Source organism: Cyanistes caeruleus, chromosome 2, assembly GCF_971803275.1.
Source record: "Cyanistes caeruleus chromosome 2, bCyaCae1.hap1.1, whole genome shotgun sequence".
Lineage (NCBI taxonomy): Eukaryota > Metazoa > Chordata > Aves > Passeriformes > Paridae > Cyanistes > Cyanistes caeruleus.
The window spans coordinates 46,171,838-46,403,529 of NC_141702.1; the positions used below are offsets into that span (position 1 = coordinate 46,171,838).

Consider the following 231,692-nt stretch of genomic DNA (forward strand, 5'->3'; position numbering starts at 1 on the left):
ACTGAATACACGCTTCTCTTAAATGGCTGCAACAATTTGTGCAAAAGTCTGCTAAAGGAAAATCTGAGTTTTAATTTTTTTCTCCATGAGCACCACAAAGCATGTGCTGCATCAACACATCATGCTGGCACCACCTCCATGGAAAGCTAATTAAATAATTTGGATACTGTACGAGGAGTACTTCTGGGCTAATTTTCTTTCCAGGCTTGCAATCACATGTACTTTTTTATAAAGCTGTGTTTGGGTCCTTTTATGACAAATATTAGAGCTGAGGAGGATCTTTGTACTACTGCTCTAAAGAATAAGGGCCGCAGAATTTTAAGCCAATAGCGTTCACTGTTACCTCAGTAAGGTTAAGGCTGGTAAAAACCAAAAAATCCTCACCCAAGTCATGCTTATGTGGTCTGTAATTTTAGCAGACGTGATGTTGTTGAGCCATCCTGGTGGCCAGCACCCTGTGGCTCTCCATCTTTGATTATTTTATTGTTCCATACTGCATACTGCAAGTTGTAGGAGTCAATGTTCTTTCTCTTAACAATTGCTGGCTTTACAAATGCCAATTGTCCTTTGACATGCTCTGTTTTAAATAAGGCCTGAAGAGCAGTAGTGAAGCTAAAGGCCTGCCATAAAAAATACTGCAGTGTTCCATGGCACTGACAGCACACACGTAGTGATGCATTCAGCTTTCCTTTTGGGGACTATTGCTGCAACACGCTGGAGGTGTGAGGGACCAAGCTGTAAGGAAAGGGAACTCCAGAGATTTCAGATCTGATAGTCCTCTAATTGAAGACAAGTCTCTTTATGCAAGACTAAGGAAAACCTGCCTTAACCAACCCGTTTCTCTGTTGTCCCCAGCAATAATAAAAGTGGACACGGTATATAAGATTGCCTTACAAAAGGCAAATATATTTAATAGTGTATATACAAATTAATGGTTCAATAATGCTATACAAAGCAGGAATATCTTTAAGGAAACCCTGAGCAAAAAGGAGGATGTAATTTTTATATTATACTTACTGCAACATTATTTCTGGTATTTGTTTGCTATAATAACTAATAAAAGGAATATGTTAAAACCAGATGTTAAAATAAAAGTGGGCATTCTTTCCATTTGTAGCTTATTTGAAAATCTAGAGAAGAGAGTTCTGTTCCATCAGCTTTGGAAATAGATGTTTAACATGGTAGAGAACAAGCTGAGCCTGAGTAACCCAAGACAACCAACTTCTTTAGCAGAAAGAGTGTCTTCTGTCATCAAAAAGAGCCATCTGGAAGAGTGCTGGCTCCCTGCCAGGAACAACCCTTTAACAACCACTCGTCATGTGCTTTAAGTTATAATGTTCATAGCGGCACAACCTGGAGTGTTGGTAAAGGTCCTATTGGAGGAGCAACGTATTCCTCCTCACGCAGTAACCGCAAAAGAATGTTCTTCTTATTCTTTGGCCAGTTATAAATGTGAGTGTTCTGCAGCCAGGTAGGCACGTGTTCCTGAGAAAAAACAAACAAAACAAAAGCTAAATCCCATAAATCCTTCTGAATCCCTACAAGAACCTTTCAGATTCTGTCAGACCCTGCCAAGGAAGATTTCATTTTGTTCTAGGCACTTCCTGTAAAAAGAAGAAATGTTAATTTGGCTTCAGAATTGTATTTGGGTTCCTAAATAAATGAACTTTGTGTGATCTCACAGCTTGCCTGTCTCTCTTTCTCTTCTGCCATCACATTGGCTAATTTCACCATGTTTCAAAGGAAGTCTGATGTCAATGACAGGCATTGAAAAGCTTGTGAAAACAGAGAAAGAAGAGGAGAAGAAGAGAAGGGGAGAAGAGGAGAAGAGAAAAAAGAGAGAAGAGAAGAGAAGAGAAGAGAAGAGAAGAGAAGAGAAGAGAAGAGAAGAGAAGAGAAGAGAAGAGAAGAGAAGAGAAGAGAAGAGAAGAGAAGAGAAGAGAAGAGAAGAGAAGAGAAGAGAAGAGAAGAGAAGAGAAGAGAAGAGAAGAGAAGAGAAGAGAAGAGAAGAGAAGAGAAGAGAAGAGGAATTCAGTGCCCCTAGCGGGGAAATCTTCAGTGCCACCTTAGTAGCTACTAGAGGATCCATACAATATGTTCAACATTGGGATGAGGATCGGTAGGGAAAGACTGGGACCCCACAGGAACATTTCACATGCTGGTAGCCCTCTCCCCTCCCCTTGCACCTTTCTTCGCCAAGCATTCTGTGCTCTGACCAACTGAGCAGAAGGCTGAGGCTGATGCTGAGCTTGAGGAAAGACTATGGCATCTCCAGATTAGCAGGGTCAAACCTCCACCAATCCCCACATCCTGGAAAAGGTGCAGTCCTTCACAGGGGTTGGCTAATGTCCAGTAACATAATGAAGCCGGGACCACCATGGCACTGGAGAGTGACAGCTGGCTGATGGAGACAAGTCTGCTCAGACCTCATGTTCCCATGTTCCCACAGCCTTGGGAGACTTCCATATGGACAGCTTGGATGTGTAGGGGTGAAGGGCTATTATAATACCACTAATTAACAGAGGGACAGATCCTTGATCAAAACCAGTTTATGGTTACCATGAGACAGAGATTTGTTTTGGAATTGGAGACACCAGAACGTAGCCAAAATGAGCAGGTTAAGCAACATGAGGAGCCAGGACATCCAGCACTTGGTCTCTGGACCTCTTATTTAGCAGTGTTTTCCCAGGATAGCCCCTGTTAGACAGTTCCTGTCAAGCTAGTGGAACTAGCTCCAAGAGGACAGAGCAAAAAGCTACTGGCATGCACATCGCTGGCACCTTGCCAGGGGATGCCCTGGCATGGGCTGCACATGTCCTGCTGCCAGCAAACAGCCTAGCTGCATTCCAAACCTTTCATTCCCATGATCATACTTCTCAAATTGGCTGTATTTTCCTTGGCCTGTACAGCTGGAGGAACAAGGCAGCATCATTTTCCCTGCTCAGGGAGCAGTTTGTGTTAATTGATGCAACCACTCTGTTAGAGCTAGAGGATTTATGTATAGGAAGAAGGAGGTAAGTCACACAGGCACCTACAGACCCATTACTATAAACTCACCTATGCTTCTGAACAAGCAGCTTTGTGACTGGCAGAGGTATCTATCAAGCCTGACCTTTCTCCAGTGGCTGAGAAAGGATAGTCTGTGGTCAGTGGTCTCTCTAGAGTGGAGGGTTGTTCTTCCAGATGGACACCTCACTGCACAAGGGTAAGATCCCAGAGCATTCCCTTTGGCAGGAGCAAAAATAAGGCTTCTTGCCACCACCTGCTAGTCTTTTTATTTTGGCATAGGAATGGATTTTAATCTTCATGAATTTCTCTCCTTTGACAAAACTCTTTGGAATTGGCCAAGAGACTCAAATGTTTGAGGGAGAAAGAAAGATGACTATGTTTGCATGCACATGCATACCATTGTTACATGGAACTTGCTTCTTTACTAAATCTTGTTAAAAGCTACAGAAGGAAATGCAATTAAATACAGCGGGGGTTTTACCAAATGAGCTCTTTCTCTGCCTTTGATAAGAAACTACATTTTTTGGACAAAGGAAATACAGTAGGTATAGTCAGTCTCGACTTCAGAAATGCATTTAATAGAAGTCCACATGGGTAAATCATTAGTTAAGATGGAAATTAGTGTGAGAAATGTGTAGTAGGGAAGAAATCAGGAAGTAGGGATATAATGAGAGAGGCACTATACATCCACAAGCTCTGTGCCTTGCTTCCAAAACTGCTCGTGCAGCTTTGTTTAATACCCTCCATAATGAAATCAGTGAAAAAGCACCTGCACATGAATCAGCTGTGGCAATAGTTTTAATTTGAAGGAGGTGTGTAGACGTAAAGGATAGCTGTAACTCCTGTTTCTGTCCAGAGTGAGAAAGGGACTTTTCCTTGCCATGCAACAGCATCTGTCATTGCAGGTGGGAGTAATGGGAAAATGGTTACTGTCCTTTACATTTTTAAAATTTGTCTGTCTGTGAGCTGAGAGGAAACTCTCTCTATGCCATAGGGAGAGTATCAAATAACTCCGCAGTTCAAACTGGCAGCAAGAGGGCAAGTGTATTACTGCAGAGGACAGGACTGTTCAGGGCTGTGACAGCAGAGCATGGTTTGGCATCTCCTGCCTTCCCTGGCACCAGCCCTGTTCATCTCATCCCTTGGCTGCTTCCAGAGGGAGCCTCTAGCATGGGGCAATCTTGGCTTAATGCTTTGGTCATCAGGTGGCCAGGTGAGGAGGACACATTTCTGTGGATTGTTGCCATGCAAACCTTGAACCAGCAAGACCCATGTTTCCTTCAGTAGTGTGTGACTGGAAGCTGGAAATGCCAATTCCACCTTAACTGTGTTTTGTGCATTCCTTGCCTCATTATTCAGTTTCCTAATGAATGCTCCTTGGATCACACAGATCTCTTCCTGTTGGAGGTTGACTAATTTTCACATACCAGCAGTGCTTCATGATGTGCTGTGTATGAGATTAATTCATCTAATAGCCCCATCCCTAGATGAAACCTCCAAATCTTCATTTTCTGCTCTTTTCCACTGCCAGCTATGCTAATACTTGAACATATAAAGGGCAGTATAAAAAAGACAAAATTGAAGTAATTTGCCTGCCAACATCATCCAATTGTACATATACTTGGCAGTTTTTCAGGTACCTCACTTCCTCTGACTGCCTCCAGACTTCACTACTGCAACCTGTTCAGGCTCTGGTGCTCTCCTTCCACCCATGATGTCCTCAGTTACATTTTCTTTAAGTAGCTAGGTGAAGGTAGGTGATGTACCAAAGGATTATGTGGAGAAAGAGACTAAAGCTTAACAGCTTTAAGGTAGAAAATGCTGATCTGCATAATTTAATGAGAAAGGCACCTCTTGAAAAACTGAAGGGTTATGTGGGACTACAGAGGATAGGCAGGAAGGATGTCTGGAGCCTGATACTTTAATAGAGGCAGCTGGATAAACCAACCCTGGAAATTCACATATTGTTCTGTCTCAGAGCCCCAAGGCAGCTATAGTGCCTCATGGGACACCTCTGCAACTCTTAAGGTGCCAAGTGGCTCTAGACTGTGTGGTCTGTTCACATGGTGGGCACTCAAGTAGCCCAAAGGTTAGGAGCCCTTTCCCCCCACCAAAGACTGACTACTTCCCTGCCTTTGGCCTGCCCAATTCCCACCATTGCTGTCTTCCAGGTACGTAGTCAAGGTAAGTAGCAGACTGGGATCATCCAGGAAGGGGTCTGAATGACATGAAATACCAGAAGTACTGTTCAACCCACAGGACCTCACATATTTTACAAACCCAGGGACATGTTTTCAAATTTCTTTTATCTTTTCATCTATCTTAAATTGGTACTTAAATAAAGAACTTCATTACACTAAAATACACAAGTGCGATGAGACTGCACAGCTCTATAACCATTGATAACGTTTAAATTTTGACTCATGTTCCAAATTTGGGAACCCAAAGAAATATAAAGAATTTTTCCACACTTTTCTAAAATGCAGCTGTACCTAGGGGCAACATGATAGCTACCCAACAGTGAATATAAATACAACACAGGAGATTGAGGAAGCTATAACTGAAGCCTTTTATTATTTTTGTTTTGGTAAAAATCCAAGAGATTCTCTCAGTGAGGTAGAAGAGATGGGAATCTTTTGCATTACTTATTTCTTATTCTCAAATGTATCTTCAAAACAAGTAAGGAGAGCAGATGAACTGGCAAGTCCTAAAAAATCTTTGTTTGCCTTTGATGGGCCCGTCAAAGTTCAAGCAACAGCCTAGTACTTTTATTTATTATCTTTTTATATTATACTCTTTATATTCTCAACACACCCTCTTCCAGACCCTCTCTTCACATCAGTCATAAATCCTGCCCATGTCACTCATCAGCATTGCATTTGGACAAAATTATAAAGGGGTTAATATAAAAAGCATGCTTCCTGGATAGATTGCCTCTCTCCATTTAAATTCTTTCACTGCTCAAGGCAATTTGAGTTTTAGTGATGAATGTACATTCATCATGAGAAATACATTTATACACTGATTTATATTGTGGATGAAATGTTTTTTATTTGCATGTACATAAACCTATAAACTTTGGAATACATAAACCTATAAGCTTTGGAATATTACTTGTGGGCTATTAAGAACCAAGAAATTGAGTGTCTGGGTTTTAAGATTCCATCTGCTGCACTGTGATCAAAATAATGCGCACTTAATCATGTGGCAAGTACATAAGCATGCAGGCATGTTACCTTTTTGGCATTCGGAAAAAGCACAGGGATGAATCTGAAGTTCATACTTCCTTGCTGTATAAACTCAATCTGCATCTAGAATAGAACAAAATGCCAGTTTAATTGTAATGACTTGACAATTTTTCTCTGCGTGCATCTTAACCCTATGTATAAAAGTATTCCTTGCTTACTTAAACTGCTCTTCTGTTTAAATGATTTGATCTACTGCTGGTGGGATCAGTGTTGTTTGGTTTGGCCACTTCAGCTAATTCTTCATTGCTACAGAAAGGATACAGGAAAGATCCATCACCATTTCTTGAACATTTAGTTTCATGGTGTGAAATAATTGTGGGTTTAGCTGCAGATGCAATCCCATGAAATCCATCTCGAACTGGTGAAGCCTGACTTGACCAACACCCCTGTCTGGCCTACAAACTGGTGAAAGATTTCAGCCAGAGGCCAGGTCTGTGTCTGAGCTAGGGCCCAGCCTGCTCCCCATGGCCCTAGACACAGGCATCCCAGGGGTGGTACAGACAGCAGAGTACTGCTGAGAGCTCATCTGCTGGCGACAGCTTCTGAGAAACCTGACTGCAGATTCAAACTGGGGGATCAGATAGGTTACAGTGTGAGAAAGGCTCCAAACTGCAAGACTGCAAACCAAGGGAGAATGGATCAGCTTCATGGCTCTGTGGGCTCTTCTGGGATAAATGTCCATCCTGTGACAGGCTGTGGAGATGGGTGTCTGGTCCTCTGGCAATATGCACTCCCCAGGAGCCCCACATTGCATCTCTGGCCCTTGCTCTGCAATTCCATCCTTCAGTCAGCTTTACTGCTGCCTAAGAAAAGACCCCAGGATGGCTGAAGCAACAGGGGCTGGTTTAGAGGGAGGAAGGTCAGGCACTGTTAGGTAAGATTGTGCTTAGGGCTATACAAGGGCTCAAGAAGGTGAAGGAGGGGAAAAACATTGAACAATAAAGAATATGAAGAAATAAGAGGAGCATGTTTAATAGGATTTGTCTTCCTTGAACCTCTTAGCAGATGTTAATGAGTATACGGAGCTGATGAGAGGAAGGATTAATGAATTCCAAAGAGGGGTGTTTAACTATGGGGATTAGGGAAAACAAAGCAAAGAACCTGCCATTTGGAGACAGATTTGTCTTTTGAGAAGAAGAGACAGTCTTTGTAAAAACAGCAAAAGCATGTCCTTGCTTACCATCCTGTGGATGTATTTAGTATGTAAGCCGTGTTCATCCCTGTCCAGCTGGGATTCAGCCCCTTCCACATCCTGTTTGTATTTTGGACTGATTGCTATGATTATCATCACTGTCTTCTGTTAGGGAGAAAAGCACTTTTATGAAATTGAGAAACGCAGCATGTTTGGTAGAGGCAGATCGGAAATCTGCCAGTTTGTGTTTTAAGTGATCTTTGTGTTCCTGGCAAACACAAGAGGATCTCATTCATTCTGGCAGGAAATACAGGAGAACTCACACACTCGTTCTGCTCGTTATTTCTCAACATCTCAATATAGAAAATCTAAATGTCAAGAGATGTATTAGCAGCTACCAGTTGACACTTGGAATCCCTGTCATAAAAAGCTACTTTTTATCAGTGTAGAGTGTCTATGTGCATACACAGAAAACTTTTGTCTTCAAATTCAGACCCAAATGTTTTCCAACAGCTTATGTAGAAGTGCATCTATTTAGTCATCTATGACTTTTTACACAAAAAGCTACTAAAGACAGTGGTCTGTGGAAGCTACTTCTAGGGCTCTCAGTGGCAGAAATGACATCTTTTCTTGCTGATCTTAGTGGCAAAGTGTGCAGAGAGGTGGTTGTGGGGTGGAGGGGGGGGCTGTTGTGGATGGCTTGGGCAGGTTTATGGGTACCTGGCAGCTCTGTCATGATGAGCTGCTCCTCCATCTTGCTAGGACAGCTCAGATCCTGCCTCCGACGTGTTTAACGCCAGCCCCACACTGAGCTCTGGTTTCCAGAGAGGGGCCATTCCTTACATCTGGGAGATACCTCTCCTCCTTAATGGCAGGCCAGTTGAAATGCAGCAGATGAAAGCTTCCTACTTGTGTTTACCCGAGGCCTGCGCTTCATCCCCAGCACATCAGGCTGTGTAAGGCTTCCAGGTCTGTGGGTCACAGTCAGCCTGGCATGTAATTAACTCTTCCCTTCTGTGCTGTATCAAGAGAATCTGCCCCAACACAGGGTCAAATATGGTAAGGAGCCATTATCCCTTACACAGGCTCAACATACTCCAGAATTACTTTTGCTTGTGCTTGACGAGTGTAAGCATTTGCAGATGTTGAGGGTGTTGAAGGGACATGCCCAGTTGCACACTTTCTTCTGCTTGTGTCCAAGCAGTCCCTTCCTCCACACACGTAAGGGTTTTGAAGTTAGAAACTGCCTCTACAGTCAGTGAGGGAAACCAAACTTTTCTGGGGTGGGTAGTCAGAGAAAGATCCACAGGTGGAGACAGGAGATTGTTCTCTGCACGTACTGGTTTCTCCTACTGACTGTGCACAAGTCCCAGAGGAGATCTGCCAGCTTGTATTTTAAGTGATAATGATGTTTTTGGCAAAAGCAAAGTCACCCTGTCTTCTGGTTTCATTACCTACATTACACACAGTGAGCCCAAGCCTAATTTGTCCTGCATGTGTAGGGGTGGCTTGGATGGTTGAGCTTCCTTGCTCAGGTGGAAGAGAGTCCACCACTGCTGTCATCCTGTTCCTGAACATGGAGAACTGGCCAGAGTGAGTTAGAGACCCGGTGGCCACTCAGCAGGGTGAGAATCCAAGGAAGCCAGCCCATGATGGCTCCTGTCCAGTGTCAGAATTGCCAGTTTGTGCCCAGCTGTGCTGGTATAGTCCGACCACCTGGCTTGATCCTAAAGATGTGCACTCACTGCTCAGGAGAACTTCAGAGGAAGCTGTTGCTGCAGGGGACAGCACTGGCAGCAAAATAAATCTGTTTTACTGCTTAGATATAGCTGAAGTGATGAGAGCAAATCTATATATCAACCAAGAGAATATCAATTTCCAGTTTAAATGTAGGATGATTTATCCAGAAGAACCCTTCAGTGTTTTAGATATCCGTGTAAAAGCTACAGGTGAGAAGGATGAATATTAGCCATGACCATGCAGCCTGGGATGAAATACAGATACCACTGTAACCAAGCACAGCTAAACCCCACTATTTAAAAAGGGGATGGAGGAATAACTTTTCCAATGGCAGCTTCAGGATGGATGCAACAGACAGGATTAGAATTTGGCAAGAATGCCAGGATTAGCACTTCATTTCTTAAAGAAAGAGCTCTGGGACTATCAGATACAAAGATTTGCCTACACTCTCTCTGAAACACCTCTTGCCATTTTTACAGGGGGAGGGAAGACAACAGTAGGGTCTTGCATTTTCATTCTGTCCCTGCTGCGTATTAGAATAATTCAACCATTTTCCTCAGATCACCTCTGCTATAAACAAGGTTAAATTGCCCTTACATACATCACCTAGGTAGCGCTCCATCCACTTAATGATGTCAATACCTCGTACTGTGTCCTCAAAGATATCAATCTGCAAGAGAATGGAAGTCTGTGGTGAGCATTCCTTCACCTTTCCTCCCCATTTTACGGCACTGATAGAGCACCTACTGCTTCCCTTGTTTATTACAAGCATGCCCAATTCCCTTAGGAAAGAAATGTGTACATGCACTTCTCCCCTTTTCTGTGCAGTCCAGCTGGAGAGGCAGCAGGCAGAGAGGCAGGCACATCCTTGGGATCCCACTCAGCTGGCCCTTTGACTGGCTGTCCTGCCAGCCCCCAACTCCCAGGCATTTTTTACTGGAAACAACAAGGTGCTGCTCACCTTCTCCATCTGTATAGCTGCAAATGCCTGCTATTTTCTGACTGCAAAGTTGTACTGAGTATGAAGCTTTAGCTTCATATTGAACTAAATATTCAGCGTGTGTGGTGGGAAGTCAGCCAGGTCGCTGATAACTGGGTGCAGTCACCCAGACTTCAGTGACAGCAGAGCAGTGGAGGACTTCATAGGACTGAATACCAACACCGCTTGCTTCTCTGCATGCCCAGTAAACTCAGAAGCCATCAGTCAGTGACTGTGACCAATGGAGTAAGTATTAACTTCTCCAAGTCTTTGAGATAAGAGTCATGATCTGCTCTCAAGTCTATCTTTTTCCTTTTCTGAATGCAGAGAGCCCACTTGTTTCCCTGCTTTGGGGACATTTTGCTGTATCTATTATTCTGCAATAGGCTCCAAGAGTTGCCTGTCCAGCAAAGGTGCTGTTAATGAACCTTCTAATCTGTAAAGCTATGGTGCCCAGAAACTTTCTTATGAATTGGTCATAGTACAGAACTGCTGGAGAGAAGTATAATTGCAGTCTCTGTAAAAAAACTTTGATTCATGAAAATAAATAAGCATGTGCAAAGCCCCCCCACTGAGTCTCATTCAGCTTAATGATAGCCACTTGCTTAAATGCTTTCCTGAATTGGAGCCAAAGAGTGAAGGTTGAGGGGTCAGATAGCATATGCTCTTGAAGTAAGAAAATATGAATCAAGATTTTGATGAACACTGAATCCTAGAGCCTCTGTGGGCCTCTAAGATGAAGCAAACTCATGAGAAATTCAGTTAAAATCTGAATGGTTTATGGGATTAGACAGTATGACACAGACCTTTTCAGGCCAATGATTTTTAGAATCCCTTTTAAAAGCATAACAAAGCAAAATCACTTTTAAAGGGATAACAAAGCAAACGAAACCATGAGATGGGCTGTTTCATTAAGCTGTGTGAATTTTAGAATCTAATTTTAGATCTTTTTTAGCAGAAAGCTATTCACATCGAAAGAATCAATGATGCAATAGCATTGGAGGAAAAAAAAAAAGGTAGGATAGGATGAACATTAGATTGACCTTTTGTAACACTGATATTACAGATCAAATATGAGACAATATTAATGGAATAGCTCACAAAACCTCACACTATTGCCCATCTGGTGTCACTAAGTGAAATTTTCCAGGGTCATTATTAAAGCATATTTCAAAGCACATAATTCAGTAAAAAGAGGAATAAACAAAAAGGCAGATCATTTAAATTACAGCATGCAAAACCAGGGCTAGTTCAATCTATTTGTATCTTCCTTGGCCTACAAAACGTGATGATAACCAGAAAAACATTTCAATGGACAGTGTATTGCCACTGCTTTTTTTAAAAAAAGCCTCTTCCCTGGTTGAAAGTCATTTTTTCCAGAAGGAATACTTACAGCAGTTTGAAATCCATTTACAGACAGGAAGTTCACAAATTTCATAACCTCCACTGCCGTATCCACTGAGTAGGTTATAAAGACTTTGCCTGGGAGAGAGAGTCTGTATGAATACGTAACACATTTAAATACACCATTCAGAGGGTGAGACTGTCACAGCCCTCCTTCAAATACACCATTCAGGGGGTGAGACTATCACAGCCCTCCTTCAAATACACCATTCAGGAGGGTGAGACTATCACAGCCCTCCTTCAAATACACCATTCAGGGGGTGAGACTATCACAGCCCTCCTTTTCTACCACGCTGCAGGTTCTGCCCACTTAGGTCTCTTTGGATTGTTTACAAAATGGATGTGGGATGGTGCAGTGGCTCAGTGTTGAGACCAACCCCCTGTACAAAACCCTGCTCTAGATTTGAGCTCCTCCTGCCTTACTAGCAAGCTGCAGAGGGTAAATCCCTCTGCTGCTCCCCCTGCCCTGTGACCAGAGCTGCTTTTTCCCAGCACTTGGGCATACCTGAGCCTGGGCTCTCACCCTCAGCTCGTGTTACCTGCACTAGCTGCAGCCAGCACAGCTTTCCCCAGACCCACTGATACGACACAGAGCTAGAAGGGCCCTTATGCATGTCATTCTGCCTCTCCTTGGAGCAGCATTAGCCCCCTGTGCAGGCAGGATGCATGGCTGGTGACAACAATCCTTGCCCTTGTGGGAGGGGTTTTCATGGATTTGCATCAGGGTAAACCAGCTGGCTGATCTAATCCAGCTGTGCATGTACCACAGATGACCCTGTTTTACCCAGTAATTCCTCCATGTAGGACACGCAAACTGATAAAGCAGGGTCTATCCAAGAGTGGCATCTGGCATCATGCCTCACTCCTACAGGCCAGAGAGATGCAAGATTTGAAAGGTGATATGCAGAACAAAGAACAAAGGAAAAACTGAAACCTCAGGAGAGCTGTGGGGGGTTCTTAGCAATGGTACATCTCATCTACTAGTCAGCTTGGCATTCAGAAAGAAGCTATTTTTCTGAAACCTGACTTTCCCTTAGAGTTGGAGGATGACTCTATCTGTGGTGCTGGTGGCAATAGAAGCATGTCAGGCAGAGCCTGTGCTGCCCTCAGCATGTCTCAGAGTCCTCTCCAGTCTCACCAGTTCAGGGAGAAACTAAGGTCAGGGCTCAATATTTTTGTCTAGTTTGGGACAGGCAGAAACATTTTATCCCTCAGGCTTTGTTTGTTATTAGTCTTTTACTGTAAGCTCCAGCCCCTCCTGCCTCAAAGCGACATCCTGTTTAGCAAGGAGTCATGAAAACATTCTAAACACTATTTACTTTTTGTAAACAAAATAACAAGCAATTAATGACAATTACCCTTTCAGGATTCAAGGGGGTAATTCCATCCCACCAAACACAGACACTCACACCCAACAGATGTGGTGACACTTGGTATTTTCTTTTCTTGTTGTCTTTGTGTCTTAATGTCATTTCCCCCTGCCTTCTCCTCCCCCTTTCACCACTCTGGAGCTCTCTCACCTAAAGCTGTTAGGCTGTGCTGTAAAATCTTGCACAGAGCAAATTTGCTAACCACTTACGCAACTCCTCCGGCAGATTGCTGGTTCTCAGAGTTCCCCTGACTGCAGGGTTACTGAGAGGTCTCGGGACAGCAGCTGGAGATGGAAAATTGTCAGAAGGACAACCACATGCTTCATCCAGGCCACATGCCTTGGGGGGCAGCTGACCATTAGGTAGCTGGTTGTATAGCTGGTTTCTACAAAGAAAAGCAATGGAGGATTTAGAAAATACTTATTTTCGGGCAAAATTCAGAATTTCTTTTCCTTCTAATAACACACTAAGAACCTTATCTGCGTATTAGCTGTGAAAAGTTTTCCCAGAAATGCTTGGCTCAGCACATCTGCTTAGTTATCACAGTGTCTTTGGAACAGATACCTTGGTGACAGGCTACCACAAGAAGCAGTTTATCAGAGAAACAATATTAATCACAGGAAGTAAGTCACATCATAGCTGAGAGCTGTTCAGCTTGCAATTAGCAGAAGCAAAGGCTGTTTCTGAGTGAGAAATAATGTCGTGCATGCTGTTATGCACGTACAGGAGCAGGGTGGCCTTTGGGTAACCTCTTCCCATTATCTAAAGGTAAAAAACGCTTCATGGCACCTCAGATGCTCTCACCATGTCCTGGGGAGCACAAGAGGCTCAGAGAAAGGTGGAAATTGGGAAAATGGGTCTACAAGGGCACTCCAGCTCCAGCCCCAGAGGGCCTCCAGTCTTGGACAAACCCTATGTTTTGCCAAAGGGAACAAAGTTAATTTCTTGACCATCAACGGCAGACCCAAACAAGGGTTTCTAATGTCAGGGACTGGCATTCCAGACCTGCAATAACCTTGCCTAATGTCTACTTCATTGTAGTAAACAGACAGAAAGGGATGATTTTAGGAAGCTTAGCAGTTCTTGTCCTGCTACACTTTGGCTTCAGATTGTAAGTCAATGGGAAGGTGAATCTATAATAGAGATTTTTACATGAGGTGTGCTTGCAGTCTGCTGGGTTGAATCTGTTGGATGAGTTTTATGTTTCTCTGAGAGCTTTTCCCCACACAGCCATGATGTTTAGTCAATCAAGACCACTCTTTTTTTTTTCTTAGCCTTCCTTAAATGAATGATGACAGGCTGGTCGCAGCATGTTTTCTGTTGTCACATTAAGATTTGGTTTATTCATTTCGGTGCAGATGTTTTCTGTTACAAAATACTCTATAGGCAAATATTACCAACACATAACTGCTGTTCCTGGAGTCAGCCTGCAAGCAGCAGCCACGCAGCCGCAGGACAGACCCCGAGTATTCTGGATCTCTTTTAGCAGAAGAAAGTACTAATAAAAGCAACACATGCTTCACCAGTGGCCACAAAAACACTACCCAGTGGCTAATTTACAGATCTTCCTGAAACTCCACCTTACCTAACAAATGTGCCAAAAATCAGGAGTCTGGTTTTAAATTTTACTACTGCAAAGGATACCCACTACCCCCAATATTTTTACATTTTCATATAAACTCTTCAGTGCATTCTCTCTGCTGCAGGTACTCCCTTATCTTGCTGTCACTTTTCTGTTACAGCCCTTAACCTTTCACAGGCCAGAGCAGAATGCTATTTCAGCAGTCTGCCCTCTTTTGTCCTGTCCAACAGTTCCCTCCCAAGACCATGTCACATAAGTGGACATTTTCAGATGCCTGTAAGTTTAATACCTCTGTAAGTATTGTGGCACTTGAATAAAACCAGCCTGATTTCAGATATTCTCAAAACACGAAGCTTCAATTTGTTTTTAGACAGCTGAGTCTGAAGGAACCTCTGCATGAATAGGATTTGCCATCTGCTAATGAGATACTTGTAAAAATATAAGGCCTGGTAAATTAATATTTGAAAATCAGTCAAAAAGCCCTGGATGAAAGGTATCAGATCATTTTGCTATGAAAAATCATAGAAAAGGCTGCAAATTGCAGTGTAGAAATATATCAGCAACTGATGGGATTTTCTCCCTTCTTCTCTGCATCACAGAAGAGGTAAGAAGGAAATCACTGGACGCCAGTGATTGAGTTGTCCCAGGCTGGAACAGTGTAAAGCTGAAGATCCTAGCAAGCCACCAAATTGACCTTTGCCCAGGAGCAGGAGAGCTCTAAGGTTTCAACTGAGATATTTTTCAGCCCCTCATCCCTTTAACCTTCAAGCATTTATCTTCCTTAACTGTGCATTTCAGGGTGTGCTCTAACAACATATCAGGTATCTGCCTTTGAAGTCCTTTAGGAAAGGGTCAGGCCCCCACTGGGCGTAAAACAGCAAATTAAGAATGCAATCCAGCATCTCACATGTACTTCTGCAGCCTGGGCACGCTCACAGTACAAGGATTCAGAATTACTGGTTGAAAGCCCACAAAATCAGATCAGAGGAACTTCCACTTCCCACAACCCCCACCCTGCCAGGCACACTTACGGGAATCGAGGAGGACCAGGGGAGGAGCATGTCCTCTGGGGTGGTCGATCTCCAGTGCCTCTGGGAGCACGAAGGTTTGAGTAATTTGGGATGACTTGCTGGGCCGGGCGGATAACTCTCATGCAAGGTCCAGGAACAGGAGGAAGTGGTTGCGATGGCTCTGCAAAATGTTGGTAAGGAGCTCTGCCATCTGGGAGGGTGAGAAAATAAAGGCAGCAACTATCATTTCAGCCAACACATTTTTGCCTCAGTTTGTGTTTATTCCTTCCCAGGCATGTCTCGGGAAACTGAGCAGTTTGGAGGCATTTGCAGGTATCTCGCTCTGAAAGAAGCCAGATGAAGGAATGTTTTAGAGTCTAAAGCCTGCTACTTCCCATTCACATACGGCACGGTTCAGATCCCTGCTCAGGGCTGGGCATTCAGGGCTGCTTTGTCCCTGCACTTACTGTGCCTCAGTGGTTTTGGTAGGGCTTCTTTTTTTTTTTTTTTTTTTAATTTCTTTTTGGCAATGACTTGTGAAAATGAATCATCCCAAAGTTCTCATGAAAGCAGATGCAAAATCCTGGAACAAATCAGTTTGCAACACTAGGGCTAAACAGACTGTGATTATTGTAAATGAAAAGAGGAAAAATAATCGCTTAGTTTGTTACTTCACCCTGTGTGAATTTTCTGTCAAAGTGACATTTTAAGGACTTGCTGCTGCTCCCATTGCCATCCAAGACGCTGCAGGGGAAGCCCAAAGTGATAATTTTGCTCAAGTAATTCTGAAAACCTGTACTGTTGCTGGCCACACGTAACACTGATTAATAACTATCGTACAGTGGAACTGTTGGCATAAACTGAAAGAGAAAGCAATGTAAGCTGTTTGTTTCCCAACTGGGGAGGAGGAATTTTTTTTCTCTCAGTCTTTCTGCTTGCAGTTTTCATTAGGCAGCAGCTCTGTGCACTTCCAAGCTGCTGTGTGCAGATCAAAGTCCAGCCTGACAAGGCTTATTAGCACTGCATGATTATGGTGTTACGAGCTGTCTCTAAAAGCTGCAGTACTCAAATGCTTTTTTACCCCAAAATTGTTTTTTAAATCATTTTAGCTATTTTTGGGTCATGCTTTCCTTTCCCTAGCAGCCATGAGGAATATATATATATTTTTTTAAAGGTAGGATAAAGAAAGAGAACAAAGCTTTGATGAAATATTCCAATTCTGGGAGCCAACAACTAAGAAAAAAGCCCTCCAACCAACCCCATAATTACACAGATTCCTGATGAAATTGTAAGTCAGCAACATTGCATTTGTTGAGATTGTTTTAGGAGATTTTCCCACACCCCCCCTTAACTATTTGCAACAGGACAGGGTGAAAGGGTCTGAGAGAATCATCTTGCAAGTCAGTATGATTTCCTCCTGGATTCCTCATGACCAGCTCTAGGGAAGGTGGCAGGGATCTGGGACATGCAGTTTGGTTTGGAGGTTTTAAGGCCAATGTTTCACCAGCTTCCTTTGGATCTGTCTGCTGCTACAGCAGATTGGATGCAGCCACAGTTCAAAGCACAGCGTGGCCAGGCGTGTGTGCCCACACACCCCCACATCCCTCAAAAACAGATATCGGAAAAAATGATCCCTGGGCACACGGCATTGTTGTGAACATTTCTTTGACTTCAGAAACAGTTTTGTTGTTGTATCTCAAACAGCAGGTGCCCCGAGCCAGCTTAGAGCCTCTGGGCACAGTTGCTCTTCCCCAGGGGAGGCGTGTTGCAGCACACAAACTGCAGAGCTTTGTTGTGGGCTGCCACTGCCCAACAATTATCTGAGACACAAGGAGCTGTCAGGAGGTGATTTACTCTGTACCAGGCATGTGAGAAACAGGAGTACAGTTGCCAGCTTCTTGGTCCTGACCAAATCTGCTCCAGCCATCTGAGTTTATTTTACTCTTTTTGCCCTCTGGATATGACTGGAATGGTAGTGATTTTTCTGAAGAAAGCCTTTCAGAGCTCCTGCTTTCAAACAAAATGTCCTCATTCAGTAAATGTCCTATTTCTCAGATGTCTGCTTGTGGAGGAGGTAAATGGAGGTAAATAGTGAGGGGTGTTGTGCAACCAGCTTTTTGTCTGCTTAAAGCTGAACTGAAAGGAGGAGGTAGGAAAAGAAAACCAGAGGACATTTTAAGCTGTAAATATTGTTGAAAGTCCATCTGTAGCCCCTTCCCCTTTACAAAGTTCCAAAATCAGAGCTGGAAACTGAGTTTCTGAAACCCTCCTCTTTCATATACCTGATTATAGCACATTGCTGGAATGACAAAACTCCTTAAACAGATGCAATATAAATGCTGTGGAGTCACAAAAATGGTTAAAAAAAAAAAAAAAAAGAAGTTTATCAGAACAGGCCTACAGTTTTTATTACAAAGGCAGCCCAAAACAGGTCAGGGTCTCATGAGCCTAATGTAATATAAATTATATCAAAACAATGATATTGCTGTTGAATGTTCAAAGCTCACTTCATAACAGATAAAAATCTCAGAGGCTGAAAAGGAATACTAATTAATAGCAGGCTGTAAATTGTGCTGTAGTCTCCCAGAGCCAGAACGCCCATATTGAGGGAGTCACATCAGCGCTCAGCGACACAATCACCAGCAGCTGAGAGGGCTCCATTTTAAGTAATGAGCTTTCATTTCAGCTGACAACGGGGAAAAAAAAATGAGGATGATGGATGTCACGCTCTTTTCACATAGAAATAAAACACATGGGTGAGTCTGGCCATAGTGCTGGGAGATACTATTTATGGAGATCAAGGGTAACCTCCCATCCTGATCCTGGCAGGAAATTCTCAACTTTGGGGATCCAAGGGGGAGCAAGGAAATCTATGAAAACAACAGGAATTGAGTCGGTATAGGAGGCTGCCGAATGACTGATGCAAGGAGGAAGGAAATGACTAGAATATGAAATAACAGCAGGGAGAGGCTGTGCATGCTCAGCGTGACCGATAAAGGCTGGTTTCTAGGCAAAATCATTCGCCTGCACTCGATGAGTAACTGTGACCTCTTTAACTTAGAGGTTCAGAGGTTTTGCAGCAGAGTCCAGCCACATAACCCAAAAATCTGAAATTGTAAAATGGACTGCAGCTGGATGTTTAAGGAGCTTAATGATTGCATGCTGTGTTGGGAACACGCCCTTGGTGAACGATGGCTGAGACACACCCAGAGAACCTCCTGTGGGGCGAGAGGTGCTACTCACATGGGCCTTGGGCGGGCTGCTGTGCCGGGCAGCGGTGCCTGAAACAGCCGTGGGCTTGCGAGGGGGTGTTGGGATGTGGCAAGTGCTGGCACAGAGGGCACTGCTGATGCTCAGGTCCCAAAAACTCTCTGGAGATCAGTGGTCCTGGGAGGTCCTGGGGGTTCAGCACAGACACCAGTGGTAAGGGGGGCTCCAGATGCCTAATGCCCATGACGTCTTGTGACTGGGAGTTGTACCCTGTATCTATAGTCCCCAGCTCTGCCAGGAGTCTGTTTCCTGAGGGTTGCTGTGGCTGTGAACTCCCTTGGCTGCTCTCCTCCAGTGAGTTCTCAGGAACATCAGACAAGATCTGCTCTGATTTACTGGAGTTGTGCCTAGTGTCAGCCAAAAGCTGTGATCTTGGCTGCATGCCTGGTTTGTCCATCCCTATAGAATGTGTCTTCGAGGGAAATACTCCTGATATTGATTCACTAGGGGAACAGGAGTGTCCACCTCCATCAGGATCAGTATCCTTTGATGACCACAAGCTGCTGTCAGGCTCCACAGACAGTGCTGAATGACGACATGCTGGTGCTCTGCAAAGGCAAGATGGATTGGCCCGAGGTGTTTGAGCAACACGTGGGCTCTGGGCCTCCTCATCCTCCATATCTTCTCCAGAAGGCTGCAGAGCGTTTTCCAAGACGTGTTCAGGTAACTGGGAAAATGGCATGGATTCATCCACTTCAACTGGTATGCTTCGACCCACAAAAGTACCTGAAAAATTGAGAGAAGTAACACTGGAGGTGGACAGGCACACAGTCAAACGCCTCTCATCCATCACCATTCGGTGACTGTGAGCTGGAATACTGAAGAGAAATATGTATTCTTTAAATTCTTTATACTTTAATGCTTTTTAAAAGGATGTCAGAAAACAGCAAGAAAGGTCTGTCTGACTTTTGGCAAAACAAGAAAATAGAGGGTTAGCTGGAGTGAAGCTAGTAGAGAATTATAGTTTGGACTAACCTGACATAAAGGCCATTTCCAAATTTTTCGTTGAACCAGAAGTGAGTCAGCTGCCTTACTGCAAGGCCAGATTTTTTCAGCAAGCTGGAAAACAAGAGAAAGGACTCTTGTGAACATGGTGCAGTTTCACATGGGCAGTAATCCTAAAATAACTCTATCTCAGATGCTGGAAAAGAAACAGCAGTTAAAGTTTTGGAAATGGTGTTGCGCAAACCAAGTGTTTTTTAAGGGATTTCTGAAACCCACTGTTCCTGCTGACACTGGAGGGGGACAAAAGCAGATGAACCATCTCTCAGAAGTAATTCTAGCACCTGATAGTAGATCAGACTGCTTAATTTTGGAGGTTTGGTTTAGGCACAATCCAGGCAACACAACCATTTGCAATTATTTTACTCCTGACCTTCTAATAACAGCTGATGCATTGGATCTAAACTTCACCACAAACCTAGCTGAGTAGTTTCAACTCAAAATCTTGTTTCTAAGTGCTGCTGCTTATATTGTATCATTTCTTACTGTCTACTATCACACGACTCATTATTTTAAATTGCTGTAAATTAAAAGATAATTTAGAGAGATTAGTTATTGTTTGGATTTTTTTTGCCTCTTTCCTTCAGAACTGACTTGGGCCCAAAATAACATTATCAATTATGAATTCCTTTTGGGGCTGCTATCAGTAAATCTGGTCCAGCCAAGTGACTCCTGATGATGGATGCCTCTGCTTCACCCTGAGTCAGGATGATAACAGCATGATGGGTGAATGCTGAGCAGGCTTCAGGAACTGCAGCCATCTTCATCCTCTTACAGGGTGGAGCTCACCTTCCTCCCAGCAAATTCTCTCTCCAACCATGGACTATAGAAAAATGTGCTTGGTGCTCATCATTTCCCCTGCCATTCACCTTCTATCAGATTGAAGAAGCTAAAATCCCAAGTAGGAGAGGGGACTAAGCACTCAAGCAATGGGAATGACAAAATTTGGCAAAAGAATCTGGTCTGAAAGCCTGGTGGAGAAAGTCAAAATCACAACATGTTAGAAGAGCTTTTAGCAATCCAAGGGCTTCTCCCAACTTCAGTCACAGCATCTTGAACAAAAAAAAAAGTCAAATGAACAAATTTAAATGACCACTCTATAAAAAAATGTTGAATACAATCACAGAGAGACACAAAGGAGTGTCCCAAGCCTTTACCCTGGCTTTCACAGCGATTCTGTAAAAGCAAATGTTGTGCCCCATGTTACAGGGCAAGGTTGAGGCTTTACATTTTTGCTGATCAGATCAAATGACACATACTTCCCCCTGAAAGTACCTCTGGCACAGAAAATTCTGGGTGTAACATTTGCTAGGAAGTAGGATATAAACTGTGCTTTGCTGCTGGGCTGCAATGTAAACATTCCTCCTCTCTGTAACTTAAGCCCCATCTGTGCTGAAGATTTGCCATATATTCATACATACCCTATGTTATATTAAGCACATCCACAGGGAGAGTTATCCTGGGATAATTACAGTGGGATAATTACACTGGTAAATTTTCCCATGTAGGCAAGTCCTCAGAGCAGCTATTAGCTGCACCAGCACAGCACACACGCTGCTGCTCCGACAGCTGCAGCCCCTGCACGAGAGCGCTGGGTCTGGTGCCAAACCAGCTCCTGCCATTCCAGCACCCAGCCTGGAAAGGCTGACAGTCAGCTCCCCACCATCACATCTCTCCCTGCGGTTTGCACCCCTTTTCCTCTACGCCCAGTCACAAACACCAGCCAGCTGAGTCCTGGTTTTCTGACAGGCATAACTGATGTTACGGAAAGAGAAAACCTCGAGCTCTCAGCGCCAGCGCAGGCCTGTGTCAGGATGTGCTGTGCTGTGTGAGGGTGGCGAAGCGCCCTTTGCCTGGGACCTTTGGTCAGATGTCTGTTTAAATGATGACTGCCCTGGGGTGGTGACTCAGCAGGGCAGTTCAGCACAGTCAGACTTACACCAACCAGGCCCTAAAGCTGCTGAGCGGCCCCCTGACAGAGAAGCACCTGTGAAGGAGAGGTTGTCAAACGCCTTGCAAAGCAGCTGTCTTCTGCTCACCTCGACAGCTTTGTAAACCTGACCCTTGGATCAGCTGGCCTTGGAATGCCTGCTCAGACATGCTTCAACTTGTGGATATCTCTGAACATTTGGTTGTAAAAGTGAATGACGCGCACGCTCCGGCAGCACAAATCACATTGCAGACTCTTATTCCCCTCTGAGCATCTCCAGTAAACTGGTTCCTTGCATAAAATTCACCCTGGTGTTCACAAAGCACAACTCAGCTGTGGACTGGGGTACAGCTCCACCTCATGCATTGGCTGAGCATCCCTCCATTCGACATAATCCTTAGCAAACATGCAAACTAGACTTTTCAGAAACAAATTTGCAATGCCTCATACACCAAGACGCTGTTTTGATGGTCTCTGAAATAGCTGGGTAAAAATGCTAGAAAACACTTTGAATTCAGATCCTCTATACTCAATAGCCTTTAGCACCATGACAAGAAGAACAGATTTCTGTGAAGAAACCAAGATCTCAATCCAGAGCTCAATGAAGTAAATGGAAATCTCTCTATTGACCTCCATAGGTTTTGGATTGGGTGTCAGATGGGATTTAAAAGTTACTAAATTCCATTGGAGGCTACAACCTCCAAAGTTGTAGTACTTTTTTTAGTTCCATTGCTAACATCTAGCTATCTATGAAATGAACTTCATGAATCTACTGAAAGAGACAACATGGGCAAGGAAAATTCAGGTTTGCTCTCTTGAAGTTTATTATTTAATGTATTTAGTCAGGGATATTAAGACTTTATTAAAGTACAGCAAATAATCAGCCACCAAACTCTTCAAATGTCTTACTTCAGAATATTAAAAAAAAATGTCTTTCCTATTAGTTTAACCTCTGAATGGATAAATGCTTCTTCATCTCTCAAATCAACTTAATATTTAAAAGACAGCCTTATTTCCTTCCTGTGTAACTTGAGCTTAAAAAATTACTCAGAGTATCTGAGTGAAATAATTTGGTCAGACAGCAGAGACAACCAAATCCACCACTTACGTTTTTACCTGCAAAAAATTCCTGTTGTTTCAGATTGGTTTTTGCTTAGATCCTGCTGCAAGATGTAAGCAAAAGCTGAGCTTTGAGATCCATGCACAGCCCCTGCTCCCACAGAGTCAAGGCAGAAGGCACCAAGGGGATGAGGGCTTTGGCATCAAGAAAGTAAGAAATGTGACTTCATCCTCCTCCTCCTCCCTCAGTAGCCCTGGCTGGAGAGAGGAGCTCTTACAACAGCAGAGCTCTGCCTGTAGTGATGGCCCCAGGGATAAATTAACCCCAGGACATGCTGAACATTCTTTGAGCAACACTGGCAATAGCATGTGGATGGGAATTCCCAAGAGAAATCCCCACATTGCTGAAAATGTAACAGATTATTCAAAAACATCCTCCTCCAGCAGCAGTACTTCAGGGTGTTGTTTCTGCTTAGCTGAAGATTCTTGGCTTTTGGAAAAAGACCCAAAAGAGCCCATTATCCCTGTATTTTATGTTGCCTTTTGCTGCTGAGTTTCATTTTGTTTCCTTTGACTTTTCTAGTTAGATTATACTGCAAATACAGTTAGGCATAGGGCAGAAAATTACCTGCTTGGTCTCCTGTGTTGAAGAACTAGAGGAGAGGAATGCTTCAGCATACTGAAATACCCTCAGAAACCTGTAGCCTGATCCCTGCTCTGGCACAGAGGCTGCTGGAGAGCAGAGATCGTGCCCAACCTCATTTGGAAAGACACTGCACTTCAAGTCAGTTCATGATATTGCCAGAAAACGTCAAGAATTTAATATCCCCCCTGCACCTCTGACTATTCAGGAGATTACTGATAACCAGCTGGAGCCATTGCTTATATTCCTGCTTGTAATAAAGTGAGGAGGCCCTTCCTAGAGGGACAGAGCCTGGACTGCTCCCAAAAATGTCAAGGGAACTCCTTAATCCACTCTTTTGCTTTCCTCTCCTTATACACCCAGCTCTGCAATGTGCATTAATTCAGCAAATAACCTTTGTGGGTGGGTGCTCAGTGATTCAAGCTCCTGACAAGAACCCCTTTCCAGCTTCATTGTGAGGCTTCCCACACCCAGAGAGCTTCTTCCTCTGCTTCTGCCAGGGAGACAGAGGAAGTCACCCAACCTCCTGCTCAGAGCCAGATGCTGCTGGCCATGGTCACTCCTAGAAACCTGCAGGGAGAGCATAAATGAAGGGGAGCAAATTCTTCTGCAGGTCAGTAGAGGTGGGCCTGAGCACCCAAGTTTGAAGCAATAGCCAAAGTCCCCTAAAAATCCTCTCACGGAGGCAAGAGGACAAGGGGAAGGGTGTTGGACTCAGCTCATCTGTACTATTTTCTTGCAGCTGATTGCAAAATCCATCAGGTTTCATCTGTTTTCTAGCACGAAGACTTGTCAGGATGTGCTGTCCCAAAACACACACTAACCATCTATCTGCTTCTGATTAGAAACCTTCTGCCATGAGGAAACAGAGGAGAGAGAGAGACTGCAACACAGGCATGGTTGTGCTCTCTGCTGCTTCTGGAGAGGGGGAAAATACCTTTACTCTTTTGATCAAAGTTTTATTTGTCTACCTTGTTAAAACAGAAAACATCATCAGGATGAGAAAGAAACTTCACCTTCCTTGGTGCACAACACACAAGGACAGGGCTTTTTATTCACCAGTCACAGCATTTCTGAAATGGCATGGGTAGAGATCACAAGCAGAGAGGGTGGGGGGAACAGACAAGAATTTCTTGATTTCCAAATAATTCCTGCATACTTTGGCTGAATCCCTTAAGCTCCCTGGTGCTGCTGATATCCATCTGCAGGATGGGAGTAAGTGGATGCAGAATTTGCAAGCTGCTGTGAGGATGCCCATGGTGAGATCCCAAAGAATGCTGTTGCCATGGGGTCAGATAAGTGTGCAAGAGCACTTGCTCTACGTGCAGCTTTTTCTATGGAAGCACTAGACACAACTTCCCTCAAAAAAACCCAGAGAGAAATCCTTACAGGAGGAGCAAGTGCAAATGTGGGAACTGGTTTGGGTCCACAACTTAAATAAGCACTGCCAAGGAAATCCAAGCTTCAGAGTTTCACACTTCACCATGAGAAATTTTGGCTGCTGTCATCACAGATGCTGACCCTCTCCCTTGGGTACCCTCCACAGCAAAGAGTAAGGCAACGTGTCACATTCTTAGGCCAGACTTTTAGCCCTCTAGGACAAGTAATGTTTGTTTTTATGAGTTCTGGAAAAATTAGAAAAATAATATGAAAATAATGTTCCTCTGGCTATATGGTTGCTCTCATGTACTTTCTGAAGCATTGGCAGGAAAATCTATGTGTGTCAGGAGAATATACTTCAAATCCTGCCTGCATGGCAAACATCACAAACTCTTTTGCAGCACTAATGCTGCTTGACTGAACAGTCCATGGTGCAAAGTCTAGAGCAGACCCGATATTTTTTGCCTTTTTAGTGTGGACATCGATATACATGTTGAAAGAATGCTGGGCATTCTTTCAACATGTATAAGTAGTAAGAAAGTAGATTCATAAGTAGTAAGAAACTAGAAGGGTGACATTTCCTAGCACAATCTAAACAGGCATCTCAGATATATCCCTGCCAGTTTTCTAAATTTTGTGAAATATGAAAATGTCTACAATTATCTTTGGTATCCTTAAAAATGTAACTGTTTTCCAGAGGGTACTTCCCACCCATGTCTGGTGCTGACAAAACTCCCACAAGCACTTAAGAATCCCCAGTCTGGGATATCCCATGACCCCGGGACATCCAAAACTCCTGTCACAAAACTGTGGCTGGCTCAGTGGGATGGGATGGGGGATCACCCTGAGAGCTATCAATTTCCTCAGCCTGCTTTCCTATAGCTTCATGCCTTACATTGAAGACTCTGGTTCCTAAAGAAGCCCTGGTATTTCAGAGGGCTGACGTCTCTCCCATCCCTAGCCACTCTCCCTGCTCTGCAGCAGGAGGGCTGCGAGGTGCGTGGGCGGTGGGAGGCTGAGGGAAGCCTGCGGGACCTGACGTGTCTCCCTCAGCTGGCGTGAGAACTGCCTCGCTCACTTGCAGTCATGAAACGTGCAGAAATGTGTGTATCTTTCAGACATGTACCCTCTGCCAAACTTCAAAAGCCACTGCTGGGGGTGGGGGGCACTGACAGACACGAACACCATAATTGCACATGCCTTGCTTCCTGCCTTAAGGAAAGCAGAAAGAAAACTCAACTCCATTGGAAAATAAGAAAATAAAAAATACAGCATGCTTCCAGACACTGCCAGCACTCTGCAAGGGCAAGGCCGGCTTCAGAGGCTGACAGCAGTGCAGGCAGCAGCACCATCGGGAGCTAGCCTCCCACCCTGGCATCCCTGTGCCTGGCATCACCCACCTTGGGTGCCACAGCAACATCTGGTCATGGTGGGGCACTGGTGTGGCCAGTCCAGGCCTTGAACCCACCCAGAGCTTGCAGGAAATGGGAATTTCTAATCTCGCGGTTGCTGGTGGTGGCTGAGGGCCAGTACGCCCAGATGTGCCCATCTTGGTGCCCAGCCAGTGCTAACCCTACAAAATCTGTATCCTGAAACTGGGTGAAATGGGAGCAGGTTTTATATAGCTGATTCTATCCTAATTGAAAAGAACACTACCACCTTGCTCCCACTTGTTCCCATGCCAAGGCTATAGAGGATGGAGCAAAAAGGGTCTGCGATCCTGTCTGCTTGCTGCTGCCTCTCCCTCACCAGGTCTGTGGACATGTCCTATGCAGCCCCAGGTCAGCGGGGAAAGGGAATGGGAAGGAAAGGGAAGAGGAAAGGGAAGGGAAGGGCAAGGGAGAGGAAGGAGAGGGCCATCTGCCAACACAGCACCTTGAGCCTGCCGAGCCGGGTAGGGCGGGAGCGGGATCAGGCCTGGCCGCCAGGCATTGCCAGGCAACTACGTAAATAGGCAGGACAACATTTCGACACCAGGCGTGTCCGCCCCCAGTGTTTACCCCAAACCCCTCCCGATTTAAAAAATAAAATAATAAAAGAACAAGAACCAACAAACTGCAGCGAAATGGCTGAAACATGTTGTAACCATCTGTGAAAGTCGGGCTCTCATGACACGAGAGAGGGGGGAGAAAGCGAGCGAGACAGCAACTGGAAGTGGGGGAAGGAAGCCCCAGCGAGAGCCCGGCGTGGGCCAGCAGCTGAGGGCAAACAGGGGCCGAGAGAGGCGGCACCTCGGGCACTTCTTACCTTGCGGCCGAGGGAGGTTCGCGCTGGGCTGCCCGAGGAGAGCCAGAGGGCTGCGCGCCTCCTGCGCTCCCCGCCGCGCCCGGGGCTCCTTCCACAGCCGGCCGGGCGGCTTTCCCCTCCTTTTACGACAGCCTCCCTGCCTCTCCCAGGTGAGCGGCAGAACTGGCTCTGCAGCAGGAAGTGGAAGAGGCAGGCAGGGCTCAGCACGGCGGCGGCGGGAGAGCCTCGGTGGGGGAGTGACACTTGGAAGCTCGCAGCTCCCTGCGCGCCGCTCGCCGCCTCTCCTGTGGGGAGCCGGGCGGCCCCTGCCTGAGCGCCGCCGGTGAAGAACGCAGCGGGAAGCCCGCTGTCATTCCTAAACCGTGTGCCTCGTCGGGAAAGTCATCCCTCGCTTTCAGCCCTCGGTCGCCTTACCGTCAATGCCGAATGTTCAATCGGCTGTGATTCAGACTACAGAAGACAATCACATGATGCGTGTAGGAACTATATAAAGAACAACAAAAAAAAGGGATTTTTTCGTCTGGTTCTTTCTTTTAGGTTCGATTTCTAGACACTTCCAAGTTTCTGCACTCTCAAGGAGCAGAAACTCGGTTTTCCTACAAGCTGAAACTTCTGTATTCTCAGCGCTCCTGGGAGCCGAGCAGCTGCGGAGATCCTGGGTGAGCTGCCCCAGGAAAGCCCCTCCGGCCGCTTTCGTCCCAGCCCACACCACCGTCCTGACCCCCCACTCAGCGCATCTCCCTGCCGAGAAGCTCTTCCTGGTCTCCAGCCTCATTTTCTTTCTTTAACCCTAGAAGGAGGTTCACTCAGCTGCAGCCTGGGCTCCTCATCCTCCAAGTGATGAGCACGGGCGGACACCCCGCACTGCCTCAGAGCCTGGCAGCTCTGCCTGCACACACAGGGACAGCTAAACCATCCCCAAAGCTCCTGGCTCCGCCAGTGCCACCGCTGCTCCTGCCTGTGCCCGTCCTGGGACACTGAGGCCGGAGGAAGGGGTCGCATGCCCAGCATTCCAGCCCCCGGGAATGGCTCTCTCGGGATGCCCACCACTCTGCCAGCCCCTCTTTCTGGTCCACAGGCAAAGCGGTGACCCAGGAAATTACCTCCTCTCATCAGGGAATGACCACACACATTTTTTGAGGGAAACCCCAAGCAGCTGGGAGCAGCATGTGCCTCCATCCGAGCACTAAGTATGACTGTATTGATGGCAGTGCAGTGATGCCCTGCAGCCCGGCCCCAGAACTGGCCTTCCTGACTCCCTTCTTCCCTGCTTCCTCCCTCCTGTGCCAAGGCAAGGGTTCCCTTTTAGAGCATCCTAAATTTGTCCTTGACTGCTGCCAGACTTCCTGGACAGTCCCTGCTGGTCCCAGCCAGACCCAGATATGATGAGCACTAGATGCCTGAGGCTGGAGTGGCTGCATTATAACCACAGTCATTTGAGTCAGATGGAGGTTTAATCCCTCTGGCCTGGCCCGCGCTGCACAGCTGTTTTGTACCATGAGCACCCTGACAGCTGGCATTTTCATCAAGGCTGCCTGAACCCCGAGTTGTACCACACTGGGCTAGGGTGGCGGCCTCTCCTGCCAGTTTTCCCACTGGCCTCCAGCTTGGGAGCAGTGACAGCTCCATTGTGTGCAACAGTGGGTGAGGGTGGCGAGGGGCCCACAGCCACACAGGAACCAAAATCAGGACCTTGGTGAACACCGACAGGATGGAAGCAGGGAGGGAGAGTTGCTCTGTGGAGTGTCTGACCTTCCTGGGATGTATGTGAGGGATGTATGTAGTGTTTGCTGTGTGATGACCCGCTCCTCAGGGAATGCAGGCAGCATGGGGACTTGGCAGGCAGAGTGTCCCATAGAAAGTTGCATCAATACTCACATTTGTGCCGTTCCTTTGTAAAAGACTCTGCTATGGAGTCCCTTCACATGGTGGATGGCCTCCCTCACCAACAATGGGTATGGACAGTCCTCTGTTCTCTGCTGGTCAAACCCTGGACACTGGTTTGTAACATCCAGCAAACAACACTGTCCACCTGCCACCTCTGTAGACAGCTGCCAGTTGGCCAGGAGAGGAAGGTTCTGACTGTGAGATCTGTCCCTTGTGCGAGCAATCCCAGGTCCAGAAATGTAGAGACCTAATGGTGTCTGTAGATGTGGCCAAAGAACCAGTCTCTGTCCCCTCTTTAACTTGCCAAGCCCCAGAAAACAGCAGAAATTTGGAGCAGTTTCCTCTCACTTGAGCTTTATGTACCTTATTAACAGCCTGACCAGGAGAGGAAAAATAGCTTGAAAGTCACACTCTGCTGACTCTGTTAACAGCACTGTCTGCAGAGTGGGTTTCAAAGGTCCAGCCCGAGCCTAAGTACCCTCCTACAAAGCTGTAGAAACTGCTGTCAATTAACTCATTTTTGGATTAGGAAACTTGAACAACAGATACCCAAGTTTATTTCAGCATTTCAAAAACCACCCTCATCTCCAAAACTGAAGCCACCATAATTGCCTTCTGAAGGCCTCTTTTATATATTTGAAGTCTTCCTACCCTACTGGCTTCACTCACTGAAAGCCAAATAAAACTGAGCTCTCTAAAGTTAGTGTCTCATTTGTACATTATTTACAAGCAGAATGTGATGAGTCATATTGGGCTTGTCATAAAAAGGACAGATTCAAATGCAGGATGGTTTTCATTGGCAAGGCAAGTGACACAGACCTTTTTTTTCTAAAAAGGTTCCTAATCCTTCAGGAGTCGTAATATTTCTTTTTTCTTTAGGAAGAAAGTGTTGGTATCAAGTGCCCCTTCTCATATTTCCTACCATATCTCTGTATTTGGAGAAATAAATCATGTATGTTTTTGCTTCCAAATGATTAAATGTTCAAATAAAGTGCTGTCTTGTTGCTCCTGTTTTAACATTGGTGCTGTGAATTAACCTGGAGACATTGCAGTGAGCCTTTAACCCTGTCTGCCTCAGCATAACATGCACGATGGTCTCACTCTGGTTCTCTGCATGTGGCTTGTCCCTTGCTGCTTTTGCACTGTGAGGAAAACTGGGGCCTTGCTGTTTACATTGCTAGGCATATGCCTGCAAAAATATTTTCCTCTTACTTTATTTTAAGGCTCCTGCTTTGGCATTTTTCAGTCACACCTGAAGAGACACCTGAAAGGAAAGAAAACCATATCCGGATGTTAGCTTGTGCAGTGCTTGTAATCAAACCCTGCGTAATGACAAAAGCCACTCCTGCCATTTGTTAAGATTTTCCCCACAGCATTATGTATCCTCTTAATTAAGAGCAGAAGCTAAGTAATACCTATTTTACTCCCTCTTGCATCCAATTAGTCACCCATTGATCATTCCCCACTCAATGTTTGACAATTAGCAGAGCCCCCATTCTCCACAGGGTAGGGATGTATAGGCCTTCAGAAGTGACACGTCCAGAATAACGTGACGGGAGGTGCATGGATGAGTAATGGGGCAGGAGGTGGGGGGGAGGGGAGGAAAAGGCCACCCAAGTGGAACAAAAGACATGTAACATATGCAAATGTTCAATATGTGGAATGTGTTTTATACACTGGATGTATATGAGGTCACAGACAAAGCTCAGCTGGCAGCCGCACTGCTTTTGGGAGGCATGGGAATTTGAGGGAACACTTGAGCTCTCGTGATCAAATGTAACTAGTCCTCTCTCTTTAAGACACAAAGCTGTTCCCCATGTGGCTTGTTGCCTTTGTTTTTTTAGGAGGGCAGGGTTTAGCATGTGCTTCTCCATTGTCACTGGGACTATGGGCTGTAGCAACACAGCCCTGGCCAAGCCACCCCAAGACCCGTCAGCAGCTCCACACAGTTGTGCCTGAACTGCTGCCAACAGAGCATGGCAGCTCTGGGTGTCCAGGGAAGCTGCAGGCTCCTTCTTCATTCCCACTTCTCTCCTGGAAGCCTGTCCCAGGAACAGTGATGGGCCAGGCCCTATGTGGTGCCAGGAGGGCTCTGCTGGGACCCCTGCAGCCCTTTCCCAACACCAGGGACCCTTCCTATATGAGTAGCATCTTCTAGCTGGGGAAATCCAGCAGCCTGTGGGATTGACAGGCAGCCCAGAACCTGAAGTGCAGCAGCGAATAAAGCACAGGGAATTCCAGGGCTCACAGACAGGCCTCTGTCATGAGGCTGAGCCCAAAGAGTCACAAAGCAGCCCTGAATTCTTTTTTTCTTTTTCCAGATTTGAATTCATCCATTACAGGGCTCAGGAATTTTGTGTGAAGCTGTGACAATAGGTAGCTGGACAAACTTCACAAGGCTCTGGGTGCAGGAGCTCAGCAACAAATGCTGATGCACAAAAAAGCAAACCAGAGCCCTTGGCAAGCTCTAGCTTGGCTGTAGGGGGAGAAGGATAATCTCATTTCTTTACTCTCTGCCCTTTTAGCTATTCACAGAGCTTAAATGCCGAGTTATTCCCAACAATGAGCCAAACAATCAAACTTCCATCTGGCCTGGTCAGGCAGAACCAACACTTGCCTCGCAGTCACAGGCCACACCAGTCCTGTGATTTTTTTTCCCATCTTGAACATACACTATTTTCCTCGACGCTGTAGCAGAGAAGATATTTACATTTGCAAGCAGAAACCGCAGTTCACGCTCCTCAGCCTGCTCTAATCTCATCACCCAAATCCCTGGGCACAAGGAAGCACAGGCGCTGTGAGCACAGCTGGTGCTGCAAACACAGCTGCTGCTGCAACCTTTGGCTCTGCCTCTCCACCACACCATGCAGCGCCTACCAGCTAATGACCTGCTTTTCCTGGGAGGGCAGTTCTCTCAGCACTCCTGCACGCTTCCGCCGCAGGCTCCAAACTGCAGCCATGCCCTTGGGAGAAACGTTTTCTCTCCCCAACTTTAAAATCAACTGCAGGCTGCTCTTTGCAGTAGCCAGAGACCCACAGCATCTCTGGGCTGTAGCACCAGCTTGCTGCTACCACCTCTGCTGGTTTGGGAATAGGGATTGTAACAGATCATGTAGTGGGAACCAGCAGGGGAAAAAAAATAAAAAAGGAAAACAAGAAAAAAAAAAGAGCAGCTCTTTTGTTGTTAACATCATTTTGTCCTCTAATCTACTCATGTCCCAGTTTTACATTTTTGCTAAGCATTCAGCTACAGGGGAGGAATACAAGGAGATAGATTGATGTTTGTGTAGATGTCTTATGTGTGAGTTGCCTTTTGAGTTACAGATAATTTTACACACGCACACACACATAAGAGTAGGCTCTGTATTAAAAGTCAACAGAAAATATCTCAGACTTAAAGGAAGCCAGCATTTCCTCTCTAACATTCAAAATGAACCTCAGCAGCCTGATTTCAGCTGTCAGAAGTTCTCCTGAGAAATTTAGCAGCACTGAGAGGGAGACACTAGCACTCTACTCATGTGGCAATCCCAGCAAGGGGCCCCTTTTCTGCAGAAAGGACACGGGTTCTGGTTTGGTCTGTGCAGGAAAGTCTGAAAATGAAGTGCCCCTTTCTTCAGTTAAGATGGCAGAAAATGCTGCTCCAGTTGACAGGAGTCCCCTCAGTGATAAAATATCCCTGTGTATGAGTCACAGGAAATTATAATCACTGCTTTCCAAGACTGCAGAACACAATGAGATTTCTGAGCTACAAACAGACTTCAATTATTCTTGAAAGACAGACAGACCCTCAAACTGACACAACTGGAGAAAATAAATATCCTTTTGTCTGCACTGCTGGTGGTAATTTCCCATTAGACAGGAAAAGGCTTCTTTGATGAATGAATATTGTCTACACTTTAGAAGAGGAGCTACTGTATATCTCCTAATAGCTCTTGCATGCCTGGGCTCAGCCTCGCGTGAGGCCCTTAAACCCCTTGGGTACAATATGGTAGCATTCATTAGCGTGCTGCATTTTTTATTGCAGCACTTGAGAAAAGGATGTTGCACGTTAAAATAAATTTGAGGAGCTTTCCACTCACCTTGAAGTTATGTGGCAAGATTGAGATATTTAGCAATCTGCCTTCTTGGGCTGCAGGTAGTCCTTTCCAGTCTAGAGGCTTCAGGAGAAAGACTCACACTGGAGACAAATTTTCCATTTGTGATTATTCTTGTAATTTCAGCAGTTAATCACTCTCCTGTTCCGTGTTTACTTTGTTTTTCTACAGTGGTAATTAAATCAAAACCAGATTGTCACCCAGAGCTACACTGAGCACTGTTCACAAAAGCCAAAGAATATCATGTTAGTGCCTTTGACAAACTTCTGTCTTTTTCAAAGACCACCAAGTCTCACATAATTGTCTCACATAATTTTCTCACAGAAATAGAGTAACCATACTAACCATCCCTTTTGCAGCAGTGTACCATTTCCAGCTGCCACTTTTCCTGAGACTGGTTTTGGATTAAACTTGGCTTAGAGATGCCTGTGTCACCCCACTGAGTCCTTTCTGCTGCTGGTAGGTCTACCAGAACACCTCTTCTGGAACTCAGCCACCACACCATGGATCGGTTGGGAATCAGGTGGGCTGGTGGGGGGAGAATTAGGCCAATTGTTTTTATCTGGGTGGAATGTACTTAGTCTTACATTAAAAAAATATTGGAAGGAAAAGGAGATCCTTAATCTCATAAATTCTACTTTTACAGTCACCACACAGCTACTTGTGGTGTGTACACAGTGCTTAAGAAAAGGCTTTTATTAATTTATAGCAAAAAAACCTAACAACCTTGTTTAAATTTTTTGCTAATGTTTTTATTTGAGAGATTAAAAAACCCAAACAACAAAACTCCCAACATTAAGAAAAAGAAGCAGAAGAGCTACCGATGAGAAATGGTCTGGATTTGCCACTCAACAGTGGCACCAGTCTGCACACAAGCCAGCTGCAGGCAGAGATCCGGCAGAGACCAACATGGTACTCGGAGACCGAATGCAATACAAGAAACAGCAAACCCAAGAATCAGAAATAAAGGCCATAAAACCCCAACAACGCCCCATCTGAGTCTTACTTCCAATCAGAAACACAGGCAAACTAACGTTTTAGGCTCGTCCCGCAGCACAGATGGAAACTGCACTTAAGTTTGTGGCATAGCAAAGGCTGCTAAGGAACTTGGCAGAATGGCCGTGCCTCGCCACCGGGCTCTGGGCTGAGGAGGTGACATTTTGGCTTCGCCAGCCCGCTGAGTTACTATCGAGTCCTCAGTTCCATGGATGATATTTTAAGGCAGGGGGGTAGCTGTGGGAAAAAAAAGAGGGCCATGACTTGCTTTGTAAGTACTAAGAGGAAGCTAGAAGTCCAACAAGGATCATGGCCTCTTCAGTACTCCACAGCTACAGGTACAGCAACATTGAATATATAATGTACATAACATTACTTATAGACTCTACATGTAAAACGTTAACCAATTTATCTTGGAAATCTGGTAACAAGCAACATTGCCATATAAATTCACACTTTGAGAAAGGCTAAGTGTGGAAGCCTCCTTTGCAAGAGGATTTTCAGTCAAATTTTTGTATAGAAAATATTAAAACGATGACAATTTGTTCTGTGAATCTCAATTAATTATTGGGTTAGTTTTCACAAACGAAGAAAGGTTCTCTTTAGAAAATGTGTGAATCTTCAGATTATGAATTCACAATCTAAGTACTAAATAATTAAAATAAAAGTTTCAACTGTCAGGAAGTCTTAGTTGGCTGCAATCTTTTAAAGCGGCAACAGCAATACAAGACATAGAAAAGCTTTTCCTGCAAATTGTACATTTACTTGTAAATGTAAAAGTATTCATGTTAAATGCAACAGAACTAATAAAGAACAAAGTGCTGTAGAAGAGAGAAATGAGAGACTAGCTATGCATTCAGCCTTCTTCCTTACAGTTGAACTCCAGCTATTTAAAAACATATTGACCTTGTAATTTGGAAAATGATGTCCCATAGGTAACTGGTCTGCATACTCCTATGAAATATGATGCCCCAAATGGCATGACACCCCTTCTTGAAAAGTTTTTAATCTCATGTCCACCATTAGCTCCACAGTTTAAACAAAAAAACAACTATCCAAATGTAAAATGCTCTTTTTTTTTAATTACTAAATTAAGAAAGTTAAACAGTTTTAAAATGTAAACTTGTGAATAAACCATAACAAAATGTAATTAAGACTTTAAAATTTGCAACTCAGTATTAAAAACTCAATAGAAATAGAAAGGAATTTTTTTTTGTGTTTTTTGGTTAAACGTAAGTAATTCAAGGCTGGTACAGACAACTGAAAAGATAATACTTTGTTCTGTGCATCCCCCATGAAATGTAAAGAAGTGCATAGTAATTCCACTGGAGAACTTGCAGACACAGAGAAAGTAATTTCATTAGCAGTACAGGACACTTAACACACTTATTTTACAATGGAAAAATGTTACACATAAAACAGAAAAATCCTAGTTGCATGACCAATAGTTTAGCGGGGGGACATGGCTAAAATGCTATTATTTTAAGACCATCTGAATGTGGTTACACTGCTTAATAAATCTTTTTGAAACGTTTCAGTATACATGTTTTGATACAAGAAGTCCTTGCAGTTTCAATTTTCCAGTTCAAACGGTGATGGTGTAGTTTTCTTGCTTTAAATATGTTCGTTTTAATTTCAAGAACAAATCATCACACACTTGTCAAACATTGGAAACATTACTGTAAATACAGCACGTGATTCCTGAAAGAGCAAAGTTACAACCATCTACAGGTACATAATCATAAACAAAAAGTGCAATCCAATTTAAAAAAATCATGCTTGGCAAAAGCCAAAAATTAGATCACTGGCTTTCAGAATCCCACCAGTGTTTTCATGTCTGCAGTAAAATTATCGCTTTCTGGGTACAGCTGCAGCAGGAGTCATTCAATTCCAAATGAGCCTCCTCTGCAACAGCACCCATATACTGTATGTACAGGTATGTATATATATTATATATATTTTATATATAAAAAAGCAAAAACCCAAACACCTGTCCTGATTTTTTTATTTGTTAAAACATAAAAAAAAAAAAAAAAAGTTTTAGACAAAGAGGCCACTTCTGGAAAATAATACTTTTAGTTGAATCAGGAGAAGACTAGTTAAAATCACATAGGTTTTGCATTTTAAAAAAAGGAAAGCACTAGGATCAGTTATTGGCACTGAGTTACTATTTACAATGAACAGAGGTTTTGCAGTTTACATAACATCAATACAATGCAGTTTTGGAGTCTTTGATTAAGAAAAAACAAGTGTTTTTCTCCTTTTCATCCAGGACATTCAGATTGTTAGGACAAGTGGTCATAGGCAAGGGCTGTGGAAGTTCCCAGCTTCAGCCCCTCCTGTGCACTGCAGTGCTGGAAGATGTTGCACTCTGGAGAAGCCGATCACAGAGTTGGAAGGTGGAGAGCAGGTGGGGCAGGGCTGAGAAACACCTGGTAATTCATGACAGTGTCTGGAAACCAGGGATTTACAGGTTGTCGCCAGGCTGGTATTGGGGTTCTGTTGCAGTGAAGTAGTCTTCAAGAAAACCCTGTAAATATTCAAAAGTTGGACGCTCCTCTGGGTCTTTTTTCCAGCAGTGAATCATAAGCTCATGCAAGGAGATGGGACAGTCCTGAGGACATGGCATCCGATAACCTCTTTCTACTTGCTCCAAGACTTCACGGTTATTCATGCCTGTGAAGGGCAGACAAAAAGTAAATTGCAGAAACATTAACCAAGTATAACTGTATCTGCAACACAGGTGGTTTGCTCAATCATACTGATTTCTTTTGTTAAAGACAAGTGAAACAATCACACTGATGTTTCAGCTCCTCACCTACTGCAAGGTAACCTGGATTATTTTCTTTCTCAGTAAAGGGTTTTAGGATGCAGTGATGAACAGAACACTGCTCCCATGGTTACCCTCTTGGCTTACTCACAATGGGCAGGATTTGGTGCTTTCCCTCTCTGACAGAAGGAACCGTGAAACACAATATGTGATGTGCTTAAGGAAAACAAATGCATTGCAAAGAACGGAAAATTCAAAATCCTAGAAATTAAGATGAATTTCTGAAACCCTCACACTGAGTGTGGGCCTTTCTGAAAGCATTCTGTGAGGTCATACTGCAGGGACTTCAAGACAAACTCTGCTACTCTTGGCTACCACGGTTGTCCAGCAGCATTGCCTTCAGTGTCAGGCCAGAAGCTTACTGCTGCTGACCTGCAATCCCTCCATCTGTGCTGGTTAGTACAGTTTCCATCATATTTGACTGTTCCCAAACCGAAACAGAACAAAGCTGCTCACAAGACAAGTCAAACGCCAAGTAAAACATCTCCACTAAAGAACCATAGCCCTTTCTCTCTCTCAAAAGAAAATAGTAAGAAGTTGTATTACCTTCAGAGAATCGTAGAAACATTTAGGTTGGAAAAGACCCTTAAGATCACTGAGTCCAACTGTTAACCTAACACTGCCAAGTCCACCACTGAACCATGTCCCTAAGCACCACATCTACAGACTTCTAAATATTTCCAGGGATGGTGACTCATCTTGCTAGACTCTGAGAGTAAAGCCAGACCCTTTGCTACCTTCTCTTTTCTATGTAACCCCTTGATTCCTCTGCTGATGTGCATTTCACCAAACATTAACTGCAAGTCATCCTCAGCTTTAGTTTAGAGAATTTTTCTCTTTCCCAGTACTCTCTTTTTAACAGTACTAGGGTAAGACTGGCACTGCAGGCATCTAGAGGTGTTTCAGAGGAAGTCTGCACACTTTGTGCTTGTCCTGCCCCAGTCCCCTGCTGAAAAATATCTGCAGAATTCATTCTCCTGCCAAGCAGCTCTGCAGGAGAACCAGCTCCATGACTGAATCTAGAAACCAACACCACGATGTTGCACCTTCTGTTAGCTTACCCTCTTCCTAGCTTCTATGACACTGTCCTTCCCTGGGAATCCTCCACTTTCTTTTTGCAGGGTGTCCTTTGGAAGAGTTTGCTTGTCCCACCTCCAGAACCCAAAACCTCATATTTCTTGTAAACTTATTTGTGAGGAATAATTCAATCACCTTCTTCAACACAGATTAATTTGTCCATTCTACACTTTGACTTGTAGAAATGACTGGCTTTGGTTGAGACAGAGTTAACTCTCTTCCCAGTAGCTGGTACAATGCTGTGTTTTGGATTTAGTTTGAGAATAATGTTGGTAAAAAACTGATGTTTTAGTTGTTGATAAGTAGAGTTTATCCTATGTCAAGGACTTTTTAGTTTCTCATGCTCTGCCAGTGAGGAGGTGCACAAGAAGCTGGGAGAAACTGTACTGTGCATCATTTGTTTTTCTTGGCTTATATGCCTCTCTTTTTCATTTCCAATAAAATTATTATTATATTTTACTTTATTTCAGTTATTAAACTGTTATTATCTCAACCTCTTGGATATCAGCAGGAGGATATTACCCTGTCAAGATAAGAAGAAAAGGTTTTTTTCTGGTTCTCCTCCCCATCCCACCTTTGGGGGGCCTGGGGGTGGGCAGTGGGAGTGAGCAAGCGTCTGTGTCGTATTTAAGTTACTGGCTGGGGTTAAGCCATTACAAGGAATAAAATCCTTACACTACATAGCATTTAGGCTGGTTAGTTTGCTGTAACCTTGGATTTAGTCTTTAGTCTGTATCCTCGTGTCCTGTATGTGTTTAATTATTAAGGATGCTTAGAAAGAAACATCTGCAAAATTCAGCCTTTCCTGACTGTTCCCATCTAGATTCTCATCTCATGTTAGGATTACAAAACCCCTTTTCCTCTTATCTTGCCAGGGTAATTTCCTCCTACTGATATCCATTTGCAGTGTCTGGGCAAGGATCATATTCCTATCCTGTCACTCTAACTACCCTTGGCATGGTCCCCCCACTTATTGTATTTATATTTAGGCTCTCAATTATCCATGTTGTGGTCACAGCATGGTTCTGCTTAGCTTACTGCAGCACTCCCGTTTTCCAACACGAGGGGTACTTGGTTCAGCTTCATATACGGGTTTTACTGCAAAGGAAGGGAAAGGACAAAGGAGAAGCAGAGCTTCTTTTGCTGCCTGTTGTGCATGGAGGAACCTCTCCAGAAAACTCTCATACTCTTACTTAATTAAGGCCTCTCCTTAATGCTCCCTTTTGCAGGGATAATTACAAAAAGAAATGTTAGATTACTGATTTGCAGTACTCCCAAACCTGCAGACCAACCCTTCAGCACTGGTTTCTTGTATGCTGCATCCAACCACCACATTTTTGGTGTTAGATGCTTTTAACTAGGAGCGAACACTTTGAATGGCTCCTAAAGTAGACCATGGTTAGGTCTTCAAAATTATGAAAACAGACTAATAACAAGCCTCTGTAGACATCAGATTATGCCTAGAGTTAAGGTTCTCTTATATTATTGACTCTAAACTGATGTTGTTAGGTTACAGAGGCTCACAACAGACCAGAACACACTGAGTAAATATTTGGGTGCTCCTCACTATCCAGCCAGAACATTTCCAAAGATACTTCACTTTTTCATTAGACTACAAAACAACACTACTGGTCTGTTAGACACCACAAACCCCCAAACTTTCTGGCCTTGCTGTTTTCAGGATACTACAAGAAAAAAAACATGTTGTGTTCTCAGTATTAGTTTTATAAATTTGTGTTTTGAAAAAGAATCTGCACCTTTGTCTTTGAATCAGATGAATTACCTCGTGTTTTGGGGTGAGGACTTCTGCTGTGCTTCACTTCCCTTACACATTAAAGGCTGTGAAAATAACTGTTGCTGGTAACTCATCTATTTGTATATGCATAACCACTAACAAACTGCATTCTTTGCTTTTATTTTGGCAGTACAACCTTAAGTACAACATGGATGGAAGCAACAGCAGCAGAAAAGCTCCTTCCCAACTGATTTGTTGTTCTAAGATATCAAATGTTTGGTATTTTTATCCAGTGCTTTACTCAGTGCTGCAATGCACACTCTGAAACCTGATAATGAACTGTGTGCTGGAAGAAAAACCCCGAGGACACAGAAGGGGGAGGAAAAACATAAACAGCGCTTCACTTCCCTTTGTTTAACAAAAAGGTAGAAAAAAGGACATGAAAGAGACATTGCTCTCTGAAATTGCAGTAATTTTTATGTCCCTGGACAGTGAGTCAAGCCAGGTTTTTTCATCACAGTTTAATCCAGGAATATGCCCTTCTTTTCTTTTCTCCTTTCTCCTTTCCCTTCCCTTGCAGTAAACCCCAGTTACGAAACTAAAGCAAGTAATCCTCATGTTCCTGACCAGAATTCATACATCCAGCAAGGGCTAAAGCACCTAGGATTTGCCAAAGAACTTCTGTTAGTTTTGACATGAACTGCTAATTTAAAAACAAAGTTTCAAGGACTTTTATTTCTAAATCAATTGAATTACTAGTCAGGCTTATAAAAATAGCAGTGCTTCAGGTATACATTTTACCTCTTAAACGGCCTATTTATGTTTACAAACCTGTTCTATAGACTTATCTTATCCTGCAAGTTTTAGTTTCTCTTTTGATAGCAGGAGTCTGTCATATCTGCACTTCTAGCACCACAGAGAGAATATCTGAGCCGTCTGTACAACTCCTCTCTCTCCTAATGAATACCCAGGAGTTTCAACTCTTAATAAATAATAAATTACATTCTGCTTGTAGTATGCTTCCAGACCCCGTAAAAGTTTATCCTAAAATCCTTAAATTGGTAAAATAAAACACTCAGCAATATTCTTTTGTTGGGTACAGCTATTCTACCTGGGCTGGGGTAACACCTGGTATCAGTCTGGCCTGGGGGATGAACACAGTGATAGGTCTGCTGACAAGGACTTCGGGGTGTTGGTGGAGGAGAGGCTGGACATGACCCAGCCATGGGCACTCCCAGCCCAGAGAGCCAAACCTGACCTGGGCTGCATCCAGAGCAGTGTGGGCAGCAGGGGAGGGAGGGGATTCTGCCCCTCTGCTCTGCTGAGACCCCGCCTGCAGGGCTGCATCCAACTCTGGGGGCCAGCACAGGAATGACATGGAACTCTTGGAGCGAGTCCAGAGGAGGGCCGTGAAATGAGAAATAGCTGAGAAAATCAGGATTGTTCAGTCTGGAGAAGAGAAAGTTCTGGGAAAACCTTATTGTGGCCTTTCAGTACTTGAAGGGGGCTTGGTAGCCTGTTGGGATAGGACAAGGGGAAAAGGTTTTAAACTGAGGGAGACTACATTAGGATTAGGTATAAGAAAAAAGGGTTTTTACAATGAGGCTGGTAAAACACTGGAGCAGGTTGCCCAGAGTGTTCATGGATACCCCATCCCTGGGAACATTCAGGTTCAGGCTGGACAGGGTTCTGAGTAACTTGAGATATCCCTGCTTATTGTAGAATTGGACTAGATAACCTTTAAGAGGTCCCTTCCAACCCAGACTATTCTATTGTTATAGAATTATATGAAAAATCAGCTTGTGCTCATGATGTTTTAAGAACTATGATTTGGCCAAGAAGAAAACATCCAGTTCCCAAAAGATGGCTTTTCCATTGGCTTTTTATTCCCTAAGAAGACCAAAAATCAAATAACCTCCCACCGTCCAGCTTTATTAATGAAACCTTCAATAATCTCAGGATGCCACAGGATATGACCACTCTAATGCTCAGTGCAATAAAAATCTACTGTCCATATAAACTGGGGACAGAAATGAAACACTTCTTGGCTTTTCCTAGGAAAGTTGTAGGAATTATAAGTTACAGTGACTTTAAGAGTTACTTTAAGAGTTACTGCGACACAAAAAAGGATGTGGAGTTTCCAACTGTGGCTAAAGAAAACACTGGAAAGTACTTCGGGGTGCTCTTAGGAGCTTGACTAGATGGAGCACAGCAGATGTGCAAACAGCATGGATCTGGACAATGCTGCTCTTCCAGAAGACAGAAAACATTATTGTAACTAGGGACTGTCCCTGCATTCAAACTAATGAGCTATACAGATTACTTTGGGACATGTGAAGTCCAGCGAGGAGACCAATTGTTTCAGGCTACTTTATTATCACTTTCTTCTCTTAGACTGTAGTGGGTTGACCCTGGCTGGATGCCAGGCACCCACCAAAGCCTCCCTCTCTCACTCCACTCCACAGCTGGACTGGGAAGAGAAAATATAATGAAGAGTTCATGAGCTGAGATAAGGATCAGGATAGACCACTCACCAAATAGTGTCATGGGCAAAACAGTCTAGAACTAGAGATATCAATTGAATGTATTACTAACAAAACCAGAGCAGGATAATGAGAAGCAAAACAAGACCTTAAAAACTCCTTATCCACACCCCTCTCTCCTTCCCAGCTCTAGCTCCTCCCCCAGCAGTGTGGGGAGACAGGAATGGGTGTTATCATCACTGGTTGTTCCTCCTGCAGCTCAGGGAGAGGAGTCCTTCCCCTGCTCCAGCATGGGGTCCCTACATGGGAGACAGTTCTCCATGAACTTCTCCAGCATGGGTCCATCCCATGGGCAACAGTCCTCCCCAAACTGCTGCAGTGTGGGTCACTCTTCCATGGTCCTTCAAGGACAGGCTGCTCCAGCCTGGGCTCCTCTCTCCACGGGCCTCCCAAAAAGTCACAGCCTCTTCTCAGGCATCCCCCCACTATGATAGCTTGGCCATACAAACCCAGAACACAGACAGAGAATGATGCTCCTTCCTGACCCACTGCATGCCTTCAGACCAGTGATCAAACTAATACAGTTCACAGAAGGGAACAGCACAGCTGCTCCTAATGGAAGACAGCCTCTGAATGCTGTTCTTACTGAGTGCAATGCAAACCAAGTTATTTCAGTGGAAAAGGAGGAACGAGTTTTAAAACTCCAGAAGTCATGCCACTTCACTTAGAAATCAAGGCCTGAAAACCCCCAACATTTCCTCATCCTCCAAGCTAGACTATCAATATCTGTTTTTTGTTTTGGTTTTTGTTTTTTATAATAAGTGGTTTGGTTTTTTATTTTTAAAATAAATAATAAAATTATTATTTGCCTGGTATAACACAGAACATTGAATAGATGCAACCTTGAGCTACAGCACTTGTGAGTGGAGCTTCCTTGCTTATAAATAAACCCACCTGACATTATCTATCCTATGTGGTGAGTACACATCTTTCTTAACCTCTTATTCACCATGATGATGTTAGACCCACCTACCTATGCTGGCTCACTGTTATGTACTTGGCCCCAGGGTTGGGTACCACATGCTTTCTGGCACTCATGGCCCATCTTCCCCCAGGGATGAGGACACTAAATACAGCTGCCCAAAGGCTGCAGGGCTGCTGCCTGGCAGGTTGCTGCCTGGCCAGAGGCAGCAATGTGAGTAGCATCACGGTAGCTGTCACACTAGAGTTAAAATGAAAATGCTCTTGATGTGACAACTGCAGCAGAAAGCAGAAGGGGCAAGGTCAGAGGTGCTTGTTCAGTGCGACTGAGATTTTTGCCTATCCCCAAGGTAGCATGTTAAAAACCACAAATTCTTCAACTACTGCTAGGGAAGGGCATTTGTCAAAGAGAAAAAAAACCTGACACTGAAAAAGGTTCACTAAGCAGACTATTTCTTAAGCTTGGCTCCTCCTCTGGCCCTGTTTTTCATTTCTCCACTGTAATAGTGGAAATAGAACCTCTGTGTGAAAGACTGTGAAAGTTGCTTATTCTAACCTGTTGCCTTGTGAAAAGGATAAGAAAGCATAAAAAAAGAGCATAAATTAGTTATCATAGTGGCCCATTATGACCACTGACAGAGAACCAGGTTGGTTGAAGCATGAGGACATCTTCCATAAAGTTGGTCTTGTTTGTGGGAGCTATAAGGTTTGGGGCAAGGCTTTATTATAGATATATAGTTCTAACTATATTTTATATAGTTCTATATATAGAACTCGATCTTTATCTCCACCAGCAAAATCTTTACTGCTCATATATCTCACCACTGCACCAGCCTCTTTTCCAAAATGGGGCATCAGGACAGGAACTGCTTGGAATCTGTAGGACAAAGAATGCCAAGTTCTGTTCCACCCAGTCTGTTTCCCTCCTGTAAACTGCCTGCCTTTCCCCTCTGTCCTACTCATTGTGCTTCTCCCTCCTTTTACACAAGCTTAAAACAATGCCTGGTTCCAGGCATGGGAAGGCACGAGGTATGGTGTCCTGCAGGCATGGGTACCACCCCAGGACTGGGATGTGTGCTATAAATCATCTCTCCAGGCACTAAGAGCTTGTCAAGCAAGAGAGCAATCCCTTTGTCTGAGGGCCACTCTCCACTTCCCCCAGCTTGCTACAAGCTGTAAGCAGGAACATCAGGACAACATGCCCACAACTATTTCAGAAACTGGATATCACAGCAGACAGACAGCTCCATGACCCTCTTTGTTTTAAGGCTGACACTTTTCAGTGTCATATCTTGGGTACCAAACTGCTGGCAGTGCCAACAGACCACATTCTTTCACCTATGGGCTGTCTACTTGGGTGAAGAGGGTTGAGTCTTGCCTCTCAGGGCGATAGAAATCCCATTCTTCCTCCTTGTGCAAGCCATGCCATTATGGCGAGAAAAACCCTGTGGGTGCATCTGAACCCTACTCCCTATCTCAGACAGGAAAAGGTATTAATGAAACTTTGTCCTTCACAAGGTCCTTCCTCTTCCCAGCATGAAGCAGGAGATGGATGGTCCTTTCTGCACCAGGGGAAAAGAGAGCTTTCTACGGAGCTCAGGATGCCTTTGTCATCTTGGGAAGTCCAAGCTCTCTTTTCAATCCACTTGCAAAGACAGATCCTTCTGAGAAGGCCCCAGTTCCCCTCTACCACTGTCTCAGCCTATAAAAGCTTTCCCATTTAGGGTCTGGGAAATGAGACTGGACTGAAATCTGTAAAGACTTTGGACATTCAAATGTAAGATCTCATGTAAAATTGGCAGAGGGGAGTGATGGTGACCATGAGAACGGTTAAGACCTCCCAGATGAGCAATAGGGGAGTCCTGGTGGGAAGGAATGGCCCTGGCATAGAGCCTGAGCAGGGTGTAACCAAGGCAGTACATGTCTGCCTTTTTGCTAAGTGATATGTAACACACAAAAAATTGTTTCCAGCTACTTGGTGTCTTCCTAGTGCAGGTGGAGGAGAGTGAGCCGGAAGGACTTTCGGCATGTGAGGGCTTTATGTAGTGAGGGATGAAGGGGTAGGACGGTGCTGAAAGGAGAGAGATCCCACTGCTGTCTTTGATGTGCTCAAGCTGCCACGTAATAAAACTGTCCAGAATTTCAGGACACAGCCCGTGCCTGAGATTACTGTCATGGCTCCTACAAGAAGTTATATATTGCAAGCACTTAAATGCACATCCTGCGGACTCTTTCTCCTTTGGTGAGGGAAAGAAACATTTATGAAGTGCAGACATCCTCTGCAGCCATGGCCAACCCTGTGTTCAGTTACAGACTTGTGAGTAAACATACTTAAATGGTTGTTTTTTGCATGGAATGGTATTTTCACCTTAACTCTGCCCTGGCTGGTGACACCTGGCCTGTACACCCACTCTGCTGCCAGTGACTAGAGAATTCCGGCAGCCCAGTCGGGAACATTGCCCACACTCTGGGAGCAACACTGCATCAACTAAAGCTTATACATCTTTTTTCTGTCTTTGACCTTTGCACAGCATGCCATGTCTGCTTAAACCCTCAATAAACATGCAGAAATCATAGCTTTCTCACACCACTACCAGGAATCCTTATGGCAAGAAGACTTTTGTGCTGACTGGTGACAGAGCTGCTCTGACTAGAGGCCACGCCCCACAAGGGGAAGTGCTGGGCAGAGGGACTCATCCATTCCACAGAAACATGCCATTATATTTTCTGCTACCTCATTCGGTTCTCACAGCCACACCTTTGCTAAGCTGCTCCCTGTTAGTCATGCCAAAGTTCACTGCTGATCATGAGATGCCTTCCAGTCCCCATATTCTCTTCTCAAATATCAGCTACTGGCTGCTAGGCGCTAGCAAACTTGAAATTCCTGGTAGAAGTCTGGAAGATTAGTTTTGCTGAGTTCAGTCTTCTGAAGTGGTGTGAGACACCAGAGGATAAACTGAACTCCACCTTGATGCTTTTCCTGCTCAGTTTGATATATGGATCTGACTGCTTGATCACAGCACAGATTGGAAAATTGAAACTGCTGTAGGGCACTTTCCATTAAATCAGCTGCAGTGTACACAGCCAGACTGTTGAGTATTTAGATAATTTATTTTTTTTTAATAAAAAAACTAAAAATGCAGCTAGGTGATTCTTGAAATGCAGGGCATCCCCTATTGTTAATATCTGTGTTGATGAGAAAAAGAAGGGATTAAATTATTTTCCATGTAATGCATGGCTTTCACCTTGTCCCTTTCCTCTTCACCTGAATGCCTACAATCTTCAGGCACTAAATGCAGATCTGAACCTGAATGCAGATCAAATCACCCCCTCCTACAAATCTTAATCCATTGGGCACTTGGCAGGGTTTCAACAAAGAGCCATGGGGCCTCCAGTTCCCCTGTGTAGAGAATCTGGCCCTGCTGTGACCCTGCCATGAGGTCTGCACATTACAGAACTATATTCTTCCCTTTCAATCCATCTCAAAAGCAAGGATTGAAACATAAGAGTTTATGAAAAAGAGATTTGACAGTACCAGACATTCATACAGTCATCAAACCTTGCAGTGAACCAGACTGACAGAATAAACAGAGTAAGGCCTCTGTGGCAATTGTTGGTATCTTAAAGTAAATGCAATACTGTGGAGAGCTATTTGCCCCAGAACACAGCTTTCATTAGTTGTCTAGAAATTATATTAATTGAATTGAGCACAATGAAAACAGTAGAAATTAATATGTTGAACTGTCCTCTTGTCATTTTTATCATGACCATTACAAAGCAGCTTTGAGCCAGAACTGTTTTCAAGCATACACAAAACTTACACATTATAGCCACTCTCCTTTGAGCTCAGTGAATATAAATAAACATTTCAGCTTAAACACATGGCCCATTCCCACTCCTTTTTCCAGATGAAGCAGGACATTTTTCTTACCTGGGTATGGCACTCTCCCTTTTGTTACCAGCTCTGTCAGTAGGATCCCAAAAGACCAGACATCTGACTTTATTGTGAACCTCCCATACAGAGCCGCTTCTGGTGCAGTCCACTTAATGGGAAATTTTGCACCTGAAGAGAGAATGCATGAATCTTAACCAGAACAGAGACAGAACCAAAGCACCAGATCACAGGTAACTCTTGTGTTCTGCAACAGGTGCAGGTGGAAGGAGCTGCAGACAAGTGTTAACCAACAGCTCCACAGAGTACAGTCAGAGAGGACAGGTGGGCAGAATGCGTAGGGCATCAGGAAAGACTAAGCAGGAAAGGGTTAGTTTGTCACACATCCCAAGAGAAGGAGAGAACATTTTAACTCAATTTTGAAGTTTTATAAAATGAAAAAAAAACCCCAGTTTTAAAAACAACCTCCCAAAGTGTTTAAAATATTTGCAAATCAAACACAGTTAGCACGTATAAGCAGAACTGAGATATACTGGATATGCACTTCCCAGTTTGCCTGCTCAAGCTAAACAAAATGCAAACAAACATGTTGAAAACAGAAATTAAAAGCAAATCCAATATTTCATTAGAAACATGCAAGGACTTTAAAATAATACTGCCATTCGAGTTGCTTGGAGTGCTTGATGTCAAGGCACAACTTTGGCCTATGATTTATAACTTGACAGTGTACTTTAAGCTCCTGGCACTGAAAAGCCTGTAGTGCCTTAAATACGTGCAGTTCTAATGTGCTCATCCATCATCAGAGCTTGCAGGAGCCAGTTGCAGTAAGGATAGTAAGATAACAAGCATTTAAACACTGATTTATTTGCTTTTCCAATCACTGACTGTTTTCTTAGGGAAAACATTTTCAGTACAACTTTAAAGAAAAGGCTTGTGGTAATAATTAACTCATAGTATGTAAGAAAAAATATGCAGACATTTCCCTGGTGTCTTGTATTAACATACAGGCAAAAGAGTTGCATTGCTTACTGCTGATCCCTAGTGACAAACACTCCTGAATTTGGAAACAGACTGACTTTGACTTCACACCACCCTCTCATTAAAGTTCCCATTGCTTTCAGGAGGAGTGTGAAAGTGTAACAATGTGAACAAATCACTCTCAGGCAGTGAGCTTATGGCACTGTTCCGCCATCACATCCAGGGCTCAGTGTCCAGTATCTTCTGCCATGCACCCCAATCTCACATGACTTACAGTAAAAAGTAAACGTGGTAATTCTCATCTCCTTACTTAGTAAAACTTCGATGTGCTGAAGTTTTTTCTGCTCTACATGTAAATGATCCTAAGAGATACTAGTACTCTAGTACAAATACATATTTTCCTAGGGAGTATTGCAGTTGCTCGAGTAAGCCCTGCTAAATGACTTGAAAATGTCCTGCTAAAGGATGAAAAAGATGCAAGAGAAAGTTTCAGATACCTAATGCCTAAAGTCAGGAGCTTAAGTCTAGTTAAGCATCAGCACATCACTGGTTAGATTTGCAAAGGTGCCAGAGGACTTTTGGATGCCTGTTCACTTTTTAAAATCCGTCTCTTGCATATTTTCATTGGTTGATATGTAGGCAGGAACTACAGTTAGGGTGCTTGGCTTGGGTCTCAATCTCCTTCACTTACACTTCTTTGTGTGACCAATCTTAGTTTACAAGACTCAAAATCCGCAGAACTTCATCTTCTCTTTCTGCCTTGGCTGTGATGTGTGAGTCCTTTGCAGCAGAAGCTGCCACCACTTGAGCCTCTGTCCTGGAAGCTGGCCCTGCTTCAGCAGCACCAGCAGCCACGTGGCTCTGGCAACTGGCTGCTCCAGCTGCCAGGAGATCCTGGGGCTGTACAGCTCATGCCAATCCCTGGAAAATCTGCAAGCTGCATGTATCTGGTGGTCAGGTTGCCCAGGCCTGCTGTGAATGTCTTTAGATGGGCCTGTGCGTGCAGCCCTGAACGTGAGGGCCAATGTCCCTCTGCTCTCTCCTGTGTGCAGCCCAGACAGCACACACACACCCCATGTGCCAGCTGAACGAAGGAATAGCTCCAGGCTGGCCAGGAGCCTGAAGCCTTGGCTGTTGGCTGGTGCTGTGTGAGATGGTCATGCAGGGGAGTTTGATTGTTCACATGTTGCACACATTCTGTTCAACCATTTTCTTTTCCTTTAATCAGCTGTGTTTTTCTGAGAAACTTTGACAAATCTGCTCGAATTCCCTTGTGCTTCATACTCGGATCCAAAGGTAGCAACCACCTACAACTCATTTTTGGAGGAAGGAAATCTCTTCAGACTCTTTTGTGGCCAACTCCTCCAGTATTTTTGTCTTCCTCAACCTACTGCCAGTGTGCCACTGGGAGATGAGTATGCGGCGTGTTGTCAAACCACAGGAAAATGAGAAGCAAGGTAAGTCCCTGAGCAGAGGGATCAATTCCAGGACATCCCTTATCCTGAGAGCTAGAGCAGTACAATCCTCACTGGGGTGGGATGAGCACTGCTGGAAAGATGAATGGTCTGTGCTGAGGGTTTTCCTATGACATGACAGCTATTCATTACTTCTCTGTGTTGCCCCTGCTGTGGATGATTCTTTGTCTAAAGCAACTAATATAAAAAATCACGTTCTGCAGTTTGTGCAGTATTTCCTGATAGATGACAGATTTGGAATGGTAGACGGGGAGAAGGAAAATGCAAGGTTGGCAGAGAGCTTGCTAGCAGAGCCCTGCCTCATGGTTTTCTGTCCCTGCAACACATGCTGGAGGCTAGATGATCCAAGCAAGTCTGCAGTCCAGTATGGCAGTGAAGGGAGAGCAGAGACCAGGGAGAACACACCAGGCTGGTCACCGGCAGGTACAACACATGCACTGCCGTAACATGAGGAGCTCACACACAGCTTGTGTGAATGGAGGGGTGTGTGTTTGTCTAACAGGGATCCCTCCAAGGTGTTGCCTCTCATTCAATGCCTGGAACTGGAGACAGTGCACTGCTGTGAAAGCACAAGAATTCCCAAATGTGCTGAGCACTGCCCTGAAGCCTCCTGCTTGCTGCAGCTACATGGAGTGTTAGCACAGGCCGGATGCTGCGTGTGGTTCCTGACGGACACACAGCTCCTGTGCTTACTCTCTTCCCAATACACTGAATAAAAAACCCACCTCCTCTCTCTGCCCAGGCCTCAGAAGCTTATTAAACAAACTGACTTTGTGCTGCAAACAAATTACAGTATCAGTTAAAACGTGTATTACTGACAAACACGTTAATAAATCTGATAAGCCAAATTACCCCAGCTGACAAGGCAGCCCATCTCCTACTCTGAAGGCAGATTTTGCATCAGTGGGGGAGGGACTTCTCTCTTTTTGTTGCTGCAACCTGTTTTATTACAAACCATCCGTAACCCTGTGCATGAACAGCAACAGCACACTGCATCCATCAGGTCAGGATAACCTGTCTTTGCCCCAAAACAAAGGCACTAATCTGCAGCTTTTATCTCAGTCTCCTTTTTTTTTTTTTTTTTTCCAATGTTACAGCCTGGAGAAAGCCTTTTTTGGGTTTCTGCACTGCTTGTAACCACACGTAACCAAAGATGCTAATAAAATTTATGGTTAGAGCAGCCAGCCCCAGAGCCTGTGAGCATTTCTGTGAGGCTCAGCCCTATTCTTGGGACCTCTGCCCAGCCCTGCCCAGGCATTCACACAGGTTATCTCCCAGGAGGGTTTCCTTGGGAAAAAAAATCAATCCATGACCCTGCTTTAATTATTTGCTGGGTATAAACAGGTCATGTGATGAGAAGGAGCAGAGGGGGCTGGGATGATTGAGTGACCTTGAGATACAACTCTCAGCATGGTTTCTTCTGAGGCAAGCGAAAATCCCTCAGAGCTTTGGTTTCTTTTCAGATCTAAATCTTGATGAAGTAGAAACCTCTGAAATTCATGCCCCAGAGCCACTGCCAGATTGATAATGATCCTGTTTCTGGAAATGCTACAAAGCTGCTGCCTCTCGTACCTTAAAACCAAGCCCAGTGGAGGATTCCAAGCTCTAAGACCCAAAAACTCGGGGACCGCTTGGGTTAGCAATCAGGGAATGTGGGACAGCATTGAATTGCTTCTGGGGCTGGAAAGGGAAAGCTGCAAAAGGTAAAAACGAAGTGCTGAAGCAAGCATGAAACAGGAAACGAGTCAGCCCCGGCAGGCGATGATGAGTGCCGTGTGGGAGGGACCGTGCAATTACATTTTTTGTGCTGTGAGAACGAACATGAAATTACAAGCCTGGCAGACATCAGCGATGAGGAGCAGGCTCCACAGGCAGACCCCTCCTCAGGAAGTGGGGGTGAGGGACAGGACTGTGGGTCTGAACACCCCTCTGGCTCTCTGCCTGCAGCCTCCCTTCTCCTCACCCTTCCTCTTGACCTGACCATGCTCCTTCTGGCAGGGCAGCTGGCGCCGCTGCAGGAGTGGATCGGGGATCTCCCTGGGACCCCGCTGGATGAGAACCAGGAGTCCTTTCCCCTGTCTGTTCCTGGGCTGGCTCAGGGAATGGCAGGTAGAGAGCAAGAACAAAGCCCTGGATGCTACAGCCTGCAGTACAGTCAGTCACAAACAAAACTGGCCTCATCAGCTGGTGAACAAGTCCCTACAAAGGGACTGGACAGAACTTGGAAGCAGGGGGCGGGGGAATCCCTACCTATTTCTAGGAAATCAAACTAAGAAGCTTCACTTGATTTTAAGCAGGGCAGGAAGGAGTTACTTCTAAGTGTTAAGGAGGCAAAAATGATCTGAGAGTTTACAAACACATACTAGAGTTCCCAAAATAGCTCTGACTAGTCTGGAAGGCATCAGAAAGATCCTTATTGTTTCATGTATGCTTAGAGTGGCACTACTGCAAGTGATGCTAGTGTGTGCAGTAGAAATGTGGCCTGGAAAATAACTCTACGGTTGTTTTTTTATTAAGAAAAATTAAATTTCGTATCAGCTGCTGCTGCTTAGAATAGCAACAATTCTTACCCAGTGACTCTGTAGAGCACTGGCACTCTCCACAAAATTGCCATGTGCTCGGCCAAAACTCCACATGACTGTGAACCATATCAGTGTAAGGAAAGCAGAACTGCGTGGGAGATCCTTTGCTGGAGGTGGTGGGAAGTTTCTCTTTGTCCTGTAGGACATCAGGGGTTTTAAGTCTTGCCTTACAGGGCTGACACAAGCATCATCACCAATGGAAGGAAGCAAGACCCCACGCCTGACACTACGTGTGTGGGGAAGATGTTGCAACAGCCAAAAGAGGCAACGGGACAGGCTGCAATACAGTCAATACAGTCCCCCAGTGTAGCCTTTGAAATGGGCGTCACTCTAAACAGGCGTGTTTTTCCCCTTTGATTACTCACTTCCTCTAAAAGCAAAAGGAGCCAAATGTTCATTACAAGCCAAGAATTTTTTTTTTTTTTGTATTATTTAATGGCAGCGTATAGCTGCTAGTCACACACTTTAAATCATTAGTGGCATGACCATCTCTTTCCTTCCTGACAATTGCTGAGAAATGGCAGTGCAGACAACGAACTGCTTTTTATTTACCTCTCATAAATCAGGAGCAGTCAGGCCTCCTTTGTTCAAACCCAAAAGAAAATAAACCGGTCAGTAAAACATTACCACCAGGCTAAGTAATACCCACACAGGTTCAGGAATCCTGCACTCTAGCCCACTGGGGCTCAAAGCATCTCCATCTGTTTCCTTTCAAAATATTTAATCAGAGACAAAAGTGACAGTGGGGGAAGGGAGTAGGAGATCAAGCGAAGCTGGAGAAAACCACCTCTTCCCCACGCCAACAATGAGCTCTGTACTAACACACTTAAGCCAAAAGAAGGATGACTGCTGAGGAGAGTGACCAGAGACTTTAATCTTAAGATTTTGCAAGGAAAAACATTTCCTTTCTCCCACAGGAGCTGCCAGTCTGGAGTGCTCCCCATTCCCCTCCCCTCTGCTGGCCAAGCTTTCCTCCTGTGTCAAAATTCCCACTGAAGCAGTAGTCAGCTAGATAAACAGAGCAGTCCCCAGATGCATCCCCTTGGAGGCTGAAGTAATAGGTCATGGGAAACAAGCAGAGGCAACCATTTCCTCCTGATACTGTGGTCTCCAACAAGCATTGCTCAAACTGAAGCTTAACTAAACAAGCCAGAACTGAATTCCAGTTGGAAAAAAAAATGAAAAAAAAAAAAATCCATTGGTGAATTAGAAACCATGTTTCTCCCTCAATAAATTAAAGCTTTTAGACTCACCCTGGCTTAGAAGCCAGGTGAATTACAATGAAATGTAAATCGAGTGTGTGCTACTTGGTCAAAAAAAGCACCCCTTCCTACTTCTTAAAGAAGGGACAAAAAATATTAATGAAAGTAGGAAAACCTTTCTACGTGATGCCTGTGGTTACAGCTCTTTGTGTCTCTCTTTTAAGGAATTCTGAAGGACTTCAGCCTGACTCGGAGGTCAGGGGGAGGTATTGTCTATTGCCTTCAAGTATGGGAAGGATGGGGTGACTTCTCCATACTGGCACTAGGAGATGAAGCCAGGCAAACAGGACTCAGGTCTCCAGCTCATCAGCAGTGCATTTGAAAAGCCAAACTAATTCTCCCTTCCCAGACACCTTTTCCTCAATACAAGTGATTTCTGCCATTAAAAAAAAGAGCAGGAGATACCCACAGCTATGCTCCCTCTCCCTGCCAGGCCTAGTGTCATACTTTTCTCAAATTTTCTCCACCTCAAATCCACTGATTTTTATTTAAAAATCTAAACTTCTCTTCAATATCAGTCAAGCAGGTTTTCACGGCTTTTTTAATATGTGAAGAGGGCAAAACTATTCAGAGAGATTTAAACTGGGAGGCAAACAGGTCATCATAGGATTTCCTAGGGATCAGGAGCCTGAAGAGATTTGGCCATAAGTAGGTCACATACTTGTCTATGAAAACAAATAATTAGTCATGTAAAACTATACATTGGGTGGTTTCCAAAGGGAACAAAAGACATGGCAGCAAACCAGGCAGAAATGGAGGTAATATAGGACACTGTTTCAAAGCCATTTTGCAGACTGGATCTGCCTGCCTTGTTCAGGGAAAACTCTCCTTGTTTTACACAGGGGAACAGCAAGCAGGCAGCTTTCTGTCTACCAGAGCCTCTCCAGACACTCTTATTGCTCTAGAGAGAATGACACAAGCCTATTTTTTTCTAACAAGAAGCAATTCCCACCCTCAGGCTGAAATCAATAGTAGTTAAGGCTCTGCATTAGTATCTGTCACGGGTTCTTCAAGAACCCCACCAAAACAATCAGGCCTTGCTGTCTGACTGTGAAGCAGGCACCTTTTAGGGAGGATGCAGCCTGTGATCCACATCCCTGTGACTGCGTACTGCCGGCAGCAGCTCAAAGGGGTGAGAACAGCTTGAGAGCTGCTGCTGCTCCCTTTGAGCCAGGGCAAGGCATGCTGGAAACTCTCAGGCTCCTTCTGTCAACACTTGGGAAAAAAGTTACAGAAAGAGGTTAGCTGTTTCCTAAGAATCAATGACAGGGTCCATGCTGAAACAGGGACTTTGCTTGAGAGAAGAAACTCACAAGAGGAGGGAGTAAATGCAGGTTATGAAGTGCTTAGCTGGCCCTTGCTTTTTGGTGTTGTACAACAGCGTTTAATGGGATCCTCCTTGGCTTTGGCACTGAAAGGATGGAGTTGTGTTTACCAACACATATTGAGCAAGCCCTACCAAAGTACTGCCAGTAGAAAGAGAACAAAACTGTAGCTCTGCAGCTTGGACCAACATCTGACAACTGAGCATGACTTGTAAAGAATAACTAGAAAAGAGCCTGTGACATGGCTCAGTTTGAACACACATGCTCTTTAGAAAAAGCTACAAAACTCTTTGATACATTTCTATAGTGTATCAGTGGTCGTCTGTGCCCAGCACCCTGTGCAGCACTGCAAAATGGGAGGGAGGGGAGGGAGGGAGAGAGGGAGGGAAGGGAGGGAGGGAGGGAGGGAGGGAGGGAGGGAGGGAGGGAGGGAGGGAGGGAGGGAAGGAGGGAAGGAGGGAAGGAGGGAAGGAGGGAAGGAGGGAAGGAGGGAAGGAGGGAAGGAGGGAAGGAGGGGATATAGTGCTCAGAGAGGCAGCTCTGCACACAGAGGCATTGCACAGCATTGCACAGAGGCACAGTTTGAAATAAAGAAAGTAGGAATAGTACAGGAGTGATCATAGTGGTTAGCAAATACTAGAAGGCACACTACAAAAGAAATACCCTACAAATACTTTTCTGGATTACCACATTCAGGCTCATAACCAATAAGTAAAATACCCTCTTTTGCTACGGCACCATGGAGATCCTGTCTTTGCTGTCATTTCCAGGCGTATTGTCACTCATCACCTTTGTTTCATTTTTGTTTTCAAAGAAAAGACAACGAAATAAGACATTCTCTTTAGGACATGCATTGAGCAGTGAACTTCTGACTAGGAGCTAATATGAGTTCAGGATTTACTGAAAGCAGCCCTGAAGCATAAGAGAGAGCTTTTCCAAACCACATTCCACTCTTTCCCTGTCACAAGAATGACGCTCAGTGCTACACCTCCTGCTGTATTTACCTTGTCTGGCTGTATATTCATTGTCTTCAATCAGTCTTGCCAATCCAAAGTCGGCAATCTTGCATATTAGGCCGTTGCCCACCAGGATGTTTGCAGACCGCAGATCTCTGTGGATGTAATTCATCCGCTCGATGTATGCCATTCCCGCGGCCACCTGTGAGCAGCAGGAAAGACAAACCGTGCATTTAAAACAAACTCAACACATACATGGGCTACAAAGCACGCACACCTCAGTGCTCAATACTCTGAAGACAGACCTGGGCCGCCATGTCCACCAAATTCGGTAACTTCAAAGCTCTTCCTTCTCCATCCTTTAAGAAATCTAGCAAACTCCCTGCAAATTTGACACAATAGAGAGATGTCAGGAAAACAGCTCATCAGAATGGAGGTGCAGCAATATGTGCAATATTAAAGACAGCAATGTTTCAAGTTCAAGGGACAGCTTCAAAAAACCCCATAATATCTCCAAACTCTCCTATTGTACTCGCTTCACTCTTTAAGCTGGCTTGCAGAAGAATGTGCCACTAGTACAATGAGAGTTGCAGGGAAAGGAAACAGGATTGTCTTAAATTTTCCTGACCACTACCAAGAAAGCTGATCTTTCTTAACTTTTCCAGTGCTCCTTAAAACGACATACCTGCTGCTCTCTAAAGGCCTCAGCTAACTGCAAAGCAGCAGCTCAGTTCCAAGCCACACAGGTTATGGAAGAAGTCAGATCCCAGCTCAACCTGCTCCAAAAGAAAGGTCAGGCTGGAGCCTGGTGAGCCCAAGGGGGACAGCATTCGCAGAGGCTATTTTTCCTTAGACATTAGCAGTGTTCCTCTAGGTAACTCAGAATTAAATACAGCATGAACCATTACTTTCAGAATACAAAGAAGAGATGAAATGAAAGCAACTTTAGCAAAAGTTATAAGAACATCGCATTCCCGTGCCAGCGTAAACAAGAAAGTACCCTGTGGCTTTAAAAAAAGAGCCTAGGATGTTATAGCTCCTGTCCTAATCTTGTATCCGAACAGAGAAGTGTAGCAGTCTCCTTTAAATAAGGTCAAGGAATTGGTTTAATAAATAAAGGAAAAAGACAGATGATTAAGCGTTTCTCCCTTGATAAATCGTCAGCCTCAAGCTCAGATCCAAAGATGTAAAATGTTACAGTACAAACCAGTAAAGTAAGCCAAAATAAACCCTGTAGTTCAGAAGGGTTTTGAAAAGTCTTTATTTTTAAAGGGAAAAAGCATATGCTTGTCACTGAGACATATGATTAAAGTGTGAGTTAGTCAGGGCTTGGATGCCTCTGAGGAGGGAGGTGGGCAAGCACCTGCCAGGAAAATAAAAGTCAACTCCAAATAGACTGAAAGAATGCACTTAAAATTTCAGAGTGTATCCTCCAATGTACAATGAAACTTCCCTGAGAGAACTTATGTTTCCTATTTGGTTCATTTGCTTTTCCAAAACAAGCAGATTTTTTGCTCTCCTCTCAGCACCCCTGCTGGAGATCTGATGGAGCAAAAAGTTTTCTTTTTCTCATTTTACTACACTGTTACCAGCTAAGTAGCTTAAGGAAGAGACAAAGGAGAAGGGCAAGGTGAAAGAAAAAGAGGAGGGAAAGAATAACATGTGCAAATCATGTATTAAGATGATATTGGGTTGGACTGAAAGTGAAGTGTCATCTGAGAAGGAGGTGCAGTGAGACAAGATTCAGGATTGGCTAAATGAAGAAAAAAAATCCTAGGCCAACAAGTGAACACTGAAAGAAGATGTCCTACGAGCTCTCTGATGCCAGAAAAAGCTAGGATCTTGGAAAGCAGCATGTAGTATCATCAAATCTAGAAAAGACAAATCACTTGTCAGGGAAGTTTAGATGCCAATGCAGTTGGAATCACTTAGCCTGCACCCATTTCTCTTTTCCCCAGTAAGAACAGATTTTCTTTGTACATCAGGTTTTAGGCCCAGTTCATAGTGGAATTCATCATTCTTCTGAAGCCAGAGGTGACTTTAGTTTCCTGTTCCCTCTCTCCTTCCTTGCATGCACCCCATTGTACCTCCCTCTGTATCCCCAAGGAGCACCAATAAAGAAAAAAATATGATCAAGTGCAGCAGCTCTGGCTTCACCTTTACTCATGTACTCTGTGACAATATAGATAGGCTCTTCAGATACCACAGCATAAAGTTGGACCAATTTGTCATGTTTTAGCTTCTTCATGATTTGGGCTTCCTCTAAGAAGGATTCTGGAGACATGGTGCCAGGCTTCAGGGTCTTGATAGCCACTTTAGTATTTCCATTCCACGTACCTACAAGCACAGACATAGTAAGCTTAAATAACTTCTGCTCCTTTTTCTTCCTGATGCCTAAGGCCTAATGCAAGCAAGGAGAAACATAGCAAGGACATTTAATATAGAGTCTCTTTTAAAAAGAGTTTGGTTTCCCATGTTGCCTTATCATTATATTCCTCCCACACCTCCTTCATAGTCTATTCTTTTTCTGTTACACTGAAAAATAACACTCCCATTGGCACCGGGGCACAACTGGCATTGTCCTACTCAGACAATGTTTCCAGTGATCACCACAGAAACCTTCTCTGAGTAAGAAAGGTGGGACTGCTGAAACTCATCTTTGTGTATTCCCTTGCTAACAAGAAATTGCTACAGACAACAACACAGCTCCAGTCAGATTTGGGCAACAAAACTGGTTAAACCATAACTTCTCATTTGCAACACATTTTGGTTTTGTTCTGAGTCAGATGAAAAAAACCAACATCCTCCTGAGAAACAAATCCTGAATTATTTCATTTTAGAAACACAGGTGTGTTTTCAAACTGAAATGTGTCTTTTTCCCTTCCCTCCTTATCCCCAGGAGCTGCTGATAGAAAATGAAGTGTTCCTGTCCACTTCAGTTTGCTCTTTACTTGTGGTCAGCACTGAAATGGACAAGTTTCATAATTTTTCAGCCATCACCTACCAAACCTTTTAGAACACCCAAAAGCCTGCACAAGAACTTGGAGAGAGCTGGCCAAGGCTGACTCAGGACATCCTGCAAGAGGTGGAGCTTCACTTGAGTATTTGCAAGGGGGAGGAGGAAGACTGGAAAGAAATAAAACCCAGAAGGCCTATTTATGTTAACAGTGGGGTGGTTTTTTGGTTTTGGTTTTGGTTTTTTGTTTTGGTTTTTTTTTGTGTGGGGGAAGGAAAAAGAAGGAAAATTAAAATAGGCAGAAATACCACTTTCTTTCTGCCTTCTGGTTGTCCTTTTCCCAGACTAGTCAGAACCCTGCTCCAGAGTCAGGGCTGACGTAGCTTTGAATTTGATCTGTAGATAGGGAGCTGCTGTGTGATAAGGCAGAACAACACTAAATTACTTCTGGAATTAATCACATTAAAAAGTACTCCCCTGCACTTAAGCATGAGGATAGCAGAAAGCCCACAAAGCACACAAAGGCTGTGTCATGAAAAAAGTGTGTTGTGTAAAATAACCCAGTTTGTCTTTGTTAAAAGTACATGAACAATAACAATAGCTCAGCTGCTGCATGGGAACTGCTTAGGCCAAAATAACTTTATCATGAGCTTTTTCAAACCTGCCAGAGTATAAAACGAGCCATAAAATGGGTCCTTTTTTGTGCAAATGCTCAGGTCTCAGGTCCACCTTGCCTGGCTGAGGATAGCAGAAGAGCAGTGGAGGAGCTGCTGCTCCTGTGCTGCTCCTCACTTTTAAAAGGCAATCCCAAATGTATGGGGGGCCTTGAGGCACATGTTAGTCAAAAGTGTGCAGTGCAGGTTTGGTTTTCATTGTGCCTCGATATCCTTCTGCCAGTTCAGTGCCAGATATCATTGTTCTGTCAGTGGAATAATGCCTTGAGTTACCACCTCTGCTGCCCCAGCACACTTCAGTAGGACTCCTGAAGCCTTCATTTCTCTCAGTCCTTCAAACCAGAATGAAGCAGGACTTTGCTCTAGTGGCACTCCTGTGTAAGCTGGAAGGATGTGGCTTTGCCTCTAATTTCAGGAAGGGTGGACAAAATATTTTCTGATGGGTGACAGGAGTGTGTTTTGTCTGGAGTCACTGAGGCTTCAGACTGCAGTGTGCCATCAGACACGGCCACTTTGCAGGGGTACCACAAATTATATGAACCAGGAATAAAACCAGAGTTTCATGGGCACCAGACTGGCATTAATAAAATAGGACCTCACCTTGTGTGTTAACAGGATTAATTGTGTACTATAGGTTTTAATAAAAAGCCCAGGACTCATACTGTTACCATGAAGTGTTTTCAGCAAGTCTGTTTTAAAGACTTTAATGAATTTCTCCAGTTTAAAAAAAGAAAATCTTTTAACAAAAATGTTAACTTATCCTCTCAGCCCTGATTACAGTTTAAATTCTTAAATTTTCTTGTTCTGTTTTGGTATATTTATCTAATAGAAGATTAGCATAGACTTCCCTCTGAATTCCTCCTATATGTAGTTAGTTACTACTTAATGTGTTTTTTATTCATTTTTACTGTGTTAATCTACTCCAATTTGGTAATGCTCCAGGGCTGTTAACATATTTTTTACTATACATTAAGAAACATAATTTCATAGTTGTAATAATAATTTTTGCTTTTCTGACAGATACTTGGTACTGGTACTTGGCACTTTACTTCTCATATCTCATAGCTGATTTTTTAATTTTTTTTTTTTAATTTGTTCCTTTAACTTGTATAGATTTAAGGTCTATGGCACACAGAGCTTACCACTAAGTTTTGACATCAACTGCAAACTTGTGCATGCATTCAAGATGGAGAACAAGAAGGAGAAACTGCAATTATCTGGAAATGCAAATAGAAATGTAGGCAGCTTTCTTTTCAACACGTCAACTGTAATGGTGTGAGGTTCTATAAGTTTCTATATTTCTAGTCTATAAATTCTGTAAATCTCACAGATTTGCTGCTGTGCTCCTTGCTGTAGTCCTGCAATGGGAAACAGCTGCAAGAGCCCAGAACCCGCTGGTTGTTTTGGCTGTACATATTTTTGTGTCACTGCAATAAAAGGAGTGGTCAAACTGCCACCTCAAATTTTTGTGAAGAAACAACATATAGTGATTCTTTATTTGAATTGGTAATTTTAGAGTCTATACAGAATGGAATTTGGCACAGAAATTGAGCCACATCTCATGAAATGGCCACTGTATTGTGTTTTAATGCCATGGCCATACTAAGATTTATGTAAATTGTAAATTGCTTGTTGTTTTATACTCATTAAAAGAAGGAGGCCAATGATGGGTAAGTTAAGCTGTCCAGTGTGCAGAAAACAATGTCAGTGGATTTGGAAAAGGTCAGTATTTCTGGACTTCAAAGTGGGGATTCAGCTGGGCCTGGCAAGTTTTGCCTCTGTTGTCCCTGGTCTCTATATTGGGTTACAGGGTTCTGCTGCAGACACAAATTTCAGAGACTTGAAGAAGTGGATGCATGAGAAAGCTAGCTCAATATCAGCAGTATCAGCTTGCTGATGTTTGCCATTATTTTTAAATTGGGAGAGTGGATGGAAACATTTTCACGGTCTGATTCTATCAGTGCTACAACACATGGAGGAAAAAAAAAAAGTCTACTTACCAGATTAATTTCTGGTTAGCCATTCTGCCTTACAGGTTTAGCATCATTCCTATTTTAATACCTAGCAATTGTGTAGTCACCCAAGTAAACCCAATGCAATTAATGAATTTTAATGCCCTAACCTGTCATACCACTGTGTGCAAGTGAAAGGAAGCTACCCCATGGATTACTCTATTTATGTTTAACTGTTTCAGGCAATATAAACTAACATTTCATACTACTCTGATCTTTTAGCTTTAAAATCTATACTTGAAATGTTTATTTCTGCCAAGAGGGCCTTAAAAGATCCATCCAAAGGAAAATATATTCTCTGCCTTACCACGCCACACTTCAGCGAAACACCCCTGACCAAGCTTCTGTTCCAGAAATAATGAATCACGTGCAACTTCCCATGCATCTTTAGCCAATCCAACAGTTTGTGGGGTATTATTCGTAGCAATCACAGTTAAGTTAAAACACAAACCATCAGCTTTCTCTATAGGAGAGGAAATTAATAAAAAAAACACACTTATAATCCAAAATTATGCATGCATTGAGAAAGATGGAAGGTGAGGGTCTCTCAGTGCTGCATTAAAGTTCATTTGCAAACACTGCTTTTTGGATGCTGGAGGTAAGGGCTTCTTTTGTTAGCTTGCAAAAACAGGCTTCTTGGTATAGCCAAGAGATTACTATGTGAGCCTTGATTTATTATTAAGACAGTGGTAATTTGTCAAAATCAAGACCTTCCAAGGAAACATGGATTCTCAGTTTTCTTTTGCCATCAATTATAGTAAAAGTTGAAAATGAAAGAATTTCAAAGTCAAAGACTTGATTCCAAAGACATTTTTCCTAACAGTTTGAGCTTTACTAATTTTTTTTTCCTTATGAGTCACAATGTCCTACATTTTCACCTTCCATCTTGCAATCCCCACACAGACAGCTATTTTTAGAGTAATTATTTTGCTCCATACCCATCCATACTTCCCCAAACTGCCCATTTCCCAGTCTCTTGATCAACTGTAGGGATTCTCGTGGAATTTCCCAGACATCTTTGGTTTTGACAGACAGATCAGTAAGCCTTGGCATTCCTTTATGACAGGGGACTACTAAGCGGCAGCAAAGACCTGCAGCTCTCTCTGATGGAGCCAGAAGTGAAGCCAACAGCAAAGGAGAGGAAAGAAAAAAAAGTGTGACATGAAACAAATACAGTAAGCATAAAAACAATGCTACTCACAACAGCTGTTAGTTGCATACCACAAAGCATCCTGGAAGATTAGGAATTGAACATTGAAACATATTCATTTGAGACAGAACAGGAAATATTTTAGTCTCTGCACAGCCCGAAATGGAAGGTGACCACCATTGGTTTTTTTCTGTGGACCCAGGATTTTCCCCCTCCCACAATGCTGCATTAAGATAACATCTTGAGTGACTGGTTTACTGTGGTACAGTATAGCTTTTTAAAAATAGTCTGTCAGTTACAAGCTGAATTGTTTTTGTACTGAGTAAAAGAAACAGGGAGAAGATTAATTACTCTTTTTTTCCTGAAAAATCACAGCCATGAAAATTTGGTGGACTTTTTGTAGCCTGGGAAAAGGCATTCTCTATATTCTGCTCTGTGAAAAGGTGTCTTTGTAGGTGCCATGCAAGTCTGACATTCCTTCTAGAGCAAACCTTGATTAGCATATGCAGCCAGTCCTACATTGTTTGAGGCAGGTTCATGATATTATCTCTTGCAAAGCTTCACAGAAGACTGAACTGTGACAAAAGTCACACAAGATTTTTTGGCAAGAGTGAAAACAATGATACATACAAATATATGAAATACATACACGCACCTATTGATGAGGAGCACACCACGCTGCACAAAGCAGACTACAGTGTAAAGCCTGCACAGAGACTTGTGTCTTAAAGCAGGTGCAGCAGAGCAGAACAAGGTGGGGAAGTGCAATTGCACTTCAGACTCAAACATAATCTGTATTTTTCTGTGCAGTATTTCTTTCTATGCAGGTGAAAGGGTTGTTTCAGCATCGTAAGGTGGGCAAGCGTTGAAGCTCCTTGCAACACCAAGCTCCACCTCGCTAGCACAACTGTGAATTGTGGCTCCCCCAGAATTCAGAGTGCAGAGAAGGCAGAGGGAGCCCTCGTGGTTTCAGTCAGCTGGGGCTGGGATGGAACAAGGGCTCCTGTGTTCACCTGGGCCCTGGAGACTGCAGGGGAAACCTCTGGAATGCTGTGCCATGCCTCCAGAGCTATCCTGCCTGGATCCTACTGATTATGCCTCTGTGCTGCACAGAAATGGCTGTTTCCAGATCTGTCTGTTTCTACACCTGTGCATGTGGAAAATACACCAATAGGAAACTAAAATCTGACATATACCAACTGGTAGATGAGGTTGTAAATTATCTTCCTTATATATGAGTTTTATACCTCATTTAGCTTGAAGTAGAGTCACCAGAAACAACTAGAAATTCTCCCTGGCAGCATACACCCATCAGGAATTGGGTGGAGAAGACAGCCAGATGTCTAGTATGAATAGCATAAGAATACAGCAGACAGAATACAAAGAATACAGAAAAAAATGCCCCACAGAGAAGTTGATTTCCCAAGTAAAAATTATGAAAAGTTTTTGAGCAGCAAGCATTTGGGGTAATCTGTTAATATTATTATGAAAAGCTAAAGTAAAGGGAAAAAAAAAACCCAAAGAGAAAATAATTCAAAATACAAATTTCTGCTTAAAAAATGACCATGCTGAGGAGCATGGCAATCTCCTGTGTAAGAACCAGTTGTCCTATGCAGAGGTTTTTGGGGCTTTGAAGATGCATTTGTTGTGTACCAGTGACAACAGGATTTACTTTGGGGTGGAATAGTGCATGCTACACTTTATTCACAGGAATAATAAAAAACAAAAAGCTTAGTGGGTGGACACAAATAGTGTGCATAAAGAAACACGCATATTGTGTTATTTAATATAATTTAAATGTTAATACTTTGCACATAGAACACAAATCCAGTGGGAAAATATACGTAATGTATCTAATATATGCAAGCCTTTTGGCCATTGTTTTAGGTGACTGACTTCCACAATGCAATTCCTATTTGCTTTATTAGCAATAGTGGGCTGCAAAATGGCACATATTAGCACTCACTTATTCACAGGGAATTCACGCTTGGAGAGGTGCAAGTCAAATTCTGTAATTCTGTTTGCTTAGAACAGGGAGAGCTGACAAAACCTTTAGCACAGTAAAGTGTAAGGTTTTAAAAGCTCTGCTGCTGTATCCTGTGAACGGTGTTCAAAGACATTTATAACTCTAATGGGAAAGGGATAACGGAAGATGCATTACAACAAGCAAGAGTCATAGATCAAATGATTCTTTAGGGCATCTTACACATAGATCACCTCAGTAGCAAACACTTTTGTTTTAAAATACTTCAGAGTGCCATGTATTATCTGAAAAATTACCTGAGTAATGCTGAACCAGCTGCTGAAGAGTTTCAAATTGTGCCCGAGTTGTAATATAATATCCACCATTGTCAAGTTTACGAATCTTATAATGTTTGACATGATCTCCTTTCATATCATCCCAGTCTCGAATAGACAGGGAATAGGCACCTGTTCCAAGCAAAGAAGAAATAAAAAACTGTAATTAGCTTTTAGTCACAAAGATTTCAGCTTTCTGGTCCATTGTTACAAAGTGAAAGAGAAATTGCTTCCAAAAAGACCACTGTATCCTGAAAAAGAACAAATTAATCTAACACAATGAGATAAGTGTCAGAGAAATCCTGGGACACAACATGTCAACATGTATCTTTCACAATGTTCTAGACAGATACTGGGACTTCTGTGTAAATGAAAACTCACATTTTAACATTTACTGCTCCAGGCTGGTAAATCTACTTTTCCTAATCTAAGTGTCAGGTTACACTGCAAATACTGTACTTTATGTAAATGCAAGTGGGTGGTAAATATCAAGATTTTCACAGGAAGTTCTGGAGATAATGACTTTACATGTGGGTAGTGTTGTTACCTGGATGGATCCCAACAAAACAAAAACAACCAAATAAGCACACTTTGTACACCACAGTCTTTGGAAGGTAATACTACACCAAGACTGAGCACCAACACATCTGCAAGAACCCCATGTTTAACTTCCCAAATCCATGTAGGGCTTTGGAGCTTACTAGGGGGATTCAGATGCCCTAGCACAGGGATTAAGTGCCATGTGAGATGCCTCAGGACATGCTGCTTGGCAGTTTTCCCACAGGCTGTCACACTTTTCCAGCCATGTGGATGCCCTGCAGGCACTTGAAGTGGCTCTGGGTGCTCACAGCCAGGTAAAGAACCTCAGTTGATAGGCTGGATTTAGTTTTAGGTGCAGTGGTGGCAGTCTGCAGGTGGGCTGGGGGCTTGGTTTATATGCCCATACATAAGTCTCAGGTGCTATGAGGGTGGCTGAATCCCAGCCCAGTTTCCAAGAGTCTCACGGCACTGTGGTGCAATGCCAGGGCACACGGTGTCTGCAGTTATGGATGCTAGCTTTGGAGCCGGCTGCAGGGAGCTGCAGAGACTGCAGGCCCATAGCCTCTCAGTCCTGCCTGAGAAGCTAGCCTGGGAATTCAAAGGAGGATTTCAAAACAATCCTCAGAGACAGAAAACAACTGCCAGGTGCTGTTTGTCTGTCCTCTTGTTTCCTCTTGCAGGAGAGAGTCGGGGGGGCAAGTGCCCCTGACCAATGATGGTGATGTAGCACTTTGCTAGCCAATAAGAGTTTCCTTTCTGTACTTTTCCACGTATCTGTCTATAAGACAGGCCTGAAGCAATAAACTAGGGAATTCTCCTGTTGTAACTCCCTTGAGAGTCCAGTGTCGTTCTTCCTCGCCGTTCCCAATCGGAACGACATGCAGTAACGGGCAGAGCCTCGGCTTCCTGCTGACTGCAAAAACAGCTCGGCCACCTGCGTGGGGACCTACATGTTCAGGTGTCTTACCCCGGAGGACAGTCCTGTTTTACATCCAGTGACACACGTGTTGGTTCTCTACAGCACCAAAAACAAAGACACTTTTCTACAGCATCTGAACAAAAGCACGGCCCATTTCAAAGGCAGCAAATAAACAAGTCCTCGCCCATGGCTCAGACAAATATTGTGTTTAATCAAGGGAATTTAGGCATTAAAAGGAGAACAGGAAACTGCCAGCTGCAGAGAGCTCAGGAAGGTCCTCCTTCTGGAGCCTCTGCTGCTTTCACTGGTAACTATGTCAGCTAAGGGCAGAAAAGGAAAATCACCAGCAAATAGTTCTGTATGCCATGAAAGGTGGTCCCAGTGTAAGGTGTCTTTCTTGGATATATCCTCAGGAAGAAGCCTCCTTGACCACATTAACCAACAACAGGTTACACTGGTGGCTGGCTCATCCCTGAGATGCAGTGAACAAAATATCTCTACCCTGACTCCAAGGACTTCTCAAATTCCCTATTGTTTGTCCCCTATATAGAAGGAAAAGAGCCAGCACTTAAAACAGATGATTCTGGTTTACTTGAATGGGAGGTACCCTTAAAGAAATGTCAGGGGTTGTTTTATGTCTTTTTTTTCCCATTTTTTAAAATTTTGTTTTACTTTTATGTATTTATTTTGGTGGGGCTGGAGCTAGATGATCTTTAAGGTCCCTTCCAACTCCAGCCTTGCTGGGATTTTTAGGATTCTATGATTTCTAAGTGTAGAAAAAAATACTGTTTGTCTAGGACAGTTTTCTGAAGAGGTTCTCCCCCTGAGTCACTACATTTCTCTCAACTAGGAGTTCAAAGGTTTTTGGTGATTTGCAAGCACATCTTATGCATGCTGTGTGCCACCACTCTGGGCAGTCAGCCTCCTTTCAGAATTTTCCAGGCAGTCTTCTCCACCTCCGCATTTTTGAGTTTTGATCCACTGGCAGCAGCTGTATTTTCTTTAGTCACGCTCCCTGCATATCTGGTCACTATTTTAGATTCTTTAGGAAAATGTAAACAATCTGTGGCTCCAGGTCTGCAATCAGAGCTGTGTGGGTGGCCCTCTGTGGACCCCCACTGACCTCAGATCAAGTTGCAGGACTGGAGCTTTAGTTCAAACCTGGACATAAACAAGATGTATTTCATTATTAATTTATTTAGGCTGTTGGTTATCTATATTATTCATTATTATCTGATGATAAATTTAAATACAAGAGACATAAATAATAACAGTTTGGGATAGAAATACGACATTACAATATATCTTACTAATGATTATTTTTTTTTAAAAAAAGCCAAACAACTAAAACCAGACAGTCTTGAAAGGTGGAGATTGAAACCAGGTGAAGGATTATACAGACAAGAGCTGATGAAGTACCTGGGTAGTCAGGCATGGAAAAAATGAAAAGCCAGCTCCCTGTGATTTATTTTGAAAGTAAAGCAACCATGATCAAGGGAGGTTAAATTCATGCTGAAATCATCCATGATGATACTTCTAACATGATCCTGATTAATTTTATTATTGTTATTATTTAAAGCAGAAGGGACAATTCTAGGTCATAAAACAATTCCTGCCTTGGGCCCACAATGAGTAGTTGGGGTAGGGCATTTTGAGAAGACTTATGGCAGAACACACCATTTGAGCCCACCCAATTGATTTTTTTTCTCTCTTGAATAACAAGATTTCTGTTTTCTTCTGTCAACATACTCAAACACCACCAGGATGAGAAGGGAAATAGGCATTTTTTTACAAAATAAACCATGCATGTTTGTTTTTTCCTATAGCTTTGATGCAAACTCTGCTTGAAGATGTAGAGAGCCTTGAGTTCAAATGCAGAGAAATTAAACTTGCTGCTCGAAGTCCACCCATGATGAATTACTACGTTTTCCCAGTGCTTTTGTGAAATTAGAAAAACCCCTGACTTAGCTAAGTAAACAGCGCTGCAAAACATATCCCCTATCACTGTATAAAAACTGGGGAAACCAGGCTAAACTGATAATGTGGTTTAGAGAAACAGTGTTGTGTTTGTTTTTAGGATCCAAGGCTGCATATATGAGTTTTCAAACTTGGCACAGAGTGGGATGAAGTCCTGCTCCTCACACACATCAGAGCAACTGTCGGTGAAAAAAAACAGGTGGAGGCTATTTGCAGAAAAAGAGCAAGTTAGAGCCTGCCTTGCTCCTGGTGAGAGTGCCTCACTGCTATGGGAAGCATGGTGTAGCTGTGGGTGACAAGAAATTGTCTGCCTGGAACAACAGCAAGTCTATTCAGATTTTACATCAAAAACAGTCTTCAGAGTTACAGGCAGCAAAGGAAGAATCCAGTGACTTCAGCAGGGAATAATGCAAAACTTACCATTTTAGATGATTGAATGCAGCATCTGAAGATAGGTCAAGGAGAGAGGAGTGCAAGTACTGCTTCTCTTCTTTAAACTCCTTCACTAACCATGACATTTTGGATGCCAAGCCTAGCTGGTAGTGTGCTCTGATCAAAGCACTGACAAATCGGTGCTTTAATTATGTGAACCATCATTAGACTACAGAACTTGTATGGAATTAATTCTAGTGACTTATGCCTCCCACAGCTTTTGTTTTGGATTGTCGGTTAATTGAGAAATGGCCAGGTTTGTTTTTACTTAGTTGCAGGTTTTCTGCTCAATAGCTGTATGAATTAGAAAGATCTTTTCATACATGTGAAGCTTTTGAAGAAGATGTTGACAGGCCTTGTGAGCAAAATGTAAAAGCAAAAATAGCACCCGCCAAGAAAACTGGAACTCCTCCAATATTTTTACAGGGAAGGAGGAGAATACACCCTTCCACTTGACTTCAACAGAATGGATACAGTTGAATACTTTATGAATATATTAATTAGAAGTATATTCAAGTCTTTTTCCTGATAATGTGTGAATTTAAAACTGCTGCATAATTTTTTTTCTCCTTTGTTTTGTTCCCTCCAAGGATCCAGTATTTCAATACCATGTGGCTTGCACTGCAGATACCATGGGTTGAGCATGAGTTGTACTTCAGTTGTTCTCTACTTTGAACACTCACCCTAAGACCTAGGATATCCAGACATCCAATTCCTTAGCACAAATACATGCAAAATGATACTTATCTCTACCTTCATACCACTGAAAACAATATTTCACACACTCAGCACGATTTTTCCCATATTATCTTCTCATTCATAGTCAGAATACCTTTCCCCTGCCTACCTTTGGTAGTTTCACTTTCCCGGATCAAGAAGGTACCTCTGGGGTTTCCAAACGACAGCAGCTGCCTCTCAGCATCTTTTCGGCCCAGCTTGCCGAAGTACCACCTTAGGGAAACACCAGACATAGTAAGACAATGTCAGCTAGTTAGCATTACTAACTAGTGTCACAAAGCCCAGGCACAGAGAGGATTCTGTGTGGAAACTGTGGTTACTCAGATACAGTTGGCCATTTTAGTCACAGTGTGTGTCTTATATCGTGCTGGAAAGCCAAGGTGACAAACCATGTAGCAGATGTTCCTTGTGCTGTGCACTAGCTCTTTGCATTAAGCCCATGATCAGTAGGTGCTGAGAACGCTTGGTGTCCTCTGACAAAGGCCAGACTTGGACAAACAGAGACCCAGATGTGGTGGGTGGAAGGTATACACAAGGAAAAGGGCAGAAAACTGTTGCTGCCAAAGAGCAGTATTTGTACAGATGTTGCTATAAATATCTGATTCACACCATGATTTACTAGTACTCAATATTTTTGTTGCAGCATTGCTATGAAATCTCAGTAGAAGGATGAGATTCAACCACTTTACTTGTGGTTCTATATGAGGCTTTCAGAGTTACAGCCTTTTTTTCTTTTCTGCAGCAACTTTTTTGTGTTGTTTCACAATCAGCCAAGGACAACCTGAAGTACAGACTCCAGCAATACCTTCTCAGCTCTATAAGCTCCTCCACTCTATCTCTTATATTGGAAATAACATGAATACACACATCACTCCTTTTCTTTGCAGAGATGGGTCCTCATTAGGCAGCCTTGTGTATGCATTGTGGGCATCCTACCTACCCAAGGTTTGTATTTGTTGATACAACGTGCCTTCTTTAATGGACAATTTGCACACTAATTGACTCAAAATATTTTTACAACTTGGTTCAGGAAAAGCAAGGGCACCTTTTGGTTAAAGCTTGAAATTCGCTGACAATTGAGGAAAGGAAGCAGGCCTGTCCTCCTTTAGGTTTTCTTCCTTTGTTTTGACATTGAAAAAGCACTGAGCTCGTGCTTCTTTTGTTACTAATTACCTAATTATTTATCAGTGCTGTTAAGAACTGAAATAAATATAAGTCATTTGAAAAATCGCTGCAATCAATCAAAACCAACTCCTCACACCTCCTTCTAATACAGCACTAATGGGTCTTTAGGAAGAAAAAAAAAAAAAAAAAAGAAAACATACTCCTCTGCTTGGATGGAATCGACTGGAGCCACATAATTACTGGGAATGTAACCAGTTTCTCCTGTTGTCAAGGAACGGGCCTCCCACCAGTCTCCTTCCCTGTGGAAACAGAGGTGAGGAGAAGTGAGAGCAAGACACAGCTGTAAAGACAATGATCTGACTTCGTTAAAAACACCCAAAACCTCCCATAAGAAGCCACTTATCACCTCTTTATCACCGGCGTTGTTTGCATCTAAACCCAAATAATATACATATTTCTTTACATCTAGAATTATTGCAGCAGTGATTAGTACTGCAGCCTTTCAGATGCAGCATCATGGCACGAAGAGGCAGAACAACCCAGCGTAATCAGGTTTGGTGAGGGCTGAATTTGGACTAGAATATTGCAAACTGTCTCCATAGCAATTATTCTAATACAGACCCTTGAAAGGGCTTATAGGAAAATTGCCAGAATGAATGCTGTGTTCTGGTTTTGGCTGGGATAGGGATAATTTTCCTCCAAGTAGCTGGTATGGGACTGTGTTTTGGATTTGTGCTGGAAACAGTGTTGATAACGCGGGGATGTTTTCATTCCTGCCGAGCAGCATTCCCACAGTGTCAAGGCCCTTTCAGCCTCTCCCCGAGCACAGAGAGGGTGGGGGAGTGCCTGGGTCTGTGTGAGGGGACACAGCTGGGACAGCTGACCACAGGGGTATTCCATAACATAACATCCTGCTCGGCACGTAAAGATGGGGAAGAAGAAGGAAAAGGGGGGAATGTTTGGAGTGATGGGGTTTACCCTCCCAAGTCACGGTAAGGCATGATGGAGGCCTGCTTTCCTGAGGACGGCTGAACACCTGCCTGCCCATGGGAAGCCATGAATGAATTCCTTGTTTTGCTTGGCTTCTGTGCATTGCTTTTGCTTTACCTATTAAATCTGCCTTTATCTCAGCCCATGAGTTTTCTCACTTTTACCCTTCTGATTCTCTCCCTGATCCCACCACGGGAGAAGTGAATGAGTGGCTGTGTGGGGCTGAGTTGTTCTCCGAGGTTAAAGCACAACACAATGTCACATTCACGGCTAATTTTAAACTTCTGCGAGCATAATTAATCTGAAACCCGAAGAGATCAAAAAGCCATCTATCAACATGGCATTTTAGATGGCCCTTAAGGATCACACTTCACTGTCTAGATTCCCTCTGCTGGCCACCTGGAGGAGGTAGCACAGGATTAGACTGCGTTTTCAAATACTCAGAAAAAGCTCTTCTTCTGCAACATTTTAATGTGAAGAAGTTCATGCAGGACCATCTTAAGGCAGCATTCTGTAGGCTTAAGCATGAATTTTTGTCTCACACTGGTGTACACAGTGGGACATGGTACTGCCTTTCAGGCAATGCACATTGCTGCAGGATGTGCAGCTTTAAGAGAAGTTTATTTCTCACCTTTTTGCAGGATGCAATGGTTTGGAATTTAGCAATTTTGATTTCATTATCAGCACTAGATTAATCAGTGTTTAACTCCTACCACTGCTAATAAGCGTTCCCTTTTCTATTTCTGGACTGCTTAGAAACTTTTTCACAGTTATCCTCTCTGTAAACCAGAGACTTGTTCACTAAATAAAATACTGTTATCAAATGTGACTGGAGAATTCAGCTTCTTCTGGAAGCAAACAGTTACAGAAAAACACACTGTCTAAGCTATCACTGGAAGGAGAGGTTGTGTCAAGGTGAATTCTTTAAATTTTCAACTTCACTTTATTTAACAGTTTAAAGGAGCACGAACTCTATGGAAAACAACTAGAAAACAGCTGTGATTAGTCAAAAAGAAGATGCTTCCAATTTTACAGTTCAAGAAACATGAAGTGCAAATAGCTTTTGCAGAGGCTGGAAGCTGACACTATTTTAATACACCCTGTGTGCATTAGTATGTCAGGCAAATGGCCCTTTTTGTTTGTGTCTCTAGTATTGCCAGCTGAAGTGCTAACCCTTCCCCCATGTGCTGCTGTACAATATTTCTGAGGCATTACGCCACACTGAGCTTCATAAATTGTACCTTTCCCTCTCTTCTCCTTACTGTGCAGAGAGTCCACTAGATGGAGGTATTTTGTCGTATCTAGGGAGGAAAAATGCAGTCCCGTAGATGATCACAACATCAGGAACGACCCCCTCTGCATTGACAGAGAAGCTTAAGTCTCTCAAGCCACTGCCAGAAAGAAGGAGGAATATAGGCTTTTTTCACAGCCCTTAATTTTAGGCCTGCAGCTGAGGTAGGAGGCAGCTAGTCAATGGGGCCAGACAGAGTGTGGTGGTGGGAATGCTGGGGATGGCCCAGTGTTTGGAAGCCCCAAAGTCAGTGGTTCAGTCTGCTCTGAACCACTCTGCAGGTACCTCTTTCACCCAGACTGCCTCTAGTAAAAAATTTCTGGGTTGCACTGAATGTTTACTCCAAAGTACAAACCAGATTTCGTTTGTTGAGAGCTACAGCAAAATCCAAATCCAAACCCCTCCAAAAATTCCAGACTACCTTCTTGCACATATATGCTTTCTATTTGCAAGCAACATTGGCAGGTGCTTAAAAAATGGGCTTATTTAATATAATTCCTGATGTAAGTGATGAGAGGAAGCATTCTTACAGAAAAGCAGCTTTCTGGAGATTCCCAGTCTGGCTATCACTACTCTAGTAAGTAAGTAAGGGTGTGGTCAAGTCCATGTTTATAAGCAAATAGACCTAACTACGATGGGAACTGAGCTTCTATTATCCTACAGGAAAATCAGTGAATACTTGGTCTTTTTTCCTTTCTTATAAACCCTTCTTCCAGGCAGTAATTAAATTACCTGCATCAAAATCATGTACTGCAGCCACTGACATGAAGGAGCATCTCTCTGTCTCACCAACTCCAAGGATGATTGCTCTGTAAATCCCGGTGAGTACCTCCAGATTTCACCAACTGGCACATACAAGTTATTTATAATGTGTGGAAATTCTTGTTTCAAGTTATGGCATAGTTTGTGCAAGGTTAGGAAAGCACAAGGCAGTGTGAACAAAAATGGATCGTAGGTTTAAAAAGGGTTCGTTTCCAACTGCTAATTTAGAAGCAGAAAGGTTTTAAACTGCTGCTCCCTCTACAAGTCGTAACTGAAGTTTCTGTGCTTTCATCTACATCAAAGCTCTTTAGCTTCATGCAATATTCCACAGAATTACCTGACTTTTTTTAAAACTTCAATGCACATAGAGCCAATTCCAAACCTGCAGTTGCTATATTAAAATTAACAGGAGATGCACCAGGGGTGAATTTGCCTCATTGTCACGTAAGAAAAAAAAGAGAAGACCAATATCACAAAGCCCTTAGAATGTGACATACTTGGTTGTTAACTCATTTTTAGCTCTACATAATAGCAGTAGTGAACATAACACAGAGCCTGCCACTTTATGCTCTTAGCCAAGAATTACAAGATGTTCAGATATAGGTCAGTAGCACAGTGAGTTTTAGAAGTTATTTTTAAATCACTAAGGGATTTCTTTTTCTATGGGCAGTTGATAAAATTAAATTTAAGTTGATGATTTCCAGGATGGAAATGTAGTTTTTATGTCAGATGAAACAGAACTTCCTTGCATATTCTGACTGCATCACCTACCTTTAAAAGGACAAAAATGCTTTTAAGCTTGGCATGTGAGTCTGGATAATGACTCTTTTGTGAATCAGTTTTTAGCTCATTTCTGTGTAGGGATACTTGCAGCAGATTGGAAGAAGTGTTAGTACATGCCTTGCAGAACCTCTGTAGCTACTGATAAAGTACAGTGCTGGTAGTTTCAGTTCTGAGTGTGGGGTTACTGTAAAATGTAAGCAGTAAATCACACAATCACTTTTTTTAAAGCAAAGCTGCATGTGGTTGAAGTTTTTTCCCCCAACAATACAGCACTTTGCAAAAGTGCACTAAATGCAAGGACAAGTAAGTAAGCATAGAATAAATCCCCTCCATACTTGAACATCCAACATCAGATTTTACTAATAACATAAGCAAACATTTTTGTAAACATTATAAGCTTGAAACTATTAAAAAGTAGATTACCAAGCCTAAAACTTACGAGCTGTTAAGTATCTGGAATTTTTCTCCTTTGTGAAAACTCAAGTCATCTTCCGTTCTGGCTTCATAGTCGTAAAGCGCCACAAAAAGAGTTACACCTAAAGAAAAAGACAGGTGGGTTATACTCCATCACAAAAGACAGGAGGGAAAGGAATCCCAAGAGGTGATGTGGCTAAGCCACAGGTAAACTACTCCAGTTGCTGAGGAGCAAACCAAACTGAACCCTCCAATTTTTTGAATGATTCTCATCTCTCTGGTCTTATGCAGCCAGTGGGCACTCCACCTCCTTCACTCTGTGCAGTCACAGGATCCCAAGCAAGCAAAGGGGGTTTAAGACACAGTTTAGACATAGCCATGCCAAGTATTTAACTACTTGAGGTGGCTCAGCCCACACTTTACATTCCCTGGTAGAGGGATGAGGCAGTTAGCCAAATTTGGCATGTATGCATAATTTCTCAGCCCCAAGTGAACCTGGAAATTAGCAAAGGTAGGGATGAAGACCAAACTCCACCTGACTTCAATTCTTCACACTATTTCATGAAAGAACTCTTCCTAAAAGCAACACGCTGGGACAGTCAGGCAGGCCCTGCTGTAGACGCATGATTGACACTACGAGCACTAAAATAAGACTTTCAAGCTCACCTGTTCCTCCTCTTGTACGCAGCGTCCCTGTATGAGAGGAGGAGTTGACTCCACCAAACACAGTCAGTCCTTGGCCTCCTGTGGCATGGAAGTTGTTGTAGTTTGGGATTGAAGTCACACCAAAGCTAGGATAGTGCTGCGGAGTAGGATCTGTCCCATAGCGGTAGCCTGAGCTTTGAGTTAAACTGCCATCCCTCTCGTCAGTCAGTTTTGTTGCTTCTTTATCCTTACATTGCACACAGCCCATTATCTAAAATCCTAGGAGAGGAAGGAAAGGATAGGTGCTCATATGTTGATGCTCACCAGATCTCCTCCAAACGCACAAATGATGAGGCTCAAATTAAGTTCACTGCTCAAGAGTTAAGTACTTTGGAAAAAAACCTGCAGTGGTTTGAATATAAACAGTAGCATGTTGGAAAAAAGCTCACACAAAATCCTCCCCTCAGGACTCTTCCATGGAGGCCTGAGGAAAGGGGTCCTGCCTGCTCTTAGGGTAGTGGCAGATCTTTGTCCAGCCCTGACATAGAGGGACAAAGAGGATGAAACCCATCTTTCTCACCCGTTGCCAGAAGGATGCAACTGGCAGGCAAAGGACTCAGCCAAAAAAGTGCAGCTGGAGGTGTTCAAGACTCTGTCCTCAGAACACAGAATGAGGCACTTAGCTTGTGGTTCATATTTGACCTTGCCAACTACACAGGTGTGGACCTAAAGACAAAACCCTTCTTCCATTGCTGGAGCTCTGCATGGCAGGCAGAAAAGCAGCCACAGTGAGCCAAAAATTACTACATCAAGAAAGTAGAAGGGAGCTATCAGAGGGCACAACTGAAAAAAAAAAAAAAAGGAAGCTCCTTTTCATGCAGTACCAAATTGAAGGCTAAAACCACTGGTAACAGAAGGTGGGGCTGGCAAAGGTACACATGTTAAGAAACTAGAGAAAATGCCAGAAGAATTAACACATCAAATGCAGTACAGATTCTGTACAGAGTGAAACTGAAAGGGTTTCAAAAATTACAGCTTCAAAAAGGTTGCTCCAAGTTTTTGTAATTCTTGTAACCTCTTGTTCAGCACCCTCATGGGGCACTACCAGGGCCTGAGTTAATCTCTCTCTTTATTTCAGTGCCTTCCTCTCTCTGTGTGGAGAGAGACAGAGGGTGATTCACCACATCTCAGAAGCAGTCCTGCAAGGCTAGTCCTGTTTCCTGGTGTTGCCTTTCATCTGCTAGCTCTAACTTTCTCTAATCCATGTGCTGGTGTTACTGAACTCTTTCCTATTGGCCCAAGTTGAACCTAGACGCAAGACCTGAGTTTCTGGAGTTGGGTGTGTTGAACCTACGGAGTCAGATACTTGTCTGGATGAATCCTTGATCTGAACCAGTAAAGTGACTCTTAGATGCAACCTGGCACACAAACTACATACTCTGAACACGGGGGTTGGAAGAGAAGTGGCAAAAAAAAAAAATCTTAAAAAATTACTTACTAGACATACTTTCTTTCAGAATATATAAATAGACAGGGAGAAAACGCAGAGAATGGAAGAAAACATAGTTAAGTACATTTCTTTTCACATTTCAGACAATATCTGTCACTTTGGGTAAATAAAAAGTCTGTGCTTTTTTAAATTTCCTAATTTTTCTGTAGCTGCCAAGCTGGCTATTTTCTATGCCTCACCCCAACATCAACACAGGAAATTGGTTTTGACAAACTCATGGGATTCAGAAAAAGAATGTTTCACCGGTGCTAATGGTTGAAAAATTATGCAGCAGCTCCCTGCTTTACTGTGACAGTCCACAGTCTGGATACCTGCTTCCCACATCTAACCTGCCTAATTAGAAAGAAAAACATTTCTGTTGAAGGGTATTTTCAACAATTTGCAGATACTTCCAGTTATTCTACAAGTTTGTTCAGAGAAAGAAGCACCATTTTGTTTGCCCAGTGTGACAGCCATCCACAAGAAGGACCAGAAGGAGGATGGGAACAGGCCTGTCAGTCTGACCTTGGTGCCCAGGAAGGTTATGGAACAGATCACCTTGAGTGCAATCACAAGGCACACACAGGACTACCAAGGGATCAAACCCAGACTGGGTTTAGGACTGGACACAACCCTCAGTGCCATGGTCTAGCTGACAAGGTGGTGATCAAAGGTTGAATGCTATGATCTCAGAAATCTCTTCCAACCTAAATGATTCTGTTATGCTGTAATTTTATTTTTATTTATTTCCTGTAGCTGTATTGCTTGCAGTTAGCACAGGTCTACCCTCTCTTGCTTTTATCCTGACTTAAAACTGCCCTTTTTGCATTTCTTTATTCCTTTCAAGATATCACATCCACTCAGCAGGGTTCCCTCACCAAAATGCTCTTTTCAGGAGAACAGAAATATGGACTCCTGACTCTTCACTTGCTGCATGCGTGACGTGAGCTGGGATCCCTCAAGAAACTATAGCAACAACTGGTTGAGGGGAAGGAGTTTGCAGCCTGGAGACTGCAAAACACACTGCTGCTGTTAGTGCTGCAGTAGTCATGCTGACCTCCGTCCTCTGCTTGCCCTGGAAGCTGGCTTGGAGCTGGAGGTGCAGAGCATTGTGCTCCCCAGGACCAGCAGTGACACCAGGTGAGCCCACAGGGACCATGAGAGGTGCAGAGGTGCCCTGGCCAGCTTCCTATCAGCTGTGAAAAACTGCCTGTGGAATCATGGCTACTGCTCTTACCATTTCAACAGCAGGATGGTCTGGCTCTGGGGACTCTTTGTTTGGAGATGTCCCTCAGAACTGAGGTTTGGCTCCTCTCAGAACCAAGGAGTCCTATGAACACTGCCAGGGAGTGAAGCAGGACTACGTGGAAGACAAGAGTGATGGCTCATCTCCCTGCTCTCAGAGCCCAGAAGGCTTTGGGTGGGAGGGATGAGTCTGGGACTCACCACTTGGACTCTGCTACACCTCTGTGAGAGGGTAGCTGTGATGTGCAGAGAGCAAAACATGGGCTATGAGCAATGCTGCATGGGGAACACCACGAGAGAAATCCCAGCTCAACAGGAAGGGAGGAGAGGTGCTGATCACCTGAGCAGGGAAGAAAGAGTAAGCCATTAAATCAGTCTGCTTAAAAGTTGCAACATGGGCTTATTCACCTCAAAGCAACTAAGTGATACACAGGATTTATTGTTTAAAAAAGAACTTCACAGCCTTTTTGTTGGCTTGCAGACTTACATCCCTGTGAAACTCTATCACCTCTTCCCTTTCTCATCCCAGCTGTTTCTCCTCTTATTTTTCCTATATGCTTTCATGAAAAAAGTAGAGAAGAAAATTAAAGGAAAAAAAAACCAAGGAAAATAGGAAACATGAAATCTGGGAGACTAGTGGGAGGGAAAGTGTTTTTTTTGTTGCTCATTCACAAACATTCAGCTGAGCGGGGAAAAAAAATCCCACTGAAATCTGGGAATATTTCACGTATAAATTTACAGCTGCTGACAAGACAACACTACATATTTCATTTACACATCGATAAGGAGAAAGTTGAAATGACAAATCAGCTGCAAAAAGAAAAATTGTCTAAAGTATTTATTCTGGAAAAAGTGAATAAACAACGGGATGGTATACATATGTACTGGTAGTTTCAAAAAAATAGTTTGGGATTTTATTACTAGAAATTATATGTATAGAGAACCAGTGAATTACAAATGTCTCGATTTTTGTTTGGTTTTTGCTTGCATTATCCTTTCTCTGGCAACGGCAGCGCACAGGGAAGGAGCATTTGATGCAAAGTGAACGACTGACAAAACGGGCTTTTTCTTTCACTTGTCCCCTCCCACTGTCACAGTGTCTAGACAATCCAAGTAAAAAGACTGCTTGATTGCAGCCTCTTGTAAAATGTGACAGAGGGTGTTACATGCACACATCTTTTCAAGCCAAGTCCCTGAAAGTTGTTGGTTCTTGGCTCAAAGAAGCAGCATCGTGGGGAGTTGGCTAAATGTGAGACAATACATGTATGCATGTACATGCCTGAAGTGATTCCAGCTTACTCAGGGGTTTCATAGACAGTAAATACCACCTCCATTCAGAATTGGCCTTTGTGTCAATGAATGGAATCCAAAAAACTAATCTCCTTCCGTATCACAGAGCAGGATTTTAATATCCAAAAGTTTCATCTCCCTGCATGTCAGCATTTGGAGCTGTGGAAGGCTGGAATTATTCAGCCAGCTCTGAGATCACCAAACAAAATCTGGAATTGTTTTACACTAAACTCTCTAGAGATGAGCACACAACGTTGCTCATCCAACATGCTGTGCATCTTACAGTAAGGGAACAAGTTTTTAATCCATTTCCACTAGGAAAGGCAGCATTTCTCAGATGTGTGAGTTATGGGTCACACAGCATTATCATAGTCTGACACTGGTAATGTTAGAAGGTATGTAACTGGCCTAATTAAAATGAATTTTTCTAATGCAAGCAAGTTGAATTTGTTTATTTTGAAGTTGTGTTTTTATGGGCAATGTAAAACGTGTTTTCATGAAAACATAAAACCATGAAATATTTTCATGGGTTTTGAGACTTCTTTAGAGACAAATGAAAATAAACATTGCGTTATTTGTCTCCTTTCTTGTCCTCATTACATTTCTTGGACTCCAACATTTACATTCCAAGCAATCTAACACTTGTATAACCAGAAGAGTAGTTTCCACCCACATCGTGGAAACATTAGTTGACAAAGATATAAAATTCATTATATCATTATTAATCATTTATATAGTCATAGCACCTTAATCACTTTCAAGTAGGATACAGATGAAGGCTAAGGAAATGTATTAACATTATTATTATTACTGTAAATCATCCTCCTTCGGTTTTTCTATTTGTTCTTGATACAAAATGGAAGCAAAAACTGAAACACCCAACAAAGTCAGACATCCACTCCATTAACAAAAATAAAAGCCATCCTCTGCTAGCTAATCAAAGCCTAGGAAAAGTCCAAGAGTAGCAGGAAAATTCCTTTTTTTATACTTCTATTTTAAAAGTAAAAGCTCCAACATGTGATATCTGAAAAGCAAAAAGTACTGATTAACCTTTGCTTCTGCAGTAGTAAGCATATGGATGGGGGGAAGAATGGTGTAAATTCACTCCTTCCAAGCTTCAGAAGTTTCCTCATGAGCTTTTGCAACTCACAGCTGAAAGTCTGAATTATGGTACATCTTCTGGACCTTCTTTTTTTAGAGCTGTAAGAGAAAATAGGTTCTAAGGGTGTTTGAGAGAGAGGTACTGGGAGATGCAGGGAAAAACCTATCTACTCTGCACCCTTCGATCCGTGCTGTGGTCTCTGTCCTCCAACCCCCCACACACAAAAGGGAACTGGCACAGGAAAGGGCTCCAGCCTGCTGAAGAGATGGAGTGCAGGTTCAGACCCCAATCTTCCTCCTGGATTTTTCTGGAATGAAATCTGATGGCATATTTTTAAGGTAACTTCTCTCAGTAAAAAACATGAAAGGGATAGGCTGGATAACTGGCAACTGCCTTTTTCTGATCAAGTCTTACAAATCTTGTCTGGAAAGCATCAGCAGGGAAGCTGAGTTAAGAAATAGTTATGTTAAAAGGAAATCAGAAGCACAAAATCCTTTGGCTTTTATTCAGTCTCTGCAGTGAACAGGCATGAATCAAACTAAGGGTTGCATCCAGCATGGCTGTGAAAAATGAAATCTCTAAGGGCCATCTTCTTGGTGCTTTATGTTTTGCTGAAAGCACCACAGAACTATCAGTCTGTGACATCAAATAAACCAGATTTTATGAGCTACCGTAGGATTTAATATTCAAAATGCCACATTCTGGGTTACCGTGAAGATTCAAGGAGGACAGAAAAGGCTTTCCAAGAATAAGAACTCCAAGAATTTTTAAAAGAGACTTTAAAAATGACTGTGAAATGCCTCCCACAGGCTGTATAGCTGGAATAATCAACACAGAAATCTACCCTGAAGTTGAAATGTCTTACTTTCCATGCCCTACTAGCAGCTCCCTAGAGAGAAACTGATGGATTACATATTTTGAAACACAACTCAGAGACACATTAAACTCCCCAGTTTTCAGAAAAGTCTCACTCGCCCACTTTGACCATTACAAATTTGCTAGGAAGGCATTCCAAGTTGGGCAACAAATAGGTGCTTTAAACCAGTCTTATCTAGGTCAGTAATTCTCATGCTGTCTGCTTGCTGACCTCTCTTTGACTCACATCTATGCTGATGGGAGCATTTTAGATCTCCAGAATTAATACTGTGTCAGTTTCAAGCCAACTCAAACGAAACAGATGGAATAAAACAGCATCATTTTTTGCATTATTTTTCTTTTTATCTATTAACTCTGGGACACTTTAGAGGACTGCCTACATTCCATCTTAGCCAGTGATTCCACAATTTTTAGGCCAGAGAGATACAACAAATACTTTAAAATTCAAACTCCTGGACGTTATTCATTATTTCCTAGGCTTGTGGGTTTCAGGCTATTTTATATACATATAATTTTTATTGTAAGGTCCGATCTAGAAAGAATATAATTTTACTGCATTGTGATAGATCTGGTTCAGCCTTGAACAAAGCTGGAGATTTGTGTAGAATTCTTGCATATTTACATGTGCACCACACTTGTCATGCTGCACTAAAATTGTACATCAGAGACGACACAGTACTACCACTGGATGTCCTCTGACTGTTAAAGATATGCAGAAAATCTCACGTACATAAAGTCATATTCCTGAACAAAATGCCAGAAACACCAGGGCAAAACTTCAAGTATGCTTCAAACTAACACTCAAAAAATTCCTGGGCTGCATAATTTGATTTTTAAGGGAGACCTTTAATGCTTCACTCCCAGATTCTGCTTTAGTGGCCTGAGCAGAAAAAGCCCCAGCAGCTCAATTGTTCATCTGCAGCAGTCAAAAGTCAGGCTGCTGCCCAGTGTCCATGGACATCCATGGCTGGAAGAGCAGTCTTAGCTGAGTTCAAAGCAAATGCCTTTTATAGTGCTGGAGTGCTCTTACTATTGTTTCTTGTCAGCTTACAGTTGCCTTGGAAGTCCTCTACAATGGTGGCAGAAGGGGCTCAGGAAAGGGAGCAGCTCCAGCTGCTGTGAGAAGAGCAGACCCTGGAAGGGGCTTTGAAGTGCCATATTCTGCCCTGCTGTTCCTCCCTGTCACTGAGTGACTGGGGACACAGTCCTGGAAACAACAGCTTCCTGACACTACAGGCAAGGTTTAACACATGCCTGCAAAGCGTGGCCCTGTGCTTGCCTTCCCTCTTTTCCCCTTTGGGACCAGAACTAAAAGACATGATGAAAATTATGAAAAATGAAAGTTTGGGCTTCACCTTGCTCATTTAATTTCAGCCAGCCTGGGGGGTCAGGACCAGGGAAGAGGAGGTGCATGTTGAAGGGTTTCACTGAACTAGAACCAGAGCTTTGGCTTCTGCCAGAGGCTGTGAGCACAGCTGGGGCAGGGCGAGTGGCCATTCGGGGCCAGGAAGGGAAGAGCGACGAATGTCTTGGTCCCTCTCTGGCAAGAGATTTACTACAACCCAGACAATCTGTTTACTACCCATATAGCTACACGATCTATTCATTACAAATTAGAGAGGAAAAAGGATATCAGTGCTCAGGCTGGGCAGGAGGAACAATAACCACATTCTTGGAGGGGCAGTGGTGGTGGTGGGAGTGGCTGGTAGCTGTCTGGTGGGGACATCACCTGGCAAGGCCACAGGAAGCTGCATTACCACAATGTTGTTTGAGCAGCTGTAATCAAAACCTCCCCAGTGCAAGAAGAGAAGATAAACCCTCCAAACTGCCCGTGAAAGGACACATCTCCACCCTTTTAGTTTTGTGCAGCTTCTTCGCCAGCCAAGTCTGTGAATGTCGGGGCCTCATCTTCTTCAAAAATACAGTGAATTCTCTTCCACTCCCTGTGATACATCCCTTTCAGCAAAACCAAACCAGAACAAAACACAAGAAGCAATTAAAGGCTCATGCTGCCATCTCTTAAAGTTACAGCAACTGAGTTATACCTCACACTGTCTCAGGGCTTTCATTACTTTGAAAAAAAGATGCCCTAGAAAAATGCAGTAGTTCTGAGAAATAGTTGTTCTGTGGCATTTTTTCATTTCCCACCAACCTCCAAATTTCACTTGTAATCTAAAAGAAAGAGTCTTATGTGTAACTAACTTCAGAAGAAAGGCCTGCAGGTTTTACACTCAGGAACTGAAGAGCAAGTCAGACTCAAAACTGCACATAGGAATTTTTTTTATGCTTAAAACATGTTAAAAGAATCTTTGAAAGGAAGAACTAATGGCAGCAGCTACATGCAGTAAACACGCTGCTTACTCTATAGTTAACCCCCACAAAGGATAGATCTATCCCTGCTTCTGAGAGAACACCATGTAAATTCAACAGTGCAATTTCAAGCTGCATTCCTCCTTCATCAGGCTGCTCTATTCATGAGCACGGAGAAACGGGTGGATGGTTTGCATAAGCACTTTGAGCTAATGCACCTAAATTTTAAAGTGCCTTTTAAGTGTGTAAATTAGAAAACCTATAGCAAGAGAACAACTGCTGCAAATGCCAAATAATTTTGTCTTGGAAAGAGAAGAAGTAAAACAGTCTCTCCACTGATTTCCTCTTTCTTTTCTCCCATTAGGAGAACAGAAAGATGATTGCAGATTGATTCACACTGCTCTGATTTTTTTCTTTCAATTCTTATTTTTAGATTCTACCCAGGATTAATGGGTGTTCATCTGACCCGCAGTATGGGAGCGGCACAGAGCTGAGTGCCAAATGTGAATCAGGATGGGCAGGGAAGGAAGAGGGGAAAGGGGAAGGACACAGTAAAGAAGTTCTGCCTGTTTGCCACTGTGGACTATGGAAGAGGCATAAAAAAGGATTTTCTCTCAAAAAAACCCCTCACTGCTCCTCCCCATCCCCCTTTACCCATGCAGGAATAAAACTAACCCCTTCTCTGCCTTGTCTGATTTCTGTTTTGTGACTGCAGAGCTTGGAGGATGTGACAGCAAGAAAAAGGGAGCAAGCTGAGTCTCAAATCAGGAGACTTTGAAACCCTTCTGGACACCATTCCCTCCAGAAGGGTTCTCATTTTTTCTAGGTTGCTACTGCTAACATTTTAATAGTTATTTAAATCCCTTATTTGTCCAGTTACACTGAGGGAAAAAATACTCTTCTTCCTAAACACAAGGAAATATTTGCCTGTGGCCAGCCCACAAAGAAACCCCCAGCTTTCTCACCATCATTATAGCTGGCTTCATCCACACCAGCAGAGATGCTGACAGGCAGGGTCCCCAAACTGGGAGGCAACCACATTGTGATAAAGGCAGTGAGTGGTGAAGGTACTGACTACACCAGTAATGAGGACACACAGAAACTCTGCCTGTGCTCACACACCCACAGAAAAGTTCTCTAGTGAGACCTGTTCTCTCAAACCCAGCTGCTGCCACTGTGGTTTCAGTGTGTGACAGCAGCTTACTGCCAGATGACACCTTAGGTAAGGTTACTGTGTCTGGACAGGGTTCAGTTTTTCCACAGCATCCCAAACCCTGCTGTGTGTGCTTTAGCTTTCTGACCAAAACAACATTGATAATTCATCCATGCTTGAGTTATTACTGAGAAGTGCTCACAAAGCACCAAGACCTTCATTTCTCACTCTGCCACTGTAGCTAGGAGGTTTGAGAAGGGACAGAGCTAGGAAAGCTGAACCCAACTGACCAAAGGTATATTCTGCACCCTCAGTGCATGAGGAAGAGTCCACAGAGGCTTCTCTATTTCTGTGTAGTTAAAACAAAAAGGCAAAACTGGATGGTAATGTGAAGCAGAAAGGGAGGGTTTCACTGAAAATGACTGTTCTGTGATACACCTCGTGAAATACACAGCTCTTGAGATCTGGAGATCTTGTCTGGAGTTCCTCCCTGTTTCCTAGCACAAAGAGACAAAAAACTGAAGGCCACTGAAGTTAACAACTGTGCTGTCCCGACAGCACAGGGGACACATGTCAGATCTGTGGATTGTGTTGTAAGGGGAAAAGGATCTCTTGATAGGGAACAAATTGACACTCTAAACCAGGCTGGCTGTGAGAGTCAGATCAAATAAGCAACCACAAGCACATTCATCACAAACCATGATATTGAGGAGAACATCAACCAAAGCAAAGGCTGTGAGAAGATGACTCTTTTCAGTTGCTTATATGCTAATTACAGGATTCTGAAAAAAAAAATGGATAAACCCTCTGCCTATAAAGTAGCAATGCAAAATAGTACTCTTGAAAAATAACAGCTTTATTTAGACTATTATATTATTAACAGAAACAGCTGTAGCAAATTTAAAAAATCCAAATGGAAGAGGGTGGTGCCAGGCCGTACGTGTCACAAATGACATCTGAGTGACCGACAACTTGGAAATAAATAATCTTGGAGAGTTACGGGAATGATGAGCTTCTTCAACACAAGAAGTACAAAATCCCCTCTTGTGTTACTCTGGAGACCTTATGTCACTAGCACTAACACAAGCCTGTACTTTCCAAAGGGCTATAAATGACAAATTACTAACCCCTAAATTCAAAGAAGGATGTGCCTTCCTAACCCTGTGAAATCAAGCTCCTGCCAATTAGCTACATGAGTCATCTACACCATCGGCCTTGCAGCACCAAAGGGGATAGGAGCAGGTCACAGCACGATCACCACAAGGTGAAGAGCTCAACTCCACCACACGCAAGCCAAGCCCCAAGGTGGTCACACAGGCACCCACCCCACATGCAGCAGGACCCACTGGCTTCCTGCCCCAGCTGCATTGGGCAGGGGCTGCGGTGCTGGCACAAGCACAACTCACTGCTGGTTGTGTGCTGTAGCTACACCTGGACTGCCTGTGAGTCACCCGTGGTTTAGCACAGGAGCCACAGCATCCCTGCTCAAGACTTTGTCTCAGTAGAGAGGAAATGATCACAAACCAGAAGGTTACTGGTTGTTCAGACTGAAAAGGACCAACACTTCCTGTGCAAGTGGCTAACATTGTCTGCAATCAAATCCAGACCAGAATTTCATGCAATGTGTGAGCGTATGCTCTTTATAGATACATAAATTAAAATGGTACTGCATGCTTTCTGAGAAGCAGTTTCACAGAACTAGAGTGAATGGGAGTCAAATCAGGCTGAAGGCAGAACATAGAGAAAGTTGCTGACATCTGCAAACAGTTTAAGACATTTCCTAAATGCCTACAGTGTTACAACCATGGAAATGGGCTAGATAAAAATAACACACAACGAAAAAAACCCAACAGCTGGGTTTCCCAGAGAAGTGAAAAAACATATAAAATGTTATATAGAAAATTGGTACATGAAAGGGGAAAGAGGAAGAGATAACAAGAAGAAAAATAAAACTAAAATAAAGATTATATAGAGGAATCAAGAAGATACTAGAAAAAAATAAAGGCACATAAAATGGGAAATACATTTTTACCTTTTCTAAGCAGTTTATGAAAAATGAATCCTGAACAATTAAAATTGCAGAATCGTTCATAACAATATGACAGCAGAAGTTGTTATTCAGCAAATGTTTCCGGTTAGCACACAGGTAAAAGGCTGGATGATCTGTTTATGATGATGATAATGAAATAGCTTCCCACCACAGCAGCCCCTGGAGAGGGGATGTTAAGCAGCAGATAAACGATTATGGGTGATTCAGATTAGTTGCTAGAAATAAACTTGTCTCAGAAGGCTCACAGAGGTAGCCTTGGAGCTGCTACTGCATCTAAAGCAGCCCTTGGCCCCTGGGGAAGGACCAAGGACAGGAAGAAAGCTCATACTGGGCTACTGTTTGAGAAGTAAAGTAATTACAGGCCAGTTGGATGAGTTTCCAGTATTTTGCAGAGGATAGAACAACCAACATCAGCCTCAATTAATAACTTTTTTCAAAGCTCTGTAATTAAAGTCAATTAACTTGGCTTTAAGGAAAATAGATCCTGTCAAACTAATTTGATGTAATTTCTTGCAAAAATTACAAGTTCACTTGAAGGCAGCATTGTTAACTGTATTACAAATCTGTCATTCAAATTGTTCTGTAGAGTATCTTTATGAATGCTTTGAAGCCTACATGGAGTGTCTCCATCTGTACATGGAGAGCAGGACTCCATTGCTGGAGAGCACCATACAAGATCAGGCTAAAACCTTAAACCTATTTTATACTGAAGTCACTTTTGAGTCCACAATCATATTAGCAGTATTAAAAAGCTGATAAATAAAGGAAACCAAAGAGTAACTGTAAACGGGAAACTATTTATTAGCAAACAAATGGGTTCCTGTTGTGTTCCACAGGTATTGGTGATCATCCCTTTACTATTTAACAGCCTTATCAGTGACCTGGATTAAAGTTAAGTCACTGTCAGTTAACATTAAGTCATTAAGACAGGAGACTGGGAATGGCAGAAAACAAACCACAAAAGAACAAGCCTGACACAGAGCAGCTGGGGTCTGTAGAAAGATGGGAGAAACCAGTTTAGGTGTTGATATGGCCAAGCACAAAATCACCTTATTAGAATGAAGAAGACAGGCCATACTTACAGGATGAGAGGGAGAGAGAGGACTCTATCCTCCAAAGCAGAGACTGAATTTGAGACCCAAGGTCCTGGGAAGCAATCAGCTCGACATGAATTCCTCACGCAAGGCTGTGGCCAAAAGGGCTAATGCGAGCCTCAGCTGTACAAACAAATGAAAATCAAAAGATGAGTAGGTAGGTTATGGTGATGCTGCATTTGGTTCTCATTCCTCTGCTCCATGAATAATGTATCAGGTTCTGCTGCTCCATTTTACAAAAAAACTGCTGGAAAAACTGGAAGAGTGTTCAGGGAAGAGAAATTAAATAACTGAAAACACTGGGCCACAGAAGGCTTTGTTATAAACAAAACTCTTAGAGGGAATTTGTTATTTTGTTCATAGTATAGCAGTATTCTTACACTGAATAAATTTGATAACAGCAGGCTCTGATCTAGCAAAGTTCAAAACCGCATCAGGACTGAAAATTATTCCAATCCAGACTGTGGACAGGCAAGTTTGTTCTGCTTGTTCAGCAATGTGTTATAGGCAATTAACCAGTAATTAACCCTTTGCATTAGGCTATGAGGTCCTGCCCACCTCTGCAAAGTTGTGAAAGTAACCATGCTTGATTCAGAAAGGATGCATGCCCACATGGGCGTGGGTTAATTGTTACACAGCAGGAGCTCCTGCAGGCGAGCTGAGCGGTCACTGCATCACACTGTGCTTTCTGTCGCCACCAAGAAACTCTCCTTCTCCTTGCAGGTATCAATCCTTGCAGCCTTCCTGCTCACAGCTTACAAAACATCTCTGAGGAAACCCCAGGCTTTTGGGGATGAGGTGCCATCTAAGTATGGATGACACCTGGCTGTCCATCTTCTGCAGGATCTGCAGGCAGCCCCTCTCCATTCCCAGCACCCGGCTGCACACAAAACCTCACTGTACAAAGCTCCTCACACTGACATGCCAAGGAAACCACTTCTAGGAAACTGATGGGTGTTGTTACAGCTCTGCCACTGAGAAAGCACCAGTGGCTCCTTGTTTCAGCAATTCACTTTGTCTGCTGTCCCACCTTGTCCCAGGGATCTGGCTGGGATTGCATCCCAGCACCCCTCGGTCACAGAAGGTGACCTCAGAGAATTATGCTGTGGAAAAGAGTCCTCCATACCTCACAGATATTTCCTCTCCCACATTCACCCTTTTAGGATGAACCGGTGGACTGGCTACCTTCTTCAAGAAAACAAGCTAGATCCTTTAAGCAGAATGAATGAATATGAGCACTACTCCTGCACTAATCTCCCAGGTCACTCAGAACATCTCCTTCCCTTTCTGCCTGCTGAGGGAATTGGGTGCTGCCAAGATTACTTTTGGCTATCTGTCCCAAGGCTGGGGTTGGGCATTTGGGCTCCTGAGGACCATATATTCAGCTGTAGGGCACTGGTGACCACATAAGCTCCATCTCACAGCCTCCCAATATTTAAATCTGGTGTTTTTTAAGGAGGCAGCACAAGCTTTTGTGTGTGCTGTCTGTCTTAACCTGGGCCTTTGGCCAGAAAGTGTTAATCCTGTCAATGTGCAGGAGTGGGAAGGCTGGAAGTGTTTGATTTGTGCCAGTTGCTGGCATCATGTCATTTTAAGCTTCTGGAATGAACCCATTTATGACTGAATGCTGCAGTGTAAATTCTGCAAATAAAACAGAAAAAATAGTCTCAATTACTTGAGCTCAGGACTAGTTCACATATGCCACTCCAGAGATTTAGAAGGCGTTATTTCATACAAACATCTAATTAAATTTAATTATGGTTCTACAGTTATTTTTATGTTCAACAGGTGGAAAAAATGTGTTTTTCAAACTTTTGGTTTATGCTCAGTAAGTGATGCCTACTGAAACACAGCATGCACAGCATAGTAAAACCTTGGTAGTGTGTTACAAACATAAAAGAAACATCCTGTCCTCAGAAAACATGGAGTACAAAGCTGCTGCAGGGTGAATCACAGCAAGAAAGTTTGTAAAAACTTTAGGGAGGAAAAAGGCCTGTCCAAGTGTGGTGTGTATGCACATGTATGTGTACATGCATTCACACACCCCCCACCACTTCAGCTTTGCTCTACCTGGCATTCCTATCAACAGTTCTCAAAACTGTGTTTGGCAACTCTTTAGTCACTAATAGAGCAGAAGTTTAGGGAAATCTGATTGAGGACAAGGTTTCAGAGCTACTAATAAAAGAGGAATCAGAGCCTGCAAAAGTTCAGTTTGAATTGTGCATTTTTGCACCTTTGTACTTTCTGTCCTCCTGGATGTGTTTTTCCTCCCCTCTCCCTCTGGCACAACTCCAGCTACAGCATGAGGATGTTCTGTTAAGCATACATGCAAATGTGTTTTTAAACCTTGTAAAGGCTTATGTCAAAAGATGTACCAAGGATCTGTACTATAGATCCAACTCCAGAAATAGAATTTTGCAAACAAAGTAACTGTGATAATCTTCCTAATTAGAAATGATAAAAACTACATAGAAGCAAAGAGCTTTAATACATGGATTTTTTAAAAAAAATATCTTTTTTTTGAAACATTGCAAAATAAATCAGATGCAAGGCTTTTCCTTTTATTCTAGACACACAGACACAGAATTAAATGGGAGAATGTGAAGCTAACCATCCCATCTGCCTTTGTAATTCACCCAGACTAGACACAAAAATGCTATGGAATTTAATGCAATGAACCCCAGAAGTGTCACTTTCACAAATCTCAAGAGGCACCATTGACCTGAGGCTGGCTGCAGTTTCTGCCCCAATTCCAGTTTAATGTATTCCAGTCTGACCCTCAAGCGACAGAGCTGCTGGAGAACACGCTAAGAAACAAATGCAGGCAATTGCTTTGACATAATTCTTTTGGACGCAGGCAGATCGAATGTGCTGATGTCAACAGAGACCAGAAGAGAGTTTTATCCAATCTCCTTTCCTCACTGAAGAAAACAATGAGAGGAAACAAAGCACAGCCCAAACACATGCCCACCTCCCAGCAGCAATACTGATACATGCTGTCTAAGAAAGGGAGAACCAAGACAAATGTTCCTAAAGTAGCATTTATGTGTATACACAGCGTTTCATCTATAGCTTAAATTTATACAACTTGTGTATATAATTTGCCCTCTGCACATAACATGCACAAAACATCTGTCCTATAGAAGACAGTAATTTAAAACCCCAAGAACAGCCTAATGCAGTCCTTTATGGCCACAGTACATTCAAAAGCGTTCCTCACATAGTTCCCTCAACTTAATATAAACCACTCTTCTTCCCTTTCTCACATGCTTCTAAAATTTAGGGGTCTGTGTGGACCTGCTTTCAATATAATTGTCAGGACTATACCTTCCTGCCTTGCTACTCACAGTTTGAAGTCAGAGAACATTGAGGCAACACTAACATTTTTCTGCACAGGGATAGCAAGAAGAGAAGCTGGGAGTATTTTCTTCCATGGGAAAGATGAAAGCTAGGAAACTAGATCAACGATGCCACAATGTCTATCCTGAGAATAAAAGACTAAGCTCAAGATTTTCCTCTCCACCTGGTGATGTTGCTCCTGAAATGACTTCTGCAAAAAAGAGGAAGACCCACACATCAATGATACAGTTTTTCAGAACTCACCAGGGAAAATACCAGGGTTGAATGTGGCTGGTCCCTCAACTTTATATAATAAAAACCAAACAAAAAAGCAGATGCCAAGCTCATTTCCTCCTCTCTCTTTTACTTCCTCTCCTAAGAAAGGCTTCCAGCTCTGCTATTTACAGTCTTTCTTTTCTCCCAGTCCTCCAGCTCCTCCCCCATCAATCCATACCGAAAGATTGTCTGCACTGGTATAACAGAAAAACCAGAGGAGATACTTAAAGCTTCCCCTTTCTGTGTGCCTGGAGTGTTTCCAGGAAGAGAAAGTCTTGTGAGGATTCTCACTTTGCTCTTCTTCAGCTACTTGTGTGGGTCACTCTACCACAATAAAAGCCTGCATCTGTTATCTGACCACGATCAAGAGACAAAGATTACCATTTTTAATGTCCGTAGGAAGTGCGGTCTGAGTGATCATGTCTAACAGACACTGAAGCTACTTGATGTGGAACATTAAACTACCCCTACACAAAGTAGAAGCAGGCTTTTGTCCTTTGTCTACCGCTCTTTATGTGACCTGCCCCCAGAATGTGGCCACAAGTTGTGGTCCACAGTTTGGCTGAGCATCAGAAGCTGCAGAATCTTTAACTCTATGTTGGGACCTGCATAAGCATCACAAGGTTCAGCAATAAGGATTTTAAGGCCACAAATCATCAGGAATGATAAACAATTTAGTAATAAAATCATAGGGTGGTTTGGATTGGAAGGGACCTTAAAGACCATCTTGTTCCAACTTCTTGTCATGGGCAGAGATACCTTTCACTAGACCAGGTTGCTCAAAACCCCACCCATCCTCACCTTGAACACGTGCAGGGATGGGGCATCCACAACTTCTCCAGGCAACATGTTCCAGTAACTCACCATACTCACAGTAAAGAATTTCTTCCTCGTATCCCATCCACACCTACCTTGTTCAAGATCTTTATCAATGGCATAGGCAGTGAGATGGAGCGCACCCTCAGCAAGCCTGTGGATGTCACTGATCTGAGTGGTGCCACTGACATGTTGGAGGGAAGGGATGTCATCCAGAGGGACCTGGACAGGCATGACAGGTGGGACTGTGCAAACCCTGTGAAATTCAGCTGGGCCAAGTGCACGGTTCTGCACCTGGGTCAGGGCAACCACCAGCATCTGTACAGCCTGGGGGATGAAGGAACTGAAATAAGCCCTGTGGAGAAGTACTTGGGGGTACAGGTGGATGAAAAATTTGGTATGAGCTGGCAACGTGTGACTCCAGCCCAGAAAGCCAGCTGAATCCTGGGCTGCATCAAAAGCAGCATGGCCAGCATGTCAAAGGAGGTGATTCTGTCCCTTTACTCTGCTCTTGTGAGATCCCACCAGGAGTTCTACATCCAGCTCTGGGATCTCCGGCACCAGACCTTGGACTTGTTGGAACAGTCCAAAGGAGGGCCATGAAGATGATCAGAGGGAAGAACACCTCTCCTATGGAGACAAGCTGAGAGAGTTGGGGTTGTTTAGCATGGAGAAGACTCCAGGAAGACCTTCCAACAGTCTTAAAGGAGGCTTATAAGAAACATGAAGAGAAACTCTTCACCGGGACCTGTAGTGACTTTTTTTAGAAATTCAGTTTTCAACTGAGAAAGGGTAGATTTAAACTGGATATGGGAAGAAATGTTTTACAGTGAGGGTGGTGAGACATTTGAACAGACTGCCTAGAGAAGTTGCAGGTGTCCCATTGCTGGAAATGTTTAATTTCAGGTTGGATGGGGCTTTGAGTAACCTGGTCTAATGGCAAGTGTCCCTGTCCAGGGCAAGAGTGTTGGAGCAGATGAACTTTAAAAGTTCTTCCAGTGCAAACAATTCTGTGATTAGTGATTCTGTCATTGAATTGGATTCTCACCTCCGTGATATCTAACACAAAACACAGCTGGTGCAGTTGATGCAGTTGGGACTTAATGGTGCTGTAAGAGAACGTGTGGAATATGGGTACAAACCTGTACCACTGTAGACAGAGATAAAGAAAGCATGTACACTCCAGGAGAAAGGCACATGAAGAAGAGGGGATTAAGATACACACATGGTTCTGTCTAAATGCACAGATGGTAGAAAACAGAAAGCAAGAACCAAATGTTCTCATACCTTTACACTGCCATTTGTAATGAAGAGTCAGTCTGTCATTTCTTCCACGTTGCAAAGCCATGGTTGTTAGGGCAATCACAGCAGCAGTTATGTAGCTCACACTCACTGTCTTTTCAGAGCATGAGAGATGCCATCATCTGCAGTCTTCTAATACTTCCCTCTAAACATGCTCCTCTGACTCCAGTTTGCAGCAACAGCAGATTATTTGTTGTTTGGCTACTGCAGGCTGTTACAATATTTTTACAACAGGAAATGTGTGTTCCATACGTAAGAAGACAACACTTACAAGAAATAATGCAGGAAAGTGATCTAATTTCTCTTCTGTTTCCTTCCTTCTGCAGTGTGCTGCATTGAGATGTTTGTTCCAATACAAAGATCCCAGTTCAAGGCCAAGATTTTATTTACTCTGATTGTACAAAACAACTGCAACTCAAACACCTCAAGCTGTTGTGCTCCATTCACATTCATCTAAGTGATTTAGGTAAGTGGACTTGAAATTTCACTTTTCAAGGTTACTGAGCCTGTCTTATCCATGGCCAGACATTTCTATGTCTATAGATTCAAAATTCCTGTGAATACAGAATACTTTCTAAAGCTGTAAACAGCAGATCAAGCAAGAAATGTCGATTTTGAAGTGAACCTCAGTATTGCAGACTGTAAGAAAACGTCCATTGTGCTGCATTTAGGAAAAAGAACACATCTTCACTAAGCATTGCACCTACCCATGGCTGTTACTCAGCTCCCACTGCTGAACAAAGAAATCTGAGTTACTGCTACACTTCACTTCTCTGCTTTTGGAAAACCAGTTTTTAATTTAGCAAGTCTGAGGTAGCCTTTTAAGAGAAAACTTGAAAGCATTCTCCTATTTATTACTGGGACTGAAAATACATGTATATAATAAATTATAAAGGGCTACATGCCTCCTGTCTGCAAGCTAAAAGCTGGCAAGAGACTCTATACTGCTACAGGGCCAAATCTGCATCAGGCAAGTTGTTGAATTTAGGAAATTATGAACAGCAGCAGATTCACAAGCTGACCGGTCAGTGCTGACTGCACAATGCCAAAGTTCTTGGAAAGGGATAAACAGATGGGTCAGGAAAGGACAGAACTTTGACTTGGATTGCATATCTGTAGAAGTAACATCTGAATTCATTTGTTCTCTATCTCCCATGCTGAAAACCATCAAACCATTAAAACTCCCCCCTGTATCCTGCATTTTTTTGTGAGCTAACAGGACAAACTCTTTCATATTTATGTGTTAAAGAGGTATTTAAAACACGAATAAAATCAAGGGATACTTCCAGAAGTTATGTTTGTTTTGTTTATGATGTCAGTAGTGTATTCTTCTGGCAAGGCAATATTGTCTCTGAAATGCAGGAGACTTCCCTACGGCTGGGCTGGAGCCTCTGCTTTTTGTTTGCATTTGGGCACTTAACCATCTTCCCTGAAGATGAAGCATGAAAAATGAGGCTCCAGGTTTTCTTTTGTACATATATTTTTTTTCCAGAGCAGTTTTTCAGATGCCAGAAGCATAAATGAAAGCAAAAGAAAAGAGTCCCAACCTTGTCAGCTTCCCAGAACTATGTTTTGTATGCTGGTGCTTTTGTTTTCCGGCAAGTTCAGCACTGCTTTCAGGGCAGCACCCTGGATTCCCCCTGCCCCCAACAAGTGATACATATTAGTACATCTGTTTTCTCTGCAAAGTCTTTCTGCATTCTTTGCAGGGCACAGGAAGGATGTGGGCTCCTTTTCACATTCAAATGAGGCAAATTAGCCTTTGCCTGGTTCCTTCAGTATAATGCTTATTTTACATTTAAGCGTGAGAAAAAGGGAGGAAATAAACCCCAATATGTTAGGTGGGTTACCATTTTGGTGCAAGCCTCACTGAGCCTTGTTTTGTGAACTGCTTTCCACAGGACATGATTTCAGGATGACAGTTTAATTAGTTCAATAGTGTAATTATGTAAAATGACCAAATAGTCTGCACAAAGAAATAGCTGCCACAGACACATTAAACATGAGAAAAAACTGAAAATGCCAACCTGAATCAGCAGGGTTCAGGCAATCCAGGGCTGACCAGCTTGAAAGCAGCACTACAGGAGAAAATCTGAGTGTTCCAGTGGAAACTAAGTTGAACATGATCCAGCAATACTCCCTTATGGCAAAGGTGGTCATCAGCCTCCTGGCTTGCATCAGAAAAAGCACTTCCAGCAAGTTGGGAAATATGATCCTTCCCCTGTATTCAGCACTGGTAAGACATGACTGGAGTGCTGGATTCAGTTTAGGGATCCCTGAAAATCTGGGGATCTCTTGTACAGAAGAGATATGAACTTATTTGAGCAGATCCAGTAAAAGGGCCACAAAGATGCTCAAGAGTTTAGAGAATGCATCCTATAAGGAAAGGCTGAGAGTTGGACTACTCAGCCTGGAGAAGAGAAGGCTCAGGACAGTCTTATTAATGTGTATAAATACCTCGTTGGAGGCAGTAAATGAAACAAGGCAAGACCTTGCAGTCATTTCCAGTGACTGGTGATGGGCACAAATTAAAGAGCAGGAAATGCTCTTTAATCCACCTAGATTGGATTATCTTTTACTCTAGGTTTTTAAACATGAGAAAAAAACCTCCTGTATTGTGAGGGTGTTGAAGGCTGGCAAAGATTGCCCAGAGAGGCTGTAGAGTCTCCACTGCTGGAGAGATCCAAACCCCATGTGCACATGACTCTGAGACACTAACTTTAAATTGGCCCTGATTTGAGCAAAGGGTTGGAGTAGATGATTTCCAGATGCCCTTTCTATCTGCAGCAGTTTGTGATTCTGACAGGTCATATGAAGACCTCCTGCACTGACCAAAATCCTCCTCTCACTCCTTTTACAAGATAGAGACCAATGCAACAATTCAGTAAGGCAACAAAAGCGTAGTACACATTTTGCATGGAAAAGGTGAATCTGAAAAGGTTCAGATTCCCTCTTTTTTATGTCCTGTGCTGCAATCCAAGTGGTAAAGCTAAGAGGTGGGATGCAAGGAAAAACCAAACAATTGCTTGGTAAACTGTGCTTTAGCCCAGACAGCACTGGATGGAAATTCAGTGCATACTCTTTGCACTACAGCAACTTCTTGCACAGTTAATGCAGCCTATGCACAAGTAACACACCACACACACAGAGAACAGAGAGCCAAGTAGTCAGGTGCTGTAAATTCACAATCAGCTTTACTGATGGAAATCTCCTCAGGCAACAAGCCCTTAGCTCTGTTGACAGTCGTGCACCAGGCTTGACAGGTTTTCCTGAGAGACCTGGAAGAAGCTTTGACACACTTGCTAATGCATGAAGTGCTTCATCCATCTCGGTTGCCATCCTCATCCACAGTTCTGGGATGCACCAATCTCACAGCAAGCAATGGGCTGTGTCCTTGGTCTAGAGGCTTGCAAGAGCCATGTCCCAAGTCCCTGCTCTGCTCACGGACTACGCCCTGAAATAAGTTACTTGCAGTGGTTCTTGGTTTTTCCCCTGTTCTGACCTGAGTCACATACAATGCACTTCCCCCTCAGCTTGTGTGAGCCTGCCATGGTCTTCTACCTTCTCTGTGAGAGCTCTGAAGCCTCCTCTTTCACAGAGCAGCAAGAGTTCCTACACCCTCAGAGCTGACCCTGGTTTTTCAGTCACCTGGCTCCACAAAGAATACAACCAGCTACTGTTGTCACACACCTCTCTCCACTGCAAAGCCAAAGGCATCCAAATGATGCCTTTCATCAGTCTTACTGATGAGTCTTACAGCACCATTGTGTGTGACAGCCTGAACTCCCCTTCACCTTCCATCTTCCTCCTTAAAACAGCAGCACAAAGCTCCAACTCAGAGACCTAGAGTAAAAGATAATTCCATCTAGATTTAGATCCAGACTTCCCCCAAAGCCTGAACAGTGTCAGGCTCTAGATACCCTCAAGCAGTAGGAGCAAAAGGGCTGCTCAACTGCTTAGCTGTTAAAGGAATGCCTTTAACACTGGTTTACTTAAAAGTGTTGTGCCAAAGAGGTAAATGGAGGGCCCTGAATTATTCAGAAAGTTCTCAAAAACAGTGCAAGTAAAAATATACTTTAGGCATCCTAGGAACAGTCAGTTTCTCTACAGAGGCATCCATAGCACTTTTAATCCATAATTTCCATTCTAGCCTGTGAAAATAATGAGTTTTATTATTCCCGTCATATGTCCTTTCTGAAGATGCTGGGAGGGTGTGGGAGAGGTAAGAGAGAAAATCAGCTATCAGTCACCACTTGCCAAGAGTAGATTAAGCACTCAGGAGTTGTACATTCACATATAAATGTCTCAAGGGAATTTCATTTATTCCTTTTCTCTAGCTTATATTTTTTTTCTTCCTGTCCTGCAGCCCTTGTTACCACTGCTCTCAGTCACCACCTGCCTTCAGCAGACAAGTTGGACAGTAGCAAACAATTCTGGATTTTCCCCCCTTTCATCATGAGAATTCATTTGGACTCTCTTTCCCAGACCTCAGAGCATGCCTGATTCCTGGGAGCAGAACAGAGAACAAAAATAGAGTTAATCTTTAGCACCGTGATAAAAATCACTCTCTCACACAGACAACTGGAGAGGGATTTCAACAGAGCTGTTGTGCCAAGCACCTGATAGCAAAACCTGAAACTGCTGCCAGCCCACACCTTCCTGCTCACAGACACAGCTCGCTCAGTCTCCCCCCAGCACTCCTGCTTCTCTTCTAAAGTCTAAGTCACCACTGAGCAAACCCTCACACCAAAACACCTCTCTTTCCATGACAAAGACACAAGCACAGCCACATTACAGGTGGGGTCACCTCATCTCCCTTTCTGCTTTTTTTAATTGAAAAAATAGTCGTGAAAAGCACATTAAACAATCGGATTGGAGAGATGGCATAGGAAGATGGGACACATGGAGATTTAATGGCTTTGGTGCAATCTAAGAAGCCACCAAGGAGCAGGCGGGCAGCTGGGAGGGGAGGAGGGGGCAGCAGGAGATGTGGAGAGGGCTACCAGCAGCTTGCTCTCCCAAAGCCAGAGAGCCAGCTGGCAGCTACATGTTGCTGGTTGTGTGTGGGCTGTATACTCTGTGAGTATAACAGAGGAGATGAGCCTTTAGGGGAGGAGCTGTCTGATAAATCATTAATGAATGAAAATATGAAGTAATCAGTCTGCCTGGGAGGCAGAATCATCTAATGATGAGGATGATGGACTAGGAAGCAGGAGATGAGGTTCCTATCTCACCCACAAGACCGCTGGCACACGAGCTCCTTTTGCTGTAAGAAGATACAGCCACTTCCTGACACTGAAGGGCTTCTCTCTTAAAGTCAACACAGAAACCCCATGATCTAGGTGATAATAAAATTTACAGCATCCTTTGTGGAAACTGTACCCCCAGCTTCTCTTTTGTTGCAGGCAGTGCACAAAGAACCAATATCCCTTCTCAGAGACTGTCTTCACTAAACCAGATTTTTTTAAAAGCAATAACAAAATCTAGTATGACCTTTCAGCAGCACCAGTGGCATTTAATTTTAAATCGATTAACTACACACACAGTACTAATTACCCATGGGTGGGTTTTTTTTTTTCTTTTTAGCAATCAGACTACTGGTTGGAAATGTAATGGTATGTCTCTGTGTGAACAGGGACACTCTGCTTTCTCTGTTCTCTCTGAAATGAGGAGGAAAACACTTGAAAAATGATGTTTAAAGGGGCATTTGTGTTTATGGGGATAGCTGCAGGGGCACCAGACACATGCAGTCAGAAAGTGATGAGGTTGATAGGGGACGGGGCAGGAGGTTAGCACAGTTTCTTTTGCACAAAGACCCAGCAGAACGTGTCATGCTGCACAAAATCAATACAGCCTGTGCATGAAAAAGAAATTGTCAGGTTTGTACAGTTCTCAGGCTTATCTGGAAGGATGCTCACAAAGGTGATTCTTGATTTTTATGAAATCTTTAACTGCTCTCTTTTCTCTGTCTTAAGATCCCTGAACATTCAAGGGTATTATTTAAAAGTAGTATTATTCTAAAATAAACGCAATCTGGGATATTATTTTAAAATAAACGCTGAAGACACACATGGCACAATCTGAAACCGTCTAATATTGGCACATTTGTGGGATACAAGGTGCAAGGGGGCTTTATCGTCCAACGTACTTGAAATGTGATTTTCCAGGGTGAATGATGCATAGATTGCAGCAGAAACCATAAATTGAGGACACATATGGCCATGACAGAGCCTTTGATTATAGAAGCACAAACAAGCACCTAAGCAGATCTTTGGTTTTTAACTACATACCTATTTGTGGTGCTGAAGTCCAGTTTAATTATTCTGCCAAACATTACTGAGCCACAAGAAGTTTATTACAGTTTATGGAAGAACCTGCTCAGGCAATTTTACAAGGAAATTGCCTGTGCCTAATCTAATTGCTAAGAGGTAGCTAAAATTACATTAGTCCTGGAAAGACTAAGAAACAGGAAGCTCCTAAAGGTTCAAGAGGCATCACAAGGCTGTTCCTGTAAATCACAGCATTGCAGATTTAAGGATGAGATCCCTGGAGAGGCTCCCAGTCACAGTCAGACACTGTTTTTCACCCAGAACAAACATAACACAGGTGAGATGACTTACAGCACATAAAAGTATGATTTCTCACATACTTAAGCCTTCTTCTGGTTACTGAATACATTTACATAGTAAGTGGGGTTTGGAAATTACCCACTGATGAGATAATACAGATTTAAATGATCTGCAGTGTTAGTTTTTTCTACTTCCAAGCTTTAGCAGCCCTTGCAAAAGATTTAACTGGGGTCCATTGAAGAATCCTATTTCTCAAGGTTTTGTTTAATCATAAGATAAGCAACACCTATAAAATTTAACAAATGGATTAGGATGGCTTAGATGTTTCCAGACTCTTGCATGGTACTAGCATGTAATATCAGAAGGAATTATTTCTGTAAGTTACAGCAAGTTTAACTGGAAGTTGCTGGACATGTCAAGCAAGCTACAGTTAGGCTTGTTAACACAGTAAATGCGTCATTACCTGCCACATAATCACAGAAATACCTTTGGAGAGTCACTTACTACTTTATGTCTTGCCAAACTAACCAAGAACAGATTTCTGACAGCACCAACAGCTACTCTGACACTTTACATGAACCACCATGATTTCAACTGGCATACAGCCTGTTGTTTTGCTCATGTGTCCTGGGTTAAAAATAAAAGCAAAAAAAAAAAAAAAAGAAAAGAAAAAAGGGATTTTAAAAATCAGCTCCCTTCACACTCCCCCGCTCCACTGACACAGAGGAGCCTAGGGCAGATGACCTGGACTCAGAATGGTTAAATACAAGAAAGGGCAAGTTGTGAGCAGACAAAGCAAGCTCCAAGGGCATTTCTCTCAGACTTTCACAGTTTTCTGGTACTTCAACCATCCCTGACTTGCAGAGCATATTAAATTTTCTGCTCTCACTGTCCACTATCATTAGAGAACTGTCCATCAAAAACCAGACTTCTATGAGAGCTGGTTAGAAAAAACCTGATGAAAATATACAACTAATTGCCAGCTGTGCCTAGGGTGTCTTCTTCCTCCACCCTGAAACAGGAAAATGGTTATATATTTTTTATTGTGCTTTTACCCGTGGGGTTTTAAATATTTTTTTAAAATGTTATTTTATTTTTTAAAAATTCTTATTTTCTCTTCTTGTGTTAAATAGTCAAAGAGAGTTCTTGTCTGGGTGACAAGCAGAAGCATCTCCAACCCAGTGGAGCCTAAAGCCACACCATAAAGCTCCTGGAATTTATCCCAGACATAAGAGATTCAAAAGAGCATGGCAAGACATTGACTACATTTATGAGTAGCTTCAAAAAGGGGAGAAATATTCTGGGGGCAAAAAAAATACCTTGAGAATTGCTGGTTACAGTGGAAGGAGAACATTTGACACAAGTTGATAACTTGACACAAAAATTCTCCACACAGCAGCACTCTTACAGCTCCGACTAAAGCAGGAAGGTGGCCTGGAATGGTACTGGACTCTCATAGTATTGAGCAAGAGTTTTCTTAGAGAAGAAGAGGTGGTTAAAAGTGACAGCTTAGGAATTTTTTATTTCTTTAATCAGAAGCACAACCAGGGAAATATTTAATACAGTAATAGAAACTATTGATGTTAAGAGAAATACTTCATACAGCAATTAGAAGACCCCTGCAATACAAATGACTTTCAGTGCTGTCTCAAACATATGCCTCAAAACAAACCCCATCATTTTCTTTTGATTTCTGGAAACTTAGAAGTGCTGTAAAAGGGGTCTTGCAACACCAGAGTAACAGCCTGTGTTTCCCACAAAATTTAAAATACGGGTGTCACGTACATTCACCCAAATCACACATGCAGGAAAGTATGGATAAAAGCAGATGCAAGTTAGGGGACCTAAACTGGGTGGTGAAGCAAAAACTGATGTGAATGTGAGCTCCCCCCAAAGACCACTGGCTGTGCACAGCAAGCAGCTCAAGTGCTTCCTCTCTCTGCCTGGAAACGGAGCTCCTTCCTCAGAGCTCTTCCCAACACTTCTGAAGTGTTCTCAAGCTGGGCTGCTTTTTGCCAGCTATGTAATACATAGTCCCTTTGCAGACTGCTGCAAGAGATGTTAGCTGAGGGGTGCTACACCTTTTGATGAGCATAAACCATGTGAAACTGCTCAGAGCACGGCAGGAGCCGCAGCTCCGTGCAAGACTCGCTATTGCTGATCGGAGCCAATGGCATATTCCACACGCGTGATCAGCCAAGTAACTGCGTCTGGATAACACCTACACCACGTGCACAGGGTGACACACACATGGAAGGCACATGCTGGACTAACACAGAAATGGTGAATATGTTCATAGCAACACGTAAGAATTCTGTTTAACACTAGTAACATAGCTTGTGTCTTCAGCATGCTCTTATTTCCTTGGGGTGAGCAAAAGGCTGTTGCAAACAGCCTTGTAGTTCAACAAAAGCTTTCCTTCTGCTTTGTCAGCTTTGATTAGTGCTCTCCCTTTTTCTCTGTCATCTGAAACACTTGGCTTACAAACAGTCTAATCTGAAAAAGAAAACGAAGACACAAACTGTAGTTTACAACTGTGCCTGATAATCCCCCAACACTATCTAATGACATACAGGAAAGCCAGTGGTTAAACTCAAACTAAGCCTCCCTGTGTAATTACAGTCATTTAGAGGGCAAAACTTAAGAGAAAAAGCATTTAAAGAAGCAAATGGAATGATCTTGGGCTTCTACAAAGGCATTTAGCAGATACCAAAATAGTCATAATGGGTATCTTAAAAATAGGACAGTGGGTATTGTATCGTCTTCCCTGCCAAAAAGTATGCCCCTTCACTTGTACACAAATTTCTTTCCCCATGTTTTGATACATTTGGCATAATGACCATGGTAGAAAACAGTAAGAAGTCTACAGCAATTATCAGCTGTCAGTCTCTGCTTTCTGTATGTCTAAGCATGCATTTTGAGATACCCTGCTCTATAGATAGAGCAGAATTTCCTGTAACAGATCTTTCACCAGCCTCTGTCTGACAAGAGTAAAGACATGTAGTGGCCTAAATATTTCTCATCAAAGGATGCAAATGGAAGGAAATAGGGGAAAAGGGGATTATGTTTGATAGTAAATGGAATGCACAGAGACACTAATTCCTTAATATTGAGGAATTAGCAGAGAAGGAAAAAATGGACAAAAACTCTTAAGTGTCACGCACAAGCAACAAATATAATGGAAAATGAGGACTTCCCCAGACTGATGATTCTGTCCAATTACAGCTAACCAGACTCAGCACCCCTCAGTAACAGTCGCTGGTGACTGATGCAATCACTAGCTTAAAGCACACTGTACTTCAATTTGGTGTAAGTTCCCACTGAAGAAAAAGACAAACTTATAAATTTTGATAAGCAGCAAAAGAAGACAAGAAATGACCCAAAATCCTTTTTCCATAGTGTACAATTGAAGTTTCTTTCACATAGAGTCTTCTTTCTATGTAGCATCTTAACTGCATGAATGGGAATGTTTGTTAACCAGGGATCAAAGTAGTTAACATTTCAGCTCCTATTTAACAATCTATGTCTATTTTTAACTAATAATTTTGCAAAGAATCCAAAATGTCTCATGCTATTTTTATCCTTCTGCTTGTAAAGTCACTACCCTTAGTTATCATGATTTTGCATAAAACAAAATACAAGGTAAGAAACACACTTCAATTAAATAACAGCACAAAACTTATGTCAGTAAATCAATGATATCTCAAATCACAGAATCACACAGAATCAATTAGGTTGAAAAAGATTTCTGAGATAGTTGAGTCCAACCTATGACCAAGCACCACCATGTCAACTAGACCATGCCACTAAGTGCCACATCCATTCTATCCTTAAACACCACCAGGGATGGTGACCCCAGTCTATTCCAATGCCCAATCACCCTTTCTGTCAAGAAATTCTTCCATATGACCAACCTAAAGCTCCCCTGGTGCATCTTAAGGCTATGTCCTCTCATCCCATGGCTTGTTGCCTGGAAGAAGAGGCCAACCCCCACCTGGCTATCACCCCTTTCAGACGGTTTCAGAGAGTGATGAGGTCCCCTCTGAGCCTCCTTTTCTCCAGGCTGAACAACCCCAGCTCCCTCAGCCACTCCTTGTATGACAGGTGTTCCACACCTCATTGTCACTATCCCCAAACTCTACTCAGTCTAAAAGCTCCCTAATAGGCAAAGCCTCCTCTCCTTCCTTTCCTGTCCTCTCTGAAGAGCTTGTAACCATCCATTGCAGAACTCCAGTCACGCAGGACATCCCACCATGTTTCCATGATGGTAGCCATGTCACAGCTTTCCTGGAAGGTTGTTAGAGGATGCAACACCACCTGGTAAGATTAGGAAGACTAAAGCTCAGCACAGCATTCAAAACCCTAGCAGAATGAGATAGTAGATTTTGTATTTTTCACTACTACCATTGCATGACACGATCAAGGATGGGCACAATATTCAAGGCTTTTCAAGCTTTTGCCGGAGGAAAAATTTCAAAGCAGACTTCTCCCTGTCTTGTAATACTAAACAGGCTGGGCAGGAGTGACATTTACACAGTTGAATCTTTTATTATTTTCTTTTCTTAAAAACAATAGCAGCAATATGACTTTCTATATTATGTAGACTCCTAGAGGTGAGTGCTGAGCAGGTATAAAGGTCACCAGGACAAAATGCTATTTATGAGAATGCTGTATAAACCTCTGTTAGCTCTGAGGTTTTCAGGGCTAACATGGACACAAACTTGTCATGAATTTAAGCTCACTGGGTACTTTCTAAAAATCACCACCAGTGAGTATGTCTTGGGAAGAGCTGACTATTCCAGACCAGTGGAGGCCGCAAAGTGAATGTTGTTTCCCACTGCTAGCAGGGCAGCTGCAGAACAATGTGGAGCACTCCCTAAAAAAGAGCTTTCCACCTCAGTCAATGGAGTGTGACACCTCAAGCAGTAATCTCCCCCATCACTGAGCACTGGCCTTCAGGATCCACCCATCTTAATTTTTATTTCAGAATGGGTATTGTGATACAGCACTGCAGGCATTCTCAAGACACACATTAATGCATGATCCTTACACTAGTTTCTGTTCTTGATTTTTCTGGATTGCGTCCAAGGCTTTCTTTTATCTCTGAGCTTAGCAGAATGATAATATAAATAACTCAATGTCCAAAAATATTCAGCTTTGGTAATCTGCAATGAGATCTCTCCTCTTCTTCACAATCCTTTATATGCAGTTTCATTACGTTTCTGTCAGATGAGTATTTAAATGAGCGGGAGATGAAGAACTAGAGCAGTGTGCTTATACTATGAGATGGAAACAGACACACTTGTACCTGGAGATCCATACCAAACTCTTATTGAAGAGATCACTTGCCTATATGCAATATATTTAGTGCCCAACATAAAACTTCAGAAACAGCACAGAGAAATCTCCTAAACAAATCCACTGATACCACAGCATTCTGTATCACATACACATGAATTCTGTCCTCCACTTAGTTTCAGAAACCTCCACTGAACCTGGCTGATAAAATAATCTCCCAAATGACTGCAACTCTAAAATCTATTAAATCCATGAAGTATTGATGAGGCAGAATTAACGTTGAGAAAATTACTTTAACCATCTCCTTCTTCCTGTATTTCATAAAAGAAACTACAGAAGAAAAGCAGTGCTGTGGCTTGGACTGCAAAATACAGAACAGTTAGGTCAGGAAAATCTCCATCTGTCTGCACGCCTTAAACTCTACCTATAGATCTATTTGTCATTACAACACTTATTCCTTTAGTAAGAGTAATATACAGAGAAATGGCCTGATCTGATGCCCAGAGATCATGCTCTCCTTTTTTATTCCCAGATATGATCTATATCTTGCACACAGCATTATCAGGCTCTCTCTACAGTGTTCCTCACTCCCTACGCTGAGGGGCTCATTAGCTGTGGGTTGAGAGCATTGCCTACTCAGACCCTGTTGCTGCCTGATTATAAACTTGGCACAAACAGATCCAAGTTTGGCAATATTCTCCACACTGGGTGTCTGCTGGGAGGCTTTTTTTTCCCCTTGCTTTGTTGCTGTTTTGGATTTTTGGCATGATGTCAGCCAAAATTTTTCAAGCTAATTCTGAAGCAAGGCATGGGAAACTGGAGTGATTTATTCATGTGAAAAACTTCTGGTAGCTCCTTGAACAGCTCGAGAGGTTTTGTGATTTGGACCATAAACTTGCAAGGTGCCAAGGTGCCAACATTTTTGTGTTTTGATCTCTGCAGAAGACTCCCAAACAACCAAATTACTAACCTCTTAAAAAATAAACCTTAATTTGCATAAGCTCACTAAGGAGGTGATGCTTCCTAGCAACTAAATTCCCTGGAGATCCCACCTACAATGCTCCAGGATCCCACGACCAGTTGGGTGGCACCTGCCTGCTTGAAGCTGCAGTTACACTGTAAGTGACCAGAGCTGGTCATGAGAGCACCTGCAAGGCTGTTCCACATCTAATTCTGAGCTCCTCAAGGGCTGGATAGTTCTGTACCAGGTATGTGATTGTACCCAGCTCTCTGCAGGGAAGGAAGGGGAAGATAAGGTGTGAAACATGCCCCTGTGATGGAACAAGAGCTTTTGTATCAACTAAACCAATGCACATACAGAAAAGAGCAACACTGATGTAACACTCCCTAAGGCAACATCTGAATTTTCAAAATTTAATGTTATTCTTTTAACAGAGCAGCTGGAAGGCTTATTATCTAGATTAAAAAAAAAAACAAACCCAAACCAAACCCACAACCAATTTAGCACTTGCTAAACCCTATCATGGATATTCAAGCTGCTGTAACACCATGACCCACTGCAAACATCTTCACCACTGAGCCAGCCAAGAGAGCTGGGAAATACAGTTGTGTGAAGTACTCTGTTCCATCTGCTGTTTTAACTGTGCTTCCCTATTTCTTCTCTAGTGGCTACAGCAGTAGAGACATCCACATAGATGGCCCACAGATCAACTCTCTTTTGCTGAGTAATTCCAACAACTGGATCACCTCAAACATTGTGGGGGGGGCAGGGAGGAAGGGAAAAAAAAAGCTATATTAAATGAATTACCAGTGAAATGTAGGAAAATTGCAGACACTGAGCCACAAAGATCTCTTCTGCAGGACACTGGAATGTAACCTTGCTGTGTAGGGTTATCTGATTTAATAAACTGAACACAAGTGTAACAATGCTTCACAGACAGAAGACTAAATCCTATCTGGTTGGGACTGGACACATGCATCTCTGCTCAGGGGACAAACCACATTCCTCAGAAATCTTATGGACCAGATTTAACATTTACTACACCCAGCAGCATCAACATCCGTATCTTCTGAACGGATTAGACTGGAAGAAAAGAAACAGACTAAAATTGAAGGAATTACAAGCATAGCATAGCAAATCTTGGTAAGCCCCAAATATATCAAAATGTTCAAGCATTTCCCACACTTTCCTTCCTAAAGGAGAAAGATAATCTTCAGCCCTTAGGAAGAGATAATGAAGATATGCAACAGAAGAACACTATGAGGCACATCAATGCCCAAATGAATGACTTCAGAAAGCTAAAAGCTGCTAGAAATAGGACCAAAATGCACCAGGTCAGCCCTAATTACAGAGAACAGCTAATAATTTGGGCAAATCCTCTTGTGGGTATGGCAGAATACAGGTAATAAAGCAAAAGTCCCCACAGGTTATTTTTGTAGTGAGAACACAGATAATACATAGTTGCTCTGTAATAATTTCTCTCAGAAACCTGAGAGGTGTGAAGAATTACCAAGAGCAATGCAATAGCATTTTTGGTAGACATCAGGGATATAAATAATTGTACCATACAAACTGGACACCCAGGAATGCATAGGATATCATAGTCTTTCTAAAGGCAAACAAATTTACCATGTGTAAAGATGCTGAAAATTAGGTTTTCTATAATTACTTAAAATCAAAGCAGCCATTACCTACTGTTTTTTGGGGGTTTTATTTGTTTGTTTTTCTTTATTTGTTTAAAATAAAGAGAGAAGAAAAACCTGACTTCAGGGGGAAAAAATCTGAAAACAGCAGATGAGTGTACTAGCAGAAACCCAAATTTTCCTTGATATATCTGACCTACTGATATAATAACTGGATCCATTATTTAAGATATGCAGTTGCTTCTAGTCTATGGAAAAGTGTGCAAATAGAAGCAAAGCATCTCAGATTTCAGCTGAAACATCAGAAAACCCTCAACTTGGGAAGGTATCCCTGCCTAAATTCAGAGGGAAAAGAGCCATGGACTCCCAGGCCCTGAGATACACATTCAGCGTCAAGGCCTGTGTTTGAAGCATTCACAGCTTTTCTGAGAAGAGGAAATCTGTAAGAAATGGACAAATTCTCAGTTGCACACCTGGTGCAGAAAGATGCAGGTCAGGTTTATGGTACAGCAGTCCCTCAGTTCACAGCTTTATCCTGCCCTGATCTTGATGGCTGTAACCAGCTGCAGGGACAGAACCCCAAACTGTATCGTGTAAGTCAGGCTTGGAAATACAAAAAATGTCATGAAAAGCAAGAGTTTCAAGGGGAGCATGGACTGGCAAACAGCAGTTTGACTGTGGGAAAAAATACAACAGAGATCACCTCAAGGTTTTCTGTCCTAAATCAGTCAGGCTTCTTGTGACTCTCTGTGATGTGGAAGGGTGGCTGCCCTGTGACCACCTTCCACATGCCACATGCAAACCTGCAGAGCCACACAAATATCTGCTCTGACATCCACACGGCTGCTTTACAGAAATCTCATCAAATGAAGGGTCTTCCTACACTGTCATCAGCTTAGCTGAGGGAGTTTTAAATTCAGCCAAGATTCCCCTCCCAGCATTCAAGTATATGTCTCTAATCAGCTCTTAAATCCATTATGAATTTTTGATCTAGAGGCTGCATGACCTTTTCTAGGACTTTGATACAAGATGAATAAATAACTGCTGAGCCTCTGAGCTATGTCAAGATAAATTCAAAATGTCTTCTTGATGTCCAGTACTTCTTGGATTCAGTAGGTTAGGGACAGAGGCTGGGCAAAAATGTTTCCTTGTCTTATATTTTTTGCAATTATTTTTAAACTCTCTGGGAATTTGTGGGGTCAGAGATATTTCAGAGATCCTTACATATGAAAAGCTCAAGGTCACTGGTTATTCTACCTCAAAATAAGATGTTGCAAACAGTTTGAAGTGGGAAGAGTGAAAAGAACAGCTGTGAAAACAAACAGAAATTGCACTCTGTTTATGTATTTTAATGGCTGCAGGAAAACAAATTTTAGAGCAAAATCCTGGAGCACAAACCCAGCTCCAGATAGATTTGAAAAAATTCCACAATGTTTACAACCCGGCAGTGAGAATTGCCTTTTTTCATTGACTTACATCACTGTAAGTAAGTGAGGAAAGCTGGCAGCTTTCAGGTGTACCAATTTATCAGCTAATCCTGTTCCCACATTTCAAAATTCAACCAAGTCAAGCAGCCATGCTCTTTGAGTCTGAATGCCAACTACATGTTGAGAAACATTGCCCAGGTGGAACCTCTGTGAACCAGATTGTGGTTTTTTTTTCCCCACTAGCAAGTTTTCTGCATCTGCATCACACCACATTTCCATAGAGCCACACAAAGCAACTTTCCTGATTTTGAGGTCTTCTTTAAGACTTCCCTCTCAGAGGCAGAGAGGATGCAGAGTTCGCACTGACAAGACAGCGAACAGCAAGAAGCAACAAGAAAGCACTTTTTTGACTCTGAGGATGGTCAGACATAACAGATGCCCAGAAGGGCTGTAAAGTTTCCAGCCAGTTGAATTTTGAAAATCAAATCCCTGAGCAACCTGACCTAATAGGACCTGTTTCAAGTGGGGGTTTGGACAAGACAACAGTTTGTACAAGTTTCCTGGCAGTTTTGTGGCAGTTTTTTCCAACCAGGATTGTTCCATGATTCTAAGAAGCATCCTGCTTCTGTCACTTCCCCCTTGCTGATCTTGAACTATGCTCTCTTGTTAAGGTCAGCCATGGAGACTAGGCTGGCCTCAGCTGAAGCCTCTTCGAAGGAAAATTAGAACACAACCATGTGACTATCAGGTCTGCTGATAAACTTTTTTCTTTGGTGTTACATAGCATCACTATTTCCAAATAGTTCTCTTCTTTCACCTGTGAACTTTGTCACACCCCACACAAAGTTCAGCCAATCTGTAAGGAATGGAAGTGGACAACTTTTAGGATCAAAATATCACTACTACCACCAGAAAGAAAACTAGATATAGATCCTGCCCTCTTTTGTAGTGAAGTCACAGAGTTTTGTGGAAGTCACCACAAAATCTCATGGACTAATGAACTCATGCTCTGATCTGTGGCTCATCTATGCCCCCACAACCAAATTCTAGTTTTAAAATTGTTGTTTGTATTTCTCATAGGTATATAGATACAAACTTACAACATTCACAATTGTCAGAAAAGCTGATCCAAAGAGAGAAATTAATTTAAAAGAATGAGCTGCAGCAGGGCTTACCCAGGTACAATTGTGCAGGACTTTTGATGTGTTTGTCTGGTTTTTTTGTGAAATTCTGGGCTTGACTATCCTATCTTTTCCTGTCTCTAAGAGTAAATGTTCTGCAGAAAGCTAAGTGATCAACATTTAAACATCTGCTAGCTAATGCAGATCTTTCTATATGATGTAACAAGATCTAGGTGCTTTTAAATGGTAGAAAAGAACAAGTGTTCTCGCAGAGCCAGTCTTTAATTTTCAGTTTTCTACCCTGCAGGCTACCTGACTCTTCTGCCAGTGGAGAGAGTAAGCCAGTTTCCATCTGCAATCTGCACATTCTGCCTGGAGAAAAAGCACCAGCCCAATACCCTGCTTGGCCAAGGGAAAACAGGGACAACAGTCTTCTGCTGACTTGTTTCTTTTCCCAAGGGTGATTGATTGGTACTATCCAGAACTGTGTATATTGACTGTCTCCTAGAGGGAAAAGCAAGATGAGTCCACAAACTGCTCCAGATCTGCTGCCTTTATTTTTTGCAGGTTGGAAGAGCTTTTCTCTGAATTACTTCCCTCTAGTTGGGACATGTCACTAATTACCTCACGCTCTTCTCTCTCTCCTTCTACCTCAGAGTGGTGCAGCTCAGCAGCACAGACACATGATGTGCCATATTCCCAGAGCACTGAGGACCAGAGAAGGCTGTTGGAAGCTGATGCCTCTGGAAGTGCTGCATACAGTAGTCAGGCAAGCAGCAAAGCCTGTCATCTGGTGTGGAAAGGAGGAATAGGAAAACTGGTATAGCACACATTAACTATCTCCTTATCTCTCAGACATAAGCAAATCCATTCTAGTTCCACGTGGCAAGGATATCAGTCAGATATTCTGGGAAGAGATGGAAAGGTTGTACAGTGACTGGACACCCCCATCACTTTGGGAAATATATGCTGCCTCTGCATTACTTTTGCTCCTGATCTTTTATACAGCTAGCATGCTTCTTTTGTACCCCTCATTTAGGCCTTTTTATTTCTTCTACTCCAGGTTTTAGCTCAACCACTCTTCAGCAGAACGGAACAGCTACAAACACAATAGGCAGATGCCACTGGAGCAAATGAAAACACATTCCTCGCCCTGAGGCCCAGCATGCTGTTCTCTGTCAATGCTTCTCATACTGTGAGTCTCCCTACCAGAGAAAGAACACATATCATCAACTGTATCTCTGTATTTTCCACAGCTAAAAAAAAAAAATAAAAAAAATTAAACCTGAAAAAATTTAAAACAATCTTTCTGAAATTCTCCTTCAAAACCAAAATTGATCAAGACAGCACCACTTACCACAATTTCCCCTCCGAACAGAGCAAGTTCACATTCACCACATTTCCTCACAAATGGCTCAAAAACATGCCCTGTAAAATAAGAGAGAAAGGGGAAAAAAATAGTAAGTGCCTGGAACACCACAAATTTTGTTACACTTTTTTCTCTCACTACTGACGTTTATCACCAACTTCCACCATTTCTCCTAGTTTATGGAAAGAGGTAATTGGATCTGAACCTTCACAACTAATTTTTGAATTCCAATAGTATTATGCAAAATATTAAAATAATTGCAGGACTCCCTCAGACTGCTCAGACACATCACTGTCACTGACATGATGGCTATTCAGACTCCAGAGAGACAAGGTCAACAACATGAAACGCGCAGCAGCTCACAGCAAGTGTGCCAATTATTTTAGAACCAAACCTAAAAAAAAAATTGGTCAACCCCGTATCCCTAAGTCATTTTGTTTTAACAAACTGGTTTTGGAATTGGATGCACGTAGGTTCATGACAGCCTCCTTGTCTGAAAACTACACAAAGGGAAAAAGGGGGTTGTGCCACCCTTCATTTTTAGACTGTATTAATTACTTGGCATTCTCTAGGAGAACAAAGAGGGAGAAGAAGGAAGCCAACACAATATCCAGCTTGACACACACTAGGGCCTATTTGAAGAAGATGAAGAGCAAAAGTGACAAATGCCATCATTTTGCCGACCCCTGATTAAATTTCAAATGACAGCCAAGCCTTATTTTTCCTTGAGGCAAAATCTTTGAAAGAATAATTCGTGGAGCACAGACTAACAATGATGTTGAAACATTTAGTTTGTAAACTCCTAGAAGATGGAGGATGCAGAGATTCTGCTGGTGGCTCAGCATTGGGAGTGGTAACTGTGCAGCAAATGGAGAAGAGCACAATCTTCAGCGCCCAGGTGTCCATACTTGTGAAGCCGGACTAAATTTGAACTGCTTCTAGGTCCCATTCTCCCTCAAGTACGTGGCTGAACTTTCCACCAGAGAGGTGTCTGTGAAATTACTGCTGGATGAGTAACTTTACAGCTATACACAGATGACTTGTGTACTGATCATGAAAACCTGCCTCAGCTGCAGAAACAGCAACTCTTGTGCCAGCACCTCTCCTGAAAGATGCTGCAGGCATAAACAGGAAACAAAAGGGGAATGGCTTCTTCAATCAAGTTATTTTTACTGGTCATCATTACATAAAAAGCAGTTATGAAATTAAAATTTCTCTTAAGGAATAACCAAATAAACATTCCTCTAAAACATGGAAACTGAATCACATTGCTCTAAGTCCCAATTAGCAAGCAGACGTCTGGTATTATAAAGTTCAGACTTCATTTGAGTGGAGGGCTCAGGGTGGGGAGAATAGATAAAAAAAAGCATCATTACAAATCAGAGGAGGATGTTGTGAGAGATTTTAGGAACAGACATTTTCTAACAGAAAAGTACAAACTAAGCATCTTCTCTGCTTGCTTTCTTTGTTTAGCAGCTGAGGAAAAGAGTGGGCATATCAAGGAATAAAGAAAAAAAAAAGAACACCCCCTCCTCTCCCATCACCTTTTGTACAGCTTGGCAGAGTTTATGAAAACACTGAAAAAAAAAAGTGGGTCTTAACTGCTTTGCTCAAACTCAGGGAAGGTGGTTATTATTCCAGTGCCATCTATTTCCCTCCCTTGCTTCCAGGCATTTGGCCTGGAAAGAAAACATCAAGTCAAGAAACTCTACTTCTGCCTCTGAACTAATTGGATAAAATCTGCATGCAGAAAAGTTAGAAGCTTAAGAAATGAGCCAGGTCCAAAAAAAATCCAATGGCACCTCAACTCTGGATTAGCTCATTATTTTCTTCTACACCATGAGACTGATTTAACAATTTCTTCAGAGGAGTGACAAATAAGGAAACTCTGTACTCCATGCTGCTGGTCCCAGGAATACTTGAAAGACAGGGGCTGGCACCATTGCCAAAAGGGGCTGAACTCCCCCCAGCACTGGAGGCGGCCCCAGAAACCCTCCCTTCCTCTCTCCCTTCCTCCTTCACCCCAGCACAAATGCCTGTGCAGCAACCAGGATTAAACCAAACTAAGGAAATTCTTCAGACAAGTTTGCAAAGTGACTAAAATAAAATAAAATAAAATAAAATAAAATAAAATAAAATAAAAAATAAAAAAAAGGAAAAAAGTCTGTGCTGACTCTAGGGTAAAAGGGAGGAAAAGACAGAAAGGATGGACCAAGAGTTACATGTAACATTCCCATGTTACAGCATGGGAATGCAGGCAGCTGCTTTAATATATGCCAAGGGAGTCATCCAAGCCCTTCACTGAGATCATGTATGACAAAAACTAGCAAGAGGGCTAGGGAAAGAGGTGTCTGGTTAAATCCAAGGCAGACACGCAATTTGCCACATCTCTAGCCTAGCAAGATCTTCAGAACTGTGGGGATGGCAGATAGAAAGCTTGGGGAAGCTTTTTGCTTGATTTTAGATGACAGTGAAAAATGTGCTCTATCTCTTAGGCTACATAGGAGAAGAGAGGCGTGGAGGTGGAACAGGAAGGGAGAAGGGAAGGGAAGTATTTTGCTGCATAATTGAGGGCGAGGGCTGGACATAGCTTGCAGACTAAACCAAAGATTATTCACTCCTTCCTCGTGTTCAGTACTGAACTCAATTTTAGTCTTAATGATTTTCATTCTACCCAAAAAATGTAGGGGAAATATTCCTTTTCTTGAAGGTTTTGGTTCACAATACGTATCTCCAAATTTTGATGAGGACTTTTCTGAAAAGCTTTGCTCACTTTGGAGAGTACAGCATAGGATATGCAAAATAAACCAATACAGGCCTCAAGGCACACCAATATAGGCTTCTTTTACAAACAGTACAAAAAGATAAAGGAGGTAACAAATGGCTTGTCTAACCAGAATCCAAATGAAAGCTGTCCAAGCATCTCCTCCTGCGTGGCAAGATACAGAAAATCCTTAGCACACCAATGGACACAAAAAGTTGCGCTGAATCTCAGAGCGACATGATTTGAAACATTCAAAAAAAGCAAAACACTTCTGGGGGATAATCAGAGTTATTATCTGCCAGGAACAGCCTTTTCCTGTAGGCAGCACGAGCTTCAACAAACTGCCACCTTCTACCAAAAATGCATATCCCCCTCCAATATATGTAACATAAGTAATGTTACATATATATCGGCAGGGTATTTACTCATAGTCTTGTGGAAAATTACTTTCTTTTCGTAAAGAAAGAAGTATTTTGCCAAACAGAATGTGGCAAGTAGCATAACTAGACATCATTTTCATCTTTGGTTGCATGACATTGTCTGCTTCACGAGACAACCTCTATTTTTCCTCGTCAGTTTTTCAGATGTGTTTTTGTCAGTTCATACTGGGATTAGAATTAAGTTTATTACTACTGGAAAAAGAGAAATCACTCTAAACAGACATGGTAAGTACTTTTCTCTCAAGCCTGCACTCCCAAATCTATCAGCACTCACCAATTTCAAGGATCTTTGGATCAAGTGCATTGCGGATAATCCTAGATGTGAACCCACAAAACTGATTGTTCCTTGGAACAAAAACTTCAGTAACAATTTACCCACCATTGAAAACAGATAACAACATGACTGAAAGCATAAAAACAGCCACAACGAGGGTGCTGGTCTGGTACATGTTGCAGTTCATATGAGTTTCACCCAGCTGGAGGAAGTGGCTGGTTGTAAGTGGTCTCACATACTTTTCAAATGCTAGTAGATGCAATTGAATTTATGGCACTCAAACACAGAAGAAAACCTACACAATTATAAACATCTGTCAGTTTTCTATTAGCAACATGCTTCTGCTGCTCTTTTTTCAAACCTCAAGTAGAAGCAGGCATTCCTGGTGCTTGGGCTGCTTTCTTACTTGGCAGAAACTGGGAAGATGAAGTTTTTCGTGCTGAACAGTTTACAAAGGAACATGTCTGGATCAGGATGTGTAACCAGTAAATGAGCTGGATCCACTTTGTAAAGAAAATGTTGGTTAGTCTCTCCAGAGTAATAGCCTGCCTTTTTCATCTGTTTCAATGCCCAGTCATGCTCATGTTACAACACATCATACCATATAGATTTTGGGCCACGAATTGGTCCAGAAAGTACATTTCAGTGGTAGGTTACTAGGACTTTGCTCTAACAGTCTTGAGTTACCCTTTTCAGACTGGCTGAGGATTCTGTCACCCAGGACTCTGCTGACATTGTGTTTGAACAAATCTATGAAAGCATACAAGTTTCAGTTTTTAATAGGGTGCATGCTGCATTTCCCACCTATTCCCAATATCTAAGATTTGTAACCCTACTAAAACCAAAAAGCAAGCAACCAAAAAAACCTCCAGCTGACCAAAACCAAGAAACCCTTTCTAGAAACAACACTGAACAGAAGGAGAAAAACAATCTCTTACATGCTGATTTTATACAGCCAGTTTATAAAGGAACTGCACATCTTAACTTACATAAAATAATCCTTTACTGTGCAATGCCAGATCACATATAAAGAGCCCTTATCCTGTGAACATCTGAAAGCTTTCCAACAATAAAACATTTAAATTTTAAGGGAAGCTTATAGGCTTGTTCTTACACAGAGACAAAAGCCTCCCTGTTAGCCTGAAACTACCCCTTTTCTAAGTGAGGTCCCAGATAGCTGGCACACGGTATGAAAAAGCCCGGTCATCAACAGGCTTGGGGAGAGATAGCTGAGGGCAGAAAGAGGGAGCTCCCAACAAAATCTGCTCTTGCAACAAGTCCAGACACAACCCTGGACAACAGCAAAGGGGAAAAAACCACCAACCACCAACACCATTAGAAGACTTACACTAAGACACTACTATTCTCGTGGTTTGTCCTCCCATGCAACAATGCCAAAACTTGGAAAGAGGAGAGTGGCTATGGGACAGGCATTCTGCATTTTTTCATGTGAAAGTCACTGGGTTTCTAAAACAGTTACTGGAAAGCTTCCGCACGCGCAGGATGTAAATAAGGATAACTAGGTCCCTCTGTTAAAGGAGTCCAAAAGTAGTTTAGTAGTTTCAAAACAAGAACGTTTGCCTGCACCATTCAACTTGTTCCTGTCTAAAAAACACATCTGCCCTTTCCATTTGGAGCAGAAGGAACTCAGATGCAAAGTCACCACTGCAGTGGCAACAAGTCTTAAGAAACAGGAAACGTGGGAGGAAAACACCGGGAAAACACAGAGGCTTTGCTCAAACTTTTTCTGATTTAATAAAACAGAGCTATGAAGAGAAAGAAACCCACAAACTGTGCTAAAAAGCAAAAGGTCAACTGCCTCTTTTCTGTGACACTTCAATCTCCTCACACACTGGCTATCCTGACTTACCTTTAGCAGATGCAGCTGCTGTCAGCTGGTCCCCATGTTGTGCCAAAGCAGGCTGCTCGCTCTCCTTCACCCTGGGCTGTGACACTCACCCAGGCAGTTCAAGCCCCTTGATATTGCCAGCTCAGTATTGGTGATATCAGCACCTTTCCCCTTTATCTACTTTCCAGCTGGATAAACTAAACAAAATCTTCATTCACAACTCCTGTTCCAAGCATCAGCTTGGCTTTGTTACACGGCAGAGCTGAAAGCATAAAGCTGGGATCTGGAAACACAGCACCATCCAACCAGCCACTCCTGCATGGAAAGTGCCAGTACAGGCAGAGAGTGTGGGTGTGTACAGAGACCCAGCAGAAGCAGATGCAAAGAAACAAAAGATGCGAACAGCTTTAAGAAACCCTCAGTGGGACAGCCGGTGGTTACCGTGAGCAATGACACAGTGAAGCCACTGGCGACAGAAAGGTGATCGCAATGGTACTCGTGGCCCATTCATAAATCCTGCCTTTTGAAAGAGTTCTGGGAAGAACCCAAACCCGGTGGCACCCCTACAGTCACTGCACTGCTGGGGAGAGAAGCAAGGGTGCAGCTCCGTGTAAGCCGAAAGGCAGCACCTGCTGCGCACAGCTCGGCCTCCCCCTGGAGCTGCCCGTCCCTGGGTCCTGGCCGTGGGAAGCCACAGGGCTCAGCAATCCACAGGGAAAGCTATTAGCAGGCTCAATACTGAGTAGGCACTCAGACTGAGAGTGTTACATATGAGAGGCATGTGATTGTAGCAGCACACTTTAGTTCTCTGAACAGTAGAAAAATTACTTCATTAATTACGGGAACAGCACTTGCGTTTCTATTTGCAGAAAAATGAGAAGTACTAAGCCCCGACACAATTTTTTAAAAAATAAATGAATGGAGACCATACTCCTAAAAATAGACTGAACTCTCTACCCCTCTGAGCTGGCTCCTAGAAATGCTGCTGGGCGTCTCTGGAGCTGAGGGAAGGCACAGGCAGACAGAGATGCAGGGACATGGTGGCTAGAGCCAGTGCTGCATCCCTCTCCTACACCCTCAGCCTGCTCATCCTTACCTGCCCAGTATCCCAGCAGCATCAGTGAAACACTTCTATGGCCAGAAATAAGCCATCACATCATTAAGCAAGTTAAAAAAGACAGCAAGGGGAAAAAACCCCATGCATAATGCAAAGTTTCAGAAGCTTTTGTTCTAATAATTGATTTTCCAGTTTGTTTCGAAGAAGAAAATGCTTTCCTTCTGAAGATACAGGACTGACCCAGAAGGACCTTTAGCAGAACTGGCTAAACAGTGTATTTACATAACTTCTGGAGAAGCAGTAAAGGCCATTTAGAAATGCAATTACATTGCAATGCAAATGTATTTTTCTTATATACAAAAATCTGCTTTTATAAGCAATTGTTATTATAAATAAATTTCCCCTTCCCCTTAAGCGAGCATCTTAGTTATACAATAAATATTTTTGTGCTTTGATCAGTGTGGAAGGTTTTAATTAAAGGACATTATTTCCATGACATTCAATGAACAGATACATAGAGAATATATGTATAGAATATATATGCTAGTGTTTCAACATTACAGGACCCAAAATGTCAGCCATTCCCATTGTGGAAGAAATCATTAAAAATACACACATGGGAACACACAGTCTCAAAGTCCCAGCAAATTTACTTCAAGGCTTTAAAGGTTAAAAGAATTCAGCACAAGTATCTCTTAGGACAAAGTAGGGGCTTTACTAATGGCTTCTTGCAGTTCAGTCAATACATGCATTTAGCTAATTTTGAGTGAACCAAATAATACTTATATCTGGTACATGCAATACTTTAATGGCTTGATCGCTTCCTATTGTGGTTTCACAACTGCTGTAATTCCAAATTGTCAGGGAGTGAAAAGAAAGCATGACCCAGTCTGCTGAGGGGGAAGGCAAGGCAAATCTTTGCAGAAGCTGCTCCGCCTACATGTGTCACACCTCCTGATGTGAAATATGAAAATGTTGAAAAGAGGCTGAAATTTTGCAAGAATGTAGATTTTATGTAAAATGTAAAATTTGTAAACCTATTTCTGTATCAAAGAAGTCCCGTGATGTGAAAAGTAAACAGTGCAAGAAAAGAATATACCAACATAATTGAATACAAACAATGAAAATGCTGCACTGTAAACTAGTTATTAACTACAACAAGCTGAAAATAAACTGTTTCCTTTTTGCCAGTTTCACTTTAATCTTCTGAGAGGCAGGAAAGGGGGAAGACAGGAGGAGGCAGCAGTTTCAGACTTGTGGAGATTATCAAATCCCAGATCGGATGATTAGAGCACAGCTAAAAAGAAAACATCCTCTCTCCCCACCTCCCTCCCTCCCCAGAAAGGAAGCACAGCCTTTAGGACCAATCTGTAGTGTTTGTTTGCTGCTCTTTAAGGGATTACTCTAGAGAGCATTTTTCTTAAGATGTTCTTATCTCTTTCTGGAAGTTTCAAAATAAACAAGAGTACTGGAAATAGAAGAACAAAAAACTCGACTTTCTGGTTTATTTTTTTAAATAGTGAGACAAGTAAAGAAAATAAATAAGGCCCTTCATTGTCAAATAAGACAAAACGGAAGAGAATATAACCTTTACATCTGAGAAACGTTGCAAAATGTAGGAAAAATCATCAATGGGCTGAGGATGGGGATAACTGAAAAAAAAGGAAAAAAAAAGGAGGGCTATCCCTCATGCTACTTCACTGATTAGTGACTTACTTTAATGATGAGACTTCATGTTGCTGGGTTCTATATTCAGGAAATAAAATAAATAAAGAAGACCAACTGAAAAAAATTACTGTATTTTGACAATTTACCTTCCAAAAACACCCTAAACAACCAACCCTGCTCTCTAGTGGCTTCCAAAAAAGACTCTCCCATAGTGCAAACAGGAAATTAAATTCCCAGGACAACACACTAGAACTATGAATGAAAAGATTTTGCACTGATGTAATGCTTCAGCCTCAAGCTTTAGATAAAGTCTTTATTCTTTCACACTGCCCTTAAAGACAACAGGTTTTGCCTCAGAAAGCAAGTGTCCTGGTGTGAACCAGAAAAATATAAGGTTCATGTAATTCCAGGACTGTGCTACATTAATATAAACCTCTTTGCAGCACAGAAGCCACACATAAGCATTAATTTTGCTGAAATATTCTAAGGATTTAAAATGTCATTACTATTCAGTACGACCTCCCTACTTTGTCTTTTGTTTTTCACGATTAAGGAAATGCCTGATGAGTGGAACTAATGAAACTGAATTTCCAGCTGATCTGGACTTGTGATTCTAACTTTACAATGAGAGCCCTTCCCACATTGTGTCCCTGGTGCCCTTGGCTCTCCCATAGCCCCAGATGCCTGGTACCCAGTCACATTTACTGCACAAGCCCCGCTGCAGTCACTGCTCAGCTGCTCCAGGGGTGTCTGCAGCACCCTGCTCCTGCTGCCACCATGCCCATCCTCTCCAGGCAGCAGCTCGTGCACCCAGAGAAAGAGCTGGGAAGTCAAATGCTGCCCCTGAAGGTCCCTCCCTGGCTGGAGACAGCCTGCAAGCTTATAAAGAGGAGGACTGGTGTACAAACACACTGAGTTAACAGCCTAGCCCCCACTTCCTCAGGAAACTAGGCTAAAAAATCTGGTTTTTCTCTTGCTATGCCCCCCTCCTACACCGTGCCAACTATGTAGAGGCAGCTTAAAAAAAAAAAAAAAAAAAAAAAGAGTAGCATAGACATAAGGCTTAAGGGCCTATATCCCTACACAACATCTGGATTTCTGTCTCAGACATGTTTCAGAAGTGTCATTGATTTCCTGTTTAATATTCATGTATAATTGCTGCACAAAGCCAGCCTCCGCTCAAAGAGTGATACATTACTCTCCTGTCCTCCAAGAAGATCCTTAATGAGGATATTCTGGTTTCTTGATATTCAGAGACCTTCTGCTGGTATCAGCAGAAGACTGGCATATGCTCGAACACACAGCAGAAGGACAAGGAGAAGTCAGCTCTGCCCATTCAAACAGCTACAGGATCAAAAGGGACCTCAAGTGACCATCAGGGTGGCTTCCCTTCTCGAGGCAGCAACACCTATACTTATATTATTCCTTTTATTAGGCCACCTGACCTAGCTGGGGAAAAAGAGATGTGCTTTGAGGCTCACAGTCTCTTCCTGAGCCTGAAACCTCTCCCCTGTGTCACCCCGGTCCAGCCCTCAGACACGCCAGTTGGTCTGGTAAGATCCCTGCCTGCACACCCTGCCTTCCTTCCATTGCCATGGTTACAATGCTGCTATTACCGTGCATGTTCAGCCTATTTTTAAAAGCCTGCAGTGACAGGAGATGCTGGTTAAGGCCTTAATCTCAGTGAGGTCTAAAATTACAATGAGTGCTTACTACTTGTGCAAGTGCGGCACGCTGAAGTCTGAAGATGGTGGTGAGCTGCTCTGCATTGCCTGCTTCCCAGACAAAACCAGAACATTTTAAAGGAGAGACCTAAAGGACAAGAAGACAGTAGTCTTGCTGATATTAACTGGGTGGGTGAGGTCAGCAGAAAATCTGCAATGATGGGTCAGAAAGCAAGTAGTGCACTGGAGGAGACAGGCATCACAGGAGGCTGGAGGAGAAACATGCCCTCTTGGAGCTGGCTGACAGATGGGAAGTAGAGAGGAAGGGAGGGTCTTTGGTGATAAAGATAGGCACCTTGTGCTGAATGATGAAATCAGCAGAGGAGTGCATAGGGAAGGTTACACTGCTAACAGATGAGGAAATGGGATACATTCCTTTTGTAAAGACACTCTGGACAGAATTATAATTTGAAGATGCCAGAGAAAAGGATGTTGCAGTAATTCAAGACAACATGTGGGTGCTAAGATGTGAATTTCACCTGTGTGGTGCAGATAGCACAGGGCATTTATTAAGAGGCCATATGCAAGAAGAATCTGCCAATCTCAGAGTTTACTCAGACAGAGGGAACTGAGAGATGGACAGACTTCAGTCTGGCTGAGGGACACTGATGTTGTCCATGGCAACAGCAGTGTGAGATAATGGGGGGAGAGGAAGGTGGAGGGAGGAAGGGAGGTATCAATGGCTAACTGTTTAGTCATGCTGAATGAAACTTGATGGCTTGGTATCCACAAAGAAGTGAAAAAAGACTGATTGAGGTTATAGCTCATATATATATATATGTGTGTGTGTGTGTGTGCAAATACATATTTGTATAAACACATATTTGCATCTATACATGTAATAGCTCTAAATAGCTCTGTATGCAATGGAATCAGAGATGAAGCTGCAGTCAGAATTGGAGTAGAGAAAGAAAACAGCCCTGTACTCCCTGACATAAAAACAGAAGCAGAAAAAGGCCTTTCTCCTTATTTTTTTGGTAGCATCGGTAACAAAGCTTGCAATAGCAAAATTCTTGCCTGCTAACCCCCTGGAAAGTTCAAGCAGTCAAAAAAAAATTAGCACCATGACTGCATCATGCAGCTCAACAAATCCACATTTGGAGGGCAGGTGTCCCATGCACCCACACTGCCACACATCTCAGAGGATGTGTGAACAGCTACTGGCCCTGTCAGCAGTGGCTTATCTGATACAACACCCCTTACAGCACAGGAGAGGCGTATTTTGGTCCAGTGATGGATGCATGTGTAGCCATGTGTCAAATCTGCCAGCATGCTGAGTGCTGGAAACAAATGGCACTTTCAGAGCAGCGCATCTGGGTCACTGCCTGCTCTCGCTGCGCCTGTGAGGGCTGTGGGGAAGAACAGTGGAGCAGGGAGAAGCAGGCTGAAGATTTGAGAAGCTGTGCTGGCAGGTATTATCTAGGCTGTTGTTTGTAAACAGGATACCCTCACCCTGGAACAACAGAAGTGGATTTTTGGTACTGTAAGGGTAGGTCTTTTCCACCCTTATGTGGTGAGGCGACGCTGGTTTATTTTCTTCCTACTCTCAGTTTTGCAGGTATAACCAGAATAATAAACCCACATTCAATGTCCCTCCCACCTGGCGTAAAATAGACTGAAAAACAGTGAGAAATAACACACAGAAAGTACTCACAGGCTCTGACTTTTAGTGCTGTAACTAGTTTGGCCTCACACATTTAGGAAATGTCACATTTGATTTTGACCTAGAATCAAGTTCACTCCGCCTCGCCGAAGCACAAGACGCACCATTCATGCGGTGCCTGAAGCGCAGCCTCCAGCTGCAGAATGTGGGTTACCAGAAGCAGGAGACATCTGAGAAGGAGCATTCAGAGCAGCACGTGTGCCACTTTCAGTCGTGAACGCATTTGATTATGAACTCTACAAAATGTATGAATGGTACAGGCTGATGGTACAATCCCTGGAAGCACATATTCCTAACAATCCTATGGAAAAAAGAGGGATGCATGCCTGAAAGCCACAAAGAGATGAGACTTTTTTTTCCTCTTTCTTTTGAATACACAAGCCAGCTAATTAATTTCCCCTCCAAAAAACCATTTGCACAATCTGGGAGCTGCTGCAAGGGCCAGTTGTGAAGATTTCAACAGTAAACACCACCAGCAGCAGCTAATCGATAGTCATGCTTTAAACCCAAACTGTACATGATAAAAACATCAAGTTCCTTTCCCTCGCCTATACTTTTAAATCAAAAGGCAAATTATCAATAGAATTTGGGACCACAACAGTCCCACAAAGCCACTGGCACTGCAGCTGGACAGTCTGTGCAGAAAGGCTACCTGGCATGTCAGGATGCCCTGCTCACCACGCACTGCAGTTTTCACCTTGGATAACAAGCAGTGTATTTGGTCTGCTGCCTCTCCCCAAGCTACACACGTGCCCATCCACTGCTTAGTGCACTTCCAACCCACCCACACAGACAGAGAGCTTACAAGTACTTTGGAGCACTTCATGTGCTCCACGATCCCAAGAAAGGGATCTGTATTTGACCTTGGCATACACGTGCAAGGGCAGTGAAAACAGCGGTCTCCACGAGCAGATGGATGCACTAAGAAAAGAGGACAAGAGGTAAGAGAGAGCCTGGTTCCTCAAAAACACGTGTGTTTTATCAACTGCCTGAACAAAAAAGCACTTCTCTTTTCCAGAAAGACACCTCTGGGTCACATCTTTCAGCTCTATGAAAATTTGAACAGCTCACTGGCTTCCATTTCACGTGAAGAGGGGAAAAGGGACATGGACTGAACATCTGATAGTCAAATGCAGAAATGGATTTAAATGGAAACTGAAAATCTTCTCCCAGAGAGAGGGCTTCCAGTACCAGGACTATGTAAAAGGAAGAAAATAAAAAGCTGCAGAGTGACAGATGCATATCATACAGCTGGGACCATTTATGTCCATAGAGTTCTCACTGCATGAGCAGTAAGAGAAGACATTCCTCCTGGGCAAGTTCTTTTTCACTCTAGGATTCACAGCGGAGCAATTACAAGCTTCCTAAAAGCCCTGCAAAGCTTTCAAGGCTTGCAGTAGCTACAGCTTCTGACCCAGACTCACTGCAAACATTAGTAGAGAGCAGAGCAGCAGAAAACATTGCAGCCTAGTTGAAGGTTTAAAAACCAATGTGTGTGGACTTCAGCAAGTCCTGCCTCACTTGCCTTAAAAATGTCCAGTGGTCATTTTGGCATCAGTGATGTAAAAAGTTAACACTGCAACAGGCCTGTTAAGGAAGGCTGACTCCTTTACTCCATCAACACAACACTGCTGCTCTCCAAGAGTCAGACTTTTCTTTCATTTTGTGGGGGGAAGCATCAGCATCACCACGTACAAAGTAACAAGGGTATACAAAGCATTTTGTAGGCTTGGAATAAAACCCTGTTTGTAGGATTCACAGAAAGAATTTATGTTAACAGAGCAAGCTATTTATAGCAACTCACCATAGAAATGAACGGTCTTTTCGTTCCTGTCCTCGTGAAATGCAGCTTTTTGGCCAGAGAAACCCTCTCTTTACTCTAAAGGCAGGGTGAAGGGGGGCATGGGGAGAGGGAAGCTACTCTCTGATATACACTCTGCTGGCTCCAGTTGTACTGCAGATAAGATCTTCCTGTGCTGTGGCACAAAAGGGAACTGATGGTCTGAGCCCAGGGCAGTCACAGCACCCTTCCCCAGCCCCCTCAGCCATATAGCTGAGAGCTGCCTGTGCCGTGTGTGCCATGGCCCATTGCTCACAGCTCTGAGCTGTGCCTGTCCTTGCTCATGGACACACAGGATCAAGGAGGACTGCTCTTTGCCAGGTTCCTCAAGTCCTGCATGTTTCTAATTTATTTATTTAATTAATCAGAGGCTCTTAGGCAGCATTAATCCAAGTATACCTAAGGAAGATTACAGTTCCTTGAAAGAGCACAGGGACAAACCAGGAGGAAGAGAACAAGGTCTCTCCCCAGCCACCCCTTCAGAACACCCCAAGCCAGAGCAACATGTACATAGCCTCACATTTCATACACCTTCTGAAATAAAGGCATACATTAAGTCTGATCACACACAGCCAGCCAGCTAGAAACTCACATTCCTGTATATACATCTCATCAGGTTAGCAAAATCATTTCATGAAGTCTCACCTATTTTTTACAAATGACCCAGATCCACAGCCTGCTTACCATGCAAGCTTAATTAATTATTTCTGCCAGTTTGCTCAGACAAGAAGCTGAGCAAACTGCAGGCACATGACTGCACCCTCAGCAAGTTTGCTGACACCAAGCTGTGTGGTGCAGTTGACATCCTGGAGGGAAGAGATGTCATCCAGAGGGACCCTGGCAGGTTTGAGAGGTGCAAACCTCGTGACACTCTACAAGGCCAAGTGCAATCATGCTCAGGGCAATCCAAAACACAAATACAGGCCTGAGGGAAAATAGATTGAGAGAAGCCCTGAGGAGAAGGGCTTGGGATGTTGGTGGATGAGAAGCTCAGCATGATCCAGCAATGTGTGCTCAGAGCCCAGAGAGCCAACTCTGTCCTGGGCTGCATCCAAAGCAGCGTGGCCAGGGAAGAGATTCTGCCCTTCTGCTCTACCCTTGTGAGACTCCACCTGGAGTGCTGCATCCAGCTCTGGGGCCCCAGACATGGGAATGATATGGACCTGCTGGAGTGAGTCCAGAGGAGGCCATGGAGATGATCAGAAGGCTGGAGAACCTCTCCTATGCATGTAGGCTGAGAGAGCTGGGGTTGTTCAACCTGGAGAAGGCTCTGGGGTGACCTTACAGCAGCTTCCAGTACCAAAAGGGGGCTGCAGGAGAGTTGGAGAGACACTTTCTACAAAGGAATGTAGTGACAGGACAAGGGGGAATGTCCTTCAACTCAGAGTAGGTTTAAATGAGACATAAGGAATAAATTCTTTACTCAGAGGTGGTGAGGCACTGGAACAGGTTGCCCAGAGATGCTGTGGATGCCACATCCCCAAAAGTGTTGTAGGTCGGGTTGGACGGGGCTCTGAGCAATCTGGTCTTGTGGAAGGTGTCCCTGCTCTTGACAGGGCGGTTGGAACTAAATGATTTTTAATGTTCCTTCCAACCCAAACCATTCTATGATTCTATAAAAACAAGAAACTGTTTTGGAAAAAAAAAAAAGCATTTGGAGCAGATTTGCTGTTTCAAAGTACAAAAATAGTAGATGAATAAATCAGAAACTAAAATATGCACACACAGACAAACTCCTAATTTCTTTTAAGTACTTAAATAAATAAGAAGCAATTGTTTTCTATATCCTTATCAGTAAGGGTTCTGCTGTTGGGCTTTTATATCTCAAGATCAGTGCTATCTGACTAATAAACTAGACCATGGTGTTCAGAGATTACAGTTTAGACTGACTTAGAAAAGATGAAAATAATGAAAAAAGTATTTTTGACCTACAAAAGTTTTTATATTTTGGCAAAAGCATTATTTCAGACTAAAATAATCTCACTTTTCTCAGCTGGGACCCTACATATCCTCACTGTCCCCTGCCCTTTGCAAAGTTAGAGAGAACACAGGCTCTCACTGCGTACTTTTGTCACAAAGTCTCATCCATTAACAACTCTGCAATAAAACATCTCATAGATGGTTCCCTCACACTGCTTCCTTTCAGTATCTCACGCTGACACTCTTTGTTGGTTTATAAAAAGGCATATCTTAAATCAAATGATTGTACCAATAATCTTAAATTAGACTAATGGGAGCTCTGAACTGAAAATAAAGCTCTAAAAGCTATAGGGTATACATATATCATGAGACTTTATTAAACTATAAATCTGTTGATTACAATCTTATTTTGTAAAGACAGAATTATCTTAAGCCAATTTGTTGCCCAACATAATAGCATTTGGTGTCTATAATGAAAATTAGATTATATCAGGCTAAGTTTGTTTATAATTTTAGATTAACAGAATTAAACACAGTAAAGTGTTCACATAGATGAAATAAAGAAATGAAATACGTTTTTCTTTCATTTCCATTCCCATTTGGTACTCTCTGAGTACTTGCTTCACAGTACCAGAAATATTTGTTGAAAAGAGAAAAGTCTCCTGTATTTCACTAGGAGTTTGATTAAGCTGATACAAGTCATCACTTATTGGAAAGGTATACTTCCAAAACAAATCAGAAGTGCTGATGAAGATTAACCCTGAGCTGTCTCTATCCCTTAGATGCAGAGGCTGTTCTGCTGCAATTCTCCATTTACCTCAGTTCAACTGATTTTCCTGTTGGTTACATTGCACCAATCACTGAATCTTTGAGACATGGGGGTTTAATATCAATCACTCCAAAATGTTTTGGTTTAAATTATGAAACAATGATGGGTGAGTAACACAGGAGAGCATGTGTGAACAGGAACTTCAGAGGTTGGCTGTGCCACCCCAGAAATCCTGTCTTGATCCACAGCCTGGAGAGGAAAGCAGAGAGCACACAAAGTTTTTACACCCCTGCACTCAATGGTAGTAGAAAGGTACACACACTAAAATGTAAGCTAAAATGTAGGTGATATTTTCTTGTGCTGACAACTCTGAGTCCTTCAGAGTTACAGATCACTGATTCAGAGACTTTGCACCAACTTATTCATTGATGACTGACCAAATCACAAACCTCTGCATGAAAAACATCGTGCAAGCTTCTACATGGTCATTTCACCAACTTCATCCTCCTTCACAGCAATATCTGTGTGATATGCTTGTGTTCATACCGTCCTTAGCTCTGGGTCACAGTGGCACTCAGCTTCCTTTGGGAGGAAATGAATGACATTTGCTCTGCCTCAAGCCATGTGTTTTACATATGGGCTGTTTGGGAGGATTGTAAGGACATGAAGTGATGGTGGTGTGCAGCCAAAGCTGCTTTTAAGCTTTTGCTCTGTCCTGCTCAGCCCTTCCATGACGATTCGGTTTCTTTGCAGCGGCTGGAAATCAGCTGCAAAATAAGAAAGTTTTCCTTCTGGCAAACTGTTATTTTTAATTCTCTCTGTCCAGTGTCATAGGCAAGGAAGGAAAAAGAAGGGAAGGGAAAGGAGATCCCACACACTTCAGTTATTTATTTAGATTTGCTGCAAATACTCAGAGGTCTCAATTGTCCTGTTACCCGGACGGTAAATAGCAGTAGTGACGCACTCCAAGAAAGTATCCCCCAAGCCTACTCTGAACAACAAAAATAACTTCTGCCAGCACCAACTGTCATATGTCAAAATTCAATGCTATTCTTGGAGCAGATACTGGCTTGGGAATTTTTCTTTCTTTTTTTTTTTTTTTTTTTTTTTAAGCAAAGTAATTTCAAACCAGTCCAACAAACACATGTGATGTGTGTGATGGTTTTGGCAGCCGCTAATTTTCTAAATGATAATTACTGGCAGTTTATCAGCCTTAACACTTTGAGACAGGCAGTTTGACAATGTCAGCGGACGCTGCTGAACCAAAATGCAGTTCCCACAGGCTCTCTCACACACTCTTTCCTTACTGCTGGTTGAAAAATTTCAAGCTATGATCTGGCAAATTCTTACCCTGCACTGGTCCTCAGAGCACTGTCAGCAGGGTTCTATTGAATCTCCACAGCATACACCACTAAAAAAAATATATTTTTTACAATGTATTAATTGTACCCTCTCTGACACATGACTGCAAATAGCTCTGGCAAACAACTGCACCTCGATGAATAAAAAGTTTGTTTGACCAAAGAGGAATTGGAGTTGCTTGGCACTGAAGATGAATACAGCAGAGCTCCAGCTGACACATCTTGCACAGATAATCCTATCAGGTCTCCTGTACTTATCCTAATATACAACACACAACAAAACATTGCTTGTAGCTTTGGATTTAAAAGACCAAGATTTCTGGGCAAACTGAAGTATTAGCCTCTTCAGACACTGGATTTATCTTATTAGCTCTTTGCCAGTGAAGTGGCTTCACAAATTAACTTTTACAAGTTCTATTTTTCCCTCTAGCAGATGGAAGATTTTTATTAAACATACATTACCAGAATACTTGCAAGAAAAAAAAAGAAGATAGTTTTTATTTTTTTTTTTATTTTTTTTTTTAAACCTGGAAGCTGATTTTCTATGTTTCATTAGAAAGCTGTAACTCTATACTTTAGACTTGGGTGAGTTATGGCACTAAATCTCTGGGATGTCAGACTGCTGTGCCCACTTTCAGCCAAACCGTCAGTGCTCCTGATATTTTTTGCTTCTGGTAAACCCACTTCATGCCATTAAGTGTCTACATGATGCAGTCATCAGGTATGTGTGGGTTTCCCCTCCTGCAGGTTTTTATACCCTCTGTCCTATAGAATTTCCAGTGATAATCTCTCTGGGCCAACAATTTCAAAGGCTTAGCCACAGAGAAGAAATGTGCTTTTTGTCATCATTCTGCATCCAGAATTCATCACTCTCAGTGACAGGGATTTTATGGAGCAGGATCTTCACAAGGGCAGAATGAGATGATTTACATCAAAAGGATCAACATCACTAAGGACGCCCAGTGTGGAAGCTTTGCGTTGTTATTCTCATCCTTCTAATTTTCAATGTGAAAATTCCCACTAATTTCTACAGAAGCATGCTCCTTTAGACAGGGAAAAAACCAGAAAGCATGTACAACTGCTTCCTACTGTCAGTAAAATCTAAGTTCCTTTCCAGGGTGCAGCAGAATCCACCACAAATGTTGCATTCACAAAATCACAAGTATTCTCCCTTAACATAAAGTATGACACCTTAGTGAGAATATATTGCAGGACTTTGGAAAGATAAAAGGGACAAATAAACCATTTAACCTTTTTGTTTGAAAAACCTCAGATAGGAACTGGAACCTTTCATTTGAACTTTACACTATCATAGTGGTCTGAAAACCAAGGCAAAGCAAACACCTGAAAGAGAAAGGAAGAGCCCAAAACCCTGAACATAAGCAAACCCCTGAATATATTGGAAAAGTAAACTCAGGTGCTTCTCCAGATGATTCCCTTCATTCCCTCTCTGCCAGGGAGCTGCTCTCCCACTCTGAAGGCAGAGAGCCCCCCTAGCAGGTCCACGCCCAGCTGGGGAACACCCCCAGCCCATCATCACCACTGCTCAGAGCATGACTGATGTACGAGATGAAAGCAGAACCTGTGGCCCATGCACACACCCCTGTGGCAAGTCTCAAAGCTCTCAGCAGGGACTGCAGACAGCTAGCCCAGCCTCAGCTTCTTACGCCCATCAGAGAGCTCCCTTCAGAGGGCAGAGACTCATTTTCCTGAAGGGTGCTCAGAAAAAATACACAAAGCATCATCTTTGTCTAGTTACAAAATCCCAAATGGTGGGAGGCAGGTTGATAGCAGATCAAACATTCATCCCTATGTAGGAACATCAGAAGAAATCTTAAACTGTGGAGGAAGTGGTGTGGGGTAAGAACCTACTTCCTTCTGCCTAATAGTGGTGGAAGGAAGTCCTTTTCAGAAGGTGAAAGAAATGTAATTTCAATGTACCTCAATGCCAGGCGATGCTGCCCAGTTACCGGAGGAAATTTTCAGGACAGTGAAGGTCAGGAGTGAGTATGGGGAAGAAGTTATCCCCACAAAATAATTCCCCACCAACGCTCCCCCATCTCACAGTGACACAAGTGGTTTGGCACTGGTACAATCTGCCCTACAATCTACACAGTGCCCTCCTGGAGCATCACTGGCAGGACGTGTGAAAACCAAAAGGTCAAAAATGTACATGGGTTCAAGCTCTGGAAACACAAAAGTGAGTCTCTACCTTGGGAGATGAGGGGGATGTTCTGCAGAGCCCCTCCACTGCTCCACACCTCATAGCCAAGATTCCAACAGCTGTGTTAGGATATCTGCACACACGCCCTGAACAGTCAATAAGGCAGAACCTCACCCAGACTGTGCTCAGGCAGTGTGGGGAGACAGAGCCCCATAGGCTTGTGTAAGAGCTGTGACAAGCAACAGTCTATAGATAAAGCATCACCTGCTTTTCATGCTACCACTTTCCTCTGGCTAAGTACTTATTCCTGCTAGGAAGCCATTACTCACTTCTTCAGAAGAGTAAGTGATTTCTGAGGAATGAAAATGGTTAGCAGCTTTCTGAGCTGTGACAAATTGTGAAAATGATTGTGGTGAGTGTTGTTAAAAGATTTAGGGAAAAAAACCAAATATGGTATTTAGGAAACTGGCTTCTAAATTCTATTCAATAGAAGTTTAAGTCCTTAAGGATTACCTTGACTTGAGCTTCACAACTTTACTAAGGTAGCCAACAACATTTTGATCAATCACCTGTTCCTTCAACTTTGTGTTTTTACTTCTCTGAAGAAGAACATGGCAAAATAACTAGAACATGCTTCTTATTTAAACAGAATAAGAGAAAGTACGTGGTGGGTACAAGCAACTGAGCATGAAGGATTTAAAATATTTTGCACTGATCATTTCTGAATGCAATCTGTATTAGAAGTACCCACCTAAACAGCTAAACACAACTGCAAGCAGCCATTAGATATATGCATGCATGTAAAGAACACAAGCTTTCTTTAACTGTAACCTGATTTACATGGTTGACCACACTACTCTCAGATTGTGAAACATCTGTATCAGCCTGATTTCTCTTTCCCTCTAAGCTTATCTCCTTGCAGCTCTCTGCAGCTGTGATTAGTCATGTGTGCTTGGGAGAGGAAGATAACTTGGTAACAGCAATGTAGCAACAAGGTCAGTGGATGCATTTATTTGTCTATGTGGTCACTCTCCATGCTCCTCAATGCACCCAAAAAGAACATCCTCTGGCTTCACCATGGTCAGCAGAGCATACAAAACAAAGTCAGGTCGTACTTGAATAGGCTTCTGCAACCAGTGTGGAATGGCAACCCATTAAATAATCCTCTACCCATTTTAGGGTGGGGAATTTGGGTGCCAGAGACAGGAACTGCAGGTATCAGTGAACTTTCTGCAAAGGAAAAAAGGTAAGTTTCCTTCCTGGCAAGTGTAAAGACCATGGCAAACTGACTATCATTTCTCCAAGAGAAAAAGGGAGCAGTGAGGAACAAAATTCAGTCTCCTCACAGAGGCTATGTGGTATCTGAGATGCCTACTGCCAATTTCCCCAGCAGTGCGCTCATTGTGGAGAAAGAGGGAGAATAACCTCAGGGCTCACCAAGAACACTAGCAACCTGAATGCAAGTGAATGCTCTCTTACCTGTAATTCAATAAGCTGGGCCAGATATTTCATGAAAGAAAAGACCTTCCAGTTTCAAAAGCTTTAATGTAGTGCTGTTACGTGGGAGATTTGTACTGACACCAAAATACGCCTGGAAGCACCTAAGCATCTTGTTGTTCCTAACAGAAAAGTGTCTCCCCAAAAGAAAAATACTCCATTGAGTACCCAAAGAATCTACTGGTGTCAAAACCAAAACCAAGACTGGAAGAGGGCAAATAATTAAGGATTTCACATATCTGTACATGAGTTAATAAAAGCTTAAGGCTTCAGTGTGCAGAATTAAAGATACAACAACCCCAAAACTATCCACTCTATATATCCTGGGGAAACAGCACTTGCACAATTTAGAACTGCTGGTCTAATGCTTCTTCAAAACCTCAAATGGAAAAATTATGAGTATCTCCTAATAAAATCCCAATAAAATAAAAAGTAAGACTCTACTCCAATCTAGCAAAATATACTCAGTCTTCACACAAAGCACTTCAAGGTCTATGCAAATAAGGAGTTGAACATTACACAAAACAGTTCCAAAAGACTAAAAGAAGTAGGCTTTCTAAATGACAATTACTATTTTTTGAAAATGATTAATTATACCAGGCATACAAATTGGCATTTGAATGAGGCTGGATTTTCCCAGGCAGTTTCCTCAAATTGTCCCCAAAAGCACAAGTCACTTTGAGACAACACCACCTTTGGGCGCCCCATAAGCAAAGAAGAGATTAAAATCATACACATCCTTATTTCTTAGAAAGCCTGGACGGGGAGAAGTAGTTGGAAAAGAATGAAATCTTAAGCGTCCATCTGAATGCCCCACGAGACGCACATTAGTACAGTCAGGGTAAGAACTTAATTAGCTCTCAGATTAATCACACACTGTATGCATCCCTAGCAATGCCCAAGCTGGCAAGCGTTGCCATGCAGACCTCAAGGATGGGACAGTGATGCAAGGTGTTTCACACCAAATAACCCCCTTCCTTCACAGCTGAGCAGGAGATTCTTGAACAGCACACTGTGAAAAGCACAACTGTGAAGAAGGAAAGCCAGAGATATGAAGCAATTACTCCTTTTTCCTCAAGGCCACATGATTCTCAAGATAGCTACTGTTATTGCACCATCAGTTATAAGCTCCTACACAGGAGGTTAATGGCAGCTACCTCCCTTCACGCTTACTAGTGATAACTGTTCCACAGAAACAGATAATCTTTATTATTTATTCACCAGTTTCCTTTCACAGCTGAAAAATCAGTAGGTGGTATTAACTCCTACCTGCAGCTCTGTCTTCAGACAGCCCTGTCGGTAAACAGTCACCTCATTCTCTTCAGCAATTAAGTTAGTTTCTAGTAGGAAATTAGGAAACCACTCTCATTTCCATCATCTCTTGCTCTGCAGTCACTTCAGAAGAAGACAGACTTATAATTAATTCAGATATTGACCATGTGCCATGAGATCAGAGCTTTCATTCCAGTTCTTCCTCTTCTAAACACTTCCACATCCAGCAGGACACGCAGCTGCCGTGCCTTGCTCACCAGCCAGCAGTGCAGGATGCGTAGGACACCAGCTCTACAGAAGGGAGCTCTGACGCGCTCCTCGTTCTCGTCAGTGAACGCCAGCGACTGCAGCGGAGCACCCGCGCGCGGCTGGCACAGTGGACATTACAACACAGTCCTGCTTTAGGACCTTCTGCAGGAAGCAAGCAACAGGAAAGTCACATACCCACATCTGAAATAGTGCTGCAGTTACACCAACGGGTAGTGGCAATTGTGCACGAGCAGCTCTGTGTGGGAAGGAGACAGGTTAGTGCCCGGAAAGGTGGCAGGGTGACACCCCACCTGAGCAGTTACAGCAAATGCCACCACACAGGAAGGAGCATCTTTAAGCACGAGGCAGTATTGCCCGGAATATTACTATTTCAACACACCAGTTGTGATCAGACATCACAGGACCAAACATACCGATGGCAGCTTCAACTTACCAGTTAATATAGACCCATGTTCACTACCAGTTCTACTAAATTATGTGATGACATAGAGACAAGACCTGAACCTTCTCTGTGTCCAGCATTCACCTAGGAAATACCACAGGACTTCCAGAACTACACATTCACCAGAAGTTGGTTAATTATTTATAGATTCATGTAATACAAGCTGCAGTCATTTATTTTCAAGTTGGAAAATACACAAGGAATCTTCTTATAAATAATTTCTTTAAGCTTTTGTTTGTTGTTTTTTTGTTGTTTGTTGGCTGATTTGTTTTTTTTTTTTAGACTTACTCTGATTATCAGACACTAATCTCTGAGTCTCTACAAAACTTTTATTGTACTTAAGAGACGATAAGTAAATGGAAAATGACATCATGATTGCATGTTTTAAGGAAAGAATGTATTATGTGTCAATATCAGAGCAGAGAACAGTGACAAAACTGGACTGGCTTTATATTTGCTTCCTTTTTGCTAGCTCCAAATGAGGCTAGGGAACAGGAGACTTGCAGAATCTTCTTTGGCTGCTAATTCATGCAGGAATAAAAATGGAAAACTATCTGGGGACAAAAAAAAACCCTACCAGCTGTACTTCTTTTGGATTATGGAAGGCACAAAACATGAGAAAAATGTTAATTCTTGATAAACATAAACAACGTGGCACTCAGCCTTACAGAGAACTTTAATCCCCCGCAGCCCCTGGTGCAGACCAGAGTGAGCCAGGCCCCCCCTTGCAGCCCATGGTGCAGCAGACATCCACCTGAGGCCCCTGAAGGGCCACTCACCAGGGCAGGTGGAAACCCAAGGGAGGCTGTGATGCCCTGGAAGGTTTACTGGCAGGACTTGTGGCCCTGTGGCAGACCCATGCTGAAGCAGCCTGTTCCTGAGGGGCTGTGCCCTACTGGAAGGGCCCCACACTGGAGCAGCTCGTGAAGAACTGCAGCCTGTAGGAAGGACATGCTTTGGACAAGTTCATGGAGAAAGGACTTTCTCCTGAGGGAGGGATCCCACACTGGAGCAGGTGAAGAGTGTGAAGAGGACTCCTCCCTCTGAGGAGAAAGGAGTGGCAAAAAAAGTGTGTGACAGCCCTCATTCTCCATCCCCCTGGCACTGCTGGGGCAAGGAGGTAGAGAAAATTTGGAATAAAGTTAAGCCCAGAAAGAAGGAAGGGTGGCAGGAAGGTATTTTATTATTCAGTTTTTATTGCTCATTGTACTACTCTCATTTGATTGGTAGCATTAAACTAACTTTCCCTAACTGTTTTGCTTGTGGTAGTACCTACCAGAAGTGATCTCACCCTGTCCTTATCTTGCCCCATGGATGTTCCATTACATTCTTTGTCCCCTGTTCAGCTGAGGAGTGATAGAGGGGCTTGGTGGGTACCTGGCATCCAGCCAGGATCAACCTACAACAGCTCATCAATAACATTAGATCTGTCAGAAAGAAGTAAAGAGCTGTGATTCTTCATGGTTTATCTAATTGAAATAATCAGGTCTCTGAAATATTGCTTTCATTGAAAAGACCTTCCTGACTTGGCAATCCGAGGTATTTGGAGGCTGTGTCAGTAATTCACATACACAAATCAGGCCATTTCCTTCCTTATACCAGCTGTCCAAAAGGTTCTGTGAAAGGGATACTCACTTTTTCTGCAAACATCCAAAAATATAGAGCAGACATGTGGAAATACAGGTATTTTGTACAAGGCACAAGCATGAGAGAGAAACAGGAAGGTAAGAAGACAAAGTATACACATTTGGGATTCAAGAGAGCTCTCCAAAGAAAGCCAGTAAAGCTAGTTTTTATGGCGCATAAAAGAAGTTACTTCCCTCCTTTGGTTTTGCATTACAGCAGCACAGTAAAGCCTGAGCTATCCTTGTCAGTTTTCCTAGATAACAGATATTAAAAATAATAATTTAAAAAGTCAGATCAGTAGGTTAAGGGGAAGTAGTACTCCCCAGGCCTCAGACACACTGAATTCACAACCTCAATTTAGTCAGGATGAAGGCAGCACTTGCCTTTGCTCCTTGGCTCACGTAAGAAAAGAGAGATGCAGAAGCACGAGTCACACTGGCTGAACTGAAATGAGGGGACTCAGGTGGCTGCCTCAAGAGCGATGCTTTGGGCTTCAGAAAACTTACATCAGCCACCTCTGATGCAACTTAGGTTACCTTAGGGGATATAACTTATATATGGACTCTTAAGTGAGATTAGAAGTCATGGGGGAAAGGAAATAGATACTTTTCAAAACTGACGTGATTTGGAGGTTTCTTAGTGAAAATCACCTCACTATCGCTTTGCCAAAATAACCAGAAAAGGAATTAAAAGCATAAATATCACCAGTGCAGTTTCTGGAATTAGAAATGAAGCCTTGCCTGGTTCTCCAGGCCTTAAAATCTTCATTTAAACAACCTCAGGCAGAATATTTTGTGCATCTCTCCTAGGAGCCATTGTAATTAAGTCAGTGACTATAGGAAAGCAGATGATGAAATCTTTATGTATTATGCATGCACACACAGAGGAATTTCTTTGAGATAAATCTCAAATTTTGAACCAATAAGTATGAGAAATTATGCTAAAAGGTACAGAAGAAGCTGATTTTGACTGAGGTAATTTCTATTTGTCTTGATCCATAAGCAAAAAAAGAGATGTTCATTGGAGCAGACACAGCTGACAGAGTTCCTCACTGAGATGCATAATGGGGCAAACCCAAAGAGAAGCTATGGCTGAAGGAAACACTAGCTCTTTCTGGTGCTACATTCTCCTGCTGGACCAACACCAGGCGTGGCAGGTTCAGCAGGCAGCCAGGCTGGCCAGGCATGGGTCCCAGTCCCAGATGTGCTTACTGCTATGCTGAGGTTCCCTGAGCTCATGACGTGGAGCAGGACAGGAGTCCTGCTGTGGAAAGAACCTGAGGCATGAAAACTGGGGAGCTGGAGCCTGGTTAACACTGATATTCTTTGGTGTGCAGAGAACAAGCTGAAAATCAGGTCAGCTTATGGGCAGGACCACCAGCTCAGCACAAAAATTACTGTTTCAGATTGCCTACTAGTGGTATTCAGTCTGTGGTCATCAGCTTACCCCTCTCCTGATACTAACCTTTTCCAAAGTGCTAATGGGGAAAAACATATTCCTAGGGAATTACACAGCTTTTGTGTTTGTGCAAAACTCCTCCTTTGGCCATCAAAGACGCCTATCAGGTTATTAACTTTGCTTTTGAGGCTGCCTAAAGTACCTTAGCATTCAAACTGATACACCTTCTCTATACAGCTTTAGTTTGGTGCATCGACAAAGTGAAAAGGTTCCTATTTGACAAGCACTGCCTTGCCAAGCTCTCACACAAATCCAGCAGCATAGCAAGGAATGACTAATGAATAAATCTCAAAAAAAAAAAGAGGGAGGTAAAAGGATGTTTACAGATTTCCACAGAGATGTGGTCTATTATGAAGCTATAACTTCCTATCTATTGAGTGTTTACTAGAAAGGCTCAGTATTAAGATAAAGTCTTTTGTGGACAGGAAATGATCCAAGAAAAATTATACAGATACAGCAATTCACCATCAAAATGGGAGGAAACACTTTAAATGCTAAATAACTAAAAGCTTACACAGTACTAGAATACTATTTAAAATTAGGAGTAAAGATTTCTTTTAAACATGCACTTCCTCAAAACCTTAAATGAGATTTTATCCAGCCCTCTTTTATTTGATCAGATGGCTATAGATTCCAAGGGTAGTTTGACAGATTAACAACTGCAGGACTAGATATATGTTTAATTAAACACACATTAAATGAAACCACATTGTGTGATAGGTATATTTGAAAAGCCTATTCAGTTAAGTATGATTGATATCTACAGATACATCTGCACTTTAAAAAAAACCCCAAACTTGCAGCCCCACATGTGAACAGAGAATTTTCAGGAAATAATATGCAAAAATATTTCAACCCTAGGCTCACATCTAATGGTCTACTTTCTTCTCTCATGTATAATTTCATGAAGTTGCTTTATTACAAACAGACAACACTGAGTTTGGGGAAGAAAGATATAATCCATCAAAATTATATATTTAAAATTTCAATATCTGTTTCATGAATTACAGCCTAATCTACATTTTTTTGACTGCAGAATGATATGTTACATGTGACAATTTTAATGTAAATTCCACAGGAAAGCCACTTCCCATCTGCAGCTGAGCTCTCGATGCACACCCAAAGGCTTAATTCAAAATCTGCTCTTCAGCAGCCAGCACTAGCACTGCACATGTAGCCATGCGACCAGCAAACACAAAGAGCTGCTAACTAGTCATGATAAAGAAAAACTAGCGCATGAAAGGGACTGAAAATGGTTCCAAGCAGCCAATGGCACCCTGCTTTTAGAGAAGTACTTTGAAAGAATACTCACAGAAGGGCCTTTTTGCCAAAGAATTGCACTGTCAATGACTGGTTCAATCCCACTGATTAGGGTCTTTCCATTAACCTCAGCAAGTTCCCTATCAATCTCCAGATTTTTTGTTATTAAAATAGGCTGACAAACAATCTAGGCTCAGCTTACAGCTGAGGCTGGCAGTTTATCACTCTGCACCAAATTGTGACAGGAGGGTTTACAGCCCTCAGTGCTGTCAGGAAAGCTAGATGTAGGAGGGGGGTACCACTGTTTCTGAAACAGATACAGAATCACAGAGTAGTTAGAGTTGGAAGGGGCCAAATTCCAACCAAGTTGACCAAGATGGTGTCACCAGAATGTGTCCAGGAGGGTTTTAAATGTCTCCAGAGACTCCATGACCTTGTCAGGCAGCCTGTTCCAGTGCTCTGCCACCCTCAGAGTAAAGAAGCTCTTCCACATGTTGAAGTGGAGCTTCTTGCACTTTAGTTTATGGCTGTTACATATGAGGCAATTGTTAATGGTACTTTAATTTTTGGCTCTGATAGGTTCATAAAAACATACATTCATCATATGAGCAAGCATCATGTAGTACACAAGAAGCATATACTTTGGTCAAATTACAAAACTGAAAAATAATTTTAAAATACACTAGCAAATTTTTTTTTCATTAGCAATCATTTGACAAGGCATCAGAATATTTTGGGGAAGGAAAAAAAAAATAAAAGGAGGAGGTTAATTCCTGCTTCCATCCTTGCTTTATCAATCCAGAGCTAAGTAGTTTTCGGCTTCTTTACCACAACAAAACTGAGACTCCTCTATGCTTTCACCAAGATGCACGTCAGCTTGACACATTAACAAGGAATTAAATTTGTGTTGTCTGTTTATATTGAGAAAAATAATTTAAAAAATAATAAAAAAATAAGGTTTGATTTTAGATTAGTGACACTGTGAAACAGTGAAAATGAAACCAAGCCAAGTGTCTAGTTTCTTTTGGATTATTTTAAAGTAGTCTCAAAGATATGCATCACCAGAAAACAATGGCAGCTCAAGTGAATGATTAAATCCTGAGTCTGCATGTTGTAAATCATGATAGATGAAGGTTTATCTAGGAACTTCAAATGCCGTGGCCATTTGGAATGGAACTGAACACACATACAAAGACAACTACAGTCTTTACCCAGATTAATCAGGAATCATTGTTTACTATGGGGGAAGACAGTGGCCACCTTCAAAGCAGCCCTCTGTCCTAAAATGCAGATTGCACTAACATGACTACAAGGTAAGTGTTTAATACAAATGTCTGCGTAGATAGGAGACATAATCTGTGTAGCTCAAACTTCATGAACCTTGGGCCAGAACTCCCATATTATGGTGGCAAATCCTATAGAATAGCTTTGTGGCAGCTTGTGAACTTCTAGTAGAAGGTGCATATTGAGTGTCAACTATCCAAAAGTACAGTTTTATCCTGTGTTGTAACTGCAGGAGAGCCCAGACAAAGGGCTGAGAATTTATACAGCAGCTGCTGCTCAGAAACCCACAAACTGCAACTTATTCCACAGTTCTTGTTTTCTCCTATCACCTCATTTCTCTTAAGTAGCTACTGCTCCCCACACTCATTTAGTGGGTGCAATACTAAATAAAGATCATGCTGAAATTACCTTTAAAAACTTCTTGCAAGCAATTTTTTTTTCTTGCGTGCATGAACTGATGGCAAATATCTTCTAAGTTAATTTCCCCGTTGGAAGCAACCAAAAGGATGAAACTGTACTCATTAGAATACACAGAAAGAAAGCAATAATCCAAAGCTCCTTGCATGCTTATCAGAAAACTTTGAATTGCTCTTCATCTCACTGGTCAAATTTAGAAAGAAAATTATATTGACTCATTATAACTCAGATCACAAACCAACCGTTTAAAAGTACTTTAAAAATTAGGTTAAAGAGTCATACAGAAGATACTTAAACTAAAAAGGGAAACTGAAATTTAGAAAAAGGTAAAAATCCCAAAGGTTTTAATTAAATGGCTGAAGTGTTAATTTCTAGAATAAAACAGAAAAACAGCTGGAAGCATTAATAAGCATACTACTAAATTAAAATTTACATGTCAACAACATAAAGGCAATCTCCCCCAGTTCTCCCCCAAAAACAAACAAATCAAATTCATCCACTAAAAAACCTGCTACACACAACATCTTTTGTATTTAAAACATATGATTGCTTATGCCCTACAAAAATGGGGCAATCTAGGAGTCATTTTGTCAAAGGAAATGTCTCTGAAGTGCACAGAATCACAGAATATGCTGAGTTGGAAAGGACCCACAAGGATCATCATGTCCAAGTTGTGGCATTTCACATGTGAGCAGCCCCAGCTTAGGTCGCAGAAGGTCAAGGTTGCGTTCTCAGGCTTAGAGAGAAAACTAGAAAAGAAAACCAAAGCAGTGAACTACTAGAGGTCAAACTCAATTAAGAGAAACCCTTCTAGCCTGTGCAGTGAAATCTCATCGACCCCCCAGAAGACATCATTATATCTCCATTGACTGGTGAAGAAGTGAACAAAACTTAAATTCAATTTGGTCAAATCTAGCTCTGATTAGTGCTGCTGAAACACACACAATAAACTGCCAAATTGCTTCAGCAGCCGAAATGACGCTGGCTTTCTTACAGTTGCCAGTGACAGATGTAGTAAAAGCAGAGACCTTCAGCAAATACTTGAGTTTGGTGGGAAAACATTGGTTCTCTTCTATCAGAGCCACACAAATTTGGTCTGAAGAGATTCACAGCAGGACAGAAAAAGCTGGTGCTGACACAGGGGTGCTGACTGGAAAGAATACTGGAAGCTGAGCTCCCCGTCTTGCTGCCCAGTATCCTAATGTGAACCACTAGATAGAAGCAGCCAATCCTCACAAAGAGGCAGACACTTACTGGAGTTAAGATTTTAATTTTGTATCCCAGGACTTGAGAGTCCTGAGGAATCTCCAAAAAATACAGACTGATGAGACCAGGATGATGAGCAAAGCCTTACAAGGAAACAGGCGCAAGGACCGGGGATCACTTTCTCCAACATCTGGCTCCACACCAGAGAGCCACATCTCGTTCACAAACTAGTCAGAGTTTCACAAGTGCTTTCCTTCACAACTACAGAGTTTCTTCTCCAAATCCACCCTGCTAGTCCAAGCTCCACCAGCAGTTTGCACCTAGCACGGTGAGCTTCCCCTCTGCACCAATATGCCAATCCAAGCTCACTACACTGTATAACCACAAACGTTGGCTCACTTTGCCCGGCTGGCTTAGTGAGTTATGAGATTCAAGGCTACCGACAGAAGAGAAGCAGCAGGGGCTCATTCACCCATCTGTTCTAACGTGGCTGTCCCAGCTTCACTCAGGGCTGTCACGTCAGAGGACCGCAGGCTTTCTCCTCCATTCCAGCTCGGCATACCTTCTGCAGAGGACAAAGACGAGAAGAAAACTCTTCTGTGGCTCTGGCCACATGCCCCAGCACTCGCCGAGCCAAGCCATAACCACTTGTCTCATTTTAACAGGGTGAAAATCAAAGTGTTAAGCCCAAGGCAAAAGCCTTACAGCACTGAGGAGTGCATTAGCAAGCACATCACTAGAATCTCCCTAAGAATAAGAAGTGTCAGAGCACAGATTTAATTTATGCAGCACACATACTACAAAACTCAGTGAAGAAAAATTCTGAAGTAAAGCTGCCTGAGGCAATATACTTATTGTAATACTGTTTTCTGTATTATAAACCATAATGATACTTATAAAGTCTTCTGTTTCTAAAGTTTTAAGTGGTAGCTTTACACAAAATTTTCTTTCAGAAAGGGGAAGTCTGGCAGTTCTGACCTGATTTTGCTGTTTATGTGATGGCTGCAACACTGAATATCCTGATGAAAGGAAACTCTGCTGAAGCCTATACTCTGATTTCTTCTTCTTAGAGCTTATTCTGCAGCACTTCAGAGAGCTCCAAGACATCACTGTGTCTCTACCCTATGAGACACAGTACAGATACAGCTGCTTCTTGGGATTTCAAAAATAATTAAAGGCACAAGACAACAAAGGAAGGATGGAAGAAAGAAAAACGTGAAGGAGGCAACACGAGCCTTTTGCAAACAAATACATGCGCATTCAAGTCTGTTAAAAGGTGTACGTTCTTCCATGTGATGTGTTATCTCTTCTACCAGGCTAATTTGACAGAATTACCTCAGAACATTTTTTTTTTCCCAAGAAAGCAGCCTGGCTGAAGTTTATCCATTTCGTTACAAATTTGCTACATTTCAGTATACTGCCAGAATTTAAAATATTCCTACGCTTTTTAAAAATTGTGGCAGAGATAATGTCTGATTTAATTAAAAACAACTGTGTCTTTCCTGAAAGTAGATGTATATTTGACAGGATTAAGTTTACAATCACTGTTTTAGCTATCCGTGATTAGTTCAGAAGCTTCTCAGAGTTACATTAAGGGAAATGCTACCAAACAAAAAAAAAAAAAAAAAAAAAAAACCCAAAAAACAGCAGCAGCAAGCCTAACCAGATAAAAAAGGAAGGGAAGGCAGATTACTTCACTGTAGGAGGGGCTGCTGTGACTTCCTGGAAGTGTAGAAGTGCCTGCGTTCCTTGTGCAGGAGCCAAAGAGGGCTCAGATGGAGAGGTCTCACCCACCCAGCCACCCCAGCAGGAGGTCAGGACGTGCCCTCAACTTGACCCACACAGATGTGTCGGGGGAACAGTCAAGGGCGTGGAAATGAAGTACCACACAGCCCACTGTCGCTCTCTTGTCGTGCCTCTCTGAATTCCATGGGTAACAAACGCATCCGATTAAGGCTGAGGTTGCTTCTCCCCCAGTGCCCTAGCTCTCCGCAAGGAGGTGAGCTCCAGGACCTCTGCACACTCCTGGTTACCCAGGTCCCAGGGAGCTGCAGCCAGGCAGTGGCACTTCAGACAACAGAAACACCAAAAGGGAAACCCACAATCAGTCTTCTTTCCCCCACGGGACACTTAGAAGACAAAAAACCCACTTCTTCCAGTCTGCTCCCCGAAAGCACAGCTACTTCTTGAGCACTTAAGCAGTTACAAACAAAAAGCAACAATGGTAGCTAGGCTGGAGACAGAATAATTCCTGCAAATACAGCACACTAATGATTAAATATATTAACACAAACATGTATTATTTATGGCTGAAATACATAACTTATCGCCACTACGGTCTATTTGCAGTTTCCAAAGTGAGGGAAATGCTCTGGAAGCGCAAGTAGTTTGTCATTTTATCAATAGCTCTCAAACCTCCAAAAATAGTTCTTAACTACATCCAGAAAAATTACAGACCACAGCCATGTTTGCCTTGTGATTACTTGAAAGCTAAATAAATCTTCTCTTTGAAGTGGAAATGAAGGTTTTTGAAGGTTTTACTGAGTTTTTGGCCACAGATTTTTATATATAAAAGCATTGATTTAAAACTTATTATATCCCAACCAGGATAATTTTTGGAAACACTCTGCTTACTTCTTGGATGGGTTTATATTTGATTCACTCACAGTAATTCTACAGCTCTCATAATACTGAGAATTAGTCAGGAAAACAAAGAAAATTACAGATATTTCCATTTATAGATGGCTGGTCTGCAGTTTGGTAATCTTGCAACCAGGAAGTAGGAGATACCATTCTCTTCTTTTCAATATCACATGGCAGAAGCAATTAGAAATAGCCTCAAATTATGTGAGTTCTCCTGATTTCACAGATATACTCTTATTTTAAGCCTTTAGATTACCCTCAAGTCCCTACTCTGAAAAACTCATGCTACACTTACATCTCAAGTCCCATCTTTGCCATCAGAGACTCCACTAACTGTGTATATATACACTGCAGATTTATTTTTTTTTCCAAAATAATTTCAGGACCACAACAATCCTGAGGAAACAGTGAGGCCCAGGTTAACATCCCCTATAGAAAAGTCTGTGTGAATAAATGGTGCTTGATAACATCTGCAGAACCATCTAGGCAGCTTTGTTGCTGTTGAAGTCGAGGTGGGTATCTCTGAATATTGCAGACCCTTAAGGAACTCAAACTCAGGAAGAAGACCCATTATAGAAATTAAGCCACAATATAAGGAATAAATTTTACTCTGAATTAGTAGTCTGCATGGTCAGACTGGATAAGACTCTGAGCAAGCTGATCTAGGTGAAGATGTCCCCACTTGTTGCAGGGGTTGGACTAGGTGACATTTGAAGGACACTCCCAACCCAACCCATTCTATAGTTCTGGGAGAAATCAGTGGGCCAGGAATGTAGGTCCATTCCCCCACATCTGCTACATGCAGAACAGCACCTAGCTTTGCTGCATTACTGCCAGTGGTGTTAGAAGGGCTATTAAATGTCACGAGTAAGATTTTATTGCAGTCTAATTACCAAGGAGGTAAGAGAAGATTCATTGTCTACTCTCTGTCTCATGTGGTATTAAAAACACTTCCCAAAGCAACACAATCTGGTTAAGTCAAAACGAGCTACTAGACTTGTTGGGCCACAGGTATGACCTAGGTGTAGCAACTCTGCCTTTTGTTTAATAAAGAGGAAAGAAAAAAGAAAGGCTGTGTGATGATTCCAGCAGCAGAAAAAGAAATGGATCAAGTGAAATTCTGACATGTAAATTTTAAATCCCAGATCTTAATGGAAAAAAAACCCAGCAATTTACTTTTGGGGGTACCTGTAACTTCCCAGCACACTGCACTTCATTGCTTAGGAAATCTTTGCATCTGTGGATCTTTTGTGCTGAAGTTGTATGCCCTGAGTTCAGGCTGAATGTTCTGAGGAGCTGCAGCCAAAACAACCCAGTCACTTCCAAGAATGTAGCTGGGCAAAAAAGGGAACCTTTTATTCTCAGAACACAGGGCATTGAAACTTGTCCCAGCATAAATTCTTTTCACTCCCCAACTTGTGAGTACTTGAACTTGGAATTCCAAAGTGGCTCTTCCACAGCGCTTTATCCGCGGGTTTGTATAAGTCAGGTGAAATAAAAACATCATCCTGAATACACTTTTGCAAAATCTTCCTGTTTAAAATTAGATATAAGGGAATGGATAGCCAGTCTGGCAAATCAAGGACTTCACACTTCTCAGTCATGTGATAAGCACAAGTTTCAACAGTGCTTACTTGTACAAAATGATGGCGTTGGGATGTTTGATACGTACATTTCACAGAAGAAACTAAGTGCAACCAAAGCCTATTGAGGACTCTTATCAGATGAAGGCTGGAGAGATATTTACTTGCAGGAGAGGAGAGAATATTTGAACTTTTATCACAGTTCATATAATTTTCTTCAGAAACTTTTATTTCTAGCCATCAGAGATATGAAGTCACTGTATAAAATATACTGTGTGCTACAGCAACTTCTTTTCCATTAAAAAAGGCTGATTCCCACTTTAAAAAAGCAGAATTAAACTGCAATCTCAGCTCAGCATTAATAGGAACAGCAAATACAGTACCCTAAGATAGAGTGCCTATAACATACATAACTTATCTGTACAGAACAAGCTGGCAGAGCAGTTACGTCTTTAGCAAACTGGACTCAATATAAAAAGGATTTACTTGCATGCAAGAACATTTGCAGTCTCTGTGCAGTTTTACTTTGAATAGATTTAACATTTAACTAGTTCAACCACATTAATCCTTGAGCTCCAGACTCCTGGAAAAGTATTCATCATTCTCCGTTTCGAACCAAAAATGACATTTGTGGCAACAAAAGGTGGAATTTCAAAGAACTGTATGCAAATTTTAAAACATCAATATCTAAATAAATATGAAAAGCCCCCAACTTTCTCAAACAAAAAAAGTAAGATTCATAGCAAAGTTACACTTTCCTCATTTATATTAGAGTAAGTTTTAAGCCTTAAAAGCCAGAACTCGGAACAGCTTTTTCTCAGATAGTAAAGGCCATCACTTTTGAAGTGTTCCAATTGCAAAAGCTAAATTGTAGCAATAATGATGAAATAGTCCAGTCAAAATGACCTTAGATTGAAATTTTAAATGAGAAACCAACTCAGTGCAGTTACTGATAATGCAAGTTAATTAAGAGCATTTTTGAACATTTGTCCTATTTCCACACTGTGATTTCCAGGTTTGCTGAAGAGTCTCCTATTGTGCTGCACATCATGCTCCAGGGTAGAGCAATAGCTGCCCTTTATGCAATGCTTTTATTTGATACTTTGAATTTTACAGTTTATCTTGAGATAAAGGCGTAGAGAAGCGGATTAAAGGAAAGTACGTTTTTTTGCCATTACGCTGCTTTCCCTCTGGAGAGGGACAGATGGGTGCTTGTAAATCCATCTTTGGCTGTCTCTCATTCCCTGACACTATTCACTGCCCCTTCCCCTCTGCTGCAGACCATAGCCTTCCAAAAAACCCCCACCAAAATGCAAAAAACCCTGTATCTCCATGTGTTAATCCAAGAATGGAAAAAACTATAAAGCAACTGAGAATAAACATGAGAGCACTGCACCAGTACATCCCCCATTCCAAGACAGCTAAAACCACAGAAGACTGTTTTGGCATTTTGGCACGTGTATGTACAGACCAGCAGGCAGAGAGGTTTCCATGTTTTCCTATCCTGAGTAATATGCAGAATGCCACAGCACCTAGCCCACAGCTCTGGTTTGGGGAAAATTAACTTGCTCTTCACCTTAATAGCTTTGGGTAACTTTGTCCTTCTCAAAAGGGAGACTTACACAACAGCTCCACCATCACTGTGGTAAGAAAATTTCCACTGAAGCCAAATCCTCCTCTCCACTTCAGATGGGTGTGAGACATGATCCTGCCTTTTGCAGGGGGGTCTGATTTTTCAAAAATAGCTCATCCACTGGTTTATGACACCGAGCTTGTGAAACACCAAGTGCATCTCCTATTAGTTTAATCAGATTCCCTGCCCCTATAAGCCACAACCCCAGAAAATCCAGCTTCTCTCCCATTCCCTGGAGAGCTGCTGTCTTGTGAATGGGTGGAGAAAGGAGACTGTCTCCTGCTCTGCATGCAGAGATTCCCACCCCTCTCCAGTAGAAAGCATTTCACCTGCCTGCCATTCTCTTCAATAACTTGTCTTGGAAAACTACAACAAAACTACAACAGCTTGAGCAAGTCTCATCTGACTTGCGGGTCTGAACTTTGTATTTGCTCACTATCCAAATCTCTTCCCTCAAACTTCAACAAAGTACTTTTCTCTTTCTTCTTCCTTTTTATTTTTAAACTTTACTCTCCCAGGCAGACACCAAAAAAATCCCTTGTACAGCAACTTTTCCTCTCAGTAAAACATTCAATTTGCATCTTCCAAATAAAAATTCTCATCTTTTCTCCCACCAGTTGAGACTTCTGTTGCCAACTCTCCGAGCTCTCTTAATCAAGCATACTTGTCAATGAACTTGCAATTACAATGTATGTGCTTGATAAAGGAAAGATACGTGTAGAAACAAACTGCCAAACACTTTCACAAATTAAACAAGACATTAGCCTGCCTCTTGCTTCCCTCTCCCCAGCTCAATCCCTCTCCAAGGCCTCATATCCTCCTTCTGTCTACAGACACCTCCATGCCTGCTGCTCTGAGCTGTTCTGCCCTCAGCTTAACTCAGCATTTCTGTATTTCACCATCTTTACCTCTGTCTCACCGGCCTTTATGCTTAGACTGGGACAATGCAAAATCCATTATGCCACTCTTTAGTAACAACCCAAATTAAGTGAAAGACGTTCCAGGCTGCCACATTCTAAGCAAAAGCACTTTCTGAAATACCAAAATACATATGCCTACATTTTATAATAACACAACCAAGCATCTTTCTGGTCAATGAATGTAGAGAATTTATGTTTTTTTTAAAAAAAAACTTCATTTGACTTCTTGGATTCAACCCACTCTCACCAATTATACAGGACTGGGGGTTTTAGCTCATTTCACGGCCACGTTGTTTGCTTTAGCTTTATCCTTTCTGCTTTCTGTAGATAGACTCTTGTCCTGGCTGTATTTTGTACATTCACAGCCTCCACCCTTGAACCTTTCCTCAACCTTTATTAAAAAAACCCCAAAAACCAACAAAACCCCACCCAAATTCTCTTTCTCACCTCACCCACGTTCCGACAGATGCCCGCTCAAAGTCCCAGGCTTGTTTGCGATCTGCTGCCTGCATGCTCTACCTCAGAGCTCTTCTGGGCACCTCTGCCCCCAGCAGCTCCCTCTAACACACACGGGAGCATCAAAAAGAAACCCAAACAAAAAAGCCAGTCCCACCTGGACCCTGCTGCTGTTTCTCCTTTACCTTGCAATAGAAGCATTCCACTAGAGTTGTTTCCTTCAAAGAGGGCTGGCTGCAGCTCTGCTCTGGCAGACAACATTGGTCCACCTCAAGTACAGAAACAGATTTTATTTCCATATAAATAAACAGCCTCCACTGAGGAGGGGAGGAAAGCAGCACAGAAAAGGAAATATTGCAAATATAGCAAACACATGATTTCTAGTAAGTTTTTGTCCAAGGATCTTCATCTCTTTGCTCCCTGCAAAGGCTATAATACCAATCCACTTGAACGTTTTTGTTTGTTTGTTTGGGTTTCTTTGCAAGAAACAGCACCTTCTTTCTCAGTACTGATTTCCTGACTTCAGCAGATTCACAAGAGGGTTCACAATCCTTTTATTTTCCACTTTATTAACAAGCATTAAGGTTTCCATTTACTACTTGAGCTTTCCATGAGCTCTAAAGATCAGAAGAGATACCAGTGAAATGCAATATGATTGCAAGCAAGCACCAGAAGAACGAAGTGGAACTAGAACTTCCAAGTACTGGTTATTTCAGGACTTGTGACTGGCACAAAGATCCCTCACTCTGTAGACAGATACTACTTTTTCCTCAAAGACTAAACAGCCCAAGCAGTGTCTCTCCTGATGTTCCACTGACACCACATTTTTCCTGAACACAAAGTAAGTCAGTGTGGTTTTCATTCTGTTTCATTCCCTGACCTCTTCAACTAGACTAGGCTGCAGCTCTGTATGGGAGTGGAAACAGTACATTGGTATTGCAGACCACTGGATGAGTGGGGGAGAGAGCAAGGAAAAAACATTTAAAGATAAGTTAAAATCCCTTTTAAAAAATCTTTCTGATCCTTAAAAGTGTTTGAAAAATCATATAGACACGGTGCTTCCTTCTCTCAGGCTTTAGGGGAGTTTTGCAAGCAAGATTTTCATTGTCCTGAGACACAAGAAGATTGAAGACTGGTTCCATCCCACTCCACAGGTGGAATGAAAGCAGTCTTAATAAATAGATGGTAGAAAATTCCAGTTCTCAAAGAAGTGAAACTCTCAATACCATGGACATCTAGCATTTTTTCACTGTGTTTTTGTGACAAAGATGCTTTGGTCACACAGCAGTACAGTATGTACTACTGTAAACTTGCTGAAAAGCACCTTTACCCAGACTCTGAGGCAAATGCACTAGAGTTGTACTTCAGAATTTTTTTATTGGATATTTTTTTCTTCATATGCTATTTTAACACAAGTGCCTTGAAAATGAATCACAACAAGATTAGTCCTCCACAAACACATACTACTGGCGTGTAGTAAAAATTGTCAGCACAAAACACTAACGATCTTAAATAAAATCGAACAAAAAGAAATAAAAGACAAAGGGCCATACAGTCCATTTGGGAAATGCTTCCTGAAGCTGGAGAGAGACAGGCTCCCTGCAGTGCTAACATCTGCACAAGACAGAAAATTTATTTCCCCCTCTCCCCAGAAAGAAATAGAGATGGAGGGAGAAGAGGAAATGGCAGACAGCAGATAATCTCTATTTTACACCAACAGACAAAATGACAGTGGAAAAGACTTCTGCCCTCTGGGTTTCACAGGAAACCAGTCACAGGATATGTGTCCCTTTCAATTCAGTAAGTGTACACTCTGGCAAGTTGTGTCATTAAAACACAAATGGATTCTTCTTAAAGTTACAACCACAAGCACCATCACATTTTGCAAAGTCTCATACTATTAGCATGTTGAACAATATGAACATAGTCTTAAATAAATATTCATACATTTAAGTCTAGAAGCAATGATACAACACCTGAGATAGAAATATATATATATATATACACACACATATCTTCTGATTGGCTCCATTAAGCCCAGGGAAGAAAACATCACACTGACACAACTGACCTGGGGCTGGTTTGGGGTTTATTTTTGTGTTTAAAGAAACAAAACTGAAATTGCAAATCCAAGTTCCATCAAAAGGCTTTCAGGTAACCTTTTCTCAGAGCACAGTATAAATGTTTACCCACTTCTCTCAAAATGTCATCAACATTGTGTCAGGGACATGCAGTGTGGGCACTGAACCAGCTTTTACTCATAAAATAATGTCAGTGGCACAGGAAGTAATTGCAGTTTTATCTTTTCTTTAGACTCCTTAAAGTGTTTCATCAAGTGTCCAAATACTACTGATCACGGGCTTTTCAGGATTTTCTTTTTTATTATAATTCATAAACAGCTTATACAAGCACACCAGGGATTATAGTACTCAAATGATATTTTGTGGCTTTAAAAATATCTTTACTTCAAATAAAAGTCAATTGCCAAAAAATATCTCCCCACCCCTGACCTCCTCTAACAATCCTCTCCCTTCTCCTTCTAAAAACCAAGGCAGCAGTAACAAAACAAACAACAAAAAAAGAAAAAAAAAACCCCAAACCAAAAATATAAGAAAAAAAGAAAAAAAAAAGAAGCAGAAAACCCCAACAACTTTCAATATCTCTGACAGTTAGTCAAACCTGTCATGTTCAAGGTAAAAGTCATTATAACACTAGAAGTCATTATAACACTGAAAATTAGAAATTTTTGAAAAACACAAAGAACATAACCTTTTGATTCTATTCTATTTTTTTCTGATTGACACATGCCAGCTGTTCAATGACTGTTTTAATGCCTTCTACTTCCACTCTGTCAGGAAAAACAACAAAAAATTTCAGTTCACATTTAACAAAGGGCTCATTTACAAACACCTCATTTAGCAAGTAAAACCTGAGTGTAGTTTCATCCTTGAATGTCTTCTGTTCATCCTATAATCTCACTCACCAGCACAAGTACATTTCACAATATCCTATTACCCCACTGCCACAGCAGAGAGACTTAGATATGTTCTTGAAGTCCCTTGCTGAGAGTCAGAAAAGGACAGCTTGATGAGTTTGTCCTTTTGACATGCAAGGAGCCCAAACAGCTTTCAGAAGTTTTTTACCTCTTATTTTTAAACAGAAGATGAACTATATAACAAAGTTAAGAGAAATTAACCTGGGAGTATTAACCGCCAAATGAGATGAGGGAAGTGAGATTATAGGATTGAGCTCTTTGTAGAAATGCATGAAAAGAGGTGCTGATGGTTAATTAAGATTGTGTTGATAAGTGCCAAAAGTCAAGTTCTCAATTTCCCCTACACCTTTCAAGTATAATTAGGTTTAAAATAAAACAGAGTAACAGTGCTGACAGACACGGGATCGATTGTTTATGTTCTGACTCTGCTTTGTATTACCTGTAAAGGACAGTAAGATTTCATACATATGCATTAGAGAGCTGCTTCACATTTTTTGACTGAAAAGCTCTTAACATGGTACAGACTGAACTCCTGTTAGTGTTAAAAAACATAAGCAAACAAAAAACCCAAGCAAACCCAACAAGAAACAAAACCACTCTGGTCACCCCAAACTAGAGCCAGGTAATTAGAAAAAATGGAATTCCCATTTGTAAGCTCTTCCAGGGTGCTTCCTTGTAGTGGAAACCATGCTGTCCCTAACCCTCTGGGGTGCTCAGAAGTCCAGCCTGTGGCTCAGACCATTCCCCACACAGGTGTACAACACCCTCCCACCCATAGGAAAGGAGAGGTGAGGAGCCTGGGAACGCCTCCTGTCCCAACAGCACCAGATTTCCATTCTGCACTGTGTCCTGCTGCTTTCTCGCCCGCACAAAGGCTGGTTTGTCATCTTTGCCACAAGCACTGCAGGCAACAGCGAATGAGTGTGGTTCACATGTGCTGACTTGCAACACGAGTTCCTAGTGAGACCTCTCTGGTTATTGAGCATGCTGCTTCATACCTGAACAACAGACAGCCTCACGCCTCAGCTTTCGCTTTCCCCACCTCACTGCAGATTCGTGTGAAAAGGCCAATTACACATGTCTGCACATTAAAATATTAAGGTTAATTAAATTATTGAGGTTATTATTGCATAATAAAAATATTAAGGCTACATATGAAGTTATGCACCCAAACCCCAGACTTCCCAGAGCTGTTACTGCCGCTCTCACTTGCCTGCCCTCCCCCAGCTTGCCCATGACTTCACTGTGATGAAGCTCTTAATTACATGGTCACACGGCAAAGCTTCCCAGAAGAGCAGAGTCTCTCCTTCAGTGCCCAAAATGGCTGGTGCTTATTCAATGTGGATGTTTAATTTTTTTTTTTTTTCCTTTTGACATTCACTGTCGTTTTACAGAATGATCTTCTCAGCTTGCTCCAGAAACACAACCAGCTCACTTATGGGTCCCTGCACTGCTCAGCACATGAGTTCTCCCTCACAAAGCATGCATTTTTTTATAGTATCCTAAGACACCAGGAGTATTATTGGTACTTGATGACAAAGACAAGATAAACTCTGAAGTTCTTTATTTAGGTGCCCAGTTTGAAAGAACCAAAGCCTGATTATTCAGTACATCCACGGCAATGAGTCCATTGACTTCCTCTGTAGTTGCACTAACTTGACACTTCTCCAGTCATCCCAGAGTTTATTAGTTTGCTACACAGCAAAGTAAGTCACTTCTCTTAACAAAGTGTGCTTAAGTGGAGCCTCCTTCCCAGATGCCTAGCAGGCTCTTGCCCTTTCCTTCCTACAAAACTTCCCCCCCTCATTCACGCAGCACCTCCCAGCTCCCGCAACAGGTGACGCTGCGATTCAGCAGGAGACAATCTCCCCTGCTACTGCCTAGGTCTGCTCCACAGGGTGCTAAAGTAAACAGGAATCTCTCAGCTGAAAAGCCCAGGATCACATCAGGCAACTAAAACCCAAACTGTAACACACAAACACTGATACTGCAAGCACTTAAGCATCCTTGACATCAGGTGGGGGGGAAAAAAAATCAAGGAAACGTTCTTTGAAATGAGACTATTTTGAGATTGTTAAAAGCAAATGTTTCCCATCCCCTGAGAAGTTCTCATCACATGAGTGCGTGTGATTAATCAGCAGGCTGATGCACAGTCTCTCCTTTTTAAGCTCAGGGAGAAATGGGAAACTGCATGCTGTTTTTACTGCTGGGTTAACCACAATCAAGGAGAAGGACAAGGGGTACACACCACTTCAGTTATCAACAGATTTCATGGGTTGTTACTATCTCCAAAAAGAAGAGCCCAAGCCCTCGAATCTTCAGTTCAATGACCTCCAGATTAGACAAAGCAGACCCTGTAATCCATGACTTCTTGCTCAGCTTGCTTGAAAGTCTTTTCTCTGCTGGAAAACAGATGCAGAGAGGCTAGAGGAATTGGTCAAGATGATTAAAAAGGAGACAGAATGGGAAATAAGCACATAAGCAGCCCTGAAAGATGAAGAAGGCTTTTTCAAAGTGACAGAGCATTTTACCTGCACAAGAAACGCAGGCAGAAACAGACAAGCTTCCAGGACCTGTTCCCTTTTGGTCCACTGTTTCTCCAAGTACGCTGAAGATAACAGAGATGCTTTGTGCAAATACTGATGACAGCTAGATATTAAAAACTCCCCAATAGCCAAGGAGTGGAGAGAGCAGCTGGAGATGCTGTTCACTTGAACTCCTTGGAAATCAGCAGGGACCCGCATTCACTGTATCCTAACTTGTGCTATTAGGACTGGAATGATTCAAGACCCCTGCATATCCTAAATTTCTACCATGCACAGTTTTGTGTCACTCTTAGAAGCTGTTCTCAGAAAAGCAAGACTCACAAAACCTCAGCTGGCATCTGCCCGCCCTTATTTCAACATGCCTGTGTGCTTTGTGGTTTAAGACGCAGCCTGAGTCAATGCTGATGTAAATACATACATGTTATGTCAGTTCTGGATACAGACACTGCAGAAAGCAGTGAGAGATACTTGGCAGAGATTATGGGTGGGCACTCCTCCCACTTAGCACCCATTACTGAACACTGCTGATGTACAAGCTCTAACAGCAGCTGGAAAGCTCTGGGCAATTATTTGCAACTGAGCAGGCAACTCAAGGCTATTCTTCTGTACTTAAGAAAACCAACTTCCCTTAGAGAAGTAGTAGGTTATTAGTATAGAAGTACTGGCAATACCCTAGGAGCCACACATCTCCAAACACTCCAAATGCTCCTCTATGAGGACCACAGAAAGTCCCTTTCAAAAGACAGCAGAACTATTGCAACTGCAAACTTCTAACTCTCTGAAGTATCTGGGAAATTATCTGCTCTGCACATCTATCAGCAGACCCCTCAAATATGTAACACATAGAAGATCATAAAAACAAATTATTATGTGCATTATGTTTTTCTTCTAGACACATCTGCATAGCAATTGAGAATAAGATTACTAGGAAAAAAAGAAGGCATTCTACTGGATGTGAGTAGCCTGTTAAACCTTTTGGAGGTTCAGGGTGTCATTGACTCCATGGTAGGGATCCACACCAAGTGTCTGCAGCTCAGCCAGCCAACACCTGTAGGCTGTCTTTGCACTAACCTGCCAGCCCAGGTATTCTGCTGACAGCAGTGTGGACAGATGGACAGACACCTACACCCCCCTTTACCCTTTTCACCAAGAGCAAGGCCAACACCCCAGCCCAAGGTAGCAGCATCCCGCAGAAGGGCAAGCCCCAGACCAATAACACATAAAAAGCCAAACCAAACCCAGCAAAAGAAACCCCAAAAACTCTGTCCAACCTTGAATAAAATCTATTAGAGCTCACACATGTGCAGATAAATCCTTTTCGCTGTACCAGTTCAATAAAAGACAGTATCAGTTTAAGCCAAGGTGGCACAATTTGTCCAGTTCTACTCAGTGAGAACTAATGCAGGATGCTTACTCACAAAAAGAGTAAGAGATGGTTAACAGAACTGACAAACCCTCCAGTGCTTAACAGGAAGTCTCAAGAAACACCAAATTTCTCAGCACCCAACATTGCAGCAATATATTTCTTCCTCTCCCCTCCCTCCTTTATTTTTCTCTAGGGGATGAATTTATCTCAATTCCAGTAAAAGCAGAAGAAGTAAAGAAAAAAAGCAGCATGTTGGCTGGTACTTTTATTGCTGTTAAAAATGCAGAACAAATATGAAATGTCAGAGCATGATACTCCCAGAGGAAAGGGCTGGCCCTAGCCAAAACTTCTAGACTAAAGCACAGACATAGAAACCTCAGCCTGCAAACAGAATGAAAAGTTTTGTCTGCTCCCCTTTCTGCTCAATTCATCCCCAAAATTTTCTTATACCAAGTAGTTTCCATAACTGTTACTGAAATCAAACCAGCAAGACTTTAAAGAGATCAAGCAGACAAGTCCTGAACTTCTGGAGAATGAAAGGGACACAAATGAAACATCTTTTTTGGTAGATTGAAAATCCCTACTCCTAGTAAGAAGAGATGGAAAATTACACATTCCGGCTGCTACCCATGTGAATTTAAATATAGTAAGGCATTATTTCTGGTTACACACCAAGCAACCATTTTTCCAACAAACTTGAGGAGGAACATTACTGAGACGCAGATGCAGCCAGGTCATGTCACTAAAATGCCATGCCTGGCTGGTAGAGCAAGTCTGGGAGATTGCTGGGTATGCCTGGAAGGCAAACTGGCTGTCAGGCTCTCAAGTCCTCTATTGAGCATTGTGAGTTCAAGTGGCTTGGGTTACTTTTGCTCTATAAAAGCCTGATAAATAAGTCTACTAATAAAGATTCCACATTGAAAAGATGGAAAAAAAATTTGTTACTGCAGGTATCAAGCAGCTCCAGTTTGAACTTCCTAGAAATAAGGGTCACTGAATTTAAATATAAAGTTGTAATCACTGGGCCAACAAAGCTCTGTTTCTTACCAATGCAGCCTCCTGTTCTCCCCTTTACTTCTTAGTTAGTTGTATCGTTGAGCCTTCCCTTTTGCTCCATGTCTCCCTAAAAAGGTGAGAGAAGTCCTGCCACCCTAAAACTGTACTGTATGGTCCCTCACACTAGAGGGACAGGAGACTGAAGGTACAGATTCAGAGAGCCACAAAAGTGGCACAAAACTTCAAACATTCATTATGTAAACCCAAAGAATTTCTTCTACTTCATATTAATCTTACTTTGATTGATAAATATCTCTCTTAAAGAATGCTAATTTGTACACAGGCAAAATAAATTAAAAAAAAAAAAAGGGAAATAACTGATGGTAAAAACTGAAACAAAGGAACACAAACCATAGGTGCCAACAAGGAATTTAAAATTTATTTGAGGAATTCTGGCAACTCACCACAAGTGAGCTCTCATAGGAATACCAAAATTAGGTTAGCAGTTTCTTGTGAACACCAGGTAAGGAAAAAAAGTGCCCTCAAAACACAGTAAAACTACTACCAAGAATGTTTGTACTGCTTTTTTTCAGAGCTTGGCCACTGCTAATTAATAAGTCATCATCCAGGTCTCTCTCCCTTTGAATCAAAAAGGGGTGGATGTCTTCTTCAACATGTTCTCCCACTCCCCCAAAACCCAAAGGAAAAAGTGTTAAAAACCAGTTAGCAATATATACAGGCAATGGCACGTACTGCACCTTTAGTCCAAGCATGTGGCACATACTCAGATTTAAGCACATCAGCAGGTAGTTTGCAAAATTATGATTCAGAGATAAAGTTACTTGAGATCCTCCCTATCCTTTTGTCTTAATACATTGTATGCCTTACTTTGCCTCTTTAGCATATGTGGTAATTGCTCTTTTAAGTTCCCAAAAAGTAATTCTTGTCAAAATGGCATTGAGAATTCCTACACCAAAGAACCAGAGGGAATAATGAGCCACCTTAAAACAGCAGTCAATACATGATGTGCTCTGGGTCAAGCCCCAAGGCACCACTTTTCAATCGGTAAGCCACCACACGCTTGTCAGAGAATAAAGTCACAAGAAGATGAGAAAGAGAAATCTGACTCACATCTGTAACGTGAAAGGACCATTTCTGACATTTTTGGTTCATAGACATATTGCACACAGGCAGCCAGCGTGCTTGAACAGCCAAGGTCAGCCATCAGTGTCTTCAGGAAGGTTTGAGATTTGGCCGGGTGGAAGGGGTGAGGGCACAGGGAGTCAGTGGGATGGTCTGTTTGGACAGCACTGATAATGCTTTAACTATTGCAAAGCAGGGAAGAGAAAATAGTGTCAAATGCCTCATACTGAGCAATGCTCCAGCTCTTACCACTCCTTTTATAGAGGACTTCCCTTGTTTAATTTCTTTTTTTTTTTCCCCAAGAGATCAAAAACAATATACAAAGAAGTCAGTGTATTGCTGAGAAACATCTGCCAACATTAACATAAGAAAATTGAGAATATTTTTAGGATCAGCCTCCACTACACCCGTTTATGCATCAGCAATTTCAAAACAGCATAGATCAGCCACAAATCAGCTCTACCAACTAGTCTTCCAGACAGAGCAATCAAAGTACATATATTAAAAATACCTGAGTCACACTGGTGGAGCCAACCTCTAACATAATTTGAATGTGTTAGATTTAATTAGAAGGTGTTGACACATACACACAGATTTATTCCATAAGAAAAAGATAGTCACCTCTGAGATCAGCAGCCACCACAGTACCTTGGACCTCAGTGGCCAAATGAACATGTAGTATCTCTGGCCCTAAACTCCCACCCCTTCCTCCTCGCCTCCAAAACCACTCAAGTACTTAAATAGTTGACAGTGGTAACACTGGTGTCCAGTCTTGCCACCATCCAAATTTTACTCGAGGTCAGAATGCAGAAGACTAAAGGTGCTGGCATTGTCTGGAACAGGTGCTGGTCTCCTGCACTCAGTGCTGTTTGTTGCCTCATGTCCCAAAGTTTCTACCAAGATAATACACATCACACTATTCAGAAAATGAATTTTTGTCACTTCTCTATCTTGTTGATGATAACCTAAGTTTAATCTTGCACAGCCCATTTACACAAATATTAAATGTGAGTTGAAACACATCACCCTCATCTTCCCATTGGAACTATTTTACTCAAGTGGTAACCTAATACCATAAAACTTGCGAGCTCTTCACATGACTTAAGTCAAAACTGGAACAAAAATTCTGAATGCTTTCAGCTCTCACTCTCTACCCCATGAGAGCTTAAATACTGGACCAAGTGACCCTAGTTTCTGATTACATAAGAGAAAATCAATAAAAGCAGGCACCTTTCCTGAGCTGGTGAACCTCACCTGAGCGGCCACGGTGAGAGCTGTTCACCAGCACCCAGAAGGTCTGTGTCCCCAAGGGGCCAGGGGGTGTGTGTGCCCATTATTTACTGTGAACAGGCAAAACTCTCCATTTGTCCACACAAAACAGCAAACAGATTAGCAGTAAGCCTCCATTTTGAAATATCTCTTGCACAAAGTCCTTCTGCTACATAACAATGCCTCAGTAACCTGAACGGGCTGTGTAACCCAAGGGTTGCTTCCAAACCAGGATGGGCTTCTTGCTCACTCTGAGCTGCAAACAACCTACAATGGTAACTGTACTGAGTGAAAAATTACAACTAATTTTCTGGGGCTGGGCAAAAAAGTAATCCGTCTTTTTATTTTTTAATCACCGTGAATATAAGCAGTTCTGCAACATCAGAGCATTGTGAACACCCATTAGCTCAAGGATAAACAGCTCATTTGTGTTGGGAGAGGAGAGGATTTGCAGGCAAGGCAAGGAAGGTGAGCAGTGGAGAAGACTGAAGTAAGCAAATGTGAAGACAGGATTCCTGTAAACAGGGTTTTGGGAACAGACAGATGAAAGAGGGACCACTAAAAGAGCTTCTGGCAGCCACAGTGCCACAGAGTTAGAACAAATACCCAAAGAAAAATCAGAGGAGGAAAACAGTGGTAGCAGCAGCCAGAGTAGGGAGACTTTGAACAACTTCTCTGGTGGAAATAAATATTAGAGGTTAAATAAAAAAGAAAAAGGAAAATAAAAAAGAGCAGCCTGACATTTCCCCTCCCTTGGCAACCTTCCCCTACTCAAACCTCTCTACCACTTCCTTTTACACCAGTGGGCTGTTAAGGTTTCCTTTTCCTTTGATGAGATAGATACCCAGGAGGTCCTCCAGGCACAGCAAGCGCCCAGCTCAGCCGTCCCACTGACCACCAGTCAATCAGGCAGCCCACAGCATGCACTCAACACCTCACACACTTCCCTTGCCACAGCTACTTGTGAGCCAGAATCTCCTAAACTAAACATTAATACATTATACATTAAAGCAGATACATGCAGATATAAAATCTACACCTTCAGCTGATCTCCCACGCTGGACCTCTAAGTTAGGTGATGGGAGCCACATACTCTTAGAAGCAGCAACAACTGCAGGGTAAGTCCCACGTGCACAGGTTTGTGGATGGTTGGGGGTTTATCTTGTACTCCAGTTGTTCCGTGTTTTTTCAGGAAAATATTAATTTCAGTACTTAAACCACTAATCATGAAATTTTCATTCTGTGTGTGTTTGGAAAAAAATAATCAAGTACTGTAGGAAGATTAGACCTTAAAAAACACAAGCTGCAGCAAAGCACATGTAGTACATCAGTCACCTATAACAGCCCACTCACAGTGACAGAGCTTCAGAAATCTAGTGGAGAAGAAAACACCTTCTGGGTATAAAATTTTAAGTACAAGTTTTTGTCCCACAACCCCCATGAGGCTCACCTGGATGGCACAAATCTTATTTCAATCCTCATATTATATGTATGATTGCTACCAAACATTAAAGTGGGTAACTTAGCTAATAGCCAAAGTATTGCCAAGAAAACAGAATACACACACAATGCATCTCTTTGCATAGGCTGTTTACTGGGCACTTTCTTCACTGTTTTACCAAAACATGTGAACTTACTGCTTCAGGTTATATGCATAATGAGGCATGAAGGACTGGTGCAAAAAAAGTAACTAGAGGGAAATTGAAAACCTTTGCAGTTTTCTCTACACAAACACTGGATTGGTCACCTCCTTCCTGTAACTCCAGCAAAGGACCATCACTGCTCCTGCTCTTTTTGAGGTGACAGAGCCTACAAGTACTCCCCTGTAAGGGAGAGTTTCCACCAGCTCCAGCTTGAGGGAAATTAAGATAACTGGCAGCAACTGAAGATCTGGCACCAAATAAGCAATTTAATTAGCTGACAGGTGGAGAGAGGTAATTATTCCTCTCTATGCAGCATTTGTGAGACCACATCTGGAGTACTTGGTCTGGTTTGGGAGTCCTGGGAAAAGAAAGACTGACATACTGGAGTGAGTCCAGTGGATGTCCACAAAGCTCCTGCAGCATCTGACATATGAAGGCGAGACCGAGAGCTGGGTTTGCTCAGTCTGTCCTGGGAGATACTCAAAACCTGTTTGGATGAGGCCCTGCCTTTGAAGTTATCCCTATTCTGTTCAGGGAGATTATCTCCTTCAAACCTCCAGCTCACCTCAGAGATGTTAGAAGAACTATTAAAAAGTAGTTTAATGGAAAAACTAATAAAAAAGTACCACTAGAAAGAAACCTGTTATCTCTAGAGAGAGATTAGTCACAGAAAATAAATTTTTACAATATGATTGGGTAAAAACCCCATAGGTGATCATTCCTTTAAACAACATTAGGAGTTTCTGCCCATTGTCCCCCTCCCCCTTCCTAAAGTATGATGTGAAAGAGTTCAAAGCTACATACTTGCCACAATTTAAAAAGGTTTAGCAAGTTCCCATACCAACAATCATGAAGTAAATCTACATGACAGGGTTTGACTGCCATTTTCAAGATATTTTCTCAGAAATTACACCTCACAGTGGCAAGATACTGCCGATTATGGAAGAAATTCTTATCGCAGTTTGGGGTACCTACAATATCGGCAAACAGATTTTATTCCCCTTGCAGAGTTGCTTCCCCTGCATTTTCTTAATATTTCTGTGATATTTCACTTTTGGAAGAGTGTCAACAACAGCTTGGTGGCATTAAGAAATCTACAGATATGTATTAAAACTTCAAAATTTAGCTTGAACCACAAGCTCTCTGTACCAGCTTACTTTGGTAAGACCCCACTCATCAAGAATTACTCTCCAGCTCTTATGGCAATACAATTTGAACACATCCTTCTTTAAACAAGGTAGATTGGAAATAAACATTGCATACTATCACAGCATCATTGCATCTTATCATAGCGCTGTGTCACCTTAAAGTTTGTGGGCAGCTGTTCTAGATGAAGCTCCTGTGGAACATAATCACTCTTCTTTCATGGGTGTAATGTAAAAAAAAAAAAGAAAATAATAACAATAATCGTAAAAATTATTAAGTTTAGTAACAATTTTAAAAAAAGCTAGTTTGAGTAGTCTGATGCTATTAAAATGAACATTCATCTATTAATCCACTCTTTCTGGTCACTGCTCTCTTGTCTCTTCCTTTTTGTGTCAAGAGGTAAAGTACAGCCCCTCCAACACCACACAGATAACTCACAGCACCCACGGACACATCAGGGTGCTCCTGGAAGCAGTGCAGGCACATGAGCACACTGCTCCTCTGGCTGCTGGGGCTCTCCTGAGCCTCACATGTCAGCTCCTCTGCCCACCTTGGCACAGCACCATGCAGGCCTATCTTGGGTCCCAGACTTGCTCTACCCAAGGAAATAAAACCACAGCAATGCTGTCCACATGCAGGCCCAGATTGTTCTCAGAACAGTCCTGCTGCGCCACACTAGCTCTAAAGGATGACAGATATCTTCTGCAAGACACAAACTTACATGACAAATCATGGAGGAGTTGACCACAAAAGCATTAAGATTAAGCTGACTCATTTAACACCTACATCTATACACTCAGCTTCATAAAGCAGAGCTAACTAACTCTATTGCACGGGGAAGGAAAAAAATCCCCCAACCCCAAACAATATAACCTCATGAATTTGAATTAAGATTTGCTGAAGATGTAAGGAAGAGCAGAGACAAGGTTATCTCACCCTTAAGGGTGAGATATAATATATATGTATAATGTAATATATTATATATATATTAATAATATATATTATTATACAGATAATTCAGTATCACTGAATCATACTGATTGGTCAGTGGTTTAAAAAAAATAAATCTATAAAGGAAAGAATTTCTTAAAATCTTTTACAGGACCAGCAGCAAATTGCTGTGAATGTCGAGTCATCAAGCAGTGCAGTGATGCTGTCCCCACCCTGCCTGCCATGACTGAGGAGGAGGAAAAGGGACGCGGTCTTCCCTGTACACTTTTATCTGCAGCCCTATTTGTTCCTTTTTGGCAGCCCCACTTGAACATTAGGACAAGGAGTTCTGCAGTTTTTAGACATGCCAGTAATGCTGCCCTAAGCAAGAAAGACAGTCAGTGCTTGTCTTCTACCTCCCCCAGTGCACAAAAGGTCACTTCCGACCTTCAAATGTAGGGGATGTTCCTTCCACAAGGTCACAACATTTAGCAGCTCGCTTCTCAGTCCAATTTTTGGGCTCACTACTTTTCCTACAAAAGAGAAACTCCTAGAGAGGTGTTCAAAATAAATTGAAGCAAATGCTATGTGTAGGGTTTTTTTTGAGAGCATAAAGCCGGCTATATACTGAGAGTTAAATCTGGCTCTTCAGCTTGTCAGCTCCTGCACACTGATCTTATCCCGGCTGTAGGCTGATAGGCTTACAAAGTTTTTCAACAGTGAATACAGCTAATACAATAGGTTTCATTAAACACTTTTTTCCTCCTTTTAAAGGTGGTTTTTCTTTCTTTCCATGGCCTTTCTGAATAAAATAGAAGAGATATTAAAAAATAAAAATAAAATCCAACATCTATTTCTCTTCACATGTCCAAAGTATGAGGTCTTATGAATATAAAAATCACTGACCATTCAAAGATACCTGGAGAATCTAATATTTGGAAAGAAAGGCCTGCATATTTAGTAAAGACTGTAAATTAAAATTACGAATAACCTCAGATACTGTACTATTCAAAGATTAGTTTTAAATAGTTTTATTCCTTCTTGAAGAGAGAGAAACCAGCAAAACATTTTCAATTAATTTGGAAATGGGACTGAGAGTGTTTCTTGATGAAATCACCAATTTAAATGCTGCACAGAGTGATAACATCCAAAAATTTCATAATCTGTTGGCTGTCTCACAGATGAACCCCAGAAAGAAATTTAGGAGTTTTCAGTTACTTCCCAGGGAGGAAGACAGGCAACAGAACTGGCATTTTTGCTGGCCTTTAGACAAAAAAATTGCTGGATATGGGCTCCCTCTCTGTAATTCAAAATTTATTAGCAACATTGACAACATGCAAGAGGACCTGTTCACAGGGAGTCCTAAAAACACGCGAGAGGTCATTAACTTCACCATAATAAACACCCTCCACCATTAACCTCACCATCACGAACAAACACTGAGCATTTACATATAGCTTAGGACAAGAAACAGTCTAATTGCCTACTCAGACAACAGAGGTTTTCATACTGAGTCTTAGAGATGCTCTTTTCTCTTGGAAAAAACACATCATAGCTGCCTAGTGAGGGGTGTACCCATAAAGAAAAAACAGTCCCAAGAACAAACAAACATCCTTTCTTTTAAGGGTGTGAGAGTTTGTTTTGCTTACACCTGCTCTCCCCCTCTGTCCCTGGGGTGAAAGCAGCTGGCAGGAGGACACAATCATCACTGTCTTCCAAACAGAGCTCTGAGCTGGTTTTCTTTGCTAAGTCCTAAGAACTGACCAGGTATGGGATGAAGCTACGGGCCCAGCACTTTCATCGTCCACTTTGGTGGCTTCAGGCTTGGAGAACTTCTGAACTAACAAACAACAATTCTTTTCAATTATTCTGGGCAACAACGTCAACTTCAACCATAAGCCCCAGGGCGATTCTGTGGTTTAAAGGTCAGGTACAAAGGGGGAAAAAAACCCAACATACTCGTTAAAAAAAAAAATTAAAGAAACCCCAACAAACCCAACCCAATTATCTGTACATTGTTATTAGGAGCCAAGATAGGAAATACATGATATTCCAAAGTCATGCCAGGAAAACCTTCAGAGCTGTCTTTTTTGTAAGTGGTACAGCTGCAAGTCAAAGATCAATGTTACACAAAGTGCTCTTTCACACACACAGGTTGTTCAAAAACAAGGGAGGTTGAAAGGTCTTTATTAATACAATAAAAAGCCTTCAAATGAATGTTAAAGTTTATTTGTTAAAAACCAGCAAAACAAAAAAACCCAACCCCACCCCCAACAAGTAAAATAATAGAAATTGTAAAGAAAAAGGATGCTAGGAATCACCAGACAAGTCATTAGAGAACTCTCATGGAACGGTAAAGTTTTTCCTTAAAAAAAAGCACAAACCTGAAGGAGCATTTAATATTAATCTTCATTCTCACAGCCTGTTTAACTTCTCTGTATAGCTTCATATAGCAAATTTAGACCTGCCATGATTGAGATTATCTGGCAAAAATATTTTCAACTTGGACTATACCAAAAAGGCTCAAGAACTATTTTGGTCAAATCTGTTAACAGAGGAAAACTGGAGCCAAGAGGAAAAGGACAATTTTAAACAGAGAAGACATTTCACGCAAGCCAAGCCAATCATTTGAGGTTTCCTTCTTACTCCTCCCAAAATCACTAAAACAAGAGTTATTTTCATGTTAAAGTGGTGCCAAACACTTATTTTCTGTTACAGCAAATGTCCTCAATCACACACACACACACACACAAGGGCAGCTTCCTCTGCCTGCTTCAGCCAGCTTTCCCTTCATCTGCTCAATGTCCCTCCACCTCAGCTACATCTCCTCTTCTTCATACATTGTCCTGGTGCCATTACCATCACTTTCAGCTTCAAAACACTTGCCAAATTCACCACTGCGAGCAAAAACACTTTGGTGAATAAAACAGTATTTTTCAAGCAATTTTGGAAGCTTCACTACTGATGGTTCAGTTTGTGTGAAATGTAAGGTCTCAGTTTCAGGTTATAATCGTCCTTACACAGCCAAAGCTTTAGATGTTAATCTGTCTTTCAGAGCTCCCAGAGCCACTGCAAGGGAGCTTGGAGGATGTGCAGATGATCTTCCAGAGGCCACCCCAAAAGCTGTGAAGCAAAGTGAGCTATGTGAGGTAGAGTCTTTTTGTTCAGGGCTGGTTGGCGATAGTGCCTTTGTTTTGGGGAGAGCAGACACTAACTGCTCTCACAGCACAGGATTCGATACTATTAAAAGTGTCTCTGGCTCCTCTGAGGAGCTCTGGCTGGGATCCTTTGTACTTTAAAGTGCTGAACACATCACTCACAGACGCTTCTCAACATCCATCCTTTCTGGTTGTAGCCACAGGGAACCTAAAGCAGGATGGAACAAAGAATTTCCCTAGGCTAGAAAAGGCCTCCAGTCATTGTTGCCTCCTAAAACATCCAGCAAAATAGAGTAAAACAAATAAGCACAGAAGGGTCACCTTCCCCATTCTCATCAAAACATTCTCACATTGCAGCTGCCCTGTAGAGTTCATCACATTAAGCCACATCTCAGTATGATGAACATCAATGAACTTGCTCTAAAAATTTAGGTTTCTGCCTTAAGCAAGAAGCATTTATTACTCACAAATACTTTAGAAAATTATAGTGTGGAAGTAGCAACTTTCAGGGGTGCAAGACTTCTTTGAGTCAGGAGAAGCTGGGCAGGAAAATTTGGCATAACCTCTCCCCACAGCACCTGGTCACAACCAACATCAATAGATCCATTCAAACTGGGATGTCTTTGATACATAAAAAGGAGCTGCATTTTAGAAGTGGCAAATTTAAAATTAATTTTCTGTCCTCTTCCCTCTTGAAAAAAGATTTAACCCAGACCAACTAATTCGATCAGTTGATACTGCCAGGATATCTTTTTTGATAGCTCTTTCAGATGAAAAACATGCAGTCAAATTCATGGTATACAAGGAATAGATCCGGCCAGGAAAAATCCGACAGTCATTTTCAGCAAGATGATTTAGTTCTATCCACACCTTAAAGCTCAGCAAAACTACTGCTGATTTTATACTCTAGTAAAATGTCAAGGTGTCAAAGGTTCTATTTTGCTCCAAACAGGTGGCAGTATTTTGAGTTGAGATCCTTGTTTTCACAGCAAGTTACCATTTAAAACAGTCAGAAGCAAGATGAGGCATCATGTTTTGATTGACTTGAAGTAATATGATTTTTCACCTCCCCCAGTAAAAGTAGTGATATTGTTCAATTTTGTTTCCGTTCCAAGTGAACTAAAGTTCCAAAAAAGCTCTACAAAATGTGATTGCTTTCCTGCAGCCAGTGGTAAGGACAGCAGCAGGCTACTTCTCCTTGGCTGTAAGGTCAGGCCTGTTTCTAGTTTCAGGGCTCGAGGACGCCTGCCACAGACAGGTTTAACCTGACCACAGATCACCTGCCCCAAACCAAAGTCCTGCTCGAGCTAACAAGTGGGACTGCCCTAGAGCACAGTGCTAACGGGGCTCACGTGCTCGCTCCTGAAGGAGTGTCACACACTCCTCCAATGAACCCAAGCAGCTTCAACCTTTCATATTTCATCTGCACCTGTCATTTCTCTGTCTGGAAGTCAGGCACTGAGGGCGAAACCCATGACAGGATGCAAATGCTAGAAATCCCAGTTCTTCTACACCTGCACGTTTATCATCTACTGAAATGCAGAGTTAATTTTTTGCTTTGTTTTTGGATTTTTTGGTGAATTTTTGGTTTTGTGTTTTTGGTGTGGGGTTGTTTCTTTTTTTGTTTTTTTGGGGTTTTTTTTGTTCTTTTATATAAATTATTATTACTACCTTACCAAAAGCAGGTTAGGGTTTTTCAACTCTAATAGCTAACCTCAAGCCACCAAGAGGTACCATGTGAGGCACCCAGCAGGCAGGCAGACACAGCCCTGAAGTTTGCAGACGCAGCCCTGAAGTTTCACCTCCTTCTGAGGCACTTTGCATTGGGTGGCCCTGGCAGTGTTTCCCTGGCCCTGGGAAGGCAGCTCTGGGGTGCACAGCGAGCAGCTACATCCCCGGAGATCCACAGGCAGCACAGCTCGGGGTGCTCCACGCCGAGGCACGCAAACCCTTCCCTGGGTTTCGCCTCAAGTAAATGGCTGACTTGCACAATAGGGATCTGTCGGGCCTTTTGTCACCAAAGGAATCCTTAATTGCTGGATTTCAATGAGACTGCTCGGGTGAACTAGATTTGTCGGTTCAAGTCCTGTTTTTGGAGTAATGGGTCAAAACGACTTGTGAAGACACTTCTGTGGGAGCTGCAGGGGTGGGAGAGGGCCAGGAGTTACTGGTTTTCTCCCTCTGAAAGGAAGGTCACTTTGACAATACACACTGCCAGCAGCAGACTTGCCCATAAAGCAAATTACAAAGCACTGTCCATGACACAAGCAAACACCATTATTATACATTCAAAGTAGTGCCCAAACTGAATTAAGCAGAACTTTACAGAACAAGTTTGAATCAAATATTAATGTGCACCCCAGAGAGAAGGACGAAGGGGAAAACACATGCCACCAACTCTTTTCCTCCCTGAAGTAAAAGCACAGTAATGCAGCAGGACAGAAAAGTGAAGGTGCTGGTTAAATAAAAGTGACTAGGCATAGGATGGTAAACAGCTCTAAACTTTCCTTAACACAATTAAACATATGATACTGTACATATTACATGTACATATTACAGTGTGAAATCATCACAAATGTGCTGGACAGTTTTCACTCAGCCACAATTTTATTACACTGTAAATCAGTGCAGATGATACCATGCCCAGATTGGCATATTCAGCTTAGTTCAGCTAAGCCACAGGACCTGTGGTCACAGAGGCCCTCACCATATCAGACTCCACTCATGAATTTCAGAGTACACCATTTAGATATTTCACATAAAGGTATTGTGGAATCTATCGTAGTCTGTCAAAAAAAAACCTAGTTCCTCGGCAATGTTTTTCTTACTTATAGGAATTAGAAATTTATCACTGGGTCCTAACTTTTAACACCTGTTAAAATTATTAATAACCAACTTCTTTATACCACCTTATTCATTTCTGGCTTACACTGACCGCCATGCCCATATGCCAAAGTAATTTGTCCCTCACTGAGGACATCTATTTACTCAGCATCAAAATAATTTCCAGAGAAGGCTGTTCAGAGTTTATATTTAATTGGTATTTTATGCCACTGTCTCCTTAACCAGCAGGCAACACAGGATTTCTGAAACAACATGCCTGAAGCATAAACCACAAAACATCACAGTGGCCTACCATCAGACAACTTCATATTGAAAATTGTTTCTTTTGCCAAAGACAAGCCATGCAGATGAGGCAGTAATTTGTTGGAGGTGGAGAAGAAGGATGCTTACAGGCACCCTCTAAGAAACAGCTGAACATTTCAACAAATCTGCTGCCTACTATCGACAAAATACAAATTTCTAAAGCATTAACTAGGGAATCTTTCTTTCTCTCTTTCATCAAAATTATAGCTTTTTGGGGTAAAAAGGGTTCATGAAGGAACCCAATGTCTTTTTCACAAGAGATACCATTCTTAAAATTATTCTTACATTGTGAAAAGATACTGACCTACTGACATCCATCAAGTGCTACCAGTTTTCTGAGCACACACATCAAGGTGCTGAAAACTCCTGAAACACTGGGGCAAAGGTAACAACCTTTCCACCTTACTGATACTAAATAAATGTGCAACTGTATAAATCAACTACAGCCCCTCCAGTTTCCCACTGGATCAAGCACTGGCTACAATGGATGTAACTGAGAAGTTGGCGATGTTGCCTTCCCTCCCTTCCCACTTTGGTATTTTTCTTCTGCACTCCTTTGTTCACTCAACAGAACTTTGTTTGAAGTGTGTTTTTACTCCTTCACTGCATGACCAACCCACACAGTCAGAAGACAGGCTTATAAAAACCACAGATCTCCAGCAGGGAGCTCAACGGTGGGTGTAATATTGGACACAGCTCTCCATTCATCATGCACATTCTCTGGATTTCAAGTTGACAGTGTCCCTTTAGCTTAGTGTTCCTCCTCAGGAGAGACCAGACGAGTCAACCCGTAAAGAAAACACTTCCTCCACCAGCATATAAACAAACAGATCTTCACCTGCAACTGTTCCAAACTTCCAGAACTCTAGTTAAAAAGACATCAAGACAAAAAGAAAAAAAAAAAGAAAAAAAAAAAAAAGGAAAATAATAAAGAAAAAAATAAAAATAAAAAGGGGTGTGGGAAGGAGATCCTGAAAAGTGTTACAGCTGCAGGGATGGTGGAAGGAAGGATGTGGGAGTTAAGGAGGTTGTATACAAGGAGGAAAATGACAAGGTCTCAAAGGCGTTCCCATTTCTTGTGCACGCATTTCAAAAGGCCAGTCCGCCCTGGTCACTCGTTATTTAGCGTTTTAAGAATCAGAGCGTATCAGAGTGATTGATGAGCAACTGCAGAGGGTTGCTTTCCACTCAGCCCAAACCTTCTCCTCCAGCACTGCTGAAGGGACCAAGGTACCACGGTCTCGTTTCCACAAAGTGACCCCCTTCCCTGGCCAGCCCTCTCCCAGAGCTCACGAACACGCAGAATCCACACAGAGCAGAAATCAGGCGAGATCCCGAGGAAGGAGAGGCCAAACTGAGCATTATTAAGGAGGTCGAGCGACACGTACACTGTGGCTCTGCAGACGCAGCAAAACGCTGGCACCCATGGTGTGGCGTTTGGTATCCCTAATCTAAAATGTAGCTGAAAAGGAACTGGCACCAGATCAGCGGCCTCGTCTGGGAAGGAACAGAGAGGCTCTAGGGGAGAGACAAGAAACAAGCCTCTTTTCACATCCTACCACCCTTGGGCATTTTGTGCGTCCCTTCTTTCTTCCCTGAATGAGGCCTTTGTCACAGACGCGCAAATCCTATACGATTTATTTCAGAGGGAGAGAAGGTCTTTTTATTTATTTCCCCCCCCCTCCCCTTTTTCGCAGTTCGGCGACAACAAATACGTCCCTGTGCTGCGCCCCCTCCCCTCTCCCCGGCCGGCGTCCGCGGGGGCGGGGGGCACGGACACGGGCGACCCCCGGGCACGCAGGGGCGGTCACCGGCGCTGCCCCCGGCCCTGCCCGCGCTGCCCCCGGCGGAGGAGGCGGGCACGGGGTCCGCGTGTGCCTGCGTGGGGAGACCCACAGCAGCGCGGCCGCCTCCCCTCGCCGGCAGCCCCCGCACCCCATCACCGCTCGGGCGCACAAAGGAAACAGACCCGCCGCAGCATCCATCCGTGCATGCATGCGTGCGTCCCCCCGCCCCCGCTCCCCCGGGCGGGCTCCGGCCCCTCCGTTACCTGAGGCGGCTCGGTTCGGTTCGGTTCGGCTCAGCGCAGCGCGGGGCCGGGGCGGCGCCGCCGCACTCGCATCCTCCTCGCTCCGCTCCTCCGCCGGCTGCCCCCGCCCGCCCGCCCGCCCGCAGCGAGGGGCGCCGCTCCGGGCGCCGCTGCCTCTCCCCGGGGCAGACGCGCTGCGCCGAGCCGCGGCCGGGCGCGGAGGCGGCGACTCCGTGCGGCGGCACAGCCGCAGCCTGGGCAGGGATGAGCTCGCACGGGCTGTCCGCGCTGCTGCCGCCGCCGCCTCGCCTCCGCTCCGCTCCGCCCGGGCGAGCGCGGCTCGGGCGCTCCCTCCCTCCCACCGGGGCTCCTGACAGATGGCGCAACCGCAGCGCCGCCGCCGCCGCCCGGCCCCGCTCGCCCGCCCGGAGCCGGCAGCGCCCCCCCGCCCGCCTCGCCCCTCCGCGGGGGCGGCCCCTGACTGACAGCGGTGACTGCCAATGGCGGGGCGCGGCCCGCAGCAGCCGCCGCTCTGATTGGCGGGCGGCGGGGGAGGCGGGGCGCGCGGCCGCGGGCGGGCAGCGCCCACCGACGCCCCCGGGCAGCGGCCGCCGCTCCGGGCGCCCGGCGCGGCCGCGACGGAGGCGGACCCGGACCCGGGCTGGGAAAGGAAGCGAACCGGGGGCGAAGAGGAGGGAGAAGGAAGGAGAGGAGGGGTGGTCGCTCCGCGTCGCGGCTCGCGACCGGCAGCTGCCAGCGCCGGAGCGGTTTCCGATGCTCCGCGCGCCGCTGGGGCGCCTCGGGAGGAGGAGGGAGGAGTGAGCTGAACGTCTCGACATACCCGATGGATGGGAGAACAGTCTTAAACAGATTATACGTCTTTGTGAAAGACGACGGCTTTGTTTTACTATTATGATTTTTTTATCCGTAATTCTTGAGTTCGGCAATACTGGGTGACAAGGCAACAGCGGTAATGAAATACGCGGAGGTTTTCCAAAGTTATGGTTTTATTCCATTTTCCACATTTAATCGCGGAGTATTCCGGCAGCCGTGTTGGGAGGAGCGTCAACCCCACGATGTTTGTCTTTCAGGGGCGTAGCTGCTGTCCCCACAGCAGCGCTGATCTCCTTTGCTGGGGCTTCCTTCTTGCGCTGTAGTCAAAGGTGTGCGGGCTGCCCTGTCCTCCAGTCACGGGGCACCCTGCTCCACAGGCAGGCCATTGGAAAAGTTCCCTGAACACTTTGTTCCCTTCAGCTTCTCGGCAACGCCGTAAACCCTCCCAGCATTTCTCAAGGTGTTGCATCCACCTCCAACGCCCATTGAAAGCACCACATGCTCCCGCTTCAGGGTCCTCTCCCCAGCACCGCCCCGTCTGTGACCTTGGGTGCTCCCGTACTCACAGATTGGCACATCTCGCTGTCACTTGTCTCCTAGGCTTGGAAAGCTCTTTTGCCTTAGGACTGAAGACATTGCAGTTTAGGCTTCAACAAGAACAGGAGAGACACACACAAAATACAAATGCAGAGGGAGAGAAACTTAATTAAATATGTTGAAAGAGCAGGGAGAACTATAACACGAGTTTTCAATGAATGAGGCTTATATTTCTCTCCCATTTCTCCCTGGACTTCATTTTTGTCTGCTGGTATTTAACAAGAGAATTACGTCATCTTGACAATTTGATTTCCTGATGAAATTACAGTTTTACAAGTTCAAATATAAAGTTGTTTCTTATCAAGATGTCTACAGCTGAGTGTTCAGAACAAAAAATGGTTTCACTTCCCTGTCTGGATGACTGTGTAGGATGTGTGTAGATGACTCTTGATCATTAAATTTCAGGACCAAACAGAGTTTATTCCACAAATTAATAGAAATAATTTGGAAAAGATGGAGAATTCCAAAATAAAGTGTCACTTGTGCCACTTCTCATTTTAAACCTGATTGTGGATGTACAAAGAAACAAGTTTTTCAGGCTCCTAGGTAGCTCATTTTTAGCTTCCATCCTAATCCTTCTATGCAGATTGATTTTTAAAATCATTTATTTTGCCATGTAAAATGCATAATCAGCACAAGAGTAGAAACGTATAGATCAATTGAAAAACCAACTTTTGATTTTCCTCCTGTTGGATGAAAACTGCAGCTCAGTGGAGAGGTTTGATTATGCCTTTCTGGAAACACTGATTGGGATCCTGATCCTGCAGACTTTGAGGAGCTCAGGCTGCAGCCATTGGGCCAGAAGCAGGCACCAGTTCATGCCTCAGAACAGAGCTTCAGCTGGCCCAGAGCAGTTTGGAGACACAGGACATTTATGGGCTTCTGTCTTGGAGACTATCAGGACTGCAGGTGGTGTCTTAATACTCCAGGCTCCTCAGCAGAAAGCCAGCACATGGCTCTAAGGAAAGGGGCACTTTTGCGTGCCTTGTTTGCCCTTTTTATGAGTTTATGCATAATCTAACCTCCCCACAAGTCAATAGAAGTTTCTTGGGGACTTTAAGCACCTTGGAAATAAATCAAACAATCAGATATTCTTTCTGCAAAAGCTACAGGAAAGAAATGGACTTAATTTTATAATCAAAAAAGTGGGAATAAAGAATCTTTGTCTAAAATTGAATGTTCTTGCTCTGACTGAAAACCAGAATGGCACAAAGAAAAAAAAAAAGCCCAGACAAAAAACTACTTGGCACTCTTTTTTGAGCCAAACTAGAAAGTAACCAACTAATCAATAAAAGGAGACCAAAACAATATCACACAGCAGCCAAAGAGCTGCTGTAAGCCTGGGCAGACAAACTGGCTCAGCAGCATGTCATTGAAAGTCTGATTCTGAGCTAGTATAGCTGAAGAGGAGCAAGGTGTGGAGCCAGAAATCAGGTGCTGGTAGTTGCATGGGAAGCATAGGAGGAAGCCTTGGGTTTCCCCTTTAGGGTACCTGTCCCTCCCTTGGGATCACAAAGCTGCTGTGAGCAGCCCCAGTGGCAGTGCTGGAGTGTTCCCTCTGCCTGAGTCAAGCCCACGTGTCCCCACAGCAGCTCCTCCTCACACAAGTCTTGTTCTTTAGTACTCAGCACCATGAGTGTATTGATAAATGCCTTCAGGAATCACCCAGAAAATCTGACAGACATTCTCCCAGTTAAACAGAAGAAATAATAAAATTTACCTACATAACATAGGAACAGTTCTTTATACTTTCCCCTTATTCTCTCAGCTTTTCTAAATACCTTAAGCCCATGACACCGTTTTCTCTCACCTTCATCTGTGTAGCCTTCCTTCTCATGCCAAACTCTTTTCTCCTTTCTCCAACGTCCCTTTAAACATTTATTCATTAAAATCCTGACATAATGTCCATTGAAACGCTGCTTCTCCATTAGTCATTTTCATGAAAATACTGTCAAAACCTTGACTTTGCAGTCACATGTGCTAAACGATGTGGTGTCAAGATTTTCTCCTCTCCTTCCTATTCCCTGCTCCTATCTTCCTATAGAGAAAAATGGCTTCTCACAGCAATATGAAAATTACAGTCTGATCAGGATTTATTAGTGTTAATAATTTAGCACCTGTGAATACAAGATAACAGTCACAAAATGACACACAAGTGTCTTTTGGGCTTGTCAGTGGGCAAGAAGTCAGTAGCAGCTACCATGAATGTACAATGAATAAATAATATCCACAGATTTCAGTGGAAGGTAATATTTTGAGAAGCAAAAATGCTCACACCTTAATAGCAAAGAGATATAAAAGCAGCTCCTTTGTAGAACAGGGCAGGACATCAGTTTCCTTGGTTGTGTCAAGCCACTCTTGGTAAAACTAGGCTGACTCTCAGGAATAACCATAAGAATGATTTGCTGGATTCTTCTGAGCCATAATTTCTAAATGTCAGGTCCTAAGAAACTTGTATTTTCAAAGATTCTCAAAGTATTAAATGTTACCATGTCTTTTTTTTTTTTTTTAAATAACAAATGTAGTGATTATGATTACCTTTCATAAGGATAAACAAACGTCATGCTCAAATTCTTCACTCAAACCAATACACTAGACACAGACTGATAGGTCACTAATCTGCTTCACCATTTTATCTTCTGTCTTACACTTCCTCCCTTTTTTACATTGCTAGCTTGGCAACACTTACATTCATTTTGGTTTTGGCTGGGTGTATTTTACCAGCCTGTCATGTATAGCATATTATAAATAATTACAGAGTAGTGGGGGGGGAACGGATCTGAACTTGCCTACAGTATTTTAGGAGGCTGACAGTATTTGCCTCAAACATCCCACTATATTTTCAGGAGATGCTTCAACTGGGGAGTGCTAAATGGGTCTTGCTGACTCACAGGTGATTACTGCCAGGGAAGGCTGAGGTGGCAGGTCTGCCTCCCTAGGGACAACAACATGAGGTGTGAACAGCAACCTGGAAGCAAGAAGGGAAGGTTTGTGCTGAGCTCTTCATCATGCTCATCAGCAATAGTCACATTAATACACAGAAGCTGAAGGAAGGGTATTGGCAGGGATAGGAAAAGAGCACTTTGGCATTTGTGTATTAGGTAGATTATTTGTGCGAGCAAGTAGACAGAAGAAACATCATCACCTTATATCTTTAAGAAATAAACAGAAGAAGCCTTCCTTGTTGCTGTAGAGGGTCTAATCTTGAACATTTACATTCATAGTAGCCTGCTTTTCTAACTGTCTTAGAATATCCCGAAAACCACAAATTGGAAGAGGTGTTTCCTCAGACACTACGCAGAGGTTTTCCAAAACCAGCAAAGCAGGTGTTAAACTGTAAGAATAGCATCTTCAAATGGCACCATGCATTGTCTAAAGCTTAAATTTCTGTGTTTATAAGTTCCAGATGTGTTTGCACTCTCTGTGGCTACACATTGACACGGGGGAAAACACAGACATGGGACAACCTTAGGAATTCCAGAAATAGCATAAAAATATTAAAGACATTTTTCATAACTTCCAGATTTATTACAAGTCACATCCTACTCAAGTGAGAAAAAAATTCTTACTTTTGTTTTATGTACTCAAATAAACATTTAAAATTCTCTGTGAAAGTTGGTAAAAGGTATTGACTTTCAGTAAAAAATATTTTCAAAATGACAGTGAGGAGCCTGTGAGATAGGAACACTGGGGACAACAGTAATTTGTTGCACTTATAATCCAGCCTAGAATTATAGCAGTTCTATTCTTGAGGTAGTATATTTTCAAAGATACAGGAGGCAGTGTGTATATTACATCACATAATTTTGTAGAGATGAAGAACAGATAATATACTTTAGAGATGTGCCATTGTCCTCCTTCTTCTGTCAGCATTAGCCCTCTGCTGAGCATCAGAGGAATGCTGGGAAGGCTGGCCTCCTACAGTAGAATAAAACCCAAGTTTATTCTTAAATGCCACTTTCTTCATTTACTTGTAGACACCAACACCATAGTAGATGCACTGATAAACTGCAGATATATTTCCAGGAAATAGGCCCACAAAGGCCTTTGTGATTCCCAGAAGTTTAGACTTTTCAAAGAAATACCTCCAAATGCCAAAAGAATAGAAGTAAACAGTTTCTTGTCTGTCACTGTCTCCAAGCCACGCTGTGTAACAGAACCAACATAGCAATCTCCAGGTCTAAAATGTCAGCAGGTGCTAAGAACTGACTCCACGAGGAGGCTCAGATTATCCAAGGGAGTGCTTTGACTATAGTGCTTCTGTCCCCAGTGTACAAGATGGGGATGCAAATGTCTTCTTTCTTGTGCAGCCTGAAGATTAATTACTATTTGTGAAGAATTCTAAATATTCTGGGCAGGCTGTACTGCAGAAGCATGAAGAAAATTACTAATACTCTTTCCACTGTGGGGCTGAATTTTTGCACAGTGCCATCTCCTGAATGTGAGGAGAGGCATATTTCTATTTTTCTCTCTAATCCTTTTGGCCATTACGTCACCAAATGAGTCAGGATCCTCTCAAAAAACCGATTCATGTTCCTGTGACTAACTGCTGCATGCACTCAGGGAGGCTACAGCAAGGTTATGTAAACTGTCCCAGTTCTGGCACTACCCAACTGTTGAACTCCTGACCTTCCACTCCTCATGCTCTTTTCATCTATTTTTGGATGTGATTTCCCAGTTTGCTTGGTTTGTTTGTTTTTTGGTTTTTTTCCTAATGGTAAAATAGCCAAGAGATCTGTCAGCTGGAAGTAGACCGGTTCCGTGTATATCATTAACAAAGGCATATGCTAATGAGCTTGTTAGAGGGTTGGGAGAAACCTTTGGTTGCCTCCACTCCTCCTCCTGGAGGCTGCAGTTACCACTCAGAAGCAGTGGGCTGTCCTTGTCTGCCTGGAACAACTATTAGGAAAGTACAAAGTACTTATCTCAGCAGTGAGTTTCCAGCTATCTGCTGACAGTGGAGCACTGATGGAAGTTCTCACAACTTGGGGTAGGGGCTGAGCTTCTCACAGATTGTCTTACATGCCTTCTTTCCCAAATCTGCCCCTTTCTACTCATGCTCATTGAGGCTGTGTTCTCTCTAGTTCCCCATCTGTTTGTCTCTATCAAACACCAACAGCCTTGATGCACTCTTTTACTGACAGTAACCCTCTTTCTAATGAGATGCTGACTTGTGGACTGGATTCCAAGTAAGCATTAATAAGATTTGCATTTGCTTTCAGCCTATTAATCAGAGCCTCTTCCGCTGGCGTTGTCTCCAAGGAAAACACGTCCAAGCCAGCAGTGTGCTCATCGTGCTCTTTACCCACACTGTGTCTGCTGGCACCTGCAAATGGATGTGATTCAGTACAAACCTCCCACAAGGCAGCCTTCACCTTGCTGTCATCACATTGGCAGCACCATGGAATGCTGTTGTGGAGCTGCAGGTTTGAATGCCACTGCCCTCCTTTTGCATCATTCTCACCTCTTGTAGTATTTTGAACAGACTTTTGTTGACAATGTCAAAGTGAACCTGTGCCCTTGTTAGCTTATTTTCTAACTGGGAGTCTTTATTGCTTGGCAATTGCAATTGCATCTGTCATTAGGGATGAATTCTGGATCCTTCAGCTAAAGAAAAACCAATAATTGTGGCACTGTGCCATAGCTGCCTGTATACAGATGACCATGCTCATCATTTGGACAGTCCCTAGCTGCACTGGAAAATAGACATAGGATGTAGTGAAGCCAGGCAGAAGGAGGAACAAAGTAAATGTGGCCACAACGCTCTCTGAAATGTGCAGCCACACGCTGAACAGATGCGTCAGCACTAACCTGTCTTCACCCAAGTGCAGAACTAAAAACTTTTAAAGATTGTTTCTACCCAAAAAGGGTATCTGCTCAGTCTGGAACAGATGACCATTTTGCTGAACTGTTCAAAGCTCCCGTGATTATCAAATCTGAAAATATGAGATTGTTCCTCAACAAGCCTCCAAAACCCAGAGCTGCATGCAAGGGTGAGGAACAGTTTCCCTTGTAAATGCAAGATTTAAGATGAGCCAGACCCAGAACTGTTAATGCACTAGTAGAAGAGAAAAAACACAAAAATGTACCCATATGAGTGCAAAAACCCAAATGCACAGATGTAAAATCTAGACAAAATTAAAAGGGAAAAATGAATAATCTGAGGAATAATAAAGGTCTCCCTGCACAAAGATTTTGTATGCAGTAATCATGGAAAGAGGAGTCGTTGAGATTAAATGTACTGATTAAAAAAAACCGTACAAAATAGCATTGTCAGGCAGATGGGAAGTGAGACCAAGAGTCAGGTTTTGCAGACACATGGTATTAATGTGGTGAAAAGAACAGAAAAAAAAATGGAAACAGAAATGATGCTGTAAACCACAGAAAACCTAATGATATGAATACAAGGTAGCATCAAAAAATCTGTTCCAAAATAAAACCCAATGATGGAAACTGAAAAAACCCCTCAGGAAATCAAATGCAAAACAAGCAGTAGGGTAGTAGGAAATATGTGAAGTGATAAGATTTCAGTCTTGTTTGAGAGAAAAAGTCAGTCAACCGAAGTACTGTAATGGTGGTAGGATGGTATAAAATTCAAACTGCCAGCATTACTCTGAGTCCCTTGAAGGTGAGGTCAACAGGGTTGTCATGGGTGTCACTGTGTGAATGTCTGTACCAAGTCAGGTGGGCTAAGCTTCTTTTACACAGATCACAATGACTCTGTGCTGTTTTGCTGCACCCTTCTCTTACACACTTTTCCTACCAGGAACAGCAGGATGTTCTTTCTTTTCAGATACTCATGCTTCGCTTCAGTGTTTATTTAATTTGGGAACTTAGAAGGGTTGGCTGGTAATCAAGCTCCCTTTTCCCAAAAGTGCCTTTTGGGTGTCCCTGAAGCATGTGTGTAAGTGTGCTTCCTCTTTCCCCATCCCCGCTGGATGAGGAAAAGCTCAGCAAGCACTGCAGCCAGGACAAGGCAGCTGGAGTTCGTGACTAATTACCTTCCTGGATGAGGGTCACTTGCTTTGGAGAAGAGGGATGATTCCCAGTGCTTCATGGCCAACGGTGGCAATGTTAAAAGCACCCAGGTAAGCCAAATGGCTCCTCTGCAACATTGTGGACCTCATCTAGATAAAGAAAGTTGGCAATGGCATTCAGGCTCCTGTCTGCAGAAGGAGTAATCCCTGTCAACAACAGAAGTGGGATTAGCTGAATCTCCTGGGAGCAGCATGTATCTCACAACCTTCTGCTGGCCACAATCTGGTTTGATAGAGTTCAGTAAGTGGAATGAAATTTGACTGTAACCACAGAAAAATGTGCTTTTCTGCCATGTCATCCACATGTATTTGCTGATCTCTTTAGGATTATGTGCCAAAGAGGTAAAAGTAGCAAAGCTGCATCTAATGATGATTTCTAAATGGCTTTAATAATAGTTTGTTGTTTTTTTAAGATTAGCAGACATTATATTCTTTCCTCACCATCAAACAGCTGCTGAATTCTGAAAAAAAGGGGAAAAAACCCACCACAAAAATGGTGACCACAAATAACTATTACATACCACCAGAAAACAGATAATCATTTATCCTGTCTCAAAATAAGGCTGTATGACTGAAAAAGCAACAGCACGGTGTGATGCTGGTGAGTTGTAGTTTGGAGTACCAGTTCCTACAGCAGAAGACACTGGTAGCTTTTTGACTGAGTTCATTGTCACCACAGAACCAAAAGACACCCAAAGGAAGTAGAAATGTCTAGCAATCGTGTTTGATGTAAGTTGTTTCACCATTAGGTTTGAGGGTGTAAAGCAACTGAAGTAGAAAATGACACTAAATCACTAGAGAGCATTTTAAAAGAGTCATTGCTTGTGACTCTCCATGATGCTGAAACTGCAGTGCTGCAATTTTGAGGTACACAACAAAAAGTGGGAATTAGATATACATAGCTGACAATTTTCTGGTCATGAAAGTACAGCAGATGAACCAAGATATGAGATCCTCAAATTGCTAGAAAAGTGGGTAAGAGAAAGGCACAGAAAGCAATCAAGCCAATTATTTACCATTGTCAAGGAAGCATCTGAAAGGAAGCTGACAACAAACCATATGAAACAAGTGCTTATATCTATAATTTTGTGGAACTTGGCATATGCCAAAGGACAACTCCCACCCACATGCACAGAGTACTTGAATTTTTGAGGCAGCCTGGGCATGCAAGATACAGCATCATAGATAAAGGCATTTGGCTCACAGCATTCAGATCACAGACGCTTCCTCAGAGCACCTTCTGAAACTGAAGTGTGTCTCCAAAAACCTGGAGATGTCACTGTTTGGCAGACATGGCCAGGGATATCAAAGACCTGGTAAATGGTTGGGGTTCATGTGGGTATGTGCCAAACCAACCCAAAGCTGATGAAGTGTACAGAGCATTTAGTTTGCCTGTGCTCTAAATAAGGGAGAGTGTGGGAATGAATTGGAGTATTGGTAGCACATTGTCCACACTATTTAATTGTCATTCCTGACTTCTCTTGGATGATTCAAACTTAAGTTTCTTCAAGCAACTACCCTGCAGATTAGTAGGCATGATCTACTGTGTTCCATTTGAAAACTGAGACCAGGAATCAGTCCCTGATCCTCCTGTATTTAGTGGTGTAGACATAGTTACAGGTGCCTCAGAAAAAGTTAAGTCTTGGTGATGCTCTCCCACTCACACCACAGATTATATTTCACTACTGCCTAAATGAGTTGACCTACCTGAGACCCTGAAATTGCTTTGGCTGCTCATACCTCCCTGTCTGTGCACACACTGTGGACTGTCTTTCAGTCTGACGGGAAGCAGATGACTGTCAGACACTGCACTGACCACAGCAGGAATCATTTCAGCAGGCCTGGTACCCACAGCCTCGTGCTTTCAGATAACAGCCCTGACTTAGGCCACTCTGTTCAGATGATTTACCTTGGAAGAGGAGTCCTACGTCACCGTCATGCTACCATGACAAAGCTTAATCACCACTTAAAAGTGCCACAGACCTATAAAAGCAAGATGCTAAAAGGAAAATATGCCAAAGCATCCCTGAATATAGTAACATTCCCTACAGAAAGTGTTAAGCCTGGTGAAAATGCTTGCTGTCAAGATGAATATATACCTTTGGTACTTTACCCCATCAAACAGAAGTGGTAGTGAGAGCAAGAAATAGGATGAAGGAGAAATACCTATGGGCCAAAGCCTGCCAATGTAGGCAAACTACAATCCTCCAAGAACTTTATATTGATAAAGCCAGACAAGAATGTATCAGCCCACAATTACTAAATACCCCACTACCAGCAGTGCAAGGCTGTTGGTCCTCAGTGGGAGAATAGCTTGGTACGTATTTTGGTAGTGAGCACCTGGAAAGTATACACCTGACTCTTTACAATGCCTCACAAACCCAGAGTGTTTGCAGTCAAGCAAGCAGATCACTCAAAGAGAGATTGTCTCTAGAGATAATTAGGTGCTATCTTAACACGTAAACAAGGAACAGTGTTCACACTCATTTTTTGAGACAAATTTTAATGTTGCAAGACGAATCACCCAAGTGGGAGGCATTATACCAGGACCAGGCATGGGATTGTGTCTAAGGACCTCAAAAACTCAACATGTAGTGTTTGACAAAGCTAGAGAGTTGCAGTAACTCTTGGCTTTGCTGGTACTGGCAGTTTCAGTAGAGTGGGAGCAGCTGGGGAAGGCTGGGGCACCTGCCGAGAGCTGCCTGGGACAGGGAGCCCACTTTGTTCCCTACACTGCTGCCACGTGAACCATTCCATGCCCCTTGGCCACCACATGGGGCAAAGGGATTTTTTATCTTGTCTCTCCCTCTTTCTGTCTGTGCGTGTGTACAGAACAAGAGGCTTGATGTTTTGGAAGGGCTTGAAGGCCAGCCAAAATGAAAGCGAGAGAAATCATTGGAGCAGCCAACAGGCCCCAGCAAGAGGAAGAGGGACACTGAAGTATGTAGCAGTCTTTCCATTAATTTCAGGGAAGGCTGGATCAAACCCATATAAGCCCAAGGCTAAAAGCAGGAAATATCATGCCAAATATTAGGAAACAGACTGTGGCAGTGAAAGCAATCAAGCAATTTGTGCACAGGGAGGGAACAGAGCATTGTTCTACTATGGATGGTGACATACTATTACAGCACTCTGGAATCCTTTAGAATGAGTTTCCTCACTATCTCATTATTTAGGATTGGCTGTGTTTTGTTTTTAATCCATTGTGCTCTGAAAGAAAAATACAAAGAGAACCCTCTTCTCCCCTCTGTCCTTGGGAGTAGCAGGCCCTTTCGGGCAAAGAAACCTCTGGCACTTCAAGCAGCAGAGGTAGAGCTAACATTCCTTAATGAATTATTTGGTGACATAATGTGACAGTGCCCAAGAGATTCATACTTTTAAAAATATTTTTGTTATTTAAATTTAGAGAAGGGAGAACTTAAAGCACAAACCAGGAATCTCTCTTTACTCTTTGGAGCCTGTTACTTTGTTCTGCTTTGAGGTGTGCAAAATTTACTTTGACATCTCTTGCTTCTGGAATATTTAAAGTTTAAGATGATTTTTTGACAAAACAATCTAATTTTCAGAGGTTTGTGCTTCACACTTCACAGATGCTTGGAGTCAGATGTGCCAGATTCTCAGCTCTATGAACACTCATTGTAATTACCCAGGGAATTTTAAGGGAATTTAATGTCAGCACAGTGGGAAAAACAATGGACTTCACTATGAGCATGTCTCATGGATGTAAAGAAACAGTATCAGTTGGCTAAAACTAGTATTTTATATCAAAACATATGTAATGTATACTTTATTCACAGTGTTCTCATGAATTGTTGTGGATGGTTTTCTCTGCAAAACCGGTACTGTTAAATATTATCACTGAAAAAACTAGAGCTAACCCCAAAAACCCAGAAAACCAGCAATCTATGGCTTCTCCCTCTTGTTCTGGTCTGGCCTATTGTTTTGAGCTGTTTCTGGCACAGTACTTTTGTCCTGTCCCAAATCTTTTTCAAGTGCAGATGCCCAAGATCTAATCAGCATTAATGACCCTACGAACTAAGGTCATTATGACTTATCACTGTGCAGTGCAGCACACTGCAGAGCCCCACCAGTTAGCATCACATGAGCTCTTCTGGAATGGGAAGACATCATTGTGATGCCAGTTTTCCCAACAAATTTACTAATTTCATCCATGTTTTGGGAAGCAAGGCAAAGATTTCTGCTAGGGTGCTTTGTATGCCTCAAGTCATGCAATTCTGAGCAAGACTTTTGGCATCTGGCAAGTTCAGGCATTTTAACTGTGTAGTCTTCAGAGTAGATCCACCTGTAAAAGCAAGCAGAGCTGCTAAACAAGATCTTCTTGGAAAAAAAGGCAGACTGGAGGGCTGGCCTAGGTAAAACTAAAAAGGGAAGAAGCAGAGAATAAGAGGTACCTACCATTCCTCCACCAGTTCTCTCATGCGTCCAGTGACAGTCAATACTCCTGTGGTAGCCCTCGCTCCAGCATGGTCACTGGGCTTACTCCATGCTCACACTGCTGGCACAGAGGAGCCTTTGTAGAATCACAAACCCCTCTAGCTTACTGGCAGTCACACCAGCTTGCACACCAAAGAGCAAAGCTGCAGTCAACAAATGTGGTGGCTGGCATTAGATTGCATATTTAATGTTGCGTTTTCCAGTCTAAGGATCAGCTATTGACAGTGATATGATCTGTGCTAGGACAATTGCAGAACAGTGTCAAATTTGCAAGGAAGAAAGTGTTGTAGTATGGATTTTCTTTTTAATTAGTAGAGGCATGAAGTTACAAATAAAATGTTGGAAACAGTTTTCAAGAGTGATCAGTTAGGTGAGATGCTCAAAAATGTCTAATAAGTACCACTTGAGGTTTTATCATATCTAGAAACTATACTTACATTTTGTATCAAAACATTCACATAAGAGCAAAGGGAGTGGAGGAAGTAGCTGTGAGGAACTTGACCAATTCATGACCTAGAACAGTAATATGAGGCTTAGGTACAAATTTAGAGGACCCCAGGAAACATGACGGATAGCAAATAAAAGAAGGAAGGGACTGAGGAGTCCCTTGCCCTGTAGAAACCTCTTCTCATTACCTGAACATCCTCTGTTCAGTGTTAAAATACATATGAGTGAGCTATCCTGGCCACCTGGACTGTGCTTCACAGGGCCAAATAAAGAAAAAAAAACAAAACAAAACCCCAAGAGTAAGCATATATGGAATTAGCTATCCTCTCTTCTACACTAGTGGGACTGCTGCCAGAGAAAAGTGTGTCAGTGTTAGCATCCTCACTGGTGGCCAAGAAAGAGAAATGTGGCTCTGTGGTGAGCCCTCAGTCCAATGCAGTCCATTCTGGCAGCCCCAGGATCCTCTATTGTAATGACTTTCTCCTGAGAAAAAAATTCCCCCTTTGTGCTATGATTTTGTTCATTATATTATGTCTTATTCTGAAAATGATTTTACCATATTTCCTTTTAATATGTGCTTACAAATTGAATATATACTCATGTTTAGATAACTGCAACTAATTGTACTTGTTTATAAGAATCTGTGATTTCTGTTCTTATTCAGTGTGGGGTTTTCATACAGAGTTTAGGAGTATTGAAATCTAGTAATTTCTTTATTCTTCACCAGGGGTGTTTTTCTTGATCAAAAGTATTCATGTATCCATAGTAAGGGCATTCAAAGACATTCAGGCTCTGTAAATTAATCCACACAATACAAACACAGAGAATTCAATTTTCTTCATTCATCTTCACCAACTGCTGTCATTTAGCTCCAAAGTCATTCTCTTTCTCCCACTTTCCCCCACCACTACCCCCCACCTTTATTTTTGTCATGCAAACTTGGCAGATTTAGGCTTTATATTAGGTATGTTTGAGTATTATGCTTTTGCTTTGTACTGAATGGAAAAAATGTGATTTTCTGTTTCAAGTGAAAAAATCCAAGAAATTAATACTTGTTGGAAGCTCCATCTTCTCCAGCTTTCCAGCTGAAAAAATATATATTACTAATTTACATACTGTTTATGAGACTCAAGTGGTCCATAAATCCTGATCAAAAGTTTAATTTAAAATTATTTAAAGTACAGAGCATTCCAGTTAGTGATATGTAAGTTTAAATCTTACACTTATATCAGGATAGAGAGGGGAGTTTCTCTGAGTTTTTTTTCCTTCTGAATGAACTTTGTATTTGTCACAGGTCTGGGGGTTTGGGGAGGAAAGGGAAGCATTTATTGCTGTTACAAGTCCACTTCCCATAGCTTGAAAATCTTGACTGTCAAAATGGCCTGTATGTCATTTTAAGCAATCTTTTTCTTCTTTGTCTGTAATGTACTCATAACCTCTCAAATGCCATTTTTTCATCTACTTAGACACTTTTCATAAAATATCCTGAAACTAGCAACATTTATCTTGGAAATGCTTTATTAAGTATTTTGGCTTTGCTGTGTGCATTTGGAAACCACATCAGCTTCATAAACAAAAAATAATGTAGATTTTCTCTTTTCATCAAATATCATTATGCAGTGAGAAGAACTGTGAGGTGCTTTTATTGAAGTTGCTTTCTTCTCTATTATTGCTAAAGGCTTTCAAAAAGGTACGATCTAAATGGTAATTCATGAGAGCACTTTCAGGACTGATCATGATGTCACAGTGGGATTATGCTGATGTGCAATTATTGGGGTTTTTTGCCACATTTAGTGGAGTTGCTCCCAGTTTATGCTAGCACAGATGAGAATATTCACAGAAGTAAAGGCTGTGAAGCTTTTGGAAATATGTCATCTTATGTCTTTGCTGTTTTAGACCTCAGTTTCCCCATCACTGGAATTCTGCTTTGAATCTCAACAGTTCATTAAATACTGTGTCAGTGAAGTCAGAATTTGGAAGATCTGTTAATGAGTTGCTGTTGGGGAAGGCACTTTAATATGATGGATGTGGTTTTGGATTTTACTGAAGTAACTGTGAACATTTAGGAGGCTTATATAAGAGTACTGGATGATTTAAGGAGAAGAGGAAGTTAACTGGAATTCTGGAAGATGGCTTTGTGAAACACATACTCTTCTTGTTTCTTCCATGGGAAGAGACACAACCCAGGAAACTCCTCCCACACCAGGATATCTGTAATCCTTGTACCTAGCATGAAACACGGTAAACCGAGACTTCATGACATGCACTGTGAGCAGACCTCTAATATTTACATCATAAACATTTATGGCTAGCTTAATTCTCTCTTCCCTACTGTATGTGGTTGTTAAACTTGAGTTCAGTTTCCTGGAAGTGGAATTTCTGTGTGCCACCCCCTCCCCCTGTTCCCTCCCTCCCTTTTTCTCTTTTTCCATTTTTTTTTTCTTTTTTTTTTTAAATTATGTTTAGTTTTGAATCTCTTCCAAAAGGATTCTGAACTTTATAGCACAAATCTTTGCTTGGCCAGGCAATATGTGCACTTCCTCTCATGAGGCCACCACTGGGATGGATACAAGAAACTCGATGAAGTATTTGAAATTACTCCAGTACCCACCCAGCTTATCCCCTTAAGTGACCTCTCTGAAGTCAACAGGCTTCTTAATGCTGCCTACAAAGTGATCTTTTATATTAACTTTATGCAAAACAAAAACAGATCAGAGGACTCTTTGAAGACTAAAGCACACCTCTATCTTCCCAAAACTTGGTGATGTCCAAGACCTTTTTATCTTCCTTATTTTTTTGAGATTTTTTTTTTTTTTATTACATATTTAATTGCCTATGAGGCACATTATCACCAAGTATTAAAAAAACAGCTCTGGTAGACTGCCTTGAGGAATAAACTTGTCCACAGTCCTTGCTCAAAGCAGTTCCAGCTATACCAGAATGATTCCAACTCACATCTGTCACATTTGCTTTTACAAGCCAAGAGTGATGGATATTCCACAACCTCCCTAGGCAATCTTTTCCACTGTTTACTGTCCTTATCACTAGAGGAAGCTGTCTCTCGCACCAACCCTTCGTCTCTCTTGGTGCAATCAAAATACATTACACTTGTCCTATCTCCAAAGAACATATGAATAATTTCTTTTCTCCCTTTTTGCATCTGTCTTGTCCTTAAAGGCTCTTAATGTCTCTCCTTAGGTTTTTTTTTCCTGCTAGACCAATCAACTTAAACCCCTCCTAGCAGGTCATTTTTCCCTCATTTTTAAATTTCTGTCTTTTTTAAAGGACGGTGCCCAAAACTGGTTGATATTCTCCATCAGAGACATCATCACCAAATAAAACATGAAGATTATTTTACATGTTTTAATAAAAGTTATTCTGCGTGGCTTACTGGGGTCCATTAGACCCCGTGTAACCTTCTCCAGTCTTGTAAGCCCCAGCTTCCAACAAGCTGAGGTGCAAGTGACTTCCTTCAAAGGGCTGCTCAAGCTTATAAGGACCATGAACAAGATGCTACTTGAAGATGTAACAAGAAGAGCCTGGAAAGGAAACCAAAGGAATGGGGACCTACTGCAGGATGCATTGTGTGGACAGTCCCTTTGTGTTTTAAATCTTCTTAGAATCATGGAATATAAATGAGTCAAGAGATTTTAATTTGTAGGAAAAAACTCAAACAAAAAAAACCCCAAACAGACAAACAGACAATGAACAAACAAACAAAACACCACCCAACCTCCCCCCCCCCAAAAAAAACAACCCAAAACCAAACCAAACCAAATAAAAAACGAAAAAAAAACCCCAAAAACCCCTGACCCCCTCAAAAAACAAAAACCAAAACAGAACAAACCTCCAAACCCCTCAAAACCAAGAAACCAAACCAATCAAATGAAAAGAAACCCCACCAAAACCCCTAGACCCTTAGCATATTTAGGCTCTAGAGCTGACAGGTGCTGAAGGGATCAAGAAATTATCCAAAATTAAAGCCACTGGGGTCATCCAAATATGAAACAGCCAAAGTGTGTGGGGACTGTCAGAGGGTGTAACACAAGTGCTCTGCCTTTAGTAAGCCAGCCACAGAAGTGAAACAAAACCTATGATGAGGGGTGAGGAACTTATTCTGGGGTGATTAATAAAAACAACATAATTCTTCACTTACATACATTACAGAAGTGAGCCAAATATTTAGACACTTACTGTGGATGAGATAGTTTGTCCAGAGGATATTCAGGCATTACCATCTGACCTGGAAAAATGGCCAAATGAGAATGTTAATTTTTCAGATGTTTAAAATTAAGAACTGTGCCTGGAAGTTAACTTTTCACTTAAAAACGAAGCCTCATTTTAATGCAAGGTCTGTCTATTGCAAGCATAGCAATCACCAGTCATGCCTCTCTTAGTGTAGTGCTGACTTTATGAGTTGCACGTGGTTTGTAAATGAGGGGATAAATAGGTATCAAAGGCTCTGTGCAAATTTACCACAAAGACATCTGGATTTGAGAACCTCCCAGCAGGCAAGTTGCTAATGATCTCAAATGTTTCCTTCAAAGAGAATGACTTGGTTAGGTCTCTGTATTCTACAGGAAATTCAAGCAGGGAAATGGCATAGATTTATTTTTAGACATGGATACAACTTCCTTCAAAATAATACGCATGTCAGTCTTGTGAAGCAAGCTGCTTCTTGGTGTTGTGCATTCTCAACATGCTCATGCCTTGCAGAATTAATAGCATGTCTATTGAAATGGTGGTATTTCAGCATGTAAGGCATGAATGTTTTATGGATTCTCTTGGCAGGGATATGTGTCCCTAGGAGAAGCATGGTTTGGGTAGCTTTGCATCAAGGATTACCTTTCATCAGCCTTGAGACTGAGGTGGGATGAGGCATGGAAGAAAGACAATGGTGCTGTGGCAATTCCTAACCAGTGGTTCAAGTGACTGGTGCAGCTCAGCAGATCCTGCTTGGTCGCTCTTCAGGACCAGCCACCACCAGCCTTAATGCACTGGTTCAGTTTCTTATCTCTGCCCTTGCTGGGCTGGCTACATGGAGAAGTCCCAGAACTGATCAAGCCAGGGTTTTCCTGCTCCACTGGAAATTAAGGGTGATGACATTACAAGCCTTAGGGATCTGTTTAGCCATAGATGTTCCAGCCTAGATGCTGGGAGTCTGAATAGCCTGGGCGTCCCTAAATCACTTCACTTTTGCTGAGGACTGGAGGAAGAGTTTACAGTGTTGATGGCTATGAGGTCTGGTATAGAACCCTGTGGCCTCTGCTTCTCTGCATTGAAATGCCCAAGGATTTGCTCAGTCTAGATAAATATGTTGCTGAATGTTGCTAATACATCACTGGAGTATTCAGGGAGCACAATCTCTTTAGGATATAGAGTGTCTTTTAGCTTTCTTTTAAACCCACAGCATGGGTCTTTGCCTTTAAGCCCAGTCCATGCAAATGTGTACACAAAGTCCATTTTTCACGGAAAGCAAGGCCCCAGGATAGAGGATGTTGACATTGGAAAGATTTCCTAGTCCAACTCTTTTCCTGCCCTGATTACTCTCTGGGGTCCTGGGCTTGATATACATTTTGTGGTAGGGGCAGGGAAAGGAGGGGGACAAAAAGCCTTCAAAAGGGCTTGTGCTGCAAATTGCCAAGTTTTGTGTGGTAACTGGCCGCAGAAATCAAGCTTCTTTCAGAAACCCTTCCTCAGGGAGATCCCTCCTTCCTCAGGGGAGTCATCCCAGGCTGATGCTGTAGCTGAATCGCACACATAATCAATGCTACTGGTCCTTATCCTGCTTTTCTTTCCACCAGCTTGTATTTTACAGTGCCTGTGACCATCTTGTGGGCTTCAGGTAGGCTTTGGTTGTTTTTCCCCATTAACTGTATGGGCTGCAGGGCAATTCAGCCTTATGTGAATCCCATGGCACCCTCAAACAGAAAAGACCACTGTAGTTGGAGCACTGGCAGTGAGACTCCATAAAGACTCAGAGTAAATCTGATGAGGGAGGGCTATGTCTGGGGATGTCTCCCAGGGTTAGTACCAAACAGCGTAAAATCCAAGTTTTCCTCTCCCCTTTCTGTATGGCTATGTGGACACTTGAGACCAAAGAGGCCTCCTGAAATGAGAGGAAGGTCAAAATGTCTTGGGAAATCTACAGTGTGTTACTCTGGCAGCCAGTCTCGGGATGCAGGCTCCTCTATTTGCAGCTCCCTTTGTTCTGCCTGAAGTGGCTGTGTACAGCAGATGTCCCCAAGCAGGTCTACTCTTCTTTCCTCTGACGGAAACAGTTATGAGGCAAACAACATTAGTTTGGCTACAGGGACTTTGATCTGTGGAGAGAAGTTTAAAAAAAGCCTGGTATGACAAGGGACGTTTCCCTGGCACCAGGCAGTTTGGCAGTGACACATCTGGACACGTTATCCCTGTGCTCAGAGTCTGTCTGCTGACTGCCAGCCGGTAGCAAAGGGCTGGGGTAGATTTATTCACTGGTCAGACTTTCCCATCTCTTGCCTGCACTCAATGAGGCAAACAAAGAAAACATGGGCAGATACAGGTGTGTGCCACCTCATGGAAATCCCGGTTTGGATTAATTGGTCAATTAGCCCGGGGGTGGAAAGTTACTGCAGCTGTTGCTTAGGCAGAAAAGTGAAGGAATAACAGCACAGTACAGTATACAGTGAGACAGCAACATGAGCTCTGTGCTAAGCCCTGTGATGATCCCTTGGCAGCACTTGAGCACTACAAAAAGCAAGGGAGGGGATTCTCTCACCAGGGAGTCAAGAATGAGTTGGCATAACAGCTCTGCACTAACCCTACCCAGCCCCTGGGATGTGGCTTAAAGCAGGCAGCAAATGTAAAACAGGAAAGCAGCTAAAAAGATAAGGTTGTTTCCACACCCTATTTTTACATATGCCCAGATCCTCCCAGGTCTGAGGCTGGAGCTGACTGGGGGCAGTTGGAAGCCCTTGTGACCTCAGTGGAGTCACATCTCTAGCCAGCATTGCTCATCTTGCTATTCCACTCTGTCACACACAGGCATGACCTCCGCTGCCTTTTACTCCCTCTCTAGGTTTGCATTCACTGACACAGGCTTGGTTCTGCTAAAAAACGGGCAGTGTATTCCTCATGCAGCTGTACTTAGGATTTGTATTTAGATCATGGTCATCCATGAAGCAAGAGATGACAAGGAGACCATCCATGATGGAACTGACAGGAGTTGCTAAACTTCTTGCAGGGCTGTGTACATCTTTTCATATTCATTACTTCTTGTGAAAGCTTGGAGTAAACCTCTTAGCCTTCCACCTCTCCTACCTAAGCCATGTTTCCTTCCTCTCTCTTCTCCATGGGACTCTGTTTAGAACTGCATAATTCTAGACAAGCTTCCCCTAAACAAATGCTTTAGTTGGCTGCAAGCTTGGGGAAAGGAAAACAGGAATTTTAGATCACATGGTAGGAACAGTCGCTGGGAGAGGTCCAATAGTCCATGTTCAGGAACATGATTGTCTCCCTTCTATTAAAATGAAGGACTGCCACTCTCCTGAGAGGGACAAGAAAACCTTAAAATTAATATACAGTACTATACTTCTAAAATTATTTCCTGCTATAACTCCATACCTCTTTGTGCAAGTTTTGAAGAAGTGTTTAGAAGGCATGACTGACCTCTACTTGCTCTTTGGCTTTACTTGCAAACCAGGGAAACAAGGCAGCATTGACTGATGCTGGGGCCAGCTGGTGGGGGTGGGTAAATTTCTCTGCTATCCACATGTGAGTGACCCCATCCAAAGCACATTGGGGAAGCATTCCTTGGCACCCACACTCCCCTGGGAGACTGCTGAGTGGGCCCAGCCCCGGACTGGGCCATGTGGGTGTGGGGTGGGCACATCTGTGCCAGAGCAGTGTTTTGTTTCTCAGCACGGGTGGGTGTGACAGCTCAGTTCACCCCCTGCTGCCTGGGTGAGCCAGCTGCTGGGCATGAGGAGCCCACAGGCGGTGCAGTCCCACGGAACATGCACGATGTCTCTGCCCAGGGGTGATGGAGCCAAGGTGGTCCTGGAATGCATGCTGGTTGCAGAGCTAAACATCCCCTCACAATGACTGAAAACTCTGGATCAGTTTGGAGACAGCGGGCAGGAGGAACATCAATGCCAAGCTCTCCACTGCAAGGCAGATACAAGGGATATAGGGGCTACTCTTCCCTTTGAATGATTTATTATGTTGTGTTCTTGGGATCATTTTAACACTGCTAAACTCCTCTCTACATATTTGGAATCAGCAGTGCAGCTCGGAAATGTTTTTTCTGGTCAATTTTCCATTGAAGTTGATTGTTTGCATCCCAAAATATCACCTCAGGGTGGGTTTTGGTCCCCTGTGGATGGATGGGGATGTTTATTGCTCCCAGCAGGATCTCTGTAGCACGTCAACTAAAAGGAAGAAAACAAGTCCCCACACTGCCATCAAAATCAGCTGTGACAATAAACATCACTGTCCTGAGGGGTGAGAGAGGAGGGTGGCAGGTTAGAAGGCACAGGAAGCTGACAGCTTGGGTCTGCTTTTCAAATTACCCTGGCCAAGACTGATTCTGGGTGAACTTCATCAAGGGGCCTGCTCCAGATAAAAAGGGGAAATGCTCAGTTTTCCTGAAGCTTTTTCCTCAAAACTCTGGTATTTAGAGCTTCAAAAAGCAGCATGTTGAGAAGGGGTGAGATGGCCAAAATTTGAGGGGAACAGCTGGTTTCTGCTGTGAGTTGCAGCAAAACTCCACCCAGCCAGTTGTAGCCCTCACTTACACAGATGTGTTGTCTGGGTGAACTGGGCTGGTGTTTACCAAGCTTTCCTTCAGTCCAGCAGCATCTTCCAAAGTTGTATCACCTCATACCCCCAGCTGGAAAGCTGTTTAGCTCTTGTCTCTTTGCCATCTCTCTTACAGCATGATTTATCTTATAAATGAGACCCCAGTGTGACCTGCTGAATAAATCCCACATTTAGGAAAAGCCTCTTATGTTTATTTGAAAGCATCACCAGAGAAGTGAAGGGCTTTGATATGGAATGTAGGAAGTCAGATAAGGAGGCTGATAAACTCTGGGTTTGCTCTAGATTACATGGTTGAAGAAGAGATTTTGCAGTGCACTGTACTTCAAACCAATCAGCTGAAACAGACTTTTTAGGTGAGGTAATTTCCAGGCAGGCATAATAAAACCATGCATTTTACAAATTGTGCCACTGATGTCTTGTCAGGAAAGCAGATGGGTACCAAATATAGACAAATCCACAACAATCAAGGACCATTTATTCACTTGTTTGAACACCTTCAGCACTGGAGGTCTCCAAATCACCCTTCTGAGGGGGCTCTAAATCCTACAGTGATAGGATTGTGCAGTCAGAATATGATTAAACCATTAAGGTGAACTTCTGGAACTGCAATGGGAGTTGAGATAGGTCTGGTGGCAGCTTTATTTTACATTTTGAAATCCTGTTGCTGCTAAGTCATAATTGCAAGCCACAGAACTGCCTTCTGATGTGATCTTGACAATTAAGAATTAAGTGAATTTGGATAGAAACCAACATAAGGATTCAACCTAGAGATGACTGTTTCTAATAGAAATGTTTCCCTGTTCTGCACAAATACTTCATACTAGGCCTCAAGAGTCCAGTGTTTATCAGATTTCTTCTGCTATCTTTTAGTTTTGAAAAGGAATAAATTTGTTTTGGGAAACTTTTATACCCTACAGTCTATAACCTTGCTTTCATTATTGAAAATTTATATTTTGAACACATATTTCTTTACTAGTTCTACCAGAAATACCAGTAGTTATTAAATTTGAGATGAGTTAAAAAAAAATAAAAATCTTCCTTTATATTCTGTGTATGTTTCTTAGCTCGGGGAATGAAATGAAGTTTTAAATTAAGGTAGTTTTGCTGTTAGGCTCCTAGTGCTGTCTTGCTTGTGGTGTGGCTACTACATAGGAACATAATATTTATTTATCTGAACCAGCTGTTTTTACTAGGACAGAGCGCTCCTCCCCAGCAAGCCTTTCAAATCTTTCCTATTTACTTCAAGTTCTGGTTAAAAAAAACCAAAAAAACAAAAAACCAACAAAAAACAAACAAAAAAAATTAAAAAAAAAAACAGAGAGAGAGAGAAAAAAAGAAGTGGGTTGTCTGTAAGCCTTTTAAATATAATGGTAACAGCCTAGCACTGGTGGGAGAAAAACCTGTGCTGCAGCCAGATACTTAGGGACTGCCCTGCCCGAGGACTGTGGGTGTGTGGCCACCAATTGCCCTCCTGTTGGGGTCCAGCAGCAGGGCTGAGAGCATGAAAGGCCAGCTGCATGCCCTGCAGCCCAGGGACAAGCTGCTGGAGCAGAAGGGATGCGTGTTTCTCTGTCAAGGCCCCATCCTGCACCATCCTGCCCCTCCTGGGCTAAAGGCACTTTAGGACCTTCCCTGTCGCATGTCCCATTTGTTGCTTTCTTTGCCGCCCTTTATGGTGGAGCTTTCCTTCTTTTCCTGTTCTTCTGCTCTGTGTCTGTCCTGGAAAGAGAAACATGGAGATTATTCAAGTCTGGTAATTCACTGTTCGAGTGGAACCCTTGCCCAGCTGTGTGCTGAGCGTTTCTGAGCACCAACAGCGAGGAATTACACTGCAGTATTTCCCTGAGTATTTTTTCGTGTTTATTAAATTTTTAGTATTCATTTCACAGCCACTGTTGCTGGCAGCATGGAGACACCCCCTCCCCTGTTTGAAATCTGGCCTTTCCAGCCAAAGCCTTTGGGAAAGTCCTACTGAAGGTGTGTCTGTCCCACTGAGCCATGGATGTGCCGGAGAGGCTCAGGAGCCGGGGGTGCCGCTGTGTGACAATGCCCCGGTGCTGGCAGCCTTGCTGTCCCTGGCGTGCAGAGGGATGCTGCCCTGAGTCCTGCGAGCACACAGCTGCCCAAGCACACCTCGCCAAACCCAGGGGCTTGGAGCTGCTTCTGGTGCCCATGCTCGGCACCAGGGCACATGCCAGCCCTCCTGCCGCTCCCCAGGGACTGGCCTGAGCCCAGGCAAAGCCCGGCAGGGCGGTCACAGTGGCAGAGCCTCTCCCCTCCGCAGGCAGGGCTTTTGCCTCCCTTTACAGCCATTTGTTCTTCTTGGGAAGTCTCTCTCATCAGAAATAGCTCTCCCCTCCCCCTGGCGCTTTCCCCCACACGGTGTATTTATAGAGAGCAGCCGCGGTCCCGCTTAGCTAAGCTGAGGCTGCCCAAGCCTTGCTAGGCTGCTGCTGCCTGTGTGTGACAGCCGATGCCTAATAAAAATTCAGTCCCTTGGCTCCCAGTCTAGAGCTCACATCACTATGCAAAAACAAATGCAAATAAGGGAGAGGTCTTGCTGGTTGATGCAGGTGAGCAAGGATGGTGCTGCCCCTTCTATTCATCTTTTTCCTCTCTTGGCTTTCATTTCTGACCCTATTGCGAGTGGCTCTGGAATTTCCACTGCCTTTTCCCGTGGCATCACTTGTACAGGGACAGAATATGTTAGCAATCAGATTCAGCATCGTTTTTTCCACTCTGTCTGGAACTCTGCAGCTCTGGGGTGTCAGCTCTCCTGCTGATTGCTTTGAAGCTACTTTTTACCATCTCAAAAGTGTCGCTAAGTTTTGAGACATCTCCTTGTTAGAAAAGATAGGGAGGGGTTGCTGCTCAATTTTCTTTCCATTTCTCCACTCAATTATTCCTCAGCACAACTTATTATAACTTGTAGTCATTCTATTTCTGACCAGTATTGATTTCAGGCAGTTGATTTCCCATCAAGTGTAATTTTTGCTATTTTTTTCGCTATTACTTCACTTCTATATATATTTTTTTGAGTGTGTGTAGCACACAAGATTCCTAAAAGCAGAAGTAGATTGAGTCTGTATCTGTAGCTTATTTATTGGTATCCAGCAATATTTATTTAATGTAAATTTTGAATACATTTTCAAACCTGAGTTTTTGACAATTTCTAAGTCTGGGTCATCAGCTTGTTGTTGATTTTTGGACAGCTATTCCTCTGTCACATTCTAAATACTGGTTTTGGTTAGGGGTGGGCCATCCAGTTTATTTCAAGTAAGAACAGTTCAGAGCCATCATGCCTCACACAGACTCAGAGGAGTTCAGCCAAAACTGTGGGAATAGAATAGATTTTTTTTTCCTGAGGCTGAAGAGAAGTTTCATCTAGGGGACTCACTCTGTTCCTCTTCAGATGTCAGTCAGGTAAATTGTTCCTTCAACACGGTTGGCAGCTCTTTCTTGGCTGAAAGCAGACAGACAGCTCAATCTAATTGCACAGAGAGGTTTGCCTGCTTTCCCTTTTCAAGTAAAACAGGTTTATATGTTTCTGTGGGGCTGGCTGAACAAACAACAGATGGGTCTAAAAAAGCCCTCTGGAAAATCCCTACAATTGATGCACTGGGAAATGACAGGGGAGTGTGTTAGAGCCACTCCCCTCGCTGGGTTGCCTGTGTTCTGCTAATGCCCTGAGAGAGCAGAGAAGTGGAGGATGGGGCAGTGCCAGAGGGTAGCCTGGAAAGAGAGAGCAGGTCCTGAAAGTTTAGGTAAACTGTGCAAAACTCATCACTTTGTGTATTTGTCCGTATCCAGCCTAAAATCTCTGTCACACTGAAATTTCTGGGGTTCTGCAAAAATCCCCCATTAAATATAAAAGGGCATTTGTGTGCTTGTTATAAAGATCAGTGTGAACAGGGAGGTGGCCATCTAAAAATGGGACATGATGACTTTTCACGTAGATGCTAAACCAAAATGTGACAGCACAGTGCAAGGTGTTAACTTACTTGGCTGTTTTTGAGGATAGTTCCACTTAAAATATGCAATCTGTACCTCTTTACCTTTCTGCCCATACTAGGTCTGCTACTGCTGCAATGGCACCAACCTCCAAAAAATAACGAAAGTCCTTTTTTATTTTTTAAATCTTTCAAGAGGAGCTTTAAATTGGGTCAGATTTTATTCTCAGCCATTGATCACTGAATCTAATGTAGCCTTTTTCCTCTTGAGCTGCTCAAGGGGAGGAAGGGCAATCTGAGTGGTCCTCACTCAGGGCTGTGGGGTAAGGAGCAAAGGATGAAAAAAGAACCCACACCTCTGACCTGCTCCTTTGTGTATCCAGGTAAATAAACAGGATTTTCAATACTTAAAGGCAGCCAGCTGACCTGGTTTGTAGGTGAATGGAAATACTGCTGGCATTCCATATTAAATAAAAAAACCAACCCACCCCAAAGCAAGTCAAATGATCCCTCCACTCTGAGGATTTTATCGCCCTACAATACTCATTTGACAGCATTTGCCCTGGCAGTGACTTGTGCTGATAAACACTGGGAGGTGCTTGGAGATGTCTCCTACTCCTCTGGAAACACAGTTAGAAAAAAAGTCTATATGAGCAACTGCTCCTCCAAAATATTCACCTTTGGTTGCAGCACAATGCCCCAGCTCAGGCTGTGTGCCTCTGTTGTAGAAAAGGATTCATATTTTTATCAAAAACAAGGGCTGGGAATCCATAAATCTGGGCTAAGACTGTGCTGTGTCCAGTCACCTCATCCCAGTCTTCTGCCCTGTTCCTGCAGTGCTACCTCCCTCCTGTCTGCCCCACAGGTTTCCTCTGCACAACCTCTTCTCTTTGTTGCAGTTGTTTTCTAGAGGACCTAATCCCTCCAAGAGGTTTTTCTCCTCGTGGTGATACAGCAAACTACCACCCATCCAAGTGTATCTTCACGAAGGGTTTTTTGCAATAGGTGAATTTCTGTATTATGAGAAGAAACCTCTCTGAAACAGCTAGGTCACAAACGTTTTTGGTGTGCTGTGTATGGCATTTTTTTCTTTAATTACTTTTAACTTTAGCTAACAGTTCTCTGGTAAGCATCATTAAAGCTCGCCACAAAAGCTGTGGTGACCTTGTGTGTTTCTCTCAGTGTGGAGCAGTTCATGGGAGGAATCCACAGTCCTGTGGTTCAGCACAGCCTGTTTCTGGTTCTTCTCCCTCTGAGTCACAGGGCTGTGTCACCAGGAAGGTCATGGGACTGCCAAACATACCAGTGGCTGGATTTGGGGTTTCTTTCATCATAACCTCAGCTGATGCCTCTCTTCCCTCAGTGACCTTCTGTGGGTTTTTACAAAATCCATGCCATATGCAGAGTTGGCATGTAACCATCCAGTGGATATTTAGGTTCCTGGGAAGCATCCCTTCCATGTGGATGTCACCAAGTTCCGTATCCACAGTTTCCATAGTAACTAATGTCGTTCAATGAGAGGGGGAAAATCAGAGGATTTTGAAAGGCGAAGACTAGCACTGGAAGGGAGTAAGTGGAACAAACAGCATGTACAGTGGCTAGGAACAGACCACAGGTTTTATGATGTGTGTTTTAGAGTGAATTGCATGGTTTGTGAACCATTCCTTTTGACATGAGATGTGCCAAAAGCTTGGCGGTGCAAAATAAAATGGTGCTTCACAGTATCTCACTCATACAAATCCTGTGTCAGCTTATATTTATTCACACACTTGTGAGCACATGGAGACAAGAGGAAAAAGAGGTTTATTCCCTTTTTCAAAGAGAATCGTCATACCAGTATTTTGGAGAAGCAAACATGGATTCTTTTGATACTCCTGCCTCATCCCTGCTGCAACAATGGAAAAGTGGAAAAGAAAAGGACTCAGGCAGAACCACCCTTTAGCTTCTCACTTATTCATGCTGTCACAAGTGCCACCTTCAGTGGGTATAAAATGATGATGCTGCTAACCTATTCTTACATATGCTGCTCAGAGTCACTACTACTGAGACATTGCTGCTTGAGCTGCGGGATCTGATGAACAGAAGTGTGTATTTTCCTTCAGCCATGTGGTATAACTCAGGGAACAAACATATTGGTTAAAAATATAACTGAAATTAATTTATTATGTGAATCTAGAATCTTGCACATCACAGATTGCATGGCATGACATATATTCCTCTGGAAAGCAAATGTTCAGAATGCTAATTCTGCAGAAATAATTATTCAGAAGTCAGGAATGATCAGTTCAAAAACCCATAGGAAGCCCTACATTTACACATTTGTTAAAGTGTACTTGTTAAACATGCATATGGCAATGCCTTGTCCTAGGACTCACTAGGCTAGGTAGAGCCTACCACATAAAGGAAGATTCATGTCACCCAAGTGTAGCTGGGTGAAGAAAGTTGTCTGAGTTAGTTCTCTTGGCTCTGTCTTTAATTAGTGAATAGTAACAGATGTCTCCTGTTGGTGACTCACCCCATCTATTTTAGGTTGCCCATTAGAGGTTCCTGTTTCTGTTCCTTTACTAAGAGGGAAACTAATGGATGATTAGATTAAAACAGCCAAAGGCTGGTGAGGTGAAGCCCACCTAGAGGTATGCATCCAGTGATGGTCAGAGGTCAGTAACTCTACAGAGAAAGAAATCTGGCTTTCTGGTTCTTATCCCCATCCACAAAATGGACTGTTTGCTGTCATTGGGGCACAGCACAGGCTGTGTTCCTACCAGAGTACCTTTCACACTCCAGATGAGGGCAATTGCACCCATCCCATCTGCTAAGGATGGCACCTGTCCCTGCTAACCCTAGACTGGTCCTGGGCAGCATCTGAGACAGCGCTGTGGGGTGTTGGCCTGAATCATCCAACATAACCACAGTTCATAGTTTGACAGTGTGGAAAAACCCCAGGAGAAGAGCCATGACACAGCATTGCTTACTAGTGGAGGTGTAGCTAGAGAATCAAAACCAGGACCCCACGACACAGAAAGGCACAGTGACCGCTGTGACATTATGTCTGGTAGACAGAGAGATGACTAAGAAGTTTGCTTTGAGCTGGGCAGCTCATGTGAGGGCCGTGACAGAATTAAAAAAGCAAATCCACACGGGTGGTGAGGATCTGGGGCAGGCAGAGAGCACAGCTATTCTGGGCCCTGGTGAGGCTGACAGACGCACGCAGCATTTCCTGGCAATATGCTCAGGAGCAGAAGCTTCGTGTTCAGTTCAGAGGTACAGCCACTTCTTGCCTCCACAGCCAAAGCAGGTAGGAGTAGCTGAGCAGGGAACATCACACAGCTCCAGCTCCCCGTTTGCACGGTCCATCTCCTTCCACAGCAACATTCAGCAGGAGGAACCCAAACCTCCTAAAGGAATGGCAAGGTGAGGAGAAGCCAAACACGCTTCGGGGCTGCGGATGAGGGAAGCACTTTGCTAACGCTCCCTGTGCGCTTTTCCAAGATGATTCGTGTTTCTGGGGCACAGAGTGAGCAACTGAGGGGCAGTTATCATCTCTCAGCACCTCTGAGCCCTGTTACACCGGAGGGAAAGAAGAAAGCTGCCAAGAGGTGAGTGTCCTGAACGTCGGCGATTCGCAAGGGAGGGCAGCTGGATGGCTCTGGGTCCTGACGGCAGAGGAAACCAGAAGGCAGCCCACAGAGCGCTGCAGCCGCCTCAGCTTTAATGCATTATGCCCCGCGATAAAGAAATGACACAGGTTACAGCTGAACACGGAAAATATGATTCATCCGGTCTCCAAGCACCGAGCCCTCCATCCCTCACGTCCGAGGCGTGCAGCGGAGGCCAGGCCGGGCGGGGTCTCGGGGAGCAGCAGTCTGCCGGGCTCCATCCCTGCCAGGGCTTGCTCCTTCCTAGACACAGCTGACAGGACCCTGCTAAGAAGACATGCGGGGGAAGTTTTGAGCTGTGGGAGTGAGAGGAAGCGCTGCCGATGAGCAGCCAGTCGCTCCCTGTGAGCTTCCCCGTGGTGCCGGTGCCTCCGAGCCCGGACAGACCCTCAGTGCCTTCATCCTCCTCTGCCTCCGGCTGCCATCGTCTGCCAGGGCCACGGGACAATGTGGATAGGAGTGCCTCAGCCAGAGCCGCTGCTTCCCTTCCAGGAAAAGAGGTGGTTTGCCGTGTACTGAAGCGCTGATGAGAGCAGAAGAGGCGCGGCGAATGTGCGGGGGAAGCAGTGACCTCCTTTGCTCCTGCAGATAAAAGTGATGTCCTGCATGCAAAGGTGCAGAGGCTTCCTGTCGTAGCATCGCTGTGGTTAAAGCCTGTAGTAAGAGAGTAAGCTGAAGCTGCTGCAGTTCAGTTTGCATCCCGAATGTGCACAACTGAAAGTGTTAATGATTTCATTGGAGATGCAGGAGCCACAGCCAAGGCATATGTGTAACTCCACTTGTAGCTCAGGCAGAGCAGTAGGATATAGGGCAGGATATGCAGCAGCTGGTGTAGTGCTCAGAAAATGAACAATCCTTCTTATTCACCAGCACTCTCAATTTACAATAGCCACACCAGTTTGGAGACTGCAGCAAAAATCCTGTAGGGCTTTGCACCCCAGAGTCAGAAAAAGCTTTAAAACTGGGATAAGAGAGACAGCTAAGAGCAGAGAAATTGTAGTAGAAGCTTTAGTATTTGAAATTTTTCATTCACATTGGACTCATTACCCAATTTTGTTGTCACAGAAGCCTCAGGATCCATCAAGGACTCAGAGCTTTTAGGTTCAATTAAGACACCATCATTTCACGTGATACACAAGAAATATTGTTGGGATGTGAAGTAAGAGACAGCGCACAATCATGTTAGCACAAATTAATTTTACACCTGTCTGTTAGCCAAGCTGTCAATGTGCCATTCATAACCTTTCCCAGCACAAGGTAGCATTGCTGTACCAAGCTTCAGGGAGGATTAACCTAAAGCAGGATTACTCTGCCTTTGGGCAAGTCTGAGGCTGTAATCTGCCCCCTCCCCTCAAACATTGTCAGAGTAAAAACATATGGAAGTATAAGACTCTGCTGCAATTTTCCTTCTACATTCTAACCCCAGTCATGTTCTGTCACCTGGTTTTTGGGAGCAATTTGCCTGACAGTCAAATGGGATGTGTCAGGTGCCTTTGGGGCAATCCTGACCTCTCTTGATGCGACATCCAGTGATGAAGCCTGAACTGCTGCAGGGGACTGAAAGAGGGGTGGTTGTATGTTCTACTCTGCTTGCTTTGGTATGGCAGCAGGGACAGAGAGTTGGTGACAAACAGTGTGGAAACAGATGATAAGCAGTTTGGAAAGAGCATGTGCTCTGTGAATATTGCACACAACAAATGCAGCATCCTCACAGATCAGCAGCAACTCCTAAAGCCACAGCTGTGGGATTCACACCCAACCATGAGCCCATGCTCTGAGTCTCAGAGAATGAATGATGCTGAAGAACTGAAGTCTGGGGTGGGTTTTATGCCTTTCTTTAGCAGACCAAAATCCCATTTCTAGCCATGTATCAACCTCTTTCATGCTTTTGAGAAAATTGCTTAAATGTACATTTTTCAAAATAATAAATTGGAAACTTCTTTTGATGCAGCTTCCATGAGTGTCTGTGATTACCTCCCGGAAGCTGGATCATTATTTTAACTTGGGTCTGATGGCAGGACACTGGAGAATGTCTCAAATTACTGAAGACAATGCCTGAACACAGGTAATTCCCTTTTTGCTCTCCATGATCTGGTTTCCATCAGAAGGAATACTTTATGTTGGGAGGGTGAGACTGCTTGCCCTGCTGAGATTCCACCACCTGGACCAACCCCAGCTTAGTCCCTCTGTGATGAGGCTAAAATACCTACTGATGCTGGCAGAACATCTCAACAGAAAAGTGAGCCTCTACTAGGGCATTCAGGATTAGTTTAAGGAAAACTGCTTACAAGAAAGTGGAGAGGGAGAGCCATAGAGACATTAAATATTTTAGTTACACAGTCTGGTTGGGGTGTTTAAATGTATTCAGGGATTAACACTTTAACACTGTCCACCCAAACTCAAAATATCACCCTAATAAAGTTTGCAAAAGTGTATGTAAATATTGAAAGTGAAAGATTAAAGAAGGGATATTGGAAATAGAAACCTTGAATAAGTAAAATAGTTTTATAACTTGTTACTGTTATTTTGACCTTTCAATATGTTTTCCTAAGTTTTATTATGAGGCAGTGTTATGTTTGGAAAGGAGGTGTATGACTTGTGAGGTTGTGTTCAATGGGAAAGATTGCATAAGCAGTGAGGAAACAGCTAGGTCCCTTTCCTACATTGGATAGGGTAAATTAAATTAAAATTTACTATTCTGGTTTCCTAACACATTCTACTTCCCAAGGCCCAGCACACACACACACACACACACACACACACACACACACACATGCAGAAGAGACATGAAGTTTTAAGTTTGTCCTGCTTTGAAGAATGCCCAAACTTATTTTTTTTTAATTAAAAAAAAAAGAGAAATCCCTAACTCTCTTCTTTCTTTCTTTAGAAAGCAGAAGACTGAGGATGTGTGCTGATTTTGGTTGGGGTACCTTTCTTCACAGTGGCTAGTATGGGGCTGTGTTTTGGATTTGTGCTGAGCACAGGGTTGATAATACAGAGACATTTTTGTTGTTGCTGAGCACGGATTACACAGAGCCAAGGGCTTCTCTGCTTCTCTTCCTGTCACAGTAGCAAGTTAGTTGGGAGGCTGGGAGAATGCACAACTGGGACAGGTGACCCCAACTGGCCAAAGGGATATTCCAGACCATATGACATCACGTTCATTACATAAATAAAAATTATATAAAATGAAGGGAATAAGGAAGAAGACATAATAATAAGGGACATTTGAGGTGATGATGTCTTCCCACACCACCTGCTCTCCTGGAGAATGGCTGAATATCTGCCTGCCCATGGGAAGCAGTGAATTAATTCCTGGTTTTGCTTTGCTGGTGTGCACAGCTTTTGCTTTCCCTATTAAACTACTTTTATCTCAACCCATGAGTTTTCCAGCTTTTACCCTTCTGATTCTCTCCCTGATCCTGCTGGTGGGGCAGAGAGCGAGCAGCTGTGTGGGGCTGGGCTGCTGGATGGGGTGGAACCACAACAGGATGCAATCACTGACATTCTTGTCAAGCAGCACCACCAGATGACCCCTTTAGCCTCTGAGCTTGAATCTTTTCTTGTCTTTGGTTGAAGTACTACTGTTGTCCTTGCAAGAAGGACCTACTGTCGACTGTGCTTTATGGTTGTAGGCCTGTGTTGGGTTTTCCTCATGGATGTGAGGACCATTAGAAGATTAGTGGTCTCTTTTCTTGATGGCAACATTACAGGCAGTGCCTTCAGTGTTGACCTATGCTAGCAATCCTCAGGACCCAAAGATTTGCTTGTAGGTGGATATTCACCATGTGAACATAAACTGAGGGGTGTATCCCTTTCTGTTATCTTTCTTCATGAACCAAAACTAACTCGCAAACTAAAATGGGGCTGCTCTCTAGCTTTCCAGGTTCCTCATGCTCATATTGCAGTTTATTGTCCAGAATAGTTCATTATGAGTATGACATTCAGTAAAGTGAAGTCTGCTCTTGGCATAGTAAGTCCCCTGCTGCTGTTATTTCTGATTAACTGGTTATAGTCTTTGTGGATGATCGAGCTTTTTATGTTTCTTCTGTTTTATGTTACAGCCCTTACTGCTTGTGAGTAGCATTAATAGATTCCATTGTGCTTCTTTCTAATTTTACCAGAACTGATGATCTGACTCCCTCTGTTCCTCTGTGTTGACATGTACATTTTTCTTGCATGGCTGTTAGGACCAAGAGTATTCTTCTGAGATGACTTCTTTCAAATCAAATTGGAAAAACGTAATCTGCTAGCTCCTTGTCCAGCCTGAATGGCAGCAGTGGGTACAGGAATGCCCAGTATACAGCCACTAAAATATAGTTTTTGTGTAGTCCTGTACTTCTTAGAAAAAAATGAATCAAAGAGGTTTGAGCCCTGTGCTTCTCTGGACTTTTCATAAGAGACCTGTGTTTTGTGGTGTGTTCCCTCACCTTTTTCCCTGGAACATTTTAAAAAAAATAGTTTGTTTTTAGATTACAGACTGTTTATCTCCTTCAGATGATATAAAAATCAGCCCCATTAGCACCTTCCACTGAGCTCATTTTTCTACAGTGCTGCTTAAAGTCGGCAGATAACCTTGTACTTTTCTGTGTGAAAGCAGTAGTAAAAATTTCTTTCTTCTGATAAAAAAAAATTGGTTTGATCCAGACTTCAGGGAAATGCAGATTCACACAGGGGTCAATGGTAATGATAATTGTAGGTAATGGTTTTCATTAACAGACTTCTTAAAACTTTGCTTCAGCAGCTCTGCTAAGATGAAAGTCCTTCGGACTAGTGACCAAGATTTTGTATCTTCTATCCTGCACATCTCTTACACGATTTGATTAACCACTTCTCTGGCTGCACATGTGTACTCCTGGTCCCAGAAGCACATCCCCTGCTGCAGGCAGGGAGTTCCAGGATCTTGCTGCCAGACTTTCCTTCCTGATTGCTTGTGTAACGCTTCTTCCTAGCCTTGAGATGGGGTGGTGTGCTCACCCCACCCTTGTCTCTTCAAACTTCTTGGTGATACTCTAGTAATTAGTTATCAGAGCCCTTCTGAGCTAAGGGTCTGCCAAAGTGAGACAGGGCACAGTGGAAGCCTCCTGCAGCAGGGGTTCTGGCTGCAGCTGGGGGATGAGGAAATGTCCTGCCAGGGTGGCACGGCAGTAGGCAGTCATCCACTAAGGAGGAGTTACACAAGCATGGAGGATAGGATGGTACATGTCACCTTGCGCTGTCTCCAGAAATCCCACATCCCTGTAGTCACGGAGATGCAGTTTATGAAATGCCACATGGCTGTGGAAAGGTCTGGGCAATGAAAGCCTGAGAAAAAAGAACCATCTCTGTGAGCACAAGAGTCTCTCGTGTGTTTTACTGGAAACAGAGTATCTTCGCATGTTTATGTTTTCCTTTGTTTTCTTACTAAGAGCAGATAAAGGCATTGACAATGAGTAAGTCGAATTTAATTACAGGATCCTTACTCCAGTCAGAACATCTTGCAAATAAATTAATGAATTTCTCCAGGACCCTCTGAGGCAGAGAGACATTGTTAATATTACCCTTTGCAGATATCTTGCTGTTGTTTTGACATGTTTTCCACACACGAAGGATGGCAATATGTTCACAATCAATGCATTCTTATTCTGGTTGGGAAAAAATGGGATGGGAAAGGAGGAACAGTAGGTGGGGACCAAGCAAGAATCTTTATGAGGAGATGTGAGCTTTCCTTTATCATGTGAGGTATCTGCATGGCTTGGCTGAAAAGCATCCTGCCTGCCACTGATCCTTTGCAAACCAGGGGGAAACCTTCGCAGCACAGTCACAGAGGCTCGGGAGCCTCCACAGCTTAACCCTATGTTAGCTGCCAGTCTGTGAACATAAAGAGTTTTGGAAATGGTTTGTAAAAGTCCCACTGAGAAGCCTTACTGCTCAGAGGACCTCTATAGTCATCTCAGACCTTTCCAGGGGCTCTACACTAGCCATGCTTGCTGTTCCCAGTAAAGACGTCTTGTACAGTGGTGGCCAGCATGTGCTACTCAAAGGTACTACATGGCTGTTTTTGTGATGTGGACACACATTGTTCCCCATAACAACTAGATTATGGGGGAATCAAAGTGTTTTAGAGCTTCCTGTCCCAAAAGCTTGAGAATGTCTCAAATGGCTGATCTCTGTGGTTTCTGAGTCTGTCTGCGCGGTCTGGTATTAGTCTCCAAGAACTTTCCAAAAACATCCTTGGAAAACAGCAAGATGAGGCAGATGCCAGGACTTCAGCATTTTCAAAAGTCTACCCAGGAACAAATAAAGCCAAAACCATTCAAACACACAAATTTCCATGAGTCAGCAGTACAACATGCTAAATATTAATAGCGATTTGTTTAGTATCCAAAAATTCATCATACGCCTTCCATCCCAGCCCCAAGGAGCATTCAGCCAAGTGACATGATGAAATTTCGCGTGTACAGTTGCAATTCTACTCCTTGACAACACTTGAAAACAATGAAAAGCTTCATCCACACAAATACCATGTGAGAGCATGAACTCGCTCGGGGAGATGTGCACTGCGATCAGGCTGACCCGCGGGGGAACTTGGATAAAGCACATGTGGAAATCCCAGCCTGGAAAGGACTTGGGAGGTCACTAAGGTCAGGTCCTTGTGCTTGCAGGGAGTTGTGTCCCAAATCTCATCCCAGCTCCATCTTCAAGCTAAATAGGGCATTTGTCCTTCTGTTTTGGAAACATTTATATCTGAGATTAAAATTGTTTCCTATATTTGCAGCTTCATGCATTCCAGGTAAATAAGTGATGAAGAAACACACCTTATGACTCACCTATTCTCTTTATATACAAGATTAGAATTTCTGTAATTGCAAAAGGGAAATAGACACGGAACAAAAGTATTATATAAAATGTGGAGTTGGAATTTAGGTTATAGTCTAGGCTTACCAGAGTCTTCCAAACCACTCCTTTGCAGTATGAATTTGTACGAATTAGAAAAATGAATGAAGGTGCCAGGTACATAAGCTGCTTCTGTTTTATGACTAAATTTAAGAATCATTCCTGTTGTGGTCTTCTGACAAATATTCTGCCCTCCCCAAGTGTCATGTGCATGTCACCAAAAAACTTCACAGACAAGGCTGATGCTCATGTGCAAAATCTCCTGGAGATCTCACGGTCCCCAGGTACCTTCAAACAAAGAACAGGAGTATGGGTATAAGCTGAATAAACCATGTGTGCACACATGTTTGGAACCTAGGAGAAAGAACAGAGAGTGTATATAGATTAAGAGCATGTACAGCAGCCCAGCCTAGAAATGGAGTCAGCTTCTGGATTTATTGCATGTAACAGCATCAAAATACACCCAACCTTAATGCAGTCTCCCCTGTGTCTTATGACACATTGGAAAGGTCAGTGTGAGCAATGCTCTATAAAGGCATTTGAAAGAAAGCCCCATTTGAGAAAAATGAGCAGTCTGAAGCACTGATTTTTAAACTTTTCTTCTCATGACCTTGTTCTTTTGTGGCCTCAAGTGGCAGTGTCGCTGGCACAAGTGCTTCCAAGCTCACGGCTCCAAGAGAGGGAACCGCTGACCTGGAAACACCGTCTGGCCAGCAGCTCTGAGGCAACCCCCTTGCTTATTATTTATTTGTACTGCAGGAGGCCTGGGGAGATGCTGCAGGGCTGGGTGCCAGCAGGGTGCCTGGCAGTCGATGGCAAAGAGGGGAGGAAGCGGCTCGGTGGCTGCAGCAGGACCAGTAAGGCTCAGGCTCCCGAGGCCTGGGGGACAGGCACTGTGGCAGGGCGTGCTCAAGGGAACAGCAGAGAAGGACACCCTGGGCTGCTCACAGGGCTGTTTTGAGGGTTTCATTTCACAGCAGATGTATGGCAGGGCAGGAAAAATTTATGTTTTTGCTAGAAGAACTTTGCAATTATTGAGCAAAACCGGGGGAGTTATGCTATGACGGGAATTCCTCCAAATGACCAACATATTACAATTTGCTTATTCGGTTCAGGGCCCAGAAAAGAGCTGGTCTATTTTTCTGTTTTTCCTAGCTTGTCCACATTTCAACAGCTTCACAGCAAGGTTGTTTTCAATTACAGAGAAGTGTAGGAAGATAATAGACATGACCAGAGACATTTTAGTAGAAAGCAGTCTTAATACTCACGTAAAACACTACCAGTACTCATAGGTCCAGGCTGCTTCTTCCCAAAATTTGCTCTAGCATGCTGCGTACTTCATGTAACACATGCTACTTTAAATGAAAATTATTAGACCAAAATAAACCCTAACATTTTTTTTTTCCCCCAGTAACCTTTTATTGAGTGGGGAGAGACTCATAGCAATGAGATGAATGTTGGAAACAGTTTCTGGTGTATACAAAGTGAAAATGGATTCTCAAGATGTAGGAAACCCAAGAAATGATCGTGCTGAAAAAGGCATAGGAGAAATAACAGACAGGCAAGGGTTGAACTGGACCTGAACCTGTCATATAAAGCATCTTTACAAAGCTGACCCCAAGTTTCAGTTGCAGATGTGAAACCTAAAAAGCGTAAGCAGCAGATCAGATTTCAGAAGGGGAAAAATAATTTGCAGATATTTGAATAGTATTGTCAGAGGAACTGAGGAGTAACTCTTTGACTATTCCTTAGCTACAGAAAACAAGAAAGAAATCAGGAAGACTATTCAGGGATAAGAAAGATGATAACTGCAAAATAAATATATAAACTAAGTTTCATGAAGAATGTTTCAGCAGAATGCTTTATAGAGATGGAGTGATCTGTGCAGAAACTCATTAGGTCTTAGGTGGCTTCTGTAGTCATGATGAGTTTGTCTCTTGGTCTCTGACACCTGACCAAGATGAAACATGAGACATCTTACTAGAAGTGAGCATGGGAATGGGCCAGGACTGTGAGATGAGCCAACCTCGCATCACAGCTGACCACTACAAAAGTTTGCTGTCATGCTCCCGCTTGCGCATGACATTTGATGCAAGAGAAGAATGAAATTGTGAATATTGAGTGCATGAGATAAAATAATGCCAGAAGGATGTGAAATTCTGGAACTAAGACTGAATGAGGAGAAACAGCTGACAAAATATGTTGTTGTCTACTGTGATAAGAAGTTCCCTGCACAGGATGTGCCACATGAAGATGTGCAAAATCATCAGGAACCACGGTTCCTATAAAGGAAACAAAACAGGAAATGTAATGAATCATCAGCAAACAAGCTGTGGACAGGTTACATGGCTTGATCCTGAATGAAATTAATAATTCAGCAGGGTTGGGAAAAAAGTGACTTAAATTGCACCATAACAGTGTGGCACAAGCTTGGGAAATACAGGCTGAAAATTGAGGCTGATCATCTCTGCTCAGCCACAAGATGTGCGTGAGAGAGAAGCTACACTGCCACAGTGTGGGATGCCTCATTAAACAAACAGTCCCAGACACTAATTAAGAGCATACAGAAACAGATACAAGGAGGCAAGAGTGCTTGGAGACTTGGGAAGCTTCAGGATAAGTTGGCATGTGCATAGTAAGCAGTGACAATCTCTCTACAGGAAACTATTCCACTGGCATCCCATCTGTAATCCTCAACTAATTACCCACTAGTTTGCATCTCTGATTCATATTAAAATTCTTTGTGTCCATTTATTACTAATATAGTTTAGCAGAAATTGAATGTTGGAGATTAAGGCAGCACTGGGCTTTTGGTCCAGACAAGCCAACCCAGCAGTACTCATTTCAGAGAAAAACGATATAAGGAAGAGAACCAGTGTGACAGAAATCCCACAGGCTGACATAATTATCCAGTTCCACTTAAAGCAATAGAAACCGATAAAAGTGAGCTGGTGTTTCAAAATAAAGGGCTTTATAGGTGCCTTTATCCCATTTCTCCAAAAATCTCAGTATCTCTCAGTTTTCATCCACAGCTGAATAGGCATTATTCAGTGATTCTTTGCACTTGATACGGTATAATTCAGTTAGCTGTTGCTTTTCATTGTGAGTCACCTTACAATAAATAGGGTGCCTTAGCTGCTAGACAGCTCTTTCCTTTATTATAGCAGTGACCTCTAGTGTACAGCTCTCAGTATCCAGACCTAGCAATTCCAGCCTGCAGAGCAAGGCCATTTCCCATCTCATGGGAAGGAAGCAGCCTTACAAAGTGACCTTTCTGTTTATTTTGGATTTCTTTCAAAGAAAATATATAAAAAAAACCGCTCCCCTGAGACTTTCATAGTCAATAAAGTCGGGCTACATCAGCACACTGGATCTGTGGCTGCCCAGCCTTCATGCTCTAAAACATTTTCATTTTGGAGTAGCTCAGGAAGAAATTCTGCAGCCTGTAGCACTGCCTGGGCTGTAATTTTATATTTTGACAAGGCAGATTACTTGCACAGGAATTTTCTTTGTTAGAAAGCTAAATGTCAGATGCATTTTAGGGCAGGACACACTAATCTAGTGCCTAGTAGGTAAAGTCAGCTGGGATTTCTTGAAATGAAATGTGCTAATTATTTGTATGATGAATTACGTTTAATTTGTTTCTGCTGTAGAAATTCCAGGGGAATCACTAGGACACACAGCAATAATCTTCCTCTAGCTTTGAGCTCTGTCTTTGTTGGAGACACAGGATGTTTCACCACTTGTATTCCTGCAGGAATACTGTGTGTTTCATCGTGTGATGCTGCCTCTTCCCAGACAGTGAGGATGGAGGTTGTTCCACTGAGCATGAAGGGAGCCCTCTCACACAAGCCAGTTACCTGCCAGATATCCCTCCAGGGACTGCTGAGGGCTGTCAGAGAACAGGGTCTTTTACCCCTCTCCCTGGAGAGACCCCAGCCTTATTTCCCATGGAGGCAGAACTGAATGCTGCTTGGAGAGGAGCTTGCCCATGGCCTGATGGGCACCAGGGATCTCCCCAGGCCTCACTCTTGCCCATAGAGAGGCTGGGATATGAGGCTGGGGATGCAGGAATGGACTTTCCTGCCTGCAAATCTGTTCTGGGATTTGTCTCTGGCAAAATGAGTCCTGTCATCCAAGGTGTGATGGTATATTACACCTTCTAGTGGTCTGGCACCACAGGCCACTTCCAGCCTCCCACAACCAAGTATCTTTGACTTCATTTTGATATTCAAGGGCTATTGATAATTATCAATACTAATTTAACTTAAGGACATAAATCACCGTGTCAGGAAAACAACTTTCCCTAATAACACAATTGTACTTCAATCTGTCCACCTTGACAGGTGTTGCCATTCAGTAGTTACGTATGTTTCAGCATAGCTGATAAAAAGAAGCCATAATTCAAGTAATGAGGAGGTGAAATGTGGCTGGTGGGGTTTATTCACCATCATAAATAACCTAACCTCACCTGTACATTGCTTTCTAGACGGTGAAGTTACAGAAAATCATGGAGGAAGGGGTCAGGAGCTTTCAGGAAAGTGAAGAAAACACATTTTCATACTGCTGGCTTCCTGCTGCAAAACATCCAGCCTTATTGCTGAAGTGTTCCAAAAATAGACAAGCTTGCTCATTAGCCTTGTGAGCACTTAAATAGGAGAGGGATCGTTACCCAAATTATATCCCTTAAAAAGGACTTTCACACTGGGGTAAACTTAAAAAAGAACATTTACGCACAAAGCAATTTACTTTGCCTGCAATCTTCTGTATTCCCCTAAGTCTCATTGGAATAAAAAACTTCCTCCCTTTCCAGCCTGATTCTCTTTTTTTTTTTTTTCTTAATCCAGCTGTGAAATCATAAAGCTCAGTGTTTATGACAATAGTTTGCTACCATGGAAACAGCTATGTCATCACAAATTTATCCTTATGATATGACCTCCCTGACTGCAGGAACAGTTAAAAAGGAAGATATGTTAGAAACGAGACCTTGTTTAACCAGAAATGTCTATTTTAAATCCTTTTGCATAGCCCACTCAGCAGCTCTTTAATAAGAGGACCTTTGATACGAACTGTGTACCTCATTACATACTGCTTTATTATGCTGTTTGAATTGCTTTGAATGTCACCTTTGAATGTAAGCTGTCCTTTTATTGTTGAACATTTTCAATTCCCAGTGTCCTAACACAGCACTGTGGTGATTTCTACAACTTCAGATCATTGCCCTTCCGAGCAGTTTACTGTACCCTGTGGCTTTGCTTGTTTTCTTCTTTTCAAACTGAAAAAAAAATTAAAAGCAAAAGATAAATCTATTCTTGGGCATATGTTGGAGGGAACCTGTTGGGATTGTGGGACATCTCCTGCTGCCATGCTGTGTGTGCAGTTCTCCCATTATCTTTGTACAGAAGAAAGGTCCTTTGTCCATTGGTGTAGCCAGACATAAAAAATCTGATGGGCATCTACCACGCCTTGCCATGGTGTCCCCTGCCTCCAAGTGAGACAACCTAGCCCTCTACAAGACCCATGTGCCCAAGGGTTTCTGATATGGAAGGTGCTGGCTAAACTAAACAGCAAAGTGCCTGATGACAGACAAGAGCAGTGTGACCCTCACTACAGAGAAGCAGACATAGAATTTGGCAGCTGAAGCCATAAACTACTTAGTCCTCCTGTCTCCTTGCTCACTGAGCCCATGAGATGCTTCCCTGCAGACATCTTGCTCCAGTGAATGAACCCATCTGCTTTTGCCATGCAAGCCCAGTGGCTCTGGGGAGCTGTGGAGCACTGGGGAGTTCCAAGGGGCTTCCTGCTCCCCAGCCTCTGCAGAAGAGAGCTGCACAGCATAGCCTTCCCCCTGAAGAACGAAATAAATCTTTCAGAATATCCACAGTACACCATTTGGGGAAAAAATGAAGCCCTGAAGTTAGATAAAGGCTTACCAATTTCTCCTCAGCATTTCAAAACATCATCTCACCATTTCTGCATGAGGCAGTGTCCAACTCCAACAGGGGACAGGGGGACCCACTGAAGTGTCACATTGTAGGAAGTTTCCTCTGCACCTCTCTGTGCTGGCTGATCTATTACTCTGGATGATTTACATGATTTTCAACAGATTACCTGTGATATAAACAAAGGAAATAATAATGCTTCTATGAGCAAGATGAGTAACATTTTAAAGTGCCTATAGCCCTGAGCAAGAAAATCCTTCTAAGGATACCCATGTTGAAAATGCTCATTAAGATAATTACACTGAATGAAGTGTAGGAAGTGTTAGCAGAGGGGCAATGGGACAAGGTTCCTGTGGGTGGGAGGAGGAGGGAGCCTGGTTAGCACCCTGTCAGGGCTGTGTTCCTGCATGAAACTGTGGTGTGCCCACAGTAGCTGCAGCCAGAAGCACAGGCCTGCCTGGACTACACAGCATGTAGCACATCTATTTCCATCAATTGTGGAAATTCTGCATGGTTTCTTGAAAGTACATATAATTTTATCCTTCTTTTCTCTGTTTGTACTCTGCTTGTTATTTTGCCCTCAGTAAATGGATGGGGGTGTGGTCTGTGCAATTGTAGAAATAATCTTCTTCACCTCACTGATTTCTTTGGGTATCTTGCTACCTCTTTTGAACACATTTAGTTTCACCTTCTTCAGCTGTTGCATTATTATAAACTCCTTTTTCTCATTTTTCTCTCAGGATGTCCTCTGGCATTTTTTTGTCAGTTGTGACAGAAGGATGTCCCACAGATAAATGCTGTGCTCACACCAAGACCTACCCGTGGCAGTGTACCTGGGGAAAAGCCCCTGCAAGTTTTCTGCATGAGCAATGTTTCTGCTTGGGATGCACATGCAGTGCTCCTGTATGGCTCAGGATCCACTCTCAGGCTGGGCTGTGCTGTGCAAAAGTAACATCCCTACTTTCTGTGTTTATGTGACTGATGCTTCCCTCAGATGGGAAGCATTTCACATCTGTCTTCTTAAATCTCAGTTTCATTGCACTCTATTTCTGCAGATTATCTAGCTCACACTGTATTTTAAAGCTCTTCTCCAAACTGCAATACTGACTTGTCTATGAACCCTGTTCTCTCTCTTTGGTGATTGCAGAGGAACATTTACCTTAAGAAGGCTCTTAGCCCTAAATAACCTTAATGTGTCAGACTGCCCCAGTATCTTCCGTGCTCAAGCACTGTAGAGCCATCAGAGCAGTCCCACATCTCTCATTCAGCCTCACACCCATCCCATTTTGGGGTGCCTTGTCAGCTGCTGGTGCCTCCTTTTAACATGTAGCTTTCTCCCCCTCCAGTGCTAAACAAAACATGAAAGGCTCTGTCCTTTGGGTTGCTGGCTGTGGCTTGCAAAATGCAGATGTACAGTAAATGACAAGCCTGGCAAGGGGTGTTGAAAGGAAGCAGTGGTGGGAAGCATTTCAGTTTAAGGAGAAATAGCGTGGGCGTGGTGCAGCACTGAGAGAAAATTGGATAGAAAATTAAATTGGGGAGTGAAAATCTATTTTTAACAGGGCTTTGAAAATCTGGCTGGGGCCAGGCCCTGTCTGAAATGATGTAGAGCCATAACTATTTCCTGGGGCTTGCATTTTCCATAAGGGAGAACATCTGATAGCAGAGCAAGAGGTCTGCTCTTTCAGAGTACATCCAGTGAAAGCCTTATCATTCTTATGGGAGAAAACAGAGGACACTTGTTACCCTGCACACAGCACAGATGTCTGGCTATTCTCCATGCTAGGCGAGATCTTCTGGGCACGCAGGGAAAATGAGAACTCAGATGGTGAGAGATGCATCCCTTTGTAGTAGAGAAGTGAAGGCATCTCACCAGGCAGACATTGTGCTTGATGAAGAACTGCCTGGAGAGAGATATGCATAAAAAGGTGATGCATATAATTACTATATCCACCGAGTTTATAACAAAAATACACATTTTTTTGTTTCTACAGCCAGGACTGTGCTCTGTGCTTTGTGAGGGTGCTGACAGGAGGAAAAGCTGCTGGTGTTGAAAGCAGATCTCTGTGAAGTTCCAAGGTGGGGTTCCCTGGGAGCCAGGAGGGGTACTGGGGAGCACCTCTGCTGCTTGCATGGGACCACACACTGCTGGTGCCCACTGCTGCCCTGGGCACCCTATGTGCCCCTTCCAGCTGAAGGACAGGAGTAGATCCTTCTTGCACATGAGCCATCTGACTTGACTTGACTTGACTTGCTTAGACCCCTCTTTTTGAGAAGACAAATTGCACCCAAAGAATATTTTTATCCACTGAGGACAAGCAAAGGGTGTATAGATGTGTATTTGGAACAGACATCTGCCTTGATGGCAATTGAAGACCTGCAAAAAAACCCAAAAACCCCCTGCATACAGCTGCATCTGGTCTGACAAATTACAGGCCTGAGCCTTCCCAGTGGAGGAGCCAAGTCCCAGCAGGTAAGATCTGTTGGTCACTGCAGTGATATACAAAGATAAAACCCCACAGTAGGGTCAGAGGAAATGGTTCAGCAGCAGCTCCAGTGGTTCACCACTGCCCTGCAGGCACCAGCAGAGCATTTAGCTGCAAATCATTGTTCCCCAGAGCCAGGCACTCAGCAGCTGTGCAATGTTGCTGAGAGCATCACTAAGTCTTTGAGGAATTTTGTTTCCAGGCCTCGGGGCAGTGGCTGGTGAGCTGGCTGTGGGGAGCTGGTTGGCAAAGGCTGTGCCTGCAACAGCCCATGCTGATTCAGAACTGCAGGTGACCCTTCAAAAGGCAATAAACCTCATCCTAACAGTGCTTTGTAGGGCCATTCCCACTGAAGTACAACCCCTGAGCCCTTTCTACCTGGCATGGCTGCTGACACCACAGGTACCTGCACCCAGGGATGGACACCAGACCACTGCTGCCTCTCTGAGAGGAGCATGGCCTGCTGAAGGAACTGTGTCAAGAGCTACTCTAGGCAGCCTTCTTGTAGCGGTGTCAAGGGCAGATGGTGACATTCCCTGGGGTCAGGCTCTGGCTTCCAGAGGGAAGCACAACCTCAGCAAGAAGGACTGGGTGCAGGTGGAGGCAGATGCTGGTGCCACCCTCAGGGGAACTGGGCTGCTCTCACCAGCCCTGAGGGGTTTGTAGAGTCCTGAGGTCACTTGCTATCATGCTGAAGTGGTGGGAAGCTCTGGTTTGCCCTACAGTGAAAGAATCTGGACCTGAATGCCAGATGCCTCTCAGGAGAGTGTTAACACAGAACTCTTCTTTTTATTTCATCTTCTGCTTATTTGTGAGGAGAGAATCATGTCCCTGTTTATCAGCTGCTGGCTGGTAAAATGGAGCTGTTGTGGCCTTTCAGTGGGGCAGTTTCAGTTTGTGTGCATGCAGTCCATCCCTGTGCTCCTCACAGCAGAGCCTGGCACACAGTGCTGCAGTACTGCTCTTTCCTACAAAGACAAAAGCTCTGCTGGGGAAACTCTCAGCACACCATCAGTAGAGCTTCAACTAAAATATACCACGGTGTCTAAAAGCCATTGAGGTGGATAACTATAAGCATCAGGCTGAAGAGCTGCAATACCCTTCAGTCTTCAAAGGAATGCTTACCCTCAAAGACATTTTTCATAAGCAAATATTGAATTAAACCAGGAGGGAATTCTTTTAATTTCATGTATGGGCACTAGCAGGGGCAGATACTGCAGCTACGGAAAGTGGGTACTGCCTGGTTTTCTACAGAATGCAATCTGGTGGAGGGAGCTGCCATCACCCAGAGCCACCTCCAATGTCCCTGAACCCAGAGCTCAGGTCCTTGGGGTCACCCTGGTTTGCAGACTGGTCATATAGAGCTCTCCAGCCAGCCTGCAGTGGCAGTGCTGTATTGGAGGTAGGAAATGTTAGGAGGGTTTGGCTCATCAGAAAGAGTTTCTTGAGGGGAAAGGAGAAGATGGAGATCCACTGTAGAACTTTGTCATCTATAATTGGATTTTCCCTTAGGTCTAACTAAAAATAAATTAGCTAATAGTATATTCAATTAATTTTGCCAAATTTGAGCAATTCTTTTAATTAGGAGGGAAGAATTTAATCTCACAGAAAACAGACAATTTCCAAAGGCTGGCACAAGAGTATGCCACCTGAGTATGTCTGTATGAATTGCTGTGAGATGAAGAACACACACACAAACTTTCACAGAAAATATAATTGCATGTAAGAAGTAGAGACAACGGTGCAGTGTGAGCTATTTAACCTTGAGGAAGTGGCATGTGAGGTTGGGAGGATAGGCATTGTGGAGCTTTTCATTCTTTTAGTGAGATATTGCCAAGCTAGCGTGTAATGAAAAAAATCAGAATTTCATTTTAGTGCTAAGGCTAGGCACATTAATTGAGCATCCTCACACACATGTGGGTGAGAAGCAGAGGGACTGCAACCTTCACACTCATGTTGCTGAAAAGTATGTTTGTACTTTAGCAAATGCTGCAGTTAGTTTATTTACTAAGCTTGGGAGGAAGCAGGAGGGGAGAGACCTGGTGTGGTCATGGGTTTATTGAGGTTACAGGGCAATGGCACTGGCTGTGGGCAGAAATTTCAGGACACAGAAAGGCATTGGGATCAGTGAGCCTTTTGCCTTTCTCTCAGCACTCCCTGGCATGAAAGGCTTTGTGGTGACAGACACAGAAACTCCACAGCTGTAAAAATCCCTCTGTTGGGTCACTTTTAGCGCCTGGTACCACGTATTTGTACATGATCAGACTTTGGAAAAGAGGATGTTTAATTCTGATAGCTAGCTACTCCTCTCTGCTATCTTACTGACAGTTCAAACAGACAAAAGACAATGTAATAAAATTTTTTGCTGCTTCTCAGATTTATTAAAGTAGCTGTTAACCCACTGGCAGGTTAACAGAACTGTGTGTGGGATTACAAATTAGAAAATTTGACAAAACTATTTTTACCTATTTTACAAACTCATTTTTCATATACTGCGCATTTATTTCCAGTTCTGTCTGTCCAGTTGCTCAATAAAAGAAGCTAATTTAGTGTTTACTTCTCTCTTCTCTTATTAGAAAATCTGAACTAGGGAATATGCTGAAGAGAGGAGTGAAAGTTTCCCAGCTGAATCCAGCTGGATGGACAGAAAACTGCTTCTTTCTGGATGTTCCCTTACATAGATTCTGAAATACTAAGTATAAAAACACTCTAAGTACTTCAGGTACTGCACTAGTCAAAAAAACCAAACCAAACCAAACCAAAAAATGCACCAAAAATCCCCTCTCAAAAACAAAATGAAGAAAAACAACATCAAACAAACCAAAACCATTTGACACCCCCCCAAGCCAAAAAAAACCCAACTGCACAAAAGAAAAAAGGAAAAACAAAAAAACCCAGGAAAAATAAAATAAAAGGTTAAAAAGGAAATACAGTATTTAGTTCTTCAAGGGTTTCCATGAAACCAGAAAGCATTTCAGAGGATTTTGAAACCATCGTCCTCCACAAGCTCTCATGACAAATAATGTGTGATGACAAGTCCAGAAAATTATCAGGAGTCTTGTGATCTATGGTGTTTTTTCCTTACAGTCTCAGTTTGTGTGACTAAACAATTCCTTGGCAAACTTGGCTTTCAGTTTTGGAAAAAGTCTGTAGCCCTTTGGCTGCAGAACTAACCTCAGGGACCAGAAGTCTAGAAACTGAATAAACAGAAAAATAATAAAAAATGTTATTTTTTTTTAAATCATGTGCTTTTCAAAACAACTTTATGAGTTTTGAGGTTTGTGGCATGATTGTTGAGTGTGTTAATTTAGGAGTATCAGTTCACATTTGGGGGGATGAGCTCTTTCTTCCCTGTGTGTCAACATGGCACCATTCCTTGTGCTGGGGACAATTTTGGGTACTCAGTTGGTGCTCCAAGGAATTATGGCCCTGGGCCCAAATCTTTAGTTTTTCCAGGCAAATTGTGCAGTTTTTGTTGTTCTTTTGTGGCAGAGAGCTGCTGTCCTGCAACCCTAGATGAAAGGCTGGGCTATCTAACCCAGCTGCCACCCCTTCATTTTGATCAGAGGTCATGCCTTGGCCCAGCACAGTCATGGAGTGAAATTCGGATAGTTTTTCAAATGAAAGAAATCGGGTTTTTTTTTTGTTTGTTTTTTTTTTTTTTTACTGTGTATTTTTCTGCAACATTGTGCTGTTTGATGTGACTTCCAAAATGTAGTTGTTGCTGCAAAACCTGAACTTTTTCTGTTTGGCTGTTGGGAATAAGGAGGACAGAAGACTCTCCCCAAAAACCTGCAGGGATAACCAGGAGTGTTATATCACAGAATATCTCCTAAATCTCAAAACTTTTTTATTCTGAAACCCCAGCAATGGTCACTGTAGAGACTCCTCTGTAGCTTCTGTGGCACATTACAGCTGTGTTTAAATTAAATGTATTTCTATTCTTAGCCAAATTAACACATCTCTGTCTGAATCTTTTCCCAAATTGCCACTGGTCAGATGAACAGCCTATTTTAGTAACCTATTTCCACTCTGGAAAACATCCATTCATTATTAATGTTTCTTGTCTCACAACAAATTTTGCTTACGCCTTCCTCTTTACTTACTCAGCTTCCGAAAAATATCTCAGGGGCAAATACCATAATAATTCCCTGCTTCCCTCTGACAGCACAAAGTGAACTGCTAAATCAAGGGTAGCGTGTACTTCTCTTCTATAAATTGCCCAGGATCCTGCTGGGCACCGGCAGCTGCTTCAAGCGCTGGTTTGTGTCCCGGGCACCCTCGCTATGGACACGGCAGCACTGAGCTCCCTGTGCTCTCCTCTGGAGCTGTCTGTCCTCTCCTCTGCATCTGTCTGTCCTCTCCTCTGCATCTGTCTGTCCTCTCCTCTGGAGCTCCCTGTGCTCTCCTCTGGAGCTGTCTGTCCTCTCCTCTGGAGCTGTCTGTCCTCTCCTCTGGAGCTGTCTGTCCTCTCCTCTGGATCCGCCTGTGCTCTCCCCGGAGCTGCCTGTGCTCTCCCCGGAGCTGCCTGTGCTCTCTCCCCTGGTTCTGCGGCTCTATCCATGCCTTTTCCCGGCTCGAGTAGCGCAGCTGGGGCTGGGGCTGGGCACAGGAAGGGCAGCCCCACGGCCCGGAGGTGACAGCCGGCACGCTGTCACCAGGACCCTTGTGAAAAGCGCATTTTCACCCTCTGTCACTGGCAGTGTGAACCAACAGCTGCTCAGGCAGCAGCCGAATAGCTTTTCCCAGGGAAGAAAGCGTTCCGAACCGGCTGCTCCGCCGCGGGGAGAGCGGAGGGCGCAGTCCGGGCCAGCCGCCCTGTCCTTCTCCATCAGGCGAGGCAGAGCTCTCCCTGCAAGTCCTGCTGCTGCCAACCTCCCCGGCAGAGCGCTGCTAGCACTCCCTGTGGGATGCCTCGCCGTGCAGTGGGAAAATTGTCCCTCTGGGAGTTCTGGCTACCGAGACACAATGCTTCGGAGTGGGAAGGTGGAAGGGCAGTGTTCACCTGGGAGCCCCAGCGCTGCCTTTTCCTCTTCTGCCTGCTGATGCTCGGTGTGCAGCGCTGCGCAGAGCAGAGCTGCATTTGCAGAAGTCCCTTTGCAAAAGCTCCAGCTTATGACCCAAATTCTCAGTCCCCATTAGGTGACAGTAGATCTGTTGTTGCTATAAAAAGAAATCTCCAGTGGTTGCCCCTCAGAGCTGTAGCCATCCAGGAATATCACGGTAAAAGCCTCTTTCACGTTTTCTGTGGGTTTTTCCTGATTATCAGGATATAGGCTTCTCCACAGTGCTCTGCCTGACACTTCCAAAATGGCATTAATAACCCAAGTGGAGAGAAACATAGGATCTGCTGGACTTGCTGCTGGATGTGGGGCAATTACTCTCCTATCTCCCACCAGATATTCCACTTCCTGCAGAAATAAGGATTTCTTTGATGTATGAGACCTTGGCAGGACACAAAGGGGACTGTGAAACATTCAGTCTTTCCTCACTACAAAATTCAGCCCAAACTCCCCCCCTGCCCTTCTGTAAAGGAGAATAATGATTGTGAAACGGTGTGTGTCGCCATCCACACTTAGACAGAAGAGACAGCCTCAGGAACAAGTGCTTTTAGTCTCCTGCCAGCCTCACCAAGGCAGCTGTCTACAAGAGCCTGGGCAAAGCCAGGAGAAAGTGCAACCGACAGTCAAGTCAAAGCACTGATCTCCAAGTAGTCATGGCCAGTGGAGAGGCACCCTGAACAGCCTCCCTTGTAGCTGCTGGGTATGCAGGTACCCATGTTGGGCTGGTTCATTGCTTCTCCTTCTTTTCTTTTATTAACCCTGAAATTCCTTCCTCATTTTCAAGAAAGACTGGCTTACCTAATCAACAGTAAGTCTGAAAAACCCCAACCCGTGAGGCAGTGACCAGCTCCTTTGCAAGCACTGTCTCTGGCTAAGGCCAGCCTGTGCTGAGGATGGCAGGGGTTGACCATGGGGACAGAGGCACTCAGGCCATCATCCCATGGGGTATTTATGCTTTGGGCTGCTGGGGAGCAGCTAGTCTTGGCTGGGGATGGCAGCTGAGTTTGGAGAAAACCTGTATAAGCTTTTGTTCTGTTATGGTTTTTCCAATATGTGTTGCTCCGACCCTGACTGTCAACAAGGGGATTTCACTACAGGGCTTCCAAACTACTGGCATGTCTTATATAAAAGGAGGGGTAATAAAAACCCAAAGAAAGAAGATATGACCCAGATATGTTTCTATTCCTCCTTCCTTCCCTCCCACCCTTTATAAGGAAAGAGATCACCTCTTAGAGGAAAAAACACCTGGAGAAAACACAGCACCTGGAGAAAAGCTGCAGCTTAATTGTCCCCTTATTTTGTTATGCTGTTGATGTGCAAGGTCCATGCTGGGAACAAGGAGTCACTTGGGAGAAATGATGGCTGAGGGAGCCTGGACCAAAGGGAGCCCCTCACCCTGCACAGTGCTGTTCTTCGGAACTCGCACTAGCAGGAGCTCCATCAGAGACTGGGTGTGAGCCAAAGTACAAAAAGAAGATAAAAAAGCTGATGGAGAATAGGAAAAGGCAAATATAGAAGAAGATGCAACAAGTCATGTAGGCTGCACTAGAAAAGATAAATGTGGGAGTTCCTTATAGCTTACAGATAAATGCCTGGGATACATTCAGAGAAGACTTAAAAAGTGTCATTATTTAAAAGGAGCAAGATCGTCAAGTGGTTGAATTTCAGATTCAGGCAGGCTGGGAATATGCTTGTGTTATTGTTATTGGACATGCTTACACAGGAGAAGGAGTTGCTCAAATCCAGACTGGACAGTCTGCAGACAGAAATGTAGGCCAACAGGAAGCTTCTGCACTCAGATCTGGAGCTGCCTGGCTCAAAACAAAGCTCTGTGTTGGGTGAGGTTGAATATAAAGATGTAGGGATCTCAGAGATTTTAAATTATAAATTAAGTGACAGGGCATAAATAATGAGGGATTTCCTTTGTTACCTCCCTGTGTTCATCACTGTACAGCTGGACATGTAATGTGAGCAACTTGATGGAGCTAAGGATGCTTGTATTCCTCAGGCCTTGATGGGACTCAATTAACCTGAGCATTCAAGAAGAACTCCTGGATTTCTCTCAAAAAACATCAGAAGTTACCTGTCCTAAATGGCTTTTGGCACTGCTGAGTGCCTCAGCTTTGATTTTGTCCAATCAAGATTGAACTGATCAGCTACTCATAGTTTTCTCCAATTTTCTGTGCTCATCAGGTCAGGCTCCAGCCCTACAAATACTTAGGCACAAACCTTTATGCACATCAAATAGTCCCTCTGTGCAACTGGTCAGATGAAAGCTCGTCCTGAAGTCTTTGAAGAACCAAGGCCTGGGGTCCTGGAGGGAAGGTACTCTCAGCTATTACACCAGTTAAATATTAGGCACTCCTATGGCATGATGAAAATACTAAAAACTCATGTTCAGTATTATTTTCTGCATTGTGTGAATTTTTTCTAAATGTTTTATAACAGCCCTGATATTCAGGAGAACTGCAAAAGCTGTTTGCTTTCCAAGTGCAGTAATGTATCCTGTCAGAAGGAATGAAAGAGAATAAAGGCTGGTGTTTCCAATGGCAGTAATCACTACTGTGACAGACATCTGCAGGAAGCAAAGGGGAAACTGAGGCACTGCTGTGCTGAGGGCTGCTCCAACCACCAACAGCAACACATCTGTCCTCTCATTGCTGGGGACTTGCACTGATTTCACAACAGGCTTACATGGGTTTCTGATCCTATCAGGCCTCTCATGCCAGTTGCCTCCCTCTTTTCTTGTGTGACTACTGATTTTAGGTCTCAGGTTGCTGTTTTAAGAGAGAAGGACAAACAAAATTTTCTTTAAGCCCACTTTGTTTTAAAGAAGTATCCACTGGATGCTCTGATTGCTTTGTCACCTTTGGAAAGGCAAGCAAAGATATTCTGCTGGGCCAGATTTCCATGCTGCCATGGCAACTCTGTTTGCAGGACCCCAGCTAGACATTTTAAAGTTGTACTTGGTATTTTCAAGAGACCTACAAAGGGCTGAGAGTCACGTAGACAAAGTCTCAGTGTGCAGTTGAAGACAAAAGTTGGCAACTGCCAGATGACTATAAAACTGATTGAATAAAGTGATTTTAAATGATAGTAATTTCCTGATTTAATGCATAATAGGCAACTGCACTCTGGATTCTGTTAGCAGAAGGTACATGGAAAAATGACCAGGTACATTTTAGACCCAGAGGCTGTCTCTCCACTATAATAAAACAGATCAGAGATCATTACCTGGCCCCGAGGGCTGCAGGCACAGCGCTGCTCATATCTGTACTAGTAAATTCACTTTTCCCCAAAACTGGATCAGTGTCTCTGCCCTAACTACTGCAAAGGGCTCCAGCCCCACGCTGAGTCCTGGCTGTGTCTGGGAGAGTGTGAGCAGCTGGAGGTTCAGCATCACTGAGGAAAAGTTGAGCTCAGTTCATTGCTTTGAAGATGCCTGAAGACAATGTGAGCTGTGCATGGAGTTGAGGTGTTACAATCCATACACAAGCTGCTTGATTTAGATGGTGTGACCACCCTGCCTGAACTGGTGTGTCATTTTGTCCTCCCCTCCAGCCTCCTCTCCATCTGGGCAAAGTTCAGGCTGCCCACACATGCGTACGAGCAACGTGGATGCTAAGTGAGACTTCGCCGGGATTTTAATTGACAGCTGAGCTTTATCCTTCTGTACCAGTGCAATTCCATCCTCTGGGCTATGTCTGTGAGAGTGCATTTGCCCAGGGAAAAGCTCTGGGTGGCGTGTTCTGCGGTTCGCTCGGTGTCACCTTCTCGCTGCTGTCATAACGCAGGCTGGGTGTCAGGCAGTGCCGCTCATCCATGCGTGTGCACCCCGGGCTGTCTCACAGCACACTGCGACCTTGCCTTGAATTGGACACATGACTCAGGGAAGCAATTTTTGCCTCGGTTCTCCATTATTTTTGTCAGGATCCAGCTGCAGTTGGGGCAGGACTAAGTCCCCTGAAAGGTTTTGAGTAAGTCTGAGTCCATTGTGGGGAAGAACTTCTGGAGGGTGGGAAAACCTCACAAGTGCAGATTAGCTATGAGCTTTTTCTTGTTGTTTCTGTATCAGTATAGAAGCCCCAGAGCATTATTTGCAGCTGTTTCCTTTATCTGCCTGCTGGCTTTCAGAGAGGAAATTTGCCTGTGTTTTGACACAGCAGTAAAGAGTTACCATGTGAAACTGGACAAGACCATTGTCTTGTCAATGCAAGGAACAATGCAAGCTCCCCACCACAAATACAGCAACTCTTCTAAATATCCTAGTTCCAAGCAGCATATTTCATGGAACATCTGCCATTGTCTGCAGTTGCAACAGCATCTCAAATAAGCAGTTTCTAAATGCCACCTTTTATAGTTTCATAAGAAAAAAAAATCCAGTTGCCAATTTATCTAACCTTACCTGGGTGTCTCAACAAAAACCACTTGGGGCTTCTTTTCTATTGAATGTAGCTTAAGTACATGGAAACAGAAGCCAGAGTGCTCATTTCTTCTGTTCAGAGTGAATGAGTAATGTGAGCATATTCAACATCTTCAGAGGCTTGAATCAGAACAGTGACAATGAATGAATCCTCAGTGCTCAGAGGTTCTCTAGTGAGTCTCCTTCAATATTTTTGCTGATGCCCTCTTTATATTGAAAGGAAGAAGCCCATAGAAGGTGATGTGCTGGGCAGAGCTGCCAAGTTGTTGCTTGCTAGTGGCTGATTTCTCCTGTGACTTCATCCTGGGCACTGCTAAAAGGGCATCCCCTCTCATTGCCCCTCATATGATGCAGGGAACCAAATGCACTTTTCAAAGTCATCTGGATCATGGGCTGGTCCTGACTGCCTGTGCCATGCCTATGGCTCTGCTGTGGTGCCAGCCCCAGAAACTCAGAGAGAAGGCCAGAAGGGCCTCTGGGGTCATCTGAGCATGTCTGAGCATCAAGTCTTACAATGTACCTTGTCATCTAAGTTTTGGGAACAATTACTTTGTTCTAGTCACATAGTTGTGCCAGAGAGATGCCTAAACAGAAAACATACACTTGTCTCCTCAGATGCCACCCCAAGATGGTCACCAGAGACAAAAAGGTACAGAGATACTCAAACAGATGCAATTCATTTCAGCCTGAAGATGAAGTGTCCATTTGAAGAAATGAACCATGAAAGCAGCTGTGGCTCTCCAGAAACAGAAAGGGTTCCTAGTGACATGTACCTGTCCCCTTCGGAGGACACCTAGGGGAATCTCACCTAAAACAAAGGCAGAGAACTGCCACATCCCTCCATAAATTGTATTATAGTTCATTCTGTTAAATACAAGAATTTTTCTGGCTTAAGGTTCCCACTCTTGTGTCTTCTTATCCATCTCTTCCTTTGGTTAAAGGGTCTTTTGATACCTTGGTAGTCTTCCATCAAAGAGTCTCTCTGGAGTGTAGATAAACCTACATGACCTGATAGTGTTATGAGAAAAAACCCCAGGCCTTTTCCCATAAAATGAACCTTTTCCTTTTCCTGCATGAAGATGCCCACAGGAGCAGATCAGTGTTGCCATCACAGAAGCTGGTTTTCAGTTTTGGCGAGACAGGCTCTGAGGCAGGAGTCCAACCTTGGGACGTCTGGACGGGGTCCCAGATGGACTGAATTCCCTAGGAAATGTCAGGGTTGCTGCTTGTTTCTGAACTCATTTAGGAGAGCAAACATGTATTTGACTGAAATAAAAAACTAAGCCACTGCTGCAATTTTTTTTCCCCCCCTGATATTAAACAACTATTTAATTAAAAAAAAAATAATTTGACAGATGGCAGGGCTGTACCTAATGCAAGACTGAGCATTTCTCCAGTGAATTTAAGGTGGTCTGAAAGAGACTTAAAAAGGCAAGGGGTGGAAAATATTATTAAGAATATATATAAAAAGAACCTCAATATCTTTCTTCCTTTAAATTAAATTGGGAAGGTTTTCTTCCTTTTTCTTAATTAGCTTTGCAGTGCAGAGCCATGCCTGGTTTATTCAGAAAGCTCCTGGGTGTCTGCCCAGGTACTCCAGGGTATCCTTTCTCTGGTAACTAGTCAACAGAAAAGGCAGAATGAGGTATTAGGTACAGTGCCTGCTCCCCTCAGCTGTAGCTGAGGTCTTCCAGGCAGGAGACCAGAGCAGTGATGATGGGACACCAGCCTCATGAATGATCTTGCTCCAGCAGCACTAAACTTTCTGTTTCTCTATCCCTTTTAGATTTCCCTGGTTTCGCTTTCTGCCACTGCATTGTCCCACTTGGAGTCAGCACCATGTCTCTCACCACGTGGCAAGCTAGAATTTTAATGAGGCAAAAAAACATAAGGTGATATCTCTGAGGAGCAACTTTTGCACAATAAATATCGAGAGTTTTGTAGCTATCAATAGGTCATGACTCATTTATAGAAAATGCTAATGAAATAATCCTTTAGACAAAACAGTACTGGAAACCTTGGATCCCAGACACATTATTCACTTGTTTGAAATGTCCTGTGGGCTTTTCTGGATTGGAGATGCCTGATTCAGGTGCAATCATTCGCTGGGAGACTTCTGCCTTAACCCCTTCCTGTTTTGTGTTCTTTTTTCTTGTCCTTCCCTTCCACCCCCATGGCTAATGAGATCTGGGCAAGTCACCTGATGATTCCTTCCTGCCATCTCTTCTCTTTCATCCTGGTGGTAATGGTGAACATGTTATTTGAACTGAAGAATTGGGATAAAATAAATGGACATAGCTGTGCAACAGAGGTGTTTGTTTGCTTTTCCCCCGATGATTTACGGGGGAATTCTGCAGCAGACATGCAAAACACGACTGTACAACCGAATTGTTGAGGGGGTCAGCCCAACACAACTCAGCTGCATTTTCCTGAAAGCTGGGCAAGCTTGCAATCCCTCTGGAGATTTTGAGTTGATGTGGGGTTTTCATTGGATATTTGTAGATTTTGATGCTTTTTTCTCTAAAGGAAAATGAAAATAAACCAAGTGTGAATGCTTAAAATGAGTTTCCCATAGGTTTTGCACTTTCATACATATATGCTGAGGTGTGATTGTTAAGTAGAAAAATAAAGAAATTTCACATTATTCTCCCTTGTCATCAAGCGGTATGGGTTTTTTTTCTCTTGGATAGTTCATTGCTTTGTAGACCCTGAAAGACATAGTCTGAGGCCTGGGACAAGAGCTCTCTTATGTCTTTTCCAAAATCTTCCCATTCAAGCATCTGAACACGGGCTGTTACCATCTTTTTGAACCCTGGACCTTGGCGAGGTCTGCTGTGCCCACCTAGTGTTTGCTCTTTGGACTTTCCACCACTAGTTCCCCAGCTTCTGCTATTTTTAATGTACCCATCCAATGAAGGAATAAATCCTTCCAGCCCTGAAACTTGGAGCAGCTTCCCTGCATGCAGGAGGAGGGATGTGGTGGTGACCGTCTTCATTCATGAGGAAAAATAAGTGGAGATGATGGCACCAGCAGGAAGGAGAGGAGCAGGCGCAGCCTTCCTTCCCCTCTCTAAGCTGTTTCACTTCCTGAGATGCTTGACATGAAAAATGGGCACCAGATCTGGCCAGTGCCCTACAATTTACGTGTGTCTCTGGGTCTAGAGAGAGCATCTTATATCTTTCCTGTAGACCAAAGAGATGAGGTTGTCTTTCGGTGCCAAAATAAATTCCAGAGACAGCAATGTGAATGCACCACTATTTATGTGGGATTTTTTTTTTAAAGGTTAATAAAGTATGTACTGAGAATAAAATAAAATAAAATAAAAATCCCCAGCTGGTGGCTTGGGAAAAAATACAACTCATTTTTTGTGTCTCTCCCATGCCTTACCCTCAAGGAAGGTTTGGGTAGGACATTGGCTAGGACCTTATTTTCATTTCCATCAGGAATGTTTTTTAGCTGGCACACAAACTACGTGTGTAAATAGTTCAGGAGTTAGGGAAGCTTCTTTACTATTTCCTCCTATAACTAACAATGGAAACCCTTTGAGAACCGTACAAGCCTCGGCGGACATTCACATGTCTCCTGACATGCAGGATTAGCTGCCCTGCTCAAATATTTACCCTGAGGAGCAGCTGTCTGCCTGCTCTGCAGAGCAGCCCAGCAGTGGGGGAGAAAGGCAGGGGAGGCTGGAGCTGCCAGCATTGCAGTGCCCACAGAGCTGGGCTATGAGGAGAAAAGCTGATTTGCAAATACGGTTTGGGCTGATCTGAGTTTATTCTGTCACAGTGAATTCAGTATCAAACTGAAAAAAGCAGAGTTGCTGTGCTGTATACAGAATTGACCCATTCCAGCGTGTAATAGGTTAGCTTGGTGCAGTTGTGCTTCTTTGCCTTGCTTGGTGGGCCCCCAATTTGTCTTCATTTTTATTCCTGTCTCTACCTTCACTTTGGTCTGTTTTTTGCAGCCTGTGCTTTTCTGGATTGCTTGCACAGAGCCTGCCCCACAGAGCTAGGCAGAGCACAGACTGATCCTGTTCAGTGCAAACAGATATTTTTTTATGATCTGGTAACCAGAAACATGAAAACCCAGGCTGTCTTTGATGACAAATAGTCAACCTAAAAAATTCTGAGAATTTCTAGTTTCACATTGTTGATAGTCACTGAAAGATTTCAGAGATGTGTGCTTTGGAATACAAGCACTTTATGGCATCTTTTCTGTGTTTAAGGCCTGTTAGAAGAAAATAGGATGCAAACAACTACCTGCATAAGTCAGTTTTGAAAATGGGACCTAGTCTTAAACCTCAATGTAAATATCTTCATATATGGGGTTGCCTGTTATAGCTCGGAGGAGCTTTATGAATTAGTTTGGAAGCAGACCTCAGCTGAAACAGAAACAGTGGCACACTGTGGGTCCCCCACAAACTGTGGGAAACATGGTATAACCTTGTACAAAGCATTTCTACCCCTCCAACAGCAATCTTGGTGTTGCACATGCTATTGCTGAAGTGGGTATGCAGGACAAGATAAATTTCTGTCCCACTGGATATACCTTGGGAGAAGTTCATTAGTCAGCTTGTTGAGAATATGCTGTTGTTGGTGGTGCTCCAGGAGAAGAGGTATGGAACATTTTTGAGTGCAACTTTTGTCTGAAACTCAATTAGAAGAGAAGCAAAACTGCCCCAAATTTACAAAAGCTGAGCAGCTGACCAGCAGAGAAGAGAGGAACCTCACAACAGTGCATTGGTGGTGGGCAGGTGATTCCTCTGCAATGACCATCACAGCTCCTAGCCTCAGGCTTCCAGCTGGGAACTTCACCATTCCTTTGAGCATGGCTAATCCCAGGACCTGGAGCATGCCATGCTGCCTGGCAACAAACCCTGCCACTCCCAGCAGGGAGATGTCTGTGCCTCCGTGTGCCCAAGTTGCCAGCAATAGCAAGCAGACCTCCTAGCAAAATCTACCAGTGTTTTTGGAGCACTGTTGTTTAGAAGAAGGCAGCTTCCTTCCAAAGCCCAAGTGAGCAAACAGCATGTGAGACAGGGCCAGACAAAGGCAATATGTTGTCATGTAATATTTCTATTCCTTTTTACCCATCTGTTTATTTATTTGAAGGAAGAGGCACAAACAGTAGGTTTGACAGAAACAGAGGAGTCTCTTTGTAACATCCATGCCCAAAGAACAACGAAACAGGACAATGTGCAAAAACCTTCCTGCCAAAAGGTGAACCCCCAGCTCTGGTGTGTGTCTGGAACTAACACCCAGTTATTAGGAATGACCAAATCCAACCTTGGCTTTGATG

General features: G+C 43.0%; 2 protein-coding genes across 19 annotated transcripts; both read right to left on the reverse strand.

Moving 5' to 3' along the window:
• Positions 1 to 880: 880 nt before the first annotated feature.
• Positions 881 to 30,536, reverse strand: TRAF3IP2 (TRAF3 interacting protein 2). 12 transcript variants are annotated; one of them, XM_086876835.1, is made up of 12 exons: positions 30,308 to 30,536; positions 30,105 to 30,156; positions 27,006 to 27,488; positions 19,720 to 19,803; positions 18,718 to 19,470; positions 15,496 to 15,685; positions 13,092 to 13,267; positions 11,502 to 11,590; positions 9,731 to 9,799; positions 7,438 to 7,554; positions 6,246 to 6,320; positions 881 to 1,485 (listed from the first exon to the last, which is right to left on the reverse strand). In XM_086876835.1, exons 4-12 carry the CDS (start codon positions 19,733 to 19,735, stop codon positions 1,339 to 1,341), a joined length of 1,632 nt encoding a protein of 543 aa, XP_086732961.1. In that variant the 5' UTR covers positions 19,736 to 19,803; positions 27,006 to 27,488; positions 30,105 to 30,156; positions 30,308 to 30,536; the 3' UTR covers positions 881 to 1,338. The 12 variants fall into 12 exon arrangements, 9 of the variants coding, with proteins under 9 accessions (XP_086732961.1, XP_023779715.2, XP_086732963.1 ...); XR_015283099.1 differs by lacking the exons at positions 30,105 to 30,156; positions 30,308 to 30,536 and adding an exon at positions 6,416 to 6,503 and having other exon boundaries at positions 9,736 to 9,799; positions 27,006 to 27,549; XR_015283098.1 differs by lacking the exons at positions 30,105 to 30,156; positions 30,308 to 30,536 and adding an exon at positions 6,416 to 6,503 and having other exon boundaries at positions 27,006 to 27,549.
• Positions 30,537 to 33,713: 3,177 nt separating this feature from the next.
• Positions 33,714 to 171,964, reverse strand: FYN (FYN proto-oncogene, Src family tyrosine kinase). Of its 7 annotated transcripts, none has more exons than XM_086876845.1 (15): positions 171,844 to 171,956; positions 111,983 to 112,053; positions 87,862 to 87,996; positions 80,339 to 80,488; positions 75,286 to 75,543; positions 74,645 to 74,741; positions 70,580 to 70,678; positions 69,364 to 69,467; positions 64,631 to 64,780; positions 61,508 to 61,663; positions 57,716 to 57,895; positions 55,864 to 55,940; positions 55,607 to 55,760; positions 47,020 to 47,151; positions 33,714 to 36,658 (listed from the first exon to the last, which is right to left on the reverse strand). In XM_086876845.1, exons 5-15 carry the CDS (start codon positions 75,530 to 75,532, stop codon positions 36,450 to 36,452), a joined length of 1,605 nt encoding a protein of 534 aa, XP_086732971.1. In that variant the 5' UTR covers positions 75,533 to 75,543; positions 80,339 to 80,488; positions 87,862 to 87,996; positions 111,983 to 112,053; positions 171,844 to 171,956; the 3' UTR covers positions 33,714 to 36,449. The 7 variants fall into 7 exon arrangements, with proteins under 7 accessions (XP_086732971.1, XP_086732968.1, XP_086732970.1 ...); XM_086876842.1 differs by lacking the exon at positions 61,508 to 61,663 and adding an exon at positions 62,139 to 62,303; XM_086876847.1 differs by lacking the exon at positions 80,339 to 80,488 and adding an exon at positions 62,139 to 62,303 and having other exon boundaries at positions 35,045 to 36,658.
• Between the last annotated feature and the right edge of the window lie 59,728 nt (positions 171,965 to 231,692).

Bases quoted from the DNA above. Each gene is read 5' to 3' on its own strand.
- FYN (XM_086876847.1), bottom strand. From the start codon at position 75,532: ATGGGCTGTGTGCAATGTAAGGATAAAGAAGCAACAAAACTGACTGAC. The intron at 64,781-69,363 runs GTAGGCAGGGGA...TGCTTGGAACAG, and splicing joins GGAAAGTGAAACTACCAAAG to GTGCCTATTCCCTGTCTATT. The intron at 36,659-47,019 runs GTAAGAAAAATG...TGCCCTTCACAG, and splicing joins AGGGAGAGTGCCATACCCAG to GCATGAATAACCGTGAAGTC.
- TRAF3IP2 (XM_086876834.1), bottom strand. From the start codon at position 19,540: ATGGTGATGGATGAGAGGCGTTTGACTGTGTGCCTGTCCACCTCCAGT. The intron at 11,591-13,091 runs GTAAGTGGTTAG...TCTCTCTCCCAG, and splicing joins CAATCTGCCGGAGGAGTTGC to GCAAAGTCTTTATAACCTAC. The intron at 6,321-7,437 runs GTAAGCAAGGAC...GTTCTATTCTAG, and splicing joins CTAAATACATCCACAGGATG to ATGCAGATTGAGTTTATACA.